This window comes from Bradysia coprophila, unplaced genomic scaffold (assembly GCF_014529535.1).
Source record: "Bradysia coprophila strain Holo2 unplaced genomic scaffold, BU_Bcop_v1 contig_94, whole genome shotgun sequence".
In the NCBI taxonomy this organism is placed as follows: Eukaryota; Metazoa; Arthropoda; class Insecta; order Diptera; family Sciaridae; genus Bradysia; species Bradysia coprophila.
This window is the reverse complement of record NW_023504022.1, coordinates 5,640,607-5,902,868: the sequence shown is the minus strand read 5'-3', so window position 1 is coordinate 5,902,868 and position 262,262 is coordinate 5,640,607. Positions and strand designations below refer to the sequence as shown.

Genomic DNA, 262,262 nt, shown 5'->3' with positions numbered 1-262,262 from the left:
TTTATTGCTTTAAACAACATACCCACATTATGGTTCAACTTTCGCATTTGTTGGAAGATGATTTCTCAAAGTTTTAGAGGATTTTCTCGAAGTTTTCTCGTGGTTTCGCAGTATCAATGAATTTCGTGGATTGGATTCATACATTCAAAAAATTGTATTCAAAGTTTTTATTAGTGTTCCCAAGTCCAAACTGAGCTGAAGTGACTTTTTGATTTTTATTATCTTTTAAAATAATTTTCAGATTTTTAGGAATCTTAACGAGACTCAATAAGACCTAAGGCCTCGCCTAAGGCCTATTTTTGAGAATCAGTTTTTCAATTTTTTTTAAGGAAATTTTGGATTATCTTAGGAATGTTACGAATTTTTAGGAATCAAATTCTTACTTTTAACTGGTCGTGAACTGCAATAAACGAACTATTCGTACTCGTACACCATTTGGGCAACGATTCAATGAATTAATGCGACGAGTTAGTCATTTTTCTTTATTAATTTATCGGATATTTGATTGAATGTACGTCACAAATCAAACAAAAAAATTGATCGAGTATTGACCGTTAACAGCATCAGAGCCCAACACGAGTACTTCCTTGGCATCGGCTCCTTAAAAATTCTACTTTTTTTGTTGCTCAAAATGTGAAGGCTTCCGTTCCTTAATAATTTGTGGTTTATAGTCGACTTGAGCAGCTCTCGTAAAATTCGCACCGTATTCACCCAATCGTTGAGTCATGCGAAACGTCCAGTAGTCTTTCAACTGGCGACACAAATTCAAATCCAATTCAGCTATCAGTAAACCATCACGGTCACGTGAGAGACCCTGGTAATTACGTAAGCTAAACAAAACTAGATTGATAGACACCAATAGAAAACTTACCGGCGTGCGTGTACCATCTGGTGCGCTAACATAACTTGAACCATAAAATGGGCCGATTTCATGTCGAGCTTTCTTTCCATTGGCTGTGGTAAATTCATTCTTAAAATATTCAGATCCCACACGGTTAATAGCGACTGTAAAGTAACTGTTAGCCACAGCTGCATTCCGTGCTTCGATCGCCCAGATTGGATCACTTATTCCGGCAGTCTTTAAAAGAAATTTTTATCTCGAAATGGGCACGAGAAAAGTTTTCCCATTGATCTTACCGTTGCAGATGGATTAAAAACAATTTCCGCACCATTCAAACCGAACATCATCCAGTTCTGAGGATGATGTCGACCGTAACAAATATTTACTGCTATTCGGCCAAACCGTGTCTCAAACACCGGATGACCCGTATTGCCTTCGAAATAGTATGTAGCCTCGTTGAAAGCACCCACTCGAGGCACATGATTCTTACGATGCTTTCCCATATAATTTCCCGAGTCTGATATGACAACGGCCGTATTCCACAGCTGATCACCGTGATCGGTATCTCTTTCCAGAATTGGCGATATGATGACCATGTTGTACTTTTGTGCGAGCTAAGCGAAACAGTTATTTGGATAGTTAGATTGAGTCACGATAGCCATTTAAATGAACCTACTTTACGTAGAAACGTTGTAGTCGGACCGTGTTCAGGATCTTCAGCAAAGTCAGCCCATGGTCGTTTTTCTCGAGTACAGAATGCGAATGGCATTGCTACAATAAGACAAATTCTTAAACATTACTAACTCTACGTGAAAAAGTGAATTAGCTCACTCCACGCTTCCTGAAGACAAATTATATTCACATTCGACGCAGCTGCAGCATGGATAATTATGCCGATTTTTATGTGCAGAGAGTCTCTTTGAAGGCTGATTTTCTCCGTTGTCGGTTCAACGATCGAATTTTGCACAGCTGCTATTCGGACGATGCGTGGCTCTCGAGACTGTTCTGCTTCGGCCGTAAACGCATATCCTCGAGCTTCGAAGTTATGTTCTTCGGACAGTTGTATCGTTTCTGCGTCCAGAGTGATTTCATGGCTGAAGACGATTGTCAACAAATTGGATTTGATTCATTCTATAGGAAGTCTCAAGTGCCGTAGAAATTAAACTTTTATCGGAACAGACTTACTCATTTGGTCGACCGTAAAGTAAGCGCTTAACTTCTCCCAAATCGTTGGCTGGAATGTGTTTGTTAAGACACTCTTCGAGACTATGATAATTGAAGCTGCTCATGTTTTATGAATGGAAAAATTTAATTTAATTCGAGCTATCAATGCAATATATAGTCACGAAAAATAATGTATGACATAAACACAACAAGTTTTATTAATTTGATAAGATAGAGAGTCTGACAGATTGAAAATGAATTGTAGTTGGGGGATTAAGTGTCTGTAACTTTGCTCAGCTAGAGAGAAGAGGTTATCAAGTAATAGCGTGTTGAGCCAACGCACTGCAAGCATGTGTGATCGTAATGACAGCTGCCATTTTCCAAATTTTTTACAGGACCAATTTGTTTGAATCACTGTTTCAGTTTTCTGTCCACTCACTCTTGAAGTGCGTTAATAAATATTATACAACTCGGGATCATAATGTTCGAAAACTGCGACCTTCAGATCCGATGGGTAAATCACTGATTTTATGACAAGGATTATATGGGATTATATGGGAAAGTGATTGCCCCCTCGTTTAGATCGCTCTGTTGCATAAAACGTTGTATGAATCTCGGTGCGAAGTACTTGATTAGGCTTATGATGTATCCCCGTGTCATAATTACACATCGTGAGCACAATAAAGTACTTTGCACCGTTATTCATACAACGTGAACGTTTTATGCATCAATATAATATAGATCTCTTCGTTTGGTGAAACTGATGACGGAAACGTGAGGAATGGTGGGGAAAAGTGTGCAAACTAATCGAAACCAACTTCACAATTTCACATAGTAATGAATAAGTGAGTGCGTCCAATTCTTTGAAATGAATGCAAATGAACTAAATACGGGGAATTCCCTTAGAAGCAAAGTTGGTTGTCATTAGCAATGAAAGTAAATAGATAGGTATGGCCAAACGTTCAAATTTGTTCTAGCCGGAGCACATACGGATTTGCATGGCGCCACCTCAAACGAACTCATTTCTAGTGCAAATTTCCACTAGAAATGAGTTCGTTTGAGGTGGCGCCATGCAAATCCGTATGTGCTCCGACTTGTATGGACTGGCCATACCTACTTATCTACTTTCATTGGTCATTAGTTTGCACACAAAACCGAACCGTTGATCGTCACGCCAGCGGTCATTTTAGTGATCTATAGGGTAGATAAGTAATGTCAAAGATAAACCCAAGCTCCTTCTCCGAGCTGAAGCATAATGTTAGTCGTACCACACAGAGACATATACTGTATTTATGTAACAAGAATCGTATGGATGTATATTATCGCACTAGATGTCAGATTGGCAATCCGAGGCGAAGCCGAGACATCTATCGATAGAATTAGAAAAAGCTCTAAAGAGACTTCTGTAGACTTTCCAAAAGCTCCCTTACATCGAGTTTCGACAACTACTTAAAGTGTTTCTCAGAATAGGATTTTTTTTACGATAAACCTATTCGTCAAGACAAATTATGTTGATACTGACACTCATAAAATGGTAGGAGACGTATTGACATCTAAAAAATTTTTTACGTTTACTGAATTACACCGTTTCAGGAATTTAATTCTTACAAGCTCCATTAGATTCTTAACAAAATTCCTAAGTTTCTGAATTTACGAATTAAAGAATTTTTAGGATTTTGTAAAAAGAATTTTAAGTATTAAATCCATAGAAATAGGCTTTTCATTACAGTGAATGGATTTGTTTATTTGTCGTTGCTGATACTTCCGAACAGACTCAGTCTGGCGCAATGTAGCATTAGGGCGATGATTAAAGGGCTTTTTGTTTTTTTTTTTCTTTATCTGAACGGACCAGGTACATTGCACCTTATAAAATTTACGCATTTCGTCGCCGAATGTTATAGCCAATCCCTGACTCCAATTCCGAAAAACCCGTCAGTCCTTGGTGTTTAACCTGTCACATAGGTTCTGGACAAGCTCTGGATAATGTCGTTCTTTATACAGTAAAATGTATGTTAAAAAAATTGAAGTACAAGATTTGAAATCAACAGATTAATAATACTTTGATCGATGGAAGTAATAGATCCGATAATAATACTGGTCATATGTTTGCCGTCTGTAACAGTTTAAGAATGGTCGGTAGACAAATTCCGATGATGGACTCATCACAAAGCTGCGCTAGTTGAGGGCTGAGTAATCAAAAAGTGTGCGCACCCCTTTCTACGGCATATTTAATTTCATTTTGCAACTCAAGTTGTTCTAAGTTGATGCGATTAAACTCAAGGCTGTATACTTTGGGGGTCACGCAGACCGCCATTTTATTAGATACGCGGGAACACACCACTTCTCATGACTTTACATATACAAAAAATTCACCACATCATCAAGACAACTAGAATCATCAGAGTAGGTGAATAAGGGATGTGACACCCCTCTAACTAAAGGTGTTGTCGTAAAGCTCCTCAATAGTGTATACTTTCGAACTAATTTATTTCACCGGAAACGTACACACATTTAAACTAAAGCGTTTCCGCTAAAACGTAATTTTTAAGATTACCGCCGACATTTTATTTCTACTGGGTCATCCCTTTTGAACCTCACATCACACCAAACGACAATATTGTTGTTTGTTTACATGATTGGTCACCATAAATTTTTCATAAATTCGTTTGCTTTGATGAATATTTAAAGTAAACCGTTGATTGTAATGTTAAAAAAACACAAAAAGCACATTTCCGCACAAAATCTGATTTAAATCACATCGAAATCACCGAAATTATTACATTTTTCACAACCGACACTAAATTTTTGCTTTGGTGATTTGACGTTTCAAAAACAGTACTCTACTCATGTTACGATTAACGACTTTAACGACGATTCTCTTCGTTAAACCATATTCGACTAAGTTCAAGGTGGATGTGATTTGGGTGTGAAATTGAGTGGGAAGTGCTATTTTCATCGATTTTCTTTTTGTAAAATCTTTTAAATATGACAATATTATGAGAGAATGCCCGATGTACGACTTTCTTATTTTTCGTATTTCTGCTGATATTTGACAAAAAATCGCGAAAAGAATCGATTAGTCCCTCCCTTATTTTTGTATGAAATCGGCCATTTTATCATCAACTGTGGTGTGTAACCCGCGCATCTGTATCTGCGTGACCTCCTCCCCAAAGTATACAGCCTTGATTAAACTGAAGTATCGATCACAAATACAAGTGCAAAGAAGCACATCCTTTGAACCGAAGGACAAAATGAGTTGTAAAGAATTATACCAATTTTGTCAGCACCTAAATTTTAGCTTTTTCTCAAAATAGAAAATAAAAAAGAAGGACTTCGACAATATCTAGTGTGTTTAATCAATCTCTCGACTGTTTAATCGGTATACATGACCTGGACAACCGAAAAAAAGTTGTTCAATTATTCTAGTCGCTTTAATTGGTCATGAAATTTCGAATCCAAAAATTTGTGCGAACTTTTAGAAGAGGTTTTTGAAAAACGCGCAAAAACGTACAAGGTGGAGTGGGGGCTCAAAAATTTCTAATTCATAGAGTGAGCACTATTCGAATGGTCCATAAACAATCGAAATTGGCGCCTCATTTCCATAAACTATTTCGTATTGTAAAACCCTAATTTTCCGAAAATTGAATGTCAGTCGTTCAAGCGTCTGAAAGAAAACGTCATACATACACATTCATATATACGTGACGTTTGTTATCAGTTAAAAAAGCATATAAACATTGTAACTAAGTTTTGTCATCGTTGGCACTTATTTTATCCTTTAGAAAAATGTTGAAGGCTGTTATTCTAATCGGGGGTCCACAGAAAGGTTAACAGTGACATTGAACGTAAATGGGGAATGTGAATTAAGGAAAAAAATTTCCCATTGTATCATTGCAGGAACTAGATTTCGTCCACTTTCGTTGGACATTCCCAAGCCATGTACGTGTGATAGAAATAGTTATTTGAAGATTTTGATAGTCTTTTTGAGAATTCTCAGCAATTTATCATTTTGATCTGTTTTATTACAGTGTTTCCAGTCGCGGGACGTCCCATTATTCAAGTAATTCATCTCTTTGTTATAGCAAGCCTTCAGGGCGGTAAATCAATTTTTCTTCCTTTATTCATCTTCAGTTCCACATCGAAGCATGTATGCAAGTAGAAAATTTAAAGGAAATTCTGATAATCGGAACGAATCCAGCACCTCAAATGGAAGCATTTGTAAAGGAAATGCAGACGATCTACGATGTGAGCATAAGGTAACTTCGATACTTCAATACACTAACATCAAATGAGAATGGCAAAGAAACGGTTCATTCCCTTCGCAGGTACTTACAAGAATTCACCGCACTCGGCACTGCAGGTGGCATGTATCATTTCCGTGATCAGATCCGAGCTGGAAATCCTTCAGCCTTCTTTGTTTTGAACGGGGATGTATGTGCGGACTTTCCATTGCAGCAACTGCATGATTTTCACATGTCCAAGAATAAGGAAGCTGAGGTGAGTCGAATACTTGACTACAGGACCGGACTAAAAAAAATTCCAAGTCGGCCTCAATCCATAGAAAAATACTGTCAGCCCTTCAGGCGACGCCCAATCATTTAATATGGCCAGTCCGGGCCTGCTTGCCTCGTATTTCGGCAACATCGATAAAACTTTAATTTGTTGTAACAAATAGATCACGATGATGAGCACTGAAGCAACCAAGTTACAGTCAATCCATTACGGTTGCCTGGTTATTGACGCAGAAACTGGTGCCGTTAATCACTATGTGGAGAAACCCGGTTCGTACGTGTCCACATTCATAAATTGCGGTGTTTACATCACTTCCATTGAGATATTTTCGCGGATGGCGGCGGTCTTCCACTCTCGTCAGCAGAATTTCAACAAGTAAATCGATTCGATTCGGAAAATGATTCGGATGGAATGAGAACCATTTTTGTTTTCAGCTTGAATGGAAGTCGTGATCAAGGACACATCCAGTGGGAGAGGGAGATAATAACACCGATGGCAGGAACCGGAAAATTGTTTGCCTTGCCGGTAATGTTTTGTGAATTGATTAGGGACTTTAACACAAACTGAAATCAATCGTTTGTCCAGGTGACGAATTGGTGGTCACAAATTAAAACAGCCGGAGCTGCTATTTATGCGAACCGACACTATTTAGGTAAATTTGCTTTCTCTAATCTACTCTAACGGGAACAGTAAATAAAAAAATAAAAAGGGGAAATGGTGGTGGGACTGCACTACAGTCACCTTCGGCTCTATGACGGGCTAGGGAAAAATCTCCGAGTGTATTATCGTCGGGGACGATAATATCGTTTTTGAAACGATAATATCGTCGCTGTGACGATATTATCGTTTTTGAAACGATAATATCGTCGCTGTGACGATATTATCGTTTTCTGTAACAATATTGTCGTCCGAGCGACGATAATATCGTATTAGACGACAATAATATCGTTTTCTGTAACTCTATTATCATCCGTGCAACAATATTATCGTCCGTGCAACGATATTATCGTCCAGCGACAATAATATCGTTTTCCGGACGATAATATCGTTTTCTGTAACACTATTATCATCCGTGCAACGATATTATCGCTCATGAAACGATATTATCGTCCTAGCGACGATAATATCGTATTTGACGACAATAATATCGTCTTCGGCTCTATGACGGGCTAGGGAAAAATCTCCGAGTGTATTATCGTCGGGGACGATAATATCGTTTTTAAAACGATAATATCGTCGCTGTGACGATATTATCGTTTTCTGTAACAATATTGTCGTCCGAGCGACGATAATATCGTATTAGACGACAATAATATCGTTTTCTGTAACACTTATCATCCGTGCAACGATATTATCGTCCTAGCGACGATAATATCGTATTTGACGACAATAATATCGTTTTCCGGACGATAATATCGTTTTCTGTAACATTATTATCGTCAGTGCAACGATATTATCGCTCATGAAACGATATTATCGCCGATTGAAACGATATTATTGTTTTTGCGACGATAATATCGTTTCATGCAACAATATTATCGTTTCTGCAGTGATAATATCACCCGTGAAACGATAATATCGTTTCATGCAACAATATTATCATTTCTGCAGTGATAATATCACCCGTGAAACGATATTATCGCTGATTGAAACGATATTATCGCCGCTGCAACGATAATAAACTCGGAGATTTTTCCCGTCACCCTCTATGACACTGAAACCTATTCATTGCAACATCTACAAATTCGACAGTCGTATGCCGATCAGTCAGCCCTCCATTTAAGCGAATGTTTCCGAATCTTAATCCCATGAATTTACGACCTATTTTCATTCCAGAACTGTACAGGCGCACACACGTCGAACGTTTAGCAAATACGGGATTCAAATCGCTTGAAAATGACGAAAATTTGATTTGTAACGTCATTCAAAACGTGTACATCCATCCATCAGCAAACGTGCACCCAACCGCAACCGTAAGTATTAGTTGGGGTTGCTGTAACTATAGAATCGTAACCAACTTTTTTTTATCACACATGGACATCGACAGCTTGGACCGAATGTGTCAATAGGACCAGGTGTAACTATAGGAAAAGGTGTACGCTTACGGGAGTCTATTGTGTTGGACAATGCTGTTATTGAAGATCACTCATTGATCCTACACGCTATAGTCGGACGAAAGGCTCGAATTGGATGCTGGTCACGTGTTGAAGTAATATAAGGCCTAAGGAAACATGAAACAATTTCTAATGTTTTGTTGTCGTTATTCAGGGAACTCCGTCAGATCCTGATCCCAATAAGCCTTTTGCTAAGATGGAGAATCCACCACTATTCGATCAGAATGGCAAATTGAATCCATCGATTACTATATTAGGTAGGAGAGAAGCGTTTGCTTTATGGTTGATGTTGACGTTAAACGATTTCATTTTCGAAAATAGGTTCTTGTGTCACCGTACCATCGGAGAAAATTCTATTGAATTGCATAATATTACCGGACAAGTGCCTCAATCGAAGCTTCAAAAATGAAATAATTTTGTAGAAATTCGACGTAAACCTCTTAACGGACAAAAAATAAATTGATTCACGACATAGCAACATATTTTGATTGAAAATTAAATATGGAACTCAATACCACCGAAAAAAGGAAAAGTTTGACCCTCATATGCTGAGTTAGACAATTCGAAGCTGATTTACAAAATTCTTTCCTTAAACTCACCTTAATGATGCTGAATGGTTGTGTGGCCAATGGCTTATCCGAAACTGATAAAATGACGAATTTTTTGTACTTTTTTCTGAAATTGTGCCCTAGAAACACCAACTCTTCAGGTAATGTAACCAGTTCTCGATTTGTACAAGTGATGTCGTTCCGTTATATTTCGAAGATGATTAAATTTACTAGGATTTAGTATCGACCAAAACGCCTTTACGTTAAATTCTGTAAAAGGATTCTTCTCTAGAATCGAACTAAAGGCTTTCGATTAGCCAGTTCTTTGATCACCACTTCGTCACTAAGATTGAACTAACGGCACAAGAACATACAACATTTCTGTTACGCCACTTTCTCCATCTGCAAATAGTGGTTCTTGGTGACTATTCGTAGAATCTGCTAGAATCGTAGAAACACTATTGCAGAATCTGCGAATAGCGCCAATGACCAAGGCACTTTTTCTATAAGTTCATTTATATTTTTTTTGAATGTTATGACATCTGCTGTCATATTTATTCCCTTGACTGAAAGTCAGGGTCTTATGAAAGAAAATACCCTTAAATGTCCGTAACGCTAAGTTCACTTTGATATTTTGAAAATGTTCTACATTGGCAAAAAACGTTAAATACAGAAAACGTCCGTACACTTGTGGACTCAATAACTCGAGTAATTCTTTACCGATTTGCAAAATTTTGGTTTTAATCGACGGAGAATGAAAATCATGAGGTTAAGTTCGTAGATGGGCAATATTGGAGTAATGAGATGGGAGTAATTCTCAAGAGATTTTTTTACTTGTTACCGCGATAACTTCCATAATTCTTATCCGATTTTCAAAGATTTTGTCTTAATCGACGAAGATTGAAAATCTTGAGGCTGAGTTTGCAGATGGATAATGTTCGAACAACGAGATGGGAGAAATTCTACACAAATTCTGGATTTCTGGTCTAACAATTAAGAAGTACTTCCCAAAAGAGTTTTTGCTTGCTTGAGAAACCGATGGCTCGAGTAATTCTCAGAGGCTTCAAAAATCAATTTCGACCAGTAGCGTAATTCATGTGGTTAAACTCGAACATTGGAATTTAATTGGACTATTAATCTGGGATATACGACAATTTTTGCGTGAAATCCGTATTCTTAAAAGAATTTTTTTCGTTCCTAAAATGTTTGAACGAGTGTGAACTTTGTGGCCAGAGCGAAGCGAGGGCCGTAATTCACACGAGTTATATTTTTTCAAGAGGTAGGCAGGAAATACGCCAAATTATACTCAGACGCTTTTCCTTGTTATCGTGATAACTTAAGTAATTTTTACCCAATTTTAAGTTCGTAGATGGATAATATTGGAGTAGTGAGGTTGGAGTATAATTGTAAACACAACTTGTTACCGCGATATTTTTGCAACGGATTTCCAGAAAAAAAAATTATTCGACGAGTAAGTGAATCTGGATTTCTGGTCGAACAATCTAGAAGTCTAGAACAATCTTGCTTGCTTGATAACACGATAACTCGAGTAATTCTCAGAGGCTTCGAAAATCGCAGATTTGAAAATATTAAGTGTTTTCGACCAGTATCGTAATTCATGTGGTTAAATTCGAACATTGGACTTTATTGGACTGGTAATCTGCGATATACGACAATTTTTGCGTGAAATCGCGTTCTTAAAAGAAATTTTTCGTTCCTAAAGTGCACGAGTGTGAATTTTGCCAGAGCCGTAATTCACATGAGTTTTTTTTTCAAGAGGTAAGCAAGAAATGCGCCACCTGTTCAGGTTCAGCGCTTTTAGTAGACTATATATAGGAGACTCAACTTAGGAGTAAGACATCGCTCGCTGGACCTTCAACTCATACCTCTTTTTGTTTCTTCAGGAAATTAAATAAATATGAGTAAAATGAAGCATGTGATGACTGCTGTTTTCAGAATAAAAGAGACATCACCTTTTCATGTGACTTTAATTTTGTGATCTCAAAAACACCACCTCAATTAAAAATGGTTAGAAAACTAAGGCTGGAATTATAGAAAAAAAATAGCCAGTCAAGGGACCTGACCCACCCAAGAGGTGGGACCTAGTGTTTAATTTTATTTTACTTTATTTTACCTGCAATTAGGAATCCTTTTACCTTTGTTTGAAATCAAATGTAATTTTTTTTACTTATGTTGGTGGGATTCGAACTCTTATCCATCGGATCTCCAGTCTGTGATATCCCTGATATCATATTTTCACAATTTTTACTTTGATTTCGGTGTAAAAAGTGGTTCATTTTAACGTATGCGTCCTAATTTTCCTTACTCGCTTCGCTCGTAACTTAGGACTGCTGCTGAAAAAATCGTCATTTCCTGTCTTGGTACGAAAAGTACTATTTGTATTTGGCAAAGTAGAATTATTCATTTGAGTGACTTATTTCGATGTTGTTGTGAATTGGATTTTGGCATTATTAGCGAAAACTTAGTGGTTTGTTGTTGATATTGTGACCTTTGGATGAAGAGAGAACAAAATAATCCCTTGAACCCGGATCTCACAAGTCAACGATTTTTAACTGTTAACTGTTTTGTATTCTTAACCTTTCATTACACAGGCGGCAACATAGCACTGAACATTTTAAAAAATAATAGTATTTTACTTGCCACCCGAAAGTGACAAGAACACTCTTTTGAGAGACAAAAGATTGAATTTGCGTTCCTGATGCCATAAAACTGAATTTGCGTTCTTGATGTCATTTTCAGTAGATCAGTACGAAATCCCAAGAAAAGATTTGCTTTGAAAAGTTAATAAAATCTTTTGAATCAGTAATTACTGGCTGCTAGGAATTTCGCGCCGCGTCATTCACAATAATTGACAAAATGACACATTTTGTATAAGGAAAATGTCACTTTGTGAATGACGCGGCGCGAAATTCCTCAACACCTAATTACTGGCCAAATTCCAATTGTATTCAAAAATGTATCGATTGGTAATTTGCTTTTCTTTAATTTGAATTGTTACCTAAAATTATGCCAAAAGAAATTTATTTGATTTCAACGAAAGATTACAGATAATGGCAAATTTTGCTTAATCAAATTGGAGTTGAGAAGTAAGTTATCAGAAGTGAATTTGCAAGTCAAACGTTGAATAAAAAATACAGCCGAACATTCCTTGATGACATTTAAAAGGTCAACATGCAGATTAGTTTTGTTTAACAAAAATTTTCCAAAATTGTGCTTAGATTAAAAATAAATTGATTTATTTATCAAAGACGACGACGTAATTAGCTGGAAATCGTTGTGTATATTACCGAGACTCAACGATGCCTACCAGGCCCGTTTCAACTATCAGGTAAATGTGGGCATTGCCCACCCTGGAAAAGCTCAGTGCTCTTCAACAAGGTTGCTCTCGGTAACGACATTTTTTTACGACGCTAACTCTAATCGCTAATATCGAAAAGTAGTATCATCGCTAGTTTAATTCGCTAATATGACGCAAAAATTAGTGCACTAATAGCGGCCGCTGCTATCTATGTCTCCGTTAATATCCAGGACAAATGTTTTGAAAAATCGTACAAATATCTAGGCTTAAGGCTTATGTTAATCACTTCAATAAAAAAGATTGATTCACCCATCGATCGCAGTTTTCAATAATAGAAACCCTTTTGCGTACAGCGCTAATTCGTTCCAACTTTTAGCTACGGCCCTGATACTTACAAACAAATAATATTTACATTGTATATACACAGCTAGAGCTAGCTCTAGTCAGCGATTGCCTTGCACCGGTTTTCGGTGTTAACTGTGGCCCGGCGAATGTTGGCTAACTGGTTTCTGATAGATGAATTACAAGTCTTTAATCTAATAAAAAAGAAGACTAAACATCAACACAAAAATTATATAATTTTTGTGTTGATTCTGACCAGTAGACTCTATTCTTATCAGCGGGAACTTGTGTGTATAAAATATTGTGTTGAAAGCAAACAAACGGCATTACTGTCCGTTGAGTGTTACAATCAAGTGGTTTCTAATAACAAAATGGCAAAGTTAACTATTCCGTTGTGCCTAGCACTGTTCGCAGTTTTTGTTTACCCGGTTGAATCTCAATCATTGGGTGGCCCGCAATCAGCTTCACGAGAAATTTTGGACGATTTAAAAATTAAACTCGTCGAGGTATTCCGTAATTATTACATTGCAAACCCTTCGTGGGATGGATTTGGTGTTAAGAGTGTCCTTCATGGAAATTACAAAGTGGTTGCTGGAACAATTTACGATGTGAATATTGAGATTATCGGGAGCAAAAATGGAGTAGTTACTGAATATGAGGCACACGTTACGGAATCACTGGATGGAAAAATTGTGAAGGTAATCATACACACGCCAGGACATGAAGATTATAATCGACATGAATTTAATTTTGAATAAAACGAAAATTGCTTTTTGCATTGTACCGTAACATTTTTGAGTTAGCCTAAATAGTCACATTTTTACCCCTACTTTCGACTGCTCACAACTCAGTGTAGATGAATTTTAAACCCAAACAAGACATCATTCGCTCTGAAAGGATATGTAGTTTCGTTTCCAATGACACCCTACGCTGTACACGACCTTGTACGTTCTGTTGTCTCGGATCATTACTCCATGCTCGAATAAAAATACTCCGTATGACCAACTGACGCACGCAGTATGGAAGCGTAAGGTGCAAAAGATAAGCTCAACACCTCAATTTCATAATCAGGACCATACTCACACATCTCTGTTGGTCAGATGGATATCGTGTGGCAATGTGGCAACATTGGAATGGAATTATGGAATGGGCTCGGTGTCCAGCGGCAATGTTGAAACTTGTCTGATCAAAATAACTAGAAATATTTGATTTTCTTCTTGTTATTAAATGATGTTAGTAAATATTAACATTGTTTGGTACGCATTCCTGATTATTTTCGATATTAAAGTTTTTTTGCATACAAATGATTTCGAGTCTCTTACTTTAATTGTTCAAACATGAAATTTTGATATATAAGCGCGTAGTGCACAGAGTACGGCGCTCATTTTTACAGTCTTGCTGATGACACAGGGGGTCGATAAAAGACGGCTGTTGTACGCTGGCTGACTTTCTTTCTTGGTAGAGATAGTGTGAAGATGCTCTCCATACCGTTGGTATAGTTCCTTAGCGTTCTTCTCCGCTTCACAGTGTGTGACATTGAATTTTTTGGCGACGTTTGCGGCGTGTGAGCCGAAGGCGAACCGCCTAATTTCGCACACATGTATTACTCATTCACATAGGCTCTCCTGTACTGTTCTTTAATGTGTATGCATCCTGTGCGTTGTATTTACATTGTCTAAGATGAAAACTACGAAACAATTTTGCATAAGACAGCATATCGGAACCTTTCTACTTCTAAACATTTTGGCATAGCATGTAAATCATCGAAAAACCTAACATATAAATTTCATTTACATTCTCATCGCAGACAATGTAAATACAACGTACAGGATGCCTACACATTAATAGTAGATTACAGCAGAGCCTATGTAAATGAGTAATACTTGTGTGCGATGTTTGCGGCGTGTGAGCCGAAGGCTCATCATGAACAGATTCACCATATTAAGGTTGATTGCATAAATTTTGCAAACATCCGTGACTCTGACATATGCCAAGTCCTTTTTAACGTTACAATTGCGCAACGGACTATTTCTAACATTAACGCCGCAAACATCGCACACATGTATTACTCATTTACATAGGCTCTGCTGTAATCTACTATTACTTCAATAATTCTCTGAGCATGAATTTTACTACAAGACCGCATTACTCTGAGAACATCATTAACTGTTGTCATCGCCATCAACAACAGATGAACAGCCGTCCGTAAAAGGTCAAACATCACAGAGTTTGTTTCAAACGATTCTTATGAAACGTTTAATCTTTGAAATTCAGATTACTCGACCAACTCACGAAAGTACGCTTTACAAGAGTAAACAAAGATAATATTTGGAACATTGGAACCAATGGTTCCGAGCCGTTGTGATATTATGATAATGACTAGTAAAATATTTATTATCGCAATGTTGATGAATAAAAAGAAAAAAGAAGTACAAAAAGATACCCGGAGAAATTATTGATTCCATTAAGTATACAAGAGGTTAGGCTAGATCGTTTTATTGGATGAACTGGATGAGTACCAATGAAAGTAGAGAACAGGTATGGTCGATAGCCGAATACATCTTAAACGCACTCACATTTTATGTCAAAATAATATGAAAATGAGTGCGTTTAAGTACGAAAATCAAATTTTTATCAATGAAAGTGTAATACAGGTATAGTCTATTGTCCGCCCGTAGGACATAAAAATTTGATTTTCGTACTTAAACGCACTCATTTTCGTATTATTTTGACATAAAATGTGAGTGCGTTTAAGACGAATTCGGCGATCGACCATACCTGTTCTCTACTTTCATTGATTTTTATGTCCTCTGGGCCGACAATAGACCATACCTGTTTTACACTTTCATTGATGAGTACTGGATTCGAAATTATTTATTGCTCATTTAGACTTAGTTCCCTAATTTCGTATAGTAGGTAACCTATGTGAAGTGGGTCTGGGTATAGCATTGACTTCAACATAACTCGATACACATAAGAAATCAAGTCCTAAGTACGAGGAAAGCCTTGCACAAGCTATTTGGCTTTTTATAGCACGAGAACACATCAAAACGGCGAATTTCCTATCAGCAAGACAGTTAGTGTACTATTAAACTTCACTTTTAAAGGTAAAATACAAGATAACCAGCGGCAATAAAACTTTAAAAATTGATACAACAAACATACTCGCACCAAACCACAACTATTTTGCGTTCTGGGATCAGAAACTGAAACGCGTTGTATTATTAGTCTGTATCAATCGATTGAGAGTAATCAAACAGTGATAATGGTGTTCTGGGTGTTAGCAGCATTATTAGTAGCCGTAATTTATTACGCAAATCAGTACTTCTTTAGCTACTGGAAACGATTGGGTGTGCCACAACAAGATGCACCAACATTTTTGTTCGGCGACATAGCCGATATATTTTTCGGAGGTAAAAAATCCATCGGAGTAACGTTTCTCGAATTCTATAATCGATTCAAGCACAACAAAATCCATGGATTGTACTTTTCGTATCGGCCATCATTGATAGTAAATGATCCTGAAGTCATCCAAGAAGTTATCATTAAAGACTTCTCGAGTTTCCATGACCGAGGAATGTTCGTTGACGCTGAAGTTGATCCACTCAGTGCACACCTCTTTTCATTGAGTGGGCAGAAATGGAGGGATTTGCGAGTAAAAGTATCGCCCACCTTTACATCCGGCAAGTTGAAGGTTATGTATCCCACCATTCGGGATTGTGCTAAAACATTGCAAGACCACTTGGCGAAAAACGCACAGAACGTGAAATGCTATGAATTCGATTCGAGGGACTTGTTTGCACGATTCACAACCACGGTAATTTCGTCGGTTGCCTTTGGAATTGAAAATGATTGCATCAACGACCGAGATAATATTTTCCGTAAAATGGGAGAACGGATCTTCGAGAGAAATTGGAAGGAGAAATTAGTGCAGATCATTTCACTTTTCACGCCGAAAATTTTAGAAAAACTGAAGATCAAACGGATCAGTCAAGAAATGGAGGATTTCTTTATGTCAGTTGTCCGAGATAGTATCGACCTTCGCGAAAAAGGTGGAAGTTCGGCACAACGTAAAGATTTTATGCAGTTGATGATTCAGTTGAAAAACCAAGGCTATGTGTCAGTGGACAAGAACGAAGAGCATGAAGTTCAGAAGCAGAAATCAAGCGAAATGAAGAAGTTAACAATTGACGAAATTGCCGCCCAAGGTAAATTTTTGTGAATTGTGAACACATCGTCCAACTAATTGGTTTATTTTGGTTAGCTTTTGTATTTTTCGTTGCCGGTTTTGAAACGTCGAGCTCAACGATGAATTTCTGCATGTACGAACTTAGCAAAAATCCAGACATTCAGAGGAAGGTCCATGAGGAACTCGACAATACCTGGAAATCGGGCGATATGAATGATCTTACTTACGACGTTCTGGGCTCAATGAAATACCTCGACTGGTGTGTTGACGAAACTTTGCGAAAATATCCAATTGTACCGTTCCTAAATCGAGAAAGTACCAGAGATCACCAATTCTCCGGAACGAATATGAAAATCGAGAAGGGAATTCTCATTACAATTCCAGTATTGGGTATTCATCGCGATCCAGAAATTTATGATAGTCCGATGGAATTCCGACCAGAACGATTCGAGAACTCATCAACCGGTAATCCGAATGTGCGGGGAGTGTGTTACATGTAAGTATAATTCGTTTTTCGTTTGCAAATTAACATAAAATTAACCGAATTCGACCATAAAAAAGGCCGTTTGGTAATTATGAATGCCCCTTCCACCGATTAAACTTACAGTTGCTTGAAATTTAATTGTTTCTTATTCCCAAGGCCGTTTGGCGACGGTCCCAGAAGTTGCGTGGGGGCACGAATGGGAAAACTACAAACGAAAATTGGTCTTGCAGCCATTTTGCAGAAATACAAATTTGAATTTGTTGATCAGAGTTTATTGCACAAAGAAATAACGGAATTTTATCCAGCTCAAATCATACTCACACCCAAAACTAACTTTATGCTACGAGCTACTACCAGATAAAGGACTTGTTAAGCAAGAGAAAAAGTGGAAAGTTGCTCCTCGAGGGTGCTAGAGGCCGGAGCGTTGCGAGTGCTACAATAACCCAAGAAAACACTTTCCACTTTTCTTGCAAAGGTAAAAATAATTGTTTTCAAAAGAAAGAAGCCTAAAGTATTGTATTAGTGTTGAAAGTAGCTTATGAATAAAATAATTTTTTTGATAATTAACCCACATACTGCTATTCATCTGTTATCGATAACGACGACAAAAATAATGACATGCTCTGGGTAATAGGGTCTTTAATATAGTAAAAAGAATGTTAGAAAAATTGAAGTACAAGATCTGAAATCAACCAATCAAAAATACTTTGATCGATGGAAGTAATAGAACTGGTAATAATACTGGTCATTGCTTGCCGTCTCTAAAAGGTTTAAAAAAAGTCAGACTACGTTTGCAGGGATTCCACGGAGAATTTAAAGTGAACAAGTCGAAAAGTGAGCATAAGTCACGAAAATAGTTGATTTTCTGATCTAAAAGTAGGTAAAAAAGTGAGTTTTCGTGAAGCCAAAGTTATTCCGCAAGTAAGTTTCTAAAATTTAAAATTCGTCAAACTCAACTAGAACCTCTGTTGCGTCACATTAGCTCTTTTCGAATCATCATGAATTGCTTGTGAGAAAATGGTTGTAAATTCAGAAAGAATCCAGGTTTCGGCATGTTGTCGTAAACTTAGATGTGGAGGACATTGAGGACATCCGTTACCTCCATCTTACTTCTTACATTTCCTATCTCTCAGTCAGGAAGGCTTGAGAAAAATTTGTAACGTTCAAGAGAAATCGGCAGATAAAATTGACTGAAAAGCAGAACCTCATTTTTTGTGCCGATTTCTGTTGACATTATGGACCCGATATGCATAAAAGATAAACATTTCTGTTGGAAATTGACAGAACAATTACGGCGCTACAGAAGGAGGTTGCGTGTGGGAAGCTTTGGTGTAATTTTTATGGTCAAGCAAACAGACTTTCATCCTCCCTCATCAGGATTTCAATAAACTAACTATTTTCGAGCTCAACATTAAACTCTTGTTCTTGTGTCTGCTGTTTTCATTTGACGTTTGTTTGAAGATCAGACGATTGGAATTCTGGTTATCTTTGACATGTACCCGGACATCAGAGGATGGCTATTCGATTTTTGGATGCAAGATTGGAACTCTAGCGCTTCTTAAGTTCGGGTTAAAAATCGTGAATGTAATTTTCGAGGTTCCAGAGGTTCGCAACGCCTGGAAATTCCGAAAAGGGAAAGTACTTTCTTTTGCACAATTCGTCACCTTGTTAAATTTGAAGGGAACATTCATAAAAGATGTACGCTTCTACCAATCGGATGATGTGAATCCAAGAGTTGTTTTATTGTTACTAAAGCGATAAAAAGGTTCACTAAAGTTTTTTTTTCACTCCACTCCACTTGAATGTACTTAGTTGGATCATGAATGTACTTAGTTGCCAACCATTTTGGCAAATATAAAGTCGTCAACTCATGTAATGTAATCCCGGACTTGAAGACCTTTAGGGTTGAACCAGGGCACGTTCTTTCATCATACGATTATGTATCGATGTACACCAATGTTGATGTACAAGAAACGCTTGCGCTTATCAGTCAATATTACTTTCTCATTGAACCATCAACATCGATGCCGGTTGATGTCTTCATAAAGTGCCTGGAATTTTTCATTAAGGATTCGGCCTTCTTCATGTATAATGGTTGCATTTTCAGACAATGCAGAGGTTTAGCCATGGGCAATCGTTTGGCTCAAGTGTTAGCTGAAATTCGCACGGACCATGCATTACTCAGAAGTTTACGTAGTTTTGATGCTGAAAATGTCTCTTTCATCTATAAATATGTGGATGATATTGTGTCTTCTGTGAAAGAGACTGCGCTGACCGCTGTCATGAATCAAATTTCTCAAGATGCAAAAATGGATGTGACGATAACAGTTGAAAATGAATCCAATGAGGTGGACTTTTTGGATTGCACTATTAAACGTAATGAAAATGGAACGCTCTCAACTAAATGGCTAAAGAGAAATTTCAACAGTTTTTCAACGCTTAATTATCATTCGTACCATCCTTGGTCCGTCAAGAGGAATGTTGTATTCGAAATGATCAAGAGAGCTTTATTCTTAACGTCTCCTGAGTTCATTGCTCACGTTGAGGAAGTTATTATTACCATTTTGACCAACAGCAGCTACCCTGAATTGTTTATATTAGAAAGTGTCCGTTTCAACCCTTGGAACGTTGCACCGCAACATCAGGGTGATAAGTTGAATTATGGTTATGTTGCCTGTCCTTATGTTGAACCGATTTTTTCTACACTGCGAGCAACCGTGAAAAAAGATGATCTAAAGTATAAGTTGGCACCCGTACCATCAGCCAACAACAAGAGGATTCTCTTCTCTCGACTTAAGGACCCGTTGGAGCTTCCGTCTTTAAAGAATTCTGTCTTCAAGGTACACTGTGACGATTGTCCGTTCAAAGTAACTCTGTCGACTATGGATGGACTCAACATTAAAGAATCAGTTAGAAGATATTTGGTGAAATCCTCAAGTTTACTGGGCCTTCATTTACGAAGTTTTCCGGATCATGTTTTCAGTGATGATGTTGAAGTGTTGAAGTCGTTCCATAATCGATGGAACACTGAAGTGTCGCGTTGGATTTTTCCGGACTTGGAATTTCTTCGTGGATCCGTTGTTTCGAGTGATGTAGCTGCTTTGTAGTTGCCCGTGAAGCTTCTCTTGTAGCGTCTTTGTTAACCGAGAATTGTCCTTCTGTTAATAAACTTATAAAAGCTTTGTCTATATGCTATGTGCGCTGTAGTTTGATTTTCGTCTTTCTAGAACCAACAAGATGAAGAAAACGATGTATCCGAACTGACTGCAAAAGGAATCACTTACATGAAAGAGTTTATCTATAAGAAGTGCAGGAAAGGACTTTTGGAACGGGGACTCGCGAATGGTGTTATGATTGGTGTTTTCAAGCAACTTGACAATGAAGCGGTCAAGGAATTTACGGGAGTGCTTGATAATGTCGATGAATCGCTGAACCGTTATACTAAACGCAAGAATGAATGTATGGAGAAGGAACGGGAGTTTTTGATCAAAACGATGCATCACTTGGATAAAACTATTGGTAGTTTAAGGTTGCAAGCTAAGGCTATGATGGATGGTATTTCTTACAATAATTGGTCCCAGATTATGGATGATGCATACAAGGAGTTCCTGAGTCTTTTTTCCTCTTGTAATGAAGACTTTTTTAATCAGGCCAAAAAAGAACACCAAGGGATGGTCCTGTTCTTAAAAACGTTGAATCGCAAGACAACAAAGGTGCTGGCTGATTTAAGCAGAAATAAGGAGGCTGAAAAAGAAAAGTTGTTTGGAAGCGATCTCTATTTCATTCACGACGACGGTACTCAGCAGTTAACTCAAAAGCAACAGTTAACCAAGCAATTGTTAGACACTCTACCGGAAGGCTATGACCAGGTAGAGTTTCTGAAAGGTTTGGTTGATGTTGCTACTGAATGGCGTAAGAAAGTGATGCTGGATGATGCTGAGGAAAATGAGAAAAGGGAGAAAAATGATCATAATGAAACTGTAGCAGGGAAGAGGTTGCGTGTGGATGATGATCAGGAAGTTGTAGCGAAAAAGCTTCGTGATTAACTAACGTTCGTTCTCTTTTTCTTTTCGTGTTTAATTTTCTTTTTTCTTTATTCTCTTTTCGTTATTAGTGTGAATTAGCTTAGTTTTTTGAGATTAATTTGATGTTTTTTTTATTTTTCTGAATCGACTTTTGTTCTTTTTGTTACTGAAGAAATGGGATTTTTTAATTAAAAAATTTTAAATTTTGTTTCGGAATTCGGTGTGTTGGTATTTTCATTTTAGGAACCCTGTCTTTTCGCGATTAAAGGAGACTTTGGAGTTTTCAATTATTGAGTGAAAAGCCGTCTGGTGTCATTGTACGTTGGTTTTTGGCTGTCTGTGGAGATTGTTTAATTTGTTTCAGTTAAATTAGATTTGGTTTTAATCTTGGTTAAATAGCAAAGAAGCTTGCGGTGCGCAAATCAAGATGGAGAAAAACAAGGTACTTAATGAGTCTCGTGATCTGGAGGAAGGACGTTTTATTTTTGTTTTTATTTATAATTTCTTGTGCTCCGTTCGACGGCACTGTGTTTTTGTGATTTTATTATGATTTTATTGTGATTTCACTTGCTGACATGTTTTACTGTTGTTTATGGGACCGTTTCATTTTACGTTTCATTTTGTCAGGCCGTTCATGATGCTTCATGAAAATTTTGTTCTTTGTGTTAATGAAAACCCTGCTACTAGTTCAACTGTAGGTTTTCATAGCTGTATTGCGAAAAGTTGTAGTGGAAGCAACTGATGATGGTCGGACCACGCTGACCTTGGGCCACTGCTACAACTTGAGGCCGAAACAGCTTCTGCTTCGATAGCTTTTCTATCATGACTCACTCGGCGTGAAATAGTGTGAGGGTAAGGGATGAGTTAAAATACTCAGTTAAGTTTTGAATTGTCTCTTTTGTTTTCGATTGTTTTCATTTCCATTTTCGTTTATGTTTGTTTCACTTTTTATTTTATTTTATTTTATTTTAACTTTTTATTTTAATTTTTGAGTTTCTGTTGGTTTTTGCTGTTAACTATTCCTATTTTTGCTCTGTTTTTATTATTGTAAAAAAAATTTTTTGGGATGATTTATCCTGAGTTTAAGTTTTTTTGAGGCATTTCAGTTGGTCCTGTGCTAATAATCTTGAAGTTTTTCTTTGAACCTTCTGTTGAAGGCTTTTGGGCTTTGGGCTTTCAAGAGCTTTTTTGATTTTTTATTTTTTGAATTTTTTTGAATTTTCCTGATCTGAGTTTTTCTTGTTTTTGGCTTTGTTTTTCGGGTAGTACTTAAATGTCCTTCTAGTCCGTTGCTAAAGCGTAACGTAAAAAAACCCGGCGATGCCCTTATGTGGAATGTCTTGCAAAAATACACCAGTTGTCCCAAGTCGAATAACTGCCGGCTGAATTTGATGAATATTATAAACTGAGAAACTAAAAATTCGCTTTGATCAACGGATTTTTTATGCTCGAAATAGCTAAGGTCAAGGATTAACCCTATTGAAAATGATCGCACTTCGAATTTAGGTTCTGGAATAATTTATAGATTGTTTATAGTAAATCCAAACAGGCCACAAGAAATGTAAGTTCTAACGGTTTCATTTATTGCAATTTATAATATTTTTTTACACATTTTATGTTCACTTAAATTTTTACAATAATTTTCAACATTTAAACAGGAAATTCGATAAAACTTTTCAAGTTTAGTTGGATTGTGTTTTTTTACATACTTTTATTGGGTTATAGTTTCTGAACAATTTTCTTTGTTATTTGAGAAGTTCAATAAAATGTTTAGTTTGGAAATTGAAAAGCTGTAATTAACCTGCAAGAAACGGCAAGCATAGTATCATAGTCCAAGTCATCAAATCTGTTAATTATATTGTTTTCAAGTAATTTTTGCAGCTCACCATTTGTACTTGTACTTCGCTCATTTTAACATACATTTTGCTTATTTTGCCGTCGTTGTCACTAGCAGATGAGCAGTCAAAGGTTAAAATCGATTATGATTGGTTGGTATCGTAACGCAAATTAGGAAAACATTTCATTTGGATTTGCAACATCGTATACGAACGACTGTCATTATTAAGTCAGTTAATCTCCTAATTCAGTTGTTTAAACTGCTAGTATGCATTCCACGGCATCTGTTTATATATCATCGTGCATCCTATAGGAGAATGATGTTTAGAAACTAAGAAGAAATGTAATAGAGTTTTCCCATATTTTAGTACATTCTGTCATAAATTTACTGCTGTCACTGCACTTATTTTCATGTGAACCAACTTCACTGCTGTGACATTTCATAGGAATGAATCAATGTGAAGTTGTTTCACAAAAAAATAGTCCAGTAAGAATGAAGTGAAGTACTATAAAAAAATGTGGCGCCTCTACAGGCCAACCGACTAGGCGAATTGAATCACTGCTGTTAAAATGATGTTTGATCTACAAGACTCTTCAATCTAGCTAACGATGACTCACCTTTAGTAAAATGACATAGTAAAGTGAAAGATTTAATTCCAATCTGTTCGATCAAATCAAGTAAAAGATTCGACAACTATCCCCACTTATTCATTACGGTCTGGCCAGAAAGGTGGGTGAAAGTGTGGGCTAAAAAGAACTGTTGGAAGATTCGGAGAAAGGAGAGGCGTTTTTTTCCTATACAAAATAGTTCTTGGCGCTCTATCTAAAAAGGACGACATTGGTTCGATTAGGGTTGGCACACAAAATAAACTCATACCAGGGCCTATTGTTGGGAATTTTGTTTACTAAAATTGCTGAAAATTGCCGAATTTACCAAAAGCTTTCTGAATTTAGCAAAATTTATCGCAAAAGTTTTTATGTAAATTTCACAAAATTTTAAGTAAATTTAGACAATTTTTAGCAATTTCACTTAATATAATTCCCACTTGGCCCTGACTCATCCAAAAACTAAGTAGATGCGCAACCCTGTTAATTTTAAAATTTTTAAGACGCTTTGGATATTGAAAGCGACGTATTGTAACGTTTCAATATTTTTAAAAATGTTTAAAGTTACGGTCCCAACACATTCTTGGAGTGCAGTACTCGACAGTCTTTCCAGGTGAGCCATTCCAACTTTTCCATTCCATTTTATTTTCTCTTTTGGTTCGGTTTTCAATTTCCAGCATTTCAGTGCAAGCGTTCAACACACAAATAAACATTTTCTACCGTTCAGTAATGTTAAAAATTAAAAAAAATAAATTTGCAAAAAAACGTAAAAGAAATAAATTATTTTTAATTAAAATGAGAATTTGTGTTTTTTACATTTTAATAATCAAAAATAAAATAATTTTTTGCTTTGTATTTTACTGAGTATATTTTGTTAAATATTTTTAATATTCAATTCCTCGCCGTATGGTTCACAAATAATTATCAAAAGAATTTGGAATTTTTTTAAGGATTTATACACATTCAATTCCGATTTAATAGATCGTGGAAGATTCTTTTCTTTTTTGAATAAATAATTTTTGTTGAATAAATTAATTTTTCTCTCTTTCCGTTAAAACATTTTCCTTAGCCATTTTTGGAATGTTCAAAATGTATGCCATCAGCTTTCAGATCAACTTTCAATTTTGTTGCATTCGATTAGAGCTTGTTCTATGTCTAAAGTTTAACAGAATAGTTTGCAGCCGCGTTAGTTTCTAGATCGAATCAATTGCTGTTATCCGTTTCCACACTGACTTAAATTAGAACCATATGAAATGTTATAATAATTAATAGAAAGAACGTGTTTTTTCGGCTAGATTTATGGTTATAGCCAATACTAGTTGACTTTGGAAACTTAAAGCGAGCCAAAAAAGCTCAATTTTGTTACAAACACAAGATTTTCAATATATCTCTAGAGCGAAAGGCGGAAATAATAGATTATGCACCGTGTGTACAAAGGCTATTTTGTTTGTAGCACTAGTCCTAAATTTAGGATGTGTTCTAAAAAAAATGAACGCTCAGGATAAAAATGAAAAGCTCGTTTCCCCGTGTTTATTGTCCTCGGCGTCGCCTTGGTTCAACAAAATTGAGACGAAAACTATAATTTTCATATTATTGACCCTAGTCATGTAAAGTACTATTTGCAATCGACAATTACAATAGACAAAAGCTGAATTAATTAAAAATAAAATTGAGACTCAATCAACACAGCTGTCGTTCATTTCGATACAAGTGCCGAAAAGTATGTCAAATAATTGTTTTCCGAGTGTTTGACACTTGCGGAAACTTTTCACAAATATCGTCATTGCTACCAACATCACAATCAGTCATATGTCAACGATTGCGAATACAATCAATGAAAGTGTAAACCAGGTGTGGTCTATAGTCCGCCCGGAGGACATAAAAATTTTTCGTACTTAAACGCACTCATTTTCATATTATTTTGACATAAAATGAGTGCGTTTAAGACAAATTCGCCAATCGACCATACCTGTTCTCTACTTTCATTGGTTACAATCACGGCTAAAGAAGGGTTCGTATCCGGTGTCGTTACCCTAGTTGTCAATCGTAAAAACTAATTTTTTGACATACTTTTCCGCGCTTGTATCGTAAGGAACGCGAGTAGCGTTGAGAGTATCTCAATTTTATTTATTTATTATTTCGGCGTTTGCCTAATCGATCTTTGATAGACGATCTTTGTAGCACGCATCCAATACCTAACTACATTCATTAAGGTTGTAAAACTACAAAGTATGCAGAAATTAGTCAACAATCTATGATTCTTTAACAAAGAAAAAGTTGGTATTTTGACATCGTCAAAACGAAGTTTATTTGCTAGGGAGTAGTGTTAAGCAGGGCCTACTTTTTGGAAACTAATTTCTTGAATTTCTCGAAACTTGAGAAATTAGTTTCTTGAAATTTCTTAAATTTCTCGAAGTTTCTCAAATTTCTTGAATTTTCTGGAATTTCTTGAAATTTCTTGAATTCGAGAAATTCAAGAAACTTTGAGAAATTCAAGAAATAATTCTCGAAATTTCTTGAATTTCTCAAAGTTTCTTGAATTTCTCGATTTTCTCTAAAAGTTTCTAAAAAGTAGGCCCTGGTGTTAAGAGTAGTGTTACGACCTTGGATTGCAAACTGCACACGCCACAAAGGTATTTTTGTCTCCGTAGCTCCATACGAAACTATACAATTCAGTTGAGATTCGAATGTGCTAGTGGATCGTGCTGGGAATGTCATACAATCGCTAAACCGAACTGGTGTGCATACGTCATTTGGCACCAGCTGGTCCCATTTGGAATTGAATGAGACCAGCTGGTGCAAAATAACGTATGCACACCAGTTCGGTTTATCAATTGTATCGGCTGATTGAAAGCCCTTTCGGATGGATTATAAAAACGATAACTATTTCACTGTGAGAATAATGAGACCCGATACAGGTTTGAAAATTACTTATACTCGGTGCAATTCAGAGTGACATTTTACAGTTAGAAGACGCGAAATTTCAACATGAATTTGCGTTAAATGTTTTTCAGCTGATCCACACTGACAATAAAATTTGTTTAACGGTTTTACCACTACCACGGGCGTGCGTGTAGCAGCTTCAACAGTATAAACGAGTATAAAACAGTATTGATTGTATGGATCAGCTGAAAAACAGCTGAAGTAAAATCATGCTGAAATTTCACTGCCTCTGACTGTACATTTTGTGAGCTCAGAGTCTTTTCACTTTTCTAGAAACTAAAGCGTCTGCAGCCAAAATGATCATTCGGCTCCACTTTTGAAGGTGACTTACTAAAACAATTCTTCTCTCAAATTTAACGATTTTAATTAAATTATTTTTGCCTGTTCGGAGGGCGACTGCTTTTAAACCTGCTACAGCAGACAATATCGTTAACATATGTCGTCAAATGAAAGAAGAAGAAAATCATTTTGTCCGAAAGTGATCAAATCAAAGCTATGAAGAATTTACATTCAGCCAACAACATACATCTCTAAATAATCATTTTAAAAATTTGTACATTTTCTGATGTGGTGGCCCATTTATACCAAACATTTTCGTTTTTCTTATCGATAAAATGAGGTGTTGGAGCCTTGGATCTATTTTAATAAATTTTTTTTTGGAGGGGCGGGTATATTCGAAGGAAATCAAAGTGTTCGTGTGTTTCTTAAATCTAATTTCAAATTTTTTAATTAAAAAAAAATTTAACTCAAAGTCTTGAAAATCAACAGAAAATCAAAAAACTAAAAAATGAAAGAAGAGAGAGAGAGCGAAAGAGTGACTCAATCATTTCCGCGAAGCACTAGTTTCTTTGATTTTGATTAATTTTAATGCGAATCTTATTCATATCAGCATTGCTATTTTTGGTTTGAGATTTTGGATTGTGATTCATATTGAATTCGTACGATCGTCCCATGTCAGCACGTTCGTCAAACTCACTGTTCACCGTATCACTTTGTGGCGACTTTTGCCGTTGTGTTATTTCAATCGGTCCCAAAATCGAATTCACATCATCGTTTGGCGATTGAGGACTATGGTACATTAAGGGCAGATTACATACGGTTGTGGACGATGTATGCATTTTACGGTTTGTGTATGATGACGATGATGATGTGAATGTCACTGGTGACTTCATGCCGTCGCCGACCAACGGCTTATTTAGTATTAATGGTGATGATAACAACGGAATTTGTTCATTGACTGGCGTTGATAAAATTGATTTTGCATTCGGACTAGTCGATGATTCGTCGGATGATTTCTTATCGTCAGCTGGATACTCATCATCGTCGTCGATACTGCTGTAAAATCGGCTGTACTTTAACTTACCTACATCGTCCGACGGACTGGATGCATCGAAACTGCTCAACGGTCTGTGCTTGAGCGGCTTGTATTCGATTGGCGACGAAAAGCCCGTGTACTGAATACTACTTTCGCTAACGAATTTCGACGATGCGGCCGTCGGAGAATTGACCTTCGTAAATTGTGCAAACGAAAAATTATCGTCGTCCGGCGTGAACCGGTGCTCGACATCGCTTTTCGTTATACGCATGGATGAACACATTCTGTCTTGCTTGGCTAATTCTTCAAACGAAGTCATTCGTTTCGGTGGCGATTCATACTCCGTTGTAGTATTGCTCGTTGATATATTCTCTAAACTCATGTGCACCTTATTGCTTAGATCCGACGATCGTCGTCTGGCCATGTGACTGCATCCCATTAAATTCGATTCTAAAGTCATCGATGGCGACTTTCTACCCAGGCTACCTCGTCGCGATGATGATGTTGATTTTGTTGCACCAAAATGATTCAAAAGCTCCTCCTCCGATCGATACAGAGATCTACGACGAATCGGTGTCGCATCGCCGCTTATTATCGAATTTCGATTGCTGGCATAACCGTCGACCGAACCGTTCGTCCGTTCCAGACTTGCTAGGCTCGTACGCGATCCACCAAAGGACTTTTTGATTGCACTCTTTGTCGGCGATGTCTTTTTCGCATCCATTTGCTTCTGCTCGTCTGGTGGTGCTGGAGGAACATAGATTCGAACAATGTCTTGTGGTGAAATAGCTCGTGGTGTTGGCGTTATCATCATTGCCGAAGGTGTTCGTCCAACTATGCTGAGTGAACAAAACGCCGACCTAAGGATTATGTTTAGCGTTACAAGTGCTCTTTGAACTGTCGGTTATGTAGACTCACCCAGGGCTACTTTCACCTTCGGCATCGTTTTCACTGTGAACACTGCGCACATCATCGACACATATTTCGTATGCGTGCTGTGATCTTTGTCCACTGGAGAATACACTCAAATCTGCGGTGGAAGTAACAGATGTGTCAGCAAGTGATTTTCTGCTACTGCCGAGTAGTGATCGATTCAGCGAGCCTCCATCTTCGGACTCAGGAACATTTCCTGTAAAATTTCGATGAATAATTTCAATAAATTTCTGATTGTCCGTGAATGGTAGTCCGTCGTCGGGAACGACACACTCACCAGTATTAAGTTGCGTATTCGATCCAATCGATGTCGCTTGATTTAATTGAGATTCAGCTATTTCTTGAGCGGTCTGTTCGCGCTGCAATATAACGGTACTAGTCACCTGTCTCTCAGTGTCAGAAAATATCGATTTTCTGATACCAACCTGGAAAATGAATTTCACATTTGCGTTAGGCTCAACATTCACATTCTGCCGGCGATTCAATTACTTTGGCTTCAAAATTTGGTTCAACAAACAAACCGAATTTCTTCTTCGGAAATTCATTTGGTTGCGCTGGAGGAGGTAGATCCATTTTTGCTTTACGCAATTCGTCCATTGATTGTTCCAGTGATTTGATGACAAAATCGTCATCGTAACCGAAATCCTTATGTAGTTTGCTCTGAAATCGAAACAAATTTGTCCGGTCAAACAATCGTAAATGAGCGCGAAATTAGCGGCCAATCTACCTGTAAATACTGTACTATCAAGTCCATGTCCTTCAGCTTCAATAATTTATTTTTATGAAGACGCAAAATTGTGTATGCCATGGCGGTGACAACTCGTTCACCATCCAACAGATATATGTCCCACACTCGTAAGCATAAGCTGAACGGAATCTGAAGGCAAAAATTGTCAGAATGGTTACCAACTTCGGCCTGTTTACTTCTTCTCCGACTTACCCTCTCGATGAATATTACGAAGAACCATTTCAACGAATAGAGAATGGAGTCTAAATTGTACTGGTCGAAATGTTGCTTCAGTTTCGGCAAAAATTTTGCGATAATTTTGTCATGATGAGCCAGAAAGCGCGTCAACTTCGGAAAACCTTCGATGTACAGACCATGCATAGCATAACGTTTATCGGATAGTATTGTGCATAATGCCCAGAATGCCTCCTCTTCGTTCATGTACATAAGAAGAACACCGGCAACGCCAGACATGCCCTGACAGTAGCCAACCTTTTGGAATAAAAAATCATTGTGACGATTAGATCAGCGCCAGATGCACCAAAATGTACTGCTCACCTCTGAGTTGTACATGCTGTAAGCTACTAGTATATTGAACAGACTCTTTTGCTTAATACTGTATCGTTCTCGATAGTCCAAATGTTCACGGAATTGTCGATTGACATCTGAGTCTATCTGCCGAGCCTCGGTGCTCCACTGGCGAGCTAAGCTCAACATTTTCGGATACACGTCCTTGTTCTCGTTCATAGTCTTTTCAATATTCAGCAATTTGATCCACACCTTGATTATCGCAATGTTAATGAAAGAGTTAGAATGAAACGTGAAACGAACTCACTCGTGATCGCATCTTATCTGGTACACCTTTGTAAATTCGTTTGTGAAGTACATCTACCGTTTTCTTGCTGTCCCATTTGGCAGTCATTTTGAGCCACTTTTTAACGCTGAAATATGAACGTATTTTTTGCAAATGAAGAGGTCCCATTTCTGATGAACATTTAGCAAAGAGAAGGCAAACCTACCGTTCCATTTCAATTTCTTGAGCCTTCTTCTCATTCGGATCGATTTTCTGTGGTAGTCTCTTGTCATGCATAAAACCGTATCTGTCCGTTTGATGGTACAATTCGAATCCAGGATCTTCCCATGGATCAATATGCTGTTCCCGGCCGTCATCGTACCGTTTGAACAATTTTTCGCCTGTTCAATGAGGCAGTCGATTAATGTGAATTGAGAGAAACAGACGAGAACCGAAACTTACGTTCTTCATTCGCTCGCTGTATCATAGCCACCTCATCCATTTTGTCGTTTGTTTAAGTTGATTTTTATCTAGAAATGTGTGCTGAAGTCGCCATTAGACGCTATACGAAAGCCTAGCTTTATCTGAAAGGAAATGAGAATGCAATTTTGAAATGTTTTGAGTTTCGACATGACAAGCAGGACAGATTTCAGTTCAATTGCAAGAATTTCACAAAATTCTGCAGAAATTGTTCTGATTTTGTAAACAAATCGGAGGTATTTCATATGTGACGTTCAGCACTTTTCAGTAGTTTCTGACTCATCCTTGCAACTGTAAGAACTCATAACAGAGCGCCATTTATGAATAATCCTTCAAGGTTCAATAAAATTATTTCTCGACTCATATCACCAAAGAACAGTAGCAATAGTAGGTCTCACTGGATGCTGCGAAAGCAATTCATTAGATGAGATAACAATTTTTTGATAAAAACAAACTCCCAAGTACCTCAAAAGTTGAATTTCACATAAAAATTCAAGAAAAATGAACCGAAAATATTCTTCATTTAATCGACCATTTTCGCACGGGGAAAATTGCTGTGAAATGTTCAACTTTCGCATGGGGCAGACTGTAATATTAGTTTCTTGGTATTCTGTTCATAAAAATCATGTTCTGAATATCGCAACAAAATATCAAAAAGTGTTCGGTAGCAAGGAAAATATGCTGACAACTTTAAAAATGTGGATGAACAATTGCGAACACTGGCTTCTTAGTTGCAAGCCCGGTTGTTTTTTGGTAAAATTTATTTTCTGAGATTTAATAAAAACATAGACACCACAACAACGACCATTATCGATGTGCTATTTCCATGCAAAATGTAGCTAAAGATCTGGTATCACTTATACTTAAAATCGGAGACCTAACAGATTTAAAAATTGTTCCGCGATACGCTTGCCGCTTGTGAAGGATGAATAAGTTGAGGTGCAGATACAGGGCCGTACTGGCTCAAAAAGGACTTCGGGCGTTGTATGAAGAAAATTTGTACAAAATTCTTAATTGCCCCTTCATTCCTACAAAAATAGAAAGGCCCTTGGGGTATCACCCGAATTCCCATAGAGGCTGTTCCAAGGCTGTTGAGGTGGTTTAATCGAATAAATATCAAAAGGATCTAATCTACGTCTTGGTCTGTCAAAATGTTCAAATTCTCATTTACTACTTCAAAAACGCTCGGACTGGCTACCAGTAGTAGCATCGGATTTTCTACTTAATAAGGCAGTAAATATTGTAAAGAGGCAGTAAGGCAGTAAAGACACCAAAGTAGGAATTTCAAGTATGACCAGTCCGGGTCCCAACAATGAAATCCAATTCCAATAAACAAAATATTCAGATTGCAAACAATTTATTCAAAAATCCTCTGTTTAAAACGAATCCTCCATTAAATTCGCAAGGCTTTCGAATGAGATTTGTTTTGAGGATTCTTTTCAAAAATGGCCTATCGAAATTGGACGAATTTTCCAATTGACATTTCATATGTGTCTGGAAAGGTAATCGATCCTAGAAGCCAAAACCACTTCCGAAAAAATTCCTTGAAACTTGCAACGCTTCTGGGAGACGGTCAAACATGCACTTATCGTATGAAAATTTTTCCAGATACACAAGCAGTGCAAGGTTGTATGGGATTCCATTAGAAAGGTAATTTAATGTACTTCCAGGGCGTATAGAGATTTTGTTTAAGAGTTTTATGGGACATCTACGATAAAATATGTCCACTTAAACACTTCACTCATAGCTAGATGCTTCCAAACATCCATAAGACCATATTTGCCCTGGAAGTACATCAAAAACCACACGATCATTTTCTCGCGAAAGTTCCATATGAAAAGTGCATGTTTTCGGTTTTTTGATCACCTCCCACAAGCTTCGAGGAAATTTTTTTGACAGTGGGTTTTCCTTCTAAGCACATATAAGAAGTTCACTGAAGAATGCTTCCACTCTGGTAGGCTTTCTTGAAAAGAATCCTTCTTTGGGGACATCCATAAAGGACGCCGTTAATTCAGTGTTCCCAGACAGAGTTGTAACTCAAGAAATAGGCACCTCTGGAAGTTAAACCTGTACCCGATTTGTGTGGTTGTATTTGGTCATACATTTGACACTTCAGAAAATCTGGAGATATAAATGATTTAAGACCTGTATGGCAACACTGAATTGAGGATGTCGCTTTATTAGTTTTTACTAAAATGAATAAGGTGGCGTTGCACTAGCGATTTATTGAGTGCACGAAAAATCTATAAAAGTAAGCGATCAGCATCTGTTACTGGCAACGGCTCCAAAATAAGCAATGAGATCAGGTTACGGTTTTCTTTTAATCTTTAGCAAAATAGTCGAAACCAATTAAGGCCCGTCATTGGGAAATGACAGGACAGTTTCCCGAAAATGTATGGAAAATTTTATCACAAAAATTCACCGAAAAGATTCAAAGAAACTCACCCATGGTGCTTTCCATTGTATTCGTGCACCGTCTCTTTATGTCCCCAAGGCATATTTAAACACTAAAACACTTTTTACTCGATGCAAAAACAAAATTTTGTTTTTTGTTTTGTCGCGATAAAGACAGATAGAATGAATGTTTGCTGTGCTCACTTCGGCGGTAAAATATTTTCATTCAAAAAAGTGTCCGACACTTCAACGATGGTAGACATTTATTAAAATTGTAACCTCTCCCACTTCTTTAGTAAGCTAAAAAGACTTCGCTGAGTCTAATTATGCCACCTCTTTGAACAAAAATATCAGCTGAGGTCGAATAATTCTCCACTGAGCTTTAACAAACCTCCGCTGAGCTCTAATAATTCTCCGCTGAGCTTTGACAAACCTCTGATGAGCTCTAATAATTCTCCGTTAGGCTTCAGTAAGAGTCCGTCAGACCTTAGCACATTGTAGTAAGGCAATGAAGCTAAGGGAACACTCATAATTGTTGCTATGATTTAATAAGACTCCACTTAGCTTTGGCAGATCTCCGCTGAGTGTCCGATTCGCTCCATTAAGCCTTCCTGCAACTTGCTTAGGCCCAACGGACACTTCCTGAAGCCTAGCGGAGAATTATTAGAGCTCAGCGGAGGTTTGTTAAAGCTCAGCGGAGAATTATTAGAACTCAGCGGATAATTATTCGACCTCAGCCGATATTTTTATTCAAAGAGGTGGCATAATTAGACTTCGCAAAGTCTTCTTAGCTTACTAAAGAGGAACGAACATTTATTTACGCTCAGCGCATTCTTACGAGAGGCTAAATTTTTAATAAATGCTCTCCCATCGTTGAAAGAATGTCCGCTGAGCTCTCGTAAAGCTTTAAAAAATGGTCGATGAGCATTATTAAATGTATACGCTACCCTTTGTCAACCGTTTGATGATTGTTTTTAAATGTCCGACACTTTTTTGAATGAAAATATTTTACCGCCGAAGTGAACACAGCAAACATTGATTCTAGTACTTATAGTAGCGGAGTGTCACAGTTGTGTCGAAATATTTTCTGTGTTTTTGTCGCGACAAAACAAAAAAAAAACTTTTTGTTTTTGCATCGAGTAAAAAGTGTTTTAGTGTTCAAATATGCCTTGGCGACCTAAAGAGACTATGCCCGAATACAATAGAAAGCATAAGAGGTGAGTTTCTTTGAATTTTTTCGGTGAATTTTTGTGATAAAATTTTCCATAAATTTTCTGGAAACTGTCCTGTCATTTCCCAATGACGGGCCTTAAGTAAAAGATTTGTCGCATCGACGACTGTGATCATCGACCACTGTGATACACGTCAAACTAAAGCAGTAGCAGATTTAATGATCACACATGCAATTCGCTTGTTGTTTCGTAAAAGGTCAAAACATCGAAATATCTAACGCTTTGGCTCATCGATTTCAGTGGTTTCAATCAACAACGCGATGTTATAATCGCAAACAGTTTTAATTCGTTAACCCTCTTTTCATCTTAATTTCCGCAATGGTCAATTCACCATCGACAATTACCACAAAAGACTTAAAAAAACAACATGAACACACTGTGACTGTGTTAAAAAACGAGCCGTCAGAACAGTCGGAGCGTTTGCTGCGACTGAGCCCCGTACAAACCCGTACATCTATTGCGCACGTGACCCTACTTCGTCCGTCGCCCTACTCTTACCGTAAGCCTATTGCGCCCGTAAACGTCGTAAAATTCTTAAAAATTGCGCATAGCGCAATTACGAAGCCCCGTACGACGTTCCTTTCAAAAGTAACACAAACTACACTTCCCACTGATCAGTGATTTTGGAATTATCATTTTCACCTATTTATATTGATTTTACAAAAATCCAAAATGGCGGCCGACGGCCATTTTGTTAGGAGGTGAAAAGTACAACGGCTGCTTTACATTCATTAGTACCTTTCAAACAAAAAAAAATTCATGAAATTCGGTTAAATTTTATTCGAGATATTAACAAAAAACACCACCTTCACTGTACGGCCGAGTAGCCACATATAACCTCACTCCAAGAGACCTAGCTCACGCTCCGGTAAACCGAATTTCAAAAACTTTTTTTTCCCTGATTGGTACGGTCAATACCTATCTAATAAATCAAAATCCATCTAAATCCGTTCAAATTTGACTAACCTACAAGCAAAAACGGATTGCCGCCCTGTACCTAGTTCACACCAAGGGGTCTAACTCACGAGTCGGTCATCCAATTTCCATAAACTTTTTTTTTGTGGATAGGTATTGTAAATACCTTTCATTTGATGTATCACTTACAAGTGTAGCCTTTAAATGGCCAGAGAAATCTTTGGAAAACGTTAAAGCACTTATGGGGCCCCAGCTCTGGAGGGGTCGACCCAAAATCGCCCATCTTCGAACTTAGCCTCACTATTTCAACTACTTTTCAGGGAAAAAAAAATTTTTGAAATCGGATTTGATTTACTCAAGATATCGACGTGACAGACGGACAGACGGACAGACGGACAGACGGACAGACGGACAGAAGGACAGACGGACAGACAAAATTTTTATTGCGGATTCGTTATCTATGAACATAGGCAAACACTTTGCCCTTACCGTCTCCTTCGAATTCCATCAATTACACACGGCATCGTAATCCTATAAGCCCCTTCGTACTTCGTACGGGGCTAAAAAAGTTAAAATCTATTGGCAGCCGATCAGTTCATGCATGAATATTGTAATTCAGCGTGTATGCAATGCATAAATGGAACACACCTCATTCAATATTTTGTTGTTGGTTCTTTTTTTTTCGCCGACAATCACCATGTCAGAAGACATGAATGAATTTAAAAAAACATTATTTGAACAAGTGTTTATGATGACAAGCGATGTGCTCGTGTGTACAGTTAGAAAGTGTACACGACTTGCGTTCACCAGCTTATTAAAGTGAGCAGCAGGTTTTCGGATTAATATGAATAATGATCCTGTAGGCAAACGACCAAAGAACATTGATTGCTCAGTCCGAGCAACGTAATATTTTGAATGTTTAAACATTTTGCATTCTTCCCATTCGCAACGTCGCTTGTGCTGCTTGTTATTATTTATGTTATGGTTGCGGGTTTTCGATTCGCGATTCGCGGACACGGTGAATAGGCTCGCATTTCATTTATATGCTAATCAATTGCAGGATCAACTTGTTGCAATTAATTGCTTCATATTGAGACGGAGCAGGTTTTGGAATTTACATAAAACATTTTAGAAAATTCAATTTGTACCACAGGTGCAATTTCCGTCACTTTTCCCTGATAACATTGCGTTGCAAGGGCGATAATCAAAACACTAATATACACACTGCAACAATGTTGGTGTTTTTTTCTGTTCTTCCTTGATTCACTCTACGCTGAACAAAATTTTACTTCCTTCACAATGAAATTACACGCCCATTAAAATTCTGTTTGTACGTGCACAATTTTTAAGACCATATACAGTCGCATTCGGATCTGTTTAATAGATAAAATTGCCGAATACTCACTTATTTCACTTGGTTCATTTACCATTTTTTGAACTTTTGTTCCACTTTCGAATGAAAATTTTTCGACGGCCACTTCATTTCCGTACGGTTAATTCACCTTTCACACAATACAATTTGTTATGGTTCACAAATTTCTGGATGTAGTAGTCACTGTATCGTCGTTCACACTAATTTTATTGCTGCGTTAAACTAAAAATAAATAATCAATTAAGTATATTTTCGCTTGTACAAGAAATTTACACACATCAATTTGCGCTTTGCTTGTATCCCGTTTTGCAATTTGACAGGTCGTCAATTTCGGTTCGGAGGTGCCGTGTTCTATACACAAAAAATTCCGTTTCAAATGTTTCATCATTGTGCGGTGGTTAGGTTGTCATAGAGTAGTTTATATCAAGGTTCTGAAAGAACAGGTTAAGACACTTAAGAAGGCGGGTGAGACACAAATCTTGACAATTTAGACATGTATATTGTTTGAAAAGTCAACTTGAAAACCAATTTTTTTTTGTTAGGTTTAAATCATCATATAGAGTGTTATGATGAAAGAGAAGAAGATATTTTGACAAGTACCCCAAGGCAAGTTAAAATAAACTGGTCTTCTGTCCTATCGCTCTCAACGTACCACGTTGAAAGAGAAGCAAATACTTTGACAAGTACCCCAAGGGAAGTTATAATAACAACTCGAATGTGTCTTAACCTGTTCTTTCAGAAACTTGGTTTGTACGGTAGCTTGTTATACTCGAGATCTGGCAAAAGGGTATTTTGTCGTTTTATCATCTACCCTTGAACAGCCCTATTTTGTATTAGTGAACCCAGATCGTTGCGGATCATTATAAACGATAGACAATGAAATCACAAACAATAGAACAATTGAAGAGCTTTTTCACAACGCAGGCTAGAAAATAGTCATTTTATCCCCTCAGCTGATAGTTTGGATGCCTTTGTTGTGAAAAACGTTGTAAATTGGGTGAAACAACACCCTTGAATTGCAATTTTATAACGAATAACTATTATTTTTCTGTAGACTTGTTGTTTTGCTTGGAGTTTCATTGCCCTAACCAAGCAACACAACGTTGCAACAATTATTTTTCTAGGGTTTGGGATGCAAATTTTGTAGCCCTAATAAAAGACATGTCAATCTGTCAACGTAAAAAATATGCCAGGCATGTCAAACATTTTTTCAAGGTTCTGAAAGACAACTCTGAGTTGATCACGAAGGCGGTGACACACAACGTTAACGACTGCGAAGTTTATATGTAAAATGGAACTTAACAAAAACAAAATTCTGAATTTTCGAGAAAAATACTTTCTTTAAGTTGATTTCTCACACTATATGTTTAAATAAAATTTGGTGTCACCCGCCTTCGTGGTTGTCTTAACCTGTTCTTTTAGAACTTTGCATTTTTTAACGTTACCTTAGAGCCAAACCACATCGAAACTTTCTGTACATCTGAAAACGTGAACTGTACACAAAACTTGTCTTAAAACAATTAATTTCGAATAATATTACAGTGTTATAGTATTGTAATATTTACTGTTTTCAATTCAGATGTCAAAAATGTCACAATATCAAAACTGTCATTTCACAACAGAAAGTTTCGATGTGGTTTGGCTCTTATAGTTTTGTTCCAATTAACTGAAAACCCGAACTGTGACAACACGAACGACAACGATTTCATCCACAGATATGAACACCTAAACGTCAACCATCAATTTCTTTGTAAATTTTTCGTTACAAATTTCGTCAACCTGAAAGTTGAGGCTAAGTTGCCTTATGTGGATGAAATTTGACATTTCGAAATGACATTGGCACAAACCTATAAAATGTGACGTTATCATCAGAACCCAAAATTTAAAGCTACGGTTCGTAACGGTACCGTTGAAAGACCATTATTTTTACTTGCAACTTTATGTAAAAATTACGGTATATCCTGCCGTATTAAGCTAAAATAACGTATCGCATTGTACTTGTGCTTTGAGGAGCTTTTGAAAGCTTTCAAGAGCTTTGAGCTTCTTTTGAATTCCATTGGAAAGGTGGAATTTTTCAATAGTATACAAAAGAAGCTCAAAGCTCTCTGTTAGCAAAGACACAAATGCGTTACGCTATATTTCAGCTTAACAGGGCAGACCAACTACCCAATAACTGTAAACCAGAACTTTGACAACACGAATGTCAATGATTACATCCACTCCACAGCAACACAACCTAAGCGATTTTACGTACACAGTAATTCGACAATTTTGATGGCTTTGAAAAAAACCTATACTGAACGCAGGACCTATTTTAAAGAAATTAAATTTCCAAAAATTCTTAAATTTTTCCATCACCTTTCATCATTTTATCTAAAAACACAACAGATTGCATCGTAAATGTTGTTTTCACTGCCTTTTTAGTTGTTTTTCATGTCTTTGAGCTTTTAACTGATTACTTTGGAATGAGATCTAACAGAAAACAAAATTTGGAAATTTTAAGAATTTTTGTGAAATTTTGGAAATTTTTGGAAATTAAATTCCATAAAATAGGCCCTGACTGAACGATATTTAGAAATGGAGTTGTAACGTGTAACGTGAATTTACGAATATGAGAGATACATACGATACGACATGTAGAAGAAAAACGTGGGCTGGAATTTTGTTTGTTGGACACTAGCTGCTAGTTGGATGTGAAATTGTATGAGGACGATTAAGCGCTGCAGGGCAACGCTGCAGTTCCGTTCATGGAATTTTGACCTCTTACAAGCTCAAAATCAGTGTGACCAACACAGTTTTTTTTTGTCCCACGAATATTCGATTTTGTCATGTGACATGGTGCCATTGATATGTCACAAAATTAAGTGAAAGCTGTAGAAACAGAAATTTCTTCTCAATTTATCAAATCCACCTTAATTTCTAAGACAGAAAACATCAACTCTACTTTGCTAAGTTTGCGACCGTTTTAAATTTGTGCGCCGTTCGTTGTCTGGCCGCTCCGATCTGTCTGATATTTAGCTGTCAAAGCAAATGTTTTTCTTTTCAATGTTTTGTTTATCTTGATTTGTGCAGTGAGGTTTATTAGGTTCGAAAACGTATACAAACATTACAGAAATGTTTCCAGCTTACTCCACCGCAAAATCGACAGAAACGGGTACGTTCAGAAGCGGGTAAATAATTGTCATTCAACGTTAATCGACCGTATTTTCAGAGACCGATAAAAACTCGGATAAAAAAGACTTGAATTGGCTCGCGAATCCCAGTTTTGAGAAGTACGAACCGCCTATAATACCAATCGACGAGGATTCGAAACAGTCAGATGAAGATGTTCAGCCGTCAACTAGCCATTCATCACGGTCGTCACACAAGAAGAAACGAAAGAAGGATCACAAAGAGCACAAATCGGATCGCAAGGAACGCAAGTCGAAAAAAGAAGAACCACAACAAGTCGTCGAAGTAATGGAGTTTGATGGGACTGAAGAGTACTATGTCGACAAGAAGGCCGAACGGGGATATCTTCGTGTGCAGACTCTACATAAACCAGCTTGTCCAAGGTAATTCTTCGCTGTTTGGACTGTAATGACCTCACTATCTATGTCATTCCATTCAGATATCGTACGTACTTCGCGGGTGTGATTGGACACATTAGGCGGGAGCGATTCACCAATGTCAGACGGTACTTTTTAAAGGGTAAAAAGGACAGAATCGAGGTTGGCGATTGGAATAAGGAGGAAAGTTTGAGCGAAGAGGACTTTTCGATCAAAAACAAAGAGTACAACCGACAGTTGGGCGAGAATCCCGGAAACGTTCAACTATGGTTGCAATTCATCAATCACCAGGACTTGTCCAACATGAAGTCGACAAAAACACAGGTGGTCGAACGTAAATTGGACATTCTGAATAAGGCGCTGCGAGAGAATCCGAAAAACGAAGACTTATACAAGCTGTACATACAAGTGATCGACCGGGCGTTTCCGTCATTCGAAGTGAGCAAAACGTTGGATCAATTGATATCGAAAGGTTTGTGTTGGAGCCATCGTTACAGACTGGAAATAGTTCATTAACCCTGGCTTTCAGACCTCACCAATTACACGCTGTGGAACGCCCAAGTGTTAGCAACACAAGGATCGATGGCCCGTTGTAACGTTGCTGATGTGCTCAAGTTGTACGAACAATGCATGAAGAACATGTACAACCGGAACCGATACGATGAAGTTATGTTGAGTAAGTGTCCCCCATCCCACTCGACCAGTGACTCTAGAAACTGATTCACAAACTTTGTCCTTTCTAGAACTGTTCACAAATTGTGCCCTCTTCTTACGCCAATCTGGTCTGTATGAGCAGATGTTTGCACTGTTAAAATTAGCTCTGGAGCTCAATGTCGCTGAAAATAAATTCGCCAAAATCCAGCCATCCGAATCGGATCAAAATCTGCTCATTGAATACGAAGAAGTGATACTGCAGTCCGGTCTGCCAATGAACGAAATTTGGTTGCGTATCGAAAAGTTGCGACAAAATTTCTACTTCCTGCCCTGTCCGGAAAATCGTTCATGCAGCGATCCACAACGAATGGTATTCAACGAAGACATCGTGCACTTCGTTTATCCACTGGCCAATCGTTCGTACGCGTTCAATTTAATGATCATCGTGTTGCGATTGCTGAAAGTACCGATGCCCGGACATTCGTTGCGCGAATGTTTTTTCACCAAACAGGAACACTGTTCGGAGTTTGACAGCATTGAGGACATTCTGTCGGTGTTCTTGTACAAAACGTTTAGGAAATGTGACACCTTCGAAACGGTGATGATGGACTTTGTCAAAGACTTCTCCATCGGACCATCGTACATACCGTCACACATTGGCTACGAAATCTATTTCGGAATCGTTCTTGAATACTTAGCGACAGCAAGTGAGTGCTTTCCGGGTGACACAGTCCGGAAGAATATTTTGGTGATGCTGTGGCTGAAGTTCGAAAGGATTTTACTGATTTTCGATAGAATCGCCGGTAAAGTTACCGATGAACGGGCGAAACAACTGCGCACCAAAGTGAAAACGCTTTTGAAACGCGAAGAAAATCGAAATGTGTTAGTGTTCTACGGGGAATATGCTTTGATCGAATATGAACTGGGCCGGATGGACTCAATGGAAAATGTGTTCCACACAGCGCTCGGCGAAACAAAACTTTCGGACAATGATTGCACCCGCGCTGATTTTTACGCAACTTTCGTACTGTATGTGGAGATACTGCTGAGAGAAGAACGAGTCGAGCAGGCGATACGATCATTGACATGTCTCGGATTGGACGTATCATTGAGAGAATCGGCTAAAATGGAAGTCACGGAACCCAAAAAATTACAAGCCATGAAAAAGCTCGCTGACCGTGTACGCGACTTGGTGTTCATCGAACGTAATGTGTCTGTGATGGAATTGGAACAGTGTTTTATGTCCGACTATCTGATCAGCTTAATGAAAGCCAACGTATACTACACATATCTGATCAAATCGAAGCAGTTGGCTGTTGAACAAATCAATGTTTGGATTCGAACGTTTGTCGAGATCAACAATCGGCATGCATTCATCCGCGAGAATCTGTACGAAATGTTGGTGGACGTTTTGGAATTGCCCAGCAAAAGTGGAATGGAAAACAATGCCACGGTTTACGATGCAGTGCAGAGAGGACTGTCGGAGTTTCCGAATAATTTATTGTTGCTGAGGACTGCTGCTACCATGGAAGGACAGGTGAGTTGATAGATTTATTTCGTCTAATTTGAAGCATTTTCAACGTAACAAATCAAGGGGGCCATTATTTTGATCGAAAATTCACGAATTTTAGGAATTTTTAGGGAAAATCTGAGTGAGCTTTTGTGAAATTTCGCGAAAAAAAAATCGTACAAAATAGCACATGGTCTCAGAGCCGATATATCTTGATGCAACTTTTTACAATCGACATACGTATCATTCTATTACCTCTCCTGTTCAAAATTTTTTTACATTTTTGTTACGAAATCTTTTACTTCATTAGTTTTAACATTCATTTAGCTAAAAAATTGGACCAATGACAGTGTTCATCACTTATATTGGTCATCACTGCCGATAACGGACTAGTCGGTACTAAAAGTGAAAGGGAGAAATTTCGAAAAAAATCCAAAAATGACGATGAATTTGTCGGACTGGGGCAATCATTTTTTTAAGTGTAGGTTCTTGTCTAATTCCGTGCACCCTAAGTTCTATTTCTTTGTTTCATGTTGTTTGCCATGAAAAGCATTGGAACCAAATTTTTTCCGGAAAATGAAAAATTGTTTTTCCAGCCTAAAAAGTCATTTATATAAGAACCTTTCAAGTCAAATATCTCCGAAACTACAATAGCTCTGTGACTACAATAGCTCATCTATTCTGAGAATTATGGTCCATTACCCATGTTTCATAGAAGAAGGTTTTTTGCTGAACTTCAGTGAATTCAGCCGTTTTTTGTGGTTTCCTCCTGTTTTTTTTTGGACTTATCTGATGTTAACCATCAGTGGTATTCATAAGGGAGCCATTAGCCCCAGCTGCAGTTCTACAGCTCAAGGATAGGGAAGATAGTAGCTCAATGATAGTGTCAAAGCCATAACTTATGGTCCATAAGAGTGTCGGCTAAAAGAAAGAAGTGGAAGGAACGTCAGGATAAGACAAAATTTTGGATGAGTTAGAGTTACGCGTCAAATAATTAAATTTCATCGGGAAATTGGACCAATAAAATGGTTATGTCACACGAAAAAGCTTCAGTAAAATTAAATTGCAATTTTCATAGCGAAAATTGTCAAAAACACGCCAAAAATGAAACTCCCATAATACTTAAACAGAAATGAAGGAGAGGGGAAGTAGTGAGGAAATGTATGTGCAAGAAACACTAGAACTAATATCCCAAATTAGATCTGCGTACTTTCACAGGTCAGGCTTTCAGGCTCCTAAGGATGAATCGCTCCGCTGAAATCAGAAGTACTTGAATGTAGGTCTCGAATGACACCTATTCTATGATAGGAAATGGCCAGTGAAAATGGCTTCAGAGTTGATTAATTTTCCGGAAATAACACTTTTTGAAGGGAACCCTCCAAAGGGACCTTCTTATGTGAAATATGTGTATTGAGCCATACTTCCCAGAACAGAGGAAATTTTTCAAAAATTTAGTTTTGATGTAAATGGCTTTTCCGGCTGGAAAAGCAATTTTCCGGGAATTTTCTTTTTTATTTCACAACTTTTCATGACAAGCAAAAGAAATTCTTACAGGACTTAAGAGTGATATCGCCAAATCTTCAGGTGATTTTTTTAACTTTGGAAACAAGCGATCTCCGATTTTAATGAGTGATAGCTCGTTGGATTCGTCTTTCAATTCTAGGAAACACTTGTCTTTCACTTTTTCTTTTAAAAAATTGTTTTCTTTGAAAAGCGCTCAAAAGTGAAGACATGTCAGAGGGTACCGAAAACAGTTTTTCGACAATAACTCAAGGAAAAATTATTTTAAATTGTTGTAATGTTGTACGATTGTCGGCCTTGAAAAGACCTACAGGTAGAGTATACGCACCGCTTGGTGCTAGTTGATCCACTAGAGTTATGACTAGAAATATAGTGAATGTTCGGAGAGTCCGCCTTCTCTGCAGCTTCGATGTACCAAGGAACTGAGTATGGGGTGTTGTAGCTGGCCTCACCCACTATCGTTGCACATATAAATGAACCCAGTACTTTTGGGCTGCAAGCCTACAGAAGTCTTGAAAAAAAAAGTTGGTGCCAAAATGTAGATTTTTTTCTTCTGTCTGAGGGCCCAACTGCCAGAACAGCACCAAGCGTATACTCTACCTGTAGGTCTTTTCAAGGCCGACAATCGTACAACATTACAACAATTTAAAATAATTTTTTCTTGAGTTATTGCCGAAAAACTGTTTTCGGTACCCTCTGGCATGTCTTCACTTTTGAGCGCTTTTCACAGAAAACAAATTTTTTTAAGAAAAAGTGAAAGACACGTGTTTCCTAGAATTGAAAGACGAATCCAACGAGCTATCACTCATTAAAATCGGAGACCTGAAGATTTGGCGATATCACTCTTAAGGCGCATGGAGCTTTTTTTTCGACACATTGACTATTTTAGGAAACTATTTCTATCTTTTCCCAGTTTTCCAATATTTTTTGCAATTTTTTTTCTTTAATGAAAATAGAAAAATGTTGAGGAAAAGCTGGAAAAATGGAAGAAAAAATATGAACAGAACTTAAGGCCATTCTTTTGACACAAGGACGCAAGGACTATTTTGGGAAAACATTTTCCCAATTTTCCAGTTTTCCAATATTTTTCCACAAATTTTTGTTGGTAAAATAGGATAACGTTGAGGAAACGCTGGAAAATCTAGGAAAAATAGATAAAAAAAATTGGAAACTTTTTCTCATTAGCTTTCCGAATTGAAACTGCCGATCGTCTGTTCTTCTAAGTAATTTTTGTTTATTTTGTCTTTACAATCTACATGTATGGTATACTCTTTACTTCGCGTTAAACGTTTACTTTACTTGTTGTTGTTTTCATATTTGGCTTACGTCTATATTTTTGTAAGTAATTAACCTGAGTTCAACAAAATGCCTTCAGTTTATTAAAATTATTGTTTTTGATTCTCATTTTTCTTTTTATTATTTGTACTTTGTGTCATGCTATCGATTCTTATCATTTGTTTATTTTTCTTTTCCCTTTTCTTTAACAATAAAACTCTCAATTGATTGAAATGCACTACATATTTCGCACACGTCTGCAATTTGGTGTGTGTGGTTCGTGTGGCGCAGATAGGTATAACTTACAATAATTACAAATCTATATTTAGATGGATAGAAAGAAACACTTGACAATTAACGATATGAAATGGCATCTACTAAAAACGAAATTTTTTGTTCTTTAAATGTGAATTCGTCACGTCGGCCACTAAAGTCGCGTGCTACGCTAATCTTGTTTTGGTTAAAGTAATTAAAAAAACAATTTTTTTTTGGTACAAAAAGAGGAAACAGACGACATGGTAGAAATTAGTGTTCGTTCGAACAATATTTCCAGGGATGATACAAAATGACGGGTAGGACGGACTGATGAAAACATTCGAAATATTGTGAACAACTCCACCAGAAAACGATGAACATACTTCGTCCATCCAGTCTTCATTGTCTAGCTGATCGTTCCGTTTCCAATAAACATTCTCGCACCAGAATTCGGGCATGGACAATTCCTGATCGAAAGATAAACGAAAAACCGGTCAACGCTGCCGAACAACTGTGCGAATTCGATTCAGAACTTACCTCGTTTCAATCGTTCCGCCGAACTTCGGCTCCCCGAATATGTTGGACGTATATCTCGTCCCATTTCTTCGATCAGCGACAGCAGTTGACCATATTTCGATAAGCCCGACGAATTGCCAATGGATGACGGAATTGAGTTCACCGATGTTAACGGCGTTGTAATGTCGGCTGATATTCTTGTCGTGGTGATGGTCATCGCGGGCGGTGGAGACAAATTCATATTTTGTGGAAGCTGTTGCAACTTGTTTAAACTGGATGCCGACATTGGAATTGCAGTGACCGTCACATCGTTCAGTTTTGATTCAATGTCCATTAGTGCGTCCATTGTTTACTGCTTGAGTTGTTATGTATTTTGCATTCAAAATCGTTGCGTGATTGAACGTCGAATTTGTATGCACTTTGGTCAATTGGTCCGCGAACAGGAAGTCAGAAAATGTTCTTTTTTATGTAATATGTAGGACAGCCGAAAATGATAAATTGATGGGAACGATGCACCTCGGAAGAGATAATAAAACTTTTTTTTTGTATTTTATGTCAAACGATTGTCAAACATTTTGTAGAGTTTACAATGAAGCATTTGATAGCATATTTCACCATGCTCACCATGCACATACAGGGTGTAGAGTGTTGTGGTCAGAGCGAGAAAACCGAAGACCATAGGTTTGTTCCAAGTAACTGTAAACACGAACTTTGACAACCCGAACAACGACAATTTCATCCATAGCAACGTCGCTTACGTGATATTTCATGCAAATCGAGCAACGTCGCCTACGCGATGTACACAGAGGTATTATTGAGGTTATGGTTCTATGGATGAAATTTGACAATTCATATGGCCTTGGAACAAACCTATTAAACACTTTGCCGGTTACTGTGACTTGTCAAAGTATTGCCTTCTCTTTCAACATGTTAGGATGTGAGTGAGAAGACCGAAGACCAGTTTATTATACCTTGCCTTTTCTTGGGAGCTCGTTCAGGAACGATTTTTTCTTCACTCAGTGAAGACTTGACGATTCGTTTAATGTTACACTAACAGTTGTCTGACGTTTGCCGTTCAGATACGTTAGTGAAAGTTACGAGTTAATTTTCTGTTTATGTTTACATTCCCACAGAGGGATTCTTTTGAATTTCGACTGACCGAAATCGGCGCTATTTTTTTCCGGGACTTCTTTATATATGCCTAGTTAGGCCTTGGTGCCTAGGCCCCAAAATAAGTCTAACATTTTTTTGATCTTCCATATCTGGCTGGTGGTAATCGGCAAAAATTTCTCAGAATCGATGGAACATAGGTGAACTTTGACGAGGGCTGTGACCTCCAACTCACTAATGCAATTATTTGATTAAATTATTATTTATTATGAATGTGGAGGACCTCAACTTTACAGTGATACTCACTTGCGTCCTTAACTTACATTAACGGACAAACTTACTAGACCGAAAGTGGAGGGGAACGGAACTTATATACGAAATGAAGAGGAAGGAGGTGCCACAAACAACTGACAACAGAACTATTTTGTTTCTTAGAAATTTATTTGACCATGACGAACATCACTCATCCATTATTCAGAATTCATTCGACGCAATTCGACAAAAGTCAGAAAATGTTCTGTTAGGTCGGTGTCAGATCGATTTGACATCGGAAACTCTCTGTTCTTGAACTGTCGACGCTGGCATATCGATTCATCAAATGATCCACAGAAATCGAAATGATTTATATCCGCAGACCACAACACATCCATTGTAAATTCACTTCACCGAAGTTTCATGACATTTGGGTAACATTTCACGACCAAAATACATTGTGAGAAATCTAACCTCACAGTTACACCTGTCATCGTTAACTGAACGAAACTCAGTGAAGAAAAAATCGTTTCTGAACGAGCTCTGGGGTAATTGCGACGGTAATTGTCAAAATATTTCTTTCTCTTTCACCATAATACATCCATTCCAATCAATCATACAATGTACGAACGAATTTTGACAGGCCGAAAATAACCAACCGTCATCCACATAAGCAAACATAACCGCAACTTAAACAAATTCTTTCGTTAAAATTTGAAATTGAGCTTGTATTGGCTGTGGATGACGATTGACATTTTCAACTACCTTGGAACAGACCAAGGTAACTATTGCATGTAATGTCATACATAACCGAATCAGATTTGCGGTGGCACTAAAGTTCGATACAAACGCCATCTCATCTCTTCATTAAAAGCAAAAAATGCAATAGAAAGTCGGGCCACCTCCACACTGAAATAGTTAGAAACAAATGTGTATGCCAATCGATAAAACTCCATAAAAGATACTAACCTAGCAAAATCTGGCTCTTATTCTTTAAAAACAACGAAGATATCCACGTTTGAATGTGAATTCCCATATAAAAATTCAAAATATCGGATTCGACCGCTTGTTTCGCTACCATACCACTAAACGCATATCCACGAAGTGGATTATGATAGGACAAATTGAGGACACTTAATTAGGCTGAATAAGTATTTGCAGCGTTGTTACCAAAAAAGTAGTGTTTCGACTTTGTACTACTCACTCAACTGTCATAATACTAAGTTTTCATTGTCCGAAAACTAGAACTAATTAAGGACATTTGTTTGGCATTAGCGACAAATATACAACTTCAGCTAGTTACTAAAATTTAGTACATGTCTACTGCGCCTGAAATAAGGTAGGACAAATTATAAAATCTCGTCGGACATTAAGGACAAACTCAGGACATTTATTTGGTTACGTCTACAGATAGCAATCAGAAGGGTAAATGAATTCTTTCTCTTGAGACAATTGAGTTCCAAACAACAATTTTATTTCGATTACGAACATTATTATGAGCAAAACATTATTCTAGACCATAACGAAAAAGTTTTTAGTTTTTTTTTATAAAGCTGGTTTGGTGTTCATAACATGTACAACCCGATGGAGAAGGGTCATTTGCCAAATGAAGAAGGACATTTTGTTTACATCTTTGCTAAATATCCAGATTGTTTTGTATGTAAATTTTCGCAATTTCGACTGCACGCATGTTGACACGACAGAGTAAAGTTAACCAGGCAGGAGCGCTTGTTTGACTAGGGACCTGAATAATCTAGTAGCCCTTGATATTTTGCGAATAAAATTTTTCAATTTATGTCAGTGTTCATTTGAGTTCATTTTCATCCCGTGTATTAGGTCCCTTATTTGACGTTTCGAAAATGAACCGCTCCTGCCTGGTTTATTTTACTCTGCCGTGATGTTGACCAAGGTTTCTGACTTTGCTTATTTCTCTTATTTTTTCATGATACTTTACTGAATTAAAATTAATTATGCAAAATTTCCATGCAAAATATAATGCAAAAATACTTCAAATAACGTTCGGCATCGAAATAAAATATAAAAATGTTTTGTTTGGAACTTAATTTAGGTCTGTTGAAAGATAGCCGAAATCCTCCAATTTAATATTCACGTAACTGAGCTTTGGAAGTAGTCAACATATTCTTCTAATTTCTGATGACCCGCGATCTGAACCAATAAATTTTCCGTTTCAGACATGGTTCAAAATTCGATCACTCCTAACCGCAGCCCACTCTCCCGTTTCAATACTGTTCTTGGTCATGTCGGCAAAGTATCGGTTCATCAAATACTCACAGAATTGTAACGACGATACTCTGTTTCTGGATTCGTTATCGTCAAACATTGACAGTAGTGAGACTGCCTATAAGACCAGAGTGTGCAATTTGTTGAAAAGTGAGACGTCCAATTCGATTGCAAGGAAAAATTCGCTGCTGTGGAGAATTTATTTGAAGAGCCTACTCGATGTACACAAGGATTTCGAAAAGAGTCGTAACGCACTTTTTGCGGCATTAGACGAATGTCCTTGGAATAAGGTAAGGGACTTTTCAAGAAATGAGTTACAACATTTTCGGCAATTTTTATTTATCCATCACAGGCTTTATACCTCGACGGAACTGTGTACATCCCTCAAGAGCTTCCACATTTACAAGATCTCATAATTGAGAAGCAGCTGAGAATCTATGCCCTACCCGAGGAATTGGAGATTTTACGTAGTGATGATGTGAATATAACCAATAAATAAAACGAAATGGTGACAGATAGTTCTTTTATTGATCTAATATCTTGACGAGGAGAAGAAGAAGCAAAATCTAATTGGAGTAGTCTGGCTCGAAATATGAATCTGTTTCCGATAGTGATTGAGCTTGGACTTTCTAAAAGTGACATAACGGCGTCAAATTGCTACTTCAAGGTGAGTTCATCAATAAATATCGAACACAAGTTCGCAAACTTTATTGCCGCTCGTAAGATCATTCATCGACTATGGAATTACTCTCCGTGAAATGTAAAACTTCTAAATGCGATAAACAGAACTAGGGCCAGAAGATTGGGAAATTTTTTTCCCCAAGTTCCCAAAATTCCCAAATTGATTCCACATTAGAGATTGCATATACCGTCTTCGGTATCGGTCCAAATTGGTTAATCGATCGGTAAATTTTACAATAATTTAAACCAGAAAAATGTTTTTTATTCGGGCCAAGGTCTCTATTTTCAATCATGGGAGATGAATCTCAATTACGTCACTTTTATACGAAAAATGACGTCATTTCCCAGCGAGATTCATCTCTCATAATTGAAAATAGGGACATTGAAAATTGAAAATGCCTCACAACATCGTAAGCTGATGACAATTGTATAAGCAATAGTGCACCTTCTGGTCCTATTTACCGAAAATTTACCGGAGTTGGTAAATGCAATCGATGAAAAATCTGTATAGACTGTTAGCGAAGCGAGAAAATCGAACACTAGTTAATTATAACTTGCCTTGGGCTACTTGTCAAAATATTGCTTTCTCTTTCAACATGTTACGTTGAGAGCGAGAGGACCGAAGACTAGTCTATTATAAGTTGTCTTGGGGTACTTGTCAAAATATTTCTTTCTCTTTCATCATAACACTCTATTCCCCATTCTTAGGACCGAAAATGTTACGCAATTATGTAAACCCCTCACGGTGCGGGTTTATGTTACAAGATTACTCACCACTCTTGTCACTAGTTGTCAAAGAGATATGCGAAGCGCTTACGTGACTTTAGTCGTAAAAATGGTTTCTATCAAATAGTTATTCCGATCACATTTTTCTTGCAATTTAACAAGTTCCATTGATCACATCACTTCAGTCAATAAAGTGAAACAAAATTTATTATCCCGAGCATATTACTCCAAGTTTCTGAAAGAATGTGTATGTGAATTATAGTCCGCCGAACCGAAACGTAAGTTTGAATATATTGCCAATAAGTCGATTTTTTTTTGCACGTTTTTAATGTTAAGCCATTTTTAACATGCGTTTCGTGTGTTGTTTTTTTTGTTCGGTTGTTTTGACGGGAAAATGATTTCTTGTGCGTAATAAATACGCGGTGATTTATTAATGACATGTAATTCAATTCATGTTCTTAGCTAATGTGCTAGTTGTGAAATACATAGAACTAAATTCGAATGACAGAAAATTGATTAGAACTACGTTCTGGACCCACTCAGTGGTTATAATTTGATGTGTGTTTCTCTTAACGTTCATTCAGAGTTTGCTAAACATTATACGAACTAAGTCATCGTATGGAGAATAAATATGGATGTTCAATTGAATAAGCGGTTCTCGGTTGAGCTTGAACCAATTTTTTTACTTCTCAAAACAGATTCATTTATCATTTTGAAAGGACAAATGTAATTAGTGCGGCGACGTTTTTTATTACTATTTTCATAAGCGATAATAATTCTGAATTGCTCCATCAGCATATGGAAGCCGATACTGAGGTTCAAATTTCGCATTACTCATAGTCACAAAAAAAAAATTAGCTCAATCAACAGTTCTGCGGCAAAGTGGAATTTTTATGAATTATATTTCGGCCAGAGTAATGAATCGCATGGTTGTTGTATAGTATACAAGTGGCTAACGTAAAATCGATAGTCAGTGTTTTTCGTCAGTTATAAATGCCGTTTCTGTCGGTAATAAACAGTGATGGTCGCTGAAATTGCAATATTCCCCTCAGGCTTTTTCACATATCACAAGTGACCTGTTACGGTAATCCGTTCTTTTAATACAAAATTTCCTCCATATATGGCACGGTCATATACATGGTTCATATGCGGTGTGTCACGCAAACGGGGAGTTAGATGATTGATTCGGAGACACTTGGGCTAGGATGTGGGTGGGTCACCAATAAACGGTTTCCATGCGACAGAGGTATTTGATCCTCTTTGTTGTGTGTGTACGGAAATTCGAGAATATTTTTGTCAATTGTGTCGTGTTGGGTAAGATATATTGTCATAATTACAGAGTGTTGGTGGATTCATTTCTTTACACGCAACGTCTAAGCTCATTCATATTCTTGGAACGTATCGGTTTTCAAATTTCGACCGTCTTCAAAATTGAGTTCAGATTACGAACACCTGTTACAACCTACCCGTTTCAACCATTAATCAATTTTTATTTTGGAAGAAGAATATTCCGTTTTCTTAACCAATAACTTGATAAAATTGGAAAAATTGCTGTGACGCTACTCTGCTGAAATCATAAAGCGAGCCGACCGGTTTCCTCTTAGTCACGACCCTAGACAAGGTCATGCCTCGAATAAAATAAAAAGAATTTAGTTCACGATTGCAACACATTATTCAAGTTGATGGAAAACATTTAAAAAGCGACGGGACGTGGACAGTCGACAGTCAACATGTGCCTTTGTAAATATTTTCTTTGTCTGTTCGGGGTCTCTTGAGTAAATAAATGGGGAGCCATAAATTATATCATACAACCCGTTGTGGGCTCGTTTTTAAATAAACCGCTTTTGGTGTAAGAGATGCTATGGTCGAGGCTATACAAAAAGGATATCGATCGAACTATACTGTCTAAAAATTGAAATTTATTTGTATAGACGATTCAAATCTATCTGTTTTCCTTTCACAACTGTTTACACAACCCACTTTCCACATTTAAACAATTTGTAATTGAATTAAATCTATTCAAACCCGATCCCTATTTTGTATGTTTCAGAACTTTTGTCCGTGAATTCCTTTGATTCAGACAACAATCACATTTGGTAAACCTCGTCAAAATGCGACCACGAATTGAAAATTCCATCGGTGGTAAGTGTTTGTGTAATTCGTACAAATATTTGTTGTAATAAAAAAGTAAAATTATTATTATGATGATTGCCCCGTATGCCGCGCGTACGCTTCTTTCTATGCATATATATGTATAGTGAATGCGCACGCGTTTCATTAACGAGAAAAAAAAGGTAAACATAAACAAAATGCACGTAATATTTTATGAACGGCAAAGCCAGTCACCATTCAGTTGTGATACTTTTTCATTGCTCTCGAATGGGGAACTATTGTTTCAAGAGTATATGTTCTACCAATTCAAATTAAGTTTGTCATTCGATTTGATGCGTACGACGATCCGTGTAATTATAGACTCTGTATGGATCAGAGCAAGTGATTTGTAAATTCACAAATTTTCAATTTTCCACTGGCTTATCGAAACGAAATTCTTTTCAATTAAATTTTCCTCTATCCTCAACAAAAAAGAACTCTCAAGGTTAAATTTCATTTTAAAAAAAATTACAAATACACAACCGAACACCCGAAATAAAAATAATGTCTCGGAATAATGTTCATTATCAAATTTTATTATAACGGAGACTCGTGTTTTGCGCTTCACAATGAATATACACACACGCGAAAAAATAGGAACATTTTTTTCATGAATTAAAAACGAAAATTCGCACGAGATATGATTATATGTACAGCGTCAGACAATAAATTTATCATTAAAATTACATAAACGTATTAATGAACCAACATTTTGTCAGCCCCATGTCGACAGTTTGGAAGATTCGAGAGACTTTGAGTAATTTTTTTTTTGGTGTTCCAGTTAATCAATCCGCAGAGATATGATATTGTGTAGTCTAAGTTTGCTAATCTCAAATTTTAACACGAAAAGGTTTTTTTTTAATTGTTTTGATAATCAAAGTTCGTCGCGGTCGGTCTTCGATGATAATCAAGGAAACTAATCTTTTAACAAAAATGGAAAGTGAACAAATTGTCTCACGCTAGCAGAAAAAAACGCATTAATGTTATCACATTTTGTTAAATAGGTTAAAAAAATTACTTGAAACTGATAAAGGAAAGTGCTTCAAGAAAAAAGCTTATTTAAGCAGCGGTAGCTATTTTATAGCAATGGTGGGGGTCCCATAGCAACCGTATACTATTAGAATAATTGTCTCTAAGCATTATGGCGTTTCTAAAGTGATGACTGCTCGAAAGTTACGACTGATCGAAAGTTGCAACCAGAGTGGAAAGTTACGACTACTCCAAAGGTACGACCATTCGCAAAAGTGACGACCATTCACAGAAGTTACGACCACTTGGAAGTTACGACCACTTGGAAGTTACGACCACTTGGAAGTTACGACCACTTGGAAGTTACGACCACTTGAATTACGACATTGGAAGTTACGACCACTTGGAAGTTACGACCACTTGGAAGTTACGACCACTTGGAAGTTACGACCACTTGGAAGTTACGACCACTTGGAAGTTACGACCACTTGGAAGTTACGACCACTTGGAAGTTACGACCACTTGGAAGTTACGACCACTTGGAAGTTACGACCACTTGGAAGTTACGACCACTTGGAAGTTACGACCACTTGGAAGTTACGACCATACTAGAAAGTTGTGGCTGCTCGAAAGTTACGACTGATCGAAAGTTATGACTACTCGAAAGGTACGACCATTCGCAGAAGTTACGACCACTTGGAAGTTACGACCACTTGGAAGTTACGACCACTTGGAAGTTACGACCATACTTGAAAGTTATGACTGCTAGAAAGTTACGACTGATCGAAAGTTACGACCAGAGTCAAAAGTAACTATCATACTCGAAAGGTACGACCATTCACAGAAGTTACGACCACTTGGAAGTTACGACCATTCGCAGAAGTTACGACTACTTGGAAAGGACGACCACACTTGAAAGTTATGACTGTTAGAAAGTTACGACTGATCGAAATTTACGACCAGAGTCGAAAGTAACTATCATAATCGAATGGTACGACCATTCGCAAAAGTGACAACTATTCGCAGAAGTTACGACCACTTGGAAGTGACAACAATACTTGAAAGTTATGACTGTTCGAAAGTTACAACTATATTCAAAAGTTACGACTGATCGAAACTTATGACCACTTGACACTTACGACTACTCAGAAGTTGCGACCATACTTGAGTATGTAAAGCAACAGACCCCTTATAGAATTCCGAATCGTTGATAGGTAGGAATTCTAAGAGTTGCAAAAACTTGGTATGAGCTATAAATCCTCAAGACCTCGAGAGTTCTGAATCCTCGAAATTTTAACATTCGTGGTGACATTAAATCGAACACGTGCAGAAATATTCTTTACCGCTGCTAAATATTATACCATTTCAATGGTTTCGTTCGTTTGTACTGTCGAGTTTATAATTAACTTTTTTATTCGTTTCGATTTGCTTTAATTGTAAAAAGTTTCTTTGCGTGTAACATCTTCGCAATAAAATTAAAAACAATAAAATGGCATTTCTGTCTACCCACTTCCTACTAAAATGTCTATACAAAAAAAATTTAATTAATTAGCAAAGTCAATTAATTGTCATGGTTTAATATGTCGTTGTCGAGTGAATTATCAGACGAAATGTTTTCTTTTTGTCAGTCTGTATATTTATCTCGTCCGGTATATGTACTATTTTATAGACACGATACTATAAAGTTGAATTAAAATCTCCTACCTCACACGCTCAGACAACAGCTGATGAACAAAAAAAGAGATGAAAAACTATAGGTTGCCGTCATTCTCTTTATCACTCAATTTATTTGGAAATTTGTTAGTTACTAGCCGCAAAAATCTATCACATTTATCTCTCTGCTGTGAACGACTTTAAATTCAATATTTTTTCGTTATGAATTCGTCTCATTTACATGATGATGACTAATAAAAAAAACTGTTTAAAAGAAATGAATGAAATTTATTCACTAAGGCTTTAAAACACACGTGCAATTTTGCTGAATTTTCCATAGTTTAACTTGTTATGAATATCGGATCACAGCGAAAAATACAGCTTAACCTGTCACATACGGCTACTCATCTGTTATCGATAACGAAGACAAATATAATGACAAGCTCTGGGTAATATGGTCGTTTATGCACGTTAAAACATTGAAGTACAAGATTTGAAATGAGCAGATTCAAAAATACTTTGATCGGTGTAAGTAATAGACCCGACAATATAATACTAGTCATATGCTTGCCGTCTGTAACAGGTTAATTGTCTCAGCAACGCAAAATTTCTCATGTATCTTCGGCTTAAAGAATTAATGAAGTGGAAAATTTTCTTTGTTCTACTGTGTAGCTTATTGCACTGTTTTTTAAGAGCCGAGATATGATAATTTACTGAAGTTTTCCAAAGATTTATTACAATCAAATCAAAAAAGCTCGGGAATTTAATGACTATTTCGGAATTATTTTCAATGAGTTTATATACTGATAGAGGACGGGTATCGAACATAAAATGTGAGATCAACACCTCGCGAGATTTTTGACATTAAGCGAGATAAATCGGCAAGGGTAGTCCGGTTTGTCTCTTTTGTCTTTTGTCTCTTTTTATTTGACAGATTTAAGTGACGGTCGTGTTTTGCAAAGTATATAAACACTGAAGGTAATGCAGACCCTCAGCGGATCAGAGAAATTACGGATCCAAACTTTCAGGTGAATTCATTTTCGTATGTTGTCTAACTTAGACTTGTGCAACATAACGTCGCTAAATCGTTCCAAATTCACCACTAGATGCAACTTGACGAAAACGAATTCAATACGTGTGCAACATGACGGAGCTAAAATTCACCTGAAAGTTTGGATCCGTGTGTAACTGTGGATTTGCATTACCTTCAGTGTTTATATACTTTGGTGTTTTGTAGCTTTAGATTTCTATTAAGAATGTAGCAAAGATTGTTAAGTTGGCTTACATTCGAAATTCATATTCTACTTTTGATATACTAGCACACTCCTAACATTCTAGAAACGGCAAATGTATCTCAGAATAATTTGAATAGATTTTATTGGCCAATCCTTCGACATTGTACTAAATGTTCTTCTGCAACCGTGTGTCACAATACGACATATTTTGTAAGTCATTTGAGCAAAGTAGCTTGAAAAGTAGTCACTTGAAAATTAGCTATAATTCGAAATATTCCTAGAAATAAAAATCCTTCAATCTTCACTCGCTCCGCTCGTGAGAAGAGTTTGACCTAATGCTGAAAAAACATCATTTCAAAACTTGGCGCACAAGATACTATTTTAAACTCACAGCTGACATCTATACCGATCCCATTAATCATGCAACTTTAGTTGATCATTTCCTATATTTGAAAAAAAAAATCCGAACGTCAAATTCTCCAGCTTTATACGCAATGCCGAGTACATTTGATAGCTTTTAATAGTCAATCATTAGTCCGAGTAGATTAACAAAAAAGCAATTGACTTTACGTTTATCAATTGCTCACGTAAAGATAGGTATACGTCGATACATTGTATCCGTGTGTATACACAGTCACATTGTTTCAATGTATAAAAAAAGCTAAAGCGATTAAGCGGTTAAAACCTTTTGCCGATAATGCGCCATACAATACCAACATTGTATGCCAGGAGACTTAAATACACAAATTCACTTTTCGATTATATTGGCGAATTTTTTGACAAGTTCAACAAAAAGGCGCCTGAGTAATTTCGATCCAACCGAATACACACATGTGCATGCATTTTGTGATAGTGAATTTTATCATGAGTATAATTTATACAATGCCTAATTATCAGTTAACCCGACCGCCTATCTCTGTTGTTCGTTCCCTCTGCGGTATGCATCCGTTTCGTTTTTGAATGATTTGCAGGTATAATGACAACCTCCTTGCAATAAAATATATATTGCCTAGAGTCGCCGGTTATTGTTTCAGTGTTTCACTCAAATACACAGAAAATACACCTGTGTATATGCTGTGTGTTGTTGGTAGAAAAAATCGCTTAATTTAATTTTGTCGTTTAACACTGCTTTGACCGACAACTTATTGTTGTCAAAAAATCAATTGGTTTTAGTTGATCGGTTCGATATGTTCTACTGTTGAATCAAGTTGTTTTTCGTTTAACACCCGCCAGTACTTCTCCCTATTGCGCGCTCTGTGCTTGACGTGAATTTCTTGGATTTAAAAAAAGTTACAAAAAATGAAATTCTATGACTACTACAGTGGTGAGTGTCCAGATTTGTTGAGAATGAAATCCATTTTATCATTTAATCCGGCGGCTCGATATATATTTTTTGTGAAGTGACTAAGTTCCTGGGAAACGCATTTTATAAATCATTTTTCAAAAAAGTGTATCAGACAAGCTTAAAAGATTGCAAAAAACATGAAAAATGTGTTCCAGTGGATGGAGTCGATAACGTCAGACTTCTACAAGAATCAACAGCTTAAATCGCACCCAAACGAACGAAAAATTATGACTTAAGACTTAAGTCTTTTGTTGTCGTTCTCTTCTTGATAGAATCCATTGAGAAGTTGGCTCTGGTGCAATGTAAGCGACTGATTGTTGTAGATACTTCTACTGAAAGCAACGTTATCGTTTCTACTATTCCATGACAACATAGCGTCCGAAAACTGTTATTTTGAAATGTGTTTATTTACTGTCCCGAATTTTTAGAATTTGATGACTTTCTCATAACAACTGGATTAGCTTTACAAGAGTCAGAGAGGTCAAGATGCTTATTTGTTGTTTTCGATGTTGTAATCTGAATACAAAATTTTCCAGTAAATTGAGTAAGCACAAATTTGACTTACATTCGAAAGATTGCAAAACATTTAACGATTGATAAAAAACAAAATTAGCAAAAATGATTGTCCCGTCTCCGGTGGAACAAAATAACTTTCTAAATATTTTGAATTTATGGTATCAAGATAACCTTTAATAATGTGTTGTTTGCCAACCAAAAATTGTTTATTTACTCAAGTCAAACATTGTCTCAAAGAAACGTTTTTCAGAAATTTCATTAAGAAAAAAAAACCATTCCACAAGCACCACGTAATTCTAATTGAAAGCATTTTACAGCGAAAGAAATGCACACAAGAATAATTCAGTTGCGTACGTAATATCTGAGTTAATTTATAAGATAAATCATGAGAAAACAAACCAATTAAAATTGATAATGTTTTGACGCTAATATGACTAAATGAGCGCAGAAAACATAACTTCCTGTTTACGCTCATAGATAAATCTTGAGTGAGAAGTGGGTTATAAGATGAAGCAAGTAAATATCTCAAGCGTAATTTAAGTCATCGAAAGTGGTGATCATAATTGAAACGTGATCACGTAGATATGTAACGCAGTAAAAAGATTAATTTGATTGTTAACTCAGCTACCGTGCTGTGTCTCTTGTGATCAACATTTTGTTTAGTATGTTTTGATCGTTTTGATATATCTTAAATTAGTCTTGTCTTAGCCAGAGGTCTGCTAGAGCCTTTTGAAGCCTTTTATCGCCACTGATATATAACTTTCAAAAGTAAGAAAGTTAGACTAAGCAGAAGCGCCAGCGGGTAAACAACTTTTGTGAAGATTTCACTAGTTTTTCCTTGTCTTTCTACACCATCAAGCTATTTGAAAAACTAGGTTATTCTCCCACTAAATCTGTTTTTAGCTCCGTTTATACTGTCAACGGTATATCGAATTCTTAGGCTTAACGTATAGGGAATATTTTATGGAAAACGTTTTCCCATTTTTCTCAATTTTTCCAATGTTTTCGTTAAATTCAATTTTTCCAAATTTTTCTAATCTTTTCTCAAGTTATATTCTTAGGATGTACTTCCTAGGTCTTTTGGAATATTTTCCATATTTTCTTCAGTTTTCCACCTAAAATTTTCACATTTCTACAATAAGCTCTTCCTAGGTTTCCCTAAATTTTCTCAAGTTTTCCAAATGTTTCTTCCAATTTTCTCACCTTAAGAGTGATATCGCCAAATCTTCAGGTGATTTTTTTAACTTTGGAAACAAGCGGTCTCCGATTTTAATGAGTGATAGCTCGTTGGATTCGTCTTTCAATTCTAGAAAACACGTGTCTTTCACTTTTTCTTAAAAAAAATTGTTTTCTTTGAAAAGCGCTCAAAAGTGAAGACATGTCAGAGGGTACCGAAAACAGTTTTTCGGCAATAACTCAAGGAAAAATTATTTTAAATTGTTGTAATGTTGTACGATTGTCGGCCTTGAAAAGACCTACAGGTAGAGTATACGCACCGCTTGGTGCTAGTTGATCCACTAGAGTTATGACTAGAAATATAGTGAATGTTCGGAGAGTCCGCCTTCTCTGCAGCTTCGATGTACCACGGAACTGAGTATGGGGTGTTGTAGCTGGCCTCACCCACTATCGTTGCACATATAAATGAATCCAGTACTTTTGGGCTGCAAGCCTACAGAAGTCTTGAAAAAAAAGTTGGTGCCAAAATGCAGATTTTTTCCTTCTTTCTGAGGGCCCAACTGCCAGAACAGCGTCTGGAACAGTTCTACGTGAGTACCATCGCGTTGCAAATATTGGTCCAATTGAAAAACTAATTACTGTTCCGTAGTCCTGAGGTCATTTGCTATACGCTAACACTTTATTTGACTAAAAATCCTCGGAGAAAACTTTAATGATTTTTCTCTTGATATTACTAATAGTGGATCTGATATATTCGCGATATAGCGAAGCGTTTTTCTATTGATAAGGTGAAAGAATAGTAGACAATAAAAAAAAAATTGCCGTAGTACCGTTCCAGATGCTCTTCTGGCAGTTGGGCCCTCAGAAAGAAGGAAAAAATCTACATTTTGGCACCAACTTTTTTTTCAAGACTTCTGTAGGCTTGCAGCCCAAAAGTACTGGGTTCATTTATATGTGCAACGATAGTGGGTGAGGCCAGCTACAACACCCCATACTCAGTTCCGTGGTACATCGAAGCTGCAGAGAAGGCGGACTCTCCGAACATTCACTATATTTCTAGTCATAACTCTAGTGGATCAACTAGCACCAAGCGGTGCGTATACTCTACCTGTAGGTCTTTTCAAGGCCGACAATCAATTACAACAATTTAAAATAATTTTTCCTTGAGTTATTGCCGAAAAACTGTTTTCGGTACTCCCTGACATGTCTTTACTTTTGAGCGCTTTTCACAGAAAACAATTTTTTTTAAGAAAAAGTGAAAGATACGTGTTTTCTAGAAATGAAAGACGAATCCAACGAGCTATCACTCATTAAAATCGGAGACCGCTTGTTTCCCAATCACCTGAAGATTTGGCGATACCACTCTTAATGTTCAATTTTCTACTAAATTTTCACAGTCTTTTTCCTAAATTTTCAAAGTTTATCCCTAAATTTTCCGATTTTTTCCAAAATATTATTTTTGGAGAAATATCAGGAAAATGTAAGAAAACATGAACAAAAAAAGTTTTGCAAAGAACAGTCCCCACTTCTTCCTCACCTTCAGAGCTTTGTCGTCCTAAATTCGAAAAATTTCCACAACCCTAATCGATCCTTTCCACTTTCTTGTCCTACACCAACAAATCGCTTTCATTAAAAAAAACCGACCACATGATGATGATTGGAGTAAAAATATTGATTTGACTTTGTAGCTAAAATTACAACTTTTCGAAAAACATTTATCTATGCACTAATGGCATTTCGACTATCCTATCGCCCGGCTCAAGTACATACTTGTACATTTTTGAAAGCAATCAAATCAGAAATTACGCTTCTATTGCTCGCTCTCAATTCTTAACTATAATATCGAACATGTGACCACGTGCCCGATTATTCACCGACAATTTGGGAAACTTTATATCAAGCCGTTTAATGATGTTCGTTAATTGTGGTGTATTACATTTTATCGAACCATTAGAGTTATATTAGAGTTAAATATTACAACCACCGAATACAATTCAACTGATAAACCAACTTCGACCATTTCGATGTTGCATCGAATTTATAGATTGTGGATTTGAGCACTGTTTCACAGGACTCTCAATGATTGACGCTGTCGGCAAGTCGGTCACATCTGTCACTTCACCGAACAATATTTTCATGGACAATGTGATCGAAAATTTGATTTCCTAACAAATTGTGGATTCCATTGTGGATTGGAATCCACAAAATTTGGATTTTTTAAATTTCGTATCTTAAAAGACCGACTCGAAGGCAGTGCCATCGCTGATTTTGCGGTAGTGACGATGACAATTTCCACAATCTATTGGTTTTTTTTTTTCATTTATTACAACCGAAACACGATTAGTATACATAATCAGCTGTATATACCAAAAGGATGTGCCCGTGCCCTTATAATTCATTTTAGTCGAAACGTGAAGTTTCGTAAACAGTTCTGACCTTGGTAACAGTCAATACCAAACACTGAACCTTTTATTACGTGTGTCTATACTTTAACAACCACCAAGCTTTCATTTTTTTTTTGTGTTTGTGGAGAAAGCATTGAAAGATATTTACGTTGAGACAGGTATACACAAATAAGATTATAGAAAATCAATAGCAATTTACTCCGTTGTCGACTTGTTAAAGAACATTATGAGGTGACCTTTTCCCCCACATCGACATTATTGAATTGATGTTTATGCTCTTCGAACGAACGAACTGAAAAAAAAAACCGTTCCATTTGTAATGCTCGTCAAATTTGGACGAAATTGTTCGAAAATCAATTAATTAATTATGGGTTCCTTAGTTCCATTAATTGCTTGATTTATTTTACCGGTTTGTTTGTTCGTTTCACTTATTTCGATTGAGTACAATTGTGTACGCACCATTACGTGCATTATATATACACCATACGGTTTGAGAGATGTGCCTAAATTTAAAATGTATTTTAGCGTTCACAAATATACTTTGATTGAGAACGCGATGGAATTGATTTCGAACCCAGAAATAGATTTCACGAAATGAAACAACAGAGAAGATGACTTTTCCGCTATACATATATCTTCGTCGACTGTACGCGCGCTGTGTGTGTCTATATTAATCTTAGTCACAAAAATGTGATTTTTTTTCCGTCCTAAGTAAATCAGTGAACCGAATTGTTTATTTTAAAACAATTTTTTTAGGTTTCTTCTTAAGAGCAATGAAACGTTTGAGCTTGGACTCCATCCCAATTTTGATGGAGAAATGCAGTCAAAATTGCTCACTAACATGTGAACCGTTTCCTTGGTTGGCCTGTCAAATTCTTATAATCCAACAATACTTAATGGCTTTTGTCAGTATTGAGATCGAATGTGGACATCATTCCCTTATAAGGTCACCGTTTGAAATCTACGCCATAAAATTACACTATCATATCATCTGATCCTTTTGAGTTAGAACAGCGCTAGTCCAGCTCACATAGTCACAGAATGTAAATTTGTGTCACGATGGTCAAAATTTCGGTACCACATGAGGTACGAAATTTGATAAACAGACTAATTACTAAATGTAACACCCACGAATCTGCAGGTAGACGTCCTTCTGAAGATCGTTATATTTGAACTTGGACGAATCTGTACTAGTTTCCATAACACCTATGGAACCAATGTTGTACCATAACTATTAGAATTACAACCTCCACCGATTACAATCCCATTCAGATCTCCAGTGCTCACTGCGGAGTCTAGGTGCCATGACTTCCAGTACTCCGAAAGGTGCTCTCGATTCCTCATGGATTTATATTCTGTAAAACGTGAAGGCAAACCTTTTATGAACGTCCAACATAAATATCACTTATAATCATTGAATCTGCTACTTCTGTTGACTCAACTCTTTTCTGTTAATATAAAATCTGTTACTTCATTGATTTTAACATACATTTTGATGTATAGGACATGATAGTAGACATTGTCGTTAACTGATGACTAGCTTAGTGGCCTTGTTCCTAGCAGAATGACTTTGTACTACTTCTATTTAAGACACGCACAATGTTCAATTGTTTTTTGAATGACAGGATTATATTCGCGTTCGCATTGTTTTTCCTGCACAACTTTATTCAGAACGGAATATAAATAAATGTAGCGAATCCATACACAAATAATGAAAACGAGAGCAATCGAAAACATTGAAGACTTTCTAACAAAAAAAAGTGTGTTCGGTGGTTCGACGTGTGTACATTGTATTTCTATTTATTTTTTAAGTCCGATAAAAATACAAATTTTGTTTCAAAGTTAAATCTTGTGAGTATTTTGCTGAATACGATTTTTCCGTGAACTCTCAACATTATTGACTTATCAAATTGTAAACAAAATCTATTTTAAATTTATTGAAAATATCGACAATTATGTGTAGGCAGTTTGAATAACTGCGTTTTAAGATTCGAAAAATTCTTATTTGTAAATTAGTTTTCTATGCCTGCGGTTTCATGTATTCATTCAATAGATGTACTGATACTAGGTACTTTTGTCTGTACTCATATTCGCATTACAATTTGTAGTACTCGTTCCGTTTCCTCGACATTCATAGACGTATGCAACAACTGTCCTAAACAATTAAGCAGAGTCATTGAAAGTTTTTTTTTTTAAATATTTCATGAATAGTCAGTCATCAGTCATCGCTGCGACTTTTAGTTATATCAAATCAGTTTATACGACAGAGAATTAACTGCAATTTAATTGTGTCAGTCTTTCGTCGTATGAGCGTGCCGGTTATAAATTGAAATTTCATTATCACATCGTCAACACATACACCTCGTGACGCTGTCGAATAAGTTAGTACTGAAATGCTTGTATAGTACAATTGTGTTCTGTTTCTCCAAAATGTGCCATATCAGATCTTGCTAATTTGCACAATCATTTGCGATTCGAAAGTCTGATGTTAGACTTTTGTGAAATATTTTTCTTGTCTCTCTCCAATCCGTATCATGACAACTGTATTTATTTCCACTAATAAACATGATTGAAGGCTATTCTTATTCTATACATTATGATGTAATTTAATAAGCGACTACATCAATCAGTCATCTGACCACACGACAATTTTCAACAGATAATGCAATAAACGCTATAACGTTATTTGCTGGCGGACGATTTTTCTCTATCTTTCTTGAGGCTACTTGTACGGATTCGTTACTGTACTCGTTCGTATTTTAATTGGATTCAATTAGAATGTTTCGCTTAGAAACTCACACACCACAATATTTCGAATGATATCACACTGCGAATCGTGCGAAAAAAACAGAGAGCTTTGATTGTGGAGATGTTGACTGGCCTCGACCTTTGTAAGATACACAGGGATGTTTGTTGGTATATACTGTGTCGAATGCAGTGATTCTTATTATCATTAATTGTATGGTGATTCTTGTACGATGAGAATGGGTTTTCGATTAATTGTGTCATTGCACTACATAGATTTCCTCATGGAAATCGATTTTTGTCTTCGTGTTTCTTTGGCGAAGTCACATTGACGACATAAAGTCAATGGCATGCAACAGGTTATTGTTGAAATTATTTAAAGAATTTACCCAAATTTACCGAATTTATCGAAATATTTTGGTGAATTTCGGTAAATTTTGGCAATTTTTGGTTAATTTTGATCAGGGAATTCGATAAATAAATTTACCGATAATAGGCATTGGAAAGCAAATCATGTTTTAAGTCAACAGATCTGTTATTTGGGATGTTTAAATATTTTTAGCACCAGCCAGATGACTAAGTGTTTCGAAATGATTAGTTCTGAATTAGCAAGACGTCTTTAGTTGATTTGGAAAGCTTTTGCGTAATACTTCGACGAAAATACAACCATTTCTTGAGCAAAGAACTTAAATGTGAAAAAACCGGTTCCGTCAACAAACAAAATTATTTTTATTGACTGAATCTCATCGTACGTTAAGATTGGTGTTGGTACATCTCAAATAATTTAAATAAATAAAAAATGGCCATTAACGCTGCCATTGAACTTCTAACAGGGCCTATTGTCTGTGAAATTTGTGAGATTAGGATTTCGTTGAACTTCAAAAATTTACGTTCAATTTTCAAGTAAATTTCACAAATTTCGTTAAATTTCACAAATTTCGTTAAATTTCACAAATTTCGTTAAATTTCACAAATTTCGTTAAATTTCACAAATTTCGTTAAATTTCACAAAATTCGTTAAACTTTACAAATTTCGTTAAATTTTAAAAATTTCGTTAAATTTCACAAATTTTGTTAAATTTCACAAATTTCGTTAAATTTTACAAATTTTGTTAAATTTCACAAATTTCGTAAAATTTTACAAATTTCGTTAAATTTCACAAATTTTGTTAAATTTCACAAATTTCGTAAAATTTTAAAAATTTCGTTAAATTTCACAAATTTCGTTAAATTTTACAAATTTTGTTAAATTTCACAAATTTCGTAAAATTTTACAAATTTCGTTAAATTTCACAAATATTTGGCACCGAATTCTAATTCACCTAAGAGTGTCGTAATATAGGAAGATTACGTGAACCTGTGACTCGTTGAATAATGATAGTAACTGTCCCATTGTGCCATACGTACATTGTTACTGCGTAGTACTTTTTTGAGAGGTTTAAATTATCAAAAATTGATTACCGATTTTACCACAGTCGTATGTACCTCATTGTCCTTCTAAATATCAATTCGATAACAAAATATCTGGAAAACTTGTAGCCACAATCTCTACGTGTCATACATTATAATGTACGTTAATCCGTCAATCGGAATGCAATTTATTATCAATTTTGATTTATCTTTCTTTCTATTTTGTTTTCAGACGATGCAATGGAGGACTGTGGTTTCCTCAAGTTCACCGATGAAAAGCTGAAATCGTCGTTCCTCCAAGCGTTGAGCACAATGCAAAAGCATCGTTTATTTTGTGATGTTGTTTTGAATGTAAGTGGTGTGTCATCATTAGACAATACAATGTAAATTTAGCCCAAATCTTTGAGAGAGGGAGCCATAAATTCAAATGTTTCTTTTTTCCGTGGAACGTAATCTTAATCTGATATCATTCAACAATCGCGAATCACGTGCATACAGCAAATAGTACGAAGTTGAATTGTTCGCCTCTTTATTGCGATTTATTATTAGCAAAAGATCTGAGCAAATTTGCACCTTTTTTTAGAGCTTACAGAAACTATAAACGCTAGATTTCGCTGTTATTATACTTACACTCGATAAATATTTATTTTTTAGGTTGATAACTCTGACATCCATGCTCACAAAAATGTTCTGGCTTGTGTGTCACCTCATTTAATGGAGCTATTTTCGTCTGAACAGGTAAGTCGATGAATGATTCTATTTCTTTGTCATGTAAATTTTGACGTCCCGTGCCATCTTTATCTCCTGTTTCCAGTGATTCTTAGAAATTCCATTTTAGTCATTCTCAATCTAATGTGCGTTCTGAGCTTCCATTTCTTGAACGGAATAACAATGATACGACGTCTATGTAAATGAACAACCGACGTAACTCTCGGATCAAGGTTATTAACTTCACGATCACTCAACGCGCCGATACGTAAATTATTATGTGCTAATGGCACTAATGGCTATTGTACATTGAGGTAGATCTGTGTCAATTCACTATTAGTCAGTGAAACACACTTTTCTCCAGATTCTGTAGTGACCTGCCTGCTGAAGTAGTTGCAAAAAGTTTTGCAACAACTTCAAAAGGCTGAGACAATGAACTTTTTTAAATTTTCAACGGTCGTTTTGGGCCCGAATCATAAAGTTCGCTTCGAGAGATTTTCTTGAAATTCGACCTTGTCCCTTCCGAACTATTTTTTAGAAGTCGGTTCAATAGTCCAAAACTTCTGTCTTTCATACCTCCCTTTATTGGCTGGTGACGAAAGTTCGAAGGTTGAAAAAAGAGTGTTTTTTGTCCTTGATTTATGACCGTTACACATGGTGGGTGGATACACATTGTAAGGGTACAGTTCAGGAGAAACGGGGCAAGAACTGATAGCGTATGAGTCTTGAACTATTATTGTTAGAAAGTCGCTTAATGTTCCAGCCAAATCCCGATTTTTTTTACTAATTTCGAAGGTGGTGAATGTTAATGCTTACATCAGTGGATGCCCTGATAGAGCCTGATACATTAGCCTTACAATAATACCCCACATGCCATAGTATCGATTCCACATTTCCTAATTTTCTTTTTTGTTCTTTATTCTTCAACTTTCGAAAATCTATCAACTCTACAAAGCTTCCTCCTGGAATCTTCATTTAGCCCTTTTGGTCCTTTTTAACGTCTCGCAATTTCAGTCAACACAACATCGTCAAAGCGACGGAATACCCAGCTATCGTCTCAATGGTGGACTAACGAAAAATGCTTTGCAAATCATTGTTGATTACGCCTACACGGCTACATTGGAAATACCTGATGTCCTAGTGCAGGAAGTGTATTTGGCAGCTTGGAAACTTCGCATCGACAATATCGTAAGGGAATGTGCTCGCCACTTGATCGAGGAACTGTGTGCTGATTCGTGCATTGAGACTCGGTCCCTTCCGGGAATCAATAAAAACAAAGCATTCGCTCTGGCTGTTGACTCGTTCATATCGAAGGAGGTTGGTTTTGAAATCGGTTGGAGTAAAGCGGGCAATTAACCAAAAATTATTTCTCTCCATTCCAGTTTACAGCTGTATCACGCACAGCTGGCTTCCTTCAACTACCTTGCGCCAACATTGATGTTCTCTACCAAACCAAGCAAGAAATGTCAGTAGTTACAAACATTCCATTGTGCCGTCTTGTATTGGATTGGGTGAAGCGACAATTGTCGGAGGAAACTCTCAGTATGAATCATCTACTGGAGAGAGCGCATCTACTGTATTTGGCACTGGACAACTCCCTTCAAGACTGTTCTGATCTACCACCGGGCCACGAATCGGAATCCGATTTGGTACAAGACTACAAACGGCTGGTTTTGAAATGCCCCAACAACAAAGGCCGTCGCAAATGCCTAGCAGCTCCCGTTCGTCCGCGTGTTTTGATTTATTCACGTGATATTGGGGAGAATGAATTCAGTGTGGAGCCAGATTGGAACATTATCGGATCAGCGAATGTGGGAGAGAATTCATTCATTGCGTTAGCTATGTTAAATGGTCAGCTCACCAGAATCTCAATCCAATTACGTTTAAATTTACCACCGACCACACCGTCACCTGTTCACATACCCGATTCGATGAGCTTATCGTCGCACTCGACCGACAGCGAATTAGACAAGCCAGAACTGTTTTTGGAAGTTGCTGCAATGTCGGCACCCAAATGTGGACTGGGTGTTGCCGATTGGGAGGGAAAATTATTGGTGTGCGGTGGATACGATCGTGGTGAATGTTTAAAGAGTGTCGAGTCCTACGATCCAGAAACAAATACGTTTACAAAGGAGCCGTCAATGCTTGAGGCTAGGGGAAGAGTACAAATTGCTGTGTTAAATGGATGTGTGTATGCTGTTGGAGGAAGCAACGGTACGACCGAATTAGACACGGTCGAATGCTTGCCGCCAAATTCAAGGAAATGGCTGAAACGATGTAAATTACCGATGGCTAGAAGTAATGCTGGCGTTTGCATGCTAAACGGAAATATTTACTGCATTGGAGGTTGGAATGGTCAGAGCGGCATTAAACAGTGTGATGTATACAATCCGGCCGAGGACAATTGGACTCAAATTTCGCCCCTATTGATCGGTCGATATCAATCCGGTGTTACATCATTCAAGCAACAGTTGTGGGCCGCAGGCGGTAGTGATGCATGGAATTGTCTCGGCTCGGTTGAAACATTCAATCCGGAAGCAAATCAATGGACCATGGCTCCGTCGCTTCTAACACCGCGTCGTGGCTGTGGTCTGGCCGAATTTAACGGAAAATTGTATGCAGTGGGCGGCAGTGATGGCACACATTCGTTAAATTCGACCGAAATTTACGATGAGGAAAGTAAAACGTGGATTGTGGGCCCGTCACTGACAACCGCCCGCTCAAATGTGTCATGTGTAACGGTGAATGGGAAATTGTACGCAATCGGTGGTTTTGCCGGGAAATTCTTCTTGAACACAATGGAGTATCTCGACTCGAAAACCAATGAGTGGACCACTTTTGTGCCACACATAAACCAGATCGACGGTCTGACCGATTTGCATTTCAGTGATAGCAGTGATAATTTAACAAACGGCGATGAGCACGTTAACGGTCATGAGCCAAGGACCAACGGTGTCGCGGAACCGAAAGAGAAATGTCTGGATGAAGTTTTCAGTGATCAAGTCGAACCATGTGATGCCACTAAATTCGAACACAACAATGTAACGAACACAAATGGCCATAAAGTAAATGAATCATAAAAATGAGAAAAAAAAAATTTAAATTTTAAGTGGAAAATCATAAATTATAAGATAAAAGAAAACCAACTAATCTTAAGGCTACCAACACACACACACAGACACACACTGGCATGTAGTGAGACTTCTTTGTACTAAAGTATTTTACAACCAATCCTATTGTCTGCCCAATAAATTTGCAAGTGAGCGTTTTGCTTTAGAATTTTTCTTTTTCGTTTTTCACCCGTTTTTTTACCCCCCCCCCCCCAATTCATTTGCTATCTTCTAATGGCTAATGGTTATTGACAACAATAACAATGTGTGATGAGCTCCAGCTAATGTAAGCTTCTATGTCAAATTGTTTACTTCAACAAATGAAGTAAAAGATTCGTTTGCAAAAACGCTAATACATTAATCGAAAGAAGGAGCCAATTTAACCATTACATCGCGATAAGCTTGCCGTTGGTAAACGTCTTATAGAAACATAAAAACCTCCAAGCAACGTCCTCCCTCCTCCCAATTACTCTAAGTTTTGAGATTTTTCTTTTTTTGCAAATTCCTTCAACCCAATTGCTTTTTGTGTGGGATACAATGTATTAGTAAAAAATCAACGAAAAAGACAAGAAAATAAGTTTCCTAATTCACAGAAAACCATCGATTTCGAGAAAAAAAAAATGATTTTACTTTCGGTGCAAGTAACGAAATTTGGCTACTTTCCGCAGAACACATGTCCATACCCGCAGTGTCTATTTTTAGGAATTTAATTCCAAAGAAATTTCTTTCAAATTAAGGAATTTTGTAAGAATTTTTAGGAAGTAATCAAATTTCTAAAAGTAGGCCTTGCCACACCGAGTGCCAGGGCCTATTTTCAGGATTTTTTCTACAAAATTACGAGAATTTTCAAGAATCTCTGGAATTTTCAAACGTGATTATTGGAAATTCTAAAAAAAAATCTTGAAACCGAAGGATCTGCAGCATTTTAAAGAATTTTCAAGAATTTAAATTCCTGAATTTTTGATCCGAGAATTTTCAAGAATTCGAGAATTTTCAAAATTTTCGATAATTTTCAAGATTTCGAGAATTTTCAAGAATTTAACTTAAATACTTGAAACGTCTAGAATCTTAGGATTTGCATTCATTTAACGAGAGCTTTGAAAAATTTCCAAGAATTTCGACAATTTCCAAGAATCAATATCCTGTAAATATACCCTGTCATGTGCCCAAAAACCGTTTTTCGTTGTGTGTATCAAAAGTTTATTTTTCGTAATTTGGTTACACGGAAATGGAAAAATGTTCATTCCTAAAAGCAACTTGTACACCGTGCGTTTTGACGTTCATTTTTGGTACTAGTGTCAAACAAGATGCTTAATCTTAGCACTAATTTCGTAATCAAATTGGAGAAAATATCCTTTTCAGTGAATGGGATTCTTCTAGGAGCTGGGCCTTCGGTCCGTGCTTTTTCACAACTCTGGTCCGAACTGGTAGGCCATATGGGCATCAAGACCAATTTCTGGGAAATTTCCCTCTAAAAACTCCGAAAAATTCTGAAAAAGTTAAGCAAAATTCAGAGTTTTTTTTCGGAATTTTTCAGAAATAAAATTCCTTAAAATAAGCTTACTGGTGGCATTTGAGTGATGACGCGATGACCGATAGACTTTTCGAATTTCTTGTATGAACGAAGGGCCTGTTACAAAATTTTCTTCGTTCAACGCGCGAAAGGGTAGCCAGTTCGGCTAAATGGAAATCTGGCATCATTAAAATCAATCAAAAGTTCGAATCGAAACAAGAAAGACATTTAGAAAAAGTATTCTTTTTTAGTAAGCAAAATTTTCATTCACTTATCGACCGACGGCGATAGTATTAAGAGTAACACAGTAAAAACTAAAGAAAATCCGTCTGCATTTTTTTGTGGTAACATTTTTTACAAAATATAACAAAAAAATAAATAAAAATTGCGATCAGGACCTATATTATACAGAAAATAAATCGAAAATTTCCAACAATAGACTTTAGTGGCATTTAAGAATTTATTTACTTTGTACAGTACCCGGAAAACAAAACCATACAATTGGATGTTTATACACATCGTCAAAAACACTTTTGTGACAAACAAGTTTTTTTTTCTTTTTGATTTTTACAGAAAATAATTCTGAATGATTGTTCATATTGTATACCCTCTATTTATATATAAAATAAATAAGAAAATCTATTATACAATTTAAAAATCAAAAGAGGAATAAACATATGACATTCAAATCTAAACTTTCCGTTCTTCATATCATATCTAAGAAAAACAAGTCGACTGGAAGCTGACAGCCGAAACCAACAACTAGGTAAGAATCTGACGAGCTTTGTTAAAACCCAGACCTTATGCATCCCTTGTGCTCTGTCAATTATAACAACGTTCCGTCCTCACTTATCACAGATTTTTTTTACTTCCAAAGAGGGTTTCCAGTACCCTGCATCCCGCAAGAGACAAGAGCAAAAAGTGAATAACAAATTTCCATATTTAGTTATCCAAACATTGGAAAAGTTTTTTGGCGGTGACAAATGGATTAGCTGAAGTGATTGTGCACGGCTCATCTATTCTATTCAAATCTAGCTCGTTTCTCTATTTGCTTTGTTGACGCTATCGTTAAAGAAAATGCTTTTGCTAATTTTTGTTCCTAACTTATGGCTCGTGCTGGAAACCTCTTGTTCGCTAAAAAAAAAGCCTCTTAGCATGCGTTCGGAAATACAGTTTATAACATTCAAAAGTATCGACATATCATACATTTCTTATTTCTCCAACTTCTCTAATTTCTCCATAACGAGTATATGGAGAAATGAGAGAAGTAAGCAAAATGTATAATATGTCGATACTTTTGAATGTTAAAAACTGTAGTTATTTATGCAACTAGTTGCGAAAGTGGTAGTTTTTGTCACCAATGGAAATGGACTAAAGAAGTGACGCTGCGAGTGAAAAACACACCAATTTTCACATTGATATCAAGCCTTCGAATTTTTGCCGGCTTTAGCCTTTACTGTTGTCCGTTCCGAGTAGTCGTCAAAAGTGTAAGCTGTTTGTGGAGTAAAGTTGTCCGGCCTGGAACTTGATGACGACCGTGGAAGCCAATGATCCAGATCGACCGAGGAGTCCACCAGGAAAGTGTGTGATCGAAATGATAAAAATCATTCAGTCGATTGATTAAGTCAGAGTACTGCTGGCACTGAACCGTCGTCGTCAAGAGAAGATATTTATAAATATTTTCAGAAATAGCATTGTGTTGAACTGATAAAACTTCTTTAATATATCAAATGCACTCTATGGTAATCAAAATCGTTTGACCACTGAAAGAAAACAATCTAGCTACAGGTTCTATTGAGTAATTAAAATCCGATTTCAATACAATGTAGAAATTGCACTTTAATATTCAAATATACAAATCAACGTTGCCTTTTCTAGGTAATTGTAATTCTAGCGACCTATGAAGGTTGGGGCATCCCTTGGAGAATTTTATAATATTTTCATGCTATTTGACGTCATAAACTGAATTCGATATATAACCTCGATTATGCAATAATTTGACGTCCTACAGTTGTATTCCCTTGACGTACAGTCAAGGCTTCTACATCGGTAATCCGTCCGTACTTCAAGAAGAATAACTATTGATATGGTGAGGCTCTAATCGTGTTTTCGACTCATTTAAAAAATGTTTCAACTTGGGTCGTTTCACTCAGATTCTATATTATCGAAAATGTGATGAGTCTAAAGTGAACAAATAAATTCCAATGTCAAACACACATGGTGAGTATATTTGCTGACTATTTGCCTGGATCATGCACAAATTGCAACTCGCTTCGTCTATACGTGCTTCCTTTCAGGCACTTCCACGGGTAGCCGAAATGAAACGCCCCCAACGGGATTATCAAAATGTTTACAATTCATACACGCAGACTTTCAGTAATAGCCTGCGTCAATGCACCCAACGATCCGAGAATTCTAATAATAACAAAGTTTCTTAGAGTTGTAATATATTGAATCTAATAATATTTTGAACGAACGATGACACTATAAATACTACTAAATCCGAAAATGTTGCCAGCGGCGCCTGCATACTCCTTCGTAATTAGACTAGAAAAATACTAGAGGTTAAAGTACTGGAAGTCATGAAAGCTGTTTTTCAAGCTATGCAGACATTAACGACCAGTACATAAATAAATTCACCAATAAACCAATTTCCGGTTAGATCGTGACTTCAATTTATGTCAGTGGTTCTCTCTAAAGGATCTACTTACTTCGAACTTAGTCGAATTTAAAGGAGAAACAACCGTCTGCAACAGTATTTAAAGACTATTTGTAAACAAATTTGAGTGCAATCGTATAGCATGTGGGTGGTGAAACATCTTGAGGTGGTGCTCATGCTTGCATGGCTCAATGTATTGTAACCACACAAACGAACAAATTTGAACTTAATACGACCCGCACAGCTTGAATATCTTATCTTTTGCTGTCTGGCCACTGATGCAGTTCTAGCTCTTATTGTAAATGAGAATGTTGAGCTAGCATGAAATGAATTTGTTATTTAACAAAATGAGCTATTTTACTGTTTGTGAAAGACAAAGAATCAAAAAATTTCGCTCGCTCCGCTCGCGAAATCCTTTCTATTCTTATCTACATTGTATTCCACTGAACCTTCAATTACGTAACGTTAGATTAAAAGCCCCTCAATCAGCTCAACATATACAACCATTTCCTTGTAATTTACATTGTGCACTGCACTGCACCCAACGAGAAAGTAGAAGTCGGCATGTCTGTTACAAATATACACGTTTGCCATTGTTACATTCATATGAAAATAGTGATAAATAAAGGACAGTTTGTTTAAGCGAATTTTCTAAATTCCCATATAAAGCTTGCCCCCGACGGGAAAAAGTAAAGTCGGCGCGTCTGCTTCCTTTACTAGTTTTTCTCCTTTTACATTTTAAATGGGTCCCTCCTTGGAACGGTTGAACCGATTTTTCCACAAAGTTACAATGGTCCGCTTCGTGACAGGCCTCTTCAATTTACAAAATCTTTTACGCTTCTGGTACATTCCCTTAGGACTGTGGCAGTATGACTTGACTTTGTGCCAAATTAGTTCGCAAATGAAAACAACTGAACTCACAATCCAACCACACCAAACAACAGTCGGTATTGCAAATACATCCATGTCCGGCGCTTCAGTGATTTTTATTTGATGATTTATTTGCAATAGTGTTTTCACCCCTTTTTCATTTTGTCGCTTAATCCACTCATCGATTAATCCTGCACCATTCAATCGGTGGATTACATCGTTTATAGCTTCAACAAAAGGAAAATCCGGTCTAAATTCACGTGACATCAAAGATTTAGTCAAAAATGACCCGTCCAACAGATGATAAGCTTTTATGGTCAATCGTTTTTGTGCTTTTAAAAGTACTTGTCTGTGATCGTCGAGCACGAAAAACGCTATTGAATTGTTAAATGAATCAATTTCTCTTGATAGTTGATCTGGGCTCACCCCATGAACCTTGTCGTTCCATTCACCATACTTGGAAATATCTTCCAATAGTTTAACAAACTTTTTTCTCCAACCACCTTCATAATCGGCTGTAGCGATAATCGGAACGGAGGAGTTATACAGATCTTCGATCGAGTTGATTTGCGGCTGGTAAATAGGTGACGTAATGTAACTCTGGAAGATTGACAGAATGCCGTTCATCACAATAAGTCCGGTGAAGGTTAAAGGTACTATGACGAAGGCGTCTGCGCTGTGGAGATTTCGGTATCGGATAGATGCGTTATCATTCATTAATAGATTAAAGACATCGGCAACACATTGAAAAAACAAAATTTTCTTTTCATGCAAAAAGACAGAAGCCATAAGTAGAAGCGTTGATACCACAATGACGAAAAACGTGTAGACGAAGAGAAGCGTCCACGTTCCAGTTCCACTTTGTAGATATGCGAGGAAATCGGAATACGGCTGAGCATGAGGAACTAGCAACACAAACGTTAACTGTCGATATGGATACAGTAGTTTTGAAAGTTTTGAAAGAGATCTCTCCACACCTTTTTCATGGATCATTATATCTCCGTGTACTTTTGGGTCTGCAACTACTTCCGCGTAGCTTATATACTTCATGGACAACGTGGCATTAAAGACACTCCGAACAGTGTCAACAAATTCATATTCGTGTTCAAAGATGTCAAATTGAATAACCCACATAAAATGAAGCGGATGTTTGCGATAATTGGGTACTTTGTGGGGAAAGTGGTCCCAGATAGACTGGCTACTTGTCACATTAATCAAGTCAATGTCAACTGCTCCAAAGGGATCGTATCTGAAAACGTTGATAGAGGCTTCCTCATCCTCAACATTCAAATGAAATGCGCTAAAAATGTTCACAATACCAACACTCCAACTCCAACGGAACAACTGCTCAATGGTATTTAAAGAAGTGACGCTGCGAGTAAAAAACACGCCAATTTTCACATTGATATCAAGCCTTCGGATGACTCTAACCGCCGCAGATATGAATTGCGATGGTTTCAATTCTGAACCTACGACAACAATCAGAAATGTATTTTTGCCGGCTTTAGGATGCACTCTTGTCTGGTCGGAGAGGTTGTCAGAAGTGTAAACTGCTTGTGGAGAAAAGTTGGCCGGCCTGGAACTTGATGACGACTGTGGAAGCCAACGATCCAGATCGACTGAGGAGTCCATCAAGAAAATGTTATGATCAAAATGATAAAAATCATTCAGTCGATTGATTAAATCAGAATTGTGCTTGCACCGAACCGTCGGCGACAGAAGATTGACAACTATTTCCAGCAGAATCGTGGAGTTCATTGCGTTAACTGGTCGAACTTCAAAATATCAAATGCACTCTATACGAATCAAAATCGTTTGACCACTGAACGAATTTTAACTAGCACGTAAGTTGTGATGTGGCTGTTGCCTATAAAAGCTTTACTGAGTAATTAAAATCCAATTTTAATCGAAGGTAGTAATTACTTTTTAATATTACCAATCAATGTTACCTTTCGACGTAATTGAATTGTAACGAACGGATATTTCCTAGTTAGTTTTGAAGGTTTGGGCATCCCTTGGAGAATTTTATAAAAATTTTCATGCTATGTGACGCCGTAAACTCAATTTAAGATATAAACTCATAATTATCCAAAGTTACAGATCAAATTGATCAATCCAGGGATGGTGTACTCTAATCTGTAGGCTTATGGCAAATTTTCAAAAACCTTTAACAGAGCTGTTGCTCTTCCCTTTCCCACCTTTCTTCACGTAGAGACGATTTTCGGCCTCGGAAATTTTTCGTACTGGCGGCCCTGGTTGGAAGGCTCCAACGCTCATCAGTTGTTCCAATACTTTTCCTTTACAAGACATCAGTGTTAGCTCAACTTGAACATTTTTAGTCGTAACTCCCGTGGATCTACTCGCACCAAGCGGTACGTATACTCAACCTGTAGGTCTTTCCAAGGCCGACATTCGTACATCATTACAACAATTTCGGTACCCTCTGACATGTCTTCACTTTTGAACGCTTTTCACAGAAAACAATTTTTTTAGAAAAAGTGAAAGATACGTGTTTCCTAGAAATAAAGACGAATCCAACGAGCTATCACTCATTAAAAACTGAATTCGCTTGTTCCCCAATCACCTGAAGATTTGGCGATATCACTCTTAAGCAAACTCGCTGTAAACCTCTTGTTCGCTAAAAAAAACCTCTAAGCATCTTATCTAGCATGCGTTAGGAGAATTATACTATTAAAATTGATAAAATCAAAATCATTTTAGGTCGTCAACTAGAGCTTCTATTTTCTATATAATGGTGCCTTAATGTTGAATTACGTGGTCGATTGGGATGTTAAATGTTCTAAATGACTCATTGCCGTATGGCTTTAAGTCGGGTGTGTAATGTCTGCGACCTATTGTAATCATTCAATATTTCCTATTGTGGTCGATAGATATAATTCATCAGTTTCTAGTGAGTAATTAATAGTCGACTAGTAGCCGTTACGAAATAAATTTGAAAGATGATGCAAAACGTCTCTCACTGATAAGATAAGGGTAATTCAGTCAATAATTGAAAATAGTTCAGCTATGATTTCAGTTGAGCTTTTAGTTGACAATTTTACTCTGTTGAGACTTTAGGATATTGTCGCAGACACTGGAACAGGATTTCGACTTTAGATTGTTTCAAGAACATAAACCAATTCAAATAATTATTACCGACCTAATTAGCATGAAGTATTTTCATCTGTTCTGCTTATTTGCTATTTCACCAAACCTTTTATGTGGTAAATTGAGTATGGGGGTCGATCTTTAGTTATTTGTGTATCTGTTTGGGACGAGTGCTTATTGTAAAAAGTTATTTTCATGTGTCGGAGCAACGCACTTCAAGCAAAAGTGGTACTCTAAATAGGGTACTGAAACTTGACAGTGCTCCATACAAAATTTTACACTGTAAAAAGAGTGGGGATAAAATTTCATACAAAATAGTACTCTATTTGGCAGCTGTCATTAATAGCACTTTTGCTTGAAGTGCGTTGGTCGGGGCCCGAAATGAGGGAGTTTTGAGATTTTTTTCTGGTTTTCGACCCCTTACATGAATTTTTTTTTTTGTGCATCGGTTTTGGACTATTGATTTTAGGCACTTTCGAATGTAGCTCTCACTTCGTTCGGGCTACAACTCGCGAAATTGCGTTAAAACAATCGTCCAAAACAGATACACAAATAACTATTTTATACGATGCTCAATTATATTCCTTACAAAAAATTGTTCTACGGCATGCAGCGAAAATTTTTGGTTGTTTTTTTTGGTACTTTGAAAAGTTGCGCTTTCAGTACATTTTTCATTTCGATGTTTTTTTATACACAACTGTTATACAACTGAAAAAAGTCTTTATCGTGAGAGATTCTACCAAAATTACATGAAAAGAAAAGAGAGAGAGAGAATGACAAGTATAGTCATTTTCAAATTTGAAAGATTTTTGACATCAGGAAACAATTAATTAAAAATATAAAACTTCATAATTTTGCCATAACGAAGAACAATTATTTACTCAAAATAATGTTTCCTACAAAACATAATTCCCATAACCCAGCTCTATTGGTAGTGAAAAGCGCTGAGCCCTTAGAAACATTTAATGAGCTCTTCTTCAGGAAACACGGCTGGCTAGGTAAGTTCATTGCCGATTTTTATATTACGCGTTGATATTCTACAAAATCTTGCATTACTAGGTGCCGACGGTATTTATTCTTGTAAAATATCGGATAACTTATCAATTTGGCATTTTGCGGATACGTTCATAGGGGATAGAATCGAAAATAAAAGGACTGATTGGACATTGATTCGAAATAGTGTTGGGATTGAGAATGGTAAATTTTACAACAGCTTTGTCGCTTCTCGATTTTCAAAGTGTCTCGTCAATTCCTATGTGAATTTTGCCACTTTGATAATGAGCTTCTTCCAGTGCCGGACTGGTCCTATGGGCGTTCGGGCGATTCCCGAAAGGCCTTTTAATTTTTGAAATGATAAAAGGCAACGAAGGGCTTTTTAAAAAATGTCTTCATACAATGCCCGAGGGGCTTTTTAGATCCAGTCCGGCACTGACTTCTTCTGTTCAGATAATAATTCAAACCTGAAAAAATTATTTCCGTCTGTCCGATCATCTCATAACTAACATTTTACTTCCAGTTCATCAAACCTTGTCTTCGTTTAATTTCTACTGGACAACTCAGAATAGTCTAACCGATTCATTTTATCTACCTCCGGACGGCAAAGGATGGTTGTGGCCAAAGGCCATGGTGTACCATGAAAACAAGCTTCATATTTTCTTAACACAACTCGAGAATTGGGGTCCAAATCCAGCTTGGGACTATGGTCCTATAGCTGCATGGACTGCGGTTGTAGAGAATCCAACTGACACGCCGACCGATTGGAAAATCAGATATACGAGGACACCTTTCATTGAACGTTCCCAGCAAAGGAATATTACATTCGACACCTCGATTTTGCGACAAGATGATTATTTTTACATTTATGGTTTCAGTGAGTCTACTGAAAACGAAAAAAATATCCGCGACTTAATAACGTCAAGGGTTAGGGTTAACCAATTTCTCGATTATGGGTCGTATGAGTTTTACAATGGTACGAATTGGGTAGTTAATTTCACAGACGCTAGTTCATTGTTCAATGGTATATAGATATAACTCATGAATTCATTATTTATCATTTCGCGAATTTTCAGCTGCAGGGGAATTTTCAGTACATTATGACAACCGATTACAACAATATCTGGCAGTTTACTCCGATAGTTTTCCCAGTTCGGATATACTAGCCAGGACTGCGACAACACCATCAGGTCCATGGTCAAAACCAATAAAACTTTACTCAGTTCCAGAAATGATCGGTAAATCAAACAAATTCTGCTACTCGGGAAAAGCCCATCCTCAAATGAGTGGTCGAAATCATTTGGTGGTGAGTTACGTTTGTAATTCATTTGTCATGAATGAGGTGATTGATGATGCAACGATGTATATGCCGAAATTTGTTCGAATAAATTATCAACTTCTTTAAAAGAACTACGGTCTGTTGAGAACATTTTTTTAAAGAAAGCTGTAGTTTGTTAAAAGTCCTACAATTTATAATGCAGCAAGTGATTTTGTAGACTTGTTGCGTACCGACAACGTCAATACATAATTTTTGCTGTAGAGATAGATCACTAAAATGACCGCTGGCGTGACGATCGACGGTTCGGTTTTGTGTGCAAACTAATGACAACCAACTTTGCTTCTAAGGGAACTCCCCGTATTTAGTTCATTTGCATTCATTTCAAAGAATTGGACGCACTCACTTATTCATTACTATGTGAAATTGTGAAGTTGGTTTCGATTAGTTTGCACACTTTTTCCCCACCATTTCTCATGTTTCCGTCATCAGTTTTACCAAACGAAGATATCTATAGGCAGAACTCTATGAATTGGTGTATGTAGTTTACACTCTCTACGAAACGAAAACCCTCAAAATCACACGCCGAAAGTTAATCGAAAGCATTGTTTTTTAGGAGAGCCAATAAGTGATGTTCACAGAACGTGAAAAATTTCCAAAAACTATTCATAAATCATCACCGAAGAAAGAAGGCGAGAAGGCCATTTCTTCAAATGAAATTTTTAATCAATAAAACTATTACAAACGCCATCACATTCGTCTGTATCTTAACTGATGAACACGTTCCAATTCTAGGCCAATTAAAATCGATATCGCGACTAAACGAATCGTTCGCGCAAATATTCCCAGCCAAATGCAATGTGCTCAGTAATGGAGCCTCGGCGAAAAGTCTTTTATCAACCCTTGCGATCTGATTCCGTTCGGCATGTAATGTTGACAAGTGCGTCATTTGAGCAAATGGACTGGCATCTAAATAGCTCAACTGATTGTCGGACAGCCACAATTCAGTTATTTGAGTTCGATAGAAACTGTAGGCTGAAAGCACGGAGATATTGTTCGAATTTAAGTACAAGTCATGTATCCAAACAGATTGTCCAAATGTTCCAGCTTGTAGGTCATCAATATGATTGTTGTCTAGCCGCAATACTTGTAACCCAGTCAGTAGGGTGAATGTGTTTGGCAAAGTCTTTCTGATTTTATTGTTGTTCAAATAGAGTTCCCATAGTATGGGGACAGGTCGAAAAATTGGCAATTCATCAATCGAATTGTGGCTTAAATTCAACAAGCCAAACGAGAACATGGCACCGAAAAACGTGGGTCCGACATTACTCAATCGATTCTGGCTCAAATCGAGCAGGCGTAATTGAATATTATTAATGAAGACGTCATCGGACAGCGTTGTTATTTGGTTTTCGTTCAGCAAAATATTTCGAAGATTCCTACAACGATGAAAATGATTTGGGTCCAAGGATTGCAGATTGTTCCATCCCAAATTAATTACCGTCAAGTTCGTCAAAAATTGAAACGAATTCGGATGAATTGAACTTAAATTGTTATCCTGTAGGTGTAGCGATTGGAGATACGTTAGTTCGCCGAACGTAAATTCACCAATGCTTTCCAGTTTGTTCCGGCTCAAACGCAACTCTCTCAGTTGATAACAATCAGAGAAAACTCCATCCGAAATATTCGACAATAAATTTCCATTCAGACTAATTTCGTTCAATTCGCTGCAACTTATCGGTCCGACCGATTCCATTTCCGATTCATCGAAAATGACTCGCTGCACATTCGCAAAATGATGCAACAAAAGATTGGGGAAAAACAAAATCCGTGAATTGTGCGATGATATCCATGTTACATGTTCGTCGTTGTAGCCAATTTCATGGGTACCATTGACGACAGCCATATCATTAACACTCTCAATGATCTGATTATTCAATTGACATCCATAAGTTCGATTGAATGCATCCGAATAGTCGAATTTGAATGTGCAGGTGACGGTACATTGTGATTCGTGGAATCTTAGTAGGATGTTGATCGTTACGAGTAAAATCAATCTTTAAAAAAAATGAATTCACATTTCACTTGAACTGAATATTTCAATCAAATTTTTGGAATTTAATTTACCTTAACATTTCGGATTGTTGTATATACTTCCCATCGACTACTAAATCGCAAAAAACATTTGCAATGAGCCGGTAAGTAAATAACTCAGAGATTTAATTTTTTTTTTGCATAGATTATCTTGATACGATATCAGCGGAAATCCACAAAAATCCTCATAAGAAGTGTAGACGCTAGCAAGGTGTGACGGGAGTTAATTTTTGAAATAGATCAATCAGACAAAACCCTGTTAAAAGAGGAAAGGTGACGCAAGTTCTTTACTTACAAAAGTAAGTTGATATCAGATAGCTCAAAGCTCCGTTACGCAATAATTGGACTTTGCAACCAGTTGTTTAAATTAAAAACAAATTATGTCACAATTGACAGATTATTTCGGTTCTATCTCTAGAGTTTCTATCTCTACTTTCGATTCATGCTTTATTTTTACTCTACGAGTATTCTTATATTAATACTTTTGTAAGTAAAGGACTTGCGTCACAATGGAAGAATACCACATCTAATACCAAAACTCTGATACTTTGTCAACGATACAAATATGTTCGTCTCTTCTGCAGCCGTTGCTCGAAACGTTTCTGATCTATCCAAAGACTTGCAGGTTGAATATTTCCGTTTAAAAAAGCTTACTCTCAACCTGAATAAGACGAAGCTGATTCACTTTCGCAAGCCTCATGTGAAGATTGATGGTCAGCCGGTGTTGACCTTTAACGGTGTTGAGATGAATGTTTTTTCCTCGGTCAAATGTTTCGGCTTGATCAGTTTGTGAGTTGGGATGATCACGTTCGAAAAATGAGCATAAGTCACCTCATGGTACTTTTTGCCATGTAGTTTAGTCGATAAGGGATTTGTCCTATGGACCGAGAGGGTTGGGCAAATCGACTGATTGGAAATTGTTGGGGGTATCGAAAAAATAGGTTCTAGAAGAAGAGACAAAATTTTCGGCCGCTCTCGGCTCCGCCTCGCCACTTTAAAGTTCAAGTGCAGAGTCGACTTTGTTGAGTGAGTTCTCCGGCTGTGTGGCACGTAGAATTCCTTATGATAGCTCAAATGAAAGGTAAAAGTTCAAAGTTTATTTTGGCCTGAAAAATTTTCCGCGATTTTCCAATTTTCCTACAGATTTTTCAGTTCTTATCGAATGTTGATTCTCATTTTTAAGTTTAAAGTTAAATATTTTTTTAACTGAAATTTTTGGTGTCAAGCTTTGTTCACCAATAATGTTCTACGTTTCATTTTGCGCAATAAAAAAATCGATTTTTTTTAACTTTCTTGGGTGCGATTCTACATGCAATTTTCCACCGATTTTCGCGGATTATTTTTCGTATACAGATAAATGCTTTTTACATGATTTACGGAGTTGTGTGCGTCAAAGAGTGGCGTGTGATAGCTCAAATTGAAGGTATTGTTCTCTAGTATTGATAAGCATGCTAGGGATTTTCCAGTTTTCCTATTTTCATCTGAATTTTCCGAGTTTTTCCTAAAATATACTACAAATATGAATATTTTGCTTGCAAATCAAATATTTTCAACCGGATTTTTCTGATACTTTTCATTTGAAATGTGAATAAAGACCAAATATCACAAGTGTTCAAACAGGACAAAATTTCCAACAAAATGGCTGACATACGCCATATTGGATTTTGTTAAAAACAAAAAAAATTCACAAAAAATACTTAGTTTTGGAACGAAAATGCACTAAAACATTTTTTTTTCGCAAACTGTCAAAGCGACACTTTTAAACTGGCTGCCCTTGTTGATCGCTTATACTGTTTTATCAATTTAAATGTTTACGTTTAGCTGTTGTAGCTCCTTAGAATTGTAACGCATACAGGAGCTACGCGGTGCGATTAGTTTAAGAAATGGTTTTTGGAAATAAATGAAATTTAATTGAATACTACTCAATGACCGTGTGCGATTTTGAGAAAAAAGTTTAAATTTTCAATAAAAAGACGATTTACCATGAAACCATTGAAAAAAATATTTAATTTTTAGCCCCGTACGAAGTACAAAGGGGCTTATAGGATTACGATGCCGTGTGTAATTGATGGAATTCGAAGCAGACGGTAAGGGCAAAGGGTTTGCCTATGTTCATAGATGACGAATCTGCAATAAAAATTTTGTCTGTCCGTCTGTCCGTCTGTCCGTCTGTCACGTCGATATCTTGAGTAAATCAAATCCGATTTCAAAATTTTTTTTTCCCTGAAAGATAGTCGAAATAGTGAGGCTAAGTTCGAAGATGGGCATATTCGGGTCGGCCCTTCGTGAGTTAGGGCCACATAAGTGATTTAAGGTCTTTTGGTGATATTTATGGCAAAATAAATGATGGAAATGTAAATGATTGTCAATTCCAATCCAGGAAAAAAAAGTTTTTTTAAATCGGGTGAGTGGACCGTGAGTTAGGGCCTTAGAAGTGAAATGCTACTAGGGCCCTATGTGTATTTTACATAGAACTCGAGTAAATTTCATTCGTTTTTCGTAATTTTTGTTTGATTTGGAAGGTAATCGAATGCCGAATAGAATGATGTTGAAAAAAAATTAAATTTGGGTCCTTGGCCTAAGGCCGCTACTAGGGCCCTATGTGTATTTCACATATAACTCGAGTAAATTTCATCCGTTTTTCGTAATTTTTGTTTCATTTGGAAGGTAATCAAAGGCCGAATAGAATGTAGTTGAAAAAAATTGAAATTTGGGTCCTCGGACTGAGGCCGATACTAGGGCCCTATGTGTATTTTACATATAACTCGAGCAAATTTCATCCTTTTTTCGTAATTTTTGTTTCATTTGGAAGGTAATCAAAGGCCGAATAGAATGTTGTTGAAAAAAAAATTAAATTTGGGTCCTTGGACTAAGGCCACTACTAGGGCCCTATGTGTATTTTACATATAACTCGAGCAAATTTCATCCGTTTTTCGTAATTTTTGTTTCATTTGGGAGGTAATCAAAGGCCGAATAGAATGTAGTTGAAAAAAATTTAAATTTGGGTCCTCGGACTGAGACCGATACTAGGGCCCTATGTGTATTTTACATATAACTCGAGCAAATTTCATCCTTTTTTCGTAATTTTTGTTTCATTTGGAAGGTAATCGAAGGCCGAATAGAATGTTGTTGAAAAAAATTAAATTTGGGTCCTTGGACTAAGGCCACTACTAGGGCCCTATGTGTATTTTACATATAACTCGAGTAAATTTCATTCGTTTTCCGTAATTTTTGTTTGATTTGGAAGGTAATCAAAGGCCGAATAGAATGTAGTTGAAAAAAATTTAAATTTGGGTCCTCGGACTGAGACCGATACTAGGGCCCTATGTGTATTTTACATATAACTCGAGCAAATTTCATCCTTTTTTCGTAATTTTTGTTTCATTTGGAAGGTAATCGAAGGCCGAATAGAATGTTGTTGAAAAAAAAATTAAATTTGGGTCCTTGGACTAAGGCCACTACTATTGCCCTATGTGTATTTTACATAGAACTCGAGTAAATTTCATTCGTTTTCCGTAATTTTTGTTTGATTTGGAAGGTAATCGAAGGCCGAATAGAATGTTGTTGAAAAAAATTAAATTTGGGTCCTTGGACTAAGGCCACTACTAGGGCCCTATGTGTATTTTACATATAACTCGAGCAAATTTCATCCGTTTTTCGTAATTTTTGTTTCATTTGGGAGGTAATCAAAGGCCGAATAGAATGTTGTTGAAAAAAAAATTAAATTTGGGTCCTCGGACTAAGGCCGCTACTAGGGCCCTATGCGTATTTTACATACAACTCGAGTAAATTTCATCCGTTTTTCGTAATTTTTGTTTCATTTGAAAGATAATCGAACACCGAATAGAATGTTGTTGAAAAAAAATTAAATTTGGGTCCTTGGACTAAGGCCGTTACTAGGGCCCTATGTGTATTTTACATATAACTCGAGCAAATTTCATCCGTTTTTCGTAATTTTTGTTTCATTTGGAAGGTTATCAAAGGCCGAATAGAATGTAGTTGAAAAAAAAAAAAAAATTTGGATCCTCGGACTGAGGCCGATACTAGGCCCTATGTGTATTTATACTCAATAAATTTGAAAGGAACGTCGTACGGGGCTTCGTAATTGCGCTATGCGCAATTTCTAAGATGTACACATTACATAATAATTTTACTTTAACTATTTTAACCGGCGCAATAGGCTTACGGTCAAAGTAGGGTGACAGACGCACTAGGGTCACGTACGCAATATATATACGGGTTTGTACGGGGCTCAGTCGCAGCAAACGCTCCGACTGTTCTGATGGCTCGTTTACATAGAAATTATTGAAAAATATTGTTGTCATCCCAATGCCATCCCACTTCTTAGAATCTTAGTAAGAATCCAATTAGAATGCTTCGAATATCCTTTTAGTCTCATTCAAATTACAGCTTTTAAAGTGAGATATAAAATCAAGCAGACATTTTTCAGATATTCTGTTTACACTTTTGTTCTACAGAATAATAATCTACATCAATTAAAAATATTTTTTTAATACTTCACACGGTCTATTGTCAAAGAAACCAATAATCTAGCTGCCACAGTTCCCACAATAACCTAAACCAAAACCCTATATTCTCAACACATCGAGATACACTTATGCAAAACGCTCATTTTACATGCAAATATATGGGGCTTCCAACTTCCAAGAGCTCTAGCTCCCAAACGAGATCATTGACTCCCAAAAGTCTTAGAAGTTGAGATAGAAATTTTACATGTATATATGTGTGGCGTCACTGCGACTTGGCGTGGGGTATAAACGGTATAGACACAGAACCAGGTTTGGTCTGTCCATACAAACCGGAGGAAATAGCGATTTCATATAAACATAAGCGATTTTCATACAAATTTTGGCTCATTCAATTCGAATAACGATCGAGTACTTCAGGTTTCATTACACGGTGCATTTTATAAACAAACGATATTCCAATGTTCTTGTGGTTAGTTTTTACGAATTGAGAAAGAAATTTTGGATTGCTATACCTCTAATGTTATATTCAGTATAAATACGGGTTCAACCAAAGCACCTAGCAGGGTAATAGAAAAAAATAAAGTGGTACTTTAATCGAAGTATGCGAATATTATCGGGCTGAAGTTAGCCCAACGCCAAAATTATGACTAGTAACAAATATGCTTATAAGTACATAAGATGTATGTGTATGTGTGTACACTGTACATAACAAATCATATTACATAAAGAGTTATGCTATCGCTATTATGTACTTATGCCGGCCTCGAATTTGGGTCGGACCCAAATGTTCCTTAACTTTAAATTGTATACATTTGGGTCGGGGCCCAATACGTTCAGCTCTTATGACTGCCTCGAATTTGGGTCGGACCCAAATGTTCCTCAACTTTAAATTGTATAGATTTAGGTCGGCCCAATATGTTCAGCTCTTATGACTGCCTCGAATTTGGGTCAGACCCAAATGTTCCTCAACTTTAAATTGTATACATTTAGGTCGGCCCAATATGTTCAGCTCTTATGACTGCCTCGAATTTGGGTCGGACCCAAATGTTCTTCAGTTTTGAGTTTTATACATTTGGGTCGGCTCAATATGTTCAGCTCTTATGACTGCCTCGAATTTGGGTCGGACCCAAATGTTCCTCAACTTTAAATTGTATAGATTTAGGTCGGCCCAATATGTTCAGCTCTTATGACTGCCTCGAATATTGGTCGGACCCAAATGTTCTTCAGTTTTGAGTTTTATACATTTGGGTCGGACCAATATGTTCGGTAATTATGACTGTGTCGAATTTGGGTCGGACCCAAATGTTCCTCAACTTTAAATTGTATACATTTGGGTCGGCCCAATATGTTCGGTAATTATGACTGCCTCGAATATTGGTCGGACCCAAATGTTCTTCAGTTTTGAGTTTTATACATTTGGGTCGGACCAATATGTTCAGTACTTATGACTGCCTTGACTGAAGAACATTTGGGTCCGACCCAAATTCGAGGCAGTCATAAGAGATGAACATATTGGGCCGACCCAAATGTATACAATTTAAAGTTGAGGAACATTTGGGTCCGACCCAAATTCGAGGCAGTCATAATTACCGAACATATTGGTCCGACCCAAATGTATAAAACTCAAAACTGAAGAACATTTGGGTCCGACCCAAATTCGAGGCCGGCATAAGTACATAATAGCGATAGCATAACTCTTTATGTAATATGATTTGTTATGTACAGTGTACACACATACACATACATCTTATGTACTTATAAGCATATTTGTTACAAGTCATAATTTTGGCGTTGGGCTAACTTCAGCCCGATCGAATATTTCCTTCCTTTTTTTCTTAATGTCATTGCAAAATTACCATTTAAGGCTGCTAATGGTATTATTGGTATCTACTCTATTAGACGTGTAAAAACCTCTCTTACCCTGCTAGGTGCTTTGGTTCAACGCGACCAAGGTATTAATTAGTTTAGTTGTCTCATCCAACCCGCAACTAGTAATATAAAAGTTAATAATAAGAAGTGTGTATTTGATTGAAACATAATAAAGTATTTGAAAATTTAACAAGTGACTTTTAAAGTTATTTCACCAGTTCGGCACTGCTAAATGGAAATCTGGCATCATTTCAAATGTTCGAATCGAAACAAGAAAGACATTTAGAAAAAGCGATAATAATAATAATATTTCGGTTGATAAAAATTATAAAAAAGGAGATATAAATGGAGATAAAAAACTGTGATATGGAGATATGTAACTCCAAAATGGAGATAAATTCCATAGATAATTGGATATAATAAAATCTAATTTCGGAGATAATAAATTTCTGAGTTTTGGAGATAATGTAACTAGAAACGGAAATAACAGATGTATGGAATGGAGATAAAACAAATTAAAAAGTTGAGATAATAATTTCAGAAAAGGAGATATCATCAGAGATTAAAAATTCAAAAACGAAGATACCAAATGGAGATAAAAAAAACTAAAAACAGAGACAACAAATTTAAAAAAAGAGATACTATAACTCCGTTTTCAATCAAATTATCTTCCTTTGTTAATTATTTATCTCCGTTTCTACTTATTTAATCTGCATTTCTAAATTTTTTATCTCCCTTTCTCAATTATTTATCTGCCGTTTATTGCGATCCACATTTAACTGACTCATTGATTATGTGTACGATCAACGCACTTCAAGCAAAAGTGGTACTCTACTGAAACTTGACAGTGTTCCATACAAAATTTTACACTGTAAGTGTAAAAAGAGTGTGGAAAAAATTTCATACAAAATAGTACTCTATTTGGCAGCTGTCATTAATAGTACTTTTGCTTGAAGTGCGTCGGTATGATTAAAACATTTAATATCGTTTCCTTTGCAGGAAAAGTGTATAAACACTTTGTAGGGAAATTCTAGCCATAGAGTTATACTCTATGACTCTATGATTCTAGCGTAACTAAGATCACATTGAGGCTACGAAATTAGCACGTTACGCATACATAGTAGAATTTGGTTACTTACTAGGAAGTTTTTATTTTAAGCCAAAGGTGTGCTGTCCTCCAATTCCTACTTTCATATTTTTCGATGAACATGTCATCGTACGAAAGCTGGCAAGAAGAAATCATGTTTAAATTTGTTTTATCGTCCACGTCCTGGTCCAAGCTCAATCGTACTTCTTGCCAGCTTCTGGTCGATCCTCTCAACATTACATTACCAATTAGCATATTGACACTCCATGCATACATCGTACCAATGATAGAATATCTTTGCAAGTCTTTTATGTTTTATGTAAGCTCACCATCACCAGTTCACTGTGGGAAATATTTCTTTTTTTAAGGTTTCTTTATTGTAATCTAAGATCTAATCATGAGTTTTTTTCAGTTTTTCCCTGATTAAAGAATATGATGAGACTGTCGACAGATATTGAGTACCGACAGGCATTGAAGGCTCTGGTTCTGAGATTGTAAATCATCATAACGACGAAAGATTCTTATCATGTGTCTGTCGGCGATATAGTAAAAGTGATAACAGGCAGAGCGGATGCATTGACTTGTCTGCGTTTCACTCGTTACTGTTATTGTTAATTTACGTTACTTAATACCTCTCTTAAGTCAGGAATCTCCAAAAAAAATTAATTGAGATAAACGTTCTCTACTGATAGCTTGGCCGAAATTGATATCGTGGCTCAGTTTGGGACGAAATTTTGAAGCGAGACTAACACTGCACTCAGAATGAGTATCGGGAAATTGTTAACTTCAGTGGTAGTCATATCGATATCACTATTCTCAGCACATCAACTCGAAGCATTAGCTATTAAAACAGATGAGAGAGGTTATCGCCTACCGAACAACACTGTTCCTCTACACTATGACATTAGCTTGAGAACAAACATCCATGGCGGCGATTTTATGTTCGATGGCCGTGTCCAGATCCACATAAAGATTGTCGAAGATTCAGATACCATAACGCTTCACTATCGCCAACTGGTCATTCGCAATGTAAATATACTCAACGTCGATGGTTCTGCACGTCAACAGAATGTACGATTCATTATGACACATCCGCTGGAATTCCTGGACATTTTACCACAGACACCACTCGCGACAGATGACGAGTTGATCGTTGATATATCTTACACTGGCATTTTGCGGGACGATGGAGCCGGTCTCATTCGATCCTCCTATGTAAATCCGGATACAAACGAAACCATTTGGCTGGCATCCGTTCAGTTCAAGAATACAGATGCTCGTCATGCCGTACCGTGTTACGATGAAATAAAATATCGCTCGACCATGCAACTTCGAATTGAGCATCATGAAAGTTATAATGCTGTGTCCAATACACCAAGTGAAGAACAAATTCGCAGCGATGACGATGGTTTTGTAACGACAATTTTCGCAAAAACTCCGTCCATGCCCACTAATCTTTTAACATTCAGCGTCTCCAACTTTGCACACACCTCAGTAGTTAATGAATTTAATGTGACAATGAGCACTTACGCTCAGCCAACAGCTGTAGCTAGAGGTGAAACTGAATTCAGTTTAACGTGGGGTCAACAAGTTTTTCGTCACTTAAACAATCTCTTCGGCGATTACACACTACCGAAACTCGACCAAATCGCCATTCCCGACTTAGAATGGAGCACAGAGGTGAGACTCTGTTCGTTTTATGATGCAGTTCACACAACGTTTTTAGTAGAGTTTGATCGTCATGATTTCGTCACGCTGAAGGTAATACTAGGAACGAGTTCGAAAACGGTTTTTAGTTTAAAATTTTCGAACCCGGAATTAAGAATTCAGGCTCAGGTCAAATTCGGGTCGAACAATTTCAGGTTTGCTTCAGATTCGGGTTGAACCCGAAATCGATAATTCAGTTTCGGGCCAAGTTCGGGTTGAACCGGAAATTCTAAATTGAGGTTTCAGTCATCCTCCGATTCAGATCAACCTGAACTAAAACAGGTCAATCCGATTAGCCGAAGGTGTGTTAGATATAGTCACTTTACTCACTCACGGCCTTCCAAACAATCGTAAATGTGAAATCAAACTCTACCGGAAACGAAAGGAGACTCCAAAGCTCACCGAAATATTGTTAATTATTTAGCCGAGCTGGGGGCTGATATCGTTTCGAGAGAGCCTGTTACTACACACTGCAAATGCGACCCCCGAAGAAACTACTGCAACGGAGCTGAGAATTGCTCATGTATTTACCGTAAGTTTGTCGAGAGAAGAAAATATTTCCGAATTAATTTTACTTTCACCTGAAAGCACAACTACTTTGGCAATCTTGTTTCGCCGGTTTGGTGGACTTTTCTGTGGTAAATTAGAGTTCAATAATTTGTTTCAATTATGTTCAAGACATAAAAAGACTTCGAACTAACCAGACGAAGATCAATTATGTTTAACAAAATCGTTACTCGAGACAAGAAACATTTCTTCCATTTTCTTAAAGGATGAACGAAGGCTTCGCCACTCTTTACGAGAAATACATAGTTGACAGTATCAATGGCCCACCTGACCAGTATGAACTATTTATGCTTACAACCAAAGATGAAGTGATGTCGTTAGATGTGAATGGAGCTCTTGTTCCACTAAATCATTACGTGGAAAGTCCAAGTGAAATCAATGATAAAGCTTATGACGTCATTGTAACGCACTACAAAGCTGCATTTGTGTTATTCATGGCTAGAACAATGCTACAACAGATCACATTTGAAAAGGGAGTACGATATTACCTGACGGAGCGAGCTTTCAACTCTGCAACTCCAGACGATCTCCACTCTGGATTGCAAAGATCCTACGATGAAGACAATCCTGGGAATGGTGTTGACATAGCCGAAATCATGTGGCCATGGCAGAATATTCGTGGCTATCCGGTTGTGACTGTTAGCATTGACGGTGACATATTGACCTTGAAACAAGAGGGTTTCCAAACACCTCACGATGAATTATATGGTATTCCGATCGCAATTGCGACCGCAAGCAATCCGAATTTCTCTTATCCACTGCAGCAAATTTACTGGATGACTAGTAGGGAGATGCAGATTTCGTTGAGTGATTCAATTATCGGTTGGGAGGAGAATGATTGGATTGTTGTGAATGTACGTAACTTTGCGTATTATGTCACGAACTATGATGACAATTTGTGGAACTTGCTCATAGAAACGTTGGTTAACGAGCCAGAGAATATTCACTTTGAAAATCGTGGCGCTCTCTTCGCCAACTTCCATCTATTTATAGAGCACGCACATGATGTTAGCTCGACGATCTTCCTGAGACTCGCTGAATTTCTGCAAGTAGAAAATGAGGTAACGGTCTGGAGACGCGCTGATCGCGGCTTACTACGAATTGGCAGCCGGTTACGTGGAACAGAGCTAGTCCAAGGTCATGAGACTTACTTGAGAAACTTGTTTGCACCCATTTATGAACGCCTGTTAAACGACGAACACTTTAACACTCAGCTGGTCGAACTTGTACGATTTTGGAGCTGCACGTCTGGCATCCAAGAATGTTTAGATCGTGCAATTGATGAACTGTATGACACGACTGTCGAGTTGTCAATGTGCCCTGGATTTATAACAGCAAATGCAACGGTTCTGACATCCTTCTGGAGCACTGCACTGATGGACCCAATAAATGCAGATCCGTTATTGAATGACTTAGCATGCACGAATGACCTAAATTTCTTAACAGTTTATTTACACGCTGCCTTGGACTTGTCCAACAATTTCACGAGAGCCCAACGAACGACAATAATTAATCGAACTTACAGTGCTAATCATGTCGGATTCAATTTGATCAGGGACTTTTTTGGGAACAATTATGACTTCATTCATACAGAGTAAGCATGTGCAGTGAAGTACATTCTTATAATTGCGAAGGAAACATCCATAAATATCCTCGATTCAGTGTTGCCCGACGTAGTTGTAGCTCAAAAAGCATGAACTTTGTGACGGTAAATTTAGGCTCTATTCCCATTTAGGGGAAGTCATACATTTCACACATCAAAAATGCACACTTGTGAAGTTATTAACGATTTATACATGTATGGCAACACTGGATCGTCCTATATGTATGTCCACTCTTCTCTGTCTTAAGCTTCGTTTTTCTTCTTAATGAAATCAACTTCATAAAGTTTCATTCCAGGATCATGGATATTGGTGAATATCTAGCAAATGTTGCCGCATTCGCAAACACTCAAACTGAAATAGGATGGGTAGGCAATTTTCATTTTTTGTGCACTAATTTGAGTGGAATGGAAAACCTAAGATTAGTGAGATAAACTGAGAATTAATTTCCCAAAACAGGTTACGGACCTTTCTGCACTAATTCCTCCCACATCTGCAGTTGACGCCGAAGCAATTGATGCATTACTGTCAACAAACATCCGCTGGTATGAGAGGAACATCGACGAATTAAGAGAGTTTTACAGCAGTTTTTAGCATATGAGATATTTGACAATAAATTGAAGCTTTGGATGCATTTTTAGCTTTTCAGTGCTGCCAGCAGATTTAAATTATCAATAGCTCAGAGAGATGCTCATATCCCGAGCGAAAAAAAAAATCAACGAAAAAGTACAAAAAAGTATACGAAGAAATGCGTGTATAAGCAAGGCTGTAAGCTTGGAGAAAAACCTTAATTTTCTCTCTCTCATTTTTAGCCCCGTACGAAGTACTGGGGGCTTATAAGATTAATATGCCGTTTGTAACACGTCGAATTGGAAGCAGACAGTAAGGGCAAAGCATTTGGTTATGTTCATAGATGACGAATCCGCAATAAAAAAAATGTCCGTCCGTCCGTCCGTCTGTGACCCCTCTAGCTTGAGCAAATCACAACCTTTTTTCAACATTCTTTTTTTCCCCGATTGGTATCGACAAAAGTAAGGTCAAGTTCGAAAATGGGCATGGTGGGGTCGGCCCTTCCAGAGCTAGGGCCCTATAGGTGTTTTTCAGTCTTTCGACGATATCTACCGAAATACGCACGCAATAGCTGCTTGTGATATATCAAATGAAAGGTATTGACGAGTAGAACAAAGTTGCTGAACATTGTTTTTGGGTAAGATGCAACGCGAGCTTGTTGGGAGGGCTCAAAGGTCGTTACTCGGCCCTAAGTGTTTTTTGCACATAAATCGAGTAAATCTCATCCGATTTTGCCAAATTTAGTTTTTTATGTAAAGTAATTGAATACCGAAAAGAACGTGAAAGTTTCAAATTTGGGCCCTTGGACTAAGGCCGCTACTCGGCCCTAAGTGTTTTTTGCACATAAATCGAGTAAATCTCATCCGATTTTGCTAGATTTAGTTTTTTATGGAAGGTAATTGAATACCGAAAAGAACGTGGCGAAAAAAGTTTCAAATTTGGGCCCTTGGACTAAGGCCGCTACTCGGCCCTAAGTGTTTTTTGCACATAAATCGAGTAAATCTCATCCGCTTTTGCTAGATTTTGTTTCATTTGAGAGATAATTGAATGCCGAATAGAAAGTTTGCAAAAAATTTTGGGTTTCTAAAATAATGTCGTAAATTGTTGGTTTTATTTGAGAGGTACTTCGTACGGGCTTTCGTAATTGCGCTATGCGCAATTTTAAAAATGAACACTTTCAGTAAATTTGACCATGCCCAACTTGACTTGCATTTTAGTAACAGACGCTCCGACTGTTCTGATGCCTTGTTTCTCTTTGGGGAGGTCTCCAAAGTTTACAGCCTTGTACAACAAAACACAAGAGCGTTCGAAGTAAATATCATTTTGTCTGAACCGGTTTTGCTCTCGACTCAAAATCGAGAAGTCCCGTGTTCAGCTCCACCACTGGGCAAGATGATTTTTCCTTCATTCGCTTTCTATGTAACACTTACTCATAGATATCGAATGTCCGAAGAAAGAAGGCGAGAAGGACATTTCTTCAAATGAAATTTTTAATCAATAAAACTATTACAAACGCCATCACATTCGTCTGTATCTTAACTGACGAACACGTTCCAATTCTAGGCCAATTAAAATCGATATCTCGACTAAACGAATCGTTCGCGCAAATATTCCCAGCCAAATGCAATGTGCTCAGTAATGGAGCCTCGGCGAAAAGTCTTTTATCAACCCTTGCGATCTGATTCCGTTCGGCATGTAATGTTGACAAGTGCGTCATTTGAGCAAATGGACTGGCATCTAAATAGCTCAACTGATTGTCGGACAGCCACAGCTCAGTAATTAGTGTTCGTGAGAAACTGTACGCTGGAAGAACGGAGATATTGTTCGAATTTAAGTATAACTGTTGTAAGCTAGCATATTGTCCAAATGTTCCAGCTTGTAGGTCATCAATATGATTGTTGTCTAGCCGCAATACTTGTAACCCAGCGAGTCTGCTGAATGTGAGTGGCAGAGTCTTTCTGATTTTATTGTTATTCAAATAGAGTTCGTTAAGTGCGCTGGCATATTTAAAATTCGGCAATTCATCAATCGAATTGTGGCTCAGATTCAACGAGCCAAAAAAGAACATGGCACCGAAAAACGTGGGTCCGACATTACTCAATCGATTCTGGCTCAAATCGAGCAGGCGTAATTGAAAATTACTAATGAAGACGTCATCAGCCAGCGTTGTTAGTCGGTTATTATTGATGTAAATGTTTCGAAGATTCCAACAATGAAAAAAATGATTTGGGTCCAAGGACTCGAGATTGTTCCATCCCAAATTAATTACCGTCAAATTCGTCAAAAATTGAAACGAATTCGGATGAATCGAACTTAAATTGTTATCCTGTAGGTGTAGCGATTGGAGATACGTTAGTTCGCCGAACGTAAATTCACCAATGCTTTCCAGTTTGTTCCGGCTCAAACGCAACTCTCTCAGTTGATAACAATCAGAGAAAACTCCATCCGAAATATTCGACAATAAATTTCCGTTCAGACTAATTTCGTTCAATTCGCTGCAACTTATCGGTCCGACCGATTCCATTTCCGATTCATCGAAAATGACTCGATGCACATTCGCAAAATGATGCAACAAAAGATTGGGGAAAAACAAAATCCGTGAATTGTGCGACGATATCCATGTTACATGTTCGTCGTTGTAGCCAATTTCATGGGTACCATTGACGACAGCCATATCATTAACACTCTCAATGATCTGATTATTCAATTGACATCCATAAGTTCGATTGAATGCATTCGAATAGTCGAATTTGAATGTGCAGGTGACGGTACATTGTGATTCGTGGAATCTTAGTAGGATGTTGATCGTTACGAGTAAAATTAATCTTTAAAAAAATGAATTCACATTTCACTTGAACTGAATATTTCCATCAAATTTTTGGTAATTAATTTACCTTAACATTTCGGATAATATTTTGTATTTGTTTCGTTGTATTTTTCATCGATTACTGAATCGCAAAAACATTTGTAATAATCATTTATTAATATTTTTTTATCTAAATTATCTTGATACGATATCAGCGGAAATCCACGAAAATCCTCATAAGAAGTGTAGACGATAGCTGAGTGTGACGGGAGTTATTTTTTTAAAAATAGATCAGTACTTTCTCTAGCAAACAAACTACAATTATTAAGGTGGTAAAGACGTTCTCGTGTGCCGGGCCGAAAATTAGGGAGTTTTGAGATTTTCTCAGGTTTTCGGCCCCTCACAAGAAATTTTTTTGAGTATCTGTTTTGGACGACTTTCATGTGCACTTTCACCCCGCGAAATTGCCTAAAATCAGTCCAAAACAGATACACAATAGTTATTTTCATGCTTCGGGGCCGAAAATGAGGGCAATTTTTCGAATTTTCTCGGGTTTCCGGCCCTCTGCATGAAAACTCACATGTACACCTGTTTGCATGTAGCCCTCACTTCGTTCGGCCTACAATCCGCGAAATTGCCTAAAATCAATTGTCCAAAACAGGTACACAAATGACTATTGTGTATCTGTTTTGGACGATTGTTTTTAGGCAATTTCGCTTGTTGTAGCCCGAACGAAGTGAGGGCTACATGCGAAAGTGCCTAAAATCAATCGTCCAAAACAGATACTCAAAAAAATTTTCATGTAAGGGGTCGAAAACCTGAGAAAAATAACGAAACTCCCTCATTTTCGGCCCCGACACATGAAAATATCTATTTCATCCGTGCGGTGTGATTAATCTGATTTTCTCCACTCAAATTCGATTAGCATATGTCGATTTGTTGACGCTTTCCCTGTTGACAGTTCAAGTGAGAAAATTTTTATTTTCTCAAGCCTTGTTTCTCCCATGGGGTGAACTACAGTTTTTGATGTGGAATCTGAACGCAAAATAATAAGACGACTATCTTAATGGAAAGATAATTTTTTGCGTTTGGGGACTGAAATTCAACAATTTCAACACGCACACTTCGATCGAAAAATTGAATTTTTCATGTCTTCACAGTTATTTCCGACCGAAACAGTTATTGTGGACGGTATCTTTTAGGCAATTTCGCGGATTGTAGCCCGAACGAAGAGAGTATACAACTTTTCACGCTGATGGCATAAATTACGAGAAAGATTCCGTAATTTATGCCCAAGGCATAATACATGTACCGATTTTAGGGGCGACAAAGCCCATGGATTCCTGGTCCACAAGAGTGGCATACAAATCTAAGAACATTAGCGAATCCCTTTCCGTGGATTCCCTGGCTGAATTCCAGTCGATGTGCAATGATTTAAAGTTTGCATTGAATAATCTGCTAAACGACTTTAAGCCGATGTTACTGGATTTGTGCGGTCTTGTGATTTCGATAATTCATTCGAAATTCGTACCCCTAGTGGAGTTCCCGCAGAAATGTATAATTTTGTTCTATAAAGACGGAGATTGCCAATTGGGTCGACTGAAATCATGTGGATTACAAGTCATCCGCCACAATTCATATTGTCATCATCCACTGAAACATCCATCCTTACCGATTTGGTTAATAAGTCAGAAGGCGGCTCTTCTTCGTCAGTAGCTTCAGTGACTCCTGAATTGACTGGGTCTGATACCACAGCGGGTGAAGTGCAACCGGTTGAATTAAATGAAGTCGATCCGAAGGAAACATTGCCGAAAGCAGAGGACAGTGATCAGTGATGGTGGCGAATATCAACCAAGTCTTGATTTGTCTTGACTGCCACATTTGACGAAAAAAGTTGAAATTGAAAATATTTTACATTTTATAAACTCCGAAGAAATTTGATTTGATCATAGTAAAAGCACCTTGGCATGCCTTGTTAAGCCAAAGATTTTCATTTGAGGAAAAGAAAATCAGTCAAAAAACCCTTCAAGGGTAAATGTGACGTAAGTCCTTTATCTTACTTACAAAATAACTGATATCGCTGAGGGTGACGCATTGTGCATCGTATGCAAAAGTTTTATCAACAAAAAATTGACTCAAAAAATTTGTGAAAGAAAATTTTGCAAAAAGAAATTGGCGTCACAAGTGAAACTAAAATACGAAATTTTGCTGATTTTCATACAAACATCAATATTTCGAAGTTCAATATCTCGGCCAATTTTGAAGTTGCAGTAACGTGTGATAGCTCGTTGAACTCGTAAGGATTCCTAGATTCCAGACCTACTTGTTTTGGTGCCATTGGAGCCAAGGGGGAGAAGTCAAAAAAATTCTGTAAATATGCTCCGCCGTCCGTCATCAAATTTTTTTTTTAAACATTTTTGGTAGTGGACTTGCGTCACGCCCGCTTACTAACGTGCGGGCATGATATCGCATTGTTACTTTACAGATGGATTTAATGTTGTCGTTCGTTTTTTTTTTGTACTTCATCACTGACTTTATTATGCAGTATCACAATATAACAACATGATTTACATATAAAAGTTCGAATTGTCTAAAAAGTGTATACAAAACTACGCGAGCCGCTTACTTGTAATAAGTAGGTACAAATGTAGATTTTATTAGAGCCTAGAATACTTGAATGTATGAATGTGTATCGTGAAAATAGATCGTGAAATAAAAGTTCTGCTTATCTGTTCCATGGATGTAATGTTACGTAAAATAATTCCCCGCATTTTTCCTCATTGACAATTTTTGCTCGCACCTGGCTGTTAAAGGAAGAAGGATTATAGCGACGAGCGACCAATACCAGTTTTTTGAGTGATCGAATTTCGGTCAGAAGTCGTAGAACGACCTCCGAACGAAGCATGACATAATCGGTAATCGTCAGCTCCTCTATCCGAATCGACAAAACCGACACCATTTCCGTTAATCGCGAAGAGTCTTTAGTATAATACACATGCAGTGTCTTCAAATGTTCATTTTTTGCTATAAAATCGGAAACGTTAGATTGGGCTTCTTTGGTGTAGTAAGTAACGCAAAAGGATTTTAATCGGGCAAATGTGAACGGAATGATTACGCAATACCGAAATAAATGCAATTTGAATTCGACGACACTGTCGAAATGAATTGTTTCGCCAGAAATCGGCCATTCGTAAACAGCCACTTTAAAGATTTGAAGGTTCGGTAGAAAATCACGGATACAAGGGAATAATTTAATGCGGCATTTGTCCGGATCATGATGGAGTTCCAACTCAATCAGTTGAGGGTTTAATTCCCATAATTTAATAATTGATGCACACGAGTTGCAGTCTTCATTGCAACGTCCTTTAGAAACGATCATATGCTTTACAGATGGGAAACCAACTTTGATACTACGCGCTTTTAATCCATTGTAACTACCAGCATTCCATGTTAGGCTATGCAGATTCGGGAAACATTCAGTAAATGGCACTTTAGCTATTGACAGTGATGAAGACTCACACATTTCGAGACTTTTCACATTGGTGAATGGAACGGCGTTATCGTCAAATAAAACTTTTGGTCGCACAATCAGTGTTAAGTTAGAGAGAGTTTTTGAGCAATATTTGGCCACATAATCTTCGAGGTGATGTCGAAAGGAATAGGGCAGGATGGCAATGTGTTTTTCGTAATTCAAAAAAATATGCGACACCAAATGACCAAAATGCCGCAACAGTTTAAGTATCACCAAACGAGTGTCGGGACGCATATTCGGCGCTTCATCTTCAAATGATTTAATCCACGGACGTGACGACTCATCCCTGTAGCAAAAAAGAAAAAAAATCCAATGAAGGTGTCAGTGCATTTCGCACTAGTGTCATGGATACTTACAAATGTTCCGGACAAAGAGCTAGCTTTCCCTTGCCAAATTTTCGTTTAAAAACATCACTAGCAACTGCATGCAATTGTTTGCACGTTTCAGCAATGCTTATGAGATCTCGGTATCCCAGATATTCGAAGATCTTCATTTTACAGTCAAGGTTGACGCGCAGAAGATTCGATTCTTCCATGATTGCCACTGTTGGATGAGAGTGCGGATAAACGGTTGCCTCTTTCTCTTTAGTATGTTTTTTTGTGTATAAATCGTTGAAGCGGATAATATCATCAATACCATTCGCAGCCGGCAAGCAGTGGTCTAACTATCAATTCCTCGATCGAATCATCTTTTGACATAAAACAAATATTGTCAACAAAGACGGAGAGACGTTGAGCTGGATCTGAAAGCACTATGTATATGGCAATCGGAGAATGTTGGCGCGGATTAGGTCCGATTGGAGAAGAATGCTGGATAGGCCAAAGAGGTCGTGATGCCCACCTAAGTATTATATTGTCAATAAAGCTGTGCAAAATCTTCGAACTCACTAGTTCATTGCACCTTATTCGTTAAAAGATGAAAAGGCCGTCCGTAAGGGGACTCGTCAAATCGGCAACATTTTATAAATTCAAAAATTGGTACCAAACCTAACTAATTGTTTGTTGTTTAGTCGGTTGTTTTATTTTTAGTCACACACCGTCACACACACGATTTTTTTTATTATAAACAACAAAAGTCGAGTACACTGCTAAAACGGCACACGGTCCCAGCTGAAAAAAAAAACGTTGAACTGTCATCGACAAAAATCTCTCTTTTGTTATGCAACGATTCTAAGTTCACGTCCTACAAAATATCCGAACATTTTTGACGTTTTCTTCTGATTCGAAAAGGTGTTTTTGATCGGTCATAAAACAGCAAATTTCAAGCTCCTCAAACGCGAAAATGGCTAGTTTTACCAAAAAGTTGCTGCCAGCTCTATCGAGAAGCGTTCAATTGTTAAGACTCACCGCCGTTCAACAACAAAGATGTTTCCATGGAAGTCGACTAGCAGTGACCCTTCCATCAATGTTACACAACATCCAAGTATGACTGAGATATTAAAAACCTTTAAAAGCATATATTCGATAAGTAGCTCGTAGCATTGCTGGTTGTGTGTAGTCATTTTTGTTGGATCATAATCGGTAACGAAATCAATTGACCGAATACTCTTTAAGGCGACACATAACCTCAACCGAATGTTCGGGTTATTTGTACCAATTTCTTATCGCTTTTTCCCTTCTTCTCCGTTCTTTTTCGATGAAACAGCAAAAATACTACTCGACCAAATTAACCCGAGCAGATGTTGAGAGCCGTGTGATGAAAGTAGTGTCAGCATATGATAAGGTCACGGCCGACAAGGTAAATAAATTTTGTTTTATTCTTTATTCAAAGGAAAATCGCTGGCAACAACAACCGTCCCGATACTATTCAGCGAAACAACCACTGACATTGAAATTGATTGAAGAGAGAGTTCTGTTGGTGCTGAATCTGTATGATAAGGTCGCACCCGAGAAGGTAGATTTTTTAATTTTAAGTTATTATGTAAACTCACTCCAGTGCTCACGCTGATTGACCTGTACTCACTGTCGCACAACAAAGGTTATGTTGCAATTTGGATAGCCGAGTTTAACTCGGATTGAAATGTGAAACAGTGAGCACTTTTACCGTACAGACTCGCCCCAGTTAATTCAATCTTTACCCAAAACGAAAACTTTTGAATTGAAGTGAAATCTCGTATTGTTGCCAGTGATAAGAGGTGCAATGTCAATTAACCGATTCCGTTTTCTAGCTTAAATTAGACTCCCACTTCATCAACGACTTGGGCTTGGATTCCCTTGATCACGTAGAAGTTATTATGGCTATGGAAGATGAGTTTGGTGAGTGCTGAGACGCTTTTGTTTTCCGCCCCGAATGTATTCCACTAATCTGAAAATCGCAATTTAGGTTTCGAAATTCCCGATCAGGATGCGGAAAAGCTGTTCCGACCTACCGATATCATAAAATACGTTGCCGATAAAGAGGACATTTACGAATAATTTCTGTGGTTTAGTCATCTCGAGTAGAAATTTAAAAATTGCTAAAATGCCGGCAATGTCAGAATGGAAATAAATCAATTTGCTGGGAATCAATGTGACCATTTTCATTTTAATGTTACGCGGCGATGGACAGAGAACGATGTTGGGTTGAAAACAAATTCATGAGCCGACAGCAGATTCCGTAAAAAAATCGAATTGCAAAATCTGTGGCTACTGAGCTATCGCAAGGCCGAAATAGTAGCTTAGTAAACTAATTTTCTGATGTCAAGAGTTAGTTCCAGTCAGGCATGAGCGCCGCCGAAAATAAGCCGCCGATCAAGCCGCCGCCGGCCATTTTTGAGCAAGCCGCGCCGCAGCCGAGCCGGTGCCAAAAACACGGCTCAAGCCGGCTTGAAACGGCTGGAAAATGAAATAAAGATTTCGAAAGGTGAATGGGTGAAATAATTTTGAAAACCGAGATTCCTGTTGATCCTAAGCAGCTCAAGTACATTTTGAATTTTTTTTACAAAATTAAGAAAATGTCAAGAGTTAGTTCCAGTCAGGCATGAGCGCCGCCGAAAATAACCCGCCGATCAAGCCGCCGCCGGCCATTTTTGAGCAAGCCGCGCCGCAGCCGAGCCGGTGCCAAAAACACGGCTCAAGCCGGCTTGAAACGGCTGGAAAATGAAATAAAGATTTCGAAAGGTGAATGGGTGAAATAATTTTGAAAACCGAGATTCCTGTTGATCCTAAGCAGCTCAAGTACTTTTTGAATTTTTTTTACAAAATTAAGAAAATTTTGAAAATTTTCTTGAATTTTCATGAATTTTCCAGAATGGTATATTACGTCCTCGCTTCTAAGTTTGTTGTTTTGGCAAGTATGACCTTTGCGGAACGAGCCGAAGGCGCACAATCAGTTAATTCACAAATTTGAGAAAACTTTATCGATCTTTGCGAATTTTCTCGATTTTTTTCTTTTCAATTTTTACTTGATTTTCGTGAGCTTCCGATTTCTTCTCGAAAACCATTTTCTTAATGAGTTAAATGAGTGTACCGGAGCATGATTTTCTATTTAGTTCAAGTTTTGAGGCAATAAAACTTGACGTGTTAGTGAGCCTTAGACTTAGAGACTTGCTTGTAACAAGACCAGTTCCACTTGCACTTTGAACAACATAATCTACCTACATTTTCGCTTTCCGTACAATTTCATTTTCATGCTTACTAGTTCATTTTCCATGAATTTATCTAAACCTTTTTATTTAAAAAAAAAAGTTAAAAGGAACCTCCAGCCGAGCCGTTTTAAGCCGGCTCAAGCCGACTTTTTCGCCGCCGCCGAGAAATTTTTTTCTGCTAGCCGCCGCCGAGGTTTCTCCGTCGGCGCTCATGCCTGGTTCCAGTGTGAGCGTAAAATGAAGAATTGAGCTAAACGATGAACTTGTAGGTTGACACTTCATTATACGTCGAATATAATGACTACGGTGGGTTCGAATGAAAATTTAATGAGTTGGAAAAACGCCATGCGGTTCTTATTTTACAAAATTAATGGACACTAGCTGGCAGTAGTTGATCAGTCGTTTAATCAGTCTGAATCCCAGTCAATACAAGATCACATACAAGGTTACTCTGTGTTGTTCAAGAGTTTTGCTCCACAGAGGAAGGGCACTGAATCGTCGATCAAGGCTTTAAGCTCACCGTATATTGACTCACGTCTCGTCAAAGAATGTAAAGACTTGAATGAACAAACTTGACGAGCTTAACTGTGTGACCGTTATCTAGGGCATAGTAGAACTTCCACTGTGGAAGTGAAAAGGCAGACGAGCTAGCCAATTTAAGATCGGACAGTGAACTAATAGGACCGGAGTCGAAACGAAGGCTGTCTAAGGAAGCTATGTATTCATACTAATCCGACCATTTGGGTCCAGGGAAATTTCCATGATAGAAGTAGTAAGGTCAGTAATTGGTGAACAAAGGTTCTTCGATCTGGGTTCATGCTTTGCAATTGAAGAAGCCTCTCAAAACTCTGACCTATCAATCTATCTATCTTAGACATTCAGCTCAATCAGATATAAGAAAGTGAACAAACTGAATCTTGATCGAAGGAAAAAGTTGTCACAAAAACGTCTACAAACGAGATGAAGTTGTAGATGCGAACCGAATACGAAACGGATAGCTAACAGCAGCATTTTATTAGTATGAAGATAAGTTGTAAACATTTGAAAATTTATTCGGGACCCGCGACAGCCGGCAGACAGCCCAATTGATTTGAACGAGGACATGTTGAATGTGTAAGTCTGTGCTTTGTACTTTGCATACTTCGGCGATAAATGCTGTTGTTGTACTGGCTGCTGCAGCAGATTTAAAAATAATTCGAAAATTAAACCTTACACTTAAACAGATCAACTGATGATTTAAAACAACATTCCTCGTCTCACAGGCTAACCGATCTACAATGCGATGTGGGCATATTGTCTCTCATTCCGAACTTCGGAAATGTTATATAAATGCTGTCGTCCAATCCATTTTTCATTTGCCATCTTTACTAAACTAAACTAAAATTGAAATCAGGGCCTAATATTCCTGATCGTTTCTCTTTCAACGTCCTCAAAATTTGTAAGGACCACATCGAATGCAAGTGAAAGAAAAATCCGGTAAGATCACGTTTGTACAAATTTATTTCCAATTAATAACTTAAATCTGTGCTGCTATGTATACACACAATCACTTATTATCTACGCAGCCGTTTCCATCAAAATTTCTACAAAATTTCGAAATATAAAAGGCGAGTGGAACGATTCGTTGAGCATTCCATTTTTCCAATTGAACGAAGCAAAAATCTTAATTTGAATTTTCGTTGCATTCACATCAGATTCGGCTACACATAGTAGAGCCTCACTACCGATTTCGATATTAACGTGTCGCTGTCGAAGAAATTGGTTTCGATTGTAACGTTACCGCTGAAAAGACAAGTCAAAAGATGGACAAACATTATGACGAATTCGTCAAGATTACTATTTTGCGGTTAGACTTACTTTAGCACCTTGGCGGGCATCATCTGTGATTCGGGGGCTGATTCAATTGTTGACTGCCATGTGTTTGTCGTGTTTTGTTGCACCCATCCCATTTCGAAGAACCATTCCTCTAATATTCGACCTTTGAAGAGGACCTAGTTTGCAAGAAAAAAATAAAATAATAGTCACGACGATGCCCGCGATGCTGGTGAATTGTACCGTACCTTTTGATCTAATCGAAAATTTTCCATGGTTTCGATTGTACTGAAATTGATTTCCCGAGAAACTGCTCGAAGATCTAGAATTTTTATGGGTACTCTGGCGACGTGCTCCTCGCCCGACGATGAAAAGTCTTTGTTCTCCTGCCACAGAACTTTGCCAGTATCGGCGTCCCTTAATATCATCCAGTTGCTGCAAGTAATAATTCAACTGTTACAAACTCACAAATTGAAAAGGCACATCGGTTCGTATGACATTGAAATTCAGTTGAAAAACAATTTCAATTTCGAAAAGTTCTGAGATTGGTGTTTGTTGTGAAATATCAAAAAGAATTGTTAGAAAGTGTACAAACATTTGGAAACCACGTTGAAGCTTTTCAGTTTTGCTTAGTTCTTCTGTAGACATTTTATTTCCAATTTTTTCAATAATTTTTGAATTTGTTTCTTGGTTTTGCTGTTGCTTTGGGCAAATGCAGTTGTACACAAAATCTGTTTTGACACTCGACAGTGACGTATATCTGGCAAATGTCAAATATGTCAACACCGTCAACACACACCACCACACACACACACACACTCATACACGTCAGACGCCTTCTTGGTGCTCTTACTCCTATTTTGAGATGAGCAGCCACAATATTAAAAATCATACCGACGGATCCTACAAATCCAAAATACATTCTGATGTTTATGAACTTTACACTGACTCATGTACATAAACATAGAATAAGGTTTGCTTTATTAATCGAGCGAAAATAATAATTTGACAGGAAATATAGTCAATTTTTCCGTTCACATGAAAACAATACATTTCCTGTTAAATTGTTTTCGCTCGCGCATACATACCAAACTTTATCGGTCTACTTCAGATTTACACTTCACTGCGTTGGTTAACTAAAACAACCGATTCATCTTATTAAACGCACTCACAATTTATGTCAAATCACTACGAAAAATGAGTGCGTTTACAAAACCAATATCTGTTGCTCCTGATCGACATTTGACCATACCTCTTCTATACTTTCGTAAGGAAAAAGAATTTTTGTTTCGGTGGTCGCTATGTAAAAGTGCCTAAGGTCAATGAAAGTATAAACCAGGTATGGTCTGTTCATACAAACCAGAGGACATAGCGATTTCATATAAACAAACTCACCTCTAATGAGAGGTGAGTTTGTTTATATGAAATCGGCATCAAGGCTGTAAACTTGGGGAGGTCACGCAGATCGCCATTATATTAGATACGCGGAAAAACTTCACTTCTGATTATTTTACATGTAAAAAAATCCACCATATCATCACGCCGACGAGAATCATCGGCTGCGAAGTTTACATGTAAAATGGAACTTAACAAAAACAAAATTCTGAATTTTCGAGAAAAATATTTTTTTTAAGTTGATTTCTCACACTATCTGTTTATAAAATTTGATGTCACCCGCCTTCGTGGAACCTGTTCTTTAAGACCTTTGGAGTTGATCACGAAGGCGGTGACACACAAATTGCGTCAGCGGCTACGAAGTTTAAAGAGTATTATGATGAAAAAGAAAAAAATGTTTTGACAAGTACTTCAAGTCAAGTTAAAAGAACCAATGAATGTATAGAACAGGTATGGTCGATCGGCGAATTCGTCTTAAACACACTCACATTTTATGTCAAAATAATATGAAAATGAGTGCGTTTAAGTACGAAAATCAAATTTCTATGTCCTCCGGGCGAACAATAGACCATACCTGTTTAACACTTTCATTGAAAAGAACTGGTCTTCAGTCTTCTCTCTCACATCATAACATGTTGAAAGAGAAGCAAATACTTTGACAAGTACCCCAAGGCAAGATGTAATTAAATGAAAAAGGCAACTTAACAAAAACAAAATTCCAAATTTTTCATAAAAAACCTGCTCTTCAAGTTGATTTCACACACAATCTGTACTGAGTGCGTTTATTAATTTCGGTGTCACATGCGTTCGTGGATGTCTTAAGCCGTTCTTTCGGAACCTTGCTTGGAACAAACTTATAACCCTTCTTATAACGCTTATAACCCTTATAACTGTCGCTCTTTCTGTGATTCATGAAACCTTTACGGCAGCTCCCTCTTGTTGTTCAAAATTGACAGATGGTTTCGCTTTTTATGACTTTGATGATGATTATAAACAGTGACAGCTAAAATAATTTTGTGGGCAGTGTATCGTTGATTACGATATCTTGCTTAATTCCTAGCTATTTACCAAATAAATTGGCCTTCCAGTGTTTTCTACGTTAGACTAATATAAAAGTGAATCGATGGCCATTTGAGCACAATAGTTTCAGACGCGAATGGTACGCTATGACAATTTTATATGAAACATAACCGAAGAAACACTTTAATTTTGTAACATATGACAACTTTTGAATGAAATGCAGTTTAAATTAAGTTAATTGTTACATGATTGATGAGTGACATACACTGGAAAAGTGGTAAATAAATTGTGGAACTAGTGTATCCTACGGAGAATTGACATAAAAATAGCTACAAAGATGAGTGTCAACACGAATACCGACATTGAAGCAGCCAGTACCATCGAGACGAAGAAAGATGAGTAAGTTATGATCCATTGTCTACTAACTCATTGAACGAGATTCATTATAATTCGCATGGACTTTTATCAAGTAAATAACAAAAACCGACCGAATGTATTCATACAACAAAAATTAATGTTGTTGTATTGCGCTCACTGCCAGATATGTTTACTTTTGCCACATTTTATTCTTATCACAAAATGTCTCGTTTTCATATATTTATACACTCGGTAACACACATATTCACAGACATCATATTTTAGCTCTTGTTTGGGATGGAAATTCAGTTCAGAATTCATAGTCCGATTGTGTGGTAGTGGTGTGTTTTCATTCAAGTCAATGATTTTATTCAAATTTTTTTTTTACTTTCGTATATTGATTGCACATCGGAATTAATTCTGTTTTTCTTGTGTTGTTAGGTACGTACATCATACCACAACTCATTTGAATATTGTTTTTTTTGATCAGCAACACGAAGAGTTGTTTCAAAGTTATTTCGATTATCTTCATGTTACTCTCGTTATGATAAAGAATGGTAAAAATAGACAGTTTTTACGACCTCATTCACAATTTCAACACATGACACAGCACTTTGGGGTCACATGTAATCGACAGACACAGAAATCACCAAAAAATACTCTTCTGCTAAAGCTGCTGAAGTACTAGATTTCGTATCAATCTGTTGATTCAAAAGAAATGATGGATTCGACAATGAAACGGCTAAGCATATTACATCTGTGGAATGTTAAATTGTGTGAAAACTGTACTCATGACCGGCTTTCTTAGGGAAGGTAAAATGACGTCAGAAATATTTTTGTGAAACTAAAGAAAAAACCGGTTTTTTGCTCATGTCAGGATGGAATGTCAGGGTAATGTATCGCTCAGCCCATTAGTAGCTACGGGCCTGACTGGACTAAATTGTCGCCAGTTGTCAACACTCTGACAAGGTTTAACGCACAACGCAATGAATTACAACAAACATAGTATTTAGCGCAAACGAGATTCGACTGATAATTGTGTCGCACGGTCTTTTGTTTTCTTTCTGAGCGAAGAAAACAATTTTTTTTTTCAATTTCTTTATTAACAAAGCCCCTTTTCAATCTTATCAATAACAACAAGTCATCGAAAATAACATCTGTGATATACCTGAAAGTTTAATCCACTCGTTGGCTAAGCCGAACCAGACACCGCCAATATATGTTTCTTCTTCTCTGTCATCAATACATGTTCGTCTAATGACTTCGGTAGCATATTTCACTCGCATAGGTATGCCTTTATCATCGCAATTAGGACAAATTGATATAGTGATAGGAATCGTTGTCTAGTGAGTTAGTGCTTATCTATTACGAGTTTGTTCCAGGGCTTATTAACGGGAATTTTAATTCCAAAAAATTCCAAAAAAAATTTCCGAATTTTAAGAATTAAAACTTCCGATAACAGGTCCTTCTCATTTGTCCGGTTCAACCGGATCAGATTTATTTACAAAAAAAAACGATTTTCAAAAGTCGGAACAAGATCTCTTTACTTTCCGTTCGACGTCTTTAGTTTGCAGATTCCCTACTTGGAATGTCTACGATTTCACCATCTGGTTGAAAATGCGAACATTAAGTTTCTGCCGTCACTTTTTCTTTTATTTACTTTAAATAGAACAAACGCTTTTACTTTCCAGGTTTTATTAATGTGATCAACTGTTTGTTGCTTAATCAGTTGTTTTTGAGTTGACGCTCGTGTTACTTTTTGCACGGGTACTGTTTGCAGTAATTAGGCCTGTCAACTATTTCCAATGAACCTTCGGTGCTGTAAGATTGGTTTATTCGTCTTTGCGATGAATTAAATTTTATTAATTAGTTGCGGGAAGCAAAGAAGGAATCTTATAGAATGAAGTGAATCATCAGGGGGAAACTGAGGATGGGAAGTAAATTCTTTGTAATTGAAAAGCCTAATAAAATCAGCAGAACTGTTCCAGAATTCTGATTTCCACCATTGTATGTGTTTGATTGAAATGGATGGAATTCTATGACAGTAATGCGACGCTGTAAAAAAACACAATTTCCACGATCGTCCACACAAAGAGATTATTTTCAATTTTCAATTTCCAATACATCCGATGTATCTCATTGATCAAATCTATTACTTCGTTGGCTTAATGTATCGCTTAGTGTAAAAAATGTATAGTGAATCTTGTACTTCGTTAGTTGTACCCTAAAGTTCATTACATTAGAGAACGCAAGGATGAGCTCTTCGGTTATTAGACCCGTACGAAGTACTGGGTTCTTATAGGTTTACGCATACGTTTGTAACACGTCGAATTGGACTCCCTGAGTAAGGGGAAACCTATTGTGGTTGTCTAGAGATGCCAAATCCGCGAAAAAATAAATGTCCGTCTGTCCGTCTGTCCGTCTGTACGATAACTTGGGTAAAACGCATCCGATTTTGAAAATTCTTTTTTTTCCCGTTTGGTAATGTCAAAAGACAGGCTAAGTTCGAAGATGAGTGATTTTGGATCGACCCCTCCCGAGCTGTGGCCCAATAAGTGCTTTACGGTTTTTCGAAGATATCTCCGGACATTTAAACGTTAAACTTGTAAGTGATACGTCAAATAAAAGGTATTCACAATACCGATCGACAAAAAAAAAGTTTATGGAAATCGGATGACCGACTCGTGAGTTAGACCCCTTGGTGTGGAACAGGCACAGGGCGGCAAGCAGTTTTTGCTTGTAGGTCGGCCACATTTGAACATATTTATGAAATTATGTTCTCCGGAGCGTGAGCTAGGTCTCTTGGAGTGAGCTCTTATCTGGCTACTCGGCCGTACAGTGAACGTGGAGTATTTTGTCAATATCTCGAGTAAATTTTGACCGAATTTCATGATTTTTTTTTGTTTGAAAGGTATTAACGAATGTAAACCGTCGGTACTATTTCCGGTCTTCTAACAAAATGGCTGCCGGTGGCCATATTGGATTTTAATAAAAGTGATATAAAGTGGGAAAAATGATGCTTAGAGAGTTTCTGTTAACATGGAAATAATGTGTTAAGTGTGAGGGGTTTCAGGGATTCCATATATGGACATCTATATATACCTATATACAGCTATATTGAGCTATATACAGGCATATAGAGCTATATAATAGCATATATTTATCTGTGAAATGTTTATTTATAGTGAAATATAGGTAAATATAGCGGTATATAGCTGTTTAAATAGGAATTTATGAAATTTGACTTCGTACGGGGCTGTCTATATTGCCTCCGGCAATTTAATTGGATATGATAACAAGGCAAAGAGTGGATAATGTAAGTGATTTAAAAGGAAGAATAGTTTTTCAGCAGAGAAGAAAATGAAGTAAGAGAAATGAAGAGTTTCACATTAAAGGCTTTTGACACGAATAGGTGTTTCGTACGGGTCGGCGTTAGCTATGTTTTTTTGTCGTCGTTTTCGGAAACAGATGACTAGCCTAAACTAGACTAATATGATAGGGTCAAAAAGGAAACAAAGCTGAAAAATATTAGTAGTTCCCACCGCCTTATCACTCTTTCCTTAATACATCCCTCAAAACATGTTTATGCAATGTTATTCTTCGAAACCAACATTCCTACAGTCATCGTGTTGAGAGCTCAACGAATCCTGCGCTTGCGCTAAAACAGCACCCACGTGTTTCAACAAGTTATCTCATACTAACAACTAACATGGAACCAATTTTGCGTTTTTTTTCCAGTCGTATTGACATTGAACGTAATTGAACATTGAACAAACTCCTCAGAAAGACAAAAAAAAACGTTTTCGTGCTAGTTTTACGGACAAAAAAATTGTTATTGGTGAATGTGAAACAAGATTTTGAATATGCAGAGAACGAAGTGTTTGTCGAACTAGATCACAACGTTATTATGATTACGTTTCGAATTGTTTCTGTAGTTTATTAGGATGGTGTGATGTTTGCAATGCATACGATGCCATATGTTTCGATTACATGGACAGAGATAATAAATATTAGTTTACGGTTCTCATTGTAGCCGACACGGAATAGTCACTTATATATAAACCTGTACCTTAAAGTCCCCCACTACTTGCTCCACTTCAAATTAATTGGTATAAATCTTACTCATAATTTAGACAAACCAAAACAAATACAACCAGCCCTCTTTTGGCCAGAGATAAACGACAATACAAGTCTTCGATATAAAAGTAGTGTAATATCATCCATACGACTAAACCTGATATCGTATAAAGTTCGGTCATTAGAAGCTCGCACGTATTCTATATACCATTTCGACAACCACACTACACACAATTCGAATCGAAAATTATTTAATCTCTTTTCTCACAAAGCGCTATTCATAAAACAGTGATACTTAACGAACGACGTGTATAGATTTGCAAGTAACATTCATTTAGTTGATACGAAAATGTCGTTGACGTCGGTACCGGTTTTATTCAGCTGAAGTTAAACAATTTTTATTTAAAACTTTTATTATTATACTCATTCAGTCCAGTACGCGATCAGTGGATTGTATATTGGCTTGTTATAAAAGAAAAACCAACAAAAAAATCTGTGTGTTGATTGAGGTCTCGGTGTTGTGATTTACTATACGAATTTGTGAATTTAAAAGACTTTGTGATCGGTGCTAAAAAAAAAACGAAATTGTTTAAATTAGCGAATCGAGTAATTTCATACTTAAAAAGTTTAATATTTAAAGAAAACGTTCAATCATGTCGTTCATACATCGAAAAAATAAAAACTTTCGATACAAATTGTTAACCGATACGGAAAACGGAAGGTGAGACATTTTCATTTTTCGTGTCGTTCAATCTCATATTCTATTCGATTAAGTTCTGATCAAAGATTGTGTTTTATTGAATTGTGAATCAGTTTAATCAGCCCATCGAACAAAACGAAATCAAAAGAAATCAGAAACAGTCCATGTACGAACACATTGTCATCTGAATCGATAAGAGAAAAAAAAAATTTTGTTTCATTTGGTAAGGCACTGATAAGAGCTTTGCATGTTTGCAACATTACAACTAACATTATCGACATTCGCTGGTTGTGTTTGCACACATCACAGTGTTTAATTGCGACGTTTCCATAATGACTCAATTAATTCGACCGTCGTTATGAGTGTCCAGACATATTTTATTGGTTGAAAACTCGTAGCATTCTATCTACATTTCCCATACAGACCGTTATCCTAATTACTATTCTGTTTCGCCCGTCGAATTCAAATTATATTCTCAGAGACACGTCTGTTCTCAATCTTTTTGATGCGGGTCAGTCAGATGTCAGATGTATTGGAGATCCAATTACACCTTTCATCCAATTAATTTTATCTAAAATTAGGAATACGTGGCAGAGTGTAATACTCAATCCAAATAAACTAATTTTTAACAAGTAATCAGAGTTCTTGTTGTTGTTTTGTGACATTCAACAATCTGATAAAAACGAAATCGTCAAATGTACATACATAAATGAAGATAAGTCGAACCTTGCATGCGCTGCGTGTTTTTTTGTTGTTGATATCTTGGAATTAAGTGCTGCTCTTGAAGATAAATCAAAGCCTCCAAGACAGTATCGTCCGTAGCAATCTGTAAACGCAAAATGTTGAACATTTTGAAGATCACAATGATTTTGAAGAAATTTTCAAAGTTAAACGGTGTAGCCTCTGATGTGGATACACAAAGAAAGTTTCGAGTTTTTAATTAATTTCAAATAATCAAATATCCGGTTGTTCTATTCTATAAGTAATATGCATACCCCAAACATCGTCAATTTCAATTTTAATTTTTGCTCAAGGCTGGATTTATATTCATTCCGAAATGTATATCGACTCTACATATTTCAACACATATTTGATCAGATCCCTTTGTTATATCCGCATAATATTCTCACAGCGAATCAACCTCGCGTTCACACTTATATTAAGTTGAAATATGTTTAGACATTCCTTTGCTTCTCTCCTCCGCTCGGAAAAAATTTCAATAAAACGAATTATTGGCATTTCTTACGTTCCATGCCGTTTTACAGTAGACTACGACACGAAATTATTATATTTGATCTAGATTACGTGTTATGTCTTGTGTATAAAAGCACTACAGACCAGCAGACCTAAATATTGCACCATTAAATTGTTGTTGTGCACGGCACGTTTCGCAATGATTTGACGGCCAAATATGGTTTATTTCTCTAATAATTTCTAATAAAAACATAGCTAACGCCGACCCGTACGAAACACCTATTCGTATCAAAAGCCTTTAATGTGAAACTCTTCATTTCTCTTACTTCATTTTCTTCTCTGCTGAAAAACTATTCTTCCTTTTAAATCACTTACATTATCCACTCTTTGCCTTGTTATCATATACAATTAAATTGCCGGAGGCAATATAGACAGCCCCGTACGAAGTCAAATTTCATAAATTCCTATTTAAACAGCTATATACCGCTATATTTACCTATATTTCACTGTAAATAAACATTTCACAGAGGAATATGCTATTATATAGCTCTATATGCCTGTATATAGCTCAATATAGCTGTATATAGGTATATATAGATGTCCATATATGGAATCCCTGAAACCCCTCACACTTAACACATTATTTCCATGTTAACAGAAACTCTCTAAGCATCATTTTTCCCACTTTATATCAATTTTACTAAAATCCAATATGGCCGCCGGCAGCCATTTTGTTAGGAGACCGGAAATAGTAGCGACTCTTTACATTCGTTAATACCTTTTAAACAAAAAAAATTCATGAAATTCGGTCAAAATTTACTCGAGATATTGACAAAATACTCCACGTTCACTGTACGGCCGAGTAGCCAGATAAGAGCTCACTCCAAGAGACCTAGCTCACTCTCCGGAGAACATAATTTCATAAACTTTTTTTTCCCTGATTGGTACGGTCAATACCTATCTAATAAAGCCATCTAAATACGTTCAAATTTGGCCAACCTACAAGCAAAAACTGCTTGCCGCCCTGTGCCTGTTCCACACCAAGGGGTCTAACTCACGAGTCGGTCATCCGATTTCCATAAACTTTTTGTTTGTCGATTGGTATTGTAAATACCTTTTATTTGACGTATCACTTACAAGTTTAACGTTTAAATGTCCGGAGATATCTTCGAAAAACCGTAAAGCACTTATTGGGCCACAGCTCGGGAGGGGTCGATCCAAAATCACTCATCTTCGAACTTAGCCTGTCTTTTGACATTACCGAACGGGAAAAAAAAAGAATTTTCAAAATCGGATGCGTTTTACTCAAGTTATCGTGCAGACAGACAGACGGACAGACAGACGGACATTTTTTTTCGCGGATTTGGCTAGTTAGTTCGGATAGTTTTCCCCTTACTCAGGGAATCCAATTCGACGTGTTACAAACGTATGCGTAAACCTATAAGACCCCAGTACTTCGTACGGGTCTAAAAATAACTCCACTGGTAAGGTACCCGGCTAATGTCTGTGTGTAAGAGTTCAAATTTCAAGTACACGACACAAAATGAAAGATTATTATTTATTAATGATGGCGTATTTACCTGCACAGAACGTGCTACGTTTAATGCGTAATTTTTAATTGCTCGTGGATATGTGACAACATCCTACATAGAAGTAACTGCAATTAAAGATTTTGAAATAATTTGGATATTTCTGATCAGTTTCCACTCTTTCAAAGGCAGGTCTAACAACAAACTACATGTAGATGGTGTCATTGTAGATTTTCAGACAAATTTTAATATTTAGGCTAAAAAAGCACTTGATAACTATTTGAAAAGTACACGGAGCTCAGTCTTTACATCCATGCAATTACAAACAATTAACGTCTTCTAGTTTATTATATATAAGCAGCTCCAGAAGTACCCGTTCATCATTAACCGTCCATTTTTTTGATTGATGGATTATAAAATACAGCAAAGCAGAACACTTTCCAACGATTATAAGCCATATTCATCACAGTAATGAATGTCGACAAGAAACATTAGTTTTTATCCATAAAAGTCATTTCATTGAAGGGAAATTATTTAGGGTTCGACTGTTATATTATTTCCATTGAGTGAGAGTAACTTTGTCAGTGTGGTGTTCATAGAAACCATATTGAGAAAAGCTCAAAAAAAACTGGAAGAATTTTTACGGCCAGCCCAATGCGAAAGTTGAGCATTACATAGCAATTTGCTCCCTGCGAAAATGGTCCATTACATGCCGAATGTTCTGGTAATGTTTCGTGAATTTTTACGTGAAATTCAACTAAACAGAGTAAATATAAACAATTCAAAAACAACCTTGTGATCGCAAACTCACTCGTCTGTTTTTGAGCAACTTGCTTCTGTAACTGTTTTTCGATCAGTCTAGTTGTATACCTCGCCTTCGGCTCGAATATACAAACTCTACTTACTTACTTTACCGGCACTACAACCCATTAAGGGTCTTGGCCTTCTCCAACATGCTTCTCCAACCGGACCTATCCGCGGCTAACGATTCCCAACGTGTGACACCGATTGTTTCAAGATTTGAGAGGACTGCGTCGCAGCATGTGGCCTTTGGTCGACCTGCACTCCTCTTCCCTTCAGGTTTGGTTTTCAATATTTTCTTCGGAATACGATTTTCCTCCATCTGTTCCACCGAAGTCTATTCAGTTTGATGATCCCGACTATGTTCTGCAATCCATAAAGCTGTTTTAGCTCAAAGTTGAATCGTCTGCACCATCTGTTTTAATTCGGATCCAGAATCGGTCCGAATATTGTACGCAGGACTTTCCTTTCAAACGTGAGTAACGTCTGTTCTTCTCTTTGTGTCATGCACCACGACTCCGAGCCGTATGTTACAATCGTTCTTATTACCGATCTGTACAATGTGCACTTTGAAACTCTGCTAACTGATTTGGACCTGAAAATGTTCAACAGACTATAACAACTCCTGTTTCCTAAAGTTATCCGCCGTTTGATTTCGTCCATGATGCTGCTGTCGGTATTTAGCTGAGTTCCCAGGTACACAAATTCGTTCACCACCTTAGAAGTGTGTGCGTTGATTTGTACATTCTGCTCGCGGCGGTCGGTTCGAATGAGTGATGATCATGTATTCCGTTTTTGTGTCATTCACCTTTAATCCGAGGTCGGAACCTTTCCTCTCCAAGGCCACAAACTTTTCTTTAACAACTTCTTGTCTTGGTGGCCCTCACTGCAGATCAGATTAAAAAGCAGCGTTGTGAGAGGATTTCCTTGGCATAGTACTTCCTCAATGTCAAACGATTCTGACAGTTTGTTTCGAATCCTTACACGGCTGTTAGCTCCTTCTAACGTCATTTTCGTACAAACTCTACACTTGTCGGAAAGACAGTTATCGGAGCTTGTTGCTCCAATTGCAAAACTGTTACCTCGTGTAATGAATTACTTTCGCAGCGTGCAAAATAACCTACTCTACCCTCTGGGGACTCCCGTCAATTACAGAGCGGTAACATTTGTTTCTGGCGGTCTTCAACGTACTGGTTTGCAGATTTTTATTTTGACTAGTGTGCTGTGTGGTTGCTTCCCTCGGCTTCGACACGAGCTGCACGCCACAACACTCATCAAAATAAAAAATCTCCAAACCAGGACGTAATCTACCATTAGTCACAACGCGAGATAAAGTTGAATTTAAGTGAGGAACTTTACCTCACGTTTTTAATTAGAATAATTCTAGGTCTAAAATAAAACGATGTAAGGGGCTTCTAGCGTGACGGTTGACTTCGAATCAACACAATATAAGAGAGCATCATTTCCATCATTTGTCACCTCGATGTGTAATGTATTAATGACAACACTTTCCGTACTAAACTCTTTGGATTTGTTGATCAGAAATTCAGTTCTAAGATAACACTTTTTCGCAGTTAATTCGAAAGAAATATCAATGTTGTTGTTGCTACAAAAAACAACAACAAATGTTTACGTGAATTTTATTTAGAAAGCTTACAAACAATGGTTTCTCTCTCACACGTTTAATTCACAACGAACGGAACTCTATGTCTCTCATAATATTAAAACACATCGACTCATTCGTCCATTCCATAACATGAAGCAAAACGAAGTCCGCTCTCTGAATTTCGGTTGTGCATGGCTTGAATAAAGAAAACGGGTAAGCATTGCAATTCAATGGTTTATTGTTCCGTTTCAGCCAGGTCTTGTTAGTATTGTAAGTGAGTTTGAAGTGAGAGATTGTGTAATACATATTTGCATTGAATACTTCAAAGTTTAGCACAAAGTTTAACAAGAAATTGATGGAAAGATTGGATTGTTTTCCTTTGATTTGGATAAAACTTTAGGGGTAAATTTAAGTTATCAAAATCAGTTATTTAAATCGCCCAAAAAAAGTGAAGTTAAGTGCGTTGTGCGAACGGTTTCGTACGCAATCTAATTAGAGTGAAATGTGCAATTTGACTTGTCTATACGTTATAACTGCTTTCACTTAGAGTTACTTTCAATCCAACCAACAACATTTTTTGTGTTTAAGATTAAAGTACACCCAACCTGACGTTTTGAGCGAATACCTACATTCATTTCAGAAAATTGAAAAACGGTTTTTGATTGTATCTTTGACTGAATTAAATGACAATATTTGATGTAAAAAATTAACATTTTCGAATGTTAGTCACTTTGCATGTTTTAAATTATAATTTATGCAAACAACATGTTTGTCGTCGGTATTTGTTTGTTTAGTTTTTTCTTCTTCTCTGTTTTGTTTTTAATTAATTTTGCTTTAGAATTCACGTTGTTAACAATTCATCCTGCATAATGATTTCATGACTAGACAGAAATAGTCAAATGCAGAAGCGGGACGTGTCACATTAGCGAATTATTAGGAAAAATAAAATTTCATTCATTTAGCTCAGTTTGAATGTGAAATAGGCTTCTGATGTCAATAATTTTTTTTTTTTAAATTAAATTAAATCGTAAGCCTAATCGAAATAGTTAAATGAATGAAATTTCATTTTTCTATAATTCGCTAATTTCTGCCTTTTCTGCATTTAACTACTCATTCATATAAGAAACACTTTTCCATTCTTCAGGTGAATACAGAAGGTACTATGCAGGACCTATTTTATTTTGCAAAAATTGATTGAGTAAACCGCAACTGGAAATGAACACTTCATCGAACTTACTGAAGTCTGAAATTGCAACTGTTTCAAACTTCATTCTACTAATTTCATTCATTTGCTCGGCTTTAGGCAAAATCGGAACACAATGGTAGTGACCAAACGTAGTACAAATTGCTGTTGAATAATTTTTCAGATCTTACCGTTGCCTTTGGTCCGGTTATTGATTGGAAGATATGCGTGATGTTGTCATCAGATCTGTTTTTCCTTTTATTTAAAAAGCTGTCCAGAGTTTGATGCTGTAGACAATTGATTTTATCTGCCTAGAACGACAATCTCGACGTTATCTTTCAAATTTGCTTATATCAATATATCTGTTCTTGTCAGATAAAATAGCGTATGCGGCACCTATGTCTAAAATGTTTATTTTGACGATTTGGAATTACCGAGTACCGAGCCGAAGGCTTTTATGGACATTATGGCACAGTAGTGAGGCTTTCACAGATCTTTCAAAACCGAATAAAAATCCAAAATTTGTTCGTGTTCGTTATTTTTCAAAACAATAGAGAACGTCAGTTTTTCAACGCTAAGTGCAAGGACAGTAGCACTATCGATAAACGCTGAATGTATGAATAGTGTACTGTCCAGGGCCTACTTTTTGGAAACTAATTTCTTGAATTTCTTGAAATTTCTCGAATTTTCTCGAATTTCTTAAAATTTCTCGAATTCGAGAAACTTCAAGAAACTCGAGAAATTATTTTCTTGAAATTTCTTGAATTTCTCGAAGTTTCCCGAATTTCTTGAATTTTCTGGAATTTCTTGAAATTTCTCGAATTCGAGAAATTCAAGAAACTTTGCACGGTGCGGTTGAATGAATTTTAACTGATCATTTCGATGCACTTTTGATATTTTTGGATATTATTAGTCAGCTCGGAGCCCTGAACAAGGTTCCACAAAAATTTTTGATTTTCATCCGTACCATCGGTGAGAGTGGTGCATAGCCTATCCTGTCTACAGAGAGAGTGGTAGAAAGCTGGTTGTGGCTGCAATCGGTAGTGCCTGAAATTCTAATAACAAATGTACAAAAATTTGGTACCATAAGTGCAAGGGAAGCCGACAGAGACACGCTAAAGTTTAAAAAACGTGATTTTCAAACAGTCATACAGACGTGGATACTTGAGGAATGAAGCTAATAAATAGTTCTCGCAGTAGAGCAACATTTCCTCTACCAATGACCAAAAAATTGTTTTTGGAGACAGTCTACGCAGAGTGCCGACAGTAGCTCAAAGTTTTTCCTTCATATTTGGTAAAATTTGCGACTTTCAGTGGCACCTGTAACACACTTACTCAAATTTTTTGTAATTACAATGGTTAATTCTGAAATGCGGGAAGTCTCAGCTGTCAATCGACACCACACTTGCAATGCCTCATGTCAACAGTGCCGATATGTTGCGTGAATATAAGTGAAATTTGTCCTTCCACGACGAAATTTTGTACATGATTTGAAATATCTATATAAAGAGCAAAATTTCGATGTTTTTTGGTTTTTTCGTTGTCTCTACAACTTTGTTAATCAAACAAATCATCCCAGCGGTTTTTTCAAAGATTTTTCAAATGAAGCACAAAATTTCGTCGTAGAAGGACACATTTCACTTATTCACGCAACATTATCGGCACTGTTGACATGAGGCATTGCAAGTGTGGTGTCGATTGACAGCTGAGACTTCCCGCATTTCAGAATTAACCATTGTAATTACAAAAAATTTGAATAAATGTGTTACAGGTGCCTCTGAAACTCGCAAATTTTACCAAATATGAGGGAAAAACTTTGAGCTACTGTCGGCCTCTACGTAGACTGTCTCCAAAAACAATTTTTTGGTCATTGGTAGAGGAAATGTTGCTCTACTGCGAGAACTATTTATTAGCTTCATTCCTCAAGTATCCACGTCTGTATGACTGTTTGAAAATCACGTTTTTAAAACTTTAGCGTGTCTCTGTCGGCTTCCCTTGCACTTATGGTACCAAATTTTTGTACATTTGTTATTAGAATTTCAGGCATTACCGATTGCAGCCACAACCAGCTTTCCACCACTCTCTCTGTAGACAGGATAGGTTATGCGCCACTGTCACCGATGGTACGGATGAAAATCAAAAATTTTTGTGGAACCTTGTTCAGGGCTCCGAGCTGACTAATAATATCCAAAAATGTCAAAAGTGCATCGAAATATTCAGTTAAAATTCATTCAACCGCACCGTGTTTGAGAAATTCAAGAAATATTTCTCGAAATTTCTTGAATTTCTCAAAGTTTCTTGAATTTCTCGATTTTCTCTAAAAGTTTCTAAAAAGTAGGCCCTGGTACTGTCAGGTAAAAAAAATAACCTGACGGATCTTCGATCGGACTTTATCTGCTGTGCGATAAGACCTTGATCGAAAAACTAATTAACCTGAGCCCTGAGACCACTTGTGCGGTACATTCTGTTTGGTCAAAATCCGTGAAGTCAAAATTTAATTATTTTTTAGCTGACAATACACCATTCATACATTTAGCGTTTAGCGATAGTGCTACTGTTCTTGCATTTAGCGGCAAAAAACTGCCGTTCCCTAATATCTTCGCGTGTAAACACAACCTATCAAGACCTTATGAGATCTAAAACAATGTCGAACAATACAGTCACGACTTCTTGATTGCTTGCCGTAAATGTTTTCTCTCTCATTTTCCAACTCCCAACACAACACCGCACTGACTACATTTTTCAGTTCATTTTCTTGTGCTTTGGAACACGTTATCAATTACGTAAATTGCCTGCGATCATGAGAACATGAAGCAACAAATAAAATTTTCCGAATTGCAGTTCATAAAAACGTTCAGTGACAACACCTTTCAGATAACCACATTACTACAATCTAGCATTTCAATCATTTTTAGACCCGTACGAAGTACTGGGGTCTTATAGGTTTACGCATACGTTTGTAACACGTCGAATTGGACTCCCTGAGTAAGGGGAAACCTATTGTGGTTGTCTAGAGATGCCAAATCCGCGAAAAAAAATGTCCGTCTGTCCGTCTGTCTGTCTGCACGATAACTTGAGTAAAACGCATCCGATTTTGAAAATTCTTTTTTTTCCCGTTTGGTAATGTCAAAAGACAGGCTAAGTTCGAAGATGAGTGATTTTGGATCGACCCCTCCCGAGCTGTGGCCCAATAAGTGCTTTACGGTTTTTCGAAGATATCTCCGGACATTTAAACGTTAAACTTGTAAGTGATACGTCAAATAAAAGGTATTTACAATACCGATCGACAAAAAAAAAGTTTATGGAAATCGGATGACCGACTCGTGAGTTAGACCCCTTGGTGTGGAACAGGCACAGGGCGGCAAGCAGTTTTTGCTTGTAGGTCGGCCACATTTGAACATATTTCGTCTGTTTTAGCTTTATTCCGTACCAATCAGGGAAAAAAAATTTTATGAAATTATGTTCTCCGGAGCGTGAGCTAGGTCTCTTGGAGTGAGCTCTTATCTGGCTACTCGGAAGTACAGTGAACGTGGTGTATTTTGTCAATATCTCGAGTAAATTTTGACCGAATTTCATGAATTTTTTTTTGTTTGAAAGGTATTAACGAATGTAAAGCGTCGGTACTATTTCCGGTCTCCTAACAAAATGGCTGCCGGCGGCCATATTGGATTTTAGTAAAACGATATAAAGTGGGAAAAATGATACTTAGAGAGTTTCTGTTAACATGGAAATAATTTGTTATGTGTGTGGGGTTTCAGGGATTCCATATACGGACATCTATATATACCTATATACAGCTATATTGAGCTATATACAGGCATATAGAGCTATATAATAGCATATTCCTCTGTGAAATGTTTATTTACAGTGAAATATAGGTAAATATAGCGGTATATAGCTGTTTAAATAGGAATTTATGAAATTTGACTTCGTACGGGGCTGTCTATATTGCCTCCGGCAATTTAGTTGTATATGATAACAAGGCAAAGAGTGGATAATGTAAGTGATTTTAAAGGGAGAATAGTTTTTCAGCAGAGAAGAAAATGAAGTAAGAGAAATGAAGAGTTTCACATTAAAGGCTTTTGATACGAATAGGTGTTTCGTACGGGTCGGCGTTAGCTATGTTTACTATTTAGGAAAGAATTTCCCCAAGAGATAAAGCAGTCATGTCTTCCAACATTTTTATTTGTTTATTTTCCTCAATGGCCTGTGCATTCAATAAATAACTGACTTGGGTGCAAATGACACGTTACGCATTTTATCTTTACATTATTGATATAGTGCAATAAAAATGAAACCTAATCTGTAGTTTGTCCATTGAGCGTGTTATCTATCAGTCAATTGGTCGTACACAGTTATCTTTATCACCAATATCTTCGAAGTCATAATTTTCATAAATTCAATTCCACATTAACGTTGAATACTCTGGGCCTCTCTGAACGTTATTAAAGTTTCAATTTGTTGGTATAAAGTCAAGAGTCACGTTAGCCATACTTCCAAGAGCATTGTTTTTTGTTCGGTCGATATTAACTTATCGCTGGTTTTAACACGGGTCGTAGAAAATCAAGAAAATTTAAATTACAGTCGAAGTGTTAAGTTAGGCGTGACAGCAATAATCGTGTAATCGATTGTAACACTTCTGCAGCTACGGTTTATATAGAGAGTTCAATTCAGTTAATGGTCGAATCGACGTTAATTTGTTGGCTGGAACAATAAGTAATTTGTGAAACTAAAAAAAAAATTGTTTTGTCGTAACGACACAGCGCTCTAGAATCTAGTAACTAGACCGTTGTGATACAGACGTTAGTTAGTCAGCCTGGTGTTCAACCATTTTTGTATTTGATGTAAAATTACGTCTGCACTTTCAGTGCCATGTTTAATGCCAGTCATGCCAGCAATTTGTTTTCACTAACCGAAAAATTTCCAATTCTTTTTCCAGAACCAACAAAATGGATGACTACAGCGAATCGGAAGGACTGCTGGATCCGCAGACAGCTTCAATACGTCTTCCCATCATCGGCATGACCTGTCAATCGTGCGTTAAAAATATCGAAGGCAACATCCGGACAAAAATGGGAATCGTTAAAATCAAAGTTGTTCTGAGCGAAAATGCTGGTTACATTGACTACGATCCGTCGTTAACAGATCCGAAAACGATAGCATTACAAATAGACGACATGGGTTTCGATTGTCCGTACGATGAATTGAATCAAATCATCGACACTCGAATAAGCATCGAAGGGATGACGTGTCAGAGTTGCGTGCGAAATATCACCGAGACCATTTCGACGAAACCGGGCATTGTAAATATTTTGGTTAGTTTAGAAGATAAAAGTGCCACCGTTCAGTATGACAATAGTTTGACTAGTCCAAGTGAAATAGCCGAAATGATTGAAGATATGGGTTTCGATGCCAGTGTGTCTGCATCACAAATTAAGACTGAAAATTATCAAAGAGCAAAAGGTAAAATTTTATCAGTTGGATTCCATCACCGGTCTTATCGGCACCGAAGTCACGTAACACCGTTCCGATCTTTTCAGACAAATCTCCCAAAAAATCTTTATCGGAAACATTGGTGCTCGTAAATGGCGACGATTTAACGTCGAATAAAGCTATCAAGAAATGCTTCCTTCACGTTCAAGGAATGACATGCGGGAGTTGTGTAGCTGCTATCGAGAAACACTGCAAACGAATTTACGGTACGTATGAAATGAACGAAATGACTTTGTTCCTCCGAATTCACTTACTTCTCGTCCACAGGCGTCGAAAGTATTTTAGTCGCTTTACTGGCAGCCAAAGCCGAAGTGAAGTACAACAGCGACGAAGTAACACCCAAAGACATTGCTCAGTCCATCACAGAACTAGGTTTCCCGTCGGAAATCATCGATGAGCCGGGCACTGGCGAGGGTGAAGTGGAAATCGAAATCCATGGCATGACCTGTGCATCGTGTGTGAACAAAATCGAAAAATCTGTGCTTAATATTCCGGGTGTGACATACGCTGCTGTTGCACTGACAACGAAACGCGGCAAATTCAAATTCAACAACGAGCAGACCGGACCGCGTCACATATGCGAAACCATATCCGATTTGGGATTCGATGCCAATTTACTGTCGAATAAGGATAAGATGGCGCATAGCTACTTGGAGCACAAACATGAAATTCAGAAATGGCGTAACGCGTTCCTTATATCACTGGTGTTCGGCGGTCCGTGCATGGTAGCCATGATCTATTTCATGATCGAAATGGAGATGCATAATCATGCAAATATGTGCTGTGTGTGGGGCATAGGTGGTTTGAATTTGGAGAATTTAGTGATGTTTGTGCTGTCCACACCTGTACAGTTCTTTGGCGGTTGGCATTTCTATGTTCAGGCTTATCGGTCACTTCGTCATGGTACCACAAACATGGACGTACTCATTACGATGGCGACGACAATCAGCTACATCTATTCGTGTGGTGTCCTTTTAGCTGCCATTTTAATGCAACAGGAAACGTCACCTTTGACGTTCTTCGACAGTAAGTTGATGGCCTTGAATGGGGCAAAGCAAGTTTGTTTTCTATATAAAATGTTCGTCCTGTCTTACAGCTCCACCAATGCTTCTGATATTTATTTCGCTTGGTCGGTGGTTAGAGCACGTAGCTAAAGGTAATTGAACCTCTAATTCCGTCTGTAAGTTTGTGTAGTAACGAATGGCAATTTCCGTTTACAGGCAAAACATCAGAGGCTCTATCGAAGCTACTATCCCTGAAGGCCACCGAAGCGATTCTCATCAGCATCAACGAACAATTTGATATTTTATCCGAGAAAGTAATTTCGGTCGACTACGTCCAAAGAGGCGACATTTTGAAAGTGGTTCCCGGCAGTAAAGTGCCCGTCGACGGCAAGGTAATCTACGGCCATTCGACCTGTGACGAAAGTCTGATCACCGGTGAATCGATGCCTGTGCAGAAGAAAACCAAATCCGTCGTCATCGGTGGGTCGATCAATCAAAATGGGTTAATATTGATGACGGCAACACATACCGGTGAGAATACAACATTGGCGCAAATAGTTCGACTAGTCGAAGAGGCTCAGACGTCAAAGGCACCGATACAGCAATTGGCCGATAAAATTGCTGGCTATTTTGTACCGTTCGTCATCACAGTGTCAACGATTACCTTAATCGGCTGGACGATTAGTGGATACGTCAACATAAACCACTTGCCAATGTCGATGGCAGAACGGCATGGATTGAATCGCGAGGAGATAATTTTCAGTTACGCTTTCCGATGCGCTATTAGTGTACTGGCCATTGCATGTCCGTGTGCACTGGGATTAGCCACTCCAACTGCTGTTATGGTAAGTCACTGATCTCGTCACTGGTCACCACAGCGAACACTTTAATTAATTCGATTAAAACAGGTGGCGACCGGTGTTGGTGCACTGCATGGAGTTCTTGTCAAAGGTGCTGGTCCTCTGGAAAATGCGCACAAAGTCAAAACGGTCGTTTTCGACAAAACGGGAACCATCACGCACGGTATGCCAATGACGTCGAGAATCGTCATGTTCGTCAAACCCACAGTGTGCTCCTTCGCTCGAATGCTAACAATTTTGGGCGCTGCTGAATGTAACAGTGAGCATCCCATCGCAACTGCTATCGTCAAATTTGTCAAAGAGATGCTGGAAGTTGATGCTTTCGGCAAGTCGACCGACTTTCAAGCCGTTCCGGGCTGTGGCATCAAAGTGAAGGTTTCCAATTTTGACATCGCATTGAAAATTGGCTTGCAAACGGATAAAATGGCGAACTATGTGAACCTGTACCAGAGTAATCAGGAAGTTGTGAGCATCAATGGCGTTACAGTCGAGGAGATCATTCCGAAAATGTCACAATCGCAGCGAAATGCTATCGAGCTTAAGCAAATACTGCTGATTGACGATGCATCTGAGCCACAACAGGACAACGAAATGGCCTTTGAGGTAAGACTTCGGTGATCTCTGTGCCTTCTTCTCAGACGTTTGATGAATAAACTTTGTTTGGTAGAACGACGTCAATGTTTTGATCGGCAATCGAGAATGGATGCATCGGAACGGCATATTAGTTCCAGCCGAAATTCACAGCAAAATGACCGACGAAGAATCAATGGGACATACGGCCATATTGTGTGCATTCAACAATCAAATGATCTGCATGGTTTCAGTGTACGTATCACCCTCGTCTTTCTTTTCGTTGCACCAAAAGTTCATTGAAAATCTTTCAGTTCTGATATGGTGAAACCCGAAGCCCACTTGGCCGTTTACACGTTGAAGAAGATGAACATTGAAGTGATTCTGTTGACCGGTGACAACAAAAATACCGCCGCCAGCATAGCTCGTCAAGTGGGAATCAAAAAAGTGTTCGCCGAGGTGCTTCCATCGCATAAAGTGGCGAAAATACAACGGATTCAGGAGAGCGGTTTCCGTGTGGCTATGGTGGGAGATGGGGTGAATGATAGTCCTGCTCTTGCACAGGCCGATGTCGGGATAGCGATTGCGGCTGGTACGGATGTTGCTGCAGAAGCAGCTGATGTGGTGTTAATGAGAGTAAGGAGAAGAATTTTGTTGAGACAAAGATTTTAACTCAATTCGATTTAGAACGATCTGCTGGACGTCGTCGCTTGCCTAGATCTATCCAGACGCACAGTGCGACGCATTCGTCTAAACTTTCTATTCGCTAGCATGTACAATTTACTGGGAATACCGTTGGCCGCTGGAGTGTTAAGTCCGTTCGGAATAACACTGCAACCATGGATGGCATCGGCTGCAATGGCAATGAGTTCAGTTTCGGTAGTTTGTTCGTCGCTGATGTTGAAAATGTATAAGAAACCCACATTGGCCTCACTGCAAACGCCCGAATATATGCAATTGATGGCAATGAGTAACGGTGAATTGGATAGCGTGTCGGTGCATCGCGGTTTAGAAGATATACCGCGACCGAATTTCAGTCGATCAAATAGTTCAACGTTGTCCAGGTATGTAACTTGATGGCTTTCGATGCACTTTGTTCTTTGGTAGCTTCAGTTTTTTTTCTTCTATTTTTGATGGTTAATTGAATGTGTTATGATTTCAGTTTCCTTAGGACACCCCTCCCAGTATAAATGTTGCTTATTAATGCACCAATGCACTAACAAACATTATTTTTCGTATCTTAATAACTAAGCAAAATGTTAATTTTCCTTTAATTAAATATAATCCAATCTCTACTGTAGCTTAACAAAACCACAAACTAACTAAATTTGAACTACTAACAAACCGTTGCAAGTGTGTGCCCTAATTCGTTTTTAAATTTAGTTTTATTGGCTGTGCATGTTTTTACAATAAAAAGAAGAAAATTCGAAATAATTTGCACATTTTACTAAAAAAAACCCTTTTGCAGACATTGCCTTGGCTTTGAAATATGAGAGATTGTCAGGGTGGGTAAAAATTTTCATTTCATTTTTTAAACGCCTGACACCTAGTTGCACTTAGGATGGTCCAGAGAATATTTTATGGAAGAAACTCTTTTTTGTAAATATGTTTTCCCATGCCTCAAGAGCGATTTTCATTTTCGGTGTAGTAGAGTCACGTTGCACGCATCGCTGAAAGATTTCTCTAATATGTGTGGGATGTAACCATTTCTATATTGACTGGAGTCAATAGCTAAATAATGTGTACCATGTTGGAGATGGAGTTCTTCTCCATTCGGTCATTCGGTCAATAATTCTTCCCGACCATGACTTCGTCAATTCACCCGAATATTTTTAAGGAAACTTCAATAAACTTACCTGTCCTATATTCTCTATAAGAATACCCCTATTCAAGCATACCTCACACGTATGTCATGATTTGTCGATTTTATCCGCAAGTAAATTCGAAATTTTTTGGCGAAAAGACATGGTTGGGAAAAGTTACTGAATTTGGGCGAATAGGGACCTCGAACTCCAACATGCTACTGTTATCTTCAAGCTACATTATGCAGATATCAATCCAAGTCAATATAGCAATGGTTCATCTTAAGCATGTCAGAGTAATCATTCAGCGATGTTGTATGTATGTAAAACCAAAATTGTTCTTGAGACATGAGAAAACAAAAATTTTTTTAAATTTCTCCTATGAAAGATGCGACTAGAGGTCAGGCGTTTTAAAATAAAATGGAAAATTCGATCCACGTAGCATAAATAGTAATTTTCAGACGTAAAAGTCGTAAAAGTGCGCCTGACATGATTTTTTTTGAAAATGGCATTTCCTAACTTATTTGGTATTTTTTGGGTCAAATGTATCAACTTTTGAATGACGCCACAGTTGCTCAAACGGTGGTTTAAAGAAAATGACTTAAATGTTATTAAAAACACTTTCATTCTCGTCGAAACCGGCAAAAAATTTTAGTGTCATTTTTTCTGAAACCGAGAGTCCAGCAACTGCGCCACCATACAAAAAATCCTTGCTGTGTAATATCAAACAATTCTGCAAATCCAAACACTCTAATTTCAAGGTTTTGTGACACTCTGTATGAAAATTGAAGGGATCTAGAGAGAGTAAAGGGTGTAAAGTTCACTATGGGATTTCCTGAAGTTTTCCTGGTTAATATAACCTTGGCGTTTCAGAACCTAGTGTACAACAGACCTCATGCTGGTAATTTCAAAAACAGTTGAGTTATTTCGCTCATCTCGATTAAATTGTAACAAAAATACAAATCAAACACAAATCTGTAATCTGAACTCAAAATGTTGGACACCTAGTCAACATATCAGTTCCAATTAGGGAATGTAACCGGGAAATTAAAAACCGGGAAATTAAAACCCGGGAAAAACCGGTTAACCATTTCCCGGGATTTTTTTTTTCATTTACCGGTTAACCGACCTTCAAAAATTGAATGATTTTTACATTTTTCCTTTGCAATAATACCTTGAATTGAATTATTCTTCTAGTTGCATTACAGCATTACATCTGATTTGAACTCGTTGTGAACATTTTCATCACATTTTCATCGTAAATTGCACCTCAAGATCAGCCCTAGACTGAGAAAAAAGGATCAGTTTATTTTGCGTTGCTGAGCTGGACAATCATGCTGTAATTTCTATTGTAATTGAATTTTCACCACAGTCCAAACAAAAGAAAATTCAGCATAATTTTCGATCAACGCAAAATGTGTCATTTGTACTTAGCCTTAAGTTTGCAACTCTGAAATTGATGTTCTTTAGAAAGTCTACAGAATTCGAAGTTTAGAAGATCGTGTTACTACATCTTTAAGAAACCAATTGAAGCAACGTCCGTCAAAAATTCATGAAAACAGTTCAATAAGGAGCTTACCTTTCATTTATTTCCTTTCTCGCTCAGCATAGTAAAAAATGCAATCTTTACACTGTCCAACAGAAATTTTGAAACTAGTTCACACGATCGATTTCCGATATTTCTGTTGAAATATGTAGATATGAAATTCTTTATCATCCTGAAAAATGCAAATAAAGGAACGGTAAACTCATTTCTGAAGGGCTTCGCCAACACAATAAGCCACTTAGTAGGGATAGGATAAAAGCATTTGTCATCGGTGCAAGTTACAAACTCCCAACTCATCCAAAAAAAATGTCTAAACGAGTACAGAATGTACTATTCATTTCCCGGGAAATTTCCCGGGAAATTTTTTCTCATTTACCGTTTTTCCCGTTTCCCGGTTTTTCAAAATCGACGGTAAATGCATTCCCTATTCTTGAGACATGAGAAAAACATTTTTTTTTTAATTTCTTCTATAAAAGATGCAACCAGAGGTCAGGCGTTTTAAAATAAAATGAAAAATTCGACCCACGTCGATTCAAACATAAATAGTAATTTCCAGACGAGTCTTACGTTCCTAGTCACGGTGCGCCTGACATGAATTTAATTGAAAATTTTTGCAAATGGGATTTCTTAACTGATTTGACCTTTTCTGGGTCAAATGAATCAACTTTTGTATGACGCCACAGTTGCTCAACCGGTGGTTTGAAGAAAATGACATAAATGTTATTAAAAACACTTTCATTCTCGTCGTAACCGGCAAAAAATTTTAGTGTAATTTTTCTGAAACCAAAAGTCCAGCAACTGCACCACCATACAAAAAATCCTTGCTATGTAATTTCAAACAATTCTGCATATCCAAACCCTCTAATTTTAAGGTTTTGTGACACTCTGTATGAAAATTGAAGGGATGTAGAGAGAGTAAAGGGTGCAAAGTCCCCTATGGGATTTCCTGACTTTTTCCTGGTTAATGTAACCTAGGCGTTTCAGAACCTAGTATACAACAGTCCTCATGCTGGTAATTTCAAAAACAGTTGAGTTATTTCGCTCATCTCGATTAATTTGTAACAAAAATACAAATCAAACACAAATCTGTAATCTGAACTCAAAATGTTGGGCACCTAGTCAACATATCAGTTCCTTCGTACGAGCTTAGAGTATCGCTTGGCTTACCGCTTTTGTAGGGATTTCAATTGTTTTTGTTAACCAGGCAAAATTTATTGATTTGTTGTTGTCGCGATCATATTTTGCGTATTACAATCAATCCGCATATTGTATGCTACCATGAGTTATAATTTTAGATTTCATATCTCAGCGAGCGGAAGAACCTTAAGCTGACGTCTTGTGACATTTAATCTATAATTATAGCCATTGCACCATATACTATCGTTCTACTAATTTTATTCAAACCACTAACGCTTGACTCTTTGCTCATTTTATAAGTTTTGCTTGTTGGCCTTAATATTCGTGTCCTAAAACATGCAATGAAAATATATTCATCAACTCCACTAATTTTATTTGCACAATTCGTAGAGTTACGTTAAAGGAGGAGCATTCAACTAATTTTCGAACTAATCAATTTCGATGAGATGATTTCCAAAACGAAGAAGGTTTGATGTCGATGTGTGTGTGTTTCTTTCCTGTGAAGAGAACTCAATCTGTTTGGTAGTGTGGGCACTTTTGAATCGGCTTTGATTTTTGTTGGTTTCAATTTCTAAAGGAAAATTATTCTGCTAAGACGTTAAAAAAATCCGTTTCAGAACTTCTCGATGAAGTATGCGTTTTCCGACTCAGAAAATATTCTTTGTCAGTTAAGAGTATCGTTTGGTATCAGATAGAGAAAAGACATTCCTCTGGAAGATTTTTTTTAACGTGTGTAGGGCTAATGGACTGGGGATATGCACCAGTGGCCGGACACCTACTGTTCTTTCATTCATAAAAATGTTTATCAATGAAAGAGCAGTAGGTGTCCGACTACTGGTGAGGAATTTTTATGAAAAACAGCCAACCGAAATCGGACGTATTTTCTAGTGGAGTTCTTTATATGTCCCTAGAAAGGACTTCGACCCTAGAAGCCAAAATCATTTTGTAAAAAATTCTTCGAAGCTTGTGTGACTGGTGAAAGGTGATCAAAAACCGAAAACTTGCACTTTTCTTACAAAAATTTCTCCAGTTACACGAGCCGTACAGGGTCATGTGGGGTGTCATTAGAAAGGTAATCACATGTACTATTGAGCCGATTAAGACTTATTGGTTTTAAAATTCAACCACACTGAAATATGTGCAGTTGACGTTTTCAACTGAAGATTTACACTGTTCTTATTGAAATTTCTCGAGGTACACAAAATGGACATGGTCGTGTGGGGTATATTTGAAAAGTATTTTTTATGTACTTTCGCGTCTTATGGGATTTGGATGCATATGCGATGAAATGTGGGCACTTAAACATTTTAACTTCTATCTAATCGTAGATGCATCCAAGCCACTTAAGACCCTATTTAGCCCAAAAGCACATAAAATTACCTTTCAAATGATACCCCACATAACCTTGCACGTTTTGTGTACCTCGAGAATTTTCTGTAAGAACTGTGTAAATCTTCAGTCAAAAAGTTAACTGCACATATGTGTGGATGAATTTTAAAAGCAATAAGTCCCTATTCGGTTCAATAGTACGTGTGATTACCTTTCAAATGACACCCCACACGACCCTGTACAGCTCGTGTAACTGGAGAAATTTTTGTAAGAAAAGTGCAAGTTTTCGGTTTTGGATGACATTTTACCAGCCACACAAACTTCGAAATTTTTTTTTTAAAGTGGTCTTGGCTTCGAGGGTCGAATACCTTTCTAGGCACATATAAAAAAGTCCACTGGAAAATGCGTCCAATTTCGGTAGGCTGCTTTTCAAAAGAATCCCTCGGTACATGTCCAGAGGCTGGATCTACCAATTCTGCTAATATCCTTGAAATGAAAGCCATTTACGCAATACGGTGTAGTTTCAGTCAGATTTTTTTGATAAAGAGTTTTAAGACACAAAGACCTGTCAAGGTGTAAGGCATTACGGTAAGTAAAGTAAGGAAAAAACACTCAAAACGAGTAGAAGCAGCTCAGTTTGTTTAAATGTTTATTGGAATCGGCATGATTATTAAAGGAAATCAACTCCAAACGCTCCGAGTAAACTAGTCTAGTTTAGAATGCAGAATACTTGAGAGCGACGGCTGGATTCGTTATCAGATATTTGGTCAATCAGCAACTTCACTGTAACTTTAGAACTGTTTCGGATCTAACATAAATTAACACTTGATGATGGTTTGTATACACCAGGAGTTACTAAAACCTAAACCGCTTAACAATTGCACGCTTATTTTGCTATGAAATTTGTTTTTCTGAAACCGATGTTCTATGTAAAAAGTTGCCAGTTTAGATGTTTCATCGAATGCAATTCTACATTTTAGGATATTCATACGATCGAAGCCGGACATACATGAATCTCGACTCATCGAAGAGGACGACAGTTCGTATAAAGTGAAAATAGTGAAGGGAAAGAAATCATTCAAAGATGTAGCTGAGATGCAAAAATTGTAAATTTGAGAAGCCTTTTGAGCATTAAACGCAACACATCACCGATTTTTTGTTTGCCGGTGCAACAATGAAGTGTGTTTTTGACTGAAAGTTTTTTTTTTTTAAATCATAATCTCGACCAATCTGAATGGACGGGCTGAAACCAATCTGAAGATGAATTGGAAATTTTTTATCGATTTTTTTAATAATTGTTGGTGACCTTATCAGACAAGTCTGACGAGCTTGATGCGTTATTCCGAATTTAATTTCAATTTTTCAATGAATTCGGTTCAGTTAATCAGAAAAGAGAAAAATTCGTCGAAGTACTGACTCATTGTTAGCCTTAAAACTTTGAAGTTGGATAGTAATGTTAAGTGAATGTGAAATGAGAAGATGAAACTTTGAAAAACTAATGTGATAAAAATGTTAATTTATATTTGACTATTTAAAGAAATGAAAAAAAAACCCAACCATTTATAGCGCAACAACAGAAATTTTATTATTATTATTGTACTTATGAGCAGTGAGTGTCCATTAAACCAAATTTATTAATGAAATTATCTCTTCTTAAATTGAATATTTTACTTTTTCAAAACAATAAAATTTTATTACCAAAAGATCCAACGATTGTTTTGCGTTTGATTATTACGTGGCTGATGGAAAACTGGAGAAAACTACGAATTGAAGCGGAAAAGTGTTTCACCCAAGGGCTTGACCAACTATATGAAATTGCAAAAAACACTTTCTGATTGGTTGTGGCTCGAGACAGGTCGACTTTAACTTGACCTGAACCTGTAATCATCTGATCCAAAGATATTTTGGTTGATCTTTTGGAATAATCGAACACATTAGGGAGTGACATTCTCAAAGAGTTTTTATGAGTGTCGAATCCATCCTCGGATCTATGATACAACTACTCTAAATGATGACAAACGAGGATGACTGACGATTGTTGGACGAGAAAATATTTCCCACTGAAACATATTCCAATTATTTTTCATGCTTTGGGCCGAAAATGAGGGAGATTTTTGATTTTTAGACCCGTACGAAGTACTGGGGTCTTATAGGTTACGTTTGTAACACGTCGAATTGGACTCCCTGAGTAAGGGGAAACCTATTGTGGTTGTCTAGATATGCCAAATCCGCGAAAAAAAAATGTCCGTCTGTCTGTCCGTCTGTCCGTCTGTCTGTCTGCACGATAACTTGAGTAAAACGCATCCGATTTTGAAAATTCTTTTTTTTCCCGTATGGTAATGTCAAAAGACAGGCTAAGTTCGAAGATGAGTGATTTTGGATCGACCCCTCCCGAGCTGTGGCCCAATAAGTGCTTTACGGTTTTTCGAAGATATCTCCGGACATTTAAACGTTAAACTTGTAAGTGATACGTCAAATAAAAGGTATTTACAATACCGATCGACAAAAAAAAAGTTTATGGAAATCGGATGACCGACTCGTGAGTTAGACCCCTTGGTGTGGAACAGGCACAGGGCGGCAAGCAGTTTTTGCTTGTAGGTCGGCCACATTTGAACATATTTCGTCTGTTTTAGCTTTATTAGATAGGTATTGACCGTACCAATCAGGGAAAAAAAGTTTATGAAATTATGTTCTCCGGAGCGTGAGCTAGGTCTCTTGGAGTGAGCTCTTATCTGGCTACTCGGCCGTACAGTGAACGTGGAGTATTTTGTCAATATCTCGAGTAAATTTTGACCGAATTTCATGATTTTTTTTTTGTTTGAAAGGTATTAACGAATGTAAAGCGTCGGTACTATTTCCGGTCTCCTAACAAAATGGCTGCCGGCGGCCATATTGGATTTTATTAAAAGTGATATAAAGTGGGAAAAATGATGCTTAGAGAGTTTCTGTTAACATGGAAATAATTTGTGATGTGTGTGGGGTTTCAGGGATTCCATATACGGACATCTATATATACCTATATACAGCTATATTGAGCTATATACAGGCATATAGAGCTATATAATAGCATATATTCCTCTGTGAAATGTTTATTTATAGTGAAATGTAGTTAAATATAGCGGTATATAGCTGTTTAAATAGAAACTTATGAAATTTGACTTCGTACGGGGCTGTCTATATTGCCTCCGGCAATTTAATTGTATATGATAACAAGGCAAAGAGTGGATAATGTAAGTGATTTTAAAGGGAGAATAGTTTTTCAGCAGAGAAGAAAATGAAGAGTTTCACATTAAAGGCTTTTGATACGAATAGGTGTTTCGTACGGGTCGGCGTTAGCTATGTTTTTCTCGAGTTTTCGGCCCTTTGCACCTGATTCGCACGATTGATTTTAGGCACTTTCGCTCACTCCGTTCGGCCTACAACTCGCGAAATTGCCTAAAATCAATCGTGCAAATCAGGTACAAAAATGACTATAACATGCTTCCGTTTTCGGCCCCGACGACACATGAAAATAGCTCGTGTTCCACAGTTCCGCATCACTTAAGGCTACCAAATATGTCTTTCCGTATTCGGTACGATGAAGTGCTTGTAACTATATTGAGGTTAAAGAATTAGGTCTTCGTAAAATGTTATCAGCACCTGAGATCGGCAGAAAAAAAACGAAATCAGTTCGTTTGTCTGCGTTTTCCTACTTCAATACGCCCATGAAAATTGATAAGGATAACAGAAAGCAATGACTGATAAGAAACCTTTCGAAGAAAAACTTTATAATCTTTCCACACGCCGTGAGCATAATAACACGTAAACAGCAGGATCGATCTCTTGATCTTAAATATTTTCCTCGTAATTAAAATTGTTAGGAAAATCTTCTCTCCGGGCAATCAAAAGCTCTGAAGTTTAACGAAATAGCTCTCAATTTGGCGGCGGGTCAGGTAACTTGACTGAATCTCTGTATAGATATGTACATTCACGTCAGGCATTCAGAAGACAGAAATTCGTAGATCTGCTCTAAGTCAGTGTTAATAACTTTTAAATCTAAATGAAAATGACTGGAAGTGAAAGTAAGCGTCTCGGAAAACCTTAAAGAATCTAAAAATACTAAGAGCGATGTTTCCACGCAAATTTTGCTCGTAAGAGATTTACCAATTGACGGATGGACTCTAACTGAACATTTTCGTTTCTGAGCAAGGTCCTAACATGAACCTAGCTGGTATATACCCTAAAGAACTGTAAGAGGTTTTTATGTTCGAGTTTGAGGAATGATAAATGGATTATGATTCTACTGCACAGAAATACATTTTCTGCAGGAAGACCACCTCACATATCGAAGGGTTCACAATGTATTGTAAAAGAAGGAGAAGAAAGTATGTCTCTGTGTGGTAAGGCTAACATTATGCTTCAGCTCTGAGAAGGAGTTGATTTGCATCGACACATAAAAAATGATATGCACCTCTGTTAGGATCACAATCACCCACTCGTCAAAATGTGGACAGATATGCATAATCACTGTGCACCTTAAGGCTGTTTAGATCGTTCATTGCTAAAAAAAACAAATCGTTCATTGCTAATAATTTATCAAAAATTTGAATTTCGATGTGGGTGGGCGCCGGTAATAATTTGGGTCTTTTTTGTTGTTACTAAGCTTCGTAAAGAAAGGCGTGTCTGATGACACAAGTCGTCTGAATTATAAGAATAGACATTTGCTTCATTCACGCTATGCAAATGAATTTGAATTTTAGTGTTTTCTTCAATGCGGAAAACATTAAGTGACAACGTTAAATATCATCGAAACGTTTTAGATCTGGGTGTGTTCAAATGAGCCAATGTTGAGTTGGTGAGTGATGTGCATAAAAAAATGTTTTGTGCAAACTGCGCTAAGAATGGATTTATCAAATTTCAATATTTCACTTCTATCGTCGACCTTTTGTTTAATGGTTCTATTCTAGTTGGTCATCGATTTGTCAGTATATAATAAAACTTAGTTTAAGATATGACCTGAGAAGGTGATATAAATTCTGAGGAAAATTTCAAACTTAGCCAGTTCCTTGTGAGTACCTCGGGCGGCAGTTCGGAGCCTATTTTTTTGCTTTTCGTATTCATAGTACTGTGGTTAGTAGTCTGTGATTTGTTTGCTATTATTACATCTTAATTTAAAGTAAAAAATGGATTGCATGAGTTTCTAATGCTGCGATTGAAATTCAAAATTTTATTTTTTGTGTTTGATGTAGATTTTGGAAACCAATTGACGAATTCAGTATAGACGACTTTTGTATTTGAAGTGTTGCATCTGATATTAAAATGATGCTAAAGTTTGGAGTAATACTCGTGGTGAGTAAATGCAATAAAAAAAAAACGGAATGACTATGCGACAGCGACTGCCCGGGCGAATAGCTGATAACCTGATACTTTACCAAACTAAAATTGAACCAAAAAAATTACGAAACAAAAACTTGAGTCACAGGTGAGGTTAAGTTGACAATATTAATTAAAAAATATTCTTCATAGGGCAATCATTATGGATTAAGGAACTTGTTTATGTATTGTCCGGTGACACGTGGATCGCCACCGGTTTCTGGTGCGTTTTGATTTTTGTTTTCTACACGTTCGTTGCCACGAAAAGGACTTCGCCTAACATAAAATAAAGACCTGGGACATACGTTTGACAATGTGGTCAACATAGAGAAAATTAATTTCAAAACCCACCGAAACCCTGTGCTTCCATCTACATAAAATACACATACCGAACGAGCCAATCTTAATCTATTGAAGCGGAGTAATGAGCCGCTTACACGAGCCGTACCTGATGGTTGGTTGAGTGATTTGAGCACATGCTTATTTTCATCACCGTGTTCAACGCACTTCAAGCATGAGTGGTACTCTAAATAGAGTACTGAAAGTGGACAAATTTTAGCACTACCGTGTTCCATTGAATGTCCAGGACGTTGATTTGTCGTCCTTTATTTGTCGTCAGAAAAATGTCAGAAATTCATTCATTCATCTTCTAGTGGGACTTCCATTTATATTCATCATATATTTATATTCACCTTGGTATTTTTCTCAAAAATAATAAATTTTCATAGAAAAATTGTAGAGCAAAAATTTTACATGATTCTAAACAACGTCACTGACATGATAATCCGTTCGATAGTTTATTTGAACGACGAACAATCTTAAAATTAACAACAATATCGCATTTCAGATCCAACTCATCTGTAGTTACTGCGCAACATATGCATATGATGATGGCAGCTACCATGCAGACAACAGGGGTCAATATATACCGGATAATAGGGGGAGATACTTCTCAGACAATAGTGGTCAATATATACCGGATAATAGCGGGAGATACATTCCAGACTACGAAGGATTTTATAAGTTTGGACCGCATGGACCACCAGGACCAGATGGAAAAGGACCACCAGGACCACCAGGACCACTAGGACCACCAGGCCCGCCAAAACCAGATCAGTCAACAAGTGCTGATTTCAAGAAGCTTGAAAATTACTCTGGATGAAATTTATATTTTATAATGTAGATTCATGTCAAACAATACACTTACACTTTATTCCAATGCTTGACAATGAAAATTATATATAGATTCAGTAGATTGAATTCCCGTTTACTATTTTATCACGTTCACGGCGAAGAAAGAGGATGAAGACTGTTGGAATGAATTTTCTGGCATTTTTTTTCATTCCATAATTATTCTTCACATAGACGTGCTGAGTGTCACATTTACTAATAAAAAATACATTCGTCGAGTCTCTACCCACGCGTGTTTGGTCTCATTGGATAGTAGAGACCCGTAGTAACGAGGTCTGATATGTTTTTCGTTTTTTAGCTGCTTTATGGCGGCAGATGACCCTTAGAAGTTCGCTAGCGGAGTCAAATTTTCTCAATTTCCTGTCACAACCTTGGACAGCGACGGCCAACGGCTTCCATAGTATCGTTGGACTCCTGGTGGACTACTCTCTACTATACATTGTCAAACTTGTTTGGTCGCTGCTGTCCAAGAGATTCCGAAACCGAAAACCGGCTCAATCCACGGTAGCGTGGGCAACAAAGCTGTGAACTTTTACTAATATCTCGAGAAATTTAGAAGCTTAAAAAATTACAGGCCCCAGTTTTGTTACTAAGTTAGCTATTCCCTACAACTTTGTAGAACATCAAAAAGCTGTAGGACTAGCAGGAACCGAGAAATTTGTTGCCCACGCTACAAAATTTTCCACTTTTAAATGGATTGAGCCCTGATTTTCAATGTCCAGCGCTTCCACACACGGACCTTTTGACCTTTTTTGGGTATGTATCGCAGCGTCTTTCTAAGCACTATAAACCTGCACATACGACACAGCAAACTTTTTCAACTCTGCTGCCAAAAATAAAAAGACAACAAGAAACGAGCCGTCAGAACAGTCGGAGCGTTTGCTGCGACTGAGCCCCGTACGAACCCGTACATCTATTGCGCACGTGACCCTAGTGCGTCTGTCACCGTAGTTGAAGTCAAATTATTATGAAATGTGTACATCTTATAAATTGCGCATAGCGCAATTACGAAGCCCCGTACGACGTTCCTTTCAAATGTAACACAAATTTAGGTAAATCGGATCAAATTTACTCGAGTTATATGCAAAACACACTTAGGGCCGTGGAGCGGCCTTTGTCCAAGGACCCAAATTTTAATTTTTTTTCAACAACATTCTATTCCTCGTTGGATTACCTTTCGAATGAAACAAAATTTAGGAGAATCGGATCAAATTTACTCGAGTTATATGCAAAACACACTTAGGGCCGTGGAGCGGCCTTTGTCCAAGGACCCAAATTTTAATTTTTTTTCAACAACATTCTATTCCTCGTTGGATTACCTTTCGAATGAAACAAAATTTAGGAGAATCGGATCAAATTTACTCGAGTTATATGCAAAATACACTTAGGGCCGAGGAGCGGCTTCAGTCCAAGAACCCAAATTTAAAACGTTCTTCGTCACATTATATTCATGCTTCGATTACCTTTCAAATGAAACAAAAATTACGAAAAAAGGATGAAATTTACTCGAGTTATATGCAAAATACACTTAGGGCCGAGTAGCCTTTCACTTCTAGGGCCCTAACTCACGGGCCATTCACCCGATTTTAATAAACTTTTTTTTCCTGGATCGGTATCGACATTACCTATCTTTTGCCGTTTCATTTACATTTCCAACGTTTTTTTTGCCGTAAATATCACCAAAAGACCTTAAATCACTTAGGTGGCCCTAACTCACGAAGGGCCGACCCGAATATGCCCATCTTCGAACTTAGCCTCACTACAGTGTGTTCATCTTTAGAAAGAACAATTTCAGATTTATCAGAGTTTTAAAAGTCATCGAGGTTCCCAGTCAATTAAGTTCTTCCCGGTCTATGATATTTTGGCGCGAAATTTGAATTCGCTATGGGATTTTCAAATTTTGTGCCAAAATATCATAACCTGGAAACGCTTTATTGACTGGGAACATCGATGACTTTTAGAACTCTCAAAAATTTCAAATATGTTCCGAACTAAAATGAACCCACTGTATTTTGACTATCTTTCAGGGATTTTTTTTTTTTTGAAATCGGATTTGATTTACTCAAGATATCGACGTGACAGACAGACGGACAGACGGACAGACAAAATTTTTATTGCGGATTCGTCATCTATGAACATAGGCAAACACTTTGCCCTTACCGTCTGCTTCGAATTCCATCAATTACACACGGCATCGTAATCCTATAAGCCCCTTTGTACTTCGTACGGGGCTAAAAAGTTGTTCCACATAATTGTCCGGGAGACTAACGATTCCATAGAGCCATCGATCATTCGGATCGGATGTGGCTTGAATTTCATTTTCATATAAGCTGGATGAAGTTTTCGCAAATTCATTTTTAAAGGTTTTCTGTCTGGAAAAACAATTTTCCTTTTTTCAAAAAAAAAGGTTTTGTCAAACAAAGAAAAATCTTAAAGAATTTAAGGTGCTGGGAACATGGACTAGTATGGGGCGCTTCAGCTGTGCAAACAGTTTTTCAACTCATCTTTCAGCTGACTGAAATTTGGGTGTGAGAAAAAACCTTAGACCTGCGGAGACTTTAGGGAATATATTTTATTGTTGATTTGATGTCTCTACCATGCCATTAATAGATATATGTATCGCCAACTCCGCAGTCAATGATCTAAGAATCTTAGATTCTAAGATTAGAATCACCTCGGTATATCACACATAGTACGTGTCATCACTTTCAATCTGCCTACAATGTCCTGTAAAATTATTTTTAACTCATCAAATACTCGTATCGTATTTCTGCAGACTTAGACTCAATAATTCATAATTTGCATAGCTTCATATTCCATTATAATATAATTAAATGTTAATTGAAAAACAGCAAACAAATCTACTATCAAATTACACAAAATGTTCGAAAAAAGCGTTTTAACGCGTGTCTGGTGATGGTGTTAGGAATGAAAACAAAACAATTAGCGCCAATTAACGATTTATTTTCGTTTTCGTTCGGAAGAGTCCAATTAGCACAACACGCAAAATGATAAAATAAAACTGCGAGATTTACCTCCTGTGCCAATGTTAATACACAATTTCTAGCTAATGTTCTATAAGGCAGGTCAAGATATTCCAAGAATAGTAAACCCCTTTGCAAATTTTCAAATTGCTGTTGATTCAACAACAGCTTCAAGGTTGTACTACTATACGAAAAAAATCATTGTTGTGGTCAGGATGGAAAATTTAATGCGGTCAAATATTGGAATGCACTAAGTCAGCTCGACCGAAGATACGAATGCGTATAAATTCACCTCGAAATTGTTGCCAATTTCAAAATTTACATCAATGGATTTCAGAGGAAAATGTCTCTCAATTTACCTTTGTTGCCACTTTAAATTAGCATCACCAATCCACACATGGTGTCACACGATCGTGATCAAATTCAATTACCTGCTGGATGAAGATCTTTTCTAGTGAAACTAGTCAACTGTTATTCGCCACGACGACAAATAGGAGACAATGAGCTCTGGGTAATGTTTCATAAAGGTTTCGAAAATCAAAATTCAACTCACGCTTGAACTCTTACGAATTACAGCGAACATAGATACATCCGCTGCCTTCTTCACTATATTCTTCATTACTTCTTCAGTGGACATATATTTTAGCGATTCACATTTCTTCGGAAACTTTACTCTGAAATATGACTCCCGGCTCTGCGTTATAACACCATTCAGTTATACAGATTGCTATTCACAATTTTAAGCTTAAAATGTCTGTAAAATCAGTACTGTACCTTCACTTACAAAGTTACTAAATTTAACAACAAAATACTTTGTGTGCGGAAGGAATGAAATGCATTTTTGGTTTGTAACGAGTATAACGAGTCTCAGTCTCTGTTACCTTTGATATGTATGCGAGTGGCTTGTATGTACAAATTGTATTAATAAATGTTGTTGGACCATATATATTCCATTCAATGGCTTTGTACATAATAATAGTTAAGATTAGAGCATTAGAGAGATAGAAGACGTTGATCTAGATTGTCATTCCAAAAAAAAAAAAACTTTTGTGAGCGAGCGAGATTTTGATAAAAGTTTTAAGATTTACAAACGGTAGACAGACATCAGGAAGTGAGGTACGGTGTACAAATATACAAAGAAAATATTTTCGTTTTTTGTTAAATGTGCCTTTGGCGTGCGGAGTTAATCACATGTAAGGAACGACGTGAATGAATATTCGGTGGAAGTCACCGAACTTTTTTGTTTGTTTTTTTTTAAACTGTTACTGAGTGTTTCAAACGTGCGACGAACCAGAATCGTTTTTGTTTCCATTTCCGCCTTCGAAACTAAAATGAAGTGATACAGCAAGAGCATCAACCACATAGAAAATGCAGGAGAGGAGTGTTGGGCAGGCATCCCCAATAACGTTATTATTACCCGAAATGATTTCTGTTACTCGAATAACGTTATTCAAAATCACGAACTAATGTCGGTTAATTTATCACAAATTATTGCAGATTACACTAAAGATCACTTCCAAGGGCTGAAAAAATACAAACTCAAACTCACAGCCACAGTTAATCGATCTCTGTGGGCCGGGGTCCATTTTTGTATGAAAAATTTCAAGTTTGGGGCACTCTCCGGTACGTTGTTCCTTTTTAGTCTCTAATCGATAGTGTACAAGGGTGCCACTCCATCCTAAACGATTTAGGTCGCTCAATGGCGAAATGTGTAACAAACGACGAAAATCGGTGGAAATTCTACAAGAAGGATTTTTGTGAATATATTTCTCAGCGATTTACCTGCTGTTATTACTAGTTATTACTCGTTAAAATTCTCTGAGCACTGCTTCAACTTGTTCATGATTTATTACAGTTTCGTCACAGCGTAAATTATTTATACGTCGTTAAGTTTTCGAGTAAAACAAACTTGCCATATATTTTACACGCTTCATGATACGAAAACAGACGAAATCACGCACTGAAAGTTATCGGAAACCATAGTTTTTTGGGTTCTCTCTGAGCAGACCTTGTAAACAGGTCTAGGGATAAAAATGATGTTTTACTCGCTTGGTACCTGTTTTGAATTGATATATACGAAGGCGGAGCTAACTCTCTCACTCTATTTTGCTCTTTTTGTTTTTTCTGTTTTTCGAATCATAAAGCGTGTTTTTGTTCATTATGTTCATTATGGAGAGAACACACTCAATCACATTATGTATGTGAACTCGTATCCAACGAGAATTATTTTTGCATACGTAACGTATGTATACTGTAATTTCGTGATTTCTCTCCTTATGATGCAAACAACTATTTCTCTACAAAACTTTTATTTTTGATAGACCCATAAAAATACTAATTTTTGAAGGTTAGGGTCTAGACTTTTCTACAATAACGGAAAAATGTCAATACACCTTCCCGAGAGCTTTCCACAGTTTCCTAAAGTTGGACGAGGGTACCTGAAATGGCTTGAATTCTAGTTTTATGACTACTATATTCATTAAATAGCCGCTGTGACAGCGTGCAACTGAGGTGGTCTGAAAAGCATCCCAAAAGAAGAAGACTCAGAGGATTTCACCGGTCTACGACCAAGCACTAGACATGATTTTCGTTTAATACTCAAGTATTACCCAGTGTTTGATATGTATGCTTTTGTGAATTACTATATAATAATTGCAGCAAGTAAATCGCCTAGATACACTTATAGACCCAAAAATCCTTCTTTTGAGAACATCCTGATGAGAAAAAACAGAACTTATCCTTACGCGAGTAATGTGTAATTTTGGATAAATGTCGATTTCCACATTCGTCAATTTGTCATTTGTTACACATTTCGCCGTTGAGCGACCTAAATCGTTTAGGACGAGGATGGAGTGGCACCCTTGTACACTATCGATCAGAGATTAAAAACGAACAATGTACCGGAGAGTGCCTCAAACTTTTTCATACAAAAATGGACCCCGACCCACAGAGATCGATTAATTGTGTCTGTGAGTTTGAGTTTGTATTTTTTCAGCCCTTGGAAGTGATCTTTAGTTTAATCTGCAATAATTTGTGATAAATTAACCGAAATTAGTTCGTGATTTTGAATAACGTTATTCGAGTAACCGAATTCATTTCGGTTATAACGTTATTGATGCCTGGTGTTGGGCTCTCCTCATAATTAACTCAAATGAAAATTGTACAAAAAAAACGTTTCAGGACTATGGCTCAAGAAATTAAGTTTCGTCGGATTCTTTGAAGTAGTTGAGAACGGTGTGTGATGTGTGCTTAGGTTATTTCGAAATCCCATTGACCTTCCCCTTGGTGCCTCCAAATGTTTGTTTTGTGTCCACTAATCATTTTGAACCAAAGATCCCATATATGATGAGATTTAATTTCATTATTTTCACGTACCCCGTAAAAATCCATATATGGGGCATTCCAGCTAATTTGTGAGTTTTCGAAATATTTTCACCAAAATGTGAACCGATTTCGGTAAACATTTAAAAAAATTCAAATTCTCGTTGGTTTAAAAGCACTGGGTCTTCGAATATTGGAAAAACAACTGATTTGCTCTCGCAAAACATAGAAAACACAGCTCACTTTATGCCTCACAAATCACAAATGACCAAATTTGTAACGCAAAACTAGCCATGGAAGTACCCATGGAAATTGATAAAAAATCAAATTTTTCAATTATTTCGAAAAGCGTTAGCTGCGCCACCACACCCCTCGAACAAAAGTGGTTTCTAATAGCCCTAAAAGTCATTTGTGAAGAAAAATCGGATATGCCAACGCAGTGCGTTGGGCAAAAATTTCAACTAAATTTGGTTGAGGAACACCGTGAATATGTGGACGCACAAAAAGACGAAGTTGTTAATGATTTCTTTAAAAAAAATTTAAAATCACATTTTTTGAGGATCTTTCTGTTCCGATCCTATAACCATCACATACCCCATGTATGAATCCTTGGCAGTTTCGAGAATTAAGAGCTTTAATGTAGTTGGAATATCCAATCTGAATTCGATGTTTGTTGTTTTATGAAAATATAAACTTGTTACTGCCGTCACTTCTCGCACTGTACCAATAGAACTTTCAAGAGCTCTTTAGGAGTTTCCTCGCCACAGTACGAGTAGTCAAAATATCTCATATAAATTAAGTTTGTAAGGTTGGCATAATGCTACTGCGTCGCAGTTTTATATCCGATCAACGCACTTCAAGCAAAAGTGGTAATCTAAATAGGGTACTGAAACTTTACAGTGCTCCAGCTACATACAAAATTTTACACTGTAAAAAGAGTAGGGATAAAAATTCACACAAAATAGTACTCTATTTGGCAGCTGTCATTAATAGCACTTTTGCTTGAAGTGCGTTGATCCGATCCGATTTTCGTTTAAAAAAGTCTGTTTTAGTGCTTGGTTCGGTACTATGACAACTCTTTAAAACCTTTGTCTGCGAGAAAATGTCTGAGAATGATGGATTTTCTTTCATTTATTGATTTCTAGAACGAACAGTTACAATAACTAAAAAAAACTGGAATCATGTCCAATACAGCAGAAAAGTTTACTGCTGCGCCATCAACAAAAGAAAAGCAAAGTAATGGGACACTGCCAACGGTGCCAGAAAAACCGAAAGTAACGGAAGTCGATAAGAATCTTCGTGAGTTGGAAGATCCACTGTGTTCACCGAACAATATCCAAAAAATTTCGTTCCAAGATGTTACGACCGCTTCATTTTTAATCAAAGGTGGTGTGGAATACACCCCATGTCCGGTAATTATTTAGAAATTGATTTGAATTAGGATAAAATCGAAAAATGACATGATATGAAATCGTGTTTCCAGAAATCACAGTTGTCCGGTCAATTGGGAATGACAATCTATCTTAAAAAGGAATTCCTTCAGTACACCGGAAGGTAATTTCAACTTTTTCAAATTTTACTTCCAGAGACGTTTCTCGCCTCTTTCCACTATTCAATCAATGACTCGTTTTTCGTTACTATCTAAGCTTTAAAGAACGTGGAGCAAGATACGCGCTATTGATGCTGAGTGACGAGCAAAAGAAGAGAGGCGTTATATCGGCGTCGTTGGGAAATCACGCCCAAGTATGTATGCCCTGCCAGACTCGATAATAAAAAATTGTTTGCGAAAGTATTAGTCAGTGTAAACACTTTACAGGGACTAAGTTATCATGCTAATTCACTGGGGATCCCTTGTACCGTCGTCATGCCAAAAGCAGCACCGATTATGAAGATTCAGAAGTGTCGCAATTATGGAGCAAATGTGATTGTTCATGTAAATGAGAACGACGATTTTTTTACGCGGGGGCCTCCAGTTGTAAAACAATTTTTTTTTTGAAGGGAAGTGATATGGCTGAATCGAAAAATTTGGCCATGACCATTTCGAAAGAAAAGAAAATTCCTTACATCAACGGTTACGATCATCCGCACATTATAGCTGGACAGGGTACGATTGGTTTGGAAATTTGCGAACAAGTGAAAGATGCTGATGCAATCGTTGTTCCAGTCGGTGGTGGTTAGTAGGAACAATTGAATTTAATGAAATTAACTTTTGCGAAATGTAAAATTTTGTATAAAGGTGGTCTTATTGCTGGCGTTGCAGCAGCTGCAAAGTCTCTACGACCAAACATCAAAATTATTGTAAGTGGATGAGTGAGGACCAGCCTCGGAACCAACAATAGTCAAAATCATTTCGAATTTATCGTTTGATATAAGATCTATTACTCTCTCTCTCTCTCTCTCTCCCTCTCTCTCTCTCTCTCATTGCCGGATCGAATTTTGTCATCTAGCCGCTCCAAAAATGTCAATGAACTCATTTATTACACAGGGTGTTGAGTCTGAAAAGTGCTCGAGCTTCACCAATGCAATGCAAAATGGGGCTCCCATTTACACACCAAATTTACCGACTCTCGCTGATGGCTTGGCAGTGCCTTGCGTAGGATATAATGGTTGGTTCAATGAAATAAATTAACCGACAACTTTACCACTTTCAATGTTTCTTACTGCACCACCAGCATTTGCCACAGTTATGCCATTACTCGACAAAATGGTAGTCGTGAAAGAAGAGTGGATTGCATTGGCTATTTTGCGTTTGGTCGAATTAGAAAAATGCGTAGTGGAAGGCGCAGGTGCTGCTGGTCTTGCCGCAATTTTAGCTGGTCATTTGGATGAGTTTAAAGATAAAAAGTTGGTTTTGCGTTGACGGAACGCTGCTTGGATCAATGCTAATTCGTTTCTGTATTTCCACAAATTAAGAGTCGTCTTGTTACTGTGTGGAGGCAATATTGACACCACAATTTTCGGACGTTGCTTGGAGCGAGGACTGGCTGCTGAAGGACGATTGTTAAAGTATACTCGCGTGCCTTTGTAAATTTCGTTGAATTTCCGTCACTTTTTCATTGTTCAAGATTTATTGCCACAGTAAGTGATCGCCCAGGTGGCATCTCCGATTTGTGCAAATTGATGGCATCAGTGGGTGTTTCTATCAAAGACATAATGCACGAGAGAGCCTTCATACGGGATATTTACAGCGTTGAGGTACATATCCCATTAAAGGGCTTAGAGTCTAGGTACTGTTTGTTGTCTAATTTGATAATTTGCACACGAAAAACACAGGTGAAAGTGATTTGCGAAACACGCGACTGGGCTCATACGGAAGAATTACGCAAATTGTTAACAGACAACTATACTCGAGTCATCTTTAGTGACGTTCCATTGGCCATACCTCCGTCTTAGATTGATCCTGATGAGATGATTATTTGCTTTATGGTGTAATCGATTATAGTACAAAATCTTGCAGAATAAATTTTGTTTTAGGATGAATATGGGCCAAATATTGTTTTCCTCTGATCTACTATGCGAGTGATCGTTTGTAGCATTAAGACACTGGAAAAAGGTGGGATTGATTTGAGTAGAGTAAATTTTTACAAAGAATATCTCGATAAAGTCAAGAGCCATTTGTTATCGACGGTTAAGACAAGACTAGCGATTATCTACTGCTAAGTTTGTTCTTTATAGTCAAATGAATGTTAAAACAGATAAAGTAAAAGAATTTGTATCAAAGACTGGGGAATATTGGAACAAAGGAAGTAACAGACTTAACGGTTATTACGTGATACGCTTATCGTTTCTAAAAGGTTTTAATTCAATTTACGGCAAATTCAGTAAATTTACAGCTATTCCCTTCACTGAAAGTCATGGCCCTACGAAAGAAAATCACTTAAAGTGACCATAAGACGATAAGTTTTCAACAATTTTAGTTTTAATCGATGAATAATGAGATCTTAGACGGAATATTGGAAACAACGGGATGGGACGGGAGAAACTACAGAGGAACAACTTTCGTTGAATAATCTTTTAAAAATATAATTTTTGAAGATCAAATCAATTTTTGCATAGAGTGAAATAGACACACATAGAGCGGAGCGAATGATGGAATTCACACGAGTTTCATTTAATCGGCGCATTTTAGTAGACAATATAGTAGACTCCTAGTGACAGTTGGGATCGAAAGTTTTCTTTTACATCTGTCAAAGTGACGTTTTAAACGTCAAACAAAAATAAATTATTCGATGTAGTCAGAAAAACGTTAATTTATCCTTAATTCTAATTTAACCAACAGAGATAACTTCTAACAGTTACATTCAATTACGATTCTAACTTAGGGCAGAACATAATTTCAATCCATTGCATTACTCATAGAATGCCAGTGTCAATGTAATAAATTATTGTAACGAAGATATCGCAGGTATTTGATTCAAAAGACATTACAACGATGGAAATGATGATTTAGAACCTCCAGCACACATCAATATTAGGGTGTCCCTCAAAAACAGTTGAATCTCACCATCGTAAAACCCTGCTTTATCTCCAAGACACATTTTCCGGTATTCTTTGTGGTATAATAAGGCGGAATATGCCAGTCCGGAAGCCACTCGTTAAACCAATTCTTTTTTTCCGCATCGTAGGACATAGTCTAATCCTAAATTTGTACCAATTCTTTGAATCTCAGAAAGAAAGAAAGGAATTTACGAGGGTAAGAGAAGCAATTGATTTTGAGTAACACCCTAATCAATATATTAAAAACCAGAGTTTGGGTGAAACATAAAACAGAATGAGATTTCGAAAGTCGCTGAATTTTTTTTCGTCATATATCGAATCGATTTTGCATGAATTGAAAAACTTTTTTTGTGAGTTTTTTTCTCGGTTATCGTTTAAACGACTTCCCCGACTTTATTTCCAATTTTCGTTTAGAGTTTACATTCAAACATTTTTTGTTTTTGTTAAATATATTTTTGCAAACATCTTCCTCTTGTTTTTATTTGGTTTCGTTTATACATTTAAAAAGCTACATGTATTTACTAAATGTTGTTGGGAAAACGTTGTTGTTGTCATAAGATAATTTATTTTATTTTTTTTTATAAATTTTAATAATTCGTTTTCAATTTCTTTAGTATAATAATCATAGAAGTTTATTACATTCAAGGTTTTTTTTTTGTTTTTTATTTTATTTTTATAATTAATTGTTTTACAATTTCTTTTTTTTTTAATTTGTTCTTTTAAAGGGACTGGAAAAAGTTCATGAAATTTCATAACAGTTTTGTTAACTTTGGTTAAATAATTTAATTTAGCACTCTCAACTATGTAATATTTGTGTGAAGTGGCAACGCTTTCCCTTCGTAATAGATCGATTCTAGCAGTTGTTCTATGTTGGTCAATCTTTTGTATCTCTTCAATATCTTTCAGAAACGGTGAGTAAATCTGTGGTTTTCATTTTAGTTCTGAGGATATTTCAGGTTTTCTAGAGTATTAAAAGTTATTGATGTTCCCAGTCAATTGGGTGTTTCCAGGGTATGATGTTTTGGCGGAAAACACCTTAGCGAATTCAAATTTTGCGCCATCATAAACTAAGAATTTCATGGACTGGGAAAAACAACGACTTTAAAAACTCTAAAAAATCTCAAATTGTGTTTTCTTAACACATTCAAATTAATTGCGGCTTGTTAACTTTCGGCACCCTGGGTTTTTCTTAAATAGTCGTGGAATACCTCCAAATAAATTTCTAAAAATCTAGAATTCAGTTTTGGATTTTTAGAAATTCCTCGACTATGCAAGTAAAGTCTAGGGTGCCGAAAGTTGGCAAGCCGCAATTAATTTCAAAGCTGAACAAACTGTAAGTCTATTACTTCGACAGTTTATAGTATCTAACGTCAGCTATAAGAGAACCACCTATAACTGGGCTCATCATTTTTTTTTCGTCGCTGTTCGACAACCGATGACTAGCCGTTTGAAAAAGGAGGTTGGCTGTGTGGAATGAAACATCTGTAACTTTAGCTACTAAATTGTCGAAAACTTTATAGATTTTCGTTACACCCACTGAAAAAATGAAATCTGACACCTGTTGTGATCTGTTTGTTCCCACATAGATTTCTTTTAACAAATGAGAACCTAGATTTTTATTATCTGACTTTTTGCTAGATTTTCATTTGTTAGACTAAATTTAGATCGAAACAATTACAATCCATGACAACTCACAAATCATAAAATATGTCGGAATTCACTTCTTCTTGACTGCAGTGATGTTTTCATATGACCAAAGAATTACCCTTCGACGAACTACAGACCTATCACCAGTATTAGTATCTATATCGATCGATCATTTTTGCGTCAGATTAAATCAAATCTGCTACTTCATGAGTTTCAACAAAAATTTTGCTGGAAACAAACTAGCCAAAGCTTGTCGTTTTTTTTGTCTCCCCCTTGGAGATAAGAGATGACATCGAATGTGAACATACCAGTTCACTATTTCTTGTGATTGTTGTTGACTCAAACATTTGAAATTTCGAAATTTCGAATTTTCAAATAGAAATTACTCATACGCAAAAATCCTGTAAGGTTTAGGTAGACTAGAAGGCAGAATACATGTAAATCTTACGGCTTTTATTTGCATACGAAACAATTAATTTTGAAAATTTTATCTTTGTTTGCCAGATGGCGATAAGATTTTGATTGATATACGCTGCTGGATCGTTACAGGGTGTGCTGAGCTCAATTGCATTGCAATTGTATGCACTACTCTTAACATACTGTAATCTTCTGCGAATGATTTGAGATAAAATCCAATTTTTTTAAAAGAAATTTCGTCTCGGCTTTATCATTACAACGAAACGGATCTAGCTACAGACACACCCTGTGCCTAATAGAATCGAACAATTTAACAATTGAATAAATTGTTATTAACAAGATGAGACACTGTACATAGTGTCTAAATTTCGCTACGCAAAGAAGTTTGATTTCGTTTACGGTTCAGCATTCACGGACACACAATTTTGTTCATCATGGAACCGGATACAGTTAACTCTAATAAGAGTGTTAATGAAGACGCACGACCAATTAAAAGTTCCAAATTGAATGCTCTAATTAAGAAAAGTTTGTTGCTTATATCAACGCTGGCTGGAGTAGCGGTTGGTGTGTTTGTGGGTGCGTACGATTGCCTTAATAAATGACAAAAGTAGCTGGAAGTGGCAAAGCTACAAAATCAATTTTTCAGGTATCTCATTGCGTCCATTCCATTTATCCAGTGACTCCATCATGCTGATCACATATCCTGGCGAATTGTTTTTGCGACTATTGAAATTAGTAACTCTACCAATGCTGATCGCCAGTTTAATAACGGTTTCAGCCAGTCTGAATGCTCGTATGAATGGCAAACTTGTGTCGCGCACGATATTGTATTTCGCGTCAACGTCAATGCTATCAGCATTTTCTGGCATTTGTTTTGCTATGTTGATCAAACCGGGCAGTGTTAGTATCACAAAAGTGGTCACTCAAGACCGTATTCAAAAGACGAGCTTCTTGGACAGCATTCTAGATCTTGGAAGGTAGATCAGTTGCATTGGGCACTCAAACCTCGATGGAAATTTCATCAAACTTCTTTTTAGAAATTTATTTCCCGACAATTTGTTTCAAGCAACATTCCAACAAACTGTGACGACCTACGTTCCGTCTAAGAACAATGATTCAATCGATCCGGCCTTAGTTCGTGAAATAACCCAACGAAATGGCGTGAACAGCATGGGCATTGTAGTCTTCTGTTTAGCATTCGGAACGTTACTGAGTACCATGGGCGAACGGGGCCAGGTGATTAAAGATTTCTTTTCAGCAGTGTTTGAAGTGACATTGAAAATGATAACGGCCATAATTTGGCTGACTGGATTTGCCGTGGCTAGCATTATCGCTGGAAAAATACTGAGCGTCGAGAACTTAGTTGAAGTTTTCTCTCAACTGACACTGTTCATAGTTTGCGTAATTGTCGGCTTAGCATTTCATCAGTTGGTATTGTTGCCGTCTCTTTACTTCGCTTTCTTGAGAAAACAACCGTACACGTTTTTAGCTAAATTAATAGACCCGTGGATCACAGCTTTCGCTGCATCGTCGAGGTAACCGAAAGTTGTGCTTATGATTGGCAACAGTCTGTAAATCAGATGCTAAATTTTCCATCTTCTTGTAGTGCTGTTACGCTACCAACCACACTGCATTGCATGAATGTTAAAATGAACGGCGACAGCCGCATTTCGAAATTTGTTCTCACACTTGGAGTTACTTTGAACACAAATGGCACGGCAATGTTTCTAGCAATGTCGACAATATTCATATCACGGCTGGACGGAGCTAATCTGACATACAGTACGTTGTTCACCATTTTATTAATGGCAACCATATCATCGATGTCAATGCCATCAGTACCAAGTGGATCACTGGTTATGCTATTGGTTATTCTGACGAGCATCGATGTCGATGGACGCGATATATCACTGTTGTTTGCGGTGGACTGGATGCTGTACGGTTTCGCATTTTTTAAAGCGAAAATCTGAGCTTTTACGAAACTTATTTTCTGTTGCAGTGATAGATGCAGAACCACAAGCAATGTGATCGGTGATTGCTTTGCGGCTGCGGTCTTAGAAAAGCTTTCGAAAAAAGATTTAATTGAAATGGATTCAATGGCGGGAGTGCAAGAGAAATCACCAGAAAATGAGATTTTAATTCAGTCTGTGTAACTGTGAGTGAAATGCCAACATGGTCATGAAATGTAGAAATGGTAACACTGTACATGATCGAATTTTGTAAAGTAATTGTCCCGTACACGGTCCCATAGCACAAGAGCTCGAAGAATATAAACGCACTGCAAGCCAGACACCAGAACCGAATTTAAATAAGGGACCTGCTGTCTTACAAGAAGCCGAAGAATGTTTTTGACTTACAAATTATTTCTGCAAAAATGTTTAGTTGGTTCGTTTATCTGGCACACTATTAGTATCATGTACATCGCTGAGCACCATCTAAATGTGAAATGAATGAGACGAAAAAATGCATTGTCTCTCCGTAATTGCCATTTTTAGCTTTCCGGTGACAACCTATTAATGCACCCGGAGCTTTTAGAAACTGCCAGTCATTTGTTAACGAGAACAATGACAAAAGTAAACGATAACCTATGACTCGAGTACTCTTATACAGCAACATTTTTAGTAAATCTGAAGAAGTAATAGATTTGACATCAAATATCAAAAAATTCTTGAAACAAAAGGAGAAATAGATTCAATCGTCCTACGTTGAGATATACACTTTCCTTTTGTTAAAAATTCAATAAGGGAACTTGATCTAAATTTTCATTAGATTTCAACGGAAGTTCCGTTACGGAACTCAATTTCAATCGGTTGATAGGTAGAAAGAGGGATTCTTTTGAAAAACAGCCTACCGAAATCGGTATGTGTTTTTATATGTGCCTAGAAAGGTATTCGACCCTAGAAGCCAAAACAACTTTCAAGAAAATTCTTCGAAATTTGTGTGGCTGGTGAAAGGTGATCAAAAACCGAAAACTTGCACTTTTCTTACAAAAATTTCTCCAGTTACGCGAGCCGTACAGGGTCGTATGGGGTGTCATTAGAAAGATAATTGCATGTACTTTCGGGGCAAATAGGATCTTATTGGGTTTAACATTCATCGACACTGAAATATGTGCAGTTGAAGTTTTCAACCGAAGTCTTACACTGTTCTTACTGAAATGTCTCGAGGTACACAAAACGTACATGGTCGTGTAGGGTGTCATTTGACAGGTAATTTAACGTGCTTTTGGGCAAAATAGGGTCTTATGAAGTTTGGATGCATCTATGATGAAATATGTACACCTAAACATTTCAACTAATATTTCATCGTTCATAATTCATTTTTCCCCACTTAAGACGAATCTACAAATGGCTAAATTGTTGCCTACATTCGGGCAAAAAATTATTATTTTGATGATAATTTTAGGCTCGCATCCTTTTTGAAAAAAGTACGACCATCGATTGGTGTTAGATATGTTAGCTTTCAATGAAAAATTGAAATCTTTGTTGTGATGTACCCTGAGACCAAGAAAACTCAAAATATGTGTCAATTTTCATAAAATAATGAGTTTTCTCTACTAAGATGACATCACAACAAAGATTTCAATTTTTACTGGAAGCTTAGACATTTTAACACCAAACGATGGTCGTACTTTTTCCAAAAAGGATGAGAGCCCAAAATTATCATGAAAATAATAATAATTTTGTGCCCGAAAGTAGGCAACAATTTAGCCATGTGTGGATTCGTCTTAAAGCGCCTTTTCACCCTTCAGGCCCATTTTCCTACGTTTCGTATGAACACAATTCTAGGAAACATGTGTCTTTCACTTTTTCTTAAAAAAAACATTTTCTGTGACGCTACAAAATTACTCACGTTCTAGACGCTGTTCGTTCTGGCAGTTGGGCCCTCAGAAAGAAGGAAAAAATTTGCATTTTGGCACCCACTTTTTTTCTAAGACTTCTGTAGGCTTGCAGCCCAAAAGTACTGGGTTCATTTATATGTGGGACGAAAGTAGGTGAGGCCAGCTACAACACCCCATACTCAGTTCCGCCGAACATCGAAGCTGCAGAGAAGGCGGACTCTCCGAACATTCACTCAATTATTATTATTATTTATTTCTAGTCATAACTCTTGTGGATCAACTAGCACCAAGCGGTGCGTATACTCTACCTGTAGGTCTTTCCAAGGCCGACAATCGTACAACATTACAACAATTTAAAATAATTTTTTCTTGAGTTATTGCCGAAAAACTGTTGACGGTACCCTCTGACATGTCTTCACTTTTGAACGCTTTTCACAGAAAACAATTTTTTTTTTAGAAAAAGTGAAAGACACGTTTACTAGAATTGAAAGACGAATCCAACGAGCTATCACTCATTAAAAACCGCTTGTTTCCCATTCACCTGAAGATTTGGCGATATCACTCTTAATGAGACGCAAACCAAGGGTTTTCATTCAAAATAATTTTCCTTTTGTGAATTTGTGAAAATTAAAACAAATAAAAATTTATCAGATTTGTATCATAAATCAATAACTTCACTGCATTTTACACACCTTAAAGCGGCCACTTCAATTAATAAGTTAACGTTTGATAGGTACAAAACTAGAATTGTAGAGAAGTTGAATATGGGGGGGTTCGCGCAACTATTGGTGCTTCACAACAACTACGTTTTTTGATATAATGAATTAATAAATTCAACAATGAAGCGTCTCGATAATTTTTTATAATTTAAATTTGAAAACAAAATTTAACTTTTTTAGAGAAAGTAAGATAAAATCACGAAAAACACACATTTCTTTTTGGTCATCCTAGAGTTCAAATAGTTTAAAATATTCTGTAAATTTTTTATCACAATCAATTAACGATTTTCCTTTTTTTGTTGTTTTGTTTCTCATTTTTTATCATCAATCAAATTTTCTTGATTTTTTTTCTCTCTTCAAAAATTTTTCTTTTCACTTCCTTTGCATCTCGCTTTTAAGTTTTTTTTTTTTCAAAAAACATCACGAAACATTTAAATGTATGAAAGGCATATAATAGTTTATACAAAATAGACGATGATGACAGTCAATAATTAACATTTTGTTTGAGAAAAATTAGAGAAAATTCTTTTTTTTTTAACATTTTTCCTAAAAACACACACACCGATCAAAAAAGGAAAGAAAATGCGACGCGGGAAAAAAGAAAAAACTTTTCCTTTTTCCCATTTCGTGTCACCGAATCGATGTTGTGATCGGTTTCAACAAACCACTGTAAAATTTTCGTATACTCGCGATGGGCAGCCTCATTTTCCATCGGGTTTTGGTAGATTTGTGTCGTATGCTCGAATAACGTCGGTCTGTGAAACGCTGCCACCTTCTTCCTGCGAAAATGCGTAGCCATCTACAAAGGGGATGTATATGTAAATTTAAAAGAAAGAAAATTAATTTATATTGTCGGCAATTAATGTTACGGTAATTGAAGGTGTTTATTTCTATGATTTTGTTTTGTGTGCAATATGGTTGAATTTGATCGATAAATTAGAGATTTTGATAATCGATAAGTTCAGTGTGGATAACGTTCAGTCGTTAAGACTTTTTCAATGTTCTAACCCTAATATATTTATCTAAAACCAGAACGACCAACGGTTTTTTAAAACTGAAATGTCAGCAACAAGCAGAAATTTTGAAAGTTTCCTTTTCTGGTCGGCAAAATAACCACATTTGGTCGGTGATGATACTATTGTATTTAGTCAGCACAATTGAGTTACAAACAATTTTTTTTTTTTTTATCGTTGGAGAACCTAATTATAAGACACTTTGTCTCGTATCATATGCCAAAAAAAAGTTAAAACTTTTTTTATAAATCATTTTGAAAGTCACTGAAAACACGAAAATTCGAATCGAAATACAAAAATTTTTGATGACATACTGTATTTCTATTCGAATTTTCGTGTTTTTAGTGACTTTCAAAATGATTTATAAAAAAAGTTTTAACTTTTTTTGGCATATGATACGAGACAAAGTGTCTTATAATTAGGTTCTCCAACGATAAAAAAAAAAAAATTGTTTGTAACTCAATTCTAGACTTTATCAACAAATTTGATAATATTGATGGTGATGTGACCAAAGGCCGAAAGCCCATTAGGAATAGAGCGTTTTGCATTTTCGAAAAATTTCGATATTCACCACAGGCTAAACAATGAAAAACGCAGCATAATTGTCGAAAATGCAAAAACGGTGAATTCCCCGTGTGTTTTCCGCCAAAAAGTTTCGCCCAGCTCATTCTTTTCTTTCTTCACATTGTAAGTGGACGGTAGTTTGAAGATCGAGAACCTACGTGTTTATTAGGCAGCGGTTTTATCATACACACATTGTTACGCTGGCTGAAACAAAGTCTAACATTTAAGATTCAATTTTCTAAATTCCCAAAAGTTCCCAAAATCAATTCCCAAGTGGCTATGATGGCTGAGACAAACATTTTTTTCCTATAGGTGATATGCCTAGTAACTAGTATACATCCCAGTCAGCTTATGTTGAAGAAAATTTATTGAATGGTCCGATCTGACAGACAAGTCGATTTTTTATACCTTATCAGAAACTATAGCAACATTCCTCTCGAAACTAATCAAATTCTCTACGTACAGGCTGATGTATGATGTATATATACACTAGGCCTTCCCTAGTGATCCATCCTGAAATTTTCAAGTTCAAGTCAAGTTCGGGTCAAACCCGAAGGTATAAGTTCAGGTTCGGGTCATTTTCTGTTCGAACCAATTCAAGTTCGAGTCCGGATTGAACCCGAAATCGAAAATTGAGTTCATCTCGGTCCGAGCCTTGGTATAAACGACTGTTGACCAGCGGTGTATGTCATATCTTTCAAATTTTTAAATTCAAGCGACGATAATGTCCAATCCTCTATACGTTAGGTATAAAAGATTTTTATCTCCTTTGATCAAAAGTTACTGAAAAAACCTTTGCTGACCGATATGGGTCGCCCTACAGTTTTTCCTACGATGGAAAGTATAAACTCATTTCACTTAAAAGAAGACTAACGAAAACGATCTTTTTCCATATTTCGTATACGAATGATTAGTTTATAGCCAGCTGAGTCCTTTCTAAAAATCTGGCTTTCGAAAATGGCTGTTAAGCTTTCTATTGAAAATTAACCAAGCAGTACATTCCAGCTCTATATATTTACTACACACATAACCAATTAGCGGCATGTGTGATCTTTAATTAAAAGTGCTAAAGAACTAACGCTGCAATGTGTTAATAAAACGAATAAAAAAATAAAATTGAAAGTGTGAGGAGGCCAAATCGAATTTGATTTTCCAAAAAAAAAATTTTTTGGTTAATTTGTGGTTATGATGGTTATATAGAAACGTTCCTTTGCGCAAAAAGGAAAACATTTTTAATTTACAAACAAATCGAAGTTATTTCAATAATGAACGAAAAAAAATTAGAACAAACAACAAAACCAGACCAGTCAGATTTGTTAAAATTATTATTTAAAAAAAAAATCTTTTTTTTTGTTTATTTTGGTGATACTCACGCGACAATTCAAGTTCCATATTAACTCTTGTGTTCGATCGTCTGCTAAATACATTTCGAACGTTCCTTAGGAGACGCGCGGTCTCAGTTAATCTGGAAAATGGGGGTTAATTCGTGTTTTTGTTTTCGTATCATGAATTCGGATTAATTTTATATTTTTGTAAGATTTTTGTCCACGCTTTGTATAAATAGAAGGGAAATGATAAACAAAATTACAAAACTTCCAATTTATAAATCGATTTTTACAAAATTTCGCAGCAACAATATTTTAATTGAATTTAAAGCCAATTAAATTTGAGGGTTTTTACTAAATATATCCATTCATACTATACAACCATTAAGTCCACAACATGTCAATTGATTAGCTTAAATAGCACCGAAGAAATTTAGTCGTTTTTTTTCAAGAAGTGCTGCTTTTCGCAACAAAAAAGGAAAATTTCGATACTCTTATTCGTTCAAAATAGTTCGGTAAACATTTGATTGAACTGACACCGTATCGAATCTTCTTTTTTGTTGCTAAGCATGAAAAGGAAAATTATTTGTGAATATTATGTGTAAAGCGGTTAAGCATGCAAGGGATTCACTAACCAGTAAAAAAGCGATTTTGACTTTGTCCCATCCAATACTTTTGCAAAAGATACTAGAACACGCCGCATTAATTTCTTCAGCTTCATTGAATATCTCTTTAGTTAATTAAGTCGCTGTAGAAGCAGATGCTAGTCATCGGTTGTCAATGTTTGACAAGCGTTCTCTTACATTAAGTCAAATGTATTTTAAAGCAGTAAAGATTTTTGATAAGGCGATGCTTTAAACAAAAGAAGTAACAGATTCAGTTATTCCGTAACCGATATGCTTGTTATAACCCCAACACAAGCTTAAGACTAACTGATCGTCTTATTAGATTTAGAGCCTTTATTGGATCTTTTTCGAAATTTTTCCTAAAATAGGCTCGGACTCAGGCCTATTGTTTGGGAAATTTTTGAAATTAGGACGTTGTTAAATTTCGATAAATTTCGATAAATTTCGTTAAATTTCGTTAAATTTCGTTAAATTTCGATAAATTTCGTTAAATTTCGTTAAATTTCGATAAATTTCGTTAAATTTCGTTAAATTTCGATAAATTTCGTTAAATTTCGTTAAATTTCGATAAATTTCGTTAAATTTCGTTAAATTTCGATAAATTTCGATAAATTTCGTTAAATTTCGTTTAATTTCGATAAATTTCGTAAATTTCGTTAAATTTCGTTAAATTTCGTTAAATTTCGTTAAATTTCGAAAATTTCACAATCAAATAGGTCATGTACAAGAGTCCCTCCAAGAATAATTTTGTGCGATCGTTATGTTAGTAGTCTTTCGAATCGGAAACATTCACAGTATTCCCGTGACTACTCTGAACTACGATTAAAAACGTGGCATCCCCGTCCCTCTTGCAAAAATATTTATGCGTCGAAAAGCTAAGCAAATGTACCTTATGCATCCAACTCTTCCACTATTCCCATGGTATAAATTGCGCAAAATCGCTTTAAACTAAGTGAATGCTTAGTGAATGTTTGTGCACTACAGTGATATATCAAAAATGCCAAAAAACACTACCAAAATGCTAGAATTAAACATGATTAATATTACTTACACCTGGCCAGACTTCCTAATGCATGCATAGTTCTTCTGAGGAAATGAAAGGTTTTTTAAATACCAAATGATTAATTTAGCAAATGAGTCGAACTACCGCTAAACTTTTGTTATATTTAAAAAAAAAGAAGGAAAAATGATGACATCAATATGAATAGTAGAGGACAGTGACAGAAACATATCTTTTTTTGGAGTTGAAGCAAACGATCAACTTAAAGTTACACGAGACTCGACAAATTTAAAAACATTTAAAGATTGTTTTGGTTAGCACATTGAGAAATTAATTTTAGATTTTTTCGGCTTTACCTTTTGACACGATCAGGAAAGAGTTCAATGTCTTGTCGGATTCGCGAGACGCGAAAGAAAAACTCTTTTGTTTTGCGGTAACATTTCCGATTTGTGGTGCTGTTATATGCACTCGCAAATCAACAATTTTATTTCATTTCTAGGATTTATTTTTGGTTCAATTTTATCTTTATGATTACAAACGTTATGGACGACATTTTCGCTTTGACTGAAAAAATATGCTCTCTGTCTGTGCGTGTATTCTAAATTTATTATTGCATGGAAAGGTCAACTTATTATTGATATAAATATGACATGATTGACAATGTTTGCCGTATCGCTAAAACCTAAAAATATTTTGCCAACATTATTCCGGATAACAACAAACTTAATGGGCGATGAAGAGTAACGGAAAGTTGGTTTGCTCGGAAACAAATTTAATTTTATTGAATTTCATCTTGTCAAACTAAAGGAAAGACAAATTTCACTTTTTTTAACACCTTATCGAATCAGGATGATGATGATGATGATTACAATTTATTGCATGAACTAATGATCCATCTGCACTTTCTTCAATCATAATTTTTATCGGGAAGAAAAACTATCACAAGCACATCGTCGATTAAAAACTCTGTTAGTTCTTTGCGACAAAAGATTATCGTCGCCCGAAGACGAACATTTTTCATTGTTAAACTTTGACTTTTAAATAATGGAAGAAGTGTTCAACTGGACTCTTCTCGATTAGGACATTCAAAAAGCTCATCCGTGGTGCGGGAACTGTGTTGGTTGCATTGACAGGGTGTTATAGGAAAACTAGTTCGGTTGGGATGTCAATTCTTTGCTGATGATCTTAACTGAGTTTGCGCTTCGTATGGACTTACGACAGATGAACATTTTGTATATGAAATATTATACATTTCCAAGCCATCGTCTTATGAACACTGTGAATGTGAGGAGAGGTTACGCAATTCGCTTTTCGCAAAAACTTCTATCTTTGATTTTGATTATGAACGTATGAACGTTAATCTGGTAGATACGAGCAATATTGACCCATTTGATTGAAAGAGGAAAAACTAGTTTCCGTGTATTCACTGTGCCATAGTCTATTCCAAGAGGGAAAATATTGAAAATCATGTCATAACGTCCAAAAATTCCATTTGGAAAACTATCATAACCATCAGCTCAATTCATAGTTCACAGTCAAAGAAATCGAGTCACACATCAAAGCTGTAATCCGGGTTCATTCTATTTTTCCACCTTTTCTTGACATCCTTGAGGGGAAGAGTTAAATAAAAATGATAAAATTGAACAGGGAGAGGATTGTCCAGGAAGGTGTTAAAGAAAAACGCGGAAGTCCTTTTCGAATGTCCTGTTAATTGATTAATTGATGTTAATGAGTTCTGCTTACAAATATCAACAAAAACAAAAAAAAATTAAATATTTTTTATCTCTATAACACTAGTAAGACATAATTTTCATATTTTTTTAAATATATTTTGGAGTCGTGAACCGAAGCAAAATATCACTTCTAATAACAATGTTTCATCATACTTTTCGTAATATCACAGTTCAAAGAATAATAAATTGTGCGCAAACTGTTTATGGTATACTGGCAATTAAAACGTAAGCTTAGAATAAATACAAAACTTTCTCTCGATCTCACTATTAAACTACGCTTTAAGGCTTTTATGTTTTCTCCTTTACACTTTTACAGTTTCTATTTAAGCATTTTACGCAGCTAAACTATGCCTCGATGCATTTACATATGCGTTTTATTTTGATCAACAATTTTATTGCGTGCCCCATGCGAAAGTGGACTATTACATCGCAGTTCGACCGCTACAAAAATGATCCATTGCAAGGAAATTATTTTACGTAGACTTTACGCGAATTCCTTTTATTTCTAGTTACAGGGTCGAAATTTTGCTAAATCTTGCTAAAATTTCCAAAATTGTGTTAAAGTTTTCCATTAAAAAAATCAACAAATTTTGGAAAATCTTACGAAATTTTAGAAAATTTCAGCAAATTTGGTCAAATCAATTTTCCAAAAAAAGGCCCTGATAGTCAACTTTCACATGGGCAGGCAATAAGCCAGAATACTTTGTATGCTGCTACGTAATTCATTAAATCGGAGCTTTTATGAGCTTTTGATAAAAGCTCCGAAAAGGTCGATCGCCGTTAAAAAAAATTGTATGACCATTTCAGCATTTGAATATTTCGTCTTTTACTTGCTACCCGTGGTATGGTCTAAGAATATATTTTCTTTTGGCCATAAACACATAGGGTTGAACACTTATTCGAGAGTTTGAAACTTCTTTATTTCACCACGCGTGGTTCAGCTTCGTTCCAGATTCACATGCCGTTGAATCTCTACAAGATAAAATGCCACCAAAAGTTGACAGAGTTTATTCTGTCCTTATGCAGGATTTTGTTGACAGTATCTCGTTCTAAGTTTCGAATTATTGACTGAAGAATCACGTGTAGATTCAAGTCGCTGCGTTCTCAACCAGAACGTTTTTGCAAAGTGGATCATAATGGTTGCCCAATACTCATGGATTAACATATTAGAAACCCACCACCAACTAACGAGATGGAGAAGGCAAGGGTGCCAGAGCACCGCATGACTTTTCAGTCAATCAATAAACATTCAATATTCCGAAGGTACAAAACTTTATTTTACCTGGAAAACATCCTGATTCCAGGGGTGGTGTTACAGCAGAAAAAAATAAGTTTTGAAGAATACACCAAAACAAACAAACAAATCAAGTTTCCAACTCTCGAATAAGTGTTCTTATTCCCTATGTGTTTGTGGCCAAGAGAAAATATATTCTTAGACTCGAGGAGCAAGTAAAAGACGAAATATTCAAATGGCATGGCAACATGACCTGATCTGAACCTGAATTCCTCAAACCTGTCAGGTCAGACCCTGAAATCTGAAATGCTACGAAATTTTCATACAAATTTTTCAAAGCTTTTTAAGGTCAACCTGCAACAGATTTCAGATTTCATGTCATTGTAAGTGAGTTAAAAATTCATTTAATCAGGTTTCAGGTAAATTTCCGGTTGATCTGACCTGTTTCGAGCCTTATTTATCAGAAAATTGTCTCCTCATTGCAATGAATTACTTTCGCAGCATCCAATTTAATCCGCTATTACCTCTATTGCTCTAGATGTTTCTTTTTCATATTTTAATTTATTTTACTAAGAAAAATTAAAAATAAAATGAAAGGAAAACAAAAAAAAACAGAAAAAAAACCAAACCTTTAAGACTAAATTTAATATTTTAAACGAACAAAAAGATCCGATAATCTTATACTCTTAAGCGAAAAAGAAAATGGGAAACAAAAAACACAATTTTCCACTAAGAATACAAAATTTCGGTTAGCTAAAAGCCCAGCGCGCAACGTTTCAGCAATCAAATATGTAAATTTGAGTTCCATGCATTTTCAGGTCCAACGGCATTATTTATACGGCGCCAGGATAACGCTACCGGTTGTCCACTATGAAACGAAAGAGCCGGAGATAAACTTTTTTTTCGTTCTTTTTAATTTTTTTTTTTTGTTTTTAATTGTTGGCTGAATTTCTATTATGTCCTCGAAAATGGTGAATTATTCAACAAACAAAAAAACACTCATGCGGTGTGACTATCAACCTTTTGTATGTACACTTAATCACACTGCTCAGGAAGAACAACAAACACTTGGGTGTTCGAAAATGTTTCAAAATTGTATACTCGCGTTGCTGAGGTGCTGCTCGATTCATTTATTTACATAATTGGCGCGACTTATTATCGTCACATCAAAAATCACATTAACGAAAACGAAAAGAATAATCACTCAAGCGCTGAAAATTTGCAGCAAATTGTAAGCAGAAAGCCTTTTCTTTGGTCGTAAGTCTTAATTCTAAGTTCACTATTACGATGCCTTACAAATTACTTTTACTTCAAATTTACTTTCTGTTTTATTTCCATTTTAAATTCATCATCTTTATCATCCGCAATAAATGCTCTTTTGACGGTCATGCAACAATAGTACATTACTATGCAAGGGAAGTAAAGTGATATCTCGTATCCAGATGAGAAAAAGTATCCGAGGGCGGCAGCCCGAGGTACTTTTACTCATCGTGATACGAGATATCACTTTATTTTCCGTGTGTAGTACGACGTTTTACTATGCGAGTGATGTAAAGGTTATTGCCTATACATGTAATAGCCTTATTACATGCACCAGCATAGTAAATTACTTATCACCTTATTTGTGTTAAACTTCACTTCAATATTTACATTTTCAATTTATTTTAAAACACAAACGTTAAATAAGCTGGCAAAAATCTAATGATAAAATTACGGTTGAACTAATTCCATCTCGTCTGTAATTCGATAACAATTCGACTGAATGCTTCGTAGACATGAAAATTATGCTCGCTTTAAAATTAATGTCATGACAAACGTGGTATTAAATGTGTGTCTGTCCTTGTATTCGATTTGTGTTTTTTTGTGGAGACATCCGTTAAAGGACGATTTTCGTTAATGGCATTTTCAACTGCTAAGATTTCATTATTGGATGGCTTCCAAAGAGTCAGCCATGGCACTTGATTTATGGTCGATTGCTTTTAAATTTTACTGGCGAAAATATTAATTCTGGGAGGGAATACATTGCTGATGCTTCCAGATTAGTAAGTTATTTGATTTAGTGTCGTTGCTGTGTGGTGTGTGGTATGCCATATTATTCAGCGTATTAGTATCTCAGCATAGCACACAATGATTTTAAAATATTTCGTCAAATTTGAAAATTTATTGAAAGTCCTATCGGCCTTTTCACGCCGGTCGTAATGACACTTTATTATGACAGGATAAGACCATCGAAATTTTATGTGGACAAATGAATAAAAACAAAAACCGATAGAGGCTGTGACAACTTTCGAACGAGGGTTGAGGATCATGTTGTTCTAAATGAACTAAATGAGACCAGAGAAGTAGAAGTCCTTCAATCCACCCCCTTTAGGTGCATGATACTGACGTTGATTCGCACAAATTTTCAGAAACTGGAAGGTAAATCACTATTTCTATGAATGCAAGTTCATGGAAATCAAACAAACTTTTGTGAATTCCTGTACCTGTACACTGTACATCACTAGATTTATCTTTGAATGCACTCTTGTTTTCAATTAACTTCAGTGAAAGGACCCATCTTATCGTAGTCGTATTACTCTTGGAAGCATCCACGCAATTTTATTTCCAAACATAGCACTGAGTCATGCACGAGACAGAATTTTCAAGAGTTGTCTCCCCGACGGAGTAGTCCAAATTTCTCATATAAGTTTGAAAGGTTGGTATCATGCCGCAATTTTATAAACGTATGAGAAGAGCGGCCAATTTTCCGTTGAAGAAATCTGTTCTAGTGCTTGGCTTAGTGCTATTGGTTCCAAATGATTACCAAAACGAATAAGACCGTAGCAACTTATTCAACTCCTATCCTTTGTGATGTCCTTTTATAGGATACAGTCTCCGAACATATACCAGTAGTCAATGTGGCCGACTCTACTGTTATAATGTCCGGAGACCCTATTTGGATATTAGGTTCTATGGAATAAAATGGTTCTCGCAGGGAACTAAATTAAAACGTGCGAATGCAACACTGTTTTTATGTAACACAAATAACAACATGCAACACTAAACGAATAGTACGGAATCGAATAGGTCGTGAATTTTGTTAATGAATTCAATAAACTCGATCAACTCAAACGAAGTGCACAACCCATTTGATTTCACTGATTAATCATGTCAAAGTAAGAAATCAAAATGTCCATTGGGACTACAAGAACAACGTCCCGAGTGAGTAAAATCAAAAAATCTTCATGAAAATGTGAAAGAGAATCTACGGATTAAATGGATTGTAGGTACGTCTCTATTCCGTAATCAAAGTGAGAAGCTATGTAATGGTATTGGGATTGTATGACACTACCGAATCTTTAGTGACCCGAATTGCCTATAAATTTTGTCCAGGCCTAAGGGATCTAAACTACAGATCACAAATTGATAGTGTGAAAGAGAACTAATCGGAAAACGTTTTTGAAATGTTCCGAATTGAACTAAATTTACCTTCACGACAAGGTTTCATCTTGCTGTATCTTTTCACATTCATTTTTCTAAACATTGACGACATGTCTGAAAACGGTTTATCAATTTTTTAGGTCTTCCATGTATCAGAACAATTTTGGTGAATAAAACAGGAATAAATGATTAATCAATGAAACGAAAAACAGTTCGTTTCCAAACACACACGGAGATGTTCACAACATTAATAGTTATTACAAACACAAATTCAATTAAAATATTGCCTTAAGTCTACTTAATGTAATATTACGGATGGGATTAATGTTAGAGACTTCACGTTTTGTAGAAAAATTGTTAAAGAAAACAATACGTTAGAAGTAGAGTAGACTCGTATACAATCGTTGCAAGGCGGTCGTAGCTAAAAGATCTACAACATTTTATTTATATGACTTCAAATAAGCATTTTTAAAGGAGCCGCGCATAGCTGAGGAAGATGAAGGCACATTTCCATGTGCTATGAATTTACTGAAGTTATTTTTCTTTTATCATGAACTGGTATGCCATTCTCTTCACAACATGTATTGCTTAGGAGTTATGGCTCTTCATGATATGCCTCAGTATACAAATCACTGGTTACTTTCAGATAAATATTTTTTAGCTGTGGCTGCATGACCTATTATTGGCAAAATCGTCTTCCAAATTTCTTGAAATTTACCAAGACTTACTGAAAGTTTACTGAATTTACTATCAAATTCGGAAAGTTTCAGTAAACTTCGATAAACTTGGGAAAGTTTCAGGAAATTCGGTAAATAAATTTGCCAGCCTGAAGAGTTCAGCAAAAAATTTAAATTTATTTTTGATGTCAAAAAGCGAAAAAAATTATCGGAACGACCTCTTCGGAAAAACAGCCTACCGAAATCGGACGCATTTTCCAGTGTACTTTTTTATATGTGCCTAGAAAGGTATTGTGATCCCTAGAAGCCAAAACCACTTTCAATAAATTTCCTCAACACTTGTGTGGTTAGTGGTAGAGGTGATCGATAACCTAAATCATGCACTTTTCTTATGGAATTTGTTCTGGTTCACGAAATATATAATGCCGAGAGGTGTCATTGGAAAGGCATGTACTTTCGGGACAAATAGTGTCTTATTGGGGCTCAAATTAATCGACAATCACACTTCTTCTTCTTCTTCTTCTTTTTCAGCCTTTTTCTGTCCACTGCTGGACGTAGGCCTCCCCAATTCTTTTCCATTCCGAACGATTAGTTGCCACTTGTTGCCAATTTGTGCCTGCAATTCTCTTTATACCATTACTCCATCTCTCTGGTGGTCTACCTCTAGGTCGTGTTTTAGGTGGTCTCCAGTTCATGATCTTTTTGGTCCAACGTTCGTCCGTCCTTCTTGCAATATGTCCCGCCCAGCTCCACTTTAAAGATGCTATTCTTTTCATGACATCAACGACTTTTGTTTGTTGTCGAATCCATTGATTTGTCATTCTATCTCTGAGCGTAATTCCAAGCATACTCCGTTCCATGGCTCTTTGTGCCACTCTTAATTTTTTTTCGGAAGCTTTTGTTAACGTTAACGTTTCCGCTCCATATGTGAGCACAGGAAGGACACACGTATCGAACACTTTACGTTTCAGACTATTGTTCATTTTGCTTTTGAAAATTAGCTTGAGTTTTCCGAACGCTGCCCATGCAAGACCAATTCTATGTTTTATTTCTGCAGTTTGGTTGTCTAGACCCAACTTCAATTTGTGACCTAGGTGCACATAACTGTCGACTCGTTCAATGACAGTATTACCGATTTTAATGTCTCTGTCGTCGTCAATGTTTGTCATGACAATCACACATGAACAGTTAAAAAAAAAATTGGTAAAAATTTGGCTATTTCGTTGAACTTCTAGCGGTTCCTCTGCATCCGAAACGCAATGAACACATCAAAAGACTGAATTTTCTCTGATCGCTACTGGTCTCATTGGCAGTGACACCAAACATGCAGGGGTAATGCGAATATTGAATGTACCTTTGAAGTGGCGACCAGGGAAACCAGTTTTTTGAAGTTTTCGTTGCATTTCGAATACAGAGGAGCGACTAGAAGTTGTTAACTAAATTGTTAACTTTTTACCATTTTTTGTCAACTTCTCATATCTCATCGTAATACCAAACCCCCATAAGACCATATTTGCCCCAAAAGTTACCTTTTAAATGACTCACACGACCTTTTACATTTCATGTACCTAGAGAAATTTCCATAACAAAAACCGAATGTTTTAGGTCGTCAATCATCTCCCACTAGCCACACAAGCATCGAGGAATTTATTTCAAAGTGGCTGGGACCAATACCTTTCTAGGCACACATGAAAAAGTCCAATGGAAAATGCGTCGGACTTCGATAGGCTGTTTTCCAAAAGAATCCCTCTCAACGGTCACGCAAATAGACAGTACAATCAACAAAATGTTTCGTAAAACGTAGCCCTGACTTTCCTATAACGGTTCGTACGAGTCTACTAACAAAAACCAAATTAAGGTAGAGGTGTGTCGGTAGAGCATGTATTGTTGATTAAGGAAACAAAAACCATAAATTAAAAAAATTGAAAAAAAAAAATTAAATTTCAAGTGTGCGCCTAAGGCATAAGATTCATCGAAATGCAAAAAGGAGTAGGTTTTAATCCAAAAAAAAAAATTAAAAAAAATTCTCAAAATTAATACTTACGAGGATCGGGACTCTTTCAGTACTATGCTCGGATCATGTCGATTGATTTCGGATTCACGTACCGCATCCGTCAACGTTTTGAAGACTGTGTTGTGAATGCTGTAAATGATTTCGGTTAAGTGACGACACTTTTGGATAAAATGCGAAATGTTCAATGGAAGCACAGTCACACAGTTAACGTAAAAAAAGGGAAAATTCGGCAAAGGAAATTCATTTTGTTGGAACAGGCGTGTCTACACATTTATTCGGTTGAATGCAATTCTTTTAACGTTTCGATACAATCTTTTGTGCATAAATTTTCGGGTTCTGCGTAAACTTTTAAATGAAATGATGAGCGAATGGTGTGAAATGCAAGGTGAAAATTTTGGAATTGTTTTTTTGTTCTACTTACACTTTTACAATCACGTCCATTAGAATGGTAGCGACAGGTATCAGGAACAAACCCAACCAAAATACCGGCGACGAGAACAAAAGTTGATCCATTCCACAAAATACCGACGCAACGGGTATCGTTGGCCATATGTTGCTAAAACGTAAGACAAATCCGTCACATATTTATGTCTGAGAATGTCTGGACTGTTATCGATCTTACCTGTACAGCATTATAAACATAAACCACAACATAATCGAACCCCATATGGAACAGTGTGTCAACCACGTCCACGAATTGGTGACAAGTCCAGCTTTTATACACACAGTTACAACAACGTACTACCGGAGAGAAAGGAACTCGTTAACTACCATGAGTCTTTAGATAACACAAATCCCTGCATCACTTACGGTGTACACAATGTTCCCCAGTTCCAAGTAGCCTCCGTTCTTTCCATTAATCCATATGATGTCGTATTCGTACGCAAACATTGGCAACCAAAACAGCATCACCGAGTGAATCAAAGCGTTCACAATCCAGATCCAGAACACTTTAACGTTAAATAATTGTGCATTTTGTGATGGTTTGTACAGAGCCGGATACTTTAGCATCGTTTCCGCCGAACATATTTTGTCAAATAATCCCATAGCGAACGGCGGCAGAGCGGTAAAGAATACATTGTACAAACCGATTGTCCATCGTTCGAACAGAATTTGACCGGACCTGGGACAGAGATGTTATTTTGAAGAGAGTGCGGAGCACAGCAAGGGATTGTATCTTACCATCCGGAATAAATGGCGAACCACAGTTCAATCACGTACAAACAAACATTTTTATAAAAACTGTACAGAATCAATTTACACATGCGGCTGTAATCGAAAAAAGAAAAACATTTCAAGTGAGACCTCACTGAAAATTTTGTTAAAAATATTTCACGATGCGGTTGAATGGAACTTAATTGACTTTGAATAATATTGATCAGATCGGAACCCTAAATAAGAATCCATTTTTTTTTACTTTTTAACTGACTTGGTGCAGCGGAACCCATGGTACCCAAGGATGCAGGTGGACCATTTTTTCTTTGTACCATTACATACAGGACTCCAGCCTCTATCGATTGACACAAAAATCACTTTTCTGTATCCTCGGGTGCCATAAGTCCCGCTGCACCAAATTATACTGTTAAAAAATTAACATTTTTGTGGATTCTTATTCGGGGCGCCGAGCTGATTAATAATATCCAAAAACATCAAAAGTGCATTCCAAATTCAATTAAATTCCATTCAACCACACCGTGGTCTGCATTCGTACCTGTAGTTCCATGCACCATGAACCAACAGTAGTCGCAACAAAAATCGGAACTGAAAAATATGGAAACATGTTACTTAATCAAAGAATTTCGAAAATCGTTTACTTGACTCTTACTTGTGCTATTGAATAATCGGATGCGCAGGCAGCTTGTAGACCTTCGGCACCCGATATACCAACACCAACATTTGCCTTCTGAATCATTGCCACATCGTTAGCTCCGTCTCCGATTGCCAGTGTGACGCATTTTGTGTACACAGTGACCAAGTCAACAACTTCTGCTTTCTGCATTGGCGACACGCGACAACAGATGACTACTCTGCACGATATACACAGATCCAGAAATTCTCTGCGCAGATCGCAGCTCAAAGCGTATTTCAAAGTGGTTCCATCAACTATTAAGGCGACATTGTTCTGTTTACGCAAGTGCTCACCAAAGTCGGCGCTGTGACGACCAATGCACTCTCGAGTGTTCTGAAAGAATTGAAATGATTACCGATGATGTTAATGACGTTCTATTGCTAGTGGGTTCATGCACACTCACATCGAGACTATCCTCGTTCAATATAATCAAATCCATTCCGTGTGATATCAACTTGCACGAATAGCCGATATTGATGGCCGTTTCCTGCTTATCACCAGTCAGCACCCACACATAAATGTCGGCTTTGATTAAAGCAGCAATCGTTTCAGGTACACCTTCTTGTAATTTATCTTCGATAGCCGTGGCTCCCAGTAACATCAAATTGTTTTCGATTAAATTGGCAGCATCTTCGACCTTTCTTTCACGAAACTGCATTGCTGTACTAGCTGCAAACGACCAGAAAAAACAATGAAAATGTGGACATGTCCTTGTTAACCGTAGTAGCTGTTTTACCTTTATGGTATGTGTCTTTCCATTCGTTGTATACATCCTCCGGAATGACAGACACCGCACAGCAAAGTGTTCGCAAACCTTCCGTAGCAAAGTCCTCCAAATGCCTAAGCGTAATGTCTCGAAATGTTTGGCCATTCGGTGAGAGTCTTTCGAAAATAACGGTATCGGCACCCTTACAATACAATTTTATTTCACCCGTAGGCGTCCTAACTATCACCGACATTCGCTTCCGCGTCGACGTAAATTCCAGCACATTCAAAATTTCATATTGTAGTACGGTGCCCAGGGCATTGATTTCAACATTGTGTGGCGTTCGCGTTGTGAAAATATAGCCGAATCGCATCGCGCCAGCAACCAGTGCTCGTTCATCGGGACTAGCCGCATGGTACGTAATCGTACCATCTTCCGCTTTTTCAGGTATGACAGTGTGACAAACAGCCAATAATGTTAGAAATTCATCGATGATCGGAGCGGTTTGATGTTTGCCTTGAAGATTCTGCACCAGTGACGACTGTTCGGGCGTATCTTCAACGGCATATATGTGCCGGGCTATCGAACACCGTTTGAATTCCATGACATTTCGTGTTAATGTGCCAGTTTTGTCGGAAAAAATGTATTTCACCATGCCCAGTTCCTCATTGAGATTGCTGGTCCTTGCCATGGCCGGCGTATCGGATTCGGCGTGATACATTTCCACATCGAAATTGATGAAGATTGCCTGCAAGAACCGCACCAACTCAAGAGTCACCTGGAGGGATATCGGTATGAGGTTGTTGTAAAGAATTATAAAAGTCAGCAGATTGTATCCAAAGTTTTTGCTCAGCAAATCTGAAATCGGAAGAGATACGATCTCAATGGTGGAACACGCACACACACACACAAAAAGGCCACTTACTCGGTATACCTAAATACCAATCGATTAAGTAATGTTCCCTCGTCCAAAACTCATTAAATATGGCACTTACAAGACATAAAACGATAAGCATTAAAAATAACATCAAAACCTGTGTGTTTGTCAGTCTGTCAACAGTGGAGCGCTGCGGATGGAATGCAATTTTCAGAAATCAATTTGTTATTCGATTAATCAGCACAATGGCAATCATACCTTAAGTGGCGCTGAGGTAGAATTTCTCATAAGTTTAGTGTCGTGTCCGGTGTAAATCACAACACCAAATGCCCACGATGTGTTTCGCAATGTTGCACCCCTCAGCAAAACTTGATCTGGACCTAACGCCACCGATCTGTAAACAAGGAGGATGACTTGTCAGATTCTACAGTTAAGAATCGAATTTCAGCCTCAGTTTGCTTCAGCTGATTTTCAGGTAGCTCGCTCATTCAAACGAAATGGGGTTTTGACTTGTGAGTTAACAGTGTAAACGTGCAAATCCACTTGTATGTGTTTGAATTAAGCAGCTGAAAATCATCCGAAGGAAATTTCGACTCAAATTTGATTATTTCCTGTACGCGCCCGAAATTTCCGTTTTTAGACCCACTCACATCAATAAATACTACAAATAGATTGTGTCTTGCAGTGCCTATATTCTCGAAAATGTTTTCTTGAATTTTCACAGATTTTCACGATTTTCTCAAATTTTCATGAATTTTTGTGAAACGTTTTTCCCGAAAATTTAAGAAAATCGCGAAAATTGCAGAAGGTGGCGGGACATTTCGACACCGTCAATATCGTCAGGAACGATATTTTCGTTTTTTTGGACGATACTATCATCTAAAAAACGATACTATCGTCTAAAAAACGATAATATCGTTTTTAGACGATAGTATCGTCCAAAAAACGATAATATCGTTTTTTAGACGATACTATCGTCCAAAAAAACGATATTATCGTCCAAAAAATTTTCATCCAGGACGATAATATCGTCTAAATTGGAAAATTCTAAAATATTGTCTGGACGATAGTATCGTTTTCTAGAAAATCTAATGGATATTTTCGTTTTCTGTACGATAATATCGTCCAAAACGATAATATCGTCCTGGGCGATATTATCGTTTTCTTAAATGATAATATCGTCCAGCACGATACTATCGTTTAAAAAAACGATAATATCGCCCAGGACGATATTATCGTTTAGTTTTGGGTGGTAATATTGTCCAGACTTAATTTTACTCAGAGGTGCAGCAAGAACCGAATTCTCTTCCAAAATATCAAAAAACAATTGTCAGAGTAAATCACCTACACATCAGTGTTTAAAAAAGGCGTTTAGTTCGTCCCTAAATAATTCATCTTTTTACGAAATGAATACAACTTAGATTGTACATAAAAAGCGTTTTAACACGCCGAGCGATCCGGCCCATTGCCCCGGAGCGAAGCGGAGGGCCGCAATGCGAGCCGGGCGCCGGAACGGTTTCGGAACTTAGGAGTTAATTTTTTTTTTCGCATCGTCTCATAATTAGTCTGTGTAATTTTTCTATATAAAATTTAAATTTACGGAACCAAATGAACCAATTTTTAATATATATTTGCCGTCTATAAAAAGGTGTTTATCTACAAGATTTTGTGTTTCGTCTTCAACAACCATCCAGAACGATAATATCGCCCAGGACGATATTATCGTCTAGAATTTTTATTTTAAATAAATTAAAAACGATATTATCATCCTGGACGATATTATCGTCTCAAATTTAAAAAAATTAATAAATTAAAAACGATATTATCGTCCCAAAAATTATCGACCAGGACGATAATATCGTCCAAAATAACGATAAATTTGTTCAGAAAAAGAAAATAACGATAATATCGTCCAGCGGATATTTTCATCCAGGACGATATTATCGTCAAAAAAACGATATTATCGTTTTTTGAACGATAATATCATTTTTTAGACGATAGTATCATCTAAAAAAACGATAGTATCGTCCAAAAAAACGATATTATCGTTTAAAAACGATATTATCGTTTTTTAAACGATAATATCGTCAAGAAAACGATAATATCGTCCTGAAAATATTTTAAAATTTATAATTTTAGACGATATTATCGTCCTGGATGAAATTTTTTTAGACGATATTATCGTTTTTTAGACGATAGTATCGTCTAAAAAACGATACTATCCTTTTTTGGACGATACTATCGTCTAAAAAACGATACTATCGTCCAAAAAACGATACTATCGTTTTTTGGACGATACTATCGTCTAAAAAACGATAATATCGTTCCTGACGATATTGACCGTGTAGTTATGTCGCCTCACCTTGCAGAAAGTTCTAGAGAATATTTTCGTGAATATAGGCCCTGGGTCTTGACATGACGTTGACCGAATCAACGGTACCGACGTTTTATATGAACTTACGTTTTGCCATGCTCCTTCAAAACACCGTTAAACTCATACAAATGCCTATTTGGCGGTTCGCATTCAAGCGTTCCATTGAAATTGACTAAATCTTTTGTTTCTAGGAATTTTGCGGTTGCAGGTACACCCTGACGAATTTTCAAATTTGTTTCGCCGTCTAGATTCGATGTTTCAATGAACGACATCGATTGTGGCTCGCTGGAAGACAATATTTCGGTTGAAAAAAGCTCGTTCCATCGAAAGCTCTCATGTCATAACGAGGGGAAAACTACGCAAGCAGACTCTGTCCCATCTACTTCCATTTGCGTGATTTTTCCTTCTATTGGTCACCAATAGCAAATAGCACCTGTCGCAGTGTTTGCTCGCGTAGTTTCCCCATCGTATCACAAATATATACCTGGAGGACAGCAGAATCATATCAGCTGGAAAGAATGTGTTGTTTACGATTTTGACAATGTCACCGACAGTCAGATCCTGCCACTTGACTGCTTGCCATTGGCCACCTTTGATAACATCCACTTGGCGATGATTAACATCGTCATCGGCTCGATGTCGTTTCTAAAAAAATATTGAACGATCAAAATCGACGCTTGTGTTCCGATAACATTCGATTGTACTTACAACATCCTCAACGATCTCCTTGATCGCACTTACAGATAATATAAATATTAACGGAACTAATGTGGTGTAACGTCCTGTCGGGGAAACGTCTTTTATTTGTTGAAGTAATGCGATGAACAAGAAGAAACAATTCGAATAACGTCGGAATTGTTCGAACAGAAATGATGGTAAAAAACTCATAAAACTGTGGATTGAGAACGTACAGATCGTTAAACATCTAGTCCCATTCAGGAAGTGTAGGTTACATTGGATGCTGCGGAAGTAGTTTGTGATGAAAGGAAACTCACGAGTGTGTTTTTGAGCAATAACCTATGGTAACTGTCTATCCGAGCCGAAGGCGAGTTTAACAACTATATTTGTCGACAAATAGTTGCCGAAGCAAATTGCTCAAAAACACATGAGTGAGTTTACGAGCATCCCAAAGTTGTTTCCGAAGTAATGAAGTACGTTACAGCATCCAACGTATTCTGGTTTACTACTTGCCCCATGCGAAAGTTCATTTCCACGTAGGAAAATGATAGAAATGAACCGGAAGCGGTCCACATGTAATGGATCATTTTCGCAGAGGGCATGTAGTAAAAGGAAATATTTTCGTTGGTTTGCTCACCTATATTTTGCAGTTGATATGTGATTACTACAAAATTTTTGTGGCTGTGGTTTGTTGAGGAATATGATTCGTTTGTCGATATCATCCAATGTCGCTCCTGATGTTGTAGCTTCATCATCATCTGGAAAAAAAAGAATTTTAAATGCAAAAAAACGAGATGGAAACATTATGCAAACGTAGGTGAATTGGGTTGCACTCGATACCAAATCCAATTAAATCAAAACCTAGTTCATTAATGACCTCAAATGAAAGGAGTCATTTCCCGTTCTACACGCTAATTAAATTCATTTCAAATTATGTGCAAAGATACCAGCTCCAAAACAGATACACGAAAACGGAACGGCTTTTCCGTGAACACAAATTTTAAATTATTGATTTCCTTTTGATTCTTTTTTTTTCTTCAATGCTTTGGATGGAAAAAAAGTTCTCATTTTGCGAGGTATAATTAAGTATAATGGAATCGGAATGGTATTTTTACTATCTATGAATCGCACGAAAGCCTGTGTTGTGTATACACATAAAGTCGTATCCACTAACGAATCGAGACATGCAGGGCGTTATTAGTGGGCTTAATTTATTCGTTTGTTATTGATTTCTGTACGCAGCAGTATGTTCTATTCGATTGTGTGAGGAGATATTGTTTTAGAGGCTGAGGTAAATATCGACCAATTATTTCACATGGGCGACAATCATTAGTACATAGCAACCGGGACCATGTTTGGGGACAAATTTACAACCTAAAGTCGTAAAGAACAGAGAGAAAAAATCCCTTTTGCTACTAGGTCATGGTCAATCGAATTAGAAGTTAATGGACCGATAAGGAATGATGACGAGTTAGGAACTGACCTCTAATTACCTCAAGAATGTCAGCAATCCAGTAAAGAACGATGAAAAAACAAAAACCTACTCAGGTTCTATAGGTAGACGATAACATGTCAGGAAGGGGTGTTACACTCACAGATTGCATATTGTGCTGTTAGTTGTCATCATACAAAATGGTTGTGACATTGAAACATCGAATTAAAAGAATTTTGGCGTAGTAAAGGGCATCGACTACATCCAGAGCTGTTTTTGTGATCAGTATTCCAATGGCAGGCTATTCCACAAACTCAATCGAAAATTATCAACCTCCTGTCACTATTCAGCGGTAGGAAAGTTCTGAATAATGTTGGGAAATCTCCGTTCTAGAATCCCTGGAAATCCTGGGTTTTATCTCAACAACGAGGCAACGGAAGCCCGCCTCCCAGCATTCGAAAATTGTCGTGAAACGTGAAGTCAGCGAAGCGATTTTTTCTGACACAGTGTCGGACAACATTAGAGTGCTGCTTAAGTTAAAGACGAAAGATTTATTCGATATCTGAAGAGAAGCAAGAGTTTTTGACTGTTCCCCTGAACGAAAGTGGCCTTAATGACCGTCACTACATAATCAGTTTAGCGTAAGAAAATTTAATCAAAATTTTGCCAAAATTTTTCTTTTGATGTACCGCTATACTGTGATGGAAACGAAAAACACAACATGCGAACACATGTTTTGAGTTTTCTTTCAACAGACTTGGTAATTAGCTGAATTTTATTACAAACATTCAACATACGAATAATAACGTTCCGTTCAGTTTTTCCTCCATTCTATCGAGAAGAAAAATGTTTTCCCGTTTTACCGTTGGATAGACAACGCTTTTGGGTACCTCCACGGCGATATGTTTGCTTTGTAAATTATATTTACGTTCGGAATAACAACAGAACGAGCCCGTATCATGTCAAATAAATATCATTTCCATAAATTTCTAATTACATTTACATTTCCCCCCATTTCAAACGTGTGCAGAGCTTTAAGAAATAACGGGAGAAAATGGTTGTCAGGAAATATTGTAGAAGTCGATTGAGTGACAAGTAATTTGAGACGCACAGCGATACGGGTAAATGACGAATCTTGCTGTTCATGGAAAGCATGGTAACACGCAGTTTTTACTTTCCATTGTAGATTGTTATGGCTTTACCAAATAGCCGAAGACGAAATACGATTCATGTTTGGCTTTGTTTCAAGAAAAGGTCATGGTGTTATCCATGTATCAAAGCCGTGAACAAAATAACAAAACAACAAACGGAAATATTGAACCCCCTGGTAACTCAACCCCATGGACAGAAACTTAAAATTTTATGGATCCAATCGATTCTAATGTGTCTTAATGTGTAGTGTTTACCAGTGCTTCGCTACATGTTTCTATTTATAATTTCTACTTTCTACCGATGGGCCACTAATTAATTTTGGTGATGTCTGATACCTCAGTTTACTGTTTTTAACCTTCCTGCTATACTTGTGTCGTAGTAATTTCGTTTAAACATGTCTGACCAAAAATACTTTGAACAACAATTACTTTTATGTGACGATCTGTGATATTCGACTCTATTCTGCTCTATAGAATTAATTTAATTAATTTATTTGTTACCTAAACGTACTCTATCGACGATCATTCCTTAAACTTAACCCTAACTCTAAACGCTCTAAACTATGTTTGATACGTTACACTTCTTACAATTTTATATTTTACACTCTAATAGTCCGCTTGTATTAAGACGACTGAAAATGAATAATAAATGAATGAAATGAACGATCCTCTATCCGTAGTAACACCAGGCAAATCAATTATTATTTGTTATCTGGTAACCGATCGCTCGTAGCAGACATTGCAATTTGAAAGTTTGGTAGTTTTTGGTAGTTGGACCCCCAAAATATTTAGCAGCAAAGATGTTTCTGATAGTGGTAGTTGACTACCAAAGTGGTATTTGACTGCCAAAGTGGTATTTGACTACCAAAGTGGTAGTTGACTACCAAAGTGGTAGTTGACTACCAAAGTGGTAGTTGACTGCCAAAGTGGTAGTTGACTGCCAAAGTGGTAGTTGACTGCCAAAGTGGTAGTTAAATACCAAAGTGGTAGTTGACTGCCAAAGTGGTAGTTGACTACCAAAGTGGTAGTTGACTACCAAAGTGGTAGTTGACTACCAAAGTGGTAGTTGACTACCAAAGTGGTAGTTGACTACCAAAGTGGTAGTTGACTACCAAAGTGGTAGTTGACTACCAAAGTGGTAGTTGACTACCAAAGTGGTAGTTGACTACCAAAGTGGTAGTTGACTACCAAAGTGGTAGTTGACTACCAAAGTGGTAGTTGACTGCCAAAGTGGTAGTTGACTACCAAAGTGGTAGTTAAATACCAAAGTGGTAGTTAAATACCAAAGTGGTAGTTGACTGCCAAAGTGGTAGTTGACTACCAAAGTGGTAGTTAAATACCGAAGTGGTAGTTGACTGCCAAAGTGGTAGTAGACTTCGTCGCTTATTTTCCACGTCATTTAGGAAAAACGTTGTTCCTAACGCATGCAAAAAGGCTTTTTTATGCAAATTTGATTCTAGAACTCCCCTGCGTTTTATCTTTATGATAGCAACGAGCTATCGCACAGGCGCTGACACCAGCTAACCATTATATCATTTACATCTACTATCGCGCCCTCCCATGATTTATTGTCTTTTCCACCTTTGCATTTTTGTCGAAACAATCTCATGCCTGAGAATCAACGAAGATAAGTGCCACTGAGTGATGCATGCCCTTTTACGCACTAGATAGATGTGTCTAGGCGCTGGCCGATACGTGCGGTTAAACGTTTTTCTCCCGGAACGAAAACATCAAACGTTTTTGAAAAACATTAAAGTTGACGGGAGAAAATAGTTATTTTACAGTCAAAGGCAGTCAATTTTCAGCATAAATTTGCTTCAGCTGTTTTTCAGCTGATCCACACATACAATCAAAACTGGTTTTCCTTGTTCATACGGTTGAAGCTGCTACACGCACGCGCATGATAGTGGTAAAACCGTATAGAGACGTATAAACGGTTGTGATTGTTTGTATGGATCAGCTGGAAAACAGCTAAAGCTAATTTATGCTGAAAATTCACTGCCTTTGACTGTACTTTATCCAGAGTTGAGAAAATGACTAACTTGCCAGAGTTAAATTCTATTTTCTTACCCTGGGAGAGACAGTGTTGAGAAGGTATGGAAATTATCTTGTCTGAATTGTCATTAGACAACACGTCATTTTCTCATGGCACGGCATTTTTCTCAACTCAGTGACAGAAAGTACAACTTTCGTTGCTAGTGTTGGGAAAAACGTTGTATGTAACTCGGTGATACTCGGCACTAGATGTGTAGTTTGTCACTCAGCGGGCCGTGCACCGAGTGTGACACACACAACGTTTGTCGAAAATAACGTTTAACACTCAGTTGCGCAAATGGCTGTGTCACCGAGTTGCCTACAACGTTATTCTCAAAACAGCTAGCGAACGTTTTACCTCTTCCACTAACTTGAGATTGAGATAAACATTTTTCAAGTTCAAGTTCACCGAAATAGTCTAACGCTTTCGAATTCCCAAATGAATTCGATCAAACAGAAAATCGGATAGACATCGTAAGATCATCTTGATCAGTAGGTTGTTCGTAGCATTGAGATCAAGGTCAGTATTTACGGCTTACGCATCTTGTTGTTTATGTATAGACGATGAGATCATTTATAATACTGTGGGCTCTGATCTTCTGCAATGTACAACGTATTACATCACTTCTTACAACTAAGTTGAAGCATAAGCAAAATATAATTCGTCGTCACAACATATGTTGCGTCGATTTTCATCGAAAAGAGATTTTCTCGCTAATTTCATTTTATTATCAACATTTCCGCGTGATACAAAATTTAGTCATTTGACTGCAAGATACACCCAATTATCAAAGTTTATGCACGTTGATTGTGTTGACTTCATATTGACATTATGTGACATAAAACACCAACTCAACAACACCCACAACACCCAGTCACCAAATGGAATAAATGCAATAAAACTGAGACGAATAATTGCTCAGAAAATTGAAAACAACAACGAAATTATGGGAAACGAAGCTAACAATTATAACTCAGATGAAAATGACTAAATACACGCTGGCTGGTTTTTTGGCCTTGTGAAAGATGATTATACACCGTGCATGATTGTGTTATATACACGGCGATACGCCGAGCATTGCAATTGAATTACATCTGATTACAATAGACAATGGAATAAACGTTAAACTTAACCCGTTCTTATGCATGCACTTGCTGTGCTGGTGGATAATGTTTTAACGATTGAACCCTGAAGGAAAATGTTGGAATTTTTTTTTGACGTCTTAGAGCGTTTAGATGGGTGTTCATTATGCTATATGTATAATTCAGCTTTGAATACGGCTTTCTTGTCGAAGACAAATATCGATTATACATATATATGATTGTGACGTAGATAAAAAATGAGGGACAACGGCAGTCACAGAGAACGGACGTGTTTATGCGTTGCTCTCTAAAAGTGTTTCTTTTGTGTGGCTGTGTGTGAATTCATTTTCGATTTTGTCTAATTTCTGTGCCAACTTTTACGGCTTTGGTGTTTTTATTTTGCTGTAATGTTTAAATGGTGAAATTATTTTAAAGGTTTTATTAACGAAGTCAAAGTGTTGTTCTCGTAGGTCATTTTCTCTTTGATCAATAAAGTCGTTCTCGCCTCATTGTGCGATATCAACAATTGTGTTATTTCCTTTGTTATTTAACATGTGCTTCGTGGCGTCGGTTTACGGATTAACAATCGACTCTACCAGAAGCTAATGCTAAATTACGTGCTCGATTAATGTACGAAAATGACACATTGCCGTATGGCATCTGGCAGTCAATTTTAGTGCAGGTAAGGTACAAACGCTTCGGGTTCTCATTTGACACCCCAAAACCACATAGCAAATTTTTACAAATTTGCTGTGGTACAATCCCAAGATACAGAAACTATCTTGTACTCCAAAATGACCGCGAGGTTTAACAGATCTATTGATTGATACGTTGTATGGATGTCAAGGGATATGACGAAATACGAATCATTCAAACGCTACAACCTGCAACGCCAGAACGAGTTCAGTCACATGGTGGCATGGCGATTTATACGAAGAGGCAACTCATGGCCTATGGTGATTAGACACTTGCTATTACCTAAAACTAATAGCCGTAACCGTAACAAAGTCGGAAATATCAAAAAACCCAACATTCGCTTTCTCCATAAAAGAAACCATATCGACATAATGTCAATAGTAGAAAGAGCTACAACATGACAATGTTGATAGCGCCATCTTTGGGAAAATGTACAGGTCAATTAGTGATGGTTGTGGTATTCGCATACCACCCACGGCTTGGAGAATTCACAACGTATGGGACGTTAACACACGGTCGATTTGTGAACAATCTAAGTCGGGAGAGATATGATGTAAAATCACAGTCCATATGATCAAGAGACTTGTACAATAGCACAACAGGCCCATCTGAGGCTTAGGTGCTGGGCTTACACCCTCCCATCTAATCTAATCTAATCTAATCTAGATAAAAAATGAATAAACGGAAAGGGATGTTTGGTAAAAAAAGAAAAAAAGGGGACAACGTTTGAAGATCCATACCAACCATATTCTCATGAATTATTTAAAAAAATAATTCGAAAAACGGTTTAAATATAGAACTTCAAGCCGAAAGTGTGTGTACGAAAGTTTGTGCTCTGAAAATTAATTTCAAATTAAAAAGTGAAGCCTTTGAAACCTTACTTGTTATTCGGAGTTTAAGCGCTTTATACATAGACGTTAGTGACATGCTGTGATAGTAATCCATTAATACTGGCGATAAGTTATTGGATTACAAGATTTATTTTCGATACGGCACTTAACAAACAAAACAGAACGCAGAAAATTGCACTTTCAATATGGAAAATTTCAAAGTTCTTTTATTGGAAAAGTTAACACATCGTATCGCACTTAACCTTTAACGTTTTGTTCAAATTTTTTTTCCCTTGTTATTTTAGCCATATTTTTACCGAAAGAGCAACACTTTTCTAGCGTGAAATTGCTTAGAATTTAACATTTTCAATTGATAATTTCTCGAGTAAAGAATTTACATTCTTTGGAAATGTTTGCGTCTCATAGTAAAGTGTTTATACGCAACGAGTATTTTACTGGATATGATGAAACGAATACGAAACCAGAGCGATAGAGGGTGATTCATGAACAAAATGGTCGAGACGAGAATGGAATCGTTGAGATTAATCATGAATTGCCTTATCACTGTGGGTTTTTCCACATAAATTTACTGCTGTGAGAGTTTTATTTGAAGGGAAACGATTAGAGAAAGTAAATCTGAATATTAGAGATAGTAGTGTGACAGTGCTCGCAGATTTACTCGGTATTGATCCGATATTTACTCGAATCTGCATGAGGTTCTACTAGCTTTTACCCGAGCTTTTGATATAATTTACCCAAGTCGCTCCTTCCATCCGGTTTTTATTATTTTTTCGGCAGAATGTGACTGACAGAAAGTCTTACTTTTGTTGACGACCAATGCTACACTGATAAAAAAAATTCGTCAACATACATCCAGTATGTATGAAATGGCTGGCAGACAGCTTCATTTCTGCCTTACTTCGGATATGTATATTCCAACGTCTGGCAAGTATATCGTACATGTTTGATGTACAAACATACGAGTGACAAGAATAGTCACGAGCAGTACGTATGACTATACGTCGGACTTGTACGATATACATGTCAGACGTTGAATATACATGTCAGACGTTGGAATATACATATCCGAAGTAAGGCAGAAATGAAGCTGTCTGCCAGCCATTTCATACATACTGGACGTAAATTTTTTAACAGTGTATGAGCTGAGTGAAGGTGTATGAAAGCTTACTTTCATTTCGCTTACAAATCGCTAGACTTTTTCATGCAAAAATATATGACTAGCCTATTGAGGATGGTTATCTCTTTGTCACTGTCGCCATGACCTTCTTTCAATGTTTCAGACAAATAAAACTGCAATTTTTGTCACTCAGATCATAAGAGTGTCAGAAAGGGATTAATTCAACAATTACCCAACGCTTTTTCAGTGCTGTCATCAAAACTTAAATCCTAGATAACTCGAGAAATACGTTCTCTGTGAAGGTAAAACTTTGTTCTACAGCCCCATTTAAGGGGTATTTTGGAGAATAAAGCATAATTTTGACTCCTCAGGCCGCGTATTTCTCGAGCTATTTAAGATTCTATTTTGATGACAGCACTGAAAAAGCGTTTCGTAATTTATGAATCATCCCCAACCATTCCCTCTTACAGGCAGGCCCGTCCTTCAATACATATAATAAACAGATGCAGATCTTTTTACAATGTTTCATACATTCTGTCTACCTCTACTCTACATACATTTATAGCAAATTAGGAACACAGAAGAACAGTTAGAGAACGTTTTGCCTGTCTCCAGTAAAGGTTAGTATGTACAAATTCAAATTACTGCAACGAAAGTGTCGAAAGCAGCGTTAAAAAGCGGAAATCGTATAATCGACAACCGTTAACGATAACCATTTTTGTAACAGTTAAATGCCGATGATAACAATGAATGGATTGTTAAGCATTGCATGTTTAAATAAATATTTATTTGCAAATTTTCTGGTGCCAGGGCAACAATAGCAACTTAAGTGCTACATTTAGTAAATTATGGTCTTTAAAAAAAAAACGAAAAAAAAGAAAACCAATTTTCCATGTAACCCTGTTCAAAACTCTCTCAAAGTATTAATGTCTACCCTCAAACTACAGACAGTTGAGTATGTATGTAATACGCGAGAGATATTAGGGGAGAGAAATAGAGCGATCACATAGTGCGCATGTGTCTTACGTTTTCCTGTATTTTCCTCTGTTTTCGGTGTCCTTCTGATTTGCATAGCTTTCGTCCGTGCCCATGTTCCAGCCCGTCGCAATCCTCTACTCACTTGTTGCGAAGTTCGATTTGCAAACGCTGACAAATCCACAAATGACATTTCAATGCTTTAACACTCACACAATCAATTCACTTAATATGTAGGCGGTTGCATCTCATGAATGACGATGAACACAACATTGATTCACATTCATAAATAAATAAAAATGTTTATTTTTTTGTAACTAAACCATTGGAATTTTAATTCGATTTTATTGTTTTGTTCATCAAAAGAAAAATTGTCATTTTACTAGCCGCGGTCACAGTGTTTTTTGTAGGACGTTTAGCTGAGATAATAACTCAATCAATTTGAATGAAATTAGAACAAAATATAGAAACAAAATTATTGTTCTCGTAAATTATCTGTGGAAGGCTAGGCAGCTTGTATAGCGTGTTAACGCTATACACATATACTGCATTTGTTTCAAATTTAAAACCGACTAATATACGACGAATACAATTCCAATATCAAACATGAATTGTTTTTAGAGTTTCCCATTTGAAATTCTGTTGAATGTCAATGCCAATCAAGTATCAGTAACGTTGCGTTTGACTTGATAATGAATACTGTTGGTGAATCATTCATGCATTATTGTTGTATTGAGGGTGGAATGCAGGGAGATAGTTTCAACGTTAATAGCTCTGAACTATCAGTTAAAAAATAATCATAAAATCAATCTATTGGACGTTGGGCGCTGCCGCAGTAAGGTACCTCATGAAAGTTTAAAAAAAATAGAAGTGCCGCTACCTGAATTCGCTATTGGAACACAAATTAGCGCGTGATTAACTGTCCATAATATTCGTCATAATAACCAATCACTATTAGTCATCTCCTAGAGGCTTAGTGAGCCAAACAACGTACGTTTGAAACTTTTTATTTAGCCTTGTGTTTTTGCATCCCTCGCCTTCGGCTCGAGCTGCAAACGCCACACTTAGCATGCTAAAAAGTTCCAAGTAAGGAAGTAATCTACTATTGACTATGCTTACGTCAATGAAGTAATGACTCATTTTCCGACGGTGTAATAAGTAAACATAAAATCTACATCGAAATGCACCTGACTGCCAATGCAGTAAAGGATTTCATCTCGATCTGTTGAAAATATTTGACATCTGTGCAAGGTTTATCGCATCGTACGAAATCATTTACTGGTTTGACACCCTCTGGGCCTTTTCAAGTGTGTGAATAAAGTCCTCTGGGCCTTATTAACGACTTGACGAAAAGTCATGTCATCGAAATTCGAAGAAGATTGTGGAAAATAATATTGTTGATAAGTACACCAGGTGTTTTACACCTTCATCATCTGACAATCTCATATACACACACACACAAATGTGTCCTTATCCTACCTACATGACTCGCTATCTTATTGAGTTAGCGATCAGTGACATGTTTGATGCGCTAGTATCAACATCAACACCTGATAGCGGCCGGCAATCAATGTCAAAGCTAATTCAGATATGATAAAATATGTATTCACATCGCAGTAAGTTTCAATTTGGTAATTTTTTAATTATTCCTTTGGGAAGCGGCTTATTAATATTGAAATTTCTAAACACGGTAGATTCAACTCCGAGGTTGGCTGATTTTCTGATAACATGCATTAAGCTACGAATACCAATGTGCTATCGATCGATATTGAAGGTAGCGATATACGCTACGATTTTCTGGAATGTTCTCATGATTTAAACCGCTACTACAGTGAGGGGATTCTTTTGAAAAACAGCCTACCGAAATCGGCCGCATTTTCCAGTGGACTTTTTTATATGTGCCTAGAAAGGTATTCGACCCTAGAAGCCAAAACCACTTTCAAAAAAAATCTTCGAAGTTTGTGTGGCTGATGAAACGTGATCAAAAACCGGAAACTTGTACTTTTCTTACAAAAATTTCTCCAGTTACACGAGCCGTACAGGGTCGTGTGGGGTGTCATTTGAAAGGTAATCACACGTACTATTGAGCCGAATAGTGTTTAAAATTCATCGACACTGAAATGTGTGCAGTTGAGGTTTTCAACCGAAGACTTACACTGTTCTTACTGAAATTTCTCGAGGTATACAAAACGTACATGGTCTTGTAGGGTGTCATTTGACAGGTAATTTAATGTGCTTTTGGGCCAAATAGGGCCTTATGTGGTTTAGATGCAATGAAATGTTTAGGTGTACATATTTCAACATAGATGCATCTAAACTTCATAAGACCCTATTTTGCCCAAAAGCACATTAAATTACCTGTCAAATGACACCCTACACGACCATGTACGTTTTGTGTACCTCAAGAAATTTCAGTAAGAACAGTGTAAGTCTTCGGTTGAAAACTTTAACTGCACATATTTCAGTGTCGATGAATTTTAAACACAATAAATCCCTATTCGGCTCAATAGTACGTGTGATTCTAATGACACCCCACACGACCCTGTACGGCTCGTAAAACTGGAGAAATTTTTGTAAGAAAATTGCAAGTTTTCGGTTTTTGATCACCTTTCACCAGCTAGACAAACTTCGAAGAATTTTTAGCCCCGTACGAAGTACGAAGGGGCTTATAGGATTACGATGCCGTGTGTAATTGATGGAATTCGAAGCAGACGGTAAGGGCAAAGTGTTTGCCTATGTTCATAGATGACGAATCCGCAATAAAAATTTGGGCCGTCTGTCCGTCTGTCCGTCTGTCCGTCACGTCGATATCTTGAGTAAATCAAATCCGATTTCAAAAATTTTTTTTTCCCTGAAAGATAGTCCAAATAGTGAGGCTAAGTTCGAAGATGGGCATATTCGGGTCGGCCCTTCGTGAGTTAGGGCCACCTAAGTGATTTAAGGTCTTTTGGTGATATTTATGGCAAAATAAACGATGTAAATGTAAATGACACAGCAAAAGATAGGTATTGTCAATACCAATCCAGGAAAAAAAAGTTTTTTAAAATCGGGTGAGTGGACCGTGAGTTAGGGCCTTAGAAGTGAAAAGCTACTAGGGCCCTATGTGTATTTTACATAGAACTCAAGTAAATTTCATTCGTTTTTCGTAATTTTTGTTTCATTTGGAAGGTAATCGAACGCCGAATAGAAAGTTGTTGAAAAAAAATTAAATTTGGGTCCTTGGACTAAGGCCACTACTAGGGCCCTATGTGTATTTTACATATAACTCGAGCAAATTTCATCCGTTTTTCGTAGAATAGAATGTAGTTGCGCTATGCGCAATTTTTAAGACGTACACATTTCATAAGAATTTTACTTTACCGACGTTTACGGGCGCAGTAGGCTTACGGTAAGAGTAGGGCGACGGACGAACTAGGGTCACGTACGCAATAGATGTACGGGTTTGTACGGGGCTCAGTCGCAGCAAACGCTCCGACTGTTCTAACGGCTCGTTTTGAAAGTGATTTTGGCTTCTAGGGTCGAATACCTTTCTGGGCAGATATAAAAAAACTCCACTGGAAAATGCGTCCGATTTCGGTAGGCTGTTTTTCAAAAGAATCCCTCAGTTGTTCTCCGGGAATTACATTCTTCTCGCCGAATACAAAACATTTAATTTATTCTATTTGAAAATAACGAATGTGTATCGATTTTAGTGGGGGATTTGTTGTTGTTGTTGTTGTTGTTGTTGTGGCAGGTTATAGTAAATCCGAACCATTAATCAAATCAAAGTGGATTATCAATGAAAGGTTAAATGTTTTAGTTGTTTTGGTTGCCCACATGTCATGTTACAATATTAATAGTTTTCGAAGGGTATTATTGGATATAATCATTGTGCGGCGAACAATCACTATATCTAATAATATCCCATCGCTACAATAAAGTTAAAAGGTTTCGCGCAGGGACTATTTTAGGGAAAATTTTCTCATGTTTTCCCTAATTTTCCATTTTTTTTGTTGAAAACAAGGAGAAAATATGTAAAAAATGGTTCGCAAAAATAGTCCCTGGATTTAGGTCAAGAAGGCAAATTGTAAATCATTTTCGTTTTCCAATTCTTAGCGAGGAAACATAGCTTTGACTACTCCATAAGTCCATAATCAATTTCTACTTAAATGCTAAAGGAACGCAAAGACCGAGTCATTTTCTGTAAATTGTTCGATTAACGACAAGTCATCTGTTACCAATAACAACGACAACAGTAATCAGTATAGCAAGAAGTATTAGCTTGTGATATCGTCAGCAATGTGCACGTAAAATGAAACACAAGATTCCAAATTAAATTCTTTGAACGATTGAAGTAACAGATTTATATTTCTGCCATACCGTGATACACTCTACTCGTCGTTAACAAAAGTCTCGCAGTTTTGTTTGCCGAAAAGTTGAAATGCCTAGAACACAAATCTTTAATTTTAATTTAATGGTTTCAGTCTGGGTGTGACTGTCAAATCAGAAACATTATTGGCTTTGAAAGTAATGTTCCATTAAAATTATTATTGAAAGAAAAATCGATTACGAATCTATTTCTACTTCTATTTCTATTTTTCTATTTCGCTTGAATTCAGAATGTATTTCGGACGCTGCGGGAAGGTCAGTTGAAGATGTAGTGTGGTATGAACGAAAGATGTGTTCACACTAAAATCAAAAGTTTTTGTGGAAAAATATTTGGAAAGTTTATTTAGCTAGAATATCACGAATACGCCTGTTGAAAACTAGATTTGAAAAGAAAAAGATAAACTGCCACGTCCGGGGATCGAACACGGGCCTTTTCTGTTCAGTACACAGCTGTCCTAACCACTAGACCAACGAAGCACTTCTTCTTCTCAAATCTAATTTTGAACCGTTGTTACACAACGTTCACGTTAATTGAAATTCCGTTCTCCTGTAAACTCATATGCACAGCACATATACAGTCAACATTATATCAATGCCATCGAGCTGAGCTGTGTTTGTAAGGTAGGAGAGCATGAGTATTGGTGACTCAGTGTTAACTAATTTCAAGGGAATATCAAGGGATCAAGGGATTCGATTGACAACTTTGTCGAACGAAAATATTTCCTTGGAAAGATATTTGAAGTAAAAACGATAAAAGGTATTCGGTGTCTATCTTTATGGAACCGATTCCCAACCTGATCTGACCTGACACATTCAAGCCTGGTGCCTTTGCTGCACACGACCAGAAGGATATGAACGTTGGAACTTTGGTAGCACAAAGTGTAACCGACAGAACCACCTTTTGATCTTCCAAGTTATATAATGAACGTGAATCCAAAAATAACAGCGCTGACCCGCAACTTGACATGTACAACTTAAAACTAACAACAACCACCGTCGCTCGACTTGTGGCTTTTTGGAACCGATTCCCGCAGCACCCAACGTTATCCAAATTTATTAAATAGTTAGATCAACTCGTTCCGATATGAACGTCGAGAAATGTTGAAAATAAATTGTGCGGTCGGTGTGTGGTTCGCACATTTTCCACATTTCGGAAATATTGCACATTTTATTTTTAATGTGCCGCGACGTATTATTATAGATATGTTTTTCCGTCGAAAATAGAATTATTTGTTTTGAAATGTATAAAAAAAACAGAGAATTCAATTTTATAATGGATTGGCTTTAATTAATCTACAGTAGAAACTGTCACCAGCGACAATAAACCGTTGAAAAAACAATCGCCGAAGATAAAAGACTGTATGGTTATAGTAAACCTCATAATTTCGGTTAGTTGACACACCTTCTGTGGCTTAGAAAGTATTATTTATATTAAAAAAAAAACAATTTTTGAGAGAGAAACGAATGTTTCTGAAATTACTGAAAACTTGGTATCGAAAGTAGGTCATGCGATTGTTATCAGTTAATTAATATGAATTTAGATTCAATGGTCGCTAGGACATCTAGATTTTCGGGGTTTTTCGTTAGGAGTTAGCCGCAGTCTGTGTGCGAAAAAAAAACTGATCATCTGCTCTAAATAGTCTTAAGTACTAACGAACACTGACACCATGGAAACCAGTGACACAGACTGATGAATAATATCAAAATGCTTCAGTTGTTGCAGCTTAAACACTTTTCCTGCCAAAAATTGGCTTTAGTTCAATTGGTTCAATGTAAACAAAACATTCAGTTGAAAAATGATGTATGGAAATTGGTGGCTAATTTCATAATAATAATCACAGATTCGCTCACACTTAGTCTGAGAAGTTGTCATTTGGATTAGATAATCGAGTCGATTACTATTGATGTGTGTGCGTTTGTTCGAATTTAGACTACCTATCGATGTATTGATTATTCGAATATATTTATACATTCAAGTCAAGTGAATGTCAAAGTAGACACTGCACAACCGGTACAGATCAGTCGATTACAACTGGTCGAGTAAGTATGCGCATTAGGCATTCCTATACAGTTTGAACTATCCAATTTTAGGACGGTAGTTTCTGAGAGTTTTGTCTTTAAATTTTTAGCCCCGTACGAAGTACGAAGGGGCTTATAGGATTACGATGCCGTGTGTAATTGATGGAATTCGAAGCAGACGGTAAGGGCAAAATGTTTGCCTATGTTCATAGATAACGAATCCGCAATAAAAATTTTGTCCGTCCGTCCGTCTGTCACGTCGATATCTTGAGTAAATCAAATCCGATTTCAAAAAAATTTTTTTTCCCTGAAAGATAGTCAAAATAGTGAGGCTAAGTTCGAAGATGGGCGATTTGGGGGCGACCCTTCCGGAGCTGGGGCCCAATAAGTGCCTAACTGTTTTTCGACGATATCTCCAGACATTTAAGCACTACACTTGTAAGTGATACGTCAAATGAAAGGTATTTACAATACCGATCGACAAAAAAAAAGTTTATGAAAATTGGATGACCGACTCGTGAGTTAGACCCCTTGGTGTGAACTAGGCACAGGGCGGCAAGCCGTTTTTGCTTGTAGGTTGGCCAAATTTGAACGAATTTAGATGGATTTTGCTTTATTAGATAGGTATTGACCGTACCAATCAGGGAAAAAAAAGATTATGAAATTCGATTCACCGGAGCGTGAGCTAGGTCTCTTGGAGTGAGCTTATATGTGGCTACTCGGCCGTACAGTGAAGGTGGTGTTTTTTGTTAATATCTCGAGTAAACTTTGACCGAATTTCAATTTTTTTTTTGTTTGAAAGGTACTAACGAATGTAAAGCAGCCGTACTACTTTCCACCTCCTAACAAAATGGCCGTCGGCCGCCATTTTGGATTTTTGTAAAATCAATATAAATCGGTGAAAATGATACTTACTTAATTTTAGGTAAATTCGAAATTTGTTTTACATTTGAAAGGTACGTCGTACGGGGCTTCGTAATTGCGCTATGCGCAATTTTTAAGACGTACACATTTCATAAGAATTTTACTTTACCGACGTTTACGGGCGCAGTACGCTTACGGTAAGAGTAGGGCGACGGACGAACTAGGGTCACGTACGCAATAGATGTACGGGTTTGTACGGGGCTCAGTCGCAGCAAACGCTCCGACTGTTCTGACGGCTCGTTTAGGAAAGAAAGCTCTAAGAGAGACTGATTGTAGATTGTCTGAGATTGGACTGAAATTTGTTTATTGTGGAGTATTTCAGAATTAAAGTGACTATTTGGTATCGGGTGCAAATAGTATATTTTACACCATTTGCACCCTGTCGTGCATTGGGCATAAATTTCAGAGTTTTTCTCGTAATTTTGGTTTCCAGCATGAAAAGCTGTATACGCATCTGTTGTGGACGGTTTAAGTAAATAACTATTTTCATGCGTGCGGTGTGATCTACCTGATTTTCTACCATCAATAGAACGTAAGACAGTTGCATTTTGTTAACGATTCATCGAATGACATTTCTAGTGAGCAAAGTACCAACACCATGAAAAACGCTGTGTTCTCCTTTGGAACAAGTGCGAAATAAAAATTTCCTTTTTTCTCCCCTCGATATACACATAACTATTTCCTCCTACAAATTGGCCTAACAATTTGGGTGTTGCCCTAGAGGCAGATTGATTTTTCGGTGTACAAATTGGCCTAACAATTCGGTGTTGCATTAGAGGAAATAGTTAGTTACGTATCGATTGAGTAGGCCGAAAGAGTTAAGTATTACGTTTTGTATGCTTGCTAAGAGGACCGAAAGTAAAGAAATGTCAATTCAAGGGGCGAAAGCGAAAGCTTTCGCCCGCGAATTGACAGCTTTACTTTCGGTCCTCTTAGCAAGCATACAAATTGATTTTTCCTTCTACAAGTTAGCCTGACAATCGCGAAATCTAATTTTTTCCATATCGTTGGCAAACCTTATATGTTGGCAATCTGTCATACGTGACAGTTGGGATCAATTACATCTGTCGAAGTGACGTTTTAAACCTCAAACCAAAAATTTTCTGCCAAATAGTTAAGAAGTCGCCTATTTTTCCTCAATTCTATCAGTGGAAGAGACTTATAGAAAAATAAACGATTTTGTAATTATTTGGCTAAAATTTTTTGGTTTGAAGTTTAAAACGTCACTTTGACAGATGGAATAGACCGAATTTTGATCACAACTATCACATATTAAGTGATTATTTGCCTATGTTTGCGAAATGTGAGACGAGCCAGAATGAAAAAAATCTTCTATTTTTAGCTGAAGATTAAGACGGTAAAATTCCATCAGGTGCAAATATTGTACTGAAGACTATTTACACTCGGGTATAAGAATTGGGTGCAGAAGGAAAATGTAGATTTTTTGATCTCGTACAAAATCAATTCTAAAACTAAAATCTGACTGAAGTCTCATCGTGTCTTTGTAGAGAATCGACAGTAGTTGCGCTAATTTATCAATGTTGACTCTATTTATTTTTAAACAGATGTTTACCTATCACCACATGCGGCAATAAAAGTCTAAATTAGAATTTTTATTATATGCCAGTAGTGGCGACTACACACTGTCATCAATCACAATTTAAACGTACAATTCAACCGTAGACTTTGAGGAAAATTCTCAATCTGATTTATTATATGAAATTAACGTGTATTGTACCCAATCCAATTGAAATGACAATCATACCAGAAGGTACACAATAGAGTAATTTCACGTTTTCGGTCTGGGTGCAAAAAAGTGAATACAACAACAACAACAACATTGTAACCGCCGTATGTCCGTTTAGATATGCAGTGCAAATGTTCGTATCAAAATTCTATCCTATTTTTGTTGAAAAAACACGAAAAAATCAATAGAATGAATGTAATTTGACCGCAAAAGAAACCTCCCGACCACCGTTAACAGAACTAACGTGTATGTGTTGTGTATACATTTCGTTTGTTTTAATCTTTTGTAATTGGCAATGATGGTATGTTCTATATTCCATTCAAATTATTGATTAGTCCTAAACACTTAATCATTGACACCATTTCGCAGATGTTCAATCTATCAAATTATTGAACCATTAACATGTCGTCAGTATCGGCTACAATGTTATCACTTTAATATTCGGTCGTATAAATGCAACGACTCATTCCTCTACGGCATTGTAAAAGATACACAATACAACACACACTGTGTGTATAAACATTCCATATCAACAAATTCGGAATGAATCGAATATCGTGTGTCGTTACTTTTTAATGTTGTCAAAATGTAGTTTCAAAATAAATGTTCTGACGCGTAGTTCATTCATTTACTTCTTTCTGCATAGGTATTTCGTAATTTTCACATCTTTGCAAACGACCGAACATGAAACAAACTTGAGAAATCGAATGGCTATAATGTTACGGAGACACTGATCAAACTTTTATTTTACTTCGGACACGGGTATGAACACATACACTCGGTGCGAAACGTCCACGGCGACAGTTCAAAAGTACTGAAGCCACAGAGATATGTTCAGCAGCGAAACGACGAAACATACAGAGCCATTTAGGCTGGTGTATTATATTGAGTGAGATTATGAATATTGTATGAAAGTGATTGTGATTATTTCGATTGAATGGTAGGAATAACACCGCTCGCATTGAACAGTCCTCTACTTACAGTGTCGATTGTGATAGTACCTCCAAATAATTGCGGTCAATTGTGGAATTTTCGATATTTATTGAAATTCATTGGTTGGTTAATGGTAAATAAGTCATTTTTCTTCACAGCGGAGGTCAAAATTCAATGGAGTTCATGACTTAAATGCTGTAATCGACGTTATTTACTGTAATTTGCCCATTAACCACAGTATTTATACGCGGTTTTACGTGGTTCTGGTCGGTAAATGTAATTTTTTGACCAGAAGCACGTAAAGCACTGTACGTACGAGGTTCCAAATTTTTATTTTGACGAGTGGGAATATATCTCTCCCTTTCGAATCGGGCCATAACGGCCTTACTCGTCAAAATAAAAATTTGGAACCTCGGACGTAATGTACTAATGATACTTTTAGATCGACTTTTGGCGATTTTACAGACTCAGAGCATCACTGTCTTGTTGGGACAAATTTTTGTTGAGGCGTGTGGGAAGATTGAATTTTGAGCCGATGGCGAGGAATACATCCCACACGTCGAAACAAAAAATTTACAGCAAGACAGCACCGTATACTGTTTGTTTGCGGTGTGAGTGGTATAATTAGTCATTTTCTAGCCGCAAACAACCAAATTATCTAGCATTTGCATTTTGCTCATGAACGGCCGCACTATATTTCTCAAATTAGAAGTAATTTCTAAACAGGCCAGGCTTAGTTGAGACCCAAGGTAGGAGAGGATAAGATGGGCAGGAAGACACCTAAGCAGCAAATGGGCCTGCTGTGCACACCCATATTTTAGAGAGATTTTACAATTGTGAATTGTAAATCGTTTTATTGATTTATTAGGACATATTTGTCGCTAGTTTAAGAGCGCTCACCCCATGGCGAATTTTTAGCCTACATTTGTGCGCAAAAATATTCGTTTTCTGATGATTTCTCTGAACTAAAATCTTTTTTTGAAAAAGTAAAACCATTAAAGCATGCAAAAATGTGTTACTTTTAAAGGAAAAAATGGTTTGTGGGTGATAAGTTATCCCACTTGGAGAAACATTTGCAAATGTGTATATTTATGTGTTTTGCAAAGTTTTCTCTCAGTAGGTAAAGTTTTGACTCAAAAACCAAATTTTCGCTTAGAAGTAACACATTTTTACATGCTTTACTTTTTCAAAAAAAGATTTTAGTTCAGAGAAATCATCAAAAAACGAATATTTTTACGCACAAATGTAGGCTAAATATTTACCAAGAGGTGAGAGCTCTTAACATTATTTTTAGAATGACGATTGTGACTTATGAATGTGACTGATGAGAACTGTGTTCAGAATCTTGATTTTTCCTTAGAGAGCTATTACGGTTGGTAGAGCTGACTGGTGTTACCTAACAGCAGAGACTAATCATTTACGACTAGGAAAAACCCTATGAACTATATCTGGCATGGGACTCAAAGTCGTGACAGAGAGGACGTGAGTCCATCACTCCGCCGATTGAGCTACCTGTCATAAAGAGAACTAAATGCATATTACCTGTTACCATCTGAGCCCATTCACTACTCTCTGACCTGACCTAAATTGATCTGAAACCTGAAAATGTAATTTTGACTTAAAAATTGACCTGAAATGCTTCCTGAAAAATTTGTATGAAAAATTCAGGTTTTGTAGGCCCATGCTTAGAACAGTAAGCTACTAGGAAGCTGCAGCTAATTTATTTAAACAGTGGAAGTATTACAGTCTGATTAATTACTAATCAAATCCACAAAAACAATTTTCGTTAGAAACACGACCCGTTGAAAGTTATCACAACTTATGATTCCTCGATAGTCTAGGAATCATTGATTGCTCAATTAAGAGGAATCCCTATTACTCTGAAATGTAGACTACATTTAGACGGGAGAAACAATTCTAAAAGAAGGCAACCCGTTCAAAAATATGTTAAAAAATAACTTATTTTTGAACGGGACCAGAAATTGTAACCGTTTGTGGAAAGTCTACGAAACGTTTTGACTTTACTTCTTCCATCTTCTTGGAAAATGTTTACTGACCACAAGTGGCTCCTTTTCCGATTTAAGAATAATTTGAAGCTTGTATAAGAAGATGGAGAGCATTGCGACTATTTGTTATGTTGAAAGTAATCATTGACAATAGATTAATACTACGCCTAATTGTAGACTACTTTTAAGCGTACTAGACATTGCTCTTAAACGAAAGTCGTTCATTTGGCAACACTCATCGAAATAGTTATTTGAAACTATCCAATCAATTGGTGTAATTGTATAGCTTCGACATGGTATATACTAGTTCCGTATACATCAGGTGACTCAAACAAAATATTTGTTCAACAAATGACTCATTGTACAGCCATGAAATTACCGTATGAATTTTGGATATAGTGTCATCAAAAATAGTTGTTGATCTAACTAAAAAAGAATTAACAAAATTACTCGCATCGAGTTATAAACCTTACCACGCGAATACCATTAAATAGACCAATACAATACACAGAATACGGTGTTTATATAAAGCAGCGGTGACGTCATGCAGGTATAATATTTGTTTACAGGTTTCATTACATAAGATGAATAGGTGAACTATTAAGGACTTAAATATTTCATCCATGTGTTCATTAACAATTTTGATAATGTTGTGGATAGTTGATGGGTGAAAAGACGTGCAACGTTAACAGTGTGTGAATGGAAAATACATTCAGAAATTTTAGTGTGTGCGTTGTGTCGTATAGTTTTGTCGGCTGTATATAAGACTAGTTGGAAACACAAAAAATTAATTTTGACCGAAGTAATGTGTAATTGAACGTTGACTTAGAAGAAAGCTTTTTTTGTTTACATTTTTTCAGAGTCATTTATTATTTACGGCTATGTTTGTGTTGTCGGTCGTTGGAGGGTGTTACTGAATTTTCAATTAGTTCACGAAAATTATGTCATGTGAATGTGAAATGTTAAATTGACCACGAAAATGTTTTGTACAGTTTGACTTTAACACATGGTCATAACTATCACAATGATCAATGTGGATAATAAATTCATGAAATTAGAAAAGCATTTAACGACTGAGCTGCAATATACGCTATTATTAAAAGACGATTAGCGCGCAGTGTAGGAAAATAAGACGATATACCGCAAATCATCTAAGACAATGATCGTTAATTACATCAGAGGGATTCTTCTGAAAAACAGAAGACCCAAATCGGACGCATTTTCTATTGGAATTTTTTATATGTGCCCAGTAAGGTATTTGACCCTTGAAGCCAAAATCACTGTTTAAAAAAAATTCTTCGAAGCTTGTGAGGTAATCAAAAACCGAAAACATGCACTTTTCTTACAAAAATTTCTCCAGTTACACGAGCCGTACAGGGTCGTGTGAGGTGTCATTAGAAATGTAATTGCATGTACTTCTGGGGCAAATAGGGTCTTATTGGGTTTAAAATTCATCCATACTGAGATATGCACAGTTGAAGTTTTCAACCGAAAAAAGACTGAAAACTTACACTTTTCTTACAGAAATATCTCGATGTACACGAAACGTACATGGTCGTGTGGGGTGTCATTAGAAAGGTAATTGCATATACGTTCAGGGAAAGCAGGGCTTACGGAAGTTTGGCAGCATCTACGGTTCAGTATAAGCACTTAAACATTTCATCTTCTCATAATTCGTCGTAGATGCTTCCAAACCCCAATAAGTCCCTTTTTGCCCTGAAAGTGCTTGTAATTACCTTTCTAATGACACCCCACACAACCATGTACGTTTCGTGTATCTCTAGAAATGTCTGTAAGAAAAGTGTAAGTTTTCAGTTTTTTTTGGTTGAAAACTTCTACTGGCCATATCTCAGTGTGGATGAATTTTAAACCCAATAAAATCGTATTTGCCCCGGAAGTACATGCAATTACCTTTCTAATGACACCCCACACGACCCTGTATAAGGCTCGTGTAACTGGAGGCATTTTTGTAAGAAAAGTTAGAGATGAGTGGGCCGCCCGCAAAAGCGGGGCCCGTAGCCCATGCCTCATGCCCATGGGCATGGGCTTAATGGGTTTCAGAGATCGTGGACATGGGCCAGGGTGTGGGCATTTATATAAAACTTGGGCGCCCAAACTACGATTTGTTATCGTCATCCCATCAATTCATAAGAAATATTTTTCGATAATTAGTGTAATATCGGAATTTTTTTGGATCCTGGAATTAAATTTTGTTTGAAACGGTCGTCATTAACATGGGAATCACTAGCAGAATATCTTGATGCAAACTTATTACCCATACAAGACACATTTAACACTAACTAAATCAGCGATTCTTGTAGACAAAGTTTGTGGGCTGGGCTAGTGCCCATGGGCATTTCACTTGTGGGCATCGGTCTGGGCATTGGGCTCATTTTTTCAAATGATGGACATAGTGGGCATGTGGGCACGCAAATTTGCTATGCCCACTCATCTCTAAGAAAAGTGCATGTTTTCGGCTTTTGATCACCTCACACTAGCCACACAAGCTTCGAAGAATTTTTTTGAAAGTGGTTTTGGCATCTGGGGTCGAATACCTTACTGGGCACATATAAAAAATTCCAATAGGAAATGCGTCCGATTTCGGTCTTCTGTTTTTCATAAGAATCCCTTTCAATGTTTAAGTTGTGTGACCTTGTTTGTTCGAGTGGGGTATCGAAACGTGCCAACCTTTTATTCGATTCGAAGAATATTCTTCCTATTTTTTGTCCGAAATGTGGTGAACGCAAATTATGTCTCATGAGCTTCAAGCAAGGGAGGAAAATGTTTATTTTCGTAGGTGGTGTCGGGTATTGTTTGTGCTATAATCAGAAAACTTGAATTCAATTTCGTTCAAAGGTACGGTGTGTTTACCGGTAATTTTACGATCAGATCGGACACGATTTCGACCTGTAAAATATGTTGTCAAACAACTTCAGAGAATATTTTGTGTGACATTAATTTTTTATAGCCAGGAGGTGGTACTGGCACACATTGCTGAAATTCGGACACGACGAATTGAACATTTTTTTGTTCGTTCAGTAAGTCGGAGATTTCTGTTCTTCAATCAAATCAGAAGGATGATCATGAATTTACAATAGATGTTTGTTAGCTTGCGGCCAGAAAACGACTCATTACCGTCTCGCTCAATGAGTTTTTCGCATTCGGTGGTCGCAAGCAAACAAAATACGGTACTGACTTGCTGGGGATTTTTTTGTTTCGATTTGCGGGATATTCTCCTCCACACCTTCGGCTCGAAGTACAACCTTCTTACACGCCTCAACTAAAAATGTCCTAGCAAGAAAGTTGTCGATCAGTATCTGTCGATCAGTATCTGTCGATCAGTATCTGTCGATCAGTATCTGTCGATCAGTATCTGTCGATCAGTATCTGTCGATCAGTATCTGTCGATCAGTATCTGTCGATCAGTATCTGTCGATCAGTATCTGTCGATCAGTATCTGTCGATCAGTATCTGTCGATCAGTATCTGTCGATCAGTATCTGTCGATCAGTATCTGTCGATCAGTATCTGTCGATCAGTATCTGTCGATCAGTATCTGTCGATCAGTATCTGTCGATCAAAAGAGATTATCTTGAAGAAATTGAATATGTTTTGTCTGTCCCAATAGTTTCACATTCATCAGAGGAGTAAGCAAAGCGAGCTCATATTGGGCCAAATAATATTTGCCATTGGTGGAAATGATAGATGAAGTAGATGGGACAGGTTTCCATGCGTCGTTTCCCCCTTGTAACCTTTAACTAATGATTCGTCATTAAATGTCGTCATAGGCACGGAAATACTTTTCCGATTCATCATATTGTTGACAGAACGCTTTTACATGTATATGATAATATGTCATGGCAACGTTCATAAAAAGGTGTTCGAAATTAGGCCATATGAACCCACTTTAGCTTTCTTACAATTTTTATAACATCTTCACAACACGTTGAGAGGGATTCTTTTGAATTTCGACTGACCGGAATCGGCGCTATTTATTCCGGGACTTTTTTATATATGCCTAGTTAGACCTTGGTGCCTAGGCCACAAAACCAGTCTCAGATAGTTTTGATCTTCCATGCCTGGCTGATTGTAAGTGGGCAAAAGTCGAAAAATGGGGTTTCGTAGTCCGGATTTCATTTCCGTAAGGTGGTGAGGACACGGGCGTGTATGGGTTCGTTGGAAAGCTGATGTCGAGTACTCCTGGGGTAAATATTAACTTCATGAAATTTGATGACAAACGGCCGAAAATATGACTTCCGGAAAATTTCTCAAAGTCGATGTAACCTCGGTGAACTTTGATGAGTGCTGTGACCTCACTAATGCAATTATTTGGTTAAATTTTTAGGTCTTTTTTCCATAGGAAAAAAAGACCTATTGTGGGCACTTCATCTGTCCGTCCGTCCGTCCGTCCGTCCGTCTGTGTCACAAATAAAATGTGATTGATAAAAGTTAAAATTGCAATGCTACTATGAACAAACCAACACCAGGCAAATCAATTATTATTTGTTATCTGGTAACCAATCGCTCATAGCAGACATTGCAATTTGGTAGTTGTTGGTAGTTAGACCCCCAAACTATATAGTAGCAAAGATGTTTCTTACTCGAGAGACGCACACCGACTGACGAAATTATTCGGCCTGCTGGTCTATTTATAAATCGAGTATTTGGTAGTTGACTACCAAAGTGGTAGTTGACTGACTACCAAAGTGGTAGTTGACTGACTACCAAAGTGGTAGTTGACTGACTACCAAAGTGGTAGTTGACTGACTACCAAAGTGGTAGTTGACTGACTACCAAAGTGGTAGTTGACTGACTACCAAAGTGGTAGTTGACTGACTACCAAAGTGGTAGTTGACTGACTACCAAAGTGGTAGTTGACTGACTACCAAAGTGGTAGTTGACTGACTACCAAAGTGGTAGTTGACTGACTACCAAAGTGGTAGTTGACTGACTACCAAAGTGGTAGTTGACTGACTACCAAAGTGGTAGTTGACTGACTACCAAAGTGGTAGTTGACTGACTACAAAAGTGGTAGTTGACTGACTACAAAAGTGGTAGTTGACTGACTACCAAAGTGGTAGTTGACTGACTACCAAAGTGGTAGTTGGCTGACTACCAAAGTGGTAGTTGACTGACTACCAAAGTGGTAGTTGACTGACTACCAAAGTGGTAGTTGACTGACTACCAAAGTGGTAGTTGACTGACTACCAAAGTGGTAGTTGACTAATACGGATGTTGTAGATATGTTTACTGTTTGAGAGCTGCACACCGACTGATGAAATTAATCGGCTTGCTTGCCTATTTATAATTCCAAAATTTGGTAGTTGAATACCAAAGTGGTACTTGAATGAGTACCAAGCTAGTAGTAAACAGAAATTGAAAAAAAATGAAAAAAGACCTCACCAGGCTTCAGCCGGTCTATTCTTGTTACTTATTATCACCGAAGTTACATCGATTTTGAGAAATTTTCAGGAAGTCATATTTTCGGTCGTTTGTCATCATATTTCATGAAGTTAATATTTACCCCAGGAGTACTCGACATCAGCTTTCCAACGAACCCATACAAGCCCGTGTCCTCACCACCTTACGGAAATGACATCCGGACTACGAAACCCCATTTTTCGACTTTTGCCCACTTACAAATATCCAAGAATAATTTCCAAAGAAGTTATATAGACTGATAGAAGACGGGTACAGAACAACACCTCGCGAGATTTCTGACATTAGGAGGGATAGATCGGCAACAGTAGTCTGGTCTGTCTGCGGATATCTACACTTAAAAAATTGTTTAGCACTGACTAAGCTGACTAAAACTGTATGAGTGTCGCTCTAAAATTTAATAAATGTAGATAACAGACCAGCCGGACTACCGTTGTTGATTTATCTAACTTAATGTCAAAAATCTCGCGAATTAATCTTCGGCGAATTCTTTGATAAAATCGGTAAATTTCAGTAAATAAATGTACCAAAAATAGGCCCTGGGGAGAACTGACATATTCCGTAAGAGGGATTCTTCAGAAAAACAGAAGACCGAAATCAGACGCATTTTCTATTGGAATTTTTTATATGTGCCCAGTAAGGTACTCGCCGAAGCTTGTGTGGCTAGTGTGAGGTGATCAAAAACCGAAAACGTGCACTTTTCTTACAAAAACTTCTCCAGTTACACGAGCCGTACAGGGTCGTGTGGAGTGTCATTTGAAAGGTAATTGCATGTACTTCCGGGGCAAATAGGGTCTTATTGGGTTTAAAATTCATCCACATTGAGATATGTACAGTTGAAGTTTTCAACCGAAAAAACACTGAAAACTTACAGTCAAAGGCAGTCAATTTTCAGCATAAATTTGCTTCAGCTGTTTTTCAGCTGATCCACACATACATTCAAAACTGGTTTTCCTTGTTTATACGGTTGAAGCTGCTACACGCACGCGCATGATAGTGGTAAAACCGTATAAAGACGTATAAACGGTTGTGATTGTTTGTATGGATCAGCTGAAAAACAGCTGAAGCTAATTTATGCAGAAAATTGACTGCCTTTGACTGTACACTTTTCTTACAGAAATTTCTCGAGGTACACGAAACGTGCATGGTCGTGTGGGGTGTCATTGGAAAGGTAATTGCATATACTTTCAGGGAAAGTAGAGCTTACGGAAGTTTGGAAGCATCTACAATTCAATATAAGCACTTAAACATTTCAACTGGAGAAATTTGTGTAAGAAAAGTGCAAGTTTTCGGTTTTGATCACCTTTCACCAGCCACACAAACTTTGAAGAATTTTTTTGAAAGTGGTTTTGGCTTCTGGGGTCGAATACCTTACTGGGCACATATAAAAAATTCCAATAGAAAATGCGTCCGATTTCGGTCTTCTGTGTTTCAGAAGAATCCCTCTAATGAAAGACCCACCACATTACGTTGCTACTTACGAATATACGAAAAAGCTAAAAGAATAGCCAAATTCAGGTAACAAATTAGCACTATGTGCGAAAGGTCACATTAATTTTTAAAGCTACGTGACGTAATGTGTAATCAATTATCTCATCCATGCCATAACTAACAAGTGTGTTGTAATAGCACTAGCTGCTACAAAATTCCTTCTCTTGCATTTTACAATGTCTACGACAATGCGAAAGAAAAACACCAAACAGGACCCAAATATAAGCGGAAAAGTTTGGCTAAGAAAGTTATAAATGCCGTCAACCTTAAGTGAACAAAGTCTAAATAAAGCAAATGATATGCAAATTGCTCGATCGTGTGATGTTCGTCAATAACTTAATTTGATAGCTTTAAAAGATATGCTCGTAACATGACATGCAATCACATTCCGATGTTGGGTAAAAGTAATGTTTAAGTGCAAATGAACATGCTGCAATAGATGAAGTGTTATGACGACTTCAGAGGTATAGATAAAAACGTTTCTTTTTAAAGCATTGTGACGATCAAAATAGCACAAATTATTAGATTAATTGTGTGTAATCTGAGCATAAGATTACGATTTTTATGGCATGACTATGACAAGTGTACACGATCTACGTATGTCTCAATAAAACTCTTTATCAGAAACCAAAAAAAATTCTAAACATTTTGACGATATGTAACTACCTGCATACTCTTCCCGTTTTCGTCTTAAAATCGACGATGTAAGTCTTGACTTTTGCTTGGTAATGCTGGAATTACTTCGATTACTTTTCGCACTCTTGTCACTTTTATCACTTTTAACACTTCCCGCTTTCGACTTTTTTCGAGCTGGCGATAAAAGGGAAGGCGGTTGCACTATAACAACCGATTGGGATGATGAACGACTGGCCACTGTCGGTATGGGTGATGTGTTTCCGCTGGATGTTATCGATGATGTTCGGTTATTGGTCGATTTTATCGAAGATTTTCTGCGATTTTGCAATTCAATGGTCGTTCTTTTGGGATTGCTCATCATACACCGAGATTGATAACTGACGTTGAAAGGCACTACTTTGATTCTTCGTTTCGAATTGATGGAGAAGGCAGTATAAATGTCGTAATTGTTCGTTTAAGATTATCACAGTTATTTTGAAAGATAAAATCACAATAACCTACTCCGGTTACATTGCGATCTAAATTTTTTTAAATTTTTTTATCAAAGTCAGTTACTTCGACACGGCATCTGAAGTGGTTGATAAAGAACTGAACGGAAAAGCATTTTTTTTCTTCGTCTTCCTATTCTTTTGTTCAATGCTTCAAACACCGCCTTGGGCGACGCACCTTCATTTTCAAAATCCAAACGTAAACTGGAAAAATTATGCCATGCTGTTTCATATCAGCGACGCTACATTAGGGAGGGACGTTTTGATGTTTTATGAGGCTTTTAAGGTTGGTAATGATTTCTCTTATGTACATATGCGATGGAAAGTGAATTAATTTGTGGAAAAGGGATTCGATGTAAAGCGCGATGGTGCTTTGTGTGTATAATATACACTGGTAATGTGTAGAAACCAAGGTTGTTGAGAAGAAGAAAACGTTTATAATTGGGGGACATTCACATTTCGTCAAACGGCTGGTTTTTCTTACAAAATGTTAGGAAACACATTTGAAGGAAGACAATAAAAATATCGAGTCGGAACGTATGCATGTTGGGTGAATGAGCATACCATCCGTCTATATTTGGATATATCCATTGCCCAATTGATTTATGGTGCAGATATTTTGTCACGCAATCACAAATACGGTCTGTTTAGTGAACAAATTATTGGTTTTTTTTTGTGATTTTAATGACATTGAGTTCTTTTCCCGTTCCGTTGTCTAGATTAGATTAAATCAGATACAATGGGAAACTCATTCAAATGTAATAGACAGTTAAGTTCTACATATATATATCGTCCCGTCAATGCCACTCAATGAATAATTCAATGATGAATGGGCCACATGTACCTTTTACCCAAATTGTGTTGACAACCGAACGGAACATTGTTAAGCTAACAGTGGAGTAAATTTGAATGGTGTCATATAAACGTTGTGCACAAACATTGAACAACACAAAAACCATTGCCCCGGTAATCCTTAATTAATTAATAATATGCCAGAGACCAGAGACCATCAAAATAAATGTGAACATTAATAGAGTTCAAGTCAATTTACACCACCTGGCGTAGAAGGTGTGTATTAAGAGTGTTGTGTGAGTGAAGTAAAGTTTCTGCTTTCATGGCGAAATATAATACACAATCACTGAGACAAGTAAGGGAGTGCCTTTTCCTGAATTTGTCACTTTTCACTTATCATTTGTTTTTTGTATTATCTGAAACAACAGTGACACAATCAGAGCATTTCATCAAAATAGCAAAACAAAACCGATTAGTTTAAGCAAATCGAAAAAAGCTTTTAAGTTTTTCTGTTCGTTCATTATTATGGGAGTTAATGGTTCTGTTTGTAGCACTTCATAAATTTGCGAGAAATTCTATTTCGGTATCGTTCAATGATCTGGTGTTGATAGTGAACGGTGAAGGCGAGCTGCACGAGCTGCACGAGCTGTGCTGAAATTGTGAGAAAAAGGCAAACAAAATCAGCGATGAGTTCAGATTAGTATTTAAGAGTGATATCGCCAAAACTTGAACCAATTTTGGTGAAAATAAATACAATGGTTCGGCGATCCAGGCAAGCTATAGCTCGTTTGAATCGTCTTTCAATTCTAAGAAATAGGGATCTTTTAGTTTTTCTGTTAATTTCCCATTTTCGGAGTGAACACGTGAAAAGTCATAGCATGTCAAGGGGTGGTGAAAACAGATTTTTTGGGATAGCTCAAGATAGAAATGTTTCTAAAAGTTGAAAATTTGTAGGAATATAGGTCTTTGGCAGACCTTCATAAAGAGTATAATCATCGGTATGGGCCGCCACCCGTTCTAGACTTATGACTCAAAATATGGTCAATGTTTGGTCAGTGCTACTGGCTTGCAACAGAATTTATCCGCGGAACTGACTATAGGGTGTTGTAGCTGGACTTACCCTCTTTCATTCGACGTATAAAAAACCCCAGATAAATTCTGTTGCAAGCCATAAAGTTAGTTGAAGTAAAATGTCGCTCCAGGAGACCCATATTTTTCAGTGTTTTCAACTTGATTTTGGTCTTCAAACAGGCTGGAGCGATGGGAATGAAATAAACTAAATCAAAATTACATGTTCAGCTCGAAATTGTCCTGAACCGAGCGATCACTGGTCTTAAAAAGTTTGCTTTCCTCCTACTTCGTAGTAAGTGGAAAACCTCATATCTTTGACTTCACAAAATTAACAGAAACCCAATTGCTTGCAACGAATATAGGTTTATTGTAAAGCAGAGATGCGCAGCGTTCGTTTACATATAAAAAACGTTATTTTACACACATTTCCATAGTGTGTGACCTCTTGTGAAGCACAAATTACATCTTGAGTGACCATTTATTGACTGTAAACGAACGCTGCGCATCTCTGCTTTACAATAAACCTATATTCGTAGCAAGCAATTGAGTTTCTGTTAATTTTGTGAAGTCAAAGATATGAGGTTTTCCACTTACTACGAAGTAGGAGGAAAGCAAACTTTTTAAGACCAGTGATCGCTCGGTTCAGGACAATTTCGAGCTGAACATGTAATTTTGATTTAGTTTATTTCATTCCCATCGCTCCAGCCTGTTTGAAGACCAAAATCAAGTTGAAAACACTGAAAAATATGGGTCTCCTGGAGCGACATTTTACTTCAACTAACTTTATGGCTTGCAACAGAATTTATCTGGGGTTTTTTATATGTGGAATGAAAAAGGGTAAGTCCAGCTACAACACCCTATAGCCAGTTCCGCGGATAAATTCTGTTGCAAGCCAGTAGGACTGTCCAAACATTGACCATATTTTGAGTCATAAGTCTAGAACCGGTGGCGGCCCATACCGATGATTATACTCTTTATGAAGGTCTGCGAAAGGCCTATATTCCTACAAATTTTCAACTTTTAGAAACATTTCTATCTTGAGCTATCACAAAAAAACTGTTTTCACCACCCCTTGACATGCGTGTTCACGTGTTCAATCCGAAAATGGGAAATTAACAGAAAAACTAAAAGATCCCTATTTCTTAGAATTGAAAGACGATTCAAACGAGCTATAGCTTGCCTGGATCGTCGAACCATTGTTTTCAAATTGGTTCAAGTTTTGGCGATATCACTCTTAATTGTCACAATGACAATATGCTTGCAGGTTTAGAACCTTTTGTTTCCAAACAGCTTTTCCCTATGATCGCTTTTATGAAATGTACGAAGTGCTAGGAAATAACAGAAAATATGGAAATGTCTGTAACGTATTATTGCACGATAGCTCGAGCAGTTCTGAACCGATTTTCAAAAAACTAGTTTCAGTCGACGACCGATAAATTAATTCAAAACTACCGATAAAAAATAATGAATGACCGATAAACACGCTACCGATAAATTGATGATTCTATCGATCGATTACGATTTTCTATCGATCACTCATTATTATTTATCGGTATTTTATTAATTTTTATCGGTAATTCGTTATATTTTATCGGTAATTCGGGAAAATCACTTATTTGTGATTAATGAGGTTAATCAGTGTAAGCAAAATGATTCGATTAATTGTCGTTTTGCAACGATTCACCCTGTTAGACGCTGGTTAATTACTGATTCGGCATGATGTTTATCACTGTTTAATCACGTCAATAAAAAAGAGTGACTTCCTCCTCGCGTAATTCTTCATTTTTAATCGGTAAATTGTTTAATTCATATCTTCATTACTGAAAGTCAGGGTGTTATGCAAGAAAATACAGAAATATGTGGGTAACACAAATTCGTCTAGCTATCGTTAATATTAGTTGCTTCGCTAAAGAATCACTAATAGAAAATTCGTCTATTTTGGACTAATCTTAGTAGCTTTTCTAAAGAATTCCTAGAAATAGACGGATTTCGAAAATTTGTCTATCTTGCGTTAATGGAAGAATCAAGTTCATGAGGTATGTTCTCACAGATGAACAAAATCAATCTGATGTTCTGCTAGTTGAACCTGAAAGAGTGTTTCCCTGACCGGTGACCGATTCCCATAGTAATTTTAATTTTCAGAATCTTTGTTCCAATGGGCGAAGAATGAAATTAATTATATCGATTTCATACATATAATTATATCTGACTAATGACTAGGCCCCACCTGTTGGGTTGGTCAGATCCCTTGACTGTCTGAACTTCTCAATAGTATTTTTATCATGTCCGGAGCGATAGCGGAGGACTTGACGCAGTCTAATTTCCAAAAAAAGAACGAAGAAATTTTTTTGAGACGCGGCAACTATATATAGGCGAGAATTTAAGTTTCTTTCATTTGGCATGTATCACCACAAATCCTATTCTATCTTATTCGCGCTTCAAATACGAGCAAAACGAGCTATCACTCGACTATGTAACTTTAAAATTGCCGGAGATACATCGTTTTGAAATTGGTCACTTTTCATACAAAATACACCAAATTAACGTTTTCCAAACAATCAAAATCTTTCAACTTACTCTGTATGTTTCTATCTATCTGTCTATCTATCGACGGTCGATCTCGGAAACTAGTCAGCCAATCTCCATGAAATTTTGCAGGAACCTTAGGGTGGGCATAAAAATGAAAATGTGATACGCCATTACCCCAGGAAAAACCAGAATTTTGTTTTATTGACCTCGATGTGGTTTCTGAGTGTGGTTTTCGAGGGTCGGGAACGCGTTTTCGGGTGTAGCTTAGCTGTATTGAAACCTACAGAGGCGTGCGACCCATCAAATGAAAGGTATTCGTAACACGATTCGAACAAAAAAATAATTAAAAAAATCGGGGCAGATTCGTTTGAGCTAGAGTGATTAGCGTGACCAAATTTTGAGCTACTCGAGCGTAGGATGAAAGGACTAATATTTTTTTTGGTTATGAGAGATAGAGGATTACTTTCTTCGGCAAAGTCTCAGAGTTTTACGAGTAGAACGGAGGTGCATATTTGAAAAATGTCGAAAGTTGGAAATGGGTGGGTCAATTGGGGTTTTGGAGATATTTCTTGAATGGTGGCAGATAGAGAATTACTTTCGTCAAATTTTCGAATTTCGTAAAATTTTCGAATTTCGTCAAATTTCGTCAAATTTTCGAATTTCGTCAAATTTTCGAATTTTGTCAAATTTTCGAGTTTCGTCAAATTTTCGAATTTCGTCAAATTTTCGAATTTCGTCAAATTTTCGAATTTCGTCAAATTTTCGAATTTCGTTAAATTTTCGAACTTCGTCAAATTTCATCAAATTTTCGAATTTCGTCAAATTTTCGAATTTCGTCAAATTTCGTCAAATTTTCGATTTTCGTAAAATTTTTGAATTAAAACTGTAATCTGTTATAAAAAGCAGTGTTGACTACACTTCTAAAACGACTGATATCCCAACAAAAATCTCTTCGAGAAAAGTGTGACGCAGCCTTTGAAATACAATTTCTAAAATGAATGATATCGCTAGAGTTGACGCTTTCAGCTTCGTTACGCAAAAATTAAATTTTACACCCAATTAGTTCAAACAAGCTGGCTTAGGTTTTCTCATCATCTGCCAAATAATTTTTACAAAAAAAAATTTAGACTGTAAACAACCAAAATTTTACCAAAAAAATCTGCGTCGCAAAGTGGCAAATGTTCAGGAACAGACCAGCAAGAAAATTTATCTACCACATGCGACGCAGATTTTTTTGGTAAAATTTTGGTTGTTTCCAGTCTAATTTTTTTTGTAAAAATTATTTGGCAGATGATGAGAAAACCTAAGCCAGCTTGTTTGAACTAATTGGGTGTAAAATTTAATTTTTGCGTAACGAAGCTGAAAGCGTCAACTCTAGCGATATCATTCATTTTAGAAATTGTATTTCAAAGACTGCGTCACACTTTTCTCGAAGAGATTTTTGTTGGGATAACATATTTAGACGAAGAACTACAAGAAGTTCTTGTCAAGAACAGCCTAAATCTGTCATTAATAATTCAATTCGGTTTAGTTTCGATGAAAATCTTCGAAACGTTGTATATAAAATGCCTTGGTAAAAAATGGTGTATGTTTTCAATTAAATTTAAGCTCGTGTGTGTGTGTGTAACTTCACACTCGGTAGTTTTTATCCTATTTCTTCGGTTTTGTTTACAAGGCAAATCACATAACAAGAAAAATACTATTGAAAAATAGACACAAAATTTCGTTTAGCAACAGCAGCTAGATCGTCAGACCAACATAATCTATTTTGGAACCTACCCTCAGGAATTCCATTCTTCAACAAACAATTTTTTTAAAAATCCGTTGAGAATTACTCCAGTTATCGCGTTAACAAAGAGTAAGAGTTTGAGAACTATTTCCAGATGGTTGAATCGATACCATCCATTTTCGAACTTGACCTGAGGATTTCAATACTTTATCGAATAAAAAAGCTTTTAAAAATCCGTGGAGATTTACTCCAATTAGAGTGTTGTTAACAAAGAGCACAAAATTGTTACATTTAACGTTTTTTAGTCACATTTCCATACATTTTTAATCATAGTGATCGTGTTACGTACGGTGTATTTTCTAACCCATTGGGATGCCATCAAATTTAGTTCGAAGTCTGTGTACAGATGTCACACACCAATACCCAAGAGGGTATTGCACACACAAAAAATATAATTTTATATATATATTACACATTTGTCACGAAAAAGTCGAGGCTTGCCGAGACTGATAGTGACAAGTGTGTACTCTATTTTATCACATAAGCGAAAACGAGACAACAACATAGACCTGAAGTGTAATTTTTGAATTATTCTTCTAGTTAAGTAATTTTGACATGAATGAAATTACCCATTCAATTATCAGCTATAAATAGCTGTTCTGTGAAGTTAAGTACATTTTGGATTGCACGTAATCCAGCTTTTTTCCAGCTCAATGTCGCTAGCTTCCCGCAAATCATAACTTCGGATTGCAGTAATAAAATACAGATCCGGACCACCTATTAGAATAATAATCATAAAATCAATGCAAAATTGACTCGTCCATGTGTATGCTACGAATTCACAATGGTCGCCATTTTTAACGGGCACTTTTGTTGGAAATTATTGTTATTGTTGGGAATTACAGTTATAGATCATTTTCATGACCTTGTAAACGTCAGACACGATCCCAACTGTCAGACATGTCGAAAATATCGAATGAATTGAACGAACGATTTTCATCTAAAAATCAGTAAATTGAACGCAGTTAACGTCAATTGATGGGTGAACGAAGCTAAGAAAGGTTACAGTCAACAACCCCTATTGTGCAAAGATAAGAATGGGACTGTTTTAGCTGATGAGGAAAGGTGCATCAAAAGATGGGCTGAATATTTCAAAGAACTGCTAAACCCGGACTCCCCACCTGGTCAGACCGAAGATAACGATCCACCATTTCAAACCGCACAGCCGCACATTGCACATCCCACGCTTCAGGAAGTCGAAAGGGAGATATCAGGGCTTAAGAACTTCAAAGCCGCGGGTATAGACAATCTCCCTGGCGAACTTTTTAAAAACGGAGGTAATGCGTTATGTGTGGAACTTCACGACCTCGTGGTGCGTATCTGGAATGAAGAGGAACTGCCCGATGAATGGAAGACCAGCATACTCTGTCCGATATACAAGAAGGGTGGATTGCAGTAATTTTCGAGGAATAGCCTTACTGAACATTGCCTACAAGATATTCGCGTTAATTTTATACCGTCGAATGCTCCCGTACATGGAATGTTCAGTTGGTGAATACCAAGGTGGATTCCGAGAAGGTCGTTCAACAACAAATGTTTGTAATCAGACAAATATTGGAGAAGTGCAAGGAATACAAAGTCGAACTGCACCAACTTTTCGTTGACTTCAAAGCAGCATACGACAGTGTAATCAGAAAGAAACCGTGGAGAGTGATGGCCGAGTTTGGCATCCCCGAAAAACTGATCGCCCTGACGAAAATGACGTTAGAAGGAGCTAACAGCCGTGTAAGGATTCGAAACAAACTGTCAGAATCGTTTGACATTGAGGAAGGACTACGCCAAGGAGATCCTCTCGCAACGCTGCTTTTAAATCTGATTCTTGAAGCAGCAGTGAGGGCCACCCAGACAGACACCAGCAGCACCATTTTCACCAAATCCAGTCAAATACTTGGTTTCGCAGATGACCTGGATATAATCGGCAGAAATATGGAAGTTGTTAAAGAAAACTTTGTGGCCTTGGAGAGGAAAGGTTCCGACCACGGATTAAAGGTGAATGATACAAAAACGGAATACATGATCATCACCCATTCGAACCGACCGCGCGAGCAGAATGTACAAATCAACGCTCACACTTTCAAGGTGGTGAACGAATTCGTGTACCTGGGATCTCAGCTAAATACCGACAACAGCATCATGGACGAAATCAAACGGCGAATAACTTTAGGAAACAGAAGCTATTATAGTCTGTTGAACATCCTCAGGTCCAAGTCAGTTAGCAGAGTTTCTAAGTGCACATTGTACAGAGAAGAACAGACGCTACTCACGTTTGAAAGGAAAGTCCTGCGTACAATATTCGGACCGATTCTGGATCCGAATCAAAACAGATGGCGCAGACGATTCAACTTTGAGCTAAAACAGCTTTATGGAGAGCCAGACATAGTCAGGATCATCAAACTGACTTCGGTGGCTCGGTCATGTGGAACGGATGGAGGAAAATCGTATTCCGAAGAAAATATTGAAAACCAAACCTGAAGGGAAGAGGAATGCAGGTCGACCAAAGGCCAGATGGTTCGATGCAGTCCTCTCAAATCTTCAAACAATCGGTGTCACTCGTTGGGAATCGTTAGCCGCGAATAGGTCCGGTTGGAGAAGCATGTTGGAGAAGGCCAAGACCCTTAATGGGTTGTAGTACCGGTAAAGTAAGTAACGTCAATTGATTGAGGTTTAAGACTACTTGACGAAAACATAAGTGGGGTTACGTTGACAAGTACCGAATAAAGAAAATGATCTATTGACCAAAAAGCTGGCGTCAGCTAACAAGACATAAGTACGACCCCCAGTTTTGCGTCATCTGTTATCGTCATAACAAAGACAAAAATAAATGAACAGGTCCCTTTGGTCTTATATAGCAACAATGTAAAATGTTAAAACTAATGAAGTAACAGATTTTTACCAATCTGTTTCAAGTATGCAGATCAAACGAAGTAATAGATGCATTGTACAGCAGGTTAATGAATAGATGTAATAATTTCACTGGTAACAATGATTGCCCACCGGGACAGATCCAACTAAAGCCTCTAAATGACTGAATCTTTCAGAGCGTTTGTAAAAACAGCAAAATTTAGCAAACGTTAAGTGTTTTACTATACAAATTATCCAAACAAGAGCAAAACAAACCTTCAACAAAACACCGAAAATGATTAGCTTTCTAATCATCAACAGATGTCAACTTTCCCCTGCTTCAAGCGAAGAGCAATTTGAAGCAAACAGGAAAATCGTGAAGCACCCATTATCGTACATCATCCAAAAAGTCATTATTCAATTGAAGATAGGCGATTTATAGGGTTGAAACTAACATTTCCGATCAGTTGACTTAGTTTATTGAACCGCAACAGGTTTCTTCAGAGCATATGAAACTCCGAACATTCAAAAATGATTCATGAAAACTTAGTTGACCGTTCACTATCTCTACTACCGAGAATCCGTTTCATTGTACAATATGTTTGCAATGCCTTATCTCAAAAATACATCTGATAACGAACAGACATAAATAAAGTAAGTAGCCGAGGCAGGGCGAAAATATTTATAACACTTACGGCCAATTAATCCTTCATACTCTTCGTTCAGCCATCTGCTTTGGCTTTGCGACATTTTCGCCACTAAACATTCACATTTATCACTCGCGAAAAATGTTATTGACAAAGCCTTTTTGTTCGTAAATGTACGGTTAAAAATGAAAACAAACAATAAAAATATTAAAAATGCATTTTAGACTACGGTGCCTACACATATGTCATAATGTGAATAATGTTCGAACGGATGATAACAGATGGCGGTGTTGGAAATTGTTATGGCGATGCGCCGATGTAAAATTTAGTTCTGGGAAATTAATGACTACATTCACGTAACGGAGAAAAATGAGCTCGTTGTATCGACTTCGACATTCTTATCTGTAGTAGCACGTTTAAATTAGAGCCATGACAACGCCTTGTAAATGTGTCTGTTGGAATCAAAGTTAGTCTTTTCCATCTGTCAAAATGACGTTTTAAACGTCAAACGAAAATTAAAAAAACGGCATGGACCCAAAAAATTTTTATTTTTCCTCATTTCTATTTCGTTATTAGAATTAAGGAAAAATAAAACATTTTGCGACCATTTCGCAAATTTATTTTCGTTTGACGTTTAAAACGTCACTTTTGACAGATGGAAAAGACCGACTTTTGATTCCAACAGACACAAATGAACTATTATTGAAGCCAGACTATTTAATTCGCTGACTGTTTCGCTTGACATAATATTTCGGTTAAAATTCCTATTTCTAGGAAATGGATTTTTATCAACTCAAAGCTACTTTTACTACCCAACCTTGATATGTACTCAGTTTTATCACCGAAATAAAAAAGTACCAGCGACGCAGTGTTTCTCTTGTTTTTGTTTTGTTCGTCTCAGACGTCACCTATGTTTTTAATGTGACATTAGGGTCTACGTCCATTTTGGATTTATCATAATGTTCTATTGTGTCGTCGGGAAAACAGTCGCATCGCAAAAAAGAAGTAAACAATTGTCGTCCGATCTCATTTTCAAAATATAAATTCAAATCCAAAGCAAGTCGGATAACTTCAAAGTGATTTGGTGTTTCGAAAGAAGTACGAACGATATCGCAGTGTTTTCGGTGGCATTCATACCGTTGTTAAGTTGTTATTCATGGGCGTTCACGAACACAACGAGAAATTAGTTATTCTCACAGGGAATTGGACGTTTTTTTCCGAGCCAATTTCCATTTACCGAGTGTTGTGCGGATCCTGCAGACGATGAATGAAGCACAACGTCAAATTAATTTTAAGATCGAAACGATGGACCAGTACGGTAACAAGAAAAATCGTACGTTCAAATGTCACCACTTGCCGTACAACAAAACAAACGCCTAAAAATCGGCTTTCATTTCCAGCTCAAGAATTTGATATTCTGAATCTCATCCAAGAAGTCAAAAAGCATCCGATTCTATACGCAAAAGATATAAAAGCGTCGAAGGAGAGCCGTGAAGAAGCCTGGCATACGATTTCGAGCGAACTGGACACACCACGTAAGTTTTTCGTTTCTCTTTGCCAATAGACCGACTAGGTTCGGTGGAGCAAATATTTTCCAAATTTTAATTTTTAAGAACAAGACCGACTGACGGGTTGACCTGGATGGGAGAACGTCAGGGCCGTAGCCAGACTACAAAATCTGAGTGCGCTAGGTCCAAAAAAATTATTTTGTATGGGAAAAATTAAAAAAAATTGAAGAAATGACTTCGCTAGGAGGGGCGCCGCCCCCCCTGCGCCCCATCTAGATACGGCCCTGGAGAACTTCGTTGATTTTCATTAATTTCTGTTGTTGCAGTTCAAATCGTTAAAACCAAATGGCGATCGTTGAGAGATTCCCTTTCCCGGCTGAAGAGGGACCGATCGAGACGCGGTAAAAAAACGTGGTACATGTTGAAACATCTCACATTCCTGCCTTCTGTGACCGAATTGCTGTAATTGAGTTCACTTTCCCGTTTAACGGACACCGTTCACATGACACACCGCCTTTTATTCTTCTTGCAGGGACAATCCACAAGACATAAAAAATGAGAACTACTACGACGACGTAATCGAATGCCATGATTTGTCACATGACGATGCCATCCGTTACATTGACGGTGTCGAAGAATTTGCCCAAGAGAATACGGAAATGGTCGATCTGAAATACGTTAAAATCAATGGCGAAACCAGCGACGAAGAAATCGACAACGAAAACGAAATGCCTGCTCCGCCGCCGATTAAGAAAATCAAATTACTGAAGCCTCTGACACAAAGCCAGAAAACGACGCCCATGTACAAAGCAATTGTTCCGAAACCGGCCGAGACGACGTACATCAAATTTTCACATTTCAGTGGCGACGAAGGGAACGAAGAGTACACCCCATTGACGGTGGACCAAAATTGCATTCAAATTGTTAGTCCCATTTCACCGGAAATAATCGAACAAAATGCGAACCGCACGGAATCGGTTAAAACTGGCGAAGAGGCTCAGCAGCGTTTAACCGAACATTTAAGCAATATTTGCTCACACTTTTCCACGGAAGAATTTGGCTATTCTGTCCACATTGCCAATCAGTTGCGGAACTTACCGAGGCTAGAGCGCGAGATATTGAGAAATAAAATCGACAATTTGATTTATGAGACTCATATGTCCGTTATTACATCGCAAAGCAATTAAGAAGCCCCCGTCACTTGCATTGTTTTATTTATTGAGCTCAGAGACGGTTTTATTAAACGAAATGATTTGTTTAACGGTTTTGTTTCATTTCGCCTTCATCACTTCCGATCGTACTACTGTTGTATGAACATATGGTTCGGAATCTACTACTTGAACGATCTCAACATTTTGCTAAAACTCGATAAAACTACTCTGACCAGAACTTATCGCTCAAATTTTCGATGTTTCGATGATTACTCTTCAATAATCTCTTCACAGCCAGAGCGAATAACACAGGGATTCCATGAGAGAGAAAATTGTAGCTTACTGAATTGTATTGGAAAACCATTCCAAGTCATCTCGAAAACGTTCCTACCACACGACACTGAGACTGAGTGCAACCTGACCATAAAATAATTGATGATTAATTTATCGTTTTCAAGGGAGGTGCGGGAAAACTGAAAAAGAGGGAAAATATGCAGTTTTGCTTGCTTTCTCGCCAATAGCTACAATTTTATAAACCCGATTTTCTTAAAAATTAAGTGAATTGTTTGTCTCGTCATCACCTTTCAGTTGACACATCGCACACCATTTTTGAGAGAAAACATTCTATTCAAAGATATGCTGGAAACTGATCGACAAAACCGATTTTTCTAATGAAGATATTTTCCGGTAACCAGGCAAATACTCCGAACACCGACTGTTTTGAGACCTAACATAAAAAAATATGAGTTTTACATTGTTTACCTCTGTTTTGTTTGCCCGCCTAACTTTCTAGCGTAATAAACATTGTCGCGACTCGACAGGAAATGCTCCAAAAAAAAACAACAGAAGTTTGGAGTCAAGTTTCTGGAACAGTATATGTGTTTCGTTTTGACTGTTTTTCACTAGTTCCTTTTTTCACTAGTTCAAAGGTATTGACGAGACGAAACAAAATATTTACTTTATAAGAAAAACGGGTTTGTACAACAGTAGTTATTGGTAAGATAGCAAAGCCGCATACTCACCTTCTTTTCCTGTTTTCCCGCACCTCAATTTTCAGACGATTTCGTATTGATTCTGGATGAATTATTTTTCAATTTTTAAGGTTTTTCTTCTTTTTATTTGATTTTCTTAGTTTCTGTATGAAATCATATCCGGAGCGATAGCGGAGGACTTGACGCAGTCTAACCCCCAAAATAAGAACGAAGAAATTTTTTGAGACGCGTCAACTATGTATAGCCGAACATTTCAGTTTCTACCGCTTGGTCTATAGTGGCAGATGAGGTCTGTTCCTGGAACATCTGCCACATGCGACGTAGATTTTTAGCCCCGTACGAAGTACGAAGGGGCTTATAGGATTACGATGCCGTGTGTAATTGATGGAATTCGAAGCAGACGGTAAGGGCCAAGTGTTTGCCTATGTTCATAGATAACGAATCCGCAATAAAAAATTTGTCTGTCCGTCTGTCCGTCTGTCTGTCCGTCACGTCGATATCTTGAGTAAATCAAATCCGATTTCAAAAATTTTTTTTCCCCTGAAAGGTAGTTGAAATAGTGAGGCTAAGTTCGAAGATGGGCGATTTTGGGTCGACCCCTCCAGAGCTGGGGCCCCATAAGTGCTTTAACGTTTTCCAAAGATTTCTCTGGCCATTTAAAGGCTACACTTGTAAGTGATATGTCAAATGAAAGGTATTTAGAATACCGATCGACAAAAAAAAAGTTTATGGAAATCGGATGATCGACTCGTGAGTTAGACCCCTTGGTGTGAACTAGGTACAGGGCGGCAAGCCGTTTTTGCTTGTAGGCTGGCCAAATTTAAACGGATTTAGATGGATTTTGCTTTATTAGATAGGTATTGACCGTACCAATCAGGGAAAAAAAAGTTTATGAAATTCGGTTCACCGGAGCGTGAGCTAGGTCCCTTGGAGTGAGCGTATATGTGGCTACTCGGCCGAACAGTGAACGTGGTGTTTTTTGTTAATATCTCGAGTAAAATTTGACCGAATTTCATGAATTTTTTTTTGAAATGTATTATTGAATGTAAAGCAGCTGTACTAATTTCCACCTCCTAACAAAATGGCCGTCGGCCGCCATTTTGGATTTTTGTAAAAACAATAGAAATCGGTGAAAATGATACTTACAAAGTTACTGATCAGTGGGAAGTGATTGGTTATGTGTGTGGGGTGTTTCAAGCATCCCAAATATGGATATCTACTTATAAATATATACAGCTATATTGAGCTATATAACGGTGTAGATACTTCTTTTGAGCTATATACTAGCATATTTATCAGTAAATTGTTTATTTATAGGTAAATATAGGTTAATATAAATTGTTGCAAAAATTTTTAAGTTTGGGTTACAGTTGAAAGGAACGTCGTACGGGGCTTCGTAATTGCGCTATGCGCAATTTTTAAGACGTGCACAGTTCATAAGAATTTTAGATTAGTAGGTTTAGGGTAAGAGTAGGGCGACCGACGAACTAGGGTCGCGTACGCAATAGATGTACGGGTTCGTACGGGGCTCAGTCGCAGCGAACGCTCCGGCTGTTCTGACGGCTCGTTTTGGTAAAATTTTTGTTGTTTTCAGTAAAAAAATTCTTGGTACAAAATATTTGGCAGATGATGAGGAAAACTAAGCTAGCTTGTTTGAACTAATTGGAATTGGAATTTTTACGTAACGAAGTTGAAAGCGTCAACTCTAGCGACATCATTCATTTGAGAAATTGTACTATACAAAGACTGCGTCACAGTTTTCTCGTAGAGATTTTTGTTCTGATTGAGGATTTACTTTGGTAAAATTATGGATGATTTTCTACGGAAACTTTTTTTAATCATTCGATATAGGTACCGTAATGAATCCTCACTGTAAAATCAGCAGCATTTTGCAATAACCATGTTTAAAGACATTTTTTAAATGGTAGAAACTTGGTTATTACAAAATGGTGTCCAAATATTTATCCAGAAACCATTTTCCCCCTTAGTTACAAATCTTCTATGCAGTGGATTCTCTATGACTTCCCCTGTTCGGTCATACCTCACACGACATTTTATGCTATGATTTGAAGATTTTATCCGCAAATGAATCTGAAATTTTTGGTCGAAAAGTCTTAGTCGGGAACACTGACAGAGTTACTCTGCCCGAGTAAAGACGAAGATCATCACATATCCGAAGATAGTCTAAGTCCAAAATTTAGAACCCGCCTCCTGTAGAAGAAAAGACCCGCCTCTTTTCAATTTAAGTTCATAATGTTAACGTTAAAGGTGTGTCTAATTTAACTGAAATAGGCGTGTCTTTAAAACGGGCAGTCCATTTTAATAAAATAAAATATTTTATACCGATTCTGGACTGTCCAACTTTTTTCGCGAGTCTTATTTCTGGACTGTCCAACTTTTTCTTCGACTCTTATTTCTGGACGGTCCAATTTTCTTCTTACGAATCAATTCTGGACTGTCCAACTTTTTTCGCGAGTCTTATTTCTGGACTGTCCAACTTTTTCTTCGACTCTTATTTTTGGACAGTCCAATTTTCTTCTTACGAATCAATTCTGGACTGTCCAACCAATACCAATTTTAATTGTACATAAAAAGCGTTTTAACACGCCGAGCGATCCGGCCCATTGCCCCGTAGCGTAAGAAGAAAATTGGACTGTCCAGAAATAAGACTCGCGAAAAAAGTTGGACAGTCCAGAATTGATTCGTAGGAAGAAAATTGGACAGTCCAGAAATAAGACTCGCAAAAAAAGTTGGACAGTCCAGAATTGATTCGTAAGAAGAAAATTGGACAGTCCAGAAATAAGACTCGCAAAAAAAGTTGGACAGTCCAGAATGGATTCGTAAGTAGAAAATTGGGCTGTCAGAAATAAGACTCGCGAAAAAAGTTGGACAGTCCAGAATGGATTCGTAAGTAGAAAATTGGGCTGTCAGAAATAAGACTCGCGAAAAAAGTTGGACAGTCCAGAATCGGTATAAAATATTTTATTTTATTAAAATGGACTGCTTGTTTTAAAGACACGGCTATTTCACTTAAATTAGACACACCTTTAACGTTAACATTATTAACTTTAATTGAAAAGAGGCGGGTCCTTTTTTCTACAGGAGGCGGGTTCTAAATTTTGGACTTGGACTAAGTTCGGAGATATAGATCATCGACGCTTTTATGGTATTTTATAGCTGGGCTCCTCAGCTACTGCAGTTAGCAGAAATGCCTTCTGTTCCCAAATGCCCGTGATATAAGTCAATAATGTGTGCAACCTGATGCTACTACCCCGAAAATGAAAATTCAGCCTAGAGGCAAGGGAAAAATAAATTTTTGAAATTTTTTTTGCTGTTTCGGATTTCTTGGTCAATTCTAAGTACAGCCTGAGGCCCTTTAAAATAAAATTAATATGAAAATACGACCCACCCCAATGCATACGAAGGAGCTACGCTTCTCCTACATTCGTTTGCATGCAAAAGTGGTAATACGTTCCTCGGACATAGCTTATTTAAGGAATTTATTTCTTGAAAATTCAATAAATTTTTTTTTAAAATTTAAATTCAAGAACTCTTAAAAATCAAAGATCCTTTGAAAATTTCTTAACATTTTTAAAAATCTCTAAATTCTCAAAAAAACAATTTCTCTTGAAAATTCTATCTATTAAAATTCCTGAATAATTGCAAAATTCCTCACTAATTCACTAAAATAGGCTATGGACTGGACATTGTTGTCAACTGATTGCTAAACGAAGCAATTTCGTGTTAACTTTTCCAATTTAAATTTTTGCCGATGACCAGACACATCAATATTACTCATTATCCTTTTCGTATATATTCTCTACGATTGTTTACGATTAACTTAAGCTGTACAAAATGCTCGAATAAATGAACTTCATATTCTCCAAATTTTCCTAAATTACTAATTTCGGCTATTTAGTACATAACATTGCTTCAACTCCATACCGTCAAGCTGTTAATAAAATGGCATTAATATAACTCAAACTCGGATACAAGTTGTGATAACCTTCAACGGGAAATAACACACGCTTTTATAATATAGAAGAATCTCACTGGAGAAAACTATGATGTATAATATATGTATCGATCGTATCCTCGTTTAAATGATTTGCGAAAAATCTCAACTGGTGGTCAATATATTTCTCTGAACACAAACCATAAATATTGCAAATTATGTGCGCTGGTATTGAGTGAATGCTGGAATCATACATCTTTTTCTTAGGGGGGTATATTGCCAGAGTGGATTGGTAAATTGAATGCTTTTATTGTTAGGAAATTAATTGGAAACCAACTACAAATGTTATTAATGTTCGATTAAGTATATTTTCGGAACATTTATGTTCGTTTATTATGGCGTCATTCATCAAGTTATTTTTTTCGACTCACTTCTCCTTGCCGACGTTTTTCCTATAATTTGATATACTTTTGATAAACGGGACGCGTAACATTGCTTTCTTAAAAAGCGGGCGACATCTTTTTATGAGGGCTTCTATTGACACTCTATCCTTTTGATAATTGTTCAATGGAAAAACAGACAGTAGGTCGAAACTTGAACACAATGGATGGAGTCAATCAATCTCAACCTTTCAGATACGGATTAGCCATTTGTTATTAACAATGACCACAGAGTTAAGTGATCAGTGCCGCACTGGCTCTATGGGCGTTCGGGTGATTTCCGAAAAGCCTTCTGGAAAATAGACCTATTGTGGGCACTTCATCTGTCCGTCCGTCCGCTATGCTACTATGAGCAAACAAACACACCAGGCAAATCAATTATTATTTGTTATCTGGTAACCGATCGCTCATAGCAGACATTGCAATTTGAAAGTTTGGGTTGTTGGTAGTTGGACCCCCAAAATATTTAGCAGCAAAGATATTTCTTACTCGAGAGATGCACACCGACTGATGAAGTTATTCGGCCTGCTGGTCTATTTATAAATCGAGTATTTGGTAGTTGACTACCAAAGTGGTAGTTGACTACCAAAGTGGTACATAGTTGACTACCAAAGTGGTAGTTGACTACCAAAGTGGTAGTTGACTACCAAAGTGGTAGTTGACTACCAAAGTGGTAGTTGACTACCAAAGTGGTAGTTGACTACCAAAGTGGTAGTTGACTACCAAAGTGGTAGTTGACTACCAAAGTGGTAGTTGACTACCAAAGTGGTAGTTGACTACCAAAGTGGTAGTTGACTACCAAAGTGGTAGTTGACTACCAAAGTGGTAGTTGACTACCAAAGTGGTAGTTGACTACCAAAGTGGTAGTTGACTACCAAAGTGGTAGTTGACTACCAAAGTGGTAGTTGACTACCAAAGTGGTAGTTGACTACCAAAGTGGTAGTTGACTACCAAAGTGGTAGTTGACTACCAAAGTGGTAGTTGACTACCAAAGTGGTAGTTGACTACCAAAGTGGTAGTTGACTACCAAAGTGGTAGTTGACTACCAAAGTGGTAGTTGACTACCAAAGTGGTAGTTGACTACCAAAGTGGTAGTTGACTACCAAAGTGGTAGTTGACTACCAAAGTGGTAGTTGACTACCAAAGTGGTAGTTGACTACCAAAGTGGTAGTTGACTACCAAAGTGGTAATTGACTACCAAAGTGGTAGTTGACTACCAAAGTGGTAATTGACTACCAAAGTGGTAATTGACTACCAAAGTGGTAGTTGACTACCAAAGTGGTAGTTGACTACCAAAGTGGTAGTTGACTACCAAAGTGGTAGTTGACTACCAAAGTGGTAGTTGACTACCAAAGTGGTAGTTGACTACCAAAGTGGTAGTTGACTACCAAAGTGGTAGTTGACTACCAAAGTGGTAGTTGAATGAGTACCTCAGCCGGTCTATTCTTGTTGTATGTAGAAAGGTCAACGGATGACCTTTTGGAAAATTTCTTCATACAACACAACGACCGAAGGGCTTTTTTGTGACAGTCCGGTACTGTAAGTGATGAGCTCTGGCTGAGTGTTCTTTTATAACAACGATCGCTTCAAAATTTGAATTTTGCGCGAATCAGTGGATGATAAAGAATAAAAACTAAATTCAAGTGATATGAGAAGCGGCAATTCGTATACCATGCTTGTTAAAGGTTAAATAGGACTTTTGATCAGAAACAAACATTTCTCTTGTATTATTATCGGAGGGAACAGCTCTTAACGGTTTTAATATTTATTTGTTGTTCAAATAGAGCACATTGTCTTCGACAGGACAAGTTCAGTTTCAATCAACATCTGCCACTTGTGACGCAATTTTTTTTTGGCAAAATTTTGTTTCTACAATTTCTTTGGTCAAATTTTTGCTGTTACAGTTTTTGCGTACAAGCGCAGAATGCGTCACCTCCAGCGATATCAGTTGTTTTGGAAGTATGCACAGGGACTTGCGTCACTTTTACTTTTTTGAGTGTTTTTGACTGATATCAGTTCTTTTGGAAGTAGTAGATTGAAACAAATTTATAAAATTTTAAAAATTTTAAAAGTTTAAAAAATTTAAAAAATTTAAAAAATTAAAAAAATTTAAAAAAAATTGAAAAATTTGAAAAATGTTGAAAAATTTTGAAAAAATTAAAAAAAATTTAAAAAAATTGAAAAATTTTGAAAATTTTAAAAAAATTTAAAAATTTAAAAAATTTTAAAAATTTTAAAATTTTAAAAATACTAAATTTAGGAAAAAAAATTGAGGCGAGCAGAGCTTACCAAATACCAAAAGCTAACAAATTTGTTCTACCATACCCATCCACACACACACACTTATTCTTATATGTTCTTATATGGGGCCTATATGGGAACTTCGAGGACCCCTAGCTCCGAAACGAGGCCGGTTCCCCCCAATTTTTTTTTTCTGGAATGTCTTAGAATGACGACTAGAATCTACTCCCAAAATTTCAACAAAATCTAAAGAAGACTTTAGAAGATAGGAAACACGGACGGACTAACAAAGTAACGTAGGATTTTTTCATTTCGTTTAAAGTACTGAAATTGACCAAAATGTATGGAAATGGGGCTTCTTGGAAGATTTTTTGCGTGGCCAAATTTTAAGCTGCAAGAACGTGTGATAGCTCGTTGAACTCGTACGGACGCCTAGTTTTTTTTAATGGTAATTTGGAGTCATTTGTCTTTGAATTGTAGAACTTCAATATTTGCTGTATATATAGTTCTGCAGTCTACGACAAAAAAAAAATTTTGAAATTTTTTCTAGTAATAGGACTTGCGTCACGGGCGCTATGCTAACGCGCGTCCATGATTGTTATATATGACCACCAAAATTGAGCCACAGAATTGCTTTGCAAGTTGAAGGTTATGAGTTCGTGTCTCACCCGTGCACATCAAAATTTTTATTTCAAATCCAATTCGATTCTAGTAAGCTGAAAATTAAAAGAATTCGTCGCGGAATATAGCGTTTCTCTAGAAATTTGTCCACTACTCTTGATTGAGTTCTCCCAGAAATAGTTATTTACGTATCGATTGAGTAGGTCGAAAGAGTTACGTGTTAAGTTATTGTATGCTTGCTAAGAGGACCGAAAGTAAGGAAATGTCAATTAAAGGGGCGGAAGCGAAAGCTTTCGCCCCGCGAATTGACAGCTTTACTTTCGGTCCTTTTAGCAAGCATACAAAAGACATTTTCTGAAATGAAAGTGTAAGTTAAGAAAGTTTTTAATGAGAAACACCGTCCCAACTGTTATAAATTTACCGCCGTTCAATTGTTTCGAAAAACTGTCGCAGCTGTTCTAAACTATTCGAAAAAATTGAAAGGCATTTATAACAGTTGGGACGGTGTTTTTCATTGACAACTCTCTTAAGTTTTAAAAGTCCCCGATCTTTTTATTTTTATTTATTTTTCAGCATGAAGATCAACACATCATTGAACAAATGAGTCGATATTCAGGGTTCAACATCTCCCCAGTTACGGTCCTGTTTACAGCGAGAACTATTTTTATGTCTTTTTCAAAACAACCCACACCCAGGTCAAATTGAAGTCTGTGTTCTATACCTTGTAAATATTTAATAAATAGACTTTTCATAGGTATATTCATAACCTTAACATCCCCGAGACCGGAGGCACTCAAACGGGAGAGAAATATATTAGGTTTATTGATGTCTACAAACCATGTGCAGTGACACTTTCTGGCTTCAGAGCCGTCAACGGTTTATTTTTACACATCACCGACGTCTATTTGTGCAGACAAAATATAATATTCCAGAAGACAAATATTTGAGTATGCAAATATTTTATTAAATTGCTACTTTACGTTCCTAGTTTTTTGAGGCGTGCAAGAATTTTAATTACTTCTCCAATACAAAGTTGTAATGTAATTTGCACATGTATATTCCCAGCACCATTATATGTGTGTACGGGGGATAGTCATTGGCAAATTGAAAAGGGAAGAATAACTTGTGTGCCACTAAAGGGATGTAAACAACACAGAAAGAATTTAAATACAAAACTCCTTGTGGCACTTTAACAGAATAGAATGACTTGAATATTAAACTGAACGCTGGAACGAACATTTTGTTCGTTACGTTGTTTGCTGCTGGGTGTGTGTGTAAGATGCAAATAAAAATATTGTGTGTGAACTTCCATCTCAAAAACTAATCTAACTATCTGAAGTGGTTCCAGCTGCTGTGCAACATATAATGTATGTGTAAACGTTGAAAACTTAGCAAACAAATTAAAGTTTTAAAAATTCATATACAGCAAAAATGTTCTGCTAAAATAACTCTGAAAGAGACGAGCTAACAGCATAATATACAACAATTTTAATGAAACTCGGAATTTTTTATTCATCAAAAATGCAGCATGTATTTGAGAGTACTGTTTGTTTCATGCTAATTGAGATATTCTTGGATAATTTCAAAATATTTATAGCGGGTCGGGTCAGCTTTTAAATGTAACAGTAAATTTCGCAGAAAATCACAACTGAGAATAGTTTAGAATGGTGCCGATGCCTATGAGATTTTACAGTCATGTCAACGCATGAGTGGTACTCTAAATAGGGTACTGAAACTGGACAATGTAAAAACTAAAGAACACTGTAAACGAGCCGTCAGAACAGTCGGAGCGTTTGCTGCGACTGAGCCCCGTACGAACCCGTACATCTATTGCGCACGTGACCCTAGTTCGTCTGTCACCGTAGTTGAAGTCAAATTATTATGAAATGTGTACATCTTAGAAATTGCGCATAGCGCAATTACGAAGCCCCGTACGACGTTCCTTTCAAATGTAACACAAATTTCAAGTTGACCTAAAATTTTAATTTATTGAGAGGCCTAGTTACGGCCTTAGTCCAACGACCCAAATTTATTTTTTTTTCAACAGCATTATATTCGGCCTTCGATTACCTTCCAAATGAAACAAAAATTAGGAAAATCGGTCGAAATTTACTCGAGTTATATGCAAAATACACTTAGGGCCGAGTAGCGGGCTTAGTCCAAGGACCCAATTTTTTTTTTCAACAACATTCTATTTGGTGTTCGATTACCCTTCAAATGAAACAAAATTTAGGTAAATCGGATCAAATTTACTCGAGTTATATGCAAAACACACTTAGGGCCGTGGAGCAACCTTTGTCCAAGGACCCAAATTTTAATTTTTTTTTCAACAACATTCTATTCGATGTTCAATTACCTTTTAAATGAAACAAAAATTAGGAAAAACGGATGAAATTTACTCGAGTTATATGCAAAATACACTTAGGGCCGAGTAGCGGGCTTAGTCCGAGGACCCAAATTTAATTTTTTTTTTCAACAACATTCTATTCCTCGTTCGATTACCTTCCAAATGACACAAAAATTTTCGTAATGAAATTTACTCGAGTTCAATGTAAAATACACATAGGGCCCTAGTAGTGGCCTTAGTCCAAGGACCCAAATTTAATTTTTTTTTCAACAACATTCTATTCGGCCTTTGATTACCTTCCAAATGAAACAAAAATTACGAAAAACGGATGAAATTTACTCGAGTTGTATGTAAAATACGCATAGGGCCCTAGTAGCGGCCTTAGTCCGAGGACCCAAATTTATTTTTTTTTTTCAACAACATTCTATTCGGCTTTTGATTACCTTCCAAATGACACAAAAATTACGAAAAACGAATGAAATTTACTGGAGTTCTATGTAAAATACACATAGGGCCCTAGTAGCTTTTCACTTCTAAGGCCCTAACTCACGGTCCACTCACCCGATTTTAAAAAACTTTTTTTTTCCTGGATTGGTATTGACAATACCTATCATTTGCCGTGTCATTTACATTTCCATCGTTTATTTTGCCATAAATATCACCAAAAGACCTTAAAGCACTTAGGCGGCCCTAACTCACGAAGGGCCGACCCAAATATGCCCATCTTCGAACTATTTTAAGTCACTATTTTGACTATCTTTCAGGGAAAAAAAAATTTTTGAAATCGGATTTGATTTACTCAAGATATCGACGTGACGGACAGACGGACAGACGGACAAAAGGACAGAAGGACAGACAAAATTTTTATTGCGGATTCGTCATCTATGAACATAGGCAAACACTTTGCCCTTACCGTCTGCTTCGAATTCCATCAATTACACACGGCATCGTAATCCTATAAACCCCTTTGTACTTCGTACGGGGATAAAAACCAAAAAAGTAATCTATTTGACAGCTGTCGACTACGATCACTGTTGCTTGAAGTGTGTTGGTGAAGTCCTTATTTTGTTTGATTTTCCAACATTTTCCCTAATTTTTTCAGATATTTTCTACATCTTATCATTCGAAAACAATTTTTCCAGAAAATATGGAGGAACAGTCCATTAATTCAAGGAATGAAAATGAAAGCAACAATGGAACTAGTCAGTTGCAGTGCCTATATTCGATAAAATATTTTCACGAATTTTCTCAGATTTTCGCGATTTTCTCAAAGTTTTACAAAACAAACAAAACTTTTTGGGAAAATTCACGAAAATTTGAGAAAATTCGTGAAAATATTTTCGTTAATATAGGCACTGGTCAGTTGACAGTGGAAACCTTCTAAGCGACTAGTCATTAGGACTTTGCAGATGAACTGAGGATCGAACTAATTAGCTAAGTTTAAGCAACTTGTAAAGCACAACAGGCCCACTGGAGGCTTAGGTGCAGGGGTTCGCCCCACCCACTCATACTAAGTTTAAGCAAAATGAAATTTTCATGAACGATCACCACACCACCTAATATGTGGTCAGTCTATCATGACACACTGTGAGGCTGTTGGAAGTCACAGTAGTCCTGCAATCAATCTAGGTACCTGGTTGACAAAATGAAGTTGTTCATTCTGTTTCGATCTGTTTACAACAAAACATCTAAATTATTCTGTTCTCAATAAAGCCAATATTTGGATTCAGATCAAGTTATTTTATTTTTGCTGCCACGCATACCTTCAACTTCCTACAGGTTATGGGCCCAGTCAGAAGAATAAATAACGAAAAGAAGAATCTGGTCTTATTTTGAAATTGGGATATCGTACAGAATCAATTCGCGTACGGAGAAACGAAGCAACTTCAATGTTCCAATTCTAAAGTTGTGGGAAGCCGAAAAGTTGTGCAATTTTTCATGTGTGACGTTTTGGGAAGTGAAGCAGTAAATTAAACGACAAAACAAAGAAATTGTCATATTTGGAAATTGTGGCCAGTTAAACAACAATTACATACATTGAGTGTCTTTGGTTACATACAACGAACGGGGAAACGAAGCAAAGAAGTGCAACGTCAAGCATGCGACGACAGATCCATTTGCTGGATTTCGTGGTATGAACTATTGGCTCAAGAAAAGAATTTCGCGGCAGTACCAGTTACATTGGTTTCGCGGTAACGGCAGTACCAGGAACTTTGGTTTCGCCGTAACGGCAGTACCAGTTACGTATATGCAATGATTTTGTGCATCATAGAGTGGTGGCTGTAAACTTCGGGTCATGGTACAATTTGCCTGCGGATGTAGTCACATAAGGATTCACTCTAAAGGGTGAATGGATCTCAAGTCGAACGTCGGCAGACAATGGTATCAAAGGCCTAGCCGAAAGTCGGTAGGCGTGATGGGAGTGATGTTAACTACTGGATTCGTTGGGAAATCAAAAATCGAAGTTGGAAAATCGAGTTTCGCATAATTTTCTAACATCCAGTGGAATTCGATCAAATTCGATCAGTGGAATTCGATCAAATGCCAGTGCAATGTTCGAATGGTGTCACAAGATTTTAAGTAGTCGGTAATCTCTCGAGAGGAGTGTTACATAACTGCACAACATTTCGGGTGGTGGCCCAACATTGTCTGTTACAGAATGGCACAAGATCTTCATTCGGGATGTATCGCGACATTTAAATGACCTGCTGTTCAATCAAAAATTATTGTTACCACAACTGACGTGTCTGAAATTAAATCTGTTATTGACAACAACGACAAAAATAAGCGATGACCAAAGTACATGCTGGAACAAATCGAAGTAACAGATTTTCGTATCAAACACTGATCGATCATTTAACAAAAGAAGTTCGCCAGATCGATACATTCAAGAGGAAATTATTTCCAAGCTTTCATTACAATATCGCAGTTTAAAGAAAATCTTCACATTATTTAACGTACTTCGATGTCGACCTGGCTCTATAAACCCTAATTGGAAATTGCTTTCATATATTTCAAATATTCATTCAAAGGATTTCGAGCTGAAGCAAGTGAGAAAAATTCTGACTTTTTGAATGAAACGGTAGCTCAGCTTATATATAGGTATGCAATCTATACATCGAGTTATGCACGTAGCTGCAAAAATTACCATATTTTACGTGAGTGCAAGTAAAGAAAGAAAATTTTCAGACATAAAAAAGTGAGGTGCTTCCATTAAAGTCCTATAAAAAAACTTCGATGAAATATGTTTGTTCTATGTGTTCCAATTACGGAACCGAGTGTACTGTCGCTTCTGTTCTGCTTACACTTGCAAAACTAGCCATTTCCAGGTTTTGTGCAGAAAGCGTTATAAATAGCAAACCAATGTGAAAGTTCACAGTTCACCGAAATGGCTTCTCAGATAAGAAAAATGATTTGACTGAAATGAAACGACATCCCATTCGTCACATGATGTGACCTCATTCATTACCTGGTATACGTAAACTTACTTGTGGCATAATTTATCATCAAACGACGTCAAACTTTTTACCAACTCCATAACAATACAAATATTTTTATGTTTAAAATTTGTCAAATTATCCGATGAATGGAGATGATTCAGAAGTTTCCACAAAGAAGAGAAAATTGATTCAAAAGACATTCAACAACGTCAACAGAAAATGTGAACGCACTTTTTTTTTTATTTTTGGGGGTATTATAGACAGGCAGGATATATATGAGGGGGTATATCTAAAAAAAGAATTGAAAAACTCTGAAACTGCCTTGTCATATACGGCGTGTACTACAACGAACTCTGGAGTTGTTCACAGATGGACGGATATTACGATTTGAAAATGACACTCGAAAATAAGTGAAATATAAGATAGAGGAGATGTGGAGGCATCGAGAGTTTAACACAAAAAAAGTAAACAGAAAAATCACTTCGACAAATACATTTTTCTGATTGCAGTGTTTAACTCCCTGTCTGCGATTCTATTTGCATTTGTGCTAAACGAAACGCTCAGCAAATGCATCTGATATGTATATAATATTCCACAGTGTAAATCGATCAATTGGTTTCATTAACAGACTAAAAGAAATTTTCTTCAGTTAATAGAGGAGCTTTCTGCAATATATACTGGCATAGTGGTACTTATGAACTACTGAAACCAATATATCCTTCGTCGATATGATCTATATCACGTAGTACAAAAATAATAAAAGGTTAGCACTATTCGAAGAGAGTGCGAATAGTCTCGTTATAATACTATTGGCTATTGACACTCAGTTCGAATAGTTTCGTTATAATCCTTTGGTTATTGGCACTCTCTTGTTATTTCAATGTGGCGCTATTCGCACTCAGTGCAAATCGCCTTTTCCATAATAAACATAGCTAACGCCGACCCGTACGAAACACCTATTCGTATCAAAAGCCTTTACTGTGAAACTCTTCATTTCTTTTACTTCATTCTCTACTGAAAAGCTATTCGCCCTTTAAAATCGCTTGCATCATCCACTCTTTGCCTTGTTATCATATACAAATAAATTGCCGGAGGCAATATAGACAGCCCCGTACGAAGTCAACTTTCATAAATTCCTATTTAAACAGCTATATACCGCTATATTTACCTATATTTCACTGTAAATAAACATTTCACAGATGAATATGCTATTATATAGCTCTATATGCCTGTATATAGCTCAATATAGCTGTATATAGGTATATATAGATGTCCGTATATGGAATCCCTGAAACCCCACACACATAACAAATTATTTCCATGTTAACAGAAACACTCTAAGTACCATTTTTCCCAAGATATATCACTTTTAATAAAATCCAATATGGCCGCCGGCAGCCATTTTGTTAGGAGACCGGAAATAGTACCGATGCTTTACATTCGTCAATACCTTTCAAACAAAAAAAAATTCATGAAATTCGGTCAAAATTTACTCGAGATATTGTCAAAATACTCCACGTTCACTGTACGGCCGAGTAGCCAGATAAGAGCTCACTCCAAGAGACCTAGCTCACGCTCCGGAGAACATAATTTCAAAAACTTTTTTTTCCCTGATTGGTACGGTCAATACCTATCTAATAAAGCTAAAACAGACGAAATATGTTGAAATGTGGCCGACCTACAAACTGCTTGCCGCCCTGTGCCTGTTTCACACCAAGGGGTCTAACTCACGAGTCGGTCATCCGATTTCCATAAACTTTTTTTTTGTCGATCGGTATTGTAAATACCTTTTATTTGACGTATCAGTTACAAGTGTAACGTTTGAATGTCCGGAGATATCTTCGAAAAACCGTAAAGCACTTATTGGGCCACAGCTAGGGAAGGGTCGATCCAAAATCACTCATCTTCGAACTTAGCCTGTCTTTTGACATTACCAAACGGGAAAAAAAAAGAATTTTCAAAATCGGATGCGTTTTACTCAAGTTATCGTGCAGACGGACAGACGGACAGACGGACATTTTTTTTTCACTGATTTGGCATCTCTAGACAACCACAATAGGTTTCCCCTTACTCAGGGAGTCCAATTCGACGTGTTACGGACGTATGCGTAAACTCATAAGACCCCAGTACTTCGTACGGGTCTAAAAATGAGAAAAGATTTTTTTTCTTCATCCAAAAATATATCAAATGTTTTGGTGTATCATCAATCTAGAGGTACCACATAGATCACATTTGGATGAAACCTTTTTTTATTATGGTAGCTTAGGAACTATACATTCGAGTCACCATATAGGTGAATATGGCACTCGCATATCGTATGCTTTTTTACAGCGAAATGTTAACGTTCAACTCTTACAGGTGCCTTGACATAAATTTTGCTCTTTTGTTGCAATTGTATACATTAAACCGGATACGATAAGCACTGAGCAGAGGAAAAACTCTCGGTTGTTGTGTGCAGGAAGCAGACATTTTATTATATTAATTTTAATCTACGAAGTAAGAAGCGAGTTTTATGTTTAATATAGACTAATGACGTACCATGTACACTGAGATAAAACATAAATATTGCGACTTCATTGCTTCCGCATTTTTTTAAAAAAATATTCTAACAGCAACTTACGTTCTTCGCTGAGTGACACATATACTTTATGAGCGGAAGTAAAAGTATTTTGCAATAAATGTAATGAAAACATTATCTCCTTGTGTTATAGGAGTGTGTTTATATAAGGAATGAGGATGTGAAAGAAAAATGGTAAAAGAAAATGTTATGTCGATTTGACGACAGGAATATAAATATTATAGGAAATTCTACAATGAGCGATTAATTTGTGTAGTATGATGATTCCAGCGAAATTGATTTTTTCGAACACTTTTTACAGCAGACACTAATTTTCTCTTTTATAATCTATAGAAATGTGACTTCATAAACATGTTAGAGCACTGCGGAAAAGTGAACCATAAGAAATACGGGGTAAAATTTTACGATATAACTGTAAGTATGAGGCCATTGGAAAACCATTAAAAACTTCTCTTTATTTTTGTCCGTTCAGAATTAAAACTTTTAATTTTGTTTGCACGCGAAAAGTCCATTTTGAACACAAAGGATTTTTTTTAGCGAAGTCGATTCCAGAACTCGCCTCCGGATCTTTTATACTATCACGCATGCTATAGGAAAATAACTATTTTGCAACTGACAACAAACCGAATAATAAGAAAAAATAAAAATTAGTGTCAACCGAGAGGCAAATTAAACGTTGAAAATCCTTTGACAATCGTAAATGCTTTGAAAATTGTTGAAAACTAGAAAAACGAAGAAAGTCTGCAAACTGTAAAAAAGTTGTTTAACCTCTCACATTCGGCTATTCATCTGTTATCCATAACGTCGACAAAAATAATGACAGGCTATGGGTGATAGGGTGCATGTAAAATGCATGTTAAAAAAATTGAAGTACCAGATTTGAAATCAACCAATTAAAAATACTTTGATCGATGGAAGTAATAAATCCGATAATAATACTGGTCATACACTTTCCGTCTCCAAATCGTAAAAAAGTTCATAAAAATCGGTGAAAACGGTTCGGAAAATCTTCAGAAAATCATTTAAAATCCACAAAGGATTTTCTTTTGGAAAATGTTTTGTCAACGAAATTTACAAATTTAAGGCAAATAATTGGTGTTGCCATAGATTAGGATACGAACAGAAACTCTTTAAAAAAAATCTTAGTTTTCGTCAATCAGTCGGATTGTGAGATGTACGTAAAACTAAAGAAGTAGTAGATTTAATCGTTAAAACTGTATTCGTATCTGATTATTATCCGAGCAAACATCACAGTGGTCCTGAACAATAAAGAAGTTTTATGAAAATGTACCCAAAAAATGTTTAGTGTTCTGTATGGGGCGACACCTCAGGACCTCTAATCAGGTATACTTAGTTTTTGGTGTGTTTCTTCCCCATAGACCTGTCTTGAAAAATTCCTTTTTTGAATGAATGTTGTTGATTTGAGGCGAAAATAAATAATTTCTTACGAATAGACACTGTTAGTGAACTCTGCTGGGAAGCCGAGAACCAATAACCAATATATGAAAAACTAAAACAATTTCCTTTAGTTTTTTCCTTCAAATCCTTCAAATTAATGCTGCTCGTATAGCGTGATATTGGAACTAAATGTGTTTATTCTGTGTATAGTATACACACTAAGCTTTGTGTATAACGTAGAAACAATGAAAAACAAAAAGAAAATTATGGAAAAACAAACTTTCTAAGCAATCAATGACTGACTTAACTACTTTTCTAACTTGTTTCCGTGACGAATGTGTTTGCTAATTTTGTTTTTAATTCTTTTATTCCATTTGGTTCTATACGTATAAGATACGTTTAAAAACTCAAATCTCTATCTTATATCCAAGTAATGTATGTGGCTAAACATTCTTCCAAAACTTAAAAGTTCCTAACAAAAGCTTTTTTGTAGTTTTATACAATTTTAAATATTAGTCTCAAAGTCCAAAGTTTACAAAGTATATTTCCATTGCACAAACTGTAGTTGGAAAAGCTTTTGCATGACTTTTCGCCGTCAAGAAAGACAAAACCATTTTGTTAACTTTTCTTCAAATATTTTACATTTCTCATGTATACATAGAAGAACAACTTTGGAAATTGAAAACTTTGGATTATCTTGGAAACTAACGAGCTCAGATAGCTATTTGTAGTAAGAAAGTAGGCTTTTTCTCATCTAAAAGCGGAAAACGTAATTTAAGTACTTTTGTTTTACCTAGGGTCGAAATTGACCTATTATAACCCTAGTGATGAAAAGCGAATTGACTTTAAGCGAAAAAGCATGCACAATCTATTACAGAACAAGGGATAAAAAGATGAAAAGTAGTTTATTGACCTCGACCCCGCCTCGGATCTACAATACACCCAAAACTTCGAATCACTGGGAACATCGATGACTTTTAAAAGTGTAGGAATTTTTAAGAGTTTGTAGAATCATCAAGAATTTTTTGGGAATTCTAAGAATTAAATTCTTAAAAATTCTTAAGGTTTAGAAATTTTTGGCAGTTTTTTTTTAAATTCTTCGGAATTTTTTAGAATTGTGAAAAATTTAAGAATTGATATTCCGATAATACCGGCACTGCCAAATATCCCTAACTTATAATTGATAAATCATTATACCGCCACGGTGCGGTGTTACGATTCTTTTCAAACACTATTACATCGGTTACAGTAGCTGAAATCATCATTATATTTTCTTTAGACGAAAGAATTTCCCAACTGAAAGGAAACATATTTCTCGTATACTTAAATTACTTTTTCGGATAAGTTTGTTCAATTTTTCTGTTATTGAAAATTGAAAAACTGAAACTGCATTGCTATACATACTATATGTAACTGCACTTACATTATGATGCTGTAGACATTTCAAATACGATTCAATCATCGTTGAATCAAGCAGTTGTACGTAATACAACTGAAAACAAACTTTTGCGATGTTATGTAACCAAGTTGTCAACTTTGTCGTTCCAATTTCTATTCCATTTTCCCATTAAAATAATCTTCAAACTTGAAATCTATTTTTTAATGCAGAGTGACACATCTATGTTACAAAATCATTCATATATATATCGGACTAATAACAAACTTTTTTTTCAGTTTTTTTTTTCTACTAAAAAACTACGTCGTCCCACGTTTTATTTGGATGTGGGCACATAAAATCAAATGAAAAAACGCTTTACATAGAGCATAGCAAAAACGTTGGCTTTTCTCTCTGTGAACTAAGGGAAAATACGTTCTTTCCACACCTTTTACCATTGTAACCTTGTTGGTAAACAAAGCAAGATGTAGCTGTCAGCTCTCATATAGCCTATTACGAACAGTGGTCATCTGTTATCGACAGCGGCGATAAAAATAAACGACTAGCTCTGACTAAGACATTCCTTTAGTAGTAAAATCTTTGTTAAAATAAACGAAGTAAAAGATGTTTTTAAATCTGTCGAATTAAATTCCGTTATGAGAAGTAGTAGATTCAATACTGGCGATGTGTTTGCCGCCAGGTAGATTTGTTCTTGTGGAAAGATAGTTTTCTTGGAAAAAGTAGCAAACTGAATAAGGCTTACATGGGATCTTGCAAACATTCTAGTCTGAGACTCAGATACAGATTGTTAGGAACCCAAGAGCACACAAAAAAAATTAAAAATTTTTAAGGAATTTAAGCAACGCTATCCTAAGTAATCTAATCACTGGGCCTGTATATAGCTCAATATAGCTGTATATAGGTATATATAGATGTCCATATATGGAATCCCTGAAACACCCCACACACATAACAAATTATTTCCATGTTAACAGAAACTCTCTAAGCATCATTTTTCCCACTTTATATCGCTTTACTAAAATCCAATATGGCCGCCGGCAGCCATTTTGTTAGGAGACCGGAAATAGTACCGACGCTTTACATTCGTTAATACCTTTCAAACAAAAAAAATTCATGAAATTCGGTCAAAATTTACTCGAGATATTGTCAAAATACACCACGTTCACTGTACTTCCGAGTAGCCAGATAAGAGCTCACTCCAAGAGACCTAGCTCACGCTCCGGAGAACATAATTTCATAAAAAAAATTTTCCCTGATTGGTACGGTCAATACCTATCTAATAAAGCTAAAACAGACGAAATATGTTCAAATGTGGCCGACCTACAAGCAAAAACTGCTTGCCGCCCTGTGCCTGTTTCACACCAAGGGGTCTAACTCACGAGTCGGTCATCCGATTTCCATAAACTTTTTTTTTGTCGATCGGTATTGTAAATACCTTTTATTTGACGTATCACTTACAAGTTTAACGTTTAAATGTCCGGAGATATCTTCGAAAAACCGTAAAGCACTTATTGGGCCCCAGCAAGGGAGGGGTCGATCCAAAATCACTCATCTTCGAACTTAGCCTGTCTTTTGACATTACCAAACGGGAAAAAAAGAATTTTCAAAATCGGATGCGTTTTACTCAAGTTATCGTGCAGACAGACAGACAGACGGACGGACGGACGGACAGACGGACATTTTTTTTCTTGCTGATTTGGCATCTCTGGACAACCACAATAGGTTTCCCCTTACTCAGGGAGTCCAATTCGGCGTGTTACAAACGTATGCGTAAACCTATAAGACCCCAGTACTTCGTACGGGTCTAATCATTTTCCAGGGTGACTAACCTCGAGTGTACTGTAACTGTTTCTTCGGATTATAAATTGCTGCACGGATAAAAAAACGACGAATTTGGTATGTTGTGGCATAATGTTCAATTTTAAACGTCCTAGCAATATTGCCATTGAATTTATTCAGTTTTCATGTGAAATAGTAAAATTTATTGGGTCTGATGAATTGAACGTACGAAAGTTTTTATTTTTTTTTCGTCTGTCGTAAATCGTGATATTTTCGATAGCGTAGGGATATAAGTGCTTCATATATATTAGACCATCGCAGAGCAGAATATATATTGAGTGGATACTCATTTCAGCAAGACATGTATCATGTTGAGACTACCCATGCACTTAACGATCCTTGGAGAGCTTACCAACGTATTCACAAAACCATTCACAAAGACTTTTGCTTTGACTTAGCTAAATTCAATATTACAGACGAATAACAAATCTGAGCAAAATTGACTGAATTACCGAAACTCATTCAGTTCGGTGCTTTTGCGATGGAAAATATATTCAATTGAATATCTTTCAACGAGCTGCGAAAGAGGCATGGTGTACACATTTAAGCGAGTCTTATCATTTATCCTCGAAAATCCGCATTAAAGGAATGTGTTTCCACTAATGATTCCTAAAACAAGAATAAAATTGAATTATTTCGGTTGTTTTTCATTATATACAGCCCAGCCATTTCTATGTTTTCCGAATCGAAATATAGGCATTAGGCTGTGGCAGGCATAATACCGAATATACAAAACATACACGCAAAACATAACGTGCAAGATATATGTGTGTCTTGTCTTCCTGTTAAATTTAAATGTATAATTTTCGTTCGTTTTTTTTTTGTTGCCTAAATTTGCAATTTAATGTCATGAGTTATGCAAAAAGAAGAAGACATTTTTCAAGACGAATTTTGTTGGTTTGGCAACAATATAAATTTACGTCGTCGCACGTGGATGCAAAGGTTTTCTTTTTGCTTTACCTTTTAAATATTTCCACAGGAAAAAAAATGTTTAAAAAGGGAAATTAACATAAATTGAAAATTGTTAGGCTCAGAGCTGATGCTGTGAAGGTGTTCATGTAAATCTGGAAACTTACAGAATATAAATCGTACAGAAATGCTTACAGTATTGACAGATTTTCGGTCAGATGCATCATAGTGGTTCCCATTTGTGAGTATCATAAAACGCTATCAGTTCCAGCCAACACTATCAGTTAGTGATTACTTTTGGGTAAATAAATCCTTGCTATCAATTGATCCCTATTGCATTGTGAGAACGATCTGTATTTGTCGGTGCGAAGGATTTATTGATTTTTTGTATGAACGAAGGGTCGTTTACAAAAATTTTTAATAAACTTAATGGAGAGCTCAAATCATCAAAATGACGTGGATTTTCACTTTGACATGGATCGATAGCAAACGAATGATGAGACATAACACCTTAGTTTATCACAAGCAGTTTTGACACAAAATCTTTTACTTCACTTTTTTTAAACATTTGATATTCCACATAAGACCACATTTGGAACTTCCTAATACAAAGTGCAAACCATTCCGTGTTGTCGGCGCTGGCGAAAACAAATGGTAAAAAATGCAAATGTGTCTCATGTATCTCAACAATAAAAGGGACATAAATCACTTAACTTACTTACCGAAATGAATCGTGGATTCATTGATGTTTCGTTCCGTTCGCTCGTCATGTCATTCACCTCCACCATTTCTCTTTTATTAAATCGTGTACCTGATTCCCCATTCAAGCATTCATAAGCATTCATTCGTCTATTTATATTTATTTCAAGTTGAACGTTGACGAATGGCTGGCACAAAGGCTTCCAGATCTATAAACAAATCACTTGAGGAAACTCTCTTGAAATTTGTGTTATCTGAATATGAAAAAAAAGGAAACTCTTATGCTCAGTTCTTCTTTGTAATGGAATCTGTAGAGTTGACTATATTCTGAACGGAGCGATTATTATAGCTTCTGTTTAAAATGTCGTTTGTCATTTTTCAACTCTCACAAGGCGAATAAAATTTCACTCATGCGAAAAATGTTACACTTTTGTTATGACACATTCCGTTCCGTATCACCTGTGCATCCTCTATTTTTATTATTCACTGAATGGATATAGTTCTCAATAAAATGAATTTTTATTTCCAGCTTTGCCTTGAATTCGTCGGTGTATTGGTGAAATGGTGGTATACAGTCCGAAGCATAGCGACGGATCATTAATTTTACAGGTTATATATTTTATTTTATGCGCCGGGATATAATAGCACGTGTATGTGGCACAACACCCTTTGATTCTTTTACTTATTGAGATGCGAAATATTCGATCAATAAATTGGATATCTATTTAGCAGGGGTCCGTAGCATACAAATATTCGATTTTATACAAGACTGAACAAGAGCAATCTTGTGGTCTTCTTGAAGCTCACTCCATAACATTTTAAGCTATGAGTGTCTCAATCTGTCATGTCCACTGTCAAATACATTTCAAAAGACAATCTCATAGAAACGACTAGTCATCCGCTATCGACAACGACGACGAAAATAAGCGATGACATCTGGTCGTTCATTATATAAAGCAAACATGTTAAAAATATTGAAGTGGTAGATTTTGGATCAAATATTTGAAAATGAAGTAAAAGATTTAAGGTTAAATAACTTGAAAATCCACACCCAGCCACATTAGTAGCTTGCCGAGACAAGTCTGACTGCAAAATTACATCTTCAAATATCGACTTGAACTAAATTTCGGGCTATCGTGAACTTAGAAGGGTGCTGCTGATGCTCCAGTACACCATCTAAACTTAATGAATACCGCACAAGCCTGTGTGTGTAATAACATCGAAAATGTACTTTTGGAAACCAAATATGTCGCACATCTCGTCTACTCGAAAAATACTGTATAGGGAAAAAATCTAATTAAAAAATTCAGCGTTGCATTGATAGCAGCAGGTGGATTGTATTGTTCACAACGCAGGCGAGAAAATCATTTTATCCACAGCGCTGAAACTTCGCAGGCCTTTGCCCTCGACAAATAATTGGAAATTGCATTTACACTGGTTATTTGTGGTCCTTCGACACCTTCGACACCTTCAACACCCTTGAAATTTCATTTTTTTTCCTCGGTGAGCAAATAACTATCTGATTTAGCATACTCAAATTAGCGTGACGTTTGTGATAAGAAAATTGCGTTTTTTTCCACTGACACTCATAAGAGTAAAATTAGTCCTTAAAACTGCAAACTTTTCTATTGTCTCAGCTTGGTTGGAAAATTTAGGAAAATATTTTCCCAAAAACAGTCCCTGTGTTATAGACATAAAGCATTTGAAATTTTATTGAAAGCAGCCACACAAAAGAAACCATTTGTCTGTGAACGTTGTTTGGAGTTAGAGTAAAAGGCAGCCAGGTTAAAAGTAATCAAAGTTATTAGCCAATCAAAACTTCTTATTACGACCCAAAGCAAAGAATGAAAAAAAAAAAAAATGGAAAGTAAGAAAAACGAACGTATAATCCATCACATTTACCTTGCCTGTGCTTACTTACTTGTAAATGTAAAAGCTACGTACGCGTATCCATTATAATTTTTAAGTAACTTTTCTTTTCTTGTTTCGTTTTTTTTTCAAACCTTTTTTTAGATATTTCAAGCAGAATGATGGCAAATTGCTTTTCGCGCGAGAAAATGTACTTTAAAACTCTTTTTTTTGTGCATAACATACCGTTTTCGTAATATCAAAAGAAAATGGAAACAATTAATCATTTTCTAACTTTTTTTTTTGTTTAACCACCTGTAGCGGTAAAGTTATTTGTCAATGTCATTCGTATTTGTCGGTTTACACGTTTTTATATACCCTACCTTGTCACCTTACGGCTTTGTTAGAAAGTTCTCTCCGGTGCGGCTGTTGTAGAACTTTTAGTCAATATTTTCCGAAGAAAACAAAAGAAACATAAAAATATTGGTGAGAAAACAAAGGACGAAAAACTTTATGAGAAACACAAAAAAAGCCTGAAAGATGTCGTAATATTGTAATAAGAATCATTTACGCCCTCTCGCCAGATGGTGATCCAATTTTGATTGACAAAGTGGAATAATGGCTCGATATTACACACATATAAGCTTTACGGTTTTCCATGAAGAAATAAATTTTCGTCTTTTGGATGTTTTTCGTGCATATTTGGGAATTGCTGTATTTTTGTATGTTATTTTACGATTCTGTGGAGAATAATTAATTTCAAATCAGCAACTGATATAGAGCCCTCAAGAGGTATAATATGAAATATCAATATTAGCCCACCACAGAAATTGACTTTGAAATACATATCACGTAAGTTGCGGTTTTGTTTTATGCTTCTGTGGTGAATGAAAGCTTTTTGCGTCCCGTAAAGAATTGAATTGTTTTGGGCTTTTGAGATGAATGTATTTAAGCTGTTGGAGAAAATTTTGGATTTTGTGAAAGATGAAACCTTGCAGACTATTGTGGCAACCGGCAGCAACGACACAAAAATAGTCAACCTTTCTTATTTTGTAAAGTTATTGATAAAACAAATGGATGGAGAAAACAATCTTACACCATTTTGCACACGAACAACTCAAGCGAATCATAGTTAAAATGAAATTACTACATCCACACACACTGGTCACGAGTGATAAAGTTTACCGGTGAACTAAAATTTCATAATAATTATCATTCGCTAGACCTTTTCATGTCCATGGTATAGTTCTATCTATCATATCAAGGCATAAACATTCACGTTGTGCGAAATATCAGAATCGAACAGGGAAATTATAACAGATGGCGTTGCTACCGCTTTAACGGAGCGCAGCGCCATCTGTTATCATTTCTCTGTCATCTAAAGGTCCAACATAATTCGAAGTTTTTAGCCCCGTACGAAGTACTGGGGGCTTATAAGATTAATATGCCGTTTGTAACACGTCGAATTGGAAGCAGACAGTAAGGGCAAAGCATTTGGTTATGTTCATAGATGACGAATCCGCAATAAAAAAAATGTCCGTCCGTCCGTCCGTGACCCCTCTAGCTTGAGTAAATCACAACCTTTTTTCAAAATTCTTTTTTTCCCCGATTGGTATCGACAAAAGTAAGGTCGAGTTCGAAAATGGGCATGGTAGGGTCGGCCCTTCCAGATATCTACCGAAATACGCACGCAATGACTGCTTGTGATATATCAAATGAAAGGTATTGACGAGTAGAACAAAGTTGCTGAACATTGTTTTTGGGTAAGATGCAACGTGGGCTTGTTGGGAGGGCTAAAAGGTCGGTACTCGGCCCTAAGTGTTTTTTGCACATAAATCGAGTAAATCTCATCCGATTTTGCCAGATTTAGTTTTTTATGGAAGGTAATTGAATACCGAAAAGAACGTGGCAAAAAAAGTTTTAAATTTGGGTACTTGGACTAAGGCCGCTACTCGGCCCTAAGTGTTTTTTTGCACATAAATCGAATAAATCTCATCCGATTTTGCTAGATTTAGTTTATTATGGAAGTTAATTGAATGCCGAATAGAATGATGGCGAAAAAAGTTTCAAATTTGGGCCCTTGGACTAAGGCCGCTACTCGGCCCTAAGTGTTTTTTGCACATAAATCGAGTAAATATCATCCGATTTTGCTAATTTTTGTTTTATTTGAGAGGTAATTGAATACCCAATGGAAAGTTGGCAAAAAATTTTGGGTTTCTAAAATAATGTCGTAAATTGTTGGTTTTATTTGAGAGGTACTTCGTACGGGCTTTCGTAATTGCGCTCTGCGCAATTTTAAAAATGAACACTTTCAGTAAATTTGACCATACCCAACTTGACTTGCATTTTGGTCACAGACGCATTAGAGGGTTGTAGACGTATTAGGGTTCCGGGCGTATTACGGCTACGGACGTATTATGGTTACGGACGAAATAGGATTACGGGTCGTACGGGGCTAAGTCGCAGCAAACGCTCCGACTGTTCTGATGCCTTGTTTTTTTCAAAAGGCGAAATTTTTTAAAGCATTGAGAGCATTTGACTCTAGCTCTTCAATGATCATGCCACTCACTTTTAGCGGTCACAAAATTCATTCGCGAAAGGGCATTTTTCGACTTTCAGAGGACTACCAGCCACAACACATTACCGAATTTTTTCATCAGAGTGGTTTCGACGCTTCCTGCTTAAGCTGTAATCGCTCTTATGCCCCGGATGACAATGCTATTTATCAAATAAAATCTTTTACTTCATTGCTTTTACCAGTGGTTTTGCAATATTATGCACGTAAGCGATAGTTCATATTCATTTTTTCATCGTTATTGTAACACAAATTAATGCTATAAATGTAGTAAGAGTTTCTCTACTCTGTGGCCGACGGAGAAATGGTCAAACGGTCGAAATATATTATTTATGTAACCCAATGGCATAAGTACAATACGTGACTTGAGTACAGTTTTGACAAAATATGTAACTAAATGGTGGGTTTCGGGTTGTGTGTGTAATATATACTGCAATATATGGGAAACAACGTTTACGATTCGAGTGTGTCCGGTGGCCAGCGATATATTTGGTCTCAGTTTTGGTATACGTTTCGGGGAAGTATCTGTGTCGTTTTATTATTTATGTCGTAAATACCGTTTGTCATTTATACCTACGTATGAATACAGATTTGTATCCGACTATTTTAGAAAATAGACCCAAGCCGAAAATCTCAATTTTTTTATCCAAATGTCGCACGTTCAACAAAATAAATTTTTATTTTGTTTAGCCTTTTTCACTCCCTTTCAAGTTTACCACCCGTTGAATGTCGGAATTAAATTTATCGACCCAGACATCAAATTTTATTTTCTGTGACACCGTCTCTAAGAGCACATTATAAAACCTAATGGGTATTGGCAATTAACATGAATTCGATTTTTTAAGTACCAAAATTGTTCTGATTTTTTCAATTTGTATCAATCAATATCTTCCGACAAAAATGTTTCGATAAAAAAAGTGAATCTAATCTAATCCGTCGCGTTGGTATTTTACATATAAGTACCTTACCTATGCATTTCCTGATATACGTATAACGCCAGATTGTCAATAACTTATAATCTTGTCATTCAAACAGTGAGATATCAATGTCAGGAACTGTGTGCACATCTGATTCAAATATTTTATCGCAATTTTACACATAGTGAGTTATACCGCGGTCATATAACTTAATTGTATTTTCCAAGAAAATCGAAACCGCAGCCCAACATGATAGAAACTGAAGTATATAAACGCACGTATTATCTCAGTCATATCAATGCTACGATAACAAGACCGGTAATATAATCGATGGTTTCGGTTATAACTTACTCACTTATAATTCTGCAAGCAGAAGGACTAGATCCATTTACTGTTGTGGCCTAAGTTAAAACAACAAGTTTAATTGCTCTTAGAGACAATAATTTCATTGAGAAAATCGAGGAAAATTTATCAAGATAAAAGCAATTCATTTAGAAATGGCATTACGAGAACATAGTAAAATAAGTGCGGGTAATCCGGGCATGAAAACGCTTATTTCTGCCATTGATAAAATACGAGATGTATGCTTGAAAACGGGCTCCGATGCAACAATCGATTTTGATTTTCCTCAAATTGCGGTGATTGGATGCCAAAGTGCTGGAAAAAGTTCCGTTTTGCAAAGTATTGTGGGAAGGTGAATATTTGTCATTCCCATAACTAGAGATAAAGAGTTGAAAAGTCTACTTTTCGTTTGAATCGAAAACGTGTTGTGGATACGAAGCGAGAATGTGACTTTTCAGTTTTATCGCGAGTTTTATGGTTTTCGGAGTAGAAAATTTCAATTGTGACCATTCATTACGACAGGGATTTTTTACCTCGAGGAGAAGATATCGTGACACGACAACCGCTAATTTTACAACTGATCAACGCAGAAAGTGGTAAGAAATTTTTATTTTTCACTACACGTGACAACTCGAGCATAGGGATTGCAACCGGTAAAATATTGGAAGGATTAAATACCGTTTACCGGTTTTACGCACTTTTAACACCGGTTTTTCTGTAACTCATTTTTAATCGTTAAAATTAGTTCAATTTTATAGTGAAAACTTTGTGCATTTGATCTTTTTTATCGCCTCTCAGGAAGGCATGTGATATTTAGAAACAAATTAGTGAAAATTTGCCGAAAAAGTGAATTTAAAAGCAATTGAAACTCAGCTAAATTTCAGATTTGTGACGCAAGTCCGTTCACACTAAAAACGTTTCTTATATCTCTATCAAATTGTAATTATAGAAACTTAAAATGGCTGGTTATCTCTCATAGTCTTAAAATTGTGCGACACTACGTTCAATCGTATGATAATTATCATTTTTTTTAATAAGAGCGATAAGAAATCATTTCAAACATTGCCCACTTTTCCTTTCAACAAATAGAGTATGGCATGTTCAACCATTGTGGGGACAAGAAGTTCACCGATTTCAAGGAAATTTGTAAGGAAATCCAAGCTCAAACTAGTCGTGTGACAAAAAATAAAGGGGTTCGTGTACTCTTAGCTTGAGAGGGATTCTTTTGAAAAGCCGCCTACCAAAATCGGACCCATTTCGCCTGGGATTGATATATACATGGTTTGAAAGGTCTTTGCCAGTAGACCTCAAAACAGGCCTCACACGGTCTCTAGCCACACCTGGTTGCTGGTTGAACATCCCCGAAGTTGGTAAAAAGGGTGATTTTTATCCGAATTTTTTGGCCGTTATAAATGATCGTTCCGGGTGAGATTGGGCTCGTTGGAAAGCTGAGCTTAAGTACTTTCGGGTCATGCCTAGTTTAATTTAATTCATTGATATATGTGTGCAAAAATCTGCAAGAAAAATTTTCAAAATCTGTGTGAACTTTAGACAGGTCTGGGCTGGTACTGATGACGCTTAATGGGAACCTAACATGCTAGTCGTAACATACATTGTCTAAGCTTTCCATTGATACCCCATTTGCAGTGCTGGTGATTGCCGACATAACAGAATTTTATGTTAGCACAACCGCTACTCGTAAAACTCGCCAGCAATCACCAGCACTGCAAATGGGGTATCAATGGAAAGCTTAGACAATGTATGTTACGACTAGCATGTTAGGTTCCCATTAAGCGTCATCAGTACCAGCCCAGACCTGTCTAAAGTTCACACAGATTTTGAAAATTTTTCTTGCAGATTTCTGCAAACATATATCAATGAATTAAATTAAACTAGGCATGACCCGAAACTACTTGAACTCAGCTTTCCAACGAGCCCACTCTCGCCCGGGACGATCGTTTATGACGGCCAAAAAATTCGGATAAAAATCACCATTTTACCAACTTCGGGGATGTTCAACCAGCAACCAGGTGTGGCTAGAGACAGTGTGAGGCCTGTTTTGAGGTGTACTGGCAAAGACCTTTCAAACCATGTATATATCAATCCCAGGCGAAATGGGTCCGATTTTGGTAGGCGGCTTTTCAAAAGAATCCCTCTGAGCGTTTGCAATCTTCCTCGTTATTTATTTATCGTTCCAACAGGTTAGCAAGGAACCTATTAGTTTGCGAATTTACAGCCCGAACGTATTGAACATTACACTGATTGACCTTCCGGGCACCGTTCAAGTCTCGGTTGGTGATCAACCACAAAATATTGCTGATGACATCAAAGACATGATCTACGACTATATTCGCAAGGATAACTGTCTTTTGTTAGCCGTCACGCCAGCAACAATGGCTCTAGCAGTTTCTTCTGCATTAAGTATGGCCCAAGACGTCGATCCAGAAGGACTACGTACGATTGGCGTTATTACCAAACTGGATGAAATCGGCAAAGGGACGAATGCGCGTAAAATCTTAGATAACGAATTGAAGCCACTGCGTCGAGGATACGTCGGTGTCGTAAATCGGTCTGAACAGGATCTTATGGATAAAAAAGACATCACTGCTGCCCTGAAAGTGGAATCCGACTTCTTTAGAAAAAGCAAAGTTTACAGAGACATTGCTGATCGTTTGGGCACTCCGTACTTGCAACGTGTGTTGAATCAACAATTAACGGAACACATACAACAGAAGTTGCCAGGTTTGAAAGATAGATTGCACAAGCACATGTTGACTTTGGAAAAGGAGGTTGAGCAATTCAAAGACTTCGCAGACATGTCCAATCCGGACAGTTTGAAGAATTTAATTGTCGTCGTGTTTCGTAAACTGAGAGATAATTTTGAGAAGCAAATTTCAGGCCTCAGTTCAAAGGACATACCAATCGATATGGATGGATTGTCCAATGGTGTGAAAATTGGCACCATTTTCCATGAACAGTAAGCAGTGCATTTTTGAGCGGTGATAGATTGGACTCGTTTTGTAATTTCATTGGTTTCAGTTTACCGCGTGAAATATCAGCAATCACTATGGATGGAGTAAAGGTGCGAAATGAGATCGCTAACGGTGTTCGCGAATTTTTCGCTTTTCGCACTGTTCTTCCTCAGTACGTACCGTATTCCGTGTACGAAACGGTTGTGAAGAAGCAAATTCAGCTGCTAAAGATTCCTGTTATTATGTGCATTGAAGAAGTAGTGGAACAACTAACATTGGCGATCCAAAACTGCATTCTACATGTAAATGATTTGATCTACTTTTAGCATATGTTCTCGACGTTGTTGTCTTCTCTTTATTTTCCAGACTGGAAATTATCCGAATTTACAAGAGTTCCTAAAGAAAAAGCTCATTACGTTCATTGACGACAACCGAGCCAAATTCAAAGAAAATATTTTGTCACTTATCGAAATGGAACTCGCCTTCATCAACATAGAGCCAGACGACCTATCATTTGTTTCGTATGTGCCAGAAAGCCGCGTAACAGTATTGGAATTTAAGAAAATTTCTCATTTTAGATTACCACTGCAAAAACAAATCGTCCATAAAGGAGGTCTTGGCGTTGAAAATTTGGGTATTCTGAATATTTAATTTGGATTTTATTAACGTAGAGCCCCCATGCCTCTCTGATTTCTTAATTTTATTTAGTTTCCTAAAACTTTCCTAAATCCAGCAATCATTATCGAAAATACTGTTTTGATGTTGGTGAATCTCTCAGGAGATCGGGTGACTTATAAGGCTCTGGTGAATCTCTCAGGGGATCTTTTGAATGTGTACTCTGAACCTAAATGTTGTAGTTAGTCGGACTGTACGCCAATCGAGGGTCAGGACCTTGTGTGATTGTCCTTTACCACTTACCTGGTTGGCCTAGCGTAATCTAGGATGCAAAGTGATTTAAATACATCGCTCGCTGGGTATAGTGAAGTCGGAGTTTCCTAAAACTTTCTTAAATTGTCCATAACACTTTCAAAAAATCTATTACTTCATTAGGTCTAACATATAAGACCACAACGACAAGACAAGAAAATTATCCGAATTTACAAGAGTTCCTAAAGAAAAAGCTCATTACGTTCATTGACGACAACCGAGCCAAATTCAAAGAAAATATTTTGTCACTTATCGAAATGGAACTCGCCTTCATCAACATAGAACCAGACGACCTATCATTTGTCACTTATTTTTGGTGTTCTTGTCGATAACAAATGATCCAGCCTAACCATTGGAATTCGTGTGTCACTCAGATGAAAGTAGTTTAAAGGCTAGCTATAGCGAGACGGCAAATTTTCACTTGTAACGCAAGCTACTTAATTGCAAATATTTCCAATAACAAGTGCCGGGCCTGTCTTGATCGAAAATCTCCAGTTATGTTTCCTTTTTTTAGGATGGAGGTCTAGAGTCTCTTAAGCTTTTGATTTCTCTGAAGTTACTCTTATCATGGCCCTACGTTAGTGAAGGGCCGTGACGCAAGTCCGTTCACACTGAAAAATTTGATAAAAAAAAAATTCCGCAGGACTGAGGAACATGCACGAACTTTTTGACGTTTCCCCCTTTGCTCCTACTACCCCCAAATTATTTTATTCGTAATCTGGGCATCCATACGAGTTCAACGAGCTATCACGCCTCATAAAATTAAGATTTGGCCGAGATATTAAATTTCAAAACTTGGAAATTTGCAGAAATTTGTATGAAGAAATTCATTTTCATACATTTTGAAATTGATGAATTTTACCAACCTTTGTCACTTTGTCACTCTGTTAACTAAAACTTTTGAATTTACCGGCGGATTTGGCTGAAATTTTCAGGGTATGTTAAGGACGTAATTCTAAGAAACTAATTTGAAGGAAATTTTATAAAAGCTTATAATTTCGGAGCTATGAGCGTGTTAACCTATTGAGCTATGAGACCTATAACTCGGAAAATATGGCAGATAGAAAGTTCGTTTAAAGGACAATTTTATAGAGTTTCACATTCTAGTCGACACGTGTTTCATGGTTTTCTTAAAAAGTCACGTATTTGGGAGCTATGAGCGTTTTAAGTGCGAGCTATGTCAGCCATAACTCGGAAAATACGGCAGATGGAAACCTCGTGTAAAAGACAAAGTTATAGAGTTTTAGATTCTAGTCGATACGTGTTTCATGATTTTCCTAAAAAGTCGTCTATTTGGGAGCTATAAGCGTTTTAAGCGCGTCAAATTTTCGATTTTCGTCAAATTTTCGATTTTCGTCAAATTTTCGATTTTCGTCAATTTTTAAATTTTATTCAAATTTTCGATTTTTATCAAAGTTTTGATTTTCGTCAAATTTTCAAATTCCGTCAAAATTTTCGAATTTTGTCAAATTTTCGATTTTCGTCAAATGAAAGCTGGAAGGTTCAAATCAAAGAGAAAGTTATACAGTTTTGTAAGAAGAATATTTTCGTTAAAACTGCACAATATGATTGTCCATTATCTGCGACCAAATTCTAAACAAGGCATCAGAACAGTCGGAGCGTTTGCTGCGACTTAGCCCCGTACGACCCGTAATCCTATTTCGTCCGTAACCATAATACGTCCGTAGCCCCTAATAAGCCCGTAACCCATATTCGTCCGTTACCAAATTGCTTCTGTAACCTTATTGCGTACTTGACATTATTGCCCATTTTTGAAAGTGTTCATCTTTAAAATTGCGCATAGCGCAATTACAAAAGCCCGTACGAAGTACTTCTCAAGTAAAACAAAAGTTTACGATGTAATTTTAGGAACCCGTATTTGCAACTTTTTTTATCAACTTTCTTTCGGTATTGAATAATCTGACAAACGAAACAAAAAGTAGCAATATAACTCCTGTAGGTTCAGAGATAACCCCAAAAACATAATTGAAACAGCCAATTCCAAATTCCCGACTTTTTCATGAATGCAGCCGTCTTCTACTCTCAAAACTCTAAGACTTTGCCGAAGAAACCAATATTCCATCTGTCATATGTCATGAGATAATTCTAAAAACCTGATTGAAACACCAATGTCCAACTTTTCGACATTTTCATGAATACAGCCGTCTTCTACTCTCAAAACTCTAAGACTTTGCCGAAGAAACCAATATTCCATCTGTCATATGTCATGAGATAATTCTAAAAACCTGATTGAAACACCAATGTCCAACTTTTCGACATTTTCATGAATACAGCCGTCTTCTACTCTCAAAACTCTAAGACTTTGCCGAAGAAACCAATATTCCATCTGTCATATGTCATGAGATAATTCTAAAAACCTGATTGAAACACCAAGGTCCAACTTTTCGACATTTTGATGAATACAGCCGTCTTCTACTCTCAAAACTCTAAGACTTTGCCGAAGAAACCAATATTCCATCTGTCATATGTCATGAGATAATTTATAGTGAATCACTTAGGGCCGAGTAACGCCCTTTGAGCCCTCCCAGCAAGCCCACGTTGCATCCTACCCAAAAACAATGTTCAGCAACTTTGTTCTACTCGTCAATACCTTTCATTTGATATATCACAAGCAGCTACTGCGTGCGTATTTCTGTAGATATCGTCAAAAGACTGAAAAACACCTATAAGGCCCTAGCCCTGGAAGGGCCGGCCCTACCATGCCCATTTTCGAACTTGACCTTACTTTTGTCCATACCAATCAGGGAAAAAAAAAATTTTAAGATCGGACACTTTTTACTCAAGTTATAGGGGTCACGGACGGACGGACGGACGGACGGACGGACGGACATTTTTTTTATTGCGGATTCGTCATCTATGAACATAACCAAATGCTTTGCCCTTACTGTCTGCTTCCAATTCGACGTGTTACAAACGGCATATTAATCTTATAAGCTTATACTTCGTACGGGGCTAAAAATCACAACTTACAAAAGATCTGATATCGCCCAAGTCCTGTTATCCACTTACAAAAGAACTGATATCGGTGTAGGTGACGCTAACAGATTCTACACGCAAAAAGGTATGCGTCACAAATGGCAGCTGATGAGGAAAGTACGCGAAAGTTTTATCAACAAAAATCTTACCAGAAAAATTTTAGGAAGAAAATTATAATAAAAAAGTTTGCGTCACAAGTGGCAGATGTTGAGGAAGGAAAATTTTTAAAATTGTGAAATATATTCCTTTAAAGAATGGAATTCAAACGGAAGAAAGCCGAATCAACATCTCAACATCTGCCACTTGTGACACAAACTTTTTAGCCCCGTACGAAGTACTGGGGGCTTATAAGATTAATATGCCGTTTGTAACACGTCGAATTGGACGCAGACAGTAAGGGCAAAGCATTTGGTTATGTTAATAGATGACGAATCCGCAATAAAAAAAATGTCCGTCCGTCCGTCCGTCCGTCCGTCTGTGACCCCTCTAGCTTGAGTAAATCACAACCTTTTTTGAAAATTCTTTTTTTCCCCGATTGGTATCGACAAAAGTAAGGTCAAGTTCGAAAATGGGCATGGTAGGGTCGGCCCTTCCAGAGCTAGGGCCTTATAGGTGTTTTTCAGTCTTTCGACGATATCTACCGAAATACGCACGCAATAGCTGCTTGTGATATATCAAATGAAAGGTATTGACGAGTAGAACAAAGTTGCTGAACATTGTTTTTGGGTAAGATCCAACGTGGGCTTGTTGGGAGAGCTCAAAGGTCGTTACTAGGCCCTAAGTGTTTTTTGCACATAAATCGAGTTGTAGTGCGAATATTATGATGCACTGCAATTACGAGCCCAACATGCATAATGAAATGTAAATGCATGCTTGGCGACAAAATACATTATTAAATAAATTCATTATTGTATCAACCGTCAATCAAAGTGGTTTAACATTAAAAACGCATATCAGAGTAAATCTCATCCGATTTTGCCAGATTTAGTTTTTTATGGAAGGTAATTGAATACCGAAAAGAACGTGGCGAAAAAAGTTTCAAATTTGGGCCCTTGGACTAAGGCCGCTACTCGGCCCTAAGTGGTTTTTGCACATAAATCGAGTAAATCTCATCCGATTTTGCTAGATTTAGTTTTTTATGGAAGTAAATTGAATACCGAAAAGAACGTGGCGAAAAAAGTTTCAAATTTGGGCCCTTGGACTAAGGCCGCTACTCGGCCCTAAGTGGTTTTTGCACATAAATCGAGTAAATCTCATCCGATTTTGCTAGATTTAGTTTTTTATGGAAGTAAATTGAATACCGAAAAGAACGTGGCGAAAAAAGTTTCAAATTTGGGCCCTTGGACTAAGGCCGCTACTCGGCCCTAAGTGTTTTTTGCACATAAATCGAGTAAATCTCATCCGATTTTGCTAGATTTTGTTTCATTTGAGAGATAATTGAATACCCAATGGAAAGTTGGCAAAAAATTTTGGGTTTCTAAAATAATGTCGTGAATTGTTGGTTTTTTTTAGAGGTACTTCGTACGGGCTTTCGTAATTGCGCTATGCGCAATTTTAAAAATGAACAGTTTCAGTAAATTTGACCATGCCCAACTTGACTAGCATTTTGGTAACAGACGCATTAGAGGGTTGCAGACGTATTAGGGTTACGGGCGTATTAGGGTTACGGACTTATTATGGTTACGGACGAAATAGGATTACGGGTCGTACGGGGCTAAGTCGCAGCAAACGCTCCGACTGTTCTGATGCCTTGTTTATTATAATTTTCTTCCTAAAATTTTTCTGGTAAGATTTTTGTTGATAAAACTTTCGCGTACTGTCCTCATCAGCTGCCATTTGTGACGCATACCTTTTTGCGTGTAGAATCTGTTAGCGTCACCTACACCGATATCAGTTCTTTTGTAAGTGGATAACAGGACTTGCGTCACACCTCCACTGTAAGTGGTTTTGGGCGATTTTTGAACTCCCAGCCGTTGGCTGAATTCATTCATAAGATCAGAACATTCTTCCTACATATTTTTCGTGGTTTTTCTTTTCTCTCAGTGTGCCTTTCCTATACTCAATCTACTTTCCTAAGCGTGGGCGGTTCTTTTTCACGGCACCTAATCCTGTTGGTAAATTCTAATTCCTCCTTGCAGGTGCCAAAAACGCTGTATATTGGTTCGTTTTGACAGCAGCAGTCTTATTATGTTACGACAAGGAAGATGGAGACGTTCAGTTCTGTTTAGAACTGAACGATCTACAATGTAGCGGTGTTAGTCAAGACTATCAGTCGCAAAAATATATCCTCACCATATCTCGTAGGGATGGACGTAATGTGTTCCATCATTACAAAGAATTTGAATTTTCCAGCAAAAATGGCGATGAAATAAAAACCTGGAGACAGCATCTTTCGCTTGCTATTATTGGTATAAAAGTTGTAAGTTTGCGATTTTGTTCCTTAATTTTCTTTTTGGGAAATATTTATCATAAAACATATGATTGACACTTTACAATGAAATAATAGGAGCCATCACTGGAGAGAGCAATTGCAATAATTTACAATGGAGTCGATTCGTATATGAGCATGGTAAAGAAAACTACACGGAATATGGTACCAAAGGCAATTACATTGTACATCATAAAGGAACTGGATGATTACATCAATAGGAGGCTTTTTTTGGAGCTACTCTCTCTCGCTAATGATGTGAATAATGTAATGTCAATTATAACGTTCCATATTGGTCATACGTATACTAACATTATACTGGTTTTAGGCATATCTATTTACACTGAGTACTATGGAAGCAGAGAAGATGAAGAGAAAATTGGATACTTACGAGGCACTGAAGGAAGCACTGAAAATTATTCGTGAGTATTTGCACCCATTCGACACTCAAAAAATCTTTTTTCTCCACAATTCATTTTTATCTTTTTCGATTGTTTTTCCACTCTAATCAATGCGATCGAATTTATTCACTTGATATTTGCATAAGCTGAAAACACCACATTGCCGAGATTCCAGTAATTCTATTATCAGCTTCCAGTACCGAAATTTACATTTCCATAAAATTTTCACTGCGAATACGAATGTAGCGACATTCGTAGAATCGACGTAATTGTTCTTCTTGTTTTCCCAGATTAAGTCTGGTTGAAAACAACAATAGATTGCGTCCTAGTCACACAAGGCATAATTTGAAGTTCCAGTAAGTGAACACACAGTAAGTCATAGTATGACTAAATTGCGCTATCCAGCGATTGCATAACAGTTTGAAACAATCGGAATTACTATGCAGGAATGGTCCACAAGAAACTCTGGTCGTTCACAGACCCCGAGAAACTACTTTTCAGGCTAAGCACGGTGGGGCTGAACGAACTTTAAATAAACATGTCGACTTCCATCTCGGTTCTTTTCATAGCTGAGTTAGGGGAGGCGTGTTCTATCCAACGGCACATGTTGCGGGCGCAACCGCTGAGCCGTTTCTGAGAGCTAGGAATATCGTCGCCTGGCTCCGCGGAAGTTGCTGGACCAGTGTTTGAAACTGGAATCAGTAGAGGGACAAATTCTAAGAACAACCATGTAAAAATTATTGCTCTCGGTCATTTGGTCGCAGAGCAATAGAAGCTGAAAGTCGAAAATTACACCTCTTCAAGGGGTGATGCCTCCTCGACGAAGTTTTCGATCCAGCACTTTAATAGCGTTTCTAGACAAGGTTAATGTGGTCTTTCGAATGGCAATATATTTTTTTTGAAAGTGGTCTCTTTTGGTACATTTTCAGAAAAGTCACGTTTTTGCAACCCTCGGTGAACTTTGACTACTCCCATACCTTGCCGGTTGGAATATTTCAACACGACATACCTTGTACCAGTTAGCCTGAAGTCTAAGCTTTCTAATGATACCAAATATGCCATATATGATTCTCAGCAAGACCTGTTTATGATAAAGATTTTGCATCGAGGTCGGGCTACTAGCAAATTTAGATTCAAAGAAAACGAAATTTCTATTTTTATGTTTGTCATGGCAAAATAAGCAGATATTAAACAATGGATAACTCACGTTAGTCGATGAGACATTACTCAAAGACATTGTGTTGTAATATTTGTAAATTTCGTTTTCAATGACCCTAAATTTGCTAGTAGTCCGACCTCGATGCAAAATCTTTATCATAAATAGTTCTTGCTGAGAATCATACATAGCATATTCGGTATCATTGGAAAGCTTAGACTTCAGGCTAACTTTCACAAGGTATATTGTGTTGAAATATTCCAACCGGCAAGGTATGGGAATAGCCAAAGTTCACCGAGGGTTGCAAAAAAGTGACTTTTCTGAAAATGTACCAAAAGAGACCACTTTCAAAAAAATTTTATTGCCATTCGAAAGAGATAATTTTTACATGGTTGTTCTTAGAATTTGTCCCTCTACTGATTCCAGTTTCAAACACTGGTCCAGCAACTTCCGCGGAGCCAGGCGACGATATTCCTAGTTCTCAGAAACGGCTCAGCGGTTGCGCCCGCAACATGTGCCGTTGGATAGTACACGCCTCCCCTAACTCAGCTATGAAAAGAACCGAGATGGAAGTCGACATGTTTATTTAAAGTTCTTTCAGCCCCACCGTGAAGGTCTTGAAAAACTTCAGGTTTAGGTGGTTCAAAATCAAAAACTGAAATTTCTCGATGACCGGTACATTGGACCATTCTCACCTTCCCCAAAAGAAAGCTTTAAAATATTTTCGTACACTTATGCAATCTGAATCTAAAGTACTATTAATCTTAAATAGGAGACGTTTTGACCGAAACTGACATTACCAGCACTGCTGAAGAAGAGGAATGATAGATGCTGTAAATGGAAAATAGTTCCAACCATCTAGCCGCATCTTCTAGCAGCAGATTTGAAAGCTTCGGCAAAAGAAATGAACCATTGTTGCATATGACAATTACAGAATAAAAAGTCGCGACTTGAAAATGATTTTTTTTTCATTCGGACGCCCTTTTAGTCACAAGGCGTGGGATACCTATTTTTACAGTGTTACTGGCTGATGAGCAAAGATTTACATATGTATTAACCGTACACATCATGTGTATTGCTGGCTGGTAAATCACCAGAATATGGTGACGGGCCGGCTCAGTCAGTGGTTACGTAATAGCATTCCGCCAAAATAATAGGGGCTCGATTCCCGTGTCAGATATTTAACATAAAATTTTTCCAGCGATTATGTCGGTGACGTTTTAAGTTCGTTCAACCTTCATAATGTGGATAGTTGCAGTGTGTTTCGTGGCTGCAAGGATATACAAACTTAATGGCTCGTATGACGTAACCCAAATATGATAAATTTGTGTACATATATCTAGCCTACACTTAGGCGAACATGTAACATTCTATCGGATAGTATTTGCAGTCTTTGAAGTGTGGTTCGGAAGTAACGTTAAGAGGCACCGGTACTTTGCCGAAAAGCCTACATTAGGGTGATTTTTAAATACTGGCTTTTAGTTTACTTTTGATGACTTTCGTCGGTCCCTCGTGGGTGGAAATTGTCCAAAGTACTCCCTGTCCATAAGAAGACTAGGTCTCGTGGTCTCGATGATTTTCGGCCAATCAGTATCTTGCCTTGTTTGTCGAAGGTTTTCGAAATTTTAGCAAAAGAACAGATTTCAACGTGCCTCGACGCTAATGCGCTTCTCGACGACTACCAGTCAGGGTTTAGGTCGCATCACAGTACTTGTGCGGCTCTTTTGCGAATATCGGATGAAATAAGGAAGTCGTTTGACAAGAATTTTGTGACTGTTATTAGATTTTTCCAAAGCTTTCGATTCCCTCCATCACGGCAATCTGCTCCGTAAGCTTGCTTCGAACTTCGGTTTTTCATCTTCTGCCGTGAGCCTTATCCGATGCTACCTAAGTGATCGCTTCCAATCCGTCTGTATTGACGGCCACTTTTTGGAGTTGACTGAAATTCGCGCCGGATTACCGCAAGGCTCGGTTTTAGGTCCGTTGTTGTTTTCGATGTATATTAATGACTTGCCGACTTGCCTGAAGTCTACGTCGCACCATATGTTCGCAGACGACGTGCAGTTGATGTATTCCAGCCCAAAGAGTACAGCCAATCAGGCTGTTTTTCGTATCAACCAGGACGGTGTCGGGGAATCTCGCACACGCGATCATGTTACATGTTACGACATGTAACGAAAAGTCATGACTGTGCGAGATTCACCACTTAGAGGTGAATCTCGCACACCATGAATTTGTGTGGTGTGCGAGATTACCCTACCCCACCAGGACCCCTATGCAGTTCATCGTTGGGCTCGCGAAAATTCTTTGAAGCTAAATGCCAATAAGCCCCAAGCCACTGTATTCGAAGATTCTAGATTCTTGTCGTCGAATTTGTTCCCTCCTGTCCTGCTAGGTAGTGTAGTCATTCCATATGCAGACAAGGTTCTTAACCTAGGACTTGTCATGGACAAAAGACTGACATTCAGAGACCAGGTGCGCTTGATCTGTTCCAGGGTATTTGCTAGACTTCGTAGTCTCTGGCATCAAGGTCATGTTATCTCTCGTAAG

The 262,262-nt window shown here is 37.0% G+C and overlaps 19 protein-coding genes and 2 long non-coding RNA genes across 41 annotated transcripts; 14 read left to right on the top strand and 7 right to left on the bottom strand.

Annotated features, from left to right (window-relative positions):
• Positions 1 to 476: 476 nt before the first annotated feature.
• LOC119085123 (beta-ureidopropionase-like) lies at positions 477 to 2,292 on the bottom strand. Its single transcript, XM_037195388.1, has 6 exons — positions 2,027 to 2,292; positions 1,673 to 1,935; positions 1,518 to 1,612; positions 1,138 to 1,455; positions 872 to 1,078; positions 477 to 814 (listed from the first exon to the last, which is right to left on the bottom strand). Exons 1-6 carry the CDS (start codon positions 2,128 to 2,130, stop codon positions 611 to 613), a joined length of 1,191 nt encoding a protein of 396 aa, XP_037051283.1. The 5' UTR covers positions 2,131 to 2,292; the 3' UTR covers positions 477 to 610.
• Positions 2,293 to 5,680: 3,388 nt separating this feature from the next.
• LOC119085122 (mannose-1-phosphate guanyltransferase alpha) lies at positions 5,681 to 9,101 on the top strand. Its single transcript, XM_037195387.1, has 12 exons — positions 5,681 to 5,831; positions 5,903 to 5,944; positions 6,034 to 6,065; positions 6,137 to 6,261; positions 6,331 to 6,502; positions 6,681 to 6,892; positions 6,952 to 7,042; positions 7,103 to 7,169; positions 8,354 to 8,490; positions 8,565 to 8,726; positions 8,786 to 8,888; positions 8,953 to 9,101. Exons 1-12 carry the CDS (start codon positions 5,792 to 5,794, stop codon positions 9,051 to 9,053), a joined length of 1,284 nt encoding a protein of 427 aa, XP_037051282.1. The 5' UTR covers positions 5,681 to 5,791; the 3' UTR covers positions 9,054 to 9,101.
• Positions 9,102 to 16,073: 6,972 nt separating this feature from the next.
• LOC119085121 (probable cytochrome P450 6a14) lies at positions 16,074 to 18,030 on the top strand. Its single transcript, XM_037195386.1, has 3 exons — positions 16,074 to 17,048; positions 17,105 to 17,525; positions 17,670 to 18,030. The coding sequence occupies exons 1-3, from the start codon at positions 16,106 to 16,108 to the stop codon at positions 17,872 to 17,874; spliced, it is 1,569 nt and encodes a 522-aa protein (XP_037051281.1). The 5' UTR covers positions 16,074 to 16,105; the 3' UTR covers positions 17,875 to 18,030.
• An 8,503-nt stretch (positions 18,031 to 26,533) lies between these two features.
• On the bottom strand, positions 26,534 to 37,436 carry LOC119085120. Of its 3 annotated transcripts, none has more exons than XM_037195382.1 (12): positions 37,362 to 37,436; positions 37,118 to 37,306; positions 31,154 to 31,275; positions 30,918 to 31,092; positions 30,734 to 30,839; positions 30,457 to 30,678; positions 30,112 to 30,390; positions 29,899 to 30,048; positions 29,661 to 29,831; positions 29,449 to 29,596; positions 29,157 to 29,367; positions 26,534 to 29,098 (listed from the first exon to the last, which is right to left on the bottom strand). In XM_037195382.1, the coding sequence occupies exons 3-12, from the start codon at positions 31,191 to 31,193 to the stop codon at positions 27,763 to 27,765; spliced, it is 2,838 nt and encodes a 945-aa protein (XP_037051277.1). In that variant the 5' UTR covers positions 31,194 to 31,275; positions 37,118 to 37,306; positions 37,362 to 37,436; the 3' UTR covers positions 26,534 to 27,762. The 3 variants fall into 3 exon arrangements, with proteins under 3 accessions (XP_037051277.1, XP_037051280.1, XP_037051279.1); XM_037195385.1 differs by having other exon boundaries at positions 37,215 to 37,306; XM_037195384.1 differs by having other exon boundaries at positions 31,154 to 31,294; positions 37,118 to 37,404.
• A 2,679-nt stretch (positions 37,437 to 40,115) lies between these two features.
• Positions 40,116 to 50,478, top strand: LOC119085118 (nuclear exosome regulator NRDE2). The gene is made up of 7 exons (XM_037195380.1): positions 40,116 to 40,238; positions 40,296 to 40,638; positions 40,695 to 41,104; positions 41,162 to 41,308; positions 41,376 to 42,823; positions 49,918 to 50,256; positions 50,319 to 50,478. The coding sequence occupies exons 1-7, from the start codon at positions 40,199 to 40,201 to the stop codon at positions 50,463 to 50,465; spliced, it is 2,874 nt and encodes a 957-aa protein (XP_037051275.1). The 5' UTR covers positions 40,116 to 40,198; the 3' UTR covers positions 50,466 to 50,478.
• Positions 45,528 to 46,931, bottom strand: LOC119085119. Its single transcript, XM_037195381.1, has 2 exons — positions 46,385 to 46,931; positions 45,528 to 46,314 (listed from the first exon to the last, which is right to left on the bottom strand). The coding sequence occupies exons 1-2, from the start codon at positions 46,707 to 46,709 to the stop codon at positions 46,247 to 46,249; spliced, it is 393 nt and encodes a 130-aa protein (XP_037051276.1). The 5' UTR covers positions 46,710 to 46,931; the 3' UTR covers positions 45,528 to 46,246.
• Positions 50,479 to 51,458: 980 nt separating the features above from the next.
• Positions 51,459 to 71,411, top strand: LOC119085117 (influenza virus NS1A-binding protein-like). Of its 3 annotated transcripts, XM_037195378.1 has the most exons (7): positions 51,462 to 51,651; positions 53,424 to 53,515; positions 67,211 to 67,329; positions 67,633 to 67,716; positions 68,701 to 69,003; positions 69,069 to 70,789; positions 70,822 to 71,411. In XM_037195378.1, the coding sequence occupies exons 2-6, from the start codon at positions 53,485 to 53,487 to the stop codon at positions 70,764 to 70,766; spliced, it is 2,235 nt and encodes a 744-aa protein (XP_037051273.1). In that variant the 5' UTR covers positions 51,462 to 51,651; positions 53,424 to 53,484; the 3' UTR covers positions 70,767 to 70,789; positions 70,822 to 71,411. The 3 variants fall into 3 exon arrangements, with proteins under 3 accessions (XP_037051272.1, XP_037051273.1, XP_037051274.1); XM_037195377.1 differs by having other exon boundaries at positions 51,459 to 51,651; positions 69,069 to 71,411; XM_037195379.1 differs by lacking the exons at positions 51,462 to 51,651; positions 53,424 to 53,515 and adding an exon at positions 58,408 to 58,705 and having other exon boundaries at positions 69,069 to 71,411.
• Positions 71,412 to 78,933: 7,522 nt separating this feature from the next.
• On the top strand, positions 78,934 to 81,345 carry LOC119085116. The gene is made up of 5 exons (XM_037195376.1): positions 78,934 to 79,062; positions 79,870 to 79,944; positions 80,006 to 80,143; positions 80,463 to 80,963; positions 81,016 to 81,345. Exons 1-5 carry the CDS (start codon positions 79,008 to 79,010, stop codon positions 81,342 to 81,344), a joined length of 1,098 nt encoding a protein of 365 aa, XP_037051271.1. The 5' UTR covers positions 78,934 to 79,007; the 3' UTR covers position 81,345.
• Positions 81,346 to 81,921: 576 nt separating this feature from the next.
• Positions 81,922 to 98,130, bottom strand: LOC119085509 (toll-like receptor 7). The gene is made up of 4 exons (XM_037195924.1): positions 98,095 to 98,130; positions 96,690 to 98,025; positions 83,343 to 83,425; positions 81,922 to 83,272 (listed from the first exon to the last, which is right to left on the bottom strand). The coding sequence occupies exons 1-4, from the start codon at positions 98,100 to 98,102 to the stop codon at positions 81,925 to 81,927; spliced, it is 2,775 nt and encodes a 924-aa protein (XP_037051819.1). The 5' UTR covers positions 98,103 to 98,130; the 3' UTR covers positions 81,922 to 81,924.
• Positions 91,134 to 95,262, top strand: LOC119085115 (thyrotropin-releasing hormone-degrading ectoenzyme-like). Its single transcript, XM_037195375.1, has 6 exons — positions 91,134 to 92,435; positions 92,887 to 92,994; positions 93,051 to 93,100; positions 93,235 to 94,623; positions 94,929 to 94,998; positions 95,090 to 95,262. Exons 1-6 carry the CDS (start codon positions 91,518 to 91,520, stop codon positions 95,222 to 95,224), a joined length of 2,670 nt encoding a protein of 889 aa, XP_037051270.1. The 5' UTR covers positions 91,134 to 91,517; the 3' UTR covers positions 95,225 to 95,262.
• Positions 98,131 to 100,520: 2,390 nt separating the features above from the next.
• Positions 100,521 to 102,599, bottom strand: LOC119085114. The gene is made up of 3 exons (XM_037195373.1): positions 102,439 to 102,599; positions 101,895 to 102,378; positions 100,521 to 101,824 (listed from the first exon to the last, which is right to left on the bottom strand). The coding sequence occupies exons 2-3, from the start codon at positions 102,071 to 102,073 to the stop codon at positions 100,732 to 100,734; spliced, it is 1,272 nt and encodes a 423-aa protein (XP_037051268.1). The 5' UTR covers positions 102,074 to 102,378; positions 102,439 to 102,599; the 3' UTR covers positions 100,521 to 100,731.
• An 89-nt stretch (positions 102,600 to 102,688) lies between these two features.
• LOC119085113 (acyl carrier protein, mitochondrial) lies at positions 102,689 to 104,045 on the top strand. 2 transcript variants are annotated; one of them, XM_037195372.1, is made up of 4 exons: positions 102,689 to 102,960; positions 103,183 to 103,275; positions 103,706 to 103,793; positions 103,861 to 104,045. In XM_037195372.1, exons 1-4 carry the CDS (start codon positions 102,820 to 102,822, stop codon positions 103,950 to 103,952), a joined length of 414 nt encoding a protein of 137 aa, XP_037051267.1. In that variant the 5' UTR covers positions 102,689 to 102,819; the 3' UTR covers positions 103,953 to 104,045. The 2 variants fall into 2 exon arrangements, with proteins under 2 accessions (XP_037051267.1, XP_037051266.1); XM_037195371.1 differs by lacking the exon at positions 103,183 to 103,275 and adding an exon at positions 103,309 to 103,431 and having other exon boundaries at positions 102,696 to 102,960.
• Positions 104,046 to 106,585: 2,540 nt separating this feature from the next.
• LOC119085112 (probable cGMP 3',5'-cyclic phosphodiesterase subunit delta) lies at positions 106,586 to 107,672 on the bottom strand. The gene is made up of 4 exons (XM_037195370.1): positions 107,511 to 107,672; positions 107,164 to 107,350; positions 106,961 to 107,094; positions 106,586 to 106,885 (listed from the first exon to the last, which is right to left on the bottom strand). Exons 1-4 carry the CDS (start codon positions 107,561 to 107,563, stop codon positions 106,804 to 106,806), a joined length of 456 nt encoding a protein of 151 aa, XP_037051265.1. The 5' UTR covers positions 107,564 to 107,672; the 3' UTR covers positions 106,586 to 106,803.
• Positions 107,673 to 109,276: 1,604 nt separating this feature from the next.
• On the top strand, positions 109,277 to 136,223 carry LOC119085110 (copper-transporting ATPase 1). 5 transcript variants are annotated; one of them, XM_037195365.1, is made up of 11 exons: positions 109,277 to 109,729; positions 125,717 to 126,240; positions 126,318 to 126,476; positions 126,538 to 127,296; positions 127,367 to 127,426; positions 127,491 to 128,119; positions 128,183 to 128,737; positions 128,802 to 128,959; positions 129,019 to 129,340; positions 129,392 to 129,768; positions 135,499 to 135,972. In XM_037195365.1, the coding sequence occupies exons 1-11, from the start codon at positions 109,668 to 109,670 to the stop codon at positions 135,626 to 135,628; spliced, it is 3,735 nt and encodes a 1,244-aa protein (XP_037051260.1). In that variant the 5' UTR covers positions 109,277 to 109,667; the 3' UTR covers positions 135,629 to 135,972. The 5 variants fall into 5 exon arrangements, with proteins under 5 accessions (XP_037051260.1, XP_037051262.1, XP_037051264.1 ...); XM_037195367.1 differs by lacking the exon at positions 109,277 to 109,729 and adding an exon at positions 109,995 to 110,128; XM_037195369.1 differs by lacking the exons at positions 109,277 to 109,729; positions 135,499 to 135,972 and adding exons at positions 114,052 to 114,485; positions 129,867 to 130,138.
• LOC119085111 lies at positions 121,628 to 122,627 on the top strand. The gene is made up of 2 exons (XR_005089233.1): positions 121,628 to 121,857; positions 122,386 to 122,627. It is a non-coding gene; the product is annotated as an uncharacterized LOC119085111 (long non-coding RNA).
• A 3,309-nt stretch (positions 136,224 to 139,532) lies between the features above and the next one.
• On the top strand, positions 139,533 to 141,344 carry LOC119085109. The gene is made up of 3 exons (XR_005089232.1): positions 139,533 to 139,627; positions 139,747 to 139,846; positions 140,718 to 141,344. It is a non-coding gene; the product is annotated as an uncharacterized LOC119085109 (long non-coding RNA).
• Positions 141,345 to 145,022: 3,678 nt separating this feature from the next.
• LOC119085107 (L-threonine ammonia-lyase-like) lies at positions 145,023 to 150,848 on the top strand. Of its 2 annotated transcripts, none has more exons than XM_037195362.1 (12): positions 145,023 to 145,161; positions 148,512 to 148,778; positions 148,850 to 148,920; positions 149,013 to 149,109; positions 149,183 to 149,299; positions 149,365 to 149,539; positions 149,603 to 149,664; positions 149,852 to 149,972; positions 150,039 to 150,210; positions 150,280 to 150,372; positions 150,432 to 150,561; positions 150,640 to 150,848. In XM_037195362.1, exons 2-12 carry the CDS (start codon positions 148,548 to 148,550, stop codon positions 150,757 to 150,759), a joined length of 1,389 nt encoding a protein of 462 aa, XP_037051257.1. In that variant the 5' UTR covers positions 145,023 to 145,161; positions 148,512 to 148,547; the 3' UTR covers positions 150,760 to 150,848. The 2 variants fall into 2 exon arrangements, with proteins under 2 accessions (XP_037051257.1, XP_037051258.1); XM_037195363.1 differs by lacking the exon at positions 145,023 to 145,161 and adding an exon at positions 145,168 to 145,238.
• Positions 150,849 to 154,183: 3,335 nt separating this feature from the next.
• Positions 154,184 to 156,145, top strand: LOC119085106 (excitatory amino acid transporter-like). The gene is made up of 5 exons (XM_037195361.1): positions 154,184 to 154,503; positions 154,574 to 154,904; positions 154,965 to 155,462; positions 155,534 to 155,863; positions 155,927 to 156,145. The coding sequence occupies exons 1-5, from the start codon at positions 154,362 to 154,364 to the stop codon at positions 156,078 to 156,080; spliced, it is 1,455 nt and encodes a 484-aa protein (XP_037051256.1). The 5' UTR covers positions 154,184 to 154,361; the 3' UTR covers positions 156,081 to 156,145.
• A 2,264-nt stretch (positions 156,146 to 158,409) lies between these two features.
• Positions 158,410 to 217,876, bottom strand: LOC119085103 (probable phospholipid-transporting ATPase IA). Of its 11 annotated transcripts, none has more exons than XM_037195354.1 (19): positions 197,544 to 197,793; positions 187,968 to 188,335; positions 179,215 to 179,335; positions 178,608 to 178,791; positions 178,384 to 178,544; positions 177,987 to 178,184; positions 175,784 to 175,919; positions 175,574 to 175,715; positions 174,679 to 175,506; positions 174,346 to 174,611; positions 173,919 to 174,275; positions 173,805 to 173,854; positions 173,276 to 173,362; positions 172,904 to 173,216; positions 172,716 to 172,834; positions 172,515 to 172,649; positions 172,124 to 172,222; positions 161,438 to 161,529; positions 158,410 to 159,286 (listed from the first exon to the last, which is right to left on the bottom strand). In XM_037195354.1, the coding sequence occupies exons 2-19, from the start codon at positions 188,107 to 188,109 to the stop codon at positions 159,189 to 159,191; spliced, it is 3,528 nt and encodes a 1,175-aa protein (XP_037051249.1). In that variant the 5' UTR covers positions 188,110 to 188,335; positions 197,544 to 197,793; the 3' UTR covers positions 158,410 to 159,188. The 11 variants fall into 11 exon arrangements, with proteins under 11 accessions (XP_037051249.1, XP_037051250.1, XP_037051252.1 ...); XM_037195355.1 differs by having other exon boundaries at positions 197,607 to 197,793; XM_037195357.1 differs by lacking the exons at positions 187,968 to 188,335; positions 197,544 to 197,793 and adding an exon at positions 217,684 to 217,876.
• A 690-nt stretch (positions 217,877 to 218,566) lies between these two features.
• LOC119085105 lies at positions 218,567 to 220,404 on the top strand. The gene is made up of 4 exons (XM_037195360.1): positions 218,567 to 218,968; positions 219,036 to 219,170; positions 219,470 to 219,605; positions 219,676 to 220,404. The coding sequence occupies exons 1-4, from the start codon at positions 218,899 to 218,901 to the stop codon at positions 220,328 to 220,330; spliced, it is 996 nt and encodes a 331-aa protein (XP_037051255.1). The 5' UTR covers positions 218,567 to 218,898; the 3' UTR covers positions 220,331 to 220,404.
• A 28,443-nt stretch (positions 220,405 to 248,847) lies between these two features.
• Positions 248,848 to 260,681, top strand: LOC119085100 (dynamin-like). The gene is made up of 11 exons (XM_037195347.1): positions 248,848 to 249,183; positions 249,354 to 249,427; positions 249,921 to 250,024; positions 251,033 to 251,808; positions 251,871 to 252,105; positions 252,170 to 252,324; positions 252,382 to 252,437; positions 257,866 to 258,146; positions 258,234 to 258,422; positions 258,484 to 258,577; positions 260,485 to 260,681. The coding sequence occupies exons 1-11, from the start codon at positions 248,987 to 248,989 to the stop codon at positions 260,535 to 260,537; spliced, it is 2,214 nt and encodes a 737-aa protein (XP_037051242.1). The 5' UTR covers positions 248,848 to 248,986; the 3' UTR covers positions 260,538 to 260,681.
• The last annotated feature ends 1,581 nt before the right edge of the window (positions 260,682 to 262,262 follow it).

Coding starts and splice junctions, on each gene's coding strand:
- LOC119085116 (XM_037195376.1), top strand. CDS start 79,008: ATGAAGTATTTTCATCTGTTCTGCTTATTTGCTATTTCACCAAACCTT. Junction 79,063..79,869: donor TTCACCAAACCTTTTATGTG/GTAAATTGAGTA, acceptor CCCATAACCCAG/CTCTATTGGTAGTGAAAAGC. Junction 80,964..81,015: donor CGCTAGTTCATTGTTCAATG/GTATATAGATAT, acceptor GCGAATTTTCAG/CTGCAGGGGAATTTTCAGTA.
- LOC119085105 (XM_037195360.1), top strand. CDS start 218,899: ATGAATGAAGCACAACGTCAAATTAATTTTAAGATCGAAACGATGGAC. Junction 218,969..219,035: donor GTACGGTAACAAGAAAAATC/GTACGTTCAAAT, acceptor TTTCATTTCCAG/CTCAAGAATTTGATATTCTG. Junction 219,606..219,675: donor CCTTCTGTGACCGAATTGCT/GTAATTGAGTTC, acceptor TTCTTCTTGCAG/GGACAATCCACAAGACATAA.
- LOC119085121 (XM_037195386.1), top strand. CDS start 16,106: ATGGTGTTCTGGGTGTTAGCAGCATTATTAGTAGCCGTAATTTATTAC. Junction 17,049..17,104: donor TGACGAAATTGCCGCCCAAG/GTAAATTTTTGT, acceptor TATTTTGGTTAG/CTTTTGTATTTTTCGTTGCC. Junction 17,526..17,669: donor GTGCGGGGAGTGTGTTACAT/GTAAGTATAATT, acceptor CTTATTCCCAAG/GCCGTTTGGCGACGGTCCCA.
- LOC119085122 (XM_037195387.1), top strand. CDS start 5,792: ATGTTGAAGGCTGTTATTCTAATCGGGGGTCCACAGAAAG. Junction 5,832..5,902: donor AATCGGGGGTCCACAGAAAG/GTTAACAGTGAC, acceptor GTATCATTGCAG/GAACTAGATTTCGTCCACTT. Junction 7,170..8,353: donor TGCGAACCGACACTATTTAG/GTAAATTTGCTT, acceptor TTTTCATTCCAG/AACTGTACAGGCGCACACAC.
- LOC119085106 (XM_037195361.1), top strand. CDS start 154,362: ATGGAACCGGATACAGTTAACTCTAATAAGAGTGTTAATGAAGACGCA. Junction 154,504..154,573: donor AGCGGTTGGTGTGTTTGTGG/GTGCGTACGATT, acceptor TCAATTTTTCAG/GTATCTCATTGCGTCCATTC. Junction 155,463..155,533: donor GCTTTCGCTGCATCGTCGAG/GTAACCGAAAGT, acceptor ATCTTCTTGTAG/TGCTGTTACGCTACCAACCA.
- LOC119085118 (XM_037195380.1), top strand. CDS start 40,199: ATGTTTCCAGCTTACTCCACCGCAAAATCGACAGAAACGG. Junction 41,105..41,161: donor GGATCAATTGATATCGAAAG/GTTTGTGTTGGA, acceptor CCTGGCTTTCAG/ACCTCACCAATTACACGCTG. Junction 42,824..49,917: donor CTGCTACCATGGAAGGACAG/GTGAGTTGATAG, acceptor TTTCCGTTTCAG/ACATGGTTCAAAATTCGATC.
- LOC119085119 (XM_037195381.1), bottom strand. CDS start 46,709: ATGGACGCACTAATGGACATTGAATCAAAACTGAACGATGTGACGGTC. Junction 46,315..46,384: donor GGCGGAACGATTGAAACGAG/GTAAGTTCTGAA, acceptor TCTTTCGATCAG/GAATTGTCCATGCCCGAATT.
- LOC119085115 (XM_037195375.1), top strand. CDS start 91,518: ATGAGTATCGGGAAATTGTTAACTTCAGTGGTAGTCATATCGATATCA. Junction 92,436..92,886: donor ACTTAGAATGGAGCACAGAG/GTGAGACTCTGT, acceptor TTAATTATTTAG/CCGAGCTGGGGGCTGATATC. Junction 93,101..93,234: donor GTTTGGTGGACTTTTCTGTG/GTAAATTAGAGT, acceptor ATTTTCTTAAAG/GATGAACGAAGGCTTCGCCA.
- LOC119085103 (XM_037195349.1), bottom strand. CDS start 207,839: ATGATGAGCAATCCCAAAAGAACGACCATTGAATTGCAAAATCGCAGA. Junction 174,612..174,678: donor GAAAGACACATACCATAAAG/GTAAAACAGCTA, acceptor GGTCGTTTGCAG/CTAGTACAGCAATGCAGTTT. Junction 159,287..161,437: donor TATGGAACTTGAATTGTCGC/GTGAGTATCACC, acceptor TCCCCTTTGTAG/ATGGCTACGCATTTTCGCAG.
- LOC119085112 (XM_037195370.1), bottom strand. CDS start 107,563: ATGTCTACAGAAGAACTAAGCAAAACTGAAAAGCTTCAACGTGGTTTC. Junction 107,095..107,163: donor ATTTTCGATTAGATCAAAAG/GTACGGTACAAT, acceptor CTTGCAAACTAG/GTCCTCTTCAAAGGTCGAAT. Junction 106,886..106,960: donor ATGCCCGCCAAGGTGCTAAA/GTAAGTCTAACC, acceptor TTGTCTTTTCAG/CGGTAACGTTACAATCGAAA.
- LOC119085100 (XM_037195347.1), top strand. CDS start 248,987: ATGGCATTACGAGAACATAGTAAAATAAGTGCGGGTAATCCGGGCATG. Junction 249,184..249,353: donor TTGCAAAGTATTGTGGGAAG/GTGAATATTTGT, acceptor TCATTACGACAG/GGATTTTTTACCTCGAGGAG. Junction 258,423..258,483: donor TCGCTAATGATGTGAATAAT/GTAATGTCAATT, acceptor TACTGGTTTTAG/GCATATCTATTTACACTGAG.
- LOC119085117 (XM_037195377.1), top strand. CDS start 53,485: ATGCGACCACGAATTGAAAATTCCATCGGTG. Junction 53,516..67,210: donor AATTGAAAATTCCATCGGTG/GTAAGTGTTTGT, acceptor TTTTGTTTTCAG/ACGATGCAATGGAGGACTGT. Junction 67,330..67,632: donor TTTGTGATGTTGTTTTGAAT/GTAAGTGGTGTG, acceptor TTTATTTTTTAG/GTTGATAACTCTGACATCCA.
- LOC119085114 (XM_037195373.1), bottom strand. CDS start 102,073: ATGGAAGAATCGAATCTTCTGCGCGTCAACCTTGACTGTAAAATGAAG. Junction 101,825..101,894: donor GCTCTTTGTCCGGAACATTT/GTAAGTATCCAT, acceptor TTTTTGCTACAG/GGATGAGTCGTCACGTCCGT.
- LOC119085113 (XM_037195371.1), top strand. CDS start 102,820: ATGGCTAGTTTTACCAAAAAGTTGCTGCCAGCTCTATCGAGAAGCGTT. Junction 103,432..103,705: donor ATAAGGTCGCACCCGAGAAG/GTAGATTTTTTA, acceptor TCCGTTTTCTAG/CTTAAATTAGACTCCCACTT. Junction 103,794..103,860: donor GGCTATGGAAGATGAGTTTG/GTGAGTGCTGAG, acceptor ATCGCAATTTAG/GTTTCGAAATTCCCGATCAG.
- LOC119085123 (XM_037195388.1), bottom strand. CDS start 2,130: ATGAGCAGCTTCAATTATCATAGTCTCGAAGAGTGTCTTAACAAACAC. Junction 1,079..1,137: donor TTTTTAATCCATCTGCAACG/GTAAGATCAATG, acceptor TTTCTTTTAAAG/ACTGCCGGAATAAGTGATCC. Junction 815..871: donor CAGATGGTACACGCACGCCG/GTAAGTTTTCTA, acceptor CGTAATTACCAG/GGTCTCTCACGTGACCGTGA.
- LOC119085110 (XM_037195364.1), top strand. CDS start 114,418: ATGTCGTTCATACATCGAAAAAATAAAAACTTTCGATACAAATTGTTA. Junction 128,738..128,801: donor ACAACGAAATGGCCTTTGAG/GTAAGACTTCGG, acceptor TTTGTTTGGTAG/AACGACGTCAATGTTTTGAT. Junction 129,769..135,498: donor AATAGTTCAACGTTGTCCAG/GTATGTAACTTG, acceptor TCTACATTTTAG/GATATTCATACGATCGAAGC.
- LOC119085107 (XM_037195362.1), top strand. CDS start 148,548: ATGTCCAATACAGCAGAAAAGTTTACTGCTGCGCCATCAACAAAAGAA. Junction 148,779..148,849: donor TGGAATACACCCCATGTCCG/GTAATTATTTAG, acceptor TCGTGTTTCCAG/AAATCACAGTTGTCCGGTCA. Junction 149,540..149,602: donor CGTTGTTCCAGTCGGTGGTG/GTTAGTAGGAAC, acceptor TTTTGTATAAAG/GTGGTCTTATTGCTGGCGTT.
- LOC119085120 (XM_037195382.1), bottom strand. CDS start 31,193: ATGGATGAGGTGGCTATGATACAGCGAGCGAATGAAGAAC. Junction 31,093..31,153: donor ACAGCGAGCGAATGAAGAAC/GTAAGTTTCGGT, acceptor CTCATTGAACAG/GCGAAAAATTGTTCAAACGG. Junction 30,840..30,917: donor CAAGAAATTGAAATGGAACG/GTAGGTTTGCCT, acceptor TTCATATTTCAG/CGTTAAAAAGTGGCTCAAAA.
- LOC119085509 (XM_037195924.1), bottom strand. Junction 83,426..96,689: donor TAATAGTTTTATTGATTAAA/AATTTCATTTGA, acceptor TAAATCTCTGAG/TTATTTACTTACCGGCTCAT. Junction 83,273..83,342: donor CAACAATCCGAAATGTTAAG/GTAAATTAAATT, acceptor TTTTTTTTAAAG/ATTGATTTTACTCGTAACGA.